This window comes from Dromiciops gliroides, chromosome 5 (genome assembly GCF_019393635.1).
Source record: "Dromiciops gliroides isolate mDroGli1 chromosome 5, mDroGli1.pri, whole genome shotgun sequence".
NCBI classification, from domain to species: Eukaryota; Metazoa; Chordata; class Mammalia; order Microbiotheria; family Microbiotheriidae; genus Dromiciops; species Dromiciops gliroides.
The window spans coordinates 269,130,986-269,419,343 of NC_057865.1; the positions used below are offsets into that span (position 1 = coordinate 269,130,986).

The 288,358-nt window shown below is 40.0% G+C and overlaps 3 protein-coding genes across 4 annotated transcripts; 1 reads left to right on the top strand and 2 right to left on the bottom strand.

Annotated features, from left to right (window-relative positions):
- The first annotated feature begins 26,445 nt into the window (after positions 1 to 26,445).
- Positions 26,446 to 114,591, top strand: PLEKHG7 (pleckstrin homology and RhoGEF domain containing G7). 2 transcript variants are annotated; one of them, XM_043965386.1, is made up of 16 exons: positions 26,446 to 27,218; positions 29,878 to 29,900; positions 60,946 to 61,073; positions 65,464 to 65,504; positions 71,419 to 71,517; positions 73,238 to 73,381; positions 77,142 to 77,237; positions 79,079 to 79,180; positions 82,673 to 82,786; positions 85,887 to 86,061; positions 91,258 to 91,373; positions 92,493 to 92,586; positions 100,976 to 101,055; positions 105,633 to 105,786; positions 109,355 to 109,452; positions 112,304 to 114,591. In XM_043965386.1, exons 1-16 carry the CDS (start codon positions 26,523 to 26,525, stop codon positions 112,406 to 112,408), a joined length of 2,265 nt encoding a protein of 754 aa, XP_043821321.1. In that variant the 5' UTR covers positions 26,446 to 26,522; the 3' UTR covers positions 112,409 to 114,591. The 2 variants fall into 2 exon arrangements, with proteins under 2 accessions (XP_043821321.1, XP_043821322.1); XM_043965387.1 differs by lacking the exons at positions 26,446 to 27,218; positions 29,878 to 29,900 and adding an exon at positions 54,100 to 54,201.
- Positions 114,592 to 114,634: 43 nt separating this feature from the next.
- EEA1 (early endosome antigen 1) lies at positions 114,635 to 195,551 on the bottom strand. Its single transcript, XM_043967699.1, has 24 exons — positions 195,466 to 195,551; positions 193,316 to 193,345; positions 192,296 to 192,419; positions 189,535 to 189,690; positions 184,230 to 184,346; positions 170,584 to 170,922; positions 165,098 to 165,247; positions 160,998 to 161,117; positions 159,864 to 160,067; positions 157,629 to 157,829; positions 152,723 to 152,836; positions 151,589 to 151,744; positions 149,113 to 149,252; positions 146,896 to 147,226; positions 143,845 to 143,946; positions 143,433 to 143,627; positions 137,748 to 137,930; positions 129,798 to 129,983; positions 128,754 to 128,885; positions 127,667 to 127,852; positions 122,054 to 122,292; positions 121,649 to 121,769; positions 119,044 to 119,142; positions 114,635 to 118,471 (listed from the first exon to the last, which is right to left on the bottom strand). Exons 1-24 carry the CDS (start codon positions 195,549 to 195,551, stop codon positions 118,349 to 118,351), a joined length of 3,834 nt encoding a protein of 1,277 aa, XP_043823634.1. The 3' UTR covers positions 114,635 to 118,348.
- Positions 195,552 to 198,099: 2,548 nt separating this feature from the next.
- On the bottom strand, positions 198,100 to 242,771 carry LOC122729033 (early endosome antigen 1-like). Its single transcript, XM_043967700.1, has 5 exons — positions 242,481 to 242,771; positions 219,780 to 219,872; positions 201,122 to 201,241; positions 198,261 to 198,315; positions 198,100 to 198,167 (listed from the first exon to the last, which is right to left on the bottom strand). Exons 1-5 carry the CDS (start codon positions 242,769 to 242,771, stop codon positions 198,100 to 198,102), a joined length of 627 nt encoding a protein of 208 aa, XP_043823635.1.
- Between the last annotated feature and the right edge of the window lie 45,587 nt (positions 242,772 to 288,358).

Sequence of the window (288,358 nt, forward strand, 5' to 3'; positions counted from 1 at the left end):
TTACTTTCCTCATCTAGGAAATAGGGTAAGATTGACACTACTGGAAGCAGCTAGGTGGCACAGTAGATAGAGCAACCACCCTGGAGCCAGGAAGACCTGAGTTAAAATCCAGCCTCAGAAATTTACTAGCTGTATCACCCTGGGTAAGTCATTTACCCCTGTTTGCTCCAGTCTCCTCTTCTGTAAAATGAGCTGGAGAAGGAAAAGGCAAACCACTCCAGTATCTTTGCCAAGAAAATCTCTAATCAGATCACAAAGAATCAGACACGACTGAAAAAAAAAAAAAGACTGAACAACAAAACGGACTGGATTACCCCCCTAGAACCCTGATAGTAGTCTTCATACTCTGAGAACCCAACCCAGGTTGGAAGAATGAACCCAGAAAATGTGCTATAGATGTCATCAAAGAGATGTGTGATTGAAAAAGAAGATGGTGAGCAGCTGAGTGGTTCAGTGGATAGAAGACCCACCCTGGGGTCCAGCCTCGGTCATTTACTAGCCCTGGGCAAGTCATTTAACCCTGATTGCCTCTGAAAAAAGAAAAAGAAAATTGTCTAATCACATGGTGAGAGCAAGGGACAATCAAATACTCCACTGGCATCCTCATTATGCACAGAAAAATTGAGGGAGGTGACCAGCCTGTAAGGTGGATGCTCCCAGGTACTCTTAAAAGAAAACATGGGTGAGGGAAAGGGACAATTTTTAATCTGCATCACTGGAGTTAATGTCCATATTAAGATTATAAATGCATTTCTGTAATACCCTATCTTACTCAGAGGGATCATAGGATTTAAAACTGCAAAGGCTTATAGGATCATACAATCATAGATTTAGAACTGGAAGAGACCACCAGATGCTCTGCCTGGACCTGGAGGGGACCTCTAAGCCCAAAGAATCCAATCCCCTCATTTTACAGATGAGGAAATTGAAGCACAGACTGGCACAATGATTTGCTCAAGATCATACAGACAATAGGTCATAGAATTTGTACTCAAACCTTGTTCTTCTGGGTCGGGGGATATCTTTTTTTTTTTTATACAGAGAACAGAACAGAAGGAAAGCATAAACAAAGAGGACAGTTCTGGAAGCTGTGGGTTGCATTTATCATATTCTTTCAAAGAAAAGCAAGGTGTAATTATTACAAATCCATAGTTTCAAGTGAAGTCTTTTTCTCTTCTGTTCTGTATATGCAAATGCCCTCAGGGGCACTGAAGATGTTTATTAAGTTCAGAATTTAAATAAATTTTTAAAAACCCTATGTCCTGATTCCAAATCCAGTGCTCCAGTGAAGAAAGCCCTTTTTACATCTTAGAACACCATACAAAATGGGGTATCAATAGTCGCACAGATGTATTCCAATTTTAGAAATGATAGGTCTAAGCCCCAAAGATGTGAAGTTAGTTGCCAAAAGTCACACAGTCAGTTAATAGACAATACTATGGTTCAACACCAGCTCTTTTAACTTCCTGTTCAATGATGTTTCCATTGTTTCTTTGGGGGGGGGGGGCGGGAATGGCAATGGCATAATGTGCAGGTACCAGCCAGGACACAAAAGAAAAAAAAGTTTCCTTTAGAGAAGCCTTTTAAAAAAATATTATTCCTTCAAAAGTTAATGTTTTGAATAAAGAACAGGAAATTGTCTAGTGACTATCTTAACACAGCTGCCTCTCATTCAAGAGAAAGAGGTCTGGAGCCAACAACTCCAGCACTAGGAAGCCATCGGGGAGATGTGGAGGGTGCGGCTAAGCCCCAGTGTCTTCACTTAAAAGCCCACAGATGTTCCAAAGTAAAGTGAACAGAGCAAACCGCTTCAGGGTCCCTGCCTGCCCTAACCAGAGGCCTCTTTAATTTCCTCCATCTGCCTCTCCAGTCTTCTTAACTTCATGCTCTCTTCCCTGCTCCCTCCTCCATCCATCTTTCTCATCATGTTTATTCCCAGTTTCATCCTCCACTTTGGCTCTTCACTGATCCTCTCTGCCCTCTCCCGTTACTACCCAGTGATGGGGGCTTAATTCACTGTGTTACACAGATACACCTTTGCCCCAAGGCCCTCTGGATTCTGTCTAGGTTAATCTGTTGCTAGCCTCTTTATTTTGACCATGTCTCAGTTACTGCTTGTTCTTCCATCAAGTGATGCTAGACCCACACGTTGAAACATTGATGTGACATGCAGACAGACTTTGGGCTGTTTGACCAGGCTGGGCCAAGCTGAGCAAGACAGAAATGGAATTTCCCCAGGAACAGGGACAAAAGAGATCAAACAGTCACGTGACCCTGCAAATGTTTACTGTTTGAAATAACTCGGATCTTATCTTGGGGGATTAGGACCTTCCTGGTACCCCTGAGATGATGCCTGACGTGACACTCTGCTCCATGTTTCACTGCGAGGTGTAGTAACAAGCTAGAGATTTGTTTTATTATCTTCCAGAGACTAGAAATTCCCAATTCTTGCTGCAGATGGCATCCTCTGCTGGTCTAAAATCAGGATCTGTGTCTGGTAACAATACAGCTAAGTCTGAACCTGCCTTCTGGGCTCTGGAAGAATTTGGGTTCTCCCAATATGAGTCTGTGGAAACTCTCAAAGCCAATGTATATGTGGCGTGATGAGGTGGAGGAGAAGAGGGGAGAGAGCAAATGAAATCATATCATCCTGTAAGCTTAACAATGAATTGCCATTTAGCTTTTGCATGAGACCAGTAATCCCCCCATACTGTCCAGAAATAGGTATTTATTCTCCTCTTACCTTTCTCATTTCCCTTCCTTGTAATTCCAACTGGGACAATGCTAAGTAGATAGCCAGGATGGGCAGAGATGTTTGTTAATGGGAAAGTTCTTATTATAGCAGATTCTAGAGGATTCCCCCCCCCCCAAAAAAATGAGCGAAAGTACAGTTTGTATGTAGAAAATTAGATGATGGAATACACAAAGAACTGGCATTTGTTTCTGGGACATACCTCTGGAGAGACTCAGATTTGGAATCAATATGTATAATTAGAGAGAGACTAAGGCCTCAGATCTCATCAGTTTCATGTTTGTCAGATGCTGGAAGTGGGTGAGTCAGACAATTTCCATCCTCTTCAGCACTTCCTAAAGCCCCTTGGGTATATGGACTGAGGGTGGGACCTTCCTGTTTTTATTACTGATATTATATATTTCAGAAGCTGAGCCTTCCAATTTACCTCTGATTTTGTGGGTATGAAAATATCTTCCACCAATATTGACTTGATTCAGTGTGGTATATTGAATAGAAAGCCGGTCTGGGAGTCGGGAAGACTTGGGTTCAAATCATGCCTCTAGCTGGGTGTAATATAGCATACCTTCAACCCCTGCTACTGGGGAGTCTAAGGCTGATGGATCCCTTGAGTCAGTCAATAAACCTTTATTAAACATTGACTATGTGCCAGGCACTGTGCTAAGTGCTGGAGATTTTATGGGGGGGCGGGGGGAACAAAAGATAGTTCCTGCCCTCAAGGAGCTCATAATCTAATGAGGGTCATACAGGCAAAGAAATATCCACAAACAAGCTATGTACAGGATAAGTAGGAAGTAATTAATGGAGGGAAGGCACTAAAATTCAAAGGAATTGGGAAAGGCTTCCTATAGAAGGTGAGATTTTAGTTGGGATTTGAAGGAAACCAGAGAATAGGAGTCAGAGGAGAGGAAGCAGGACAGAGCCTTGGATACACCCACAGTTATGAGGCTTGAAATGGATGATCAATTAGCAAAGAAAAGTAAGAAGGGTTGTCCAGATAGGTGGGAGGAGAGCCAGAAAAGAACAATGTCATGAAAAGCCAGGAAGAAGGAACACCCAGGAGGGGAGGGAACTAAACAGTGGCAAAGGCTGCTGAGACCTCAAGGAGGTTGAAGAATGATTTGTTCTTGGATCAGTTGATGCTTTCCACAATCTCAATCACAATTATACAAGAAGGTGCTAGGGGAGAAACCTCCCGCTTGCTATAATATCCAAAAGATATCTGGATAGATATCTTTTCCTGTTGGGGATGAGTAGTGGGGATGATCCTCAGGCTAAGTGATCATGTCCTCAGGATCTGATCAATCATAAGGGCTTCAGAGCTAGTCAGAACATTGAGTCATGGATTTCATCTCCTGCGATGGTCGGTCATCTTAGAAATGTAAGCCACTGCTAACCAGAGACCAGGAGAGAGAGAGAGCGCGTGGCTCAACCCAACACCAGTTCCATCACTGGAAAAGGAACAATGTCAGTGTCCTGTGGATGGAAGACTGACCATATATGATGGGCAATAATAATAATAATAACAATGTACTTGACACCTACTAACTGTGTGACCCTGGGCAAGTCACTTAACCCTCATTGCCCTGTCCCAAAACAAAACAAAAACATATTTTTCAATAATAACAACAATGTTTATAGAACACTTCAAGGTTTCCAAAGCACTTTGCAAATATTATATCACCATCACCTCTCCCAACAACTCCATGAGGTACTTTTCATTATTATACCCATTGGACAGACATAGAAACTGAGACTGATGGGGTTAAGTCACTTGCCCAGGGTCACACAGCTATCAAGAGTCTGAGGCAGGATTTGAACTCAGGTCTTCCTGACTCTAAGGCCAGTGCTTTATCCACTGTGCCATCTAGTTGTTCTGCCATAAACACAATTTCTCTGTTTCTGACTCCTTTCATGTAAGTATAGACTTTCTCCATTCCATATTTAAGCTATCTTTTAGCTCTCTGGTATTTTGCTAGATGACAATACTTTTTTTAAAATCCTCTAAAGGAGAATTAGATTAATTAGCTTCTTCAGCCACTACACCATTCTAACTACTCTTGTGTCTTAGCAAAAGAAAAAGGGAAAAGTTGATTTTTCTTTCTGGACAGCTCCAAAGTACTTCCAGAAACAGTATACCTTCCTCCAGAGTAAGAAAAAAAACAAAAGGACTATATTAAGTGGCACTAGACAACAGTCTTTAATTCACTCCTGTCCCTTCACCAGTGGTAGTACCTGTCAATGAATTTAGTTTTAAGTTTCACGACATGGAAAAAAAATTAATGCAATGGACTTCACCCCTAGCCTTGGCCATCTGCCATGGAAACTGGTCACAAGGAGAATTGGGCAGGGGAGTGTGGATGACTCAGTACAAATTCATCCCCAGTCCTGCTAGTGTGGGAATAACCCAAGTTATCCAAGTTTTCTTGTAGACTTTCAGTGAGGGAGAACCTATCACCTCCCAAGACTTTGGGAATGTTGTAACTCAAAGCACATGACCTGCCATGGTGGCTCAGGAGGCCCAGTCTCATATATAAAGAACTAATACCTCCTTACCACAGAGAATTCAAACTCTGCTCTGAAACAGACCCATTCTTCCTTCTCTTCTGAGAGTGCCCCTCCCTTAAGAAGCCCTTTAAGCATCTCAAGAACCTGTAAAACATACCTTGACATAGCTTCATACACTTGTTTTATGTTTCTTAATGTTACTCATAGAGAAGCCATATGGTTGAGGTCAAGTGTCACCTCTGATACATACTAGCTGGGTGACCATACACACATAATTTAACTTCTCAGTTAAATGTGTGTCATGTGGAAGAAGGATTAGATTTGTTCTTCTTTGGGGCAGCTAGGTGGCGCAGTGGATAAAGCACCAGCCCTAGATTCAGGAGGACCTGAGTTCGAATCCAGACCACACACTTGACACTTACTAGCTGTGTGACCCTGGGCAAGTCACTTAACCCTCATTGTCCTGGGGAAAAGAAAGAAAAAAAAAGATTTGTTCTACTTAGCCCCAAAGAGCAGAACCAGGAGCCAAGGGTGGAAGATGCAAAGAGGTGAATGTATGCTTGATATCAGGGAATAGTATCTAAAAATTAGAAGAGTCACAACGTGGAGGAGGCTGTCTTGGGAGGCAATGGATTCCTTTTCACAGAAGGTCTATAAGAAGTTGGATGACCACTTGCTGGTCAAGCCAGTAGACAGGATTCTGATGGGCTCTGTTGTCCTTTGCATCTCTGTTATTCCAGATTCAGGTCCTGAGTAAGGAAAGAGGGGCCTTAAAGGTAATGGTGGAGGGAATTCCCTTAGCAAGAAGTTGGCGGTGCTTCTGTGACTAAAGGATGTGAGAAAACATACCAGGTGTCCCAAAAGTCTTTGTACAGATTTCTATCAACGCTTTAAAAATGGAGGGGGGGGTGGGGAGTAATAATGATGCTGAGTTTAAGGAATAGAAACCATGGGTCCAGGACCTATCGTTGTCACTATTCTCTATGCAGAATACACCTATAACAAGAAAAGGAAATCTGGATGAGGTTCAAATCCAGCTTTGGAAACTGAGTCACAGAGAAGTTAAGTGATTTTCCAGGGTTATACAGTCAGGAAGTGTCTGAAGAGGGATATCAGTTCAGATCTTCCCAACTCCAAGTCCACCTATCTAAGCACTAGACTTTTAGAAATCATATACAAGTGGCACATACACCATCCCATGGGGCTTTCTTGGTCACTGACAAGAACCTTGGATTTGACATCAGAAAACTGGTTCGAATCTTGGATTTGCTACTTTCTACTGGTTTGACCTTGGTCCCTCGATGGGCCTCAGTATCCTCCATAAAATGAGAGATCTGGTCTAGATGACCATCAAGGGACCTTGCAGGTCTGACTTGATGACCTTTGGGTCTCTTGACATTGTACAAATACCAATGGAGCAGTTACCATTGACTCTCCCTACAAGAGCAGCACACCTCATTTCCCAATCATATATGTCTTTGATCATTTATGTTATTCTGTTTTTGTTGCACAGTGCCTCACTGGACACCTGCTACAGTCTACTCGTACCCAGTCTGAATCTTTCATTTGCCCTTTGGGTGAACCGAAACCTTCATTCATCAGAGATTGTGGCATCCTCTGTTTCACAGACCTACAGTAGCCCTGGAAGGGAACATTAATACTAAAACTTGGGTCATTATTTTGGGGTGAAGCTTCCAGTCATTCCAAGTACTGTCATCTTTCCAGGACAATCTACTGGACTAGAAACCATGTCATATGAGGAACTGTTGAGTAAGCTGGCGGTGTTTACCTTGGAAAAGAGAACTTCGAGACACCCAAAAGCTGTTTTGACATATCTGAGGAATGACTGTGCACAAGAAGCAGCAAAACTATTCTGTGTTCCTTCAGAAAGAAAAATTAGGACCAAAGAAACTTGCAGTGAGACATAGTTCAGCTCAATAGAAAGAATTGTTTGCAGTTAGGGTGATCCAACAAAAATATGAACCACCTTGGAAAGTAATTGCATTCCCATACCGGAAATGTTGAAACAGAATCGGGCTGGTAATCCGTCAGGGTGTTGGAAACAGGATTCCTGAAAGAGGGAGGATTTTAAGGACTTTTACAACCTGGTCTCAATCTCTCTTGCTAGCCTCACTATATGATAGACTCCTTCCTTAACGCTGCACGTCTAGCCAACTTGGATAATTTTCCTTCTGTTCTTCACACACACACAGCACCCTATGTCCTATCTCTGTTGGGAGAAATAGAAAGATGAATGAAATGTAGCTCTGCCTTCAGGGATTTTAAAACATAGCCATCAGGGACAGCTAGGTGGTACAGTGGATAGAGCACTGGCCCTGGATTCAGGAGAACCAGAGTTCAAATCCGGCCTCAGACACTTAACACTTACTAGCTGTGTGACCCTGGGCAAGTCACTTAACTCCAATTGCCTCACCAAAAAAAAAAAAAAAAAAACAATTAAAAAAAAACGTAGCCATCAATGCTGTCCAAGTGAATGATTTACATTTCTGCCATACATTAGTCCTCATCTGACTCATTCATAATTGTCCCAAGAGACTCAGAAGCCCTGGGCTCTGGTCCTAACTACCATTCAAGCTCCATGACCTTGGGCAACCCATCTAGCATCATTGGAGATTCAGTTTCAACATCCGTGAAATGATGATTGGAAAGGATTTCCAAGGCTATTTTCTAGCTCTATGATGCTATGACTTCTGTTCTTTCATGAAGAAAGCTCTCACCCCCCTAGGAGGCAGCTAGGTGGCACAGTAGATAAAGCACCAGCCCTGGATACAGGAGGACCTAAGTTCAAATCCAGCCTCAGACACTTGACACTTACTAGCTGTGTGACCCTGGGCAAGTCACTTAACCCTCATTGCCCTGCAAAAAGACAAACAAAAACAAAGAAAAGAAAAGAAAAAACACTTCTTTGCAGGAGTAGAAGGGCAATGAGTATAGAATATTGCATATATTGTTTAAAAAAATTTGTGTATTAATCAATCTCCTAGGAAGTGGTTAGATTTAGGGATACAGGGGGAAATGTATGTGGTATAAAAACAAAAGATAATTTTTAAAAATTTAAATACAATTTGTGGAGGTAGAATTGAGAAGATGGAAATTAACTGGATAGGAGGAGGTTAGTGAAAGAAAAGGATGAAAAGGATGCAGAAATTAGAAATGTCAGTGACTGAAAGGATACTGGTATCCTCAGCAGAAATAAGGGTGAATAGATAAAGCATTGATTAAGTGTTTACCATGTTCCAGGCACTATGCTAAGCATGAGGGATAAAGAAAGAGGAAAGAAAGCAAGAAAGCAAGCAAGGAAGGAAGGGAAAGGAAGGAGGGAGGGAGGAAAGGAAAGGAAGGAAGGAAGAGAAAGAAAGGAAAGCAAGGAAGAAAGAAAGGAAGGAAGGAAAAAAAGAATGAAAGAAGGAGGAAAAGAAAGGGAGAAAATGGAAGAGAAAGAGAGGAAGGAAATGAAAGAGAGAGAAAGGGAAGGAGGAAGGACGGAAGGGAGGGAGGGAGGGAGGAAGGAAGGAATTCTATCCTTATAAATTAACTAAAAATGTTTTAAAAGACAATTGAATACATTATATATCTTATATCCAGAACCTTTGAGCTACTGGGTGAATTAAGATTCCTGATAGGGACAGCTCCCACCAGGGTGGCTCAAGGAACTAGCTAAGCCAGGGATGGCCGAGTCAAACCAGAGCTATTTTCTCAAAAATGAGGTCATCTGGCCACCCACTAGTCTCACCGTTTCTGGCTGGAAAAGAGGCCCCAAAAAGTGTTAGGTCGCAGCATTTCCTGAGTGATTTTGATGGACTAAGAAATACTGTCAAATAGTTAAGTGTCCAAATGCTTGTCTAAACAGAACTTTCCACCACTTGATGGCTACATAAAATCTCTGCAGGGGCAATCAAAACTGAAGCTTATGCCACAACCCCTGGCTCCTTGGCTTTCTATGCTTCTGTCTGTAGCTTGTAGGAGTGTGGGGATCCTGTCCAAGCCTGGTGGGGCACCGGCAACGAGCTTTTACAAAAGAGCAGACAAAGCACAAGAGCTGCCAGACTGAGTGTCATGCATTTGTCCTTATTATATATGGACTGAAGTGGATGCACCTTCTGTAGAGTCTGGGTGGTTTTATCTTGGGAGATGGGCAGCTGCTTTGCTGATAGATGCTCTCCAGGGCATTCTCCTCATTCACTGTTAAATGTTTCCTGCAGCCCCTCCCCCACCCCAGTGGACAGCATAGAGTCCCAGTCAGAGGAGGATCTAAGACAATGCCTTAGAGCTTGCAGTTCCTGCCTCTATCACTGCTGGGTCAAGTCATTTATCTTCTCAGTAAACTAGGGAACTCTCTAAGACTTTAAGGTGGCAAATCTGCATTGGGAGAAAGACTTTCCTCATCTGGAAGTTACCAATACTAATGAGATCATATACCCAACCCCTATTCCTATCATTTATCCAGTAATGAGAAACGAGCTGCTCTTCTGAGCCCACCATAGAGTATGAAATGGATTCAATCTGGATCAGCCAGACTCTCCTGAGAGAGATAAGACTCCTCTTCCTTGTACTCAGTGGCTCATTAAATTCCCCCATGCAAATGACCCCAAGGATGATTTTAATTATAGTAAATTAGATAATAGCTCATAATTCTAGGGGGCTCTCCAAAATAGGAGGGTGTTTTTTTTCTAAGCACCTAATATCTAATATGAATCAAGTATGAGACAAGTAATTTATTCCTACACACGCAAGAAAGGCTCAACGTTAAAAAAAAAAAAGCTTTATAAATATACATTAACAGAACACGATTCAGTAACTTATAACTGCTAGTGCAATCTGTTGAGAAGATAATATATAATCAAAATGTAAAACAGTTTGCAGAATTGCTAATCAGACATTTTACATTTCATCTCAACTAAGCACTGTCCAACCATTCCCTTTATGCATGTGCTGGTAAAAAGAAGCCAGACTTGAGTCAACTCTCTTGTCTCTTATAGAGAAGATTGCTAGCCAGCTCCAACCCAGAACCTCCAGATATTCTGAACCCACAAGGTTGACTCCAATCCTGGACAGATCCACCTCGTTATATTAATTTGCCTGTGATCAGAAAAGAACAAATACCAAAAGGACAAGGTCCCTTGTGCTAGGTTCTTGGCACAAGCTTTCCTAGTTAAGTCTATGGTCCATGTGGGGTGTGGCAGGGAGGTCTCCTTGATACCAAGATAGAGAAGAAACCACCTTTCCTCACCTTTCATGCCCCCAGGAAAGTTGCAGTCAAAAAAGACAGCCTTTTCTACATCTACTAAATTATCACATCCCCCTGTTCAGCAGACAGTTATGGGATTCTTCATTATCTCTTATTGCAAATCCTCAGCCATGAGGCATGCATGGCCAAAGACTGCCTGCCCTTCCCCATCCCAGGCTTCCCCCATTTCCCAAAGTTTCTACATGTTTCTCTGGACCAGGAAGGACTTCCTTGATCATACTCTATAAAAGGGACTATTAGGCTAATTCAACCTCATTTCATTCATATTTATGTTACCCTCTGGTAGGTTAACCACATGCCAGTATCCTCAGTGCCTCTGATACCTTTACTTCCTCTTCTAGCTTATGTTATATTTGCTAAGATATCATGGAAAAAATCCTTCTACCTTCTAGAGACCAGTCCCTGATATATTACACTGATGGTTCTTTGGAGAAATGGTATAGAGTAAGCCCACTGAACTTTCCTAGATATAAATCTGGTCCATGCTCTAAGCCATGAGGCAGAAAAGAGGGGGCAGAGATACAAAACATCTAAAGGAAAGACTCAGCAATATTTGTCCTCAAACAACAAATCATTAATCACATGTGGTTATTTTAACTTTCGCATTATGTAATTGACCTTAACTATTTAAGGGTCATCTAACATCATACATGCAACAAGGAGTGATCTTACCAAGACACAAATCAGTTCTCTAAATATTTCAACCTCTTCAGGCCTTTATTGCCTCTTAACTAGGCTACTATAATAGTGTCTAGATTTGTCTCCTTGGTTCCATCTCTCCCCTCTCCAATCCATCTTCTGCAAAGCTGTTATTTAGGAACTAATATTCCTAAAACACAGATCTGACCATGCCACTCCCTTACCCAATACTCTTTAGTGGCTCTCCATTATGGATGTCTAAGAAAAAATAGAAACTCTTTAGTTTGGCATTTGAAGACCACCGCAATCTGACTTCCAGTTACCTTTCTGGTCTCATTTTATATTTTGCCTATTCATGCACTTCCCTTTTTGATCAAGCTGCCTTCTAGATGTTCCTTCGGGAACATCTCATAAACCCATAAACATCTCATCTCCTCCCTCTTTGTCTTTTTATGAGTGCCCTCCCCATACTTGGAATGTACTCTATTTTCACCTCTGACTGTAGAATACCCAGCTACCTTCATAGTCCAGCTCACATGTCAATTCCAACATGAGCCTTTTCCTGACCCCCTCCTCTTAGCCCCCTTAAAATTCCTTTGTATTACTTCTATATTTTTTGGTTTTGCTTACTCGTATATATGTTATGTGCTGCCTTTCTCCCGGTAACACATAGCTCCCTTTTTGTCTTTGAATACCCATTACATAGAATAGTGCTTGACTCATACTAATTACCAAAAAGCAACTGCTGAATTGAGTCAAAGTCTCCTCAGCAGCAAGTGGAGAAGTATTTCTGTGGCCTCTGAACAAATTAAGTCATAAAATCTGGGTGTTTAATGTAGAGGATGGCAAAAGGCAGCAACAAAACTTTTTGTAAAGATGAAGAAATAAAATGAAAATAAAAATACTCAATGATGATTGCAATTAAATTAGAAGGTAAACTTCCCCTCCTGTATCACTGCCTTGTCATTGGTGGAGGGGCTTGAGTAGGTCAATGATACTATGAGCTTTGCCACACAGGGTTACCCAATATGGACAGGTCATAGTGGAGAGTTCTGAATAAAGGTGATCCACTGGAGAAGGAAATGGCAAACCACTCCAGCATCTTCACCAAGAAAACTCCATGGACAATATTGGTGTGCTACAGTCCATGGGGTCACAAGAGTTAGACACAACTGAACAATTGAATGACAACAAGCTCCCTGAGGACAGGCTATTTTGTTTTCATATTTGTATCTCCAACATGGAATACAGGGTCTATATGTAGTCAGCACTTTTGCTGCTTGTTCAATGAATGAATGAACGAATGAATGAATGAATTGAATAGAAAGATAAACTTAAGTAGTATCCATGGGCTGTAGACTTATCCAAAGGTAAAAAAGAAATATTGGGGGCAGCTAGGTGGTGCAATAGATAAAGCACTGGCCCTGGATTCAGGAAGACCTGAGTTCAAATCTGACCTCAGACACTTGATGGTTGCTAGCTGTGTGACCCTGGGCAAGTCACCTAACCATCATTGCCTGAAAAAAATTTTAACTATTTCTCAAAAGAGTAAATGATAATATTTGGCCTTTAAATAATATTTTAAAGTTTGCAAAGCATAATATATGAATATATGTACATATACATATATGTATAATATGTTCATATATATATATATATATATATATATATAGAGAGAGAGAGAGAGAGAGAGAGAGAGAGAGAGATACACATACAATTAGATCCTTACAACAGCCCTGAGGTGGGTATTATTATTTTCATTTTAGATCTCAGACACTTGACAGTTGCTATAGCTGTGTGACCCTGGGCAAGTCACCTAACCGTCATTCCCCCTCCCCCCCAAAATTAACTATTTCTCAAAAGAGTAAATGATAATATTTGGCATTTAAATAATTTAAATAACACTTTAAATACTTTAAAATTTGCAAAGTATAATATATAAATATATATATAAATGTATAATATGGTCATATATCTACATATACAATTAGATTCTTACAACAGCCCTGAGGTAGGTATTATTATTTTCATTTTAGATAAGAAAACTGAGGCACAGAGAAGGCTTACCCAAGATCATACGGATATTAAGTGTCTGAGGCAGGATATGAAGTCCAGAATTCTCTCCACGTGCCACCAAACTGCCTCTTTAAACTCAATGTCCTTGGGGTATTATTACTGATAGGAAGTATATGAGTCCAGAGGCTCATGGGCAAAGTGCATACATCCATATGCACGTGGTCATGGGACCATGCCGTATATGAATCATACTGCTTGTATAAAAGGGCAGACACCTCAGAAAAACTGCCTTTCGACCAAAACTCTTGTCATATGCCTCCTGACCATTTCAGGGATATTTCCCTGTACCCCATGTTCAAACTCCATTGAAACATTCCCCCATTTCCCCTTCCCCAGTCGCTCCTATGCCTCCTGTGCCTTCCTCAATCCCTGGGGCTATACATAAAGATCCACCTTCTGACTTCCCACTGCTTTCCCAAACCCATAACATGGACTCCAAGTCAGGTACTGTGCTAAGGTGGGGGGGGGGGGGGGAATAGAAAGCAAGACGAAGACATGGTCTCTGCCCTTAAGGAGCTCACAAGGGACTGAGTGCTTAGAAAATAAACAAAGAGCAACTGAAGGTAATCTGAGAATGGACTGCATTTGAGGATTAAGGAACCAGGAAATGCCTCCTCCTGCAGAGGGTGAGATATGAGCTGATCATTAAAGGAAGAGTGGGAGGGCATCTCAGGCTCAGAAGGCTGCCAGAGCAAAAGGACGAGAGGACAGGGACTTAAGAAATTTCCATTCCTAATCTGACCTAGCTTGTGGTTTACCTTCATATCTCTCTTTTCCCAGAAGAAGGTTATCCTTTAGGCTAGGGATTCTCAGAGTTGGAAGGGCCTTTAAGCCACTCGTGCCTGACCATACATCCCCTCTACCACATACCTGACAGGCTGTGGTCATCCAGCTTTGTCTCAAACCCTTTCTCTAATGAAGAACCCACCACTTCCTAAGGAATCCCATTCATTCTACTTGGGGATAACTCCAATTCTTTGAAAGTTTTTTTAAATTTTATTAATACAAAGCCTAAATGTATTTCTTTTCAGCTTCCACCAATAGCTTTTGGTTCTGCTCTCTGGGGCCAAAAAGAAGTCAAATCCTCCCTCCATTAGATGATCCCTCAAATACTTGAAGACAGTCGTCATGCCCCGCCCCCTTTCCAAAGTCTTCTCTTACCCAGGCTAAATATTTCCAATTCTTTAAAATGATCTTTATATGCCATATTTTTCAAGGTCTTCCATTATCCTAATTGTCCTCTACTTGGTGTGTTTCAGCTTATCACTTTCCTTCCTTTAATGCACACCCCCCCCACACCCATCCCCCCCCCCCCACCTCCAGATAGCCCTCTGGAGTGGCCATTCTCTACAACTCTCTCAGGTTCTCATCTACCTATCTACACTCACCCCTTGGCTCCAACCCTTCATAGATGGTGTCAAACCATAGTTTAGTACAGATTCATATCTTCAGATCAAATCTGATTATCTCAAAGAACCCAGACCTACTGTCACTCTCATCCACCAGAGGGCACTGGGGTGATTTGATCCATCTTTGGCAATGTCAGAATTTCAGAATAGCATTTAGTCAAGGTAAAATATATATTCATTCCTAATCCCAAGCCACTTCACACATCCCCAGACAATGACCCTTTCAATCTTCTCATCAACACCACCACCACCACCCCCAAGTGGCAGGCAGGCCCCATTAATCCTTCCTAGCTATGAGTAAACAGTGGCTTCCACTCACAAAACTCAACAAAAACAAAAACAAAAACAAAAACAAAAAATCCACGGATCAGTTTCCCAATATAAAGCAGAAACTCAGAGTATACTCAGTGGGCAGGGGCATGAGGGTCTTCTAGAGATGGCATGGTTTGAGTAAGCAGGACTTACAAGGCTTACTTACAAGGCTCTGATTCTACTTCCAAGCAATCATGCCTCCATGCCTCAATCTTGAGTTTTCTTTCATGGTTTGTTAACAGATTCCTTTATTTGATTGCATTTTTATACTTTTAACCCTGGAAATGTACAAAAGGGTTCTCTTCATGGGATACAAGTTGCCTGGCTATCACAGTCCCACCATGGAACTAAGTGAGAGGGACTCCGGGGTCATTATAAGTTTGTTTTCAGTCTTACATAAACTGATGCTTAGTGAAATAAGCAGAACCAGGAGAACATTGGATGCAGTAACACTATGTGATGATCATCTGTGATAGACTGAGGTCAGCAATACAATGATACAAGATAATTCCAAAGGATTCGTGGTGGAAAAAAGCTCTCCACATCCAGAGAAAGAACTATGGAGTCTGAATACAAATGGAAGCATGCTCTTTTCACTTGTTTTGGTTTTTATGTTTTGTGGTTTTTCCCTTTTGTTTTGTTTCTTCTTTCACAACATAACTAATATGGAAATATGTTTACATGATTGTACATGTATATGTATATTAGATTGCTCACCATCTTGGGGAGGGGGGATGGAAGAGAGGGAGGAAGAAAAAAATTGAAACTCAAAATCTTAAAAAAAAAAAAAGAATGTTGAAAACTCTCTTTACATGTAATTGGGAAAAAATACTTTTTGTGTGTTTTTAGTCTCTCCACTATCTCTCCAAGTTCAAACTCCATTTTTAAAATTTTTGCATTTCCCCTTCCTTGGTTACCCCAACCTCTCGCACCCCTCTTGCACCTTCCTCATCATTGAAGCTGTACAGAAAGAGCAGGATTGTTACATTCTACAAATATGGCACACAGAAGTGAACACAGTACTGCAATGGTGGTCTAAACAGGGACAGTATCACTGACACAAGTTCCCACTGCCTGTTAGAGATTATGGCTCAGTCCCTTCTCACCCTCCAAATTCTCTATCAGGGACCACAGAGACTTGGAAGTAGCAACAACAACTGGAGCAGACCTCTGATCCAATTCCAATATTCATTGGAATTCTAGAAGTAACTTTAGTAAGTTAAAAGCACTGTCCTCCCTACTGAGAACACTCTGAGTCTATCAAACTCTTTTGCCAGCAAGTAAAGGATCCCTTATGGTTCCTGGTCCAGAGCAAGGCATTCACGAACCTTTAGCTAGTGATGTGCTGGTAAATATCTAATAAATAAGTTCTCTGAAAAGAACAATATATTTTTGGATTTAATCTTCATTTTTTCATTTTCTCCATCACTTTCTAAGGTCTAGAAAATTAATAAAACAAGCAAGCAAGCTCAGTTTTGTGATTTGCCATTTCTAAAGTACTGATAGTTATGTCTCCTTGAATATTTACATATTCACACAATTTAGTGTCAGATGGCATAGTGGATCAAGTGCTAGTTTTGGAATCAGGAAGATCTGAGATCAAGACCTACTTCAGAAACTTACTATGTATATTACCTTGGACAAGTCTCTTAACCACTATAAACCTCAGGTTTCTACTCTGTAAAATGAAGGTGTGGGACTTGACATCTAGAGTTCCTCCATCTCCTAGTCTATGATCAACCCATGCTCATCTAAAGGAAGACCTTTCAGTGGACACCAGTAGTCCCTAATACAACACCTTCCCCTTTCCTGACCTATACTGGCTGCACCTTTTGAGGTAGTCAGTGCAGCTTGGGCAGGGAATCAGAGTGGAGGAAACTAGGACTGACTTACCCTTATCAGCCACTCAGGCATTTAGCCTGACATCCACCATATGTAATGGGTTTTGCAAGTCCCTCTTTTCTACTCATCTCTATACTGACCAATCTTAACATTTTCTCTTATACCAGAACTATTTCTGACCTTCCAAATGAAGTCCCCTGAACCTGGATATGGAATTTTCCAGCAATGGTGGACTTGAGGATTTCTGCAAAATTTATTAACTCAATTCTGAACCAGGGAGAGTAAGCACCCAAGAAATGCCATGCATTCAAAATGTTCAATAGGCAGTTGACCATACAGTACCAGAGCTCAGGAGAGAATATGAGGCTAGATATGGATCTGGGAGTTATCAGCATAGAGATGCTAACTGAACCCATGGAAACTGATGAGATAAACAAATTATTGTAGTGAGAGATGACTAGAGGGTCCAGGACAGAGCCTTGGGGTATATCCATAGTTAAGGAGTAGAATATGGTGATGATCAAGCAAAGGAGACTAAGAAGAGGAAGCCAGGCAGATAGGGAAACTGAGAAAAACAAATGCCCTAAAAACCCCTAGGCAAGAGAGGAACTAGGATCAAAGGATTGCCAACAGAGGCAAATGCTTCACAAGGTCAAGAATATGATGGGGACTGAGAAAAGGCTCTCAGACTAAGCAAGTAAAAGATTATTGGTGTCTTTGGAGAATAGTTTCAGGGAATAGTGAGGTAGAAAACCAAATCACAAAGGATTGAGTAATGGGAGGGCAGGAAATGAAGGTGATAAGAGGTAGAAGGGTCTTTCTAAGAGTCTGAATGTGAGAGAGAAGAGAATTATGGAATAGAAGTTTGGGGGGATTTTATCTACTTCCAGATTTTTAAACATTACCAATATTACACTACATATTTAATAAACTATTTCTCCCAAATAATGTAAAAAATATCCAATTCAAGATTATCCCACTTGCCTCACAGGATTGTTGTAAAGAAAGCACTTTACAGACCTGGTGCTATATGAAAAGTTAATTATCATTGCATTGTTGCTGCTATTTTAACATATTATTTTGGTCCACATGTGATTTCATTTATGTTAGAACTTTTGGGAAGACTTTCTCAATCAATTTGGACCAACAACTTCTCTGTAACTTAAAGGTTTAGTGAGTTGCTTAAGGTATAGAGATGTCAAGTGATTTGCCCAAGGACACACAGCCAGTATGTGCCTGGGGTAGAATTTGAATTCAGGTCTTCCTGACTGATACTCAACAACAACAACAACTTCCTACCTCCAAAGCTGGCTCCCTCTCTATTACATCATACTTGACTCTGTGCTTATCATCATTGTCTTCATTGTCATTGCTATTATTTCATTGTGTTTACCACTTTTTTTTGGCAGGGTAATGAGGGTTAAGTGACTTGCCCAGTGTCATACAGCTAGTAAATGTCAAGTGTCTGAGGCTGGATTTGAACTCAGGTTCTGCTGAATGCAGGGCTGGTGCTTTATCCACTGTGCCACCCAGCTGCCCCCCTGTTCACCATTTTTAATGGAATTCAGATAATTAAAAATCTGGGACATGTAGTTTTCCTGTTATTTTTCTTTTAACTTTCATGTTTTATAAACTATTGCACAGGTGGAGAAAATGGCTGATTCTTAACATTAAATAAAAGCATTCAAATATATACATATGTATATATATATAATATGATCATTTTTGGAACAATTCCAGTAGCAGGCAGGATCATTCTGGTCCCACATAGTTATGATTCTTTCTACCAGGTCCCTATAATTTTGGAAACTATTCATTCTACATAGTTTGAATATTTATTATAGAGACTTCTATTTAACAAACATTTTTCTTGGGGGCAGTTAGGTGGCATAGTGGATAGAACACTGGCCCTGGAGTCAGGAGGACCTGAGTTCAAATGTGGCCTCAGGCACTTGACACTTACTAGCTGTGTGACACTGGGCAAGTCACTTAACCCTCATTGTCCCCCAAATAAACAAATAAATAATTTTTTAAAAAAGTTCTATGTACTATTGCACAGGCAGATAAAATAATTGCTTTTGGCAGTTGAATAAAAATATTGGGATTTTTTTAACCTATGGGATCCAATAAGATCACCAAGTGGGTATAGAGAGAAAAAACCAGAAGGCCAAAGACAGAGCCTTGGGATACACCCACAGTTAGGGGGTAGAACAAGATGATGAACAAGCAAAGGAGATTAAGAAGGGGCCATCAGCAGGTAGGTGAGCCCCCATGGGCTCATCTTCTGTAGACCCTTTTAAAGTATCCTCAGTACAACTCCTGTAGCAGACTGGATGTTGGGGATATAGACCTCATCCTTGTCCCACATAATCTTGAATTCTTATGCTTGATTTTATCATCTGAAGACCTTTTATTTCTTTCATTTTAGATGTTCTATGTATTTTCCCCTCAGATCCAGAATTTGACCCTTTATACTACATTATCTCCATAGCATTCTCATCTTTATTATACATATAGCTAAGTGGTTCAGTGGAGTCAGCACTAGGCTTAGAATCAGAAAATCCCAAGTTCGAAGTCTACCATGTTTCCTCATCTGTTAAATGGGGATGATATTAGCAACTATCTCCCGAGGTTGTTGTGAGGATCAAATGAGATATTTGTAAAGTATTTAGTAAACCATAAGTAAACATATATGATGTTGTTGTTTAGTCACTTTTTGGTCATGTCTGACTCTCCATGACCCCATTTGGGGTTTTCTTGGCAAAGATGCTGGAGTGGTTTGCCATTTCCTTCTCCAGCTCATTTTACAGATGAGGACACTGAAGTAAACAGGGTGAAGTGACTTGCCCAGAGTCATGCAGCTAGTAAGTATGAGAAGCCAGATTTGAACTCAAATAGAGAAGTCTTCCTGACTTCAGGCCCAGAACTCTATCCACTGTGCCACTGGCTGATATATGTGTCTATACATATATCTATGTTATTATTGCTAGCTATTATTGTTATTATAGTTATCTCTGAATAATTGGGTCCAAATGATTTAGGCTTGGCCTTACTTTGAATCTAGAATTCTCATGTATTTAAAAAGAATAAACAGAACCCAAATCCAAAACAATCTTTCTTCTCAAATTCAACCCTTGACAGGTCAAAACTGATGACTAAGAAAACAATATATGAGAAAGAAAAAGGTCCAATTACTATCACCCACCCAGCATTGATTTGTTTTAGGGGTAGAGGTAGTTTAGAACTGTGATTTCAGTCACTAGAGGAACTCCTGGGTGAGGAATTCTCTCTACCAACACAGATCATCACTTATAGAGAATAGCCTGGGAAAATGAAAACTTAAGTGACTTGTCCAGGGTCACTCAACCTGTCAGGAACAGGACCTCGGTGTCCTGATTCCAAGGTTGGCCCATGCTGCTTCTCATCTTCCTTTAATTAGTAACAGCCATTGCCACCCAATGAATAATAAAAATCATGTGACCTTTAGAAAAAGCCATCCTGGAATCTGGAGTGATTTCCCTGAGGCCTTTCTCGTAAACAAATATCTAGAAAGGTCTCTAATAAGGGAAAAGGCTAATTCCTCATTTCAGCAGCTCATCAAGATTGCTTGCATTCAGCAAAGCAGAAGATCTGTCTCTGAGGTGGAGCTAGTTACCTGGGGCAAGTGCCCGGCAACTCATTCTTTGGATCTGAACACTTTCCGTGGGCTAGCAGGAGACACCAGGGCCGGTGGCATGCTCTGGTTACACCCACCTGGCAGGTATTGAAGTCAGTCAGGGTGTGATCTGTTTCTCTCATAGACAATTTCCTATAAAGAGAGAGAGAGAGAGAGAGAGAGAGAGAGAGAGAGAGAGAGAGAGAGAGAGAGAGAGAGAGAGAGAGAGAGAGAGAGAGAGAGTCTGAGTCTATTGCTTCGGGCTGTGGTTAGATGTGGTCACCTGTTACAGACCTCTCTCAGGGCTTAGTGAATCATTAACTCACTGAGCTTGCCTTATGGGACACAGAGACAGCCTCTCTCTCTGAGCGCTATAGTATCCATGTTTGTGTTCTTTCAGGTTTTGGATCAACAAGGTAGGTGAATTTAATTTTCGGTCACCTTGCCGGTGGATTGTTCTTTTCTGTAAATCCTAAGAGGGGAAATCTCTAGGCAACAGCTGAGAAAATCAAACTGATTCTATTGACTTTCAGAGGAGTTGTCAGAATCCTGGTTGATTTCAAACGTCTTCCTTTTTACCTTGGTGTTCCACGGAGGCTTAGACAATACCTTGGAAGGGGCAGCTAGATGGTGCAGTGGCAAAGCACCGGCCCTGGATTCAGGAGTACCTGGGTTCAAATCCGGCCTCAGACACTTTACACTTACTAGTTGTGTGACCCTGGGCAAGTCACTTAACCCTCGTTGCCCTGCAAAAAAAGAAAAAGAAAAAGAAAAAGAAAAAAGAAAATACCTTGGAGAACAGGGAGCAGCCTTCTCAGCTGAGCCCTGGGACCCTCACCCTGAGGCCTGATTTATTTCCTTAGTAGGCCCCTATATACCACCCTTTCAAGGGCAATAGATGCATGGGCTAAATGACTCTCTGGAAGCCATCCAGCTTAAGAAGGATGATAACATCATGCCTTTTGAACTAGAAGGTACTATCTTGTTACAGAATCACCAAGCCGATTAGGGCTCATACACTCCAACCTCATCATTTTACACAGGAAGAAACTGAGGTCCAAAGAAATGGAGGGAATGACCCAGAATCACACAGCTATCTAGTGTCTAGAATAAGATTTGAAGCAAGGTCTCTGACATCTGAATCCTGCTCTCTGTAACAGTCTGCTGTTTTGTTTTACAGATAAGGAAACTGAGGCCTATGGAGTTCTAGGTGATACAAATATCATATCAGAGACAGAATGTATGAACCCAGGTGTTCTGACTCCTGAGGAATATTTCTTTCATTGTGTGAGTGAGATTTTCCCATCCCTTACCAAGTGCTAATCAGTTTATAGACTACAAACTTTGATTTAGAATATTTAGATATTCTTTAGTAGCTTAAGCAAATAATAATGAAGAAAATAATAGAAAATGGGTAAGAGCAAATACAAATGCTTTATTGTCAACCTGTCTTCTCTACAACTTACCTCCAGCTTAAAGTTGCAGGTTAGAATACATCTATCTGACTTCCAGTTGTGGTTAGGTGTATCTACCAATCAGCTTAAAGGTCAGACACCTAAAATAGTAACTTGAGCTTAAATGGACCAATCAGAGCGACTGAAAAGATGGAAAGTCACACTTAAAGCAATATGGTGGAAATCCTTGAGTGTAGAAAACACTCAGATGGATATGGGTAAGAGAGGCATAGCCCTAGATGGCAAAGACGCACCCATCTGAATGGCTTCCTCACCCATCTAGATGGCTACCTATGTTATGACCATGTTACTTAGCAACAAGGATATTTTAGGACCGGTATATAGGGAGACAAGTGACTATGCTGTTATCTGCTTGTTTTCTTCCTTCCAATCTCGTACTCATTGTATTTGTAACACTTGACCCTTGTTGGGACTATAAAATTCCTGCAAAGTCATGAGGGTATACATTTCTGGGAATCCTGAGGTTCAGGGTCTTTTGGGTCCCAGACCTGAGATCAGCTTTATTGTGAGAAAGGACCCCTCTCTTAATAAACTTAATTTGTTTTGGCTTGGAGACTTCGGTGTTTCATTCGTCTAACACCATGGCATACAAATTTTCACAATTTTGGTGAACACAACGTGATTGGGCAGAAATTCTGATCTTCAGGGTTCCTTTCTTCAACAAGGGACTCTTTTGTGCACATATTTAGGGCTATTTGCCTCTGTCCCTTCTTGAGGGAAGAGCCATGAACAAAGATTCTTCACCCAATAGGACCAACTCCAATCCAATGAGTACTTAACAAGCTTCAGATTGTGTGATATTCGTTCTCTTTTCTTTTTCTTTTCCTTCTAAACCTTCTGATGCTAAATTGAAATTTTGGTACTTGTAAATTATTGTCAGTAGTTCCTAGGTTTCAATTTTAAGGGAACTTCTTTTTGGTGCTGCTTACTAGAAATTACACAATCATTGATTTTTTTTTTGTTAGAAGGAGAATTATTTGATTTTATCTTGTAAAGAGGGAGATGTAGAAATTTTCACCATAACTGTAACATGTTGCCTCCCATTCAAGAGAGCTTGAGAGGAACATGGATTATCAGGGATCCAAGGGAAATATGGGATATGGGAGATATGAGTAGTTTTTGCTGTTCTTCAGTCATGAACAACTCTTTGTGAGTCTATTCAGGGTTTTCTTGGCAAAGATACTGGAGTGGTTTGCCATTTCCTTCTCCAGCTCATTGTTACAAATGAGGGAACTAAGGCAAACAAGGTTAAGTGACTTACCCACAGTCACACAGCTAGTAGATGTCTGAGGCTGGATTTGCACTCTGGGATAGGGGTCTTCCTGATTCCAGGCACAGCACTCTATCCCCTGTGCCACCTAGCTGCTCGTGTGACTACTACATCAATGGACATTGTATTTCAGCTTTTGCAGGGCTGGGGGAAGGAAACTGATTTCAGTGATGTGCAGAACTCCCCCAAATCAATCAACAAAATTGGTTCATTACCCACTATGTCTGGACTTGGAATACCAAATTCTAGGTTCTAGTTATCATTCAGTCACTTCCTAAAAGTTCAGCCTTGGGAAAATCACTTGACCTATCTGAGCCTCAGTTTCTCCCTCTGCTAATAAAGGGGATAGACCCAACAATCCCTTCATAGGATTGTAGACAAAGTTGGAAGGGACCCAGAGATCATCTAGTCCAATATCCTGTTTCAAATGAAGACACTGAAACCCCAAGAGATAAACAGACTTGCCCAAAGTCACCTAGTCACTGGCAGAGCTGAAATTCAAGCATCAGTCCTCTGCCTCCAAATTCAGCTTTCTTTAGACTGTACTCCCAGGTCTAAGACTCAATATCTGGCTTTTTTTTTCTATACACAATAACCACTCCCCTTTAAGGCAAAGATGGAGGTTAAGGCAAGGCCAGGCACTCAGGGTAGTAGCACTCCCATTTGTTAAACAAATTTGGAAAAGCAAAACTAAAGATGACATGAAAGCTAAATAAAGAAGACGAAAACCTTCAGCACTGTCCATGTGGAAAGTGCAGACAATCAGACAAAGGGGGAAAAGAATGAACTTGCTGGGGGGGTGAATTTATAGGAATATACTTCCAGTCTGAAGTTCAGCCACGTCTTCATAGGGAGAATAGGCTCTTTTCCCATCTCTTAATGAAAACATCAAGTTTTCAAAAACTAATATTTACATGCTATGCATTTTCCTTTTAATAGTCTGAATAAGAAGTTGCCATGCTTTTCAGTTGCTTCTTAATGAACTGTGTGGGTACAAATGAAAAATAGGGAATGTGAATTTTTTTTTTTGCAGGGCAATGAGGGTTAGGTGACTTGCCCAGGGTCATACAGCTAGTAAGTGTCATGTCTGAGACTGGATTTGAACTCAGGTCCTCCTGAATCCAGGACCAGTACTTTATCCACTGTGCCACCCAGCTGCCCCTGGGAATGTGAATTTTTAAGCCTTCATTTCCCAGTTCCCACCCCACTAAAAGCTCTGTGTATATGTGTGTGCATGTGTGTGTAGTATGTATGTGTATATATATGTATATGTATTTTTATTTATATTTACACATACATAGTATATATGTGTATATGTGTATATATACCTATATAGGGGTATGTGTATATGTGAATATATACCTATATAGGGGTGTGTGTGTGTGTGTGTGTGTGTGTGTGTGTGTGTGTATACACACCTATAAATGGAAGCCAGGTGGCACCATAGTGCATAGAGCTCCTGGCCTGGAGTCAGGAAGATTCATCTTTATTTTTCTTTTCTTTTTTTTTTTAATTTTTTGGCTGGGCAATGAGGGTTAAGTGACTTGCCCAGGGTCACACAGCTAGTAAGTGTCAAGTGTCTGAGGCCAGATTTGAACTCAGGTACTCCTGAATCCAGGGCCAGTGCTTTATCCACTGCACCACCTAGCTGCCCCCAAGACTCATCTTTATGAGTTCAAATCTGGCATCAGACACAAGGTGTGTGACCTCCTTGGCTTTGTCACTTAACCCTGTTTACCTCAGTTTCTTCATTTGTAAAAATGGACTGGAGAAGGAAATGGCAAACCACTTCAGTGCCTTTGCCAAGAAAATTCCAAATGGGGTCACAAAGAGGTGGACACAACTGAACAACAATATATACCAGGGATATATGAAGTTGAAACCAGGCAAAGCATGTAGGTATATGTGTATTTGTATGTTTATAGAAGCACATGTTTATTTCCATAGACATGTTAGGTATACATATGCTATATAATACTACATACATGTTAGATTAATATGTAACAAGTATATGTGTTTTGCATATTATATAATACACATAATATATAATAACATCTATAATACTAGATCTGACATTCTTTGAAAGTCAGTCAGTTCTCAACTCAGAACCTAAAATGCAAACTTAGCCATTAGGAACTTCACATTTTCAAAACAAGAAGAATCCAGTGAACTATACTCCCTGTGAAAATTGCTGCAATAGTACTTTATCTGTCATTTTCTTCTACCTGAGTTATATCTACAAACTATGAATTAGAAGGGGGAGGCTTTTGAGCTGGCAAAAGAGATACTACCAATTATATATTCAAAAATTTAAGTACCTTATCTTGAAAAAGGAATCATTACATTTTTTTCTATGCATTATTCTTTTTTTCTTTTTTTTCCTTTGTTTTTGTGGGTCAATGAGGGTTAAGTTTACTTGCCCAGGGTCACACAGCTAATAAGTGTCAAGTGTCTGAATCCAGGTTTGAACTCAGGTCCTCCTGACTCCAGAGCCGGTGCTCTATCCACTGCACCACCTAGCTACCCCTGCATTATTCTTTTTTAACATGGCATACAACAGAAATGGTAAAGCCATTTCAAAATTGCCCTCTTTGTGAAGGGAGATATAGGCCTCTTCCTAGATTAGTTAACAGGGGAATGGGGATAAGAATGACTTAGGAACTAATAGTGATTGGAAACAGATCTCTAATTAAAGAGAGATAAAGAAAATCTGGTGGAGAGAAGTTGGGGGAGGGTCTAGTCAAACTATTTTACTAAATCTTCAGGATTGATAAGATCTCATTTGTGTTTTGAAAAATGCTTTTCATCATAATCTCCTAAGCCTTCTATAACTTAAACCCCAAGGAAAGCTTGCTGGTTTCCTCTGTTTATGTATCCCTGAGATGAACTAGAAGGGGAAGGGTGTACTGCATCTTAAAAAAAAAAAAAACACAACATCAGAAGCTAGGGGAAATTAAATACATCTTTATTCAGTTACAGTGGAATCATCAACAATGTGGGTTCCAAGAAGCCTCCTAAGTATATTTATAAATTTTTTTTTGGAAAGCTTTCTTCTTAGAAACAGGAAGGCATGTTATGCAGGCAGTAAACAAACTTTAATAACCAGAGCATTTAGATCAAAATGGTGGGATCCCAAATGTTAATTATGGTGGTGATGGTGGTGGGGTTATCTAGATGGTAATCATGCTATTTATCTTTCCATCTAGCACTGATGGTGAAGCAGACATTCCAGGTCTTCCCCCATCCCTCCTAATCTGACTCTCCATTACTGACAACAGATTCCAAGCACTTGGTCCATCATATTTAAAAAAAAAAATGCAACAACATTCTCCTGACTATGTTCTGGAACCAAATGAAGGAGCTTACTTGAACGTGAAAAATAAGAAAATAGATCACAGTGGGAGCTCTTTGGAGAACAGCGATTCGGAGAGCAGTGGGTCAGCTTTCTCTGAAAATGAGGGCCTTACCTCCCGACAGGATGAAGAGATTTCCAATACATCCATTCGGAGGAGAAGTCATGGGGGTCGTCCTACCCAGTCTCCCAAGAGTCCCTCAGCAGAGTATGGCAATGGGAAGGGTAGCCTCTTCCGATTTGATAGGCAAGCCCTTGGCCGGATTTCCACCTCTCCCACCTTGCGGAGGCTCAGAAGCAGCACCTCTCTGCTGCCCCAGGACTCTTTGGAAGCATCTACCTGGAGAAATTGGAAACGGCGGACAGGTTCTCTGAGCTCACTTTATGAAAATCTTCCCAGAAGCCCCACGGCTTACTCTCAGTCTCTGTCATCCTTGAGCCTCAGTTCCAAAGCAGCTCCCCACTTGCAAACAACAATGGCATCATTCAATTTTACCAACTCCAAAAGCAGTTGGCCATGTCCAACGAACAGCCTCATGGACAATGATGCTTTCCTTGGGCTACAGACAAATAATATGGCCCACTCCAACTGTACTTCTCTTTCTGGAAAAGAACATCAGCCTCCGTTTGGATTTATGACCCATGACCAACAGAATCAGGTAAGATGACTCAGACAGAAGCTATTTTGCCTTGTCCTTGGAAACTGCTCAAATTTAAAGATCATCTCTAAAGCCTGGGCCTTCATTCACTGCCCCTGGGCAGACCCTGACTATGTCACTCTCCAGTGGGAAGTATAGTCAATAGTCAATAAACATGTATGTACCAGGCACTGTGCTCTGATGTAGCACAAAGCATATACTACATTTGCACTCAGAGGACCTGGGTTCAAATCCTCTCCCTGTTACTATCAGTATAACATTGAGCCAATTCTTTCATTTTTCAGAACTCCATTTCTTGTTTTTTTAATAATAAACATTTTGGGGGGCAGCTAGGTGGCACAGTGGATAGAGCACCGGCCCTGGAGTCAGGAATACCTGAGTTCAAATCCGGCCTCAGACACTTAACACTTACTAGCTGTGTGACCCTGGGCAAGTCACTTAACCCCAATTGCCTCACCAAAAAAAAAAAATTAAATAAATAATAAATAATAAACATTTTTATGTATAGCTTTGAGTTCCAAAGTTTATCGCTCTTTCCGTCCCTCCCCTGCTCCTCCCTGAGGCAGGAAGCAATCAGATGTGGATCAGACATGTACAATTATGACAAACATCACCACATTAGTTATTTTCTATAAGAAAACGAGCTCTGTTTCTTCACCTGTAAGGTGAGCAGGTTCACCTAAATGGTCTCTCAGGTCCCTTCCAGCCCGAAGTCTGTGATACCATGATCTCATTCTTCTGGGAGGCAAAGATGGTTCAAGCACATGTGTTTTTAGGAGGATACAGGAGGACCAGTCCGCTTTTTTGAAAGGGAAGGGAGAGGTGGTTACAATAACAATGTCAAAGAAGGCAGACACACACCCCAGAGGGAAGAGGTTCCACTAGGTCTACAATTGTGCTTCTAATTACTACTTCCATTTGTGATGCTTCCCACGAATCCATGACTGGCCTGAGCTGCCCAGCAACACAGAGGTTGCACTAGCCTTGCCTAAAGTCAGTAGTGTTTTGCTGAAGTAGGCAACTTGGTGATGCTGGGCCTGGAATCAGAGAGACTCCTCTTTCTGATTTCAAACCTGGCGTCAGACACTTATTAGTGGTATGATCCTGGGCAAGTCACTTCACCCTGTTTGCCTTAGTTTCCTCATCTGTAAAATGAGCTGGAGGGCAGCTAGGTGGCGCAGTGGATAAAGCACTGGCTTTGGATTCAGGAGGACCTCAGTTCAAATACAGCCTCAGACATTTGATACTAGCTGTGTGACCCTGGGCAAGTCACTTAACCCTCATTGCCCTGCAAAACAAAACAAAACAAAGCAAAACGGGCTGGAGAAGGAAATGGCAAACCACTCCCAAATGGGATCACAAAGAGTCGAACGCTACTGAAAATGACTGAATAACAACAACAAAGCAAACGCGGAAATTCATACTGGATTTGGGATACCCATTTGTAGCTTGGTAGAGCTGGGGAGCAATAAGTGACAAGCATGTATTTAGAAATTTTTTTTTAAAAAACACCCATCATGTACTGGTAACTGTACTAGACATCAGGAATAAAGGCCTCCCCCGACCCCGACCCCGACCCCTGCATTCAAGTAGCCTCTATTCTACTTAGAGGGAGAGTGGAGGAATACAACAGGTACACAGATACGGAAATTCCAAATTTATGCAAAGGAATTTCTGGGGTCAGATACTAGCGGTCGGATCAGAACAGGCCTTGTTTCAGAGATAATAGCTGAGCTGAGTCTTGGGAAGAGAGATGGGGATTCTGTAAAGTAGAGGTAAGGAGAGAACACATCCTAAGGGAGGTGGTGTGTTGTAATGGAAAGAACACTGGCTTTAGCATCAGAGAACCTGGGTTCAAATGCTGCCTCTGGTGCTTAGGACTGTTTGTACACTTGAGGCAGGTCACTTAACCCCAGTGGCCTTTGGTTTCCGCCTCTATCAAATGAGGTGGTTGAACTAGATGGTCCCTGAGGCTTCTTGTAACTCTGAATCTATGATCCTTGAGGGCAGGAAATGGTTGGGTTTTTTCTTTTTCTTTGTATGTATGCGTAGTGCCTAGCACACCGCAAATACTAAAGCAATGTTTGTTGATTGGTTGGTTGCAAGTCAGAAATGGAATGACATACATGGGCCAGGCCAGTTTGGTTGGCATACAAAGTAGAAGAGAAAAGTAATATGAAATAAGACAATCAGGATAGTCTAGAACCATATTGGGAAGGTATTTATTTATCTATCTATTTATTTTGTGGGGCAGTGAGGGTTAAGTGACTTGCCCAGGGTCACACAGCTAGTAAATGTCAATTGTCTGAGGCCAGATTTGAACTCGGGTTCTCCTGAATCCAGGGTCGGTGCTTTATCTACTGTACCACCTAGCTGCCCCCTGGGAAGGCTTTTAATGCCAAACAGATATGGTTGTATTAATTTCATCCTTGGCAACAACTGGGAAGCACTGAAGCTTATTGAGCAGAGGAGTAATGTCATCAGATCCGTGCTTTAGAAACAGGCTCAAAAAAAGAACTCTTTAAAATCCCAACTGTAATTAACCAAAATCTAGATTCAATAATTCTGGTTGAAGGGAATGTGGTTTTTCTTTCAAAATACCTACTTTATATTCTTGATGACTAAAATGGATTAAAACTAGAATTTCTTTTCATTTTAGGGAGAAGAAGCTTACCAGTCCAGGTGTGTACATATTTATTTTTCCTGTTATATAAACTGTCGACTATTGTTTTGCTTCTTTAAAAAAAATTGTGTGGAGTTTTAAATTTTCAATTGCATTGAAGTAAAGGAAGGAAGGAATCATTCCTGCACTAAACTATTATCTCATTTGATCTTCACAACAGTACCGAGAGGTAAGTGCTATTATTAGCCCCACTTTACAATAGAGGAAAATGAAACAGACTGAAGTTAAGTGACTTGCCCAGGGTCACACAGGTAGGAAATATCTGGGATAGAATTTGGACTCTCTCCTCCTGACTCCAGGCCTGGTGCTCTAGCCACTGAGTCATCTAGTTGCCAAAGGTGGGGAAAAGGCTGTAAAAAATTATGATACAGTTTCATAAGTCTCCGTCTCCATGAAGGGGGAAACAGGTCGCTAATTATAAGTGACAGAGGGTTACGTTGGGAGCTAACTCATTATCCTTACTTGTAGATGCGGATTTGTCTCCTAGATGCCTCTCTACTGTATTCAGATGTATTGACCCTATTTCAGGCAGGCCAAGGAAGTCAGATGCTGTCACAGATTCTTTTTTTTTTTTTTTTTTGGTGAGGCAATTAGGGTTAAGTGACTTGCTCAGGGTCACACAGCTAGTAAGTGTCAAGTGTCTGAGGCCAAATTTGAACTCAGGTACTCCTGAATCCAGGGCCGGTGCTCTATCCGAGCTGCCCCTACTGATTCAATTTTAACTACTCTGGCTTAAATACCACACCCCGAGGGGCAGCATTTGTTGATTTAAGAAACCAAAATAAACAAAGACCTCAAAGGATACTTTGACATCTCTGTGCTTGGAGGGCTGGTGTTGTCTCATGGAAAGTTAGAGCATTGAACTTGCTGATGTAGGACCATAGACTTAGAATTAGAAATAACTTCCCAGGTCATTTGGGCCAACCTCCTCATCTTACACATAAAACACTTTGTAAACCTAAAGTATTGGACACAGTAAGTACCTGCAATTATTCCATCCATATGGCAACTTCCTCCCCCAATGCTGATCACAACCCTCCTATGTCTTCTCATTCTGCACAGTTCTTGTCCACAGATCCTCCCATGGTACTAGCTAGGACTCAATGGCATCAAACTCAAATAGAAATGAGTCCCTGCAGCAGCTTGTTAACTTAGAAAAGCACAAAGTAACATCATCTACATTGTATTTAATTTTTATTTATTTTGTTAAACATTTTGCAGTTACACTGTAATCTATTTGCAGGTCTTTGTGAGTTTGACACTTCTGCCTACGTCAGGTATAGATATCTTAGATATAGATAATACCATTATAACACTCAGGCTGCTCATCTGTGACTCTTCATTCTACCTCGATGACTCCTTTACTTCATTATACAATTTCTCTCTAAGCTATTTGAGGGTATGTGTAATTAATCATTAGTAATATGCGATAGGGTGGGCCAGATGATATAGTGAATAGAGCACTGAGCCTTGAAGACTTCTCTTCCTGCATTCAAATCAATCCTTAGACACTTACTAGCTGTGTGACCCTGAGCAAGTCACTTAATCCTGTTTGCCTCAGTTTCCTCATCTGTAAAATGAGATGGAGAAGGAAATGGCAAGGCACTCCAGTACCTCTGCCAAGAAATCCCCAAATGAGGTTATGAGGAGTTGGACGTGGCTGAAATGACTGAATAACAACAATATACAATATACAACTACTGCATGCCCCACCATTGCCCCATATAATCTTGAAACATTTTGTCATGCTCCAATTCTTAATTTGCAACTATCATATTATTACCAGGAAAGCATTGGCACTGAACATTTTTATATTTGGTTCTTATTGGGAATAGTTTGGAATAATTAAATGTATTGTTTGGTTTCCCAAATTCAATCTAGCCTCCTTTCCTTCTCTTCAAATCTGAATCCAGTTCCTTGTTGGTTGGTTAATAAGCATTTATTAAGGGTCATTGTCGATCTGTAATGCCTTCCAGGTATATATTCACTGATGTTCTAACTCATTGGCATCAAACTCAAATAGAAATGGGGCTCCTAATGGACATATAAGTACCCTTGCAGGTAGCATATTGACTTAGAAAACTACATATTTAACATTATCAATGTTCTATTGTATTTATTATGCTCAGTATTTTCCAATTACATTTTTGGGGGGGTTTGTGTTGGGTTTTGTGTGTGTGTGTGTGTGTGTGTGTGTGTGTGTGTGTGTGTGTGTGAGGCAATTGGGGTTAGGTGACTTGCTCATTGTCACACAGCTAGTGTTAAGTGTCTGAAGCCGGATTTGAACTCAGGTCCTCCTGAATTCAGGGCCAGTGCTCTATCGACTGCGCCACCTAGCTGCCCTTCCAATTACATTTTAATCTATTTGGGGTACATACTTGGTTTAGGTAGAACTTGCAGGGTTGTAGCCAAAGAGTAATGCATTTAATACCTCAGGTCTAACTAATGGGCTGCCCATCCCATGGCATAGTATCACCTGGGCAATGCGCTCTTCTTCATCTAATTGGTTTTCTGCGTGTGAAGGGCTAGAAATCTGTATTTCTCAAAGAGATTCTGAAGACGAGCATGAGGGTACATGCCCATAATCCCTGCAGCTGGGAAAGCTGAAGCTAGTCTCCATTGCTTGAGTCCTGGAGTTCTGAGCTGCAGTCAAGCTAAAGCTAACAAATATCTACACTAAGTCTGGCCCCCATATGATAAGCCCCTGAGAGCATGATGCCACCAGGCTCCCTAAGGAGGGGTGCCAGAAACTGAGTAGATCAATGCTTTTGTGCCAATTGACATCAGGGTCAGACTAATGATTGGCCATTGCATTCCCAGCCTGGGTGAGATAGGGAGATCCTGCCTCTAAGTAAAAACGTAAGTAAGTAAGTAAGTAAGTAAGTAAGTAAGTAAGTAAGTAAGTAAGTAAGTAAGTAAGTAAGTAAGTAAGTAAGTAAGTAAGTAAGTAAGTAAAAGAGATTCCAAGTATAGACACCTATTAAGCACCTACCTGGTACTTCACTAGGTGGTTCTTATCCTTTTCACAAAAGATATGCAATAGGGAATACAACATGTACATACTGTATATAAGTCTATATCAAATATATAAGGATAATAAATACAAGGTAGTTTGGAAGTTTGGCACCAGCAGATGGTAGACATTGGGAAAGACTTCATGCAAGACCATGGTACTTGAACTCCTGATTGAAGGAAGAGAGGGATCCTCTGATGCAGAGGTAAGCAGCAATGTACAGTTTAGGAGAATATTAAATTTGAGACTACTAGATATGATAGATGTAATACGTGGTTTAAAATCAAGAAGTCCTGGGTTTTAAAATGGCCTCTAACATGTACTTTCTGTATAATCTTGGGCAATCACTTAACCATACTCCTCAAGCAATTCCTTAGAACATCATATGGCACAGGGGGAAAGGTGCTGGGTTTGGAGTCAGGACCTGCATTTGAATTGTGGTTTTGCCACTTACTATGTGACCCCTAGCAAGTCTCTGAACCTCTCCAGGACCCTCATATGTAAAATGACGGAGAAGATGTCCTTGAAATTCACTTCTACCTCTAAATCTCATGGCTTTATAATCTACCCAGTCATAGACTGATCATACTCTGTATCACTGAAGGGAGTTCCCACAATAGGAGTTGACTCAGATCATTCCGGAAAATAACTACAGGGAAGTTAGGAGGACTGAGAGACACCCTGGCTACTTCTCAAGTGTTGTGGCCAGACTGGTAATGTCAAATGAAAGAGCAAAATTTTCATCAGATGTTCTGCCTTTCCTGAGGAGAAATGCCCCCAGGATGAGTTGGGATAATTTATGAAACTGCTAGAATTGGACCCTAGAGGTCATCCAGGCCAACCCATAGATAAGGAAGCTGAGTTCCAAGAAGACTTCCTCAAGGTCACACAGGTCAAATAAATATTTGAACCCAAGTCCTTTAACTCTATATTTTTGGCTATTTTGCAATGTACCAATTCATTTTTCCCAGAAGATCAAAAGTGATCATGAGAAGGAGTATAATATCAGAAGGTTAAGATTGGACAATTTTTTTTTTCCTTTAGGAAGATTCAGCATTTGGTTTCCAAGGAGATGTCAGGTCATCAGTAGCCCTCTTTGATAGTCCCAGTACCAGCGAACTACTATTTCAGATTCAGTGAGGCTTCTGTTTTACCTGGTGTGCCCTGAGATTTTGCTCTGCTAAAGAGCTTTTAAAAGCACTTTGGAGGACAGGAGACCTAAAAATTAAAACCCATGAATATTTCCTTAGTGCTACAAAAACTCATACTAGAACTTCATACCCCAGCTCCAGCGATGGAGGGCATTCCTAGAATTGTGGCCATCACTGCAGTTATCATCAGAAAAGCAGATGGTTGGGATTTATGCCAGGAGAGGAACCCCTCACCTTTGGTTGAGGAAGTATCAGGAGAACCATGGTCTCCTATTTGCTTTCCTTGTCTTCATTCTCTTCCCTCTCCAATTCATCTACCACACGTCTGAATCCTTGGCTCTTTGTGACCCCATTTAGAGTGTTTGTTTTTGGCAAAGACACTGGAGTGGTTTTCCATTTCCTTCTCCAGCTCATCTTACAGATGAGGAAACTGAGGCAAACTGAGTGAAGTGACTTGCCCAGGGTCACACAGATAGGAAGTATCTGAGGCTGAATCTGAACATAGGTCCTTCTGACTCCAGGCCCAGTGCTCTATTGATGACTTTCCATAGTCCTTCCTCACTTAAATTCAATTCATTCCAAGTCATGACATCATCTCCCAGATATCATGATCTGCTTCGAGAAGGAAGGACAGACAACAACAACCAAATGCCAGCCAAAATAAGCTTTCTAAAGCTAAAGTGTGAACACATTATTCTTCTTACTTAAAGACCCTCACTGACTCCCTATTGGCCCTAAGTTTTAAATATCAATTCCTTGGGTTGGCCTTTAATGTCCTTTAAAATCAGATGGTATGGGCAGCTAGGTGGCACAGTGGATAGAGCACCAGCCCTGGAATCAGGAGGACCTGAGTTCAAATCCAGCCTCAGACACTTGACACTCACTAACTGTGTGACCCTGGACAAGTCACTTAACCCCAATTGTCTCACCCCAAAAAAAGAAATCAGATTGTATTCTACCTTTTGAAGCTTACTGAACATTACTGTCCTTCAGACACTCTATGGTCCAGACAAACAAACCTGTATGCTGCTCTCCCTACATAGTATTTAATCTCCTGCCTCCATGACCAGAATATACCCCCTTCTTTCCTCTATCTCATAGAATTTTGATACCTCCACAAGCCTCACCCATAGTTCTGGCTCTTTTCTCCTACCCCTAGAAATTTCTTTGCATACTTTTTGTAGATATAGTTATGTGTGTGTGTGTGTATATATATATGTATATATATATATGTATGTATATGTGTATACATGTGTGTATATATAAATATATACGCATATATTGATAAAGACATCTCTATAAATATTTAAGTAGATATAAATCTATATACATATGGAAAGATATCTGTCTATCTATCTCTGGTTGTCTATCTGTCCATCTTTATATCTATCATCTATCATCTATATCTATCACCTATCTGTCATCTATCTATAATCTATATATCTATCTATTCATCTATATTTCTATCTATCTACCTATCTATCATCTATCTATCTATCTATCTAGTTTTTCCCAATCAGAATGTAAGTTTCTTGAAGGCATACTGGGATTTTTTAAATTCCCAGCATCTAGCATAGTGTGTGGCACATACTAGGTGCTTAATAAATGCCTGCTGAATGAATAAATTTAAATTTCCAATGTGGTCTCCTCCCCTGTTTAGATTGAGAAGGTTGCATTAGATCATCTTCAAGGTCCCTTCCAGTTCTGACATAGTATGATTTAGATAAGGCTTGCCCTCTCTATCTCTTCATCTCCTCCTTCCCCATTCTTCCACTAAGGCCCTGTGGGCATGACCTTTTTGAGAGCAGAAGGTGTACCCATATGCCCTTGTGGATATACGAAGAAACAGTGAGAGCAGCAGTTTGCCTCTGAAAAACATGCAGGCATACACCTAAAATTCTAGCAGAATCTCAGCTCTACAGTTCTTTGTTTGGTAAATCTACTATCTAATAATAAATCCACCAGCATTCATTAAGCACCTACTATGTGCCAGACACTGGGTGCTGTGATCCAAAGACATAAATGAAACAGTCCCTCCCTTGAGCTTATTTAAGATCTATTAGGGAAAAGAATATGTAAATGCAAACTACATAACATGAGAGGAAAAGCGAGGCCAAAGAAAATCTACAAAAGAGGATTCCTTTTCTTCCAGATGCAGCACTGAGTTGATTTTTTTTCTTTACCTTTGTCATCCAACAGGAATTGGGACCATTGACTTAGATTTCTTGCTCCCAAACTAGCACCTGCAGTTGAGAAGTGCCTGTCTCCCTTGTCAACATTTTATAACCGCAACCCCACCCCCCAGCAGTTTTCTGGTGCCTCTTAGAGTCTTCCACCCCCAAGCACTTGTCTTAGCATTTGTTATTGTTCATTTGTTTTCAGCCCGGTCTTGTCATGTCTTGGCAAAGATCCTGGAGTGGTTTGCCATTTCCTTCTCCAGCTCATTTTACCGATGAGGAAACCGGGTTAGGTGACTTGCTCAAGGTCACAAAGCTAGTCACTGAGGATAGATTCGAACTCAACCTGATTACAGGCCCAGCACTCTATACACCATGGCACCATCTAATGGCTGATCTTTTTTTTTTTTAAGCAATTGGGGTTAAGTGACTTGCCCAGGGTCACACAGCTAGTAAGTGTCAAGGGTCTGAGGTCACATTTGAACTCAGGTCCTCCTGAATCCAGGACTGGTGCTTTATCCACTGCGCCACCTAGCTGCCCCTAGGGGCTGATCTTAACACTGGGTTCTGCCATTGTTCTCATGGTTGAGTAGGACCCTCTGCATTTGAAATGATGAAGTTTCACATCCAGTAGATTGTGAGCTCCTTGAAGGCAGGGATAACCTTGGGTTTTGTATTTTAATTTCTAAGGCTTAGCATGGTGCCTGGTGTACACAGTAGTTGCTTATTGATTGAAAAGGGAGGAGTTAAAGATGATTCTCATATTTAGAGCCAAAGAGTCTGGGTAGCATCAATTCAAGAACCATTTGTCAAGCACCTATTGCAATGCCAGAGGGGTTTTGCTTTGCTTTTGTCATCCAAGAGGGGTTGGGGTTGACAATGTGTTTTTGGCACCATGGCCCCTTTATGTACCCTCTCTCTCCTCTTCATCCTCTCTCTCCTCAGTGAATCCTCATTTTTTCTTCTCCAGGGCCTAGTTACATCCTTTCTCTATACCCCCTCCCCACCCCCACCAAAAACCAAAATCTGTTCTCAAAGAGGCAATATGACATAGAAGATGGAGTTCAGGACCTGAATTTAAATCCTACCTTAGATACTTTTTGCTGTGTGACCCTGAGTAAGTCCCTTAACCTCTCTGGGCCTCAATTTCCTCATCTGTAAAATGAAGGTATGGAGTGCCTCTAAGGCCCCTTAGAGTTCTGAAGCTATGATCTTGTGAAAGATTAAGAACTAAGGCATAAAGGACTAATAATGTTTAAAGTGTTTTTTGAACACTCTACCCCCAGGTTATTTGTATTTTAAAAAGGATCAACAGTTTGAGCCAAATAAAGGAAGTAGAATTAAGGAACAAAGTTCTAAACCAAAGGAACAAAGTAGTACCAGGGGGATTTGGTATATCAACCAGGCAGTAGGGGAGAGATGAGGGAGTGAGACCTTTGGCCAACTGTATTAATACCTCACAATTATATAATTCTTTTGGGGGGGCGGGGCGTGAGGCAATTGGGGTTAAGTGACTTGCCCAGGGTCACACAGCTGGTAGGTGTTAAGTGTCTGAGGCCATATTTGAACTCAGGTCCTCCTGTCTCCAGGGCTGGTGCACTGCACCACCTAGCTGCCCCCACTTATATAATTCTTTAAGGCTTGCTAAGTGCTTTAAAATATTATCTCATTTTACCCTCACAAGAACCCTCCAAGGCAGGTGCTATTATCTCCATTTGTTAGAGAAAGGATTTGAATCCAGGTCCTGAGCTCCATCTTCTATGTCACATTACCTCTTTCAGATCAGATTTCTTTTGAGAGGGTACACAGAAAGCATGAAGAAACTAGGCACTGAAGAAGATAAAAGTCCTCAGACAGACAGATGTTAAGTGACCTGACTAGGTCACACCGGTAATAAGTGTCTGAGGTAAGATTTGAACTATGATCTTCCTGAATCCAGGTTGAGTGGTCTACCCATTTCAACCACCTGTTGTTGAGTCATTTCAGTCATTTCTGACTCTCTGTGACCCCCTTTGGGGTTTTCTTGACAAATATATTGGTTTGTCATTTCCTTCTCCAGCTCATCTTACAGATAAGGAAATTGAGGCAAAGAGGGTTAAGGGACTTGCCCAGGGTCACACAGATAGTAAGTGTCTGAGGACAGATTTGGACTTGGGTCCTCCTGACCCCAGGCACGATGCTTTATCTACTGTGTCACCCAGCTACCCTCTTTACCACCTAGTTACCTAAAATTATAGCAGAGCTAGCCCTGCAGCTTGCATAAGAGGACATGATACTAAGTAGGTTTCTAATGAAAATACTCAAAAGGAAATGGGGAACAAAACAAAACAAATGTATCCAAATAAGCAGCTGGAAAGGCATTGGCCTTGAAACATGCGAGGAGTATTGGAAGTCAGTCATAAGGAAGAAAGGAAGCCTAATCAGGGCCATGGGCAAATGGCCTTTGAGTCATTTTTGAGTCTCACCTTTGCAAAAGGTAACATGATTCCTTCCCTAAACTGTAATGAAACAATCAGATTTTTCTTCCCTCAAAGAAAAACATTCAGAAAACTTTTCCAGCATAATACTGTGGACCCAAAGGTAGATGACTTGTTTCATATTGTTTAAAGGAAAAAGCCAAATCAGCTTAGATCAGGGGATAAATTGATCCGGGCTACTGGTGCTTTACCCCAGGGCAGAACTCTTAGAAGAAATTGAAAGGACAAATAATTTTTAACCCAGAATAGGATGAGATGATGAGTGAATCAGCTGGGTTCAGAAATTGACTGACTTCCAAGGCATTATAACCTGGTCACTTCCTCTTTCTCTCTCTCCCACAGAGAAAATCCCCAACCCTCTTGCCCTCTTTCTTCTCTTCCCCAGGGTTTCTTCTTCCTTCCCTTCTCTTACTGCCAACCAGTAACTCTCCTGCTGACAACTCTTCCCATTAAGGCAGAGCAATAATAATCCCAGGGCTACCTTGCTTCCCCTAGCATGCACAGAGCAGTACCTGCCCAAGGCTTCTCTGGTAGAGCAGGAAAAGCAAGAACCCAAAATCCCAAGGGTTGGATATTCTCCAGAGTCCCAACCCTAGGATTCTATCCCTTAACCCACTAAATTACCCAATTAGCTCTCCTCATTCTACAGAATTTGTCCTAATTATTTCTTGGATGATTTTCACATCATGAATTACATAGTTAAATTGAGGGTGAATTTTCCAATGGATCCTACAACTGCTAGAAATATCTCAGCTCTAACAGTTAATCCACTGCACAGAAACCAACATGTAGGGACAACATGAACATTTAAGGTCCCTTCCAGCTCTAAATTCCTGTTCTCTTTTTTTCCTGTCCCTTTTGCTCTTTTTTTCTTTGCTAAGGTCATTCACAGTGGAAGAGAGGCAAAATTAGGCTCAAATTTAAAAAAAATCTTTGCAGCAAGAGTTATAAAAAGGGCAGAATAAGCTGAAGGAAGGGAAGTCCCCATCACTAGAGGTCTTCAAGCAAGAAGCTGGATGAGTTCTTGCCAAGTAGGTCTCAGATAGGAATCTTGGTCAGGTATAGACTGGACTAGATGGTTATTGAGGTCCCTAACTGCATCACTGGGTCATATATTAAGAGCTAAAAGGAAACTTGGAGGACATTTAGTCAAACCCCCTCATTTTAGATGTGGAAACTGAGGCACAGGGAGGCTAAGCAATTTGCCTTGGGTCATACAACCAGTGACTAAGACAAGATTTGAATACACTAACATATAAACATGGTATAAACTTGCATGTATATATAGTGTGCATATACATACATGTATAGACACATATCCTAACCTTTTAACCTTTCTTCTGAATTCCATCCCAGTGTCCTCTATGGCTTATAAGGCATCTCAGGCTATGTGTCCCATAGTCACCTCAAACCCAGCATTTCCAAAATGAGCTCATCATTTGTCCCTCTAAATTTCCCTTTTCTTACTTCAGTATTTTCATCTATGGCAACACCATTCACTTCCCTCTCACTCACCTTTTACATCTAATCTGCTACCAAATCCTATTAACTCTACCTCAGGCATATCTCTATACCCATCCTTTCCTCTCAATTCCCAATGCCACCACCATAATGTAGATCTTCATTACTACCCAACAATTATATCATAATAGCCTCCTAGCAGTTCTTCCTGTCTCCATCCTTCCCAGGCAATCCATATTTCATGTCACTGCCAGATTAATAAATTCTACAGGTCATCATGTCACTTAAATGCTCAAAAGTTCTCAATAGCTCTGACTGCTTACTCCATAAAGTCCAAGACCCCCTGTCTGTCATTCAAATCCCTTCATCTGGTGCCACCCCACTGTTACAGCCTTCTCCTAAATCACTCCCTTCCATAAACTCTATGTTTCAATCAAACTCGACTACTCTCTGACTCTCAAATGTATCATGCTTGCTTATGTCCCTGTGCCTTTCCTCAGTCTGTTATTTATGCATTAAATATGGATAATATGTATGAAGTATAACATTATAGGAAGACTACTGGGTTAGAGTCAGAGGACCTTGATTAAGATCCTGGCTCTTCCACTACCAGTTTCTTTCTTTAGTAAATCATTTTAATTCCATGGCCTTCAGTTTCCTCATCTAAAAAATGATCTCTAGAATCTCTTCTAACACCAAATCTATGGTCCAAAGGGGCTGCTATAGTCAGATCCACCAACTATCTTCTTGCCTACCTGTGTGACACTGGGCAAGTTCCTCAACCTCTCTGGCACTTAGTTTCTTCATCTATAAAATGGGATGTTTGGACTAGATGAGTTCTGAGGTCCCTTTCAGTGCTGCATCTTTGATCCTATGATCCTTCTCGTCATCTGGTGAATTCCCATTCATCATTTAAAGACTAATTCAAATTATAATTAGTCCATGAAGATTTCCCTGATCTCCCCACTTGATAATGCCTTTTCTCCTAAGACCTTACATAGCACAAAACTGGTAAAGTAGCAGTTACTTTTTTGCCGTTCTGTATTTATCACATGATACTATCTTGCAGCAATCTCTGTTGGTTGCTCAATCTCTCTTCCCTTGTCCACTGGACTCTAGATCTATGAGAGTAAAAACATTTATTCCTAAACATTGTATGTCACTTAACACTTAGCACAGTGTTCTTCACTAACTATTTAATAATATTTGTTGAATGATGGCCACTCTAGTAGCCCTATTACCAAAATGGCTGCCAGCACCATGGCCAGCAATTGACACTGATGAGTGTAGTCCTGTGGCTCAACACTGAGATATAGCAAGGTCGAATGCTGCTTACAGCTAGGGGCATTCTGACAGAGTCAGTAATGAAGGCTAGTAACTTTAATTATAGTGACTGACCTTTGCACCTTTGAGCAATCTGAATTACCCTCAGAAATCAAACTAAGAATCCCATGATTCTCTTAGGCATTGTTGCCTCCAGTGTGAGTATGGCTATGTATCTTTTCTACTGTGCTAACCTATGCAGAAACAACATGGGAAGTATACATCCATGTCCCTTCCACAGATATCTGGTATTTTATGAAAATATTTGATAGCCATTCCTATGAGACAAAGGATCGGAGTTATTTTTAGCTGGTTTTAGTCTATGATAAGAAGGATTTTTTAGAGACAACTTGAGTGGCATTTCTAATATCATGCTCATTTTGAGATTCTGCCCTGTCACCATAAGATAGTATTTCAAGAGACCAGAGCTGGTGCTTAAGGGAGGCCCTTGAATAGCCAAAGAGCTCCCCTTGTAGTCCTCCCAACTTAAATCCTGTGATCTGATGGCAATATAGCTTAATGGTATGGAAACAACATGAGACTAAGTCTTTGGCAGCAGAGAAGAAATTCAGATGATTGAAAACATGAGATAATTTCCCAAATGCGATTTATAGCTCTCCCTTCCTCATATTCATTTTGTGGGTCCAGTCCTTTATGCATCAGCAATGCCTTTACAAGATATATGTACCAATGGATTAAACCAATGGATTGCCAATCCAACTGCATGTAATGATCTGGCCAATAAACATTTTTTATCCACTTGGTTGTCATTGTATAGATTGTTAAGCAGATCTTGTTTGATAATAATTACATTGATAATAGCTAACATATGTGTAATACTTTAGGGTTTGCAAAATGTTTTACATATATTATTTTATCTGCACAACAACCCTATAAGATATAAATTATTATTATTATTCCCATTTCACAGATAAGGAATTCAAAGGTGAGAGGTCAAGAGACTTGGCCACATTTATACAGTTAGCATCTGAGGCAGGATTTGAACACAGGTATTCGTGACTATAAGTATAGTGCTCTAATCACTGTGCTACCTGGCTGCTTCTAAGTAACTTAAGGATCTTATTAAAAAGGCTTTCAAGTGTTCTGCAACTTCCTCTAATTATTGCAATGCTGTCCATGTCTAGAGCATCTAGAAAGCCACCATCTACAGGGACTCCCTCTTCAATTTTAATTTTGCATAGGATATTGACACTTATGAACCCTCTTAACAAACATGCATGTGGTTTAGGCCTCATTTAATGTTGATATTCAAAGTATCATTGAATGGATTGATCTTTGTGGCTCTTTTTTATTCTAGACTCCTGACACTGGCATGTACCTGGGAGAGATTGTATTTGAGTATAGCCTTCTAGGCTGTGTTTGCTTTACCAGGCCATTTGGTTTTTGTTGTAATTTGACAAAAAGTTAACAGAATTGATTATATGTGATCTATACTCTTGATCAACTGTGAGACTGTGAAGTTGTCTATAGAAGAAAACCATCAGCAAAACCTTGCCTGTTCCTTTCATCAAGGAGTCCTCCAATACCATCTGATCATTCTCTGCTACCCCTCCCCTTTTTGAACTGCATTCTTCTACCTCAATCACATAACACATGGATCTCCTCAAACCCAAAGACTTTCCCTGAAATCTTGACCCTTAGAAAGCTTTCCAGAGCAGTAAAATGATGGTTCATGATAGCTCCAGATTTTTGCCATGGAAGTTGATACTTTCATCAAAGCCATGGAGGCTGTCCTTTCTCAAGCTAGATCCCTCCTATATCCCTTGATAGACTGGAAACTCCTTGAGAACAACCAGTGTTTCATTTTTGTCTTTGAATCCGCAGCACCTAGTATAGTACCTGACACATGGAAGGGACTTAATAAATACTTGTTTCATTGGCTAATTGATCCCCCTAGGTTCTTGCATCCTGCACTGTGATTAAGCTATTCATAATGAGTGGGGGGATGGGGGGAACTGTCCAATCTGGGTAAATGAGCTGCTAGACCTGAAGACAACATTTGAGAATTGATACCTGTCATGTAAAGAGGCTTCAATTAAATATTCAATCAATATACTCACTTTTAGAAGAAAACACAAAAACAAAAGTAGGACAGTGCCTGCCCTTTATGAACTTACATTCTATTAGAGGGAAAAATATGTTTATCATAGACATGCATTGCAATAATAGCTAGCATTTATATAGGACTTTAAAGTTGGCAAAGCCCTTTACCTATGTGAACTCATTTATAATAATAATAATAATAATAATAATAATAACTAGCATTTCTAGAGCTCTCTAAGGTTTGCAAAAAGTTTTTATATTTGATCTCATTTGATCTTCATGTCAACACTATGAAGTAAGTTCTATGATAATAAATAGTCATTTTAAGAGTAATTATTAATTTTTATTATCCCTACATTATAGACAAGAAAAATTAGCCTTAAGGTAGTTAAATGGCTTACCCTGGGTCACAGAAATAGTAAGTGTCAGGGGCAGAATGTAAATTGAAATCTACCTGGCTCCAAGAACCAAGTGATATCCACTGTACCACCTAACTGGCATTACCATTCACCTCATGGGAAAGACAATGTTAATGGCAGCTGGGTGTGTATTAGCATACCTTTTCCACACTCTATGCATGCTTATGAGGTTGATAGATAAGTAAATGAAATAAATAAATAAAAATAAAAACAGGAGGCAGCTAGGTGGTGCAGTGGATAAAGCACTGGCCCTGGATTCAGGAGGACATGAGTTCAAATCCGGCCTCAGACACCTGACACTAGCTGTGTGACCATGGGCAAGTCACTTAACCCTCATTATCCTGCAAAAAATAGACAGACAGACAGACAGACAGATAGATAGATAAGTAAATGTAAGGTATAAGCAAAATAAATACAAAATGGGCGGGGGGAGCTAACAACTCATCTTGAAAAGACTTTTTGAATAAGTTGACACTTGACCTGAGCTTAGAATGGAACTAGGAGTTCCAGCAGGTGAATTGAGGAAGGCAAGCATTTTAGGGATGAAGATGAGAATGTGCAATGAAGGTGGGAGATGGAACAGCAAATAAATTCATTTGTCTAGTGTATAGAAATGCCTGCAGGGAAGTAATGCTCCATCAGCCTAGAAAGCTAGAAGGCTTGCAAAGGCTTTTATAGATTGTTCAGAGGAGTTTGGATGTACTGCACAGCAGTTTTTCCCAATCACAAAACCTGGGATTCACCCAAGGTGACAGGAGATTCAAGAAGCCAGAGCTAAGGTGGACAATCTTCTTCAACTAGTTGGATTTCTTCACAGAATAGGTTTCTGACCAGCATGATCAGCAGCAGACATTCTGTCACAGAAGTCAAAGGATCGCAGCAAAAGAATCATTTCTCTGGCCATATTTATCAAAGCCTCTTGTCTGATCTTAACATATGGTCGGCTGCACCTTAAGAAATGAGGAGGGGCAGCTAGGTGGCACAGTGGATAGAGCACCGGCCCTTGAGTCAGGAGTACCTGAGTTCAAATCCGGCCTCAGACACTTAACACTTACTAGCTATGTGACCCTGGGCAAGTCACTTAACCCCAATTGCCTCACTAAAAAAAAAAAAAAAAAAGAAAGAAAGAAAGAAAGAAAGAAAGAAAGAAAGAAAGAAAGAAAGAAAGAAAGAAAGAAAGAAAGAAAGAAAGAAAGAAAGAAAGAAAGAAAGAAAGAAAGAAAGAAAGAAAGAAAGAAAGAAATGAGGAGGGCATTTAATGATCTGAATTTGGATCTATCAGATCAAAACCAACAAAATACACACAGTAGGGTCGTTGATGCCTTAAACTCGAGGGATCAATTGTATGCCTGGGAATATGCCCTATGCCATTGAGAAAGATCTTGGTAAGCTCAACTAGCTTCTCACCTTTTCATCGAGTCATGCTTGATAAATGTACAGACCATTCTCTTAAAGATTTTAGAAAGATGAGAAAGTAGTTGTTATCTTCTTGGGCATCTTTTAGAATAAAGATTCGTCCTATGATTTCATTAGTCTAAGATACTCCCAGGTGAGGAAAAACCTTTCACCTCTCTCTGTCAGTACCTCCTCAGCAATTTATATATTTTTAGAGAGCCACCTAAAGCATTGAGATGTTCCGTGACTTGTTCAGTCTCATAGCCAGTACTTATAAGAGGCAAGATTTGAACCTAGGTCTTTTTGGTGTCTAGGCTGGTTCTTTTTCCACCAGAAGATTCCTCTTATTATTAGTCATGCTCTTTTCCATTATTTTGGAATCATGTATTCTTTGAGCTATCTTGAAAATCAATCCTTTGATGAGACAATTAAAACAGTGACAAAAAAACAATCCGGGTATTATTATATTGAATAAGATTGGTCCTGAAGAAGAGATACCTTCCTCTCTTCTTTACAGAGAAAGATCTCAGTTGCTGTGTGAGCCTAGGAAATGCATTTAACCTCAGAGAGCTTTAAACAACTCTTCAAAGCTCTCAGGTACAGAGAAAGTGTTAGAGCGAGTGTCCTCACTCAGGAGGTCTCTATATCAATAAAATCACAGATCCAGTGTTCTTCTATTGCAAAACTGGAATATTAAGAGTTCAGCAAATCATATAAACTCTCAGACTCAATTGGGGTATTGGTTAGCTTTGATGAATTGTTTTTCTTCTTTTTTTCTTCTTCATTATAGGCTTCTTTGGGTAAGGAAGGGAGAAAAATATTCATGGAAATAAAGTTGTTATAAAAACAAATGTCAGTTTAAAATAAACATTTTAAGAAAATCAATGCCTTATTGCCTACGTGATTGCAGAGGATTTCCTATATGGACAGGTCTAACTTTTTCCTGAGTTCATTTTCTTAAATATCATTGTCACTGAGAGAAGTTTGAATAACGAACCCTCTAAAGTGGTTGCAGGTATTTGAATTTTCACTTTTCAACATTATAATTAAGGGAAGTATTTCTAGTTCAATGGAAATCCTGCAGCACAAATTCAAATAATGCAACCACTTCCAGTTCAAATGTGGGCATGCCCCTGTCATCAATGATGAGAATTGGTTGCTGTGGAAATAGTGTGATTTGTTCCATTTCCTGTCTTTCTAGGTTCATCTATAAATGCTCTTGAGATAATCCCATGAGCTGAATTTCTTACCATATTTTTCGCAGATTTGTTTTTCCGTCCAACGTATTTCATGGTTTTGTGAAAATTGTAATCTGCCCTCATCCTCCCCCATAATATTTTGGAAATAAGTTTATGTTCTAAAGCAGTGTTGCTCTTGGCTGCCATGATTCACTGCTTGGCAGGGACATGAAGTGTTTGCTGGCTAAGGTTTTTTTCTTCTGCTCTTCTGGCTTCCTCCCTGTGATGATTTGATCCATCAACAACCATTAGTTAAGCATCTATTCTGTATCATGCTCAAAGGATAGAAACTTCACATGCCTGGCATGATTTCCTTCTTCCTCTCTACCCCATTGGAACTCTTTGCTAGATTCAAGGCTCAGCTCAAGTGCCTCCCCCCCCCCCCGGCCCAGATTCCCTCAGTTGTTAGTGTTTGTGTATATGATCTGTCTTCACTTAGCTGAAAACATGGTATTTCTCCCCACTAGAATATAAAAGCTTTGAGGGTAAACCCTCTCACTTTTGCTTTTGCATCCTCCATGTTTTGCATAGAGAAACTCTAAAAAATGTCAATGATTGGAATAAACGTCCTCATTTGCTTCACTTCCCATCATTTTCTTTATTCACTTTTCTGTGAACTATCTTCCTGTTTTGGAGAAACTTCTTTATATTTTCTGGTTTCATTTATAGATGTGATTCAGGATCTCTAGTACTGTATGTTTTTGTTTTTTTGTGGGGTAATGAGGGTTGAGTGACTTGCCCAGGGCCACACAGCTAGTCAGTGTCAAGTGTCTGAGGTCACATTTGAACTCAGATCCTCCTGAATCCAGGGCTGGTGCTTTATCCACTGCACCACCTAGCTGCCCCTCTCCCTAGTGGTGTATGAATCAGTTGTTAGAGAAAAATCTCACAGAGTACTTGGGGAGAGGGTGTGGTTTCTGGACCTATGATTTCACTTGTCTATATAGAGAACTACTGGTAAACAAACTTCCACTCCCAAAGCAGATCCTCACTTAATCTGCAACTTATAGACCAAGAAAATTGATTGGGATACTGAGACATTAAGTGATTTGTCTTATAGCCAATATTTGAACCACATCTTCATTAGAATGTAAACTCCCTTAGAAATTGTTTCACTCTGTATTTGTTAAAGGCCCCCCCCCTTTTTTAATTTTTGCAGGGCAATGAGGGTTAAGTGACTTGCCCAGGGTCACACAGCTCATAAATGTCAAGTATCTGAGACAAGATTTGAACTCAGGTCCTCCTGAATCCTGGGCCAGTGCTTTATCTAGTGTGCCACCTAGCTGCCTCCACTCTGTATTTGTATCTCAGAGTCTGAAACACCAGCAGAAACATTACACACAGCAGACATTTAATAAATTCTTGTTGATTGATTCATGACCCCAAAGCTGGATCACTTTAGACCATTCCATGCTCTCTCTCATAATTACCTTTTATGAGTGACTTGAAAGTTGTAATTTTAGCAATTTTTTTTGGAGCAATGAAAGTTAAGTGACTTGCCCAGGATCACACAGCTAGTAAGTGTCAAGTGTCTGAGGCCGAATTTGAACTCAGGCCCTCCTGAATCCAGGGCTGGTGGTTTCTTCACTGCACCACCTAGCAGCCCCCAAAAGTTGTGATTCTTAGCATCCTCTTTCTTCCCCAATCCTCCCCAACTCCGCAACTCTACTACTATCATTATGGAAATCTATTGGAGCTTCATGGAACCTATCAGTTCCTTCCCTGCTGCCTACAAACACATGCCTATCTCCTTTATCCTGAAAAAAATGAAACTCTCCCTAAATCCTACCTTTCCTGCTAACCTATCATCCTATATCTTCCCTCTGCTTCTCAGTAAACCTCCTGGGAAAAGCCATTTATACTCATTTCCTTTCCTCCACTTCTCAATCCTTTGCAGTCTGACCTCCAACCACATCACTCAACTGAAACATCTCTCCAAAGTTACTAGACTTTTTCTCAATCTCAGTTCTTCTTTGAAGCCTTTGACACTGTCTACACCAGTGACATTTTCCAAGTATATCCTTGACAATAGCCCATGATATTGGTGGTGTAGTGAATATAGCTGCTTTCCAAGCAGTTGAACAAGGTTTGATTCCTAGTGTATGCAACTGAGTCTTTTGAGGGGCATTTTGGGAGAGATCACTGAATTTGGAATCAAGAATCCCATCTATGTAACATGACTCTGGACAAGTCACTTAATCTCTAGGAACCTCAGTTTCTTCATCTGTAAAATATGGGGACTGGACTTTATGACTTCCCAGGTCTCTTCTAAGGCCACCTGAGATCCTGTGATCAGCAAGCTGCTGCCTATTCTTTTCATTTTTCTTTGTTTCATAGATTACCATGGCCAAAGAATTCATCTCTACATAGGTACCCAATTAGTAATGAGCCTCCCTCCAGAAGTATACAACACATTTGGAATTGTTGGGTTCAAATTCCATTTCTAGTCATTCTCACCCACATGAACCTAGGAAAACACCTCTCTGAGGTGAACCTGCTTCCTCATCTGTAAAATGAAGTAGTTGGCCAATTATGACCTCTGCCAACTTGAAATCTACAATCCTAAACCATGTAGCTTCTCAGTATTTACCGAGGCTAGTCCTTGCAAAGCAGAAATAGTGTGCAAGGTCAGGGTTTCCGAACTTGAATATTAGTTTAACAGACTTCTTTAAAATGTAGATGTCACCTGAGAAGGGCAATTGTCTTTTATAACTTCATGTGAATTCACTAAAGACTAGGAATTTTGGTTCCAGGAAGGGGTGAGCAGGGGTGAGTGGAGCTTTGGCTAATCAGAAAGCTGTTTAAGAGAAATGAGCTGCTGGGAAGGTAGGAATTGAGAGGAGATGTGAAAAGAGGGGAAGGAGGGGCCAAACTTCAAATTTAGCCTGGAGTCATGAGTTTCCTGGGTACCTCTGAAAATCTCTGAACATGTCTAGAAAACAGATGTGCTTTTCCTTCTATACTGGTTATGTTGAGAGAATTCATCCCTTGAGCAAGAGAGCTGCTAATTCCAGAGGCTCTTTGAAAGCCAAAATTTCTATCTGCAGAGTTCTCAGTAATAGCTTTATCTTCATCTTTCTTCAGGTAAAACACAATATATGTGATCACAGATTAGAAGGTAAAAGGGATCTTTCCTGATGTTCCCAGATGTTAGTGCCTTCTCTATGTTCCCCAAATCACTCTGGGTTCATTTGGTATATATCCTATACGAGAAGCAGTGTGGTGTAGTCAGCAAGACCTGGATTCAAATCCTCCCTCTGATCTATACTGGCTGTGCAACCCTAGGCAAGTTATTTGACCTCTCTGTGCTCTAGGCAGTTTTTTAAGAATATGAGTTGCCGGGGCAGCTAGGTGGCGCAGTGGTTAGACCACCGGCCCTGGAGTCAGGAGTACCTGAGTTCAAATCCGGCCTCAGACACTTAACACTTACTAGCTGTGTGACCCTGGGCAAGTCACTTAACCCCAATTGCCTCACTAAAAAAATAAAATGAAATAAAATAAAATAAAATAAACAAGAATATGAGTTGCCGGGGCACCTAGGTGGCACAGTGGATAGAGCACCGGCCCTGGATTCAGGAAGACCTGAGTTCAAATCCAACCTCAGACACAACACATACTAGCTGTGTGACCCTGGGCAAGTCACTTAACTCCAATTGCCTCACCAATAATAATAATCATAATCATAATGAGTTGCCTTTGTGGTAGCTAAGAATTGAGAATCAAGGGAATGTCCATCAATTGAGGAATGACTGAAGAAGTTGTGGTATATGAGTGTAATGGAATGGTATTGTGCTATAGGAAATGCCAAACAGGATGACACCAGAAAAACCTGGAAAGACTCATGAACTGATGTATAGTGAAGTGAGCAGAACTGGGAGGATATTGTGCACAGTGACAGCAGTATTGTTCAATGAGCAATTGTGAATGACTTAACTATTCTCAGCAATACAATGATCCAAGACAATCCCAAGGGACTGATGACGAAGCATACTATCCACCCCCCCCCCCCCCGAGAAAGAACTGATAAAAAGAGCACTTGTGGATTGTACATATATAACCTGGTTGCTGTATTGCGGAGGGGGGAGGAAAGGGAGGGGGGAGGAAAGGGAGGGAGGGAGGGAGAACAATTTGGAACTCTAAATCTTATGAAAATGAATGTTGAAAACTACCCTTACATGTAACTGGAAAAAATAAAATAAATGTTTGTTGCAGAAAAAAAAAGAATATGAGTTGCAAAGAAAATATTGATCTTCATTAGTAGAGGCAGTTTACGCACCTAGGAATTCCCTATGTCAATGAAATGTCTAATCTCTATCTCCCCTTCCTTCATCCTGTAATCTACTAATCTCTTAACATGCTGAAGCTCCCTAGTAGAAAATGAGCACCTTGAAGATTTACATAACCTCGCTTTTGTGTTTGTATTCCCAGAATTTAGCTGAGAGGAAGATGCATAGTAAATACTTGTTGCTGATTCATTTTAGTAGTATAATTCGAGTCTGACTCTTCATGACCCCATTTGGGGTTTTCTTGGCAAAGATACTGGAGTGGTTTGCCATTTCCTTCTCCAGCTTATTTTCCAGATGAGGAAATTGAGTCAAACAGGGTTAAATGAGTTGCCCAGGGTCACACAGAGGTTAAATTTGAACTCAGGTCCTCACAACTTCAGGACCAGGGTTCTATACACTGTGCCACCTAGCTGCCCTAATCTTATTATGAAGGAGAAACTGGACCTCTATAGGTCAGGGCTTTGGAAGAAGGGGGCAGGGAAGCTCTGAATCTCTTCAAGATATCATTTTTTTTTTAAGCGAGGCAGTTGGGGTTAAGTGACTTTCCCAGGGTCACACAGCTAGTAAGTGTTAAGTGTCTGAGACCAGATTTGAACTCAGGTACTCCTGACTCCAGGGCTGGTGCTCTATCCACTGAGCCACCTAGCTGCCCCAAGATATCAATTATTAATAATCATTTCTCACATTGACCATATACTAGTACATAAAGATGCTATAGTTAAAAGAAGAAATATTAAAAGTAAATACTTAATAAATGTCTATTGAGTGATTGACTGAGTGATTAGAAGTCTTTGAATCTCACCCCTTCATTTTATGGGTGAGCAGGGAGATGAGGCCTAAGTATGACTGAGTAATTTACAGTCACACAGGTGATGTGTGACATAGTCAATATTTTTTTTTGGTGAGGCAATTGGGGTTAAGTGATTTGCCCAGGGTCACACAGCTAGTAAGTGTCAAGTGTCTGAGGCCGGATTTGAACTCAAGTTCTCCTGAATCCAGGGCAGGTACTCTATCCACTGTGCCACCTTGCTGCCCCATAGTCAATATTTTTATCCAGGATTCCTGACTCCCAATCCAGCACAGTTTCTCCTCCACCCCACCCTACTATTAAAATTAGATTTAAGTATATTTGTAATAAATAAAACTTTCACCATAACATATAGTCCTTGCATTAATTTGTTGGCCAAAATGGAAAATAAGCACTATATATAATTTTGTATGTAAATACCTAAATGACATAACATTAAAACATGCAGCCTTAGTCATGTCTTTTTTCCCCTCAACCCCACCCCCAGTAGAAAAGAAGAGCCTTGAGAAAAGAGGTTGTTTCATTTCTGTGTCTGTGTCCATAATGCCTAATGCAATGTCTCACAGAATACACATTTCATTGAATTAAAGCCCAGTCACCTTGGCTCGAAATGTTGGTCATATTTAACTCTTCCTTCTTCCCCACCCCCATCTGTCCAATCGATGTCAAGGCCAACCCCTGATCCTCTCTTTCCATTATCTTTCACATCATTTCTTTCCTTTCAACTCGGACTGATACCATCCTAGGTCCTGCTCTCATTGCCACCTCCTACCTCCCACTTTCCAATTTGTCCTTCATAAACCTATCAAAGCAATCTTCCTAGTGCAAAAAAGAATTTGGACTGTGTTAGCTTGAAAACTTTCCATGGTTCCTTCTTTGTTAAAAAAAAAAAATCTGTTTTGCCTATAATTTAAGACCTTCCAGGTGGCAGAATAGATAGAGTGCTGAGCCTGGGATCAAAAAGACCTGAGTTCAAATCTGACCTCAGATACATACTAACTGTGAGACCCTGGACAAGTCACTTAACCCTATTTGCCTCGGTTCCTCATCTGTAAAATGAGCTGGAAAATGAAATGGCAAAAACCACTCTAGTGTCTTTGCTATGAAAACCATAAATTGGGGGCAGGTAGGTGGCACAGCGGATAAAGCACTAGCCCTGGATTCAGGAATACCTGAGTTCAAATCTGGCCTCAGACACTTGACACTTACTAGCTGTGTGACCTTGGGCAAGTCACCTAACCCTCATTGCCATGCAAAAAAAAAAAAAGAAAAGAAAACACAAATGGAGTCACAAAGACTCAGACAGGACTCAACATAATCTAGCTCTGACGTAATTTTCAAACCATATCTCTCTACTCTTATATTCATATTCCTTTGTCACCCTTTATTCCATTCAGTCTTGTTCTACTAGCTATTCCTTAATCTCATCCAGCCTGCTCCCACTTCTATGCATTTGTATTCCCTCCATTTCTCCAGCAATTTAAAGAACACTCTTCAGTGTCCAGCTAGAGTCTGTGTTATTAAAATCGTTTCCATCATTTCTTAAGGCAATCAACAAAAGAACACATCAAGGCCTACTATGTAGCATTTGCTGATTTCTGAGCTATAAATGCTCACACTGAAAATTTAACATTTGACTCTCCCAAGCTGGTTTGAACTGTATCCAGCACATCCCTGGGCCTAGAAGGCACCTTACAGATCATCTGATCCATAATATCTTCACCCTTTTGTGTCAAAATCCTCTGGGAAATCTGGTGAAGCTTATGGGACTCCTTCTCAGAATGGTGGGTGTTGCCTACATTCATAATGGAAAGAAAAGTTTGATTTCAATAAGGGGTTGGTGAAATTGAAGATGTAGTTAGTTTTTCCCCCCAATCCAAATTCACAGACCCATTGAAATCTGCCCACAAATCCCAGGTTAAGAACCCCTAGTCTAGTACAACAATCCCTCACTTTGCAGATGTAGCAGCTGATCTCCACATGAGTGAAATGACTGGCTCAAGGTCACCCAAAGCATAGCAAGTGAGGTAAGGTTCAAAATAAAAGTCCTCTTGACTCCAAACCCAGAGCTCATTTCATTGTGCATAATGTCCTTTCCTTTACCATACATTTTTTTCTCTCCATAATTTTCTTTGGAAAATATCTACAGGGACTAATTCCTCCCTTATTCGTTGTATTTGATGGCCATATCTTTTGGTTGAAGGTGTTGGGGGGCATTCTTTCTGTTGCTGACCCTCAAGTGATGTCTTTCACTCTGCGTGTGTGTGTCTAAACACACACGCATACGCTTGGTCGGGGTGGGGAAGCATTCCCTGGATTCCCAGAATTGCCACAGTCACCCACCCACACATCAGAGCTTAGCTCTTTCAGCAAAGGACAGGAAGGAAAAGAGAAGCTGATGACTCTGCGACAAAGACCAAGAGATCCTGACAGGTGGCATGGGAACTGTCCGCTCTGATTTGTCAGTGTCCCTGCAACGCAACTCAGGGTCAGTGAAAGGGGACTATGTTTGTGTCTGTGACTAAGGGGCGAGAGGGAGGTTTCTTCTGAGAGCTGTGGCATGACCGAGAGCCCCAGTGACCCAGTGCTCACACACTTGGGTTTAGGACCTGTTTTGATCCATGGCATAGAATTAAAGCTGGCAGGGATTTCAGGGGCGATCTAAGCCAACTCCCTCGTCTTAGAGATGAAGAAAGTGAGGTTCAGTGACATGCAGGGGCTTGTCCAGAATCACACAGCCAATAAGTGGGAGAAGAGAGAGCAGAATCCCAAAACTGAGTCCTATAGACCGGGTTTTTAGCTGTGTTTTCCAACCAAAATGAAAAGGTCGAGAATGAAGATTTTTGTCTTTGCATTGGTGTTATTCATTGGATGCTCTCTAAACATTTGATCGAAATGACTAGCCCATTCCTCTTAGAACCCCCAGGTTCCTTTAAGATTATTCTTGAATCACCAACTACTTGAAGTCTTTCTTGATGTATGTGAGTATATATGTGTGTATGTATGGAAAGATAGTATATATATGTATATGTATATATATGTGTGTGTGTATATATATATATACATATGTGTGTGTGTGCATCTTTGTAGGTTTGTGTATATGTATTGCGTGTGTGTGTTTATGGAAACAGAGAGGGAGAGATATTTGTAGGTATATGTATATATGTGTGTGTGTTATAGAGGAGAGAGAGGGAGAGAGAGGGAGAGAGAGGGAGAGGGGGGGGGAGAGAGAGAGAGAGAGAGAGAGAGAGAGAGAGAGAGAGAGAGCGAGAGCGAGCATTGACTCTGGGGGCAAAAAAACCTGGATTCAAATCTTTCCTCTGACACATACTGCCTATATGACCTTGGGCAAATCACTTAATAGAAGGACCAAGCATGCCAATCATTGCAAAAAAATTTTGTGTGTAATGTATCCTATCTGTGCAAATGTCCTTTAGATGCAAATAATTGCACATAGATATCCTCATTTTACTGTGAAATAAAAATTTTCATCATACTATCTCAATTTTCTTTGCCTTATGAATTTTTAAAAAAATGTGTTAATCAATGCAGCTTGGTCCTTCAAGGTATTCTAAAATTCCAGTCCTTCTATTAAGTTCTTGAGACCTCAGTTTTCTCAAGTGTAAGACAAGGGGTAAACTAGAAGACCTTTGAGGTCCCTGATGGCTGTAGACACTTTCTTCTCTAAGAGAATGTAAACTTCTTAAGAAAATGTTTCTGTTTTGTGTTTGTTTCTCCAGTGACCACCACAATGCATGGGACATAGTAGGCTCTTAATAAATTCTTATTGATTAATTGATTTCCTATCCCACTCCCCCTATGAGATAGGTAAATGTCAAAAGGTAATACTAGGGGCAGCTAGGTGGTGCAGTGGATAAAGCACTGGCCCTGGATTCAGGAGGACCTGAGTTCAAATCCAGCCTCAGACACTTGACATTTACTAGCTGTGTGACCCTGGGCAAGTCACTTAACCCTCATTGCCCCACAAAAAAAGGTAATACTACCCCACCATCCTACACATTGTTCATGGATGGATTACTGATCTACATTGAAGGCAACTAACTGCACTGGGCAACTATAACACATCCAGAACTAGAAATGTGGCAAACTAGAAAGAAAACTGTATTTGCAGCACAAGATCTGGGTTTGAATCTTAACTCAGTCAATTGACTGTCAAATCAAGTAAACTCTCCATTTCCCATCTCTAAAAGGACTGAATTAGATGACTTCTAAGGCAGTGGTGTCCAGGCTGCAGACTGACTTAGAAAAACACAAACTAACACTATCTATGTTGTATTATATTTTTACTTATTTTGTTAAACATTTCCTGATTACATTTTAATCTGATTGAGGGTGTGCTGCAGACCATAAATCTGTTGTTGTTGTTGTTTGTCCTTCATTCTCAAAGAGGATCATGACATTGGGGTGATGTCATGACTTGCAAGGATGAATTAGATTTAAGTGAGGGAGGACCATCTGGGTCCAGTGGCTATATATATATATATATATATATATATATATATATATAAATCAGGACCACTGGAGATGTCCTTGGATGTCTTAAGGCAATTGGGGTTAAGTGACTTGCCCAGGGTCACACAGCTAGTAAGTTTCTGAGGTAAAATTTGAACTCAGGTCCTCCCAACTTCAGGGCCAGTGCTGTATCTACCAAACCACATAGCTGCCTCCCCATGTGTCTGACATTCCTGCTCTATGGTGTTGCCAGACTCTAAATCTAGTCTGTGTTGATAGAGGGAGTTCCTTCCCAGAAACTCCTAGTACTGATGTACTGATAAAATCAAAGGTAAAGAAAAAAAAAACATTTATATATATATATATATATAATATATATATATTTCTGTCTCTAAATTCATTTAGTATCTCTGTGAAGCCTTTAAAATGTTTCTTTTCTATAACAATTCTACCATCACAGAAATGTGATCTATAGTGAGTTTCTAGCAAGAACCAATGACCAACCCATTTCTTAGTTTAGTCAATTATTTCATGTTCATTGGTAATTCCATCTCCCTGCATAACCCCAACCAGCAACGTCTGAGATGCTTCCTTCCAAACAAACTTAGATAACCACCTCTTCTTCTTGCTGGTTGATTCTCCTGATGTATCACTCTATTAACCTTGTCAAAGAAAAAAGGGAGATCAGTTTAACATGATTTGTTCTTTTAAATAACCTATGCTGGGTTTTGTGATCATCACTTCCTTTTCTAAATTCTCAGAAATCATCCTTTTAATAATAAAAAGCTGGGGCAGCTAGATGGTGCAGTGGATAAAGCACCAGCCCTGGAGTCAGGAGTACCTGAGTTCAAATCCGGCCTAGGACACTTAACACTTACTAGCTGTGTGACCCTGGGCAAGTCACTTAACCCCAATTGCCTCACCAAAAAAAAAAAAAGTTACATAATAATAAAAAGGTATAATTTTCCAGAGATCAAACTTAGGCTTATTGTCCTATGGTGTCCATATTTTTTTTAATAAGGCAATATTTCCCCTTCTTCAGTACTGAGATGCTTCTCCCATTCTGCGTGGTCTTTCAAAGTAAGGCAATGAAGCAATAAAAGTAGCAGAGAGGCAGATGTAATTTCAATGTAAGGATATGCTTCCTAATAATTAAGAGTAGTCTAAAAGAATAAAAGATGGCTTCAGAAGGTTGTGGGCTCCCCTTCACAGGATGAGATGACTTCAGACAGAAGCTGGATGATGGCTTTTAGGGAATGACTGCTTAAGTATGGGTTAGATTTGGCTATTTCCTCAAACATAAAATAAACACTTAAAACACAAAAGACACACATTGACAAATACTTAAACCATGACATAATAACCCATAACTCCTCTTGTCAACTTGGGAGATTGATAATGATGATGGTGGTGATGGTGGAATCAGAGGCAATGATGACTGACATTTATGTGACACTGTTTTTGGGAGGCAATTGGGGTTAAGTGACTTGCCCAGGGTTACACAGCTAGTAAGTATCTGAGGCCAGATTTGAACTTAGGTCCTCCTGACTCTAAGGATAGTACTCTATCTACTGCATCAATGAGCTGCCCCTATGTAACACTTTAACATTTGCAAAGTACTTTGCATACTTTACTTCATTTGACCCTTACAACAACTCTTAGGTAGGGGCTATTATTATCATCCCCAATTAACAGATGAAAAAACTGTAAGGGGCTAAAATTCTAGCTAGTCTGTCTAAAATATCTAATGAGTGGTTGCCAATAAATTATAAGCTTTAGCAAGAGTTAGACTTTTAAGCATTTATTAAGGAGAATAAGAATTTGGTGAAGAGAAAGAGAAAGGCCTAGATTCATATATCTATTAAAGGAACAGTGCATTTCTAGCTCCACTCTCCACCAGAGTCCTCACAAAAGAGAGCTAGAGCGCCAGCCTTGCCCCCTCTTCTTCCCACAAGCGAATGTCACTTCCTGACGCCAAAAAAAAGCAACATGTCTTGCCCTCAGGCACCTTCTCCTCATGGCGGAGCTTTCCTACAGTAAGTCTCCAGCAGGTGGCATCATTCCAGTCGTTACAAAACTGAGCTATGAGAAGTTGTGACTTGTCCAGGATCCTACATCAAAACATTAAACAGTTTTTGGAACAGCTGAACAGGCACTTCTATTTCACCTCAGCTCAGCACTGTCCAAGCAACTCCCTCAAAGTCCATGTCTTCTAGCCAGTCAGGGCATGGCTTGGGCCCATTTTCCTTTTATCTGAGAAGTATCATAGTAGCTACAAGGATTTACCTTCTAAAAGGCAGCCAGCACCAATGGAAGAACCCATGAATTTCCAGACACTCAGGGTAGACACCAAATCTGAAAACTCTCTCTTTCAGGAGTGCACTTGAGTTCAGGGAAAGAAATATAAATGAGCTAACATATGTAAAGTTCTTCACAAACCTTAAAGCACTATTAAAATGCCATTTATTTATTGGGGGGGGTGCAGGGCAATGAGGGTTAAGTGACTTGCCCTGGGTCACACAGCTAGTAAATGTCAAGTGTCTGCAGCCAGATTTGAACTCAGGTCCTCCTGAATCCAGGGCCGGTGCGTTATCCACTGTGACACCTAACTCCCCTCAAAAATGCCATTTATTAGAAGAGGTCACTAGAGTTCAGGGATTACAGTCTCATGCTCACCTAGAAAATCACATGCTGTCACTGCCATGTTTGAATAGCTACCACAGCTGAAGAGTTGGGGGAAGGGGTAAGAAAGAGAACCCTTCTCCCTCCTTTCATGGGAAGCTAAAGAGACAGCTGTGAGAGTCCCAGTCACATGTTCAGAAGAGAGGAAGAAAAGAGTGAAAACAGATGTGTGTTTACCTTTTAAAGTCTACTGGGTAGGAAACTCTTACTGCCCAGTTGTTAACTATCATCAACACAGGCCAGCCGGTTCACCCCCCACCCCACTCATCACTAAGCCATTTTTCTACTGTCTTTCACTGCTAATCTTGAAAATGTTGTCTGCATTCAATACTCCCACTTGCTTATATTTGCTCTCTTTTCAACTCCTTGCAATCTGACTGCTCCCCAGCCCTTCTCCTACACACATTCATACTCTTTACTGAAGTTTCTCTCTTTAAAGACCAGAGGGATGAAATGTTTTCCAAGAGAACACAGATAGTAAGTTAGATGAGCCAGAATTTGGACCCAAGTCCTTTAATTCAAAATCTTTGTCTTATTTTACTATATTCTGATATCTTCAATCCAAGAGAAAAATTTTGAGAAAAAAATAGTCCATTTTTTTTTGGTGGGGGGGGGAGGTGGTCATTGGAGGTAGTGCTGTTTGGTGGGGGAAAGAGGGGGCCGTCGAATTTTAAGATAGAGGACCAGGCTTCAGACTCTGTCTTTATCAATTACTACCCATGAGACTTTGAGTAAGTCATTTGATTTCTCTTGGTCTCTTGCTTCATCTGTTAAATGAAGAAAGTTGGACTAAATAACTTCTAAGGTTCCATCGAGGTTTAAATCTAGGATCCTAAAGTGAGACATTTTAAGGAAAGAAAACATCAATACCATTAGAGATGTTTATGCGATAAGAAATCACTTAACCTTGTTTGCTTCAATTTCTTTATCTGTAAAAATGAGCTAGAGAATAAAATGGCAAACTATTCCAGTATCTTTGCCAAGAAAACTCCAACTGGGGTCACAAAGAGTCTGAAACAACCAAAAACAAACGAACAATGTGGATTAGTGTCTACATCTTATGTAGTCTAGGATTGTGTCTGCTAGAATAATCTTGTGTGAGTGCTATCAGTCAGCAACACTTACACAAAAGGGTTCATGGAGTTATTTCTTTGAAGCAAATCTGAAAAATCATAGGGAAAAAAACCCCTCAAGAGTAACTTGCTAAGATGCTAATGAATAGGAAGAAATGTGTACTGCTTGGAAAGACCAGTTTCAATGCATTATAACTGAACCAATGAAACACCTTAGTAGGTCTGAACAGCTTTCACTATACACTGGAGGCCAGAAAAACACTCAAGATGCCAAGGCATCTGGCAATTTACAGAGTGAATGGGCCCCTGTTAATCTCTGAGAATGTGTGGGGGGGGTGGCCGGGGGGGGGCAGGAGAGGGGGAAGTGATGGAAGTTACTCCACAGTTCATTAAGATAATATCCAGGGGCAGCTAGACGGTGCAGTGGATAGAGCACCGGTCCTGGAGTCAGGAGTACCTGGGTTCAAATTCAGCCTCAGAAACTTAACACTTACTAGCTGTGTGACCCTGGGCAAGTCACTTAACCCCAATTACCTCACTAAAAGAAAAAAACAAAAACAAAAAGACAATATGCAATTGTCCTTCAGGACTGTCCTACTGTGGTGTCTTAAATACGTTATTCTCTTTTTTTGTGAATTTATTACTTAAGAGTAATTCAAAGGTTATGAGTGATTGGAAACGAGAAGCAGAAGATAACCGTTTCTTATGGCATAAACATGTCTAATGGTATTGATGTTTTCTTTCCTTAAAATGTGCTAATAGTAACAACAGCTCTAGGAACATCAATCGATATCCAAGTGTCATACCACCATGCTTTCATCCATAGGGTGATTGGCAATAATTTGCATAAATATGCATAATTTAGGCTCATCTTTAAATCAAAGGAAGCAGGGTTGATTTGTGTTGTCATTTATTCCGAAGAAACTTCATGTGTGTTTTGTTCAGGCAAAGCCTGGACCAGCAAGCAAAGCACAAAACTCTCCCTTTTCCTGTCTTGGGTCCAGGTTGTACCAGCACAGGCGAAGTTCGGTGGTCGTGAACCTATCTGGACTTGAGGTGTTCCCTGGAGATCTCCTGGTGCCAGATGGAGTGGCCAGCTCCCTGTACCATCCAGCCCTGCTGCTGCATTCAGGTCACTGTCTGAAGGTTTGGGTATTTTGGAATAAGACCTGTCTAGCAAAGGCAATTCATATTATTTGAAAGCAACCATTTGGCTTGGAACTAACCCATCAGCTAAAGCAAATATCTCTGCAAAGCGTGGCAGTTTGCCTTAATGGGTATTGAAGATCTTTGACCTGGAAAGTTCCATTGAGTCCAATGCCCTCATTTTTCAGATAAGGAAAATTATGTCCCAAGAGGTTGAGTAATTTGTCCAAACTCGGAGAGGTGGGAATGAGATGAGCCATTTGTAAAGACTGACCTTCAGTCACTGCTACCACTACTATTATGTTAGAGACCTGGAAGGGGAGCAGCTAGGTGGCAAAGTGGATAAAGCACCAGCACTGGATTCAGAAAGACCTGAGTTCAAATGTGACCTTGAACACTTATTAGCTGTGTGACCCTGGGCAAGTCACTTAACCCTCATTGCGCCATCAAAAAAACAAAACAAAACAAAAAAGACCTGGATTCAAAGCCCACCTTGGACCCTTTTAAGTTGTATGACCCTGTGCAAAACATTTAGACTCCATAGGCCTCAGTTTCTGTAAAATGAGAAATTTGGATTTTTAAGATCTCTAGTGTCCCTTCCAACTCTAGGTCTATGATTCTATGATCCTGAGACCATCCTTTGTCCTACAAGTACGCTCAGGCCACACTCCCAGTGTCATGGCATCTGTGAAACTGAAGTTATATTAACATTTACTAGTTCTGACACCAAGAGAATCTTACAGAAGATGGAGAAGTCTTGGAACAGATCTAAATCTGCCTACATCCAATGTAGCAACCTGCATCTACCACTCACTTCTGTCCAACCCTGGAAAAAACCATCCTGTTTCTCTGGACCTCAACATTTTCATCTATAAAATGAGAGAGATGAGCAATTTGAAATCAGTGACCCTAAAGTCTAGCCACACAAAAAGGCATAACTGTGGTCTTCAAGTTGAATTCCTGACATATTTTAGAGTATTCAAATCATAGAACTTTAGAATACTAAAGAGTCACCTAGTGCAACTCCCTTATTTTATATATGAGGGAATAGATATGCATATAAAAGAGGAATGAGAGAAACGGGATATAAGAGGGGGAAAGGGATGGACCTAAGCTTACATGGCTAACTTATTTTAGAATTTTAGACTCTTGATTCCTAATCCAATACTCTTTCCACAATCCATGGGTTATAATATATACACACAATAACCATAACAGTGTTCTGTATACCTAATTCTATTCTTGGAAGCTACCTAAAGGATTTAATTTCCATTAAAAATATTCTCCACTGAAGCCTTACCTTGATGCCTGCTCATGACTTGGAGGTGACCCCTTGGTTCTTGAAGGCCATAAAAAAAGAGTAGGCTCTGGAGAGTCTTATAAGGTTGGAAAAGTGTGCAGTATGGCCAAATGATGACTATATGTCTGTCATACAAGGATCAACCATGCTGCCTTCACATAGGCTTTTCCCAACTTGACCACGGAATTATTTTTTTTATTATAGCAACTCTCAAAGACATAGAGAGGTTGTGACATAAATTAGCATATGGAGTGCCCCCACCAATGGAATTAGTGATAGGAAATGTTAAAGAATAAACTGTACCACAATTCCTCTGTGGTGCATACCTAAAGGCTTTATCTTATGTCAAATTAACAAGTCTCTAACCTTAGCACTGAAGTAGGTACCATGATGACTGAAAAGATGTTTCCTCAGGTAGCTCAGTCTAATTCCTGAATGAATCAATGAATCAATGAAAATGAATGAATGAAAGACAAACAGACAGACAGAAAAGAAAGGAAGGAAGGAAGGAAGGAAGGAAGGAAGGAAGGAAGGAAGGAAGGAAGGAAGGAAGGAAGGAAGGAAGGAAGGAAGGAAGGAAGGAAGGAAGGAAGGAAGGAAGGAAGGAAGGAAGGAAGGAAGGAAGGAAGGAGGGAAGGAAGGAAGGAGGGAAGGAAGGAAGGAGGGAAGGAAGGGAAGGAAGGGAAGGAAGGGAAGGAAGGGAAGGAAGGAAGGGAAGGAAGGAAGGAAGGAAGGAAGGAAGGAAGGAAGGAAGGAAGGAAGGAAGGAAGGAAGGAAGGAAGGAAGGAAGGAAGGAAGGAAGGAAGGAAGGAAGGAAGGAAGGAAGGAAGGAAGGAAGGAAGGAAGGAAGGAAGGAAGGAAGGAAGAAATCAGGTACTATGGTTGGGGACTCAAATACAAAAGCAAGACAATCCCTGGCCTCGGTGAGCTTGCATTCTAACAGTGAGAGACAATACCTATAGGTGAGGAATGACTGGGGAAGGAGATTTGAGGATAGGAAGTCAGAGGGATGATGAGTTGATCCTTAGGGCAGCAAATCAATTAACATCACCTTTCCAGAAGGAATGTTAGCATTGACTTGACTACCACATCCAAAATCAGAGACGGATCCAATATTGTGTTTTCTTCTAGACAGTACCTTATTGCTAAAGGCAGAGGCAAGAAATGGGCAGAACTAATGGAAGACTAAACATATGAGATGTCAATTTGAAAATTTCTCTTTTTAGAGCTATCCAAAGGTCAGGAGGGCTCTACATGTTAGCAGAGACTCGAAGATAGAATTTTATGGTCCATGATCATAATTGCACAGGGAAAAAATGGTTTCCTTCATTATAGACCAAAAATGGCAATTAGTGGGACTTAACAAATGATAAGACTAACACCTTAAAACACCAGGTAATAAGCAGTTTATGTTGATGCTTACCTAGAAGTATAAGTCACCTTCTTCTTTATAAAAATCAGCAAGATGGCCAAAGGCAGAGGGAGCATATTCAGCCAGACAAATACCTCCCAATGGCCCCATTGAAAACACACTGTGAGGCATGTCATTAACAATAAATTGTAGCCCAGATAATTACCTCCATTCTACTGAATCAAAAGACATATCCATTTGATGAATTTTATTAGAAGGAGAGATGAATGTAAGCAGGGCCTGTTTCATCCATTTTATCTGATGAGTTGTCAGCTTGTGCCATCTGATCACAGGAGTCTCTTCCTAGCCCTTCCAGAGGTACCATTAACACTTGCGGCACTGTTTCAGCAATACTCAAAGAAATTCATCCAAGTAGGGAGGGCAATATATAAGAAAGAAGAAGCCATAGCTTTTCTACTTGGTCCTAATGGTACTCTCTTTTAAAGTGACTTAAAAATGGCTTCCTTCTCATTCAACCAAGAGTTCTAGCTACTTGAAAGAAAGTCAACAATGTGAATATCTCCAGGCAGATGAAAGCAGCTAGTCTCCTAATGTCAGTTAGCTTCTCACTGGTTCCATACTACTTCCAAATTGTGAATCAAACTTTGTTTATAGACTCTCTTGGGCCTTAAAATTTGTCAACAGACATCAGATTACATATATCGGGATGGTTTAGATCTAAGCCCATGTAAAAGTAGGGGCCAGATCAGATGGCCCCACAAGGTCTTTCCATCTAAGACTTTGTGTATTTGATCAGTTACTGAATTTGTTGTACCATACCTCATGGCACAAATGAAGTTTCCTCTGAATGGAGAATGATGATATTCTAATAGGGTCAACCTAATTCCTTCTCTGTCTGAAAAGATCATAGATTTAATTATGGAAACAACCTTTGGAAGGAAGGTTCCTTTATCAAGTCTAGTCTCCTCATTTATAGGAACCTACAATGGTTAAATGACTGGGCCATAGTCATATAGATATCAATTAACGGAACAGGAATATGGCATCAGATTTAAAGCTGAAAAAGACTTTGGATGTCATCTCATTTTATGAATGGTGTCATTGAAGCCCAGAGAGGTTAAATGTCTCACCCACAGCCATTTAGGCAGTAAGATTATAGTAGAAGAACCAAGATTATAGTATTACAGATTTATAGGTGGACCACTGGAAACATAAAGGATATCTTGCCCAACTCTCATTTTCAGATGGTGAAACTGAAGCCCACAGAGGTTAGATGATTTGTCCATGGTCACAGAGGAAGTAAATGGCAGAACTGAGATCATAACATTATTGATTTATATCTGGAAGGGACCTTGGAGGACATCTACTCTAACACCCTTATTTTAGAGAAGAATAAACTGAGGCTCAGAGAAGCCTGAATGAGAGACATTAAGCAAGTGACTTGTTTCATGTCATTGTTAAAAATCACTTGCTTAGCATCAGATGTTGGAATTCAACCCGGGTCTTCCTAACTCCAATTCCAGGCTTCATCATGTAATTTGAACAAATATAAATTCTCACTTTGTTCCCTCAAGAGAGAAGTAGAACTAAAACAGAAAGATTTTGATTTAGCTCCTAATTTAACAAAAAAAAGTTTCAGAAATCCCCGTGATAATCCATCACTGGTTTATAGAATAATAGCTTTTCTTTCATTTCATTTACCAGAACCCAAAAAGCCGAGATGGCCATTCTCCAAGAAAGGCATGGTGAGTGTCATTTAATATAATTCTTCTTTTAATTAAAGCTCCAACAGTTCAGGACAAAGGACCAACAGCTGAAGCGTTTCTTACAGCTCTTCCTCTTTCAGGAGACAGGTGGCAGGTGAAATTTAAATGTGATTATGGAAGTGGACTGGTGAGTGAGCATGCTAAATGGGGCTTTGTGCATTGAAACAATGCCAAATACCAGGCATTAAGTTGTCCTGCCAGGAACAAAGCTCTTTTCCCCTGCCTTGGGATGCCCCCTCCCTCCCATACTGTTAAGCTTTAGCTTTCTAAATCTATAATGACATATACCATCATCAATAGCTCATTCGATGATAGGCAATCCTTATGTGAGTTGTTGGTAGGATTGGGTTGTCTTGAAGCTTTGAAAAATTAATGAGCTAGTCCAGAGAGGGCTTCCAGAAATGCATTTTCTATTTCAGGGGAAGTGAGCTGGGGTTGAATCAGTTCTTGATTGTGTTCTGTTAAATCTGTTCAGAAGTATATTCATTCAAGACACTAGTAGCATATTTATTTGCTAAAGCAGAGCCTGGCCACCTTTGAAAGAGGGGTTTCCATGGTCTAAATCCTTTTTCTTCTTCTGTGTTGGGGGTAAAAGGGTTGGTGTAGTCAAGAGCAAGAACAACTGACTCTTCTGGGGATTGGAAGAAGGGGGAGCAATTGGAGGAGTGGGAAGTAAAAGATGTGTTATGGCACTACCAATTCTTCTGGTTATCATAAGGAATAAGTATAATGATGAAAATGGTCCTATTTGTCATTAAAAATGAACTTGTCAGGGCAGCTAGATGGCTCAGTGGATAGAGCACCAGCCCTGGAGTCAGGAGGACCTGAGTTCAAATCCGACCTCAGACATTTGACACTTTCTAGCTGTGTGACCCCAGGCAAATCACTTAACCCCAATTGCCTCGCTGAAACGAAATGAAATTAACTTGTCCACTACCTTATACAGCTAACCTGTCTCAGGTGCTCTGTCTATAGCCACACTAGTTGGGGATGGGAGGATAAAAAGCAAAATAATAACTGGTTATTTTGAAAACTGATTAGTTATCATAGGATTTTTCATAGGGGTCAGTTAGTCCAACCCCTCACTTTATCAAGGAAGGATAGGATCATAGATTTGGTAGAATATAATCTCCTTGAGGGTAGGGACTGTTTTTCATCTTGTCTTTGTATTTCTAGCAAATAATAGGCACCTAATAAATGAATTCTCCATGCTTTGCCAATAACAATATTAATAGCCAATATTTATATAGTTCATTAAAGATTACAAAGCACTTTGCATTTGTTATCTCATTTAATTCTTACACTGTATCAGGCAAGCGCTATCATTATACCCATTTTGCAGATGAGGAAACTGGAGAGGTTTCACCCAGGATCCATAGCTAACAAATGTTTGAGGCAGAATTGGGCAGACCATCTTTCTGTCTCCAAGTACAATGCTCTAGCCCTACACCATCTTAGAGATTATCTTGTCCCACCCCTAGCTTCCTTCCTTCAAAAATCAGCTCCCAAAGGAGGACTTTCCCGATGTCCCCAGTTCTCACTCACTCCCCCACATCAAAATAATTTTGTAATTATTTTATCTATTTTGCACATATTTATTTTCACGTATGTTGTTTCTCAGATAGAATGTAAATTCCTTGAGGCCAGGGACCACTTTGCTTTTGTCTCTGGACCCCCAGGAGCCTAGCATAGCACCTAGCACAGAATAGTTACTCAATAAATGATTGATGAATTGAGTCTTTTCCTGTCACACATAAAGAAAGGGAGACCAGGCAAGGTTGGGTGACTTGCCCAAATTCACTCAGGCAGTAAATGGCAAAGTCTGCATTAAAAACCCAGGTCCTCTGTCTCTAAGTCCAGCTTCCTACCCACTACCCCACACTCTCAATCCACATGAAGACCCAGATTAATTAAGGGAGGAAGTCGGAGGAGGAGTGTGATACACATTTGAAATTCATTACCCCAAGCAACAATTGAGCTGATCCCTTTTATAAGGAAAGTGAAACAGAAAGAAAAGTAGGCAAGAGGGCATCAATGAAAGGACATAAAAACTCCTATTTCTTTGAGGTCCTTTCCTCAGAACAACACTGTACAGTGGGAAGGGCAAGGATTTTTAGAATCATAGATTAAAAGCTTCAGGGAACCTTAAATTGGAGAAAAGGATTCTTGTCCAAACCCATTGTTTTTCATATGGAGAAACACCACCATTTTACTGATGGAACTATTGCAATGTAACTAACTTTCCATTATTTCACCTTATTATTGTGTTTCACCTTAAGCCCTTTTTTCAAAAGCAATAGTTCATATTACTATCTTGCTTTAAGTTTTCGATTGAGGTTTTTCATTAGTTTTTGTCAGAAATCCCAGGCATATATTTGACTCTATTTTAACAAACATTTACCAAGTATCTGCTAGGTATGATGCAGTGTTGTCGTTACTAGAGGGAAAAGATGTAGAAGACACAGTCCCTATCTTGGATTTCACAGTCTGATAAAGAGGAAATAATAATGATACATTACTACTAATAAAATAATAATAATCACAACAACAAACATTTACATTGCACTTTAAGGCTTGCAAAGTAATTTTACATGTGCTAACTCGCTGGATCCTTACAACAACCCTGTGAAGTAGATGCTATTACGGATAAGGAAACTGAGGCATGGAGGTTAAGTGACTTGCCTACCGTCACAGAGCTAATAAGTCTTTTGGTGTCATTTTCCTGACTACAAGAAGTCTTATGCTTATCTACTACTATTCCAAATAGCTACTAGTATAAAATGGAATGGGGCAACTAGGTGGAGTAGTAGATAAAGTGCTGAGCCTAGAGTCATGAAGACTCATCTTCCCAAGTTCAAATCCAGTTTCAGACACTTCTTAGCTGTGTGACCCTGGGCAAGTCACTTAATCCTGTCTGTCTCAGTGTCCTCCTCTGTAAAATGAACTGGAAAAGGAAATAGCAAACCATTCCAATATCTTTGCCAAGAAAACCCCAAATGGGGTCTGATACAACTGAACAACAATGTACAATGGAATGCATGTGTGGGAAAAGTGCAAATAAAAGATATGAGTTTGAGAATAAAGGTTTGTATTTCTTTCTTAGATAATAATTACAGTCCTCAAAATTGTATCATAGCCCCAGTCTTAGTAGATTCAATTTTACAAACATTTATGAAGCACCTACTGTGTGCCAGACACTGAGGATATACAAAGAAAGTCCTTATCCTCAAAGAGTTTATAATCTACTGAGAAGATGCAAAATGATCACAGAAAATGCAGGGTGATTTCAGGAAGGGCAGAGTACAAATGGTGGGGAAGGTCAATACAGGCTTCCTTCAGAGATGGCATGTGAGTCTAGAAGGAAGCTAAGGATTCTGGGAAATGGTGATAAGGAACTTGTTCTGGGCATGGAAAAGGGTGAGGAATGTAAATGTTTCTGGGCTAACAGACAAGCCTTGGTTTTAGAGCAATACTCCCCTTTGGGATGTACTTTCATGGTTTTAGCAAGTGGATAGAGACCCTCCTCCCCATTCCCTAAGTCAAGAAGACCTGGGTCCAAGTCATACCTCTGATACATCAATCATTCAACTAACAAGTAATTATTTATTCCATCTCACTAGACACACTTCTCAGTGGCCTGGGAAAATCTCAAGGATAGGGGGGTTCATAAAAATTTTTTGTATGTCATGGGCCTATTTGTTAGTCTGGTGAAGCCTATGGACTCCTTTTCAAAATTATGTTCTTTTTGTTTTTGTTTTTTTGGTGAGGCAATTGGGGTTAAGTGACTTGCCCAGGGTCACACAGCCAGTAAGTGTTAAGTGTCTGAGGCCAGATTTGAACTCAGGTACTCCTGACTCCAGGGCCTGTGCTCTATCCACTACGCCGTCTAGCTGCCCCTCAAAATTATGTTCTTAAATGCATAAAACAAAACACATGTGATTATAAAGGAAACCAGCACTTTTGAACTACAGTTATAAAAATATTAAAAACCTAAGTTCACAGGTTTCACATTAAGAACCCCTTCTTTAAGACTATAAGTTGTAGGGCACTTGTTGATCTGCAATAGTAGAGTTTCCTCACCAGAGAACTCCCTACACCAAATCATGGGTCCAGTTGTTCCCATTTCTTCTCTCTTTCTTTCTGTTTCTCTGTCTCTGTCTCTGTCTCTCTCTGTCTCTCTCTGTCTCTCTCTCTCTCTCTCTCTCTCTCTGCCTCTGTCTGTCTCTGTCTGTCTCTCTGTTTCTGTGTATGTATGTTTCTCTCTGTCTCTGTCTCTCTGTCTCTCTCACACATACACCACCCCACCCCATCACCATCACCACCACCACCACACATATACACATAGACACACAGAGTGCTTATTATAGCCCTGGACGTGATCATATAGCTATAACTCCATTCTAGAATCATAAGATCTTAGATTTAGAACTGGAAAGGGCTTCATAGAGCATCGAGACCAACTCATTTTACAGATGAGGAAATTGAGGCACAGAGAGGCTGAGTGACTTGTACGGGGTCACATAGCTAGTAAGTATCAGAGGTGGGATTTGAGCTCCAAGTCTAGGATTCATTAGTTTCCACCATGCCACCACCACCTAATTCTCTGAAAGAGTTAACGTAACTGGAAGAAGGGAACAGTTTATGCCCTCTTCACCAAGAGACTTCCTGGTATGAACTCTCAGGCTTGCCAAGTACTCAGAAGCTCTAATAATTGCAGAACCCAAGATGTGCCAACTGGTACCTACTCCCCCACAACTCCTACGGTCCATTGTCTCACTGGGTTTCTTTTCTCACTTGATACACTGGTTTCCACAACAGTTTAGTTGCTATGGTTTCAGACACCAACAAAAAGCATGGGTCCCAAACGCTGTAGGATCTCACACACACCCCAATCCCTAAGATGCCTTGGTGACTTAGGAAGAGCAGAAAGGCTCCTTTCTTTGGAGTCAAAGAGAACACCCATTATCTTCCTTGCCTCTATTCTTCATGGGTTTGGAAATTATGAACCGGTCCTCACAGAGGAGTCACTATTGATGCTAGTGACGAGAGATGATAACCTGTTCCCATTTTTATCCAATGTTATGAATGTGACTCACTCCCCTCACCCCCACTGGTTGCTTAGATTCACCGCCAGCAGCACACATGCTGAGACACAGAAACAAGTTGAAAAATGATCATTGATGAATGCCTATTTGGAATGCAGTCAAGTTGGCTTTAAGACTCTCGTGAATTATTTTTCTTTTGACATATCCTCCCTGGTTAAACTGCAAAACTGAACTGTTTAAAGGGGTAGCTTCATTCAAGGAAAGGATAGTATGTGGATATGTCAGAGGTGGGGCTTGAACGCATGCCTACTCTGTATTCATTATGCAATGCTACCTCTCTGTTTGGCTCACAGGAAGATGTTAGTAAATACTTGCTGAGGTGAATTTCACAGATGAGAAAACTGAGGCATAGAGGATAAATGATTTATCCAGAGTCACACAGCTATTAATGATCAGAAGTTAGATTTGATCGAAGGCTTGCTCATTCTAATTCCAGCATTCCATCCACCATAGAGACAACCTGTCTACACTAGACTTGGCAGAGATGCCAGATATTTCGTTTTTGGTTTTGTGTTTTTTTGCGGGGCAAGGAGGATTAAGTGACTTGCCCAGGATCACACACCTAGTAAGTATCTTGTGTCCGAGGCCGGATTTGAACTCAGGTTCTCCTGAATCCAGGACTAGTGCTTTATCCACTGCGCCACCTAGCTGCCCCCGAGATGCCGGATATTTCAAGGAACTATATATTTGTGTGTGTATATGTATGTATGAATGTGTGTGTGTATGTGTGTGTGTGTATCATCGTGTATGTCTTTAAGGGACTGACCTACAAATATTTTGTTTTTAAGCATCGCAAAGACAAAGAAAAGGAAGCATCTGACCTGGAAAACTGCCTTTCCACCATTAAGATCACGGACTACAGTGGACATGAGTTTCACAGTTTAAAGGTATCAACTCAAGTGTATGAATCTCATTGGCTCTTTTTTGTATTCTATTCATTCCTTTCTTAAATAGATTTCAAGTCATATGAAGGTGGTGGTTGGTTTTTGCTAGCATCCTGAGGGGCACCAAGATTAGGAAGAACTGGTTCTTATCTTAGAATTGCCCAGTTTTCATGATGGATATCTCTTCAACTAATGGAAGCACTGAAATATTGCATAAAATGTCCTCAATTTCTCCAGAGTAGCTCCATCTAATACTTCAATACATACAGGATTCAGGATTTCATCAGTGTTCCCTCCACGAACACAAACATTCATGCTCAATTCCTCCGTGCTGAGGCCAAAGAAATTCACCAACCTACTGTCATCTTGGCAATGAGTGTCTCTGTCCTTACCTAACCTGATCTTCAGATGATTAACATACTGGAGCCATTATTAGACTCAGACCTGAAGCCCTTCTAATCAGATATATTCCGCAGTATTTAAGCTCTGATTGCATAGACTTCAGGAACCCAGTACTACACCACACAATGAAGAGGCATCTGAGAAGAAGGCAGATAGAGACCTCAGAATAAAAGAATTAAATTCACTTTCACTTTAAAAGCCAGTATAAATAGCTTAATGTCTCCATGCCCCCAGGCACCTGTCTAAGACTTTTAAGCCAAGAGAAAGTTTCTGATCTGCCTTGATAGAGGGAGTTTCCTATACGAACAAAATTTCTAAGTTCAATGCAAAACCAAAATATACAATGCAGCTCGGATATGGTAAGTAGTAGCATTACAAACTGAACTACTCTTTTCAACACAGTAAAAATATATTATAGGGGCAGCTAGGTGGCACAGTGGATAGAACACTGGCCCTGGAGTCAGGAGTACCTGAGTTCAAATCTAGCCTCAGACACTTAACACTTACTAGCTGTGTGACCCTGGGCAAGTCACTTAACTCCAATTGCCTCACTATTATATATATATATATATATATATATATATATATATATATATAATGCTCTGATTCTATGAAAGGTAGAGGAGAAGGGAGGGAGGGGTCAAGCATTTATTAGATACCTACTAATGTGCTAAGAATTTTACAAAAATCGCTTTTGACTTAAAGAGCTGTCAAAGTGGATAGAGCACTGGGCCTAAAGTCAGAAAGATTCATCTTCCTGAGTTCAAATGTGGCTTCAGACACTTACTAGCCGTGTGACCCTGAGCAAGTTACTTAACCTCTGTTTGCCTCAGTTTCCTCATGTGTGTAATGAGCTGGAGAAGGAAATGGCAAACCACTCCATTGTCTTTAGCAAGAAAACCCCAAATGGGGTCATGAAGAGTAGGGCTTAATTGAAGTAACCAAACAGAACTAAACAGCATGTCCTTTGTGTTATAGGGAATAAATTGACAATGGCCATCGGTAAGAAAAAGTCTATCATAGACCATAGCTCTAGAGTTGAAAGGGACCTCGGAGACCATCCAATCCAACTCATTTTCTGGATGAGGAAACTGAGGCTCAGAGAGATTGACTTACCCAAGGTCACACAGGGATAAGTATAAGAGGCAGGGTTTGAACTCACAATCTCTAGCTCCAGAGCTAATGATTCTTCTCTTGTGTCAATGTATTCTTGCAAATCCCCTGTACTACTACTATCACCACCCCAAAAATAATAGCAAATCAGGACAAGCAGGTGAAATGAAAGACTTTGTTGTTGTTGTTGTTTTCTCCCCCTGTGTAGGATAAGACCTGGGAAGAATTTCTGGAAAGACATCAAAAACTTCCTAGTGAGCCACCAGACTTGAGAAAGCAACAAGAAGCTGTGTGGGAACTCTTCACCAGTGAATGCACCTATTATTTAGACCACTTGCTAGTTCTTAAGATGGTAATGCTCTATTTTACTTCATTAACAAATTCAACACGTTCCTTGAGCTCCTTGGGAGGCAGCTTTGCTACTACAGAAAGTTAGGGAATTTCATTAAGTTTGGAGAGGATTTATTGTTCCTACATGTGTGCATGGCACTGCACTAAGTGATAGGAATTAAACATTTCCTGACCCCCAGAAACTCCCATTTTTTGGGAGGAGACAACATGTGCTGAAAAATACAGAAAATCAATAGGGTGTTTTTGAGGAGAGAGTTCTAACAACTGTAGCTAGGTGGCGCAGTGGTTGAAGCACTAGACCTCGGGGCAGGAAGTCCTGAGTTCAAATCCAACCTCAGACACGTACTAGCTGTGTGAGCCTGAGCAAGTCACTTATTCTGTGTCTACCTCAATTTCCTCATCTGCAAAATGGAGGTAATAATGGTACCTATCTCCCAGGATTGTTGTGGGGATCAAAAAAGATAATCATAAAGCATTCTGAAAACTTTAAAGCACCCCATCAACTGAGGAAGTCCAAGATGATCCTTTGTAAAGAGAGATTTGAAGTGGCGTGGCATAGAGATTAGAAATCTGGCATCGAGGGCAGCTAGGTGGCGCAGTGGATAAAGCACTGTCCTTGGATTCAGGAGGACCTGAGTTCAAATACAGCCTCAGACACTTGACACGTAACTAGCTGTGTGACCCTGAGCAAGTCACTTAACCCTCATTGCCCCACAAACAGAAAGAAAGAAAGAAAGAAAGAAAGAAAGAAAGAAAGAAAGAAAGAAAGAAAGAAAGAAAGAAAGAAAGAAAGAAAGAAAGAAAGAAAGAAAGAAAGAAAGAAAGAAAGAAAGAAAGAAAGAAAGAAAGAAAGAAGGAAAGAAATCTGGAATCAAAATGAGGAAGATATGGTTTCCTCTGATACATACTGGCTGTGTGTATTCCTGGCTGACTCACTTAACCTCTCATTGCCTTCAAAGTAACTCTTGGAGGCTGTAAATTGTAGAAAGGATGACAACCTGGACTGGCAAAAGGAACTCTTCTTCTGGGAGCTCCCTATCCCAATGACATTATAGGTTTAGGTCTATCCCTAAAGATTCCAAGAGGTAAAGATGAGAAGAAAAAGCATTCCTGCAGGTGGAGCAACCGGGGCAAAGGCATAGAGAAAGGAAATAGGATATCACATGCTGTAAAGAGTAAGTACCACTTTGAACCTCAGTTTGCTTATCTTTAAAATGGGGATCACAATATCTACAGTACCTACCAACTTCACAGACTTACTATTGGTACCAAGTGAAATACCAAGTATTTAGAAAATTTTGTAAAAAAAAATCAGTGTTAGATAAATGTCAGAAATAACTAATAGGAGGAAAGCAATGATAGGATCATAGATTTAGGGCTGGAAGGACTTTAGAGATCATTGAGCTTAATTCCCTCATTTTACAGAAAGGGGAAACTGAGTTCAACTGGTTCAACATGTAGTAAGTAAAGAGTCCTGCAACTGGACTCCAAGCCCTTTGAATCTATATCCAACACTTTCTAATGTACCATGTTTCCTCAGGGTGGTGTTGATGGAGTCTGAGAGAAAAAAAAAAAAGTTTGTTCTTTCTCATCTTCTAACTTACTCCTGCAGAATATTAGACCTGAAAAAGACCTTAGAAGACACCAGTTTAAATCCCTCATTTTACAGATGAGGAAACTGAGGCTCAGAAAGGTTAGGAAATCTGTCTAGGGCTAAATGTGGCTTAAGTGGACTAACTAAGCCTCAAACTCAAGTCCTCTGCCTCTAATTTCAAAGTTCTTTCCATTACATCAAACCATCTCCTTGCCTTTTCATGACTTCCTTAACCTTACCCATAATTTCAAGATCTCATATTTAGAGCAAGAAGGAACTTTTGAAGGCATCTAATCCAACCCCTTCATCTTACAGATGAAGAAACTGGAGATCCAAGGGGAAAAAACGTAGCTTGCCCAATGTCACAAAGGGAGCTAAGTGGCAGGGGTAGGATTTGAACCCAGGGCCCAACTCCAACTCCAATACTCTTTCTGTTGCACCTTACAGTAAAAACTCAAACTTTACAAAGTACTTTATTAAGAAACAATGACAGTTCTCATACTTTTCATTCAGAGAAGTGTTTAATAGAAATCTCCACTAGCTCATTTATAATCAAGGCCTAAAGGAGATGGGAGAGGGGAAAAAGAAGAAAGGCGTCCTTCTTTCTTTATCTTTTTCTTTTTCATCCCTGCCAGTACACAAAGGGCAAGATTTATGCCTGCACACTGGGACTTAGGGACAGTGTGGTTCAGTGAGCAGTGAATTCAGAAGATTTGACTCTTCTCACTGCTTTCCTGATATAGTTCTGCCTCAAGGTATAGTATCCCATTGGAGTGAAAGAAGAGAGGTAATTTGTTCTTATCACTAAATTAAAGAGGTTGGAACTCAGATGACAGGCACTTCACACTTCTCATTTAACATCTAAGGAAATTGAGGACCACAGAAGCGAAATACTTTGCTTAAGGCCACACAGATTGAACATGGTAGGAAAAAAATTTAAAAACTAGTCTTTTACCTTCAAATCCAGTGTTGTTTGCTTGATAATTCCAAAGCTAATGTTTATATAGTGCTTTAAATTTTGTAAATTGTTTCATAGGTCAACTGGGTGATACAGTGGATAAAGCACCCCGCCTGGAGTCAGGAAGATCTGAGTTCAAATTTGGCCTCAGGCACTTACTAGCTGTGTAACTCTGGGCAAGTCATTTAGCCTTGTTTGCCTCAGTTTCCTCATCTTTAAAATGATCCAGAGAAGGAAATGGCAAAACACTCCAGGATCTTTGCCAAAAAAAGCCCAAACGGGGTCACAGAGACTCAGATGCAACTGACAAATGGCTGAACAACAACAAAAGTGTTTTATATACATTATTTCGTTTGAACCTTATAACCCTTTGAGATGGGTACACCTAGGCATTGTAAACCCCACTTACAGATGTGGAAACTGAGGTTAAATAGCCCATGATTCCAGATTTAGTAAATGTCAGAGGTAAGATTTAAATTCAAATCCAAGTCTATTATACCGCATTGCATTAATTGGGTGAAGTAAGGTACACATGAATCAGCAAGATATATTTGATGGTTTGAAATGATAAGCATATAACAGTTACTTGGTTTTGCCCTGATCCTCATTCCCTTGAGCACTGGTACAATGGAAAGAAGACTGGATTTGGCGTCAGAGTATGTGGGTTCAAATCCTGACTTTGTCACTCTGGGTTCGTGACCCTGGGCCAGTTATGGTATCTTCCTGAACCTCAGTTTCTGTAACTATAAAATCAAGGGATTGGAACATATAACCTTTAAAATCCATTCTAGCTCTAAGCATAGGGGATGAAGAAAGTATATTTCCAAGTTTGTTGGCGAGGGAATAAAGAGAAAGCCAATTTATGTTCTTCCCTTTGGGTTTTACTCTTAGTGATGGATACAAGAAGAAATCTGAGGTGATATCTGCTAGGGACCCACAATCCATTCCCTTTAAGCAATTTCTTTTTCCTTAAGAAGCCTATCCATCAGCCCATTAGCATCTAGATCTCCATATCAAAGAGTAGGATCTGAATATATTCCAAGATACTGAAATAAGACTGAAGGGACCATTTGAATTCAGTAGCTTTCTGAAACCCTGAAAATTGCACTCCTAAATTATTTTCTAGGGCAATGCAAAGAAAGATGAAGTGCAAGTCTCTCAAGGTGTATAAAGCAGGAATAATGGGCATTTCTCTGGGGTTTTTCTTAGGTCTTTATGAATACGCTCAAATACCTGCAAAGCTACGAATGCCTCTTGGATGTGGATTTATGGAGACTTTTTGCAAACCTTGAAGAGTTAAGTCAGGTGAGGAAATGATGGGAGTGGGGGAGGAGGGAGAACTAACTCTAGGCAACCTGTGACACAAAGATCATTTGTTACAACTCATGGAAAGTACTTTAAGATGTCAAGTTTTTATCCATTCCAGTGGGTGGAATTCTAGCCACTTAAATGTGGATACATTTCACAACTCCCTTCTCTCCTTGAAAATGTGTAACAGTATGATTACAGGATATGGCTGTCACATGTGATTGATTTTGCTTAATCTTTTTTCTTTGTTACAAGAGCAAGGTTATAGAGACGGGGAAGAGGGGAGGGATAAAATATCAATCATTTGAAAAGCAAAAGTTATCAAGAAAACAATAAAATACAAACAGTATTTCAGTTTGCATCATCATACAAGGACAACCAGCAATTCCCAATCTCTTCTAGGAAAGCAGGGGGTCTGAGTGCCAAGAGGCATCATGGAGTATGCTGATAACTGTTTAACAACCAGCTCTCCAAAGGGAAAAAAGTACACTAGACACATTTAAGTTTAATCTGCATTATTGGAGGCAGCTAGGCAGTGGATAAAGTATCATCCCTGGATTCAGGAGGGTGTGAGTTCGAATCCTCAGGCACTTGATGCTTACTAGCTGTCACCCTGGGCAAGTCACTTAACCCTCATTGCCCCCACACACACACACACACAAAAGCATTATTATCATTTTCTCCATCACTTCCTTAAGTCCAGACAATCAACGAAACAGTAAATCAAGCCCTGATTTGTAGCACTAGCCAGTTTCTGAAGTATAAATGCTCACACCAAACATTTAAAAAGTCAGCTCTTGTGAGCCAGTTGAAGTGGCTCACTACATAGGATCAAAGAGTTAAAGCTAGAAGGAGACCAAGAGTCTAACCTCCTCATTTTACAAAGTGATACTAAAAGACATTCAATAACTTGCCCAGGGTCACACAGTTTGTAAGCATCCTGACTCCAGGCCCAGAATTCTATCAATTTAGCCACGTGCCTAAGAGGGACAGCTAGGTGACTCAATGAATAGAGAATTGTACCTGGAGTCAGGAAGACCTAAGTTCAAATTCGACCTCAGACACTTACTAGCTGTGTGACCTTAGATAAGTCACTTAACCCAATTTGCCTCAGTTTCCTCATCTGTAAAATGAGCTGGAAAAGTAAGTGGCAAAACCACTCCACTATCTTTGCCAAAAAAAAAAAAAAACCCAAATTGGGTCATACCCTGTTATGGGAGCAGTATTATAAATGTTTATATAAAGACAAGCAATCAAATAATTGAGTCTTGGATTTGACCGTGGGGTCTGATGCTAAGGAAACACTGGTTGCTTTTGGCCAACTTGGGAGAAGAGGGGATGCTTGCCCCTCCCCTTCCCCCATCATCTTGGGAGTGGAAAGATTTAGGGAAGCAGGGAGGAATCATGGTGTCCAGATCTAATGTAATTCTATTTTATGAGATGGAATCCATTACATAAGACTGCAAGTATTAATTACCCCCTTTTTTTGGAGCTTATTCCATATTCCCCATATTTAAGTAACAAGAAACACATTCCAGAGATTGCCATCATACATACATCAAAAGACTGTATCCCTAAGTGAATGAGCTTTCTTAACATAGATCTTTCACTTAAAAAAAACTTTTAAATTTTTTTTAAATTAAAAAAAGAAACAAACAAGATCAAAGAGCACTGATTTCTATCAGTCCCTTATGCATCGAGGTGGAAAACTACCACAGTCTTCTTGGAAGGGACCAGCAAGAAGGGTCACTGCCAGTCATTGAATTTATATTCTTCAAGCCTGAAGTTCAGGTCACCAGAAGGTCAAGGTCATTGTCTTTCCTTTTGTCTACCCTCAGGTCAGCCTTGGCTTCCTGAGCTGTTTTTTCAGCACCATCAAGGACTACATAAACTCATCCGGCTCTGCATCCTCCATGGATTTTATCTCTGTGCTCTCCAAGGTAAGACATCAGAGAGGGGCTTTGACATGCCCAACCCTCCTGCAATGGAGTCTCCATGGAGACCCTACCTCTCTTCCCTGAGAATTGTTTACATTCCTAGATTTTTCAGAGTAGGAAAAAAAATCACCCCACCAGCCTATGCCCACCCCCTTCTCCCCAATCAAAACCATCAAGTGTAAATCTGTAGACAGGTTTGCCTTCCCACTGTGCTCATCTTTGGGGTGTGCCTTATTAACACATACATCTGAGTGCCCAGAAAAAAACAATTCCCAGTTTGTGAAATGATTTCAATTTTGAGCAATATTCAGGGCAAGAGTTTGGAGCTTGCTAATTACATGGTTCACTCGGTCTTTGGAGAAAACTGTCAGCCTCTCCCAGGGAAAAAAAAACAAAACTTCAAATCCATCAAAGTCCCTGGTGGTTCTGCTGTTGTGTTTGGTGTAGAGGAGGAAAAGAAAAAGACAAAGGAACCACACATCTACCTTTAAAGACACTTTCTATTTGTCCTAAGCAAAAGCTAAGAATCATACACACGCACACACACACACACACACACACACACACACACACACATTGTAATAATAGCTAGCATTTATGTAGCAAATTAAGGTTTGCAAAGCACTTCACATATATTATGGTATTTGATCCTCACAACTCTGTGATGTAGGTACTAGTTATTATCCTTATTTTATAGGGGAGGAAACTGAGGTAGAGAGATTAAGTGATTTGCCGAGGACCATGTAGCTAGTAAATATCTGAGGTGGGATTTGGATCAGACTTTCCTGACTCCGGGTACAACTCTTTATTCACTGAGCCACCTGGCTACCCCTAAGTGTTAAATACAATTCTTACTTAAGATTTTAAAAATATATATATATATATATATTCTCTGATAGACTGGAGGCAGGATAGTGGAAAAAACCCTGGATTATCACAATGCCTGGTATACAGTTGAGACTTAATAAATGCTTATTGATTAATTGAATGATTGGTCGGACTAAGAATCAGAGGACCTGGGTTCTAATCCCAGCTGTGCTACTTAGAAGTGCGTTATCAGGGCAGCTAGGTGGTGCAGTGGGATAGAGCACTGGCCCCGGATTCAGGAGGACCTAAGTTCAAAGCCGGTCCCAAACACTTGACACTCACTAGCTGTGTGACCCTGGGCAAGTCACTTAACCCTCATTGCCCCGCCCCCCCCCAAAAAGTGTGTTATCTTGTAAAGTGAGAACCTTGGGGGCAGAGGTGGCAAAGCTGTATGAGGAGATGGAGTGCTCCTCATTGAGTTAGATAGATGGGGATGCGAATAATGCTTCAGACACTCACCATCTGTGCCCCAATGGGCAAAACACTTACCTCCCTGGGCCTCTGTTTTCTTATCTATAAAATGGAAGAGTCTTTTTTTTTTTAATTGAGGCAATTGGGGTTAAGTGACTTGCCCAAGGTCACACAGCTAGTAAGTGTTAAGTGTCTGAGGCCAAATTTGAACTCAGGTCCTCCTGACTCCAGGGCTGGCGCTCTATCCACTGCGCCACCTAGCTGCCCCCAAAATGAAAGAGTCTTAATGTCAAATGACATCCAAAGTCCCTTTGAACTCTGAATCTTTGATCCTATGAACTGCTCAATAACTTTGCCTTTCTTAGACCAAAATCCTGGAATCAGAATAATTCCCTTCTTGTCTGTCAGTCAGTCAACAATCATTTGTTAAGCACTACTATGTGCTAGGCACTGTATACACCAAGAAAGACAAAAATATGGTCCTTGCCTTCAAGGAACTTACAACCTAACCTAGGAGACAACAAGCGAATAATGACATGTAAATAAACATTAGACAGGAGAAACTGGCAGAGGGGAGATATTAAGCACCCCCTGACTTCTGATCAGGTGCCAGGGATGACACCAGGCTTAAAACCTTGCTCATGTTGGTTTTCACCACCCTTTGCTTCCTGTTCTCACCAGTCCAGTCATTTGACTGTCATCATTTCCTTTCCTCTAATGCTCAAGTCAAATCAATTTGTCCAGGTCTTGATTAAATCTGCCTGTATTACTAGGTGATTTTTACTAGCCTCAACCTCAAAGCCATCTATTACAAGGGATCCTATAGAACATTATGGACATTAGAGATCATCTCATAATGCCTTATCATTTTATGGATGAGAAAAATGGGGCCCAGAGAGTTTAATCAATCAATCAATTAATTATTTAAATAAGTAAATAAATATTAGTTATTTAATCGAATTGATTAGTGATAATAATAAAACAATAGCTGATATGTGTGTGTGTGTATATATATATATATATATATATATATATATATATATATATATATATATATATAGTACCTACTATCTGCCAGGTACTGTGCTAAGAGCTTTACAATTATTATCTCGTTTGCTTCTCACAGCAGCCCTGAGAAGTAGATGCTTTCATTACCCCCATTTTATGGATGAGGAAACTGAGGCAAACAGAGCTTTAAGTGACTTGCCCAGAATCACACAGCTCTTAAGTGTCTGGGGCTAGATTTGAACTCAGGCCCAACACTCTATCCACTCTTGTGCGTGACTTCAAAACCTCAAATGCCTACAGAAATGTGAGCTGCAGTTGCCCACAGTAGTACTTTCACATCACGGAAAGGAAACCATATTCACACATGTGCCCACTTAGATTTATGGAAGATGGGTTTGCTCAAAGCCTCAGGTCCTGGAAGGCAGGAACCATGTCTTATCTTTCATATCCCCACTTAGTACCTTGACTATTTGTGAGTACAGGAAAGATTTTGTGATTCCATCTCACACTCCTGGTGTGAGAACACCCTCCATCAAGGCAGATCACCACCCATTGTGGCATAGTAGACTAGGAGATCATGGATTGAGAGACAGTCATTTATTTAGTCCATTAGACAGATGAAGAAACTAAGGCCCTAAAGATGAAGCAGCTTATCCCAAATCACACAGGCAGGGAGTGGCAGGGCTGGGCAATGAACCAACATATAACAAATATAGCAACTTTTCCATGGCAGTGTGCTGTCTCCCCAGATACATCCTTTGGAGGTGCCTGAGCTTAAGCGACTTGTCCTGGGTCACATGACCAATTAGTGTCCAAGGCTACATATGAACCATCTTCCTAACTCCCAGCCCAGGAAGTCATCTTGACTCCCTCGTTGGGCCTTAAGCATAACAAACATTTAAATAAGCATTTACTAAGCAAATGGAAGGACAGGGTCAGGATGTTTAGAATTTTATTTGGCCTGGACCTGTGTTTCATTGGTATAGAAAACTCCCAGTGAGCCAGGTCAGCCCGTTCTACAACTTGTAGTGTAGAAAGTTGCATGAGTCATTGAGAGGTGACATGACTTACCCAGGGTCACACAGCCAGGACTTGGACCCAGGTCTTCCTGACTATGAGGCTAGTTCTCTATCCACTCCATGAGGCTGCCTTCCCACTGTCACAGATTGTCTGTTCATGGCACTTAGGTTCTGCCTTTTGTTTTCACAGCATTTCCGAGGGAGCCTCTGTCAGAGCCACCAGATTTACTGCCTTAATTACACCTCCGCCATCTTCTATCTCGAGAACTTAAGACAGAGAGAAGACTTTGGCATCTATTTAAAGGTGATGTGAGCCTTGATTTTTCTTTCTGTGTTTTCCTCCCTTGTTCTAAGACTCTTTAAGGCTGATGGAAAATGGGGATTGATCACAGCTGTATTTAGTACAGGGGAAGAGAAAGGAGTTCAGAAAAATAAGCCAAATACAGCAAGAAACTGTAAGAGAATTGAAGGAGAGAAGGAAGGAAGGAAGGAAGGAAGGAAGGAAGGAAGGAAGGAAGGAAGGAAGGAAGGAAGGAAGGAAGGAAGGAAGGAAGGAAGGAAGGAAGGAAGGAAGGAAGGAAGGAAGGAAGGAAGGAAGGAAGGAAGGAGGGAAGGAGGGAGGGAGGGAAGGAGGAAAGGAAGGAGGAAACAAAGGAAGGAAGGAGGAAAAAAGAAACAAAGGAAGGAAGGAAGAAACAAGGGAAGAAGGAGGGAGGGAAGGAAGGAAGGGAGGGAGGGAGGGAGGGAGGGAGGGAGGAGGAAAAAAGGAACAAAAAGGCAGGAAGGAAGGAAAAATGATGTCTGAGGGGATGTGAAGAATATCATCTAAAATGTCTCCTAAATTATGGACCTCCCTCCCCCTTTCTCTTCTTCTCTTTCCTCTTCTCTACTGCTCCCCCTCCCCAGTAAGACAGTAAGTAGAACTCTATGTCAAACCCACATCCTCTGTCTCCTAGTTTCTTTTGGGGGAAGGAAGCCTGGTTTAGAGTAGGTGCTTGGGGAAGCTAGGTGGCACAGTGGATAAAGCACCGGCCCTGGATTCAGGAGGACCTGAGTCCAAATGTGACTTCAGACACTTGACACTTACTAGCTGTGTGACCCTGGGCAAGTCACTTAACCCTCATTGCCCTTCAGAGAGAGAGAGAGAGAGAGAGAGAGAGAGAGAGAGAGAGAGAGAGAGAGAGAGAGAGAGAGAGAGAGAGAGAGAGAGAGAGAGAGAGAAGGAGCTTAATTAATGCATGCTGACTGAGGGGGACTGTCTTGTTTTGGTCCTTTGGAATGCCCTACATAAGCTTGGAGACACACTGGGAATTCTGGGCAGGAAGGTGGAAGAGGAGGCCAGAACTACACATGGGGACAGAGGATAGAGAACATGGAATATGTGGTGAAGGCAGAGCTGAACAGAGAGAAGCCGGTTCTGAGGGGCCTTTGGTGATCCTCGACCTTGGCTCCTTCAAAGAGACTCAGATCTCGCCTCCTGCAGGAGGCCTCTCCTGGTCTCCGTCCCGCCCTGGATTGCCTTGCATCTTCCCTGTCTACACCTTGAACGTGTCTAGTTATTTGCGTGCTGTTAGAAGGTAAACTCCCTGAGGACAGAGACCATGCGCAGACTTCCTTTACATCCCGGTACTCAGTATAGTGCCTGGCCCCTAGGGAGGGCTTAAGAAGTGTTTGTTGGGGGCAGCTAGATGGCGCAGTGGTTAAGCACCGGCCCTGGATTCAGGGGTACCTGAGTTCAAATCCGGCCTCAGACACTTGACACTTACTAGCTGTGTGACCCTGGGCAAGGCACTTAACCCCAGTTGCCTGCAAAAAAAAAAAAAAAGAAGTGTTTGTTGCCTGACTAGGTCTCCAAAAGGGTGGGTTTGAGGAGACAAACGCTTCCAAGTGCAGTCTGAGCAACTAAGCATTGGACTCTCCATAAGAACAGGACATTGGGCAGGGGAGAAACCAAGAGACACTGAGGGCAAGATAGGGGGTGTGGGAAGGGGCCTCTCACCCCTCTCGGCTTGCCACTTCCTCTCCGGTTTGCTTTTCCAGGTATGGCTTCCAGAGCATTAGGGGAAGGCTGTTTCCTACTAACAATGGTTAGACTTTGTGGAATAGTAGACCTTGAAACTTTTAGGGGCCGCTAGGTAGCGCCATAGTACACAGAGCGCTGGATCTGGACTCAGGAGATTCCGTTTCCTGAGTTCAAATCTTGCCTCAGATACTTACTAGCTGGTTACCCTGGGCAAGTCACTTCACCCTGTTTGCCTCAATTTCCTCATCTGTAAAATGAGCTGGAGAAGGAAATGGCAAAGCACTCCAGTATCTTTGCCAAGAAAACCCCAAATGTGGTTACAAAGAGGCAGACACAACTGAAACAACTGACCAACAAAAAACCTTAAACTTGACATTCTCTGGCTTTATTTCCTCATGATTTTCTCTACGTGTGCAGAGTGGTTTGCCAGGGCTGGGTCAGAGGCCTTTTGTTGGGTTTTGTTCTAGGAGTGGGGATGGAGGTGGGGAAGGGAGGGCAGACAGATCCAAGGCTTTCCAGAAAAAAAAGAAAAGAAAGAAACCCTTCCCTGTAGCTGCAAGAAAGCCTTTGCCAAAAAAAAAAAAAAATCACCTTGGAGACTTGAGGGGAGGGAGGGAGAAAGTCTTCTGCTATTTGTTGAGCTTCTTGATGTGCTGAGAAAGCCTCTGTGGATTCATGGGGACACAAGAGCGAGACCTCAAGGAAGAAATCTGACCCTTCCTTCCTTGGCATTCACAGCATTTCAAGCACTTGACAGCTCTAAACAAGGCCATTAGAGTCTCCCAAATTAGAAATGACATCATCCTGCTGACAAAGTTCTCCCCTTGGTTTGGTTCTGAGATGGCAGCATTTGCTCAAAACTCAACCTTCCTGGCCAGGGATGAGATTCATTGAACAAGCCCCCGACTCTGAAGTGGTTTCCAAATCTCCTTGAAAGCTAGCTGTTGTAGGGTCTCCAAGGATCATGGGATCACAGACTGAGAGCAGGAAGGGCCCTCGGAAGCCATCGAATCCATCTGACCCCACGTCTCCTGTTTCTTTTGGGGGAAGGAAGCCCAAAAGGTAGCTTCTCTATTCCCCATCAATAGGATTTTAGAGGAGCTGAGGAGAGACAAAATGGGATAGGAGCATTATGGGTAACACTGCTAATACCTATTGACAGGTCTGAGGACCCAACCTATGAACTAGTGAGTGTCCAGTTGGGGAAGTGTCACAGAAGACCTGACTGGGATTTGAACCCTACCTTAGACACTTATTAAAGATATGTCCCAAGGCAGATAATTTAACTGCTCTCACATCAATGGGGGCTCCAAAGAGCTCCTTCTAGGTGTGGCCAGGCAGGGCAAGGATGTTCTGATCATCCTCCCTTTGTGTTCTGCAGTGGTGTGAGAGGCATGCCCAATGCAAGAGACTCCGCCTCCCTGAGCTGCTGGTCACCCCCCTGCACCGGCTGACAAGGTACCCACTGCTACTGAAGAACATCTGGAAAAGAAGCGCCGATGCCCGGGAGAAAATTACCATCTACTCCCTCAAGGAAAAAGTGGAGAAGGCGATTCGTAAGTACCAGGGGCTAGTGATAACAGGAAGTTGCTTGACCCCTGTAGGGGTGAGAGGAATAGAATTACCATGGAAGGAACACTATATTTAGAATGAGCAGAGACCTGCATTCAAATTCTGACTCTTCCATTTACTATCTGTGTGACCTTGAGCACATCACATCTCCCTGAGCCTCAGTTTCCCCCTCCGTAAAATAAATGGCTTGGACTAGATGGTTTTTGAGGTCCCATCCCCATTTTAAGTCTATGGCTTTGACCTCAATGAGCCTCAGTTTCTTCATGTGTAAAATCAAGAGGTTGGATGTAAAAGCCTCAGTTTCTTTTGGGCTTAGAGCTACTACGCTACAAACTCCAGATAGTATTCCCTCCATTTTCCAGAGGATATAACAGAAGCTTAGGGAGGCAAAGGGAATAAGTGTTTGAGGCATAATTTGAACCCAGATCTCCCCAATTCCAAGCCCAGAGCTCTATTTCCCATCACACTAGACTGCTATCCTCCGAGGCAGAGAACCCAATCCTGGTTCTTGAGCTCACCTTCCCATGAAGAGAACGCCAGTGACATGAGGTCATTTCAAGAAGGGGAATTCCTTGCAGCTAGGAAACTTGGACCAAAGTTTGATCTCCTTATGAATCAAAGATGCTCAGAACAATGAGTCTGAGTCACATCCTCTCTAACCCCATAAGAACTCGGGCACTGCATTATTACCCAGATGGTTTGATCCTCAGCTCAGATTTTCAGATGTGAATGGAAGCAGGAATAGTGTCACTTCCCAGCAGATTGGAGGTACTTTGTTTATAACTTCCAAGTGAAAACCTTGCAAAGCCAGTAACGATCAACAGCTCTTCCTGAGGATATAAACTGATTCATCATTTCACATAGGTCACTGACATGCAAACAATTTCAAATCCTCCTTTACCCATAACTGAAATCTCAGGATGTGAACTAACCATCCAAGACACCCAAATTCCTCTGTAAGCTAGAGCTGCCCTCCCTTTCTCAGACTATTCTCCCCTCTCTGCGTCCCTACTCCAGACAAACTCAACTATTCTCACTTCCCCATAAACACATCTCATGGCAGGGACCCTATCTTAACTGAGACTTAACTAAGTCTAAGCACAGTGCCTGGCACATAGTAGGTGCTTAATAAATGCATATCGAGTGATAGAATAATGATGTGTCTAAGGCTTATTACAGTGCTTGGCACATAGCAGGTACTTAATAAATGCATATTGAGTGATTGAATAATGATGTGCCTAAGGCTTATCACAGTGCTTGGCACATAGTAGGTACTTAATAAATGCCTATTGATTGATTGAGTAATGATGTCTAAGGCTTAACACAGTGTGTGCACATAGCAGGTACTTAATAAATGTTCATTGAGTGATTGGTTGTCTACCTCAGTGCTCCTAGCACAGTACAAATACTCACTCAATAGATATCTGTTGCTTGAATTGGTTATCGATTGAGTCTATCTTTCTTCATGCTGTTCCCTTAAGAGACAATGTGATATAGCAGAGAGAGGGCTGAATTTGGAGCTGAAAGATCTGGATTCAAACTTAGGTTCTGACCCTTGCTACCTCTGTGATCTTGGACAAATCACTTGACCTCAGTTTCTTTATCTACAAAATGAGGGGATCAGACTTGAAAGCCTCTAAGACTTCCAGCTCTGAATCAATCCTGCTATGACTCAGGAGTGAGAAAACCTGGATTTCCTGTCCTGGCTCTGGCATTTATTGGCTCTGCATCTTTGAGAATTTCATTTCGCCGCTATGGGCCTCATCTGTGTTCATCTATTCACAACAGGAAGTTGGATGAGATGCTCTCTAAAATTCCAGCTCTAATAGCCTGTGATTGTATAGATGGAACGAGTCCTTCCTTGATCCTGAAAGCCCCAATAAAAGGCCCCTTCATCTAGGAGATGGTCCTTAGCATATAGGGCATGACTAAGCAGGCTGGTCTCATGCCCCAAGCAGAGATAAAATCAAATGAGACTCTTGGAGTCTTCCTATCAATTAACAAAAGGAGGTTTCCTTGGCCATAGAAGGAGGAAATTCAGAGCAGAGAAAATCTAGTCACTCAGGAGACAGTTGTTTCAGGTGAGCATAGCTCCTAATGCCTCTATTGGTCGTGGGGCCAGGCTGCAGTCTGATGCTTGAGGAGATGTCTCCAGCCTTGAGTATCTTGGCTATTTTTATATTTAAACAACTAGGAAGTTAGGGGCATCTAAGTGGCATAAGGGGCAGTTAGTGGATAGAGCACCAGTCAAGAAGACTCATCTTTCTGAGTGCAAATCTGGTCTCTGACACTTACTAGCTGTGTGACCCTGGGAAAGTCACTTAACCCTGGTTGCCTCAGTTTCTTCATCTGTAAAATGAGCTGGAGAAGGAAATGGCAAACCACTACAGTATTGCTGCCAAGAAAACCCCGAAATGGGGTCACGAACAGTCAGACAGGACTGAAACCACTCTAACAACAATAACAACCAGGAAGTTACAATCAACAGTGGGAACCTCAGTCCCTTGAGCCAATTAAATCTCAAGAAGAGTTTCAAAACCTTTTTATAGAAAAACAAGCCCCAGCTTGCCTAGGTCAAAACTTAAGGTTATTGTTCCTACCACACCCCTGCCCCTCTGTTTTGATTTGGCGACCGAGACAGGGCTCTTGAGTGCCATTCTCCTTGGAGATAATTCCACTGATCTGAGGTCATCTGGGAACTAGGAAACATGGATAGTGATTCCTTTCTCCTTAGATATTACTTTTATTTTAACCAGATGTATTTTTGTTGATATAGAAGGGTCTCAGTGAGGAAATTCCTCTGTTAATTGAAAGGCAGCTGGGCAACATGTTGTTGTTCATCCTTTGTTCTGGAAGAGGACCAATGACATCAGGAGGGTGATGTCTTGACTTGCAAGTGAATTGGATTTAAGGGAGGCAGGACTGTGCAAAGTCATCAGTCTCATTCTCTCCTCCAGAGTCATCAAAGTCCAGTGGAAAGACATAGGTCAGGGTGACAGGCAATGGCCCAGGATGGATACCATAGAGGATAGTAGGTTGAAAGGAGTTAGGAAGAAACACTGGCTCTGGATTCAGGAGGACTTGAGTTCAAATCCGACCTCAGACACTTGACACTTAGTAGCTGTGTGACATTGGGTAAGTCACTTAACCCTCACTGACCCACAAAAAAAAATAGTATACAAGGCATGAATTTTCACCCTCTCCCCCCAAAAAAGAAGTTAGGAATACTTGAGTTTGAACCCTGCCTCAGACACTGTGTGACCCTGGGCAACTCACCTTACCTATATGTGCCTCAGCTTCTCATCTGTAAAACAGGAATTTTTTCCGGGGCAATGAGGGTTAAGTGACTTGCCCAGAGTCACACAGCTAGTAAGTGTCAAGTGTCTATGGCTGGATTTGAACTCAGGTCCTCCTGAATCCAGGGCTGGTGCGCTATCCACTGCACCACCTAGCTGCCCCCTATAAAACAGGGATTTTAACAGCACTTATAAGCATCCCAAGGTTGTTGTCAAGATCAAATGAGATAATATATGTAAGGTGCTTCATGAACTTTAAAATGCCACATAAATGTTAATTATACTAATGGAGATTGATACCTTCTCTACAATTTAGAGTCTGGGGACACTGCAAGGTTAGGATCATGTGGTCATTTTGAATCAGAGGAGGGTCTGGAGCCCCAGCCTTTCAGACTCTCTATCCTCAATGCTGCCCCTCAGATTTGGGGGGGGGGGGTCGGGGCAATGAGGGTTAAGTGATTTGCCCAGGGTCACAGAGCTAATGTCAAGTGTCTGAGGTCGGATTTGAACTCAGGTCCTCCTGAATCCAGGGCTGGTGCTTTATCTACTGTGCCACCTAGCTGCCCCTGCCCCTCAGATTTTACATTAACACTATTGTTTTACAGCTCTCTAATGAATTTGGGGCATATATATTCTAGCTAGTTGGGTCTTGTACTCTTCTAGTCTGTAAGCACCGTGTCTTAACTAAATTCTGTGGCTGGCCCAGTGCATAGAATGGGCTTCTGTGAATTGTAGACCATTAATAAATGTTTACTGAATTTTTTAAAAATTGAATTGAACAAAAAATTGAATTGAACCAAGTATGATAACAACTTGCATCCTCATTTCTATTTTCCATAAGGGGAAACTCTGAAGAAAATGAAGACATTCCAAGTGATTTATCCTGTGTGTTCAAACAGGATACGGCTCTCCAAAATTCTCAATTAGCCACTGTACAAAGTTGCTGTTACTCTTGTTGATGTTGTTAATTCTCTTTTGAGTGCTGCAAATCACCATTAGCCAATTCTTTTTTTTTTTCTAATCCTGGAGATTTGTTTTTCCTTTCATTCTACCTCCCAATGGTCCAAAAGATTGAAATAGATTTCATCTAGCCAAGAAATAAGAAGAAATTTGTCAAGATGTTGTACACGGTACTTTACCAGAATATTCTTATGTGGAGGATTGGAATAGGCATTTGAGGCAGATGTCAGACGTTTCTCCAGAGGCCCCTTAATATAAGGTGATTGCTTATCGATCTGATACGATGTCAAGTGCAATCTTGTCCATTAAAAATGGTTTCATCTCATCAGGATGATGAAGCAATCTCTGAAAGTTCCCACTAGTCTTATGGGTTTATGGACCGTGCTCTATCTCTCCAAATGAGTTTACATCATCCCATATCTTTAAATGCAATAGAAATGTAGTCTTGAAAAATGACTACAAACCCACAAGGGAAAAAATAATGGATTGGTTGTGATCTGTTATTCACCCCACCCCGAACATAGAAATAGCAATTACCTCATTACCTCCAATATTTGTATTTCTCTGATTTGGGGCAATGTTTTCCCCCAAGGGAGAGCAGATAGTTCCTGTGGATTGACATCAGCATTACGTGAGTAATGATCCATCATTCATCTCCCGTTTGCTGATTTGTGTTAGTAAAGACTTACTGTTCCCAAAAAAAGACAAAGTTTAGATCATTGAGTTTTGTCCTTTGGCACATAAAGAGCAATTGATATTCTGAAGTTGCTGAAGTTGCTGAAGTTGCTGAAGATGCTGAAGATGCCAGGTGGCCAGCAGGGAGTGGTTTAGGCAGAAATGGTCATGAAGTCCAGGCAGCCACATGCGGTCATGCTCTTGGATGTGAGGTGTGCATAAGAAGGTATGATTTTTCTCCTTGTTTAGGTGACCTTGAAGGAAAAGTGAAGTGGCTTGACAATTTCCAAAAGTTTCGGCACCTCCAGGAGATCATAGTGTGGCCTCCTCTTTGGGATCGAGATAAAAGGTTCTTCATACCAGAGGTATGTCCATTGGGGTTGACAGCCTTTCCTGTGCATTTGTCTTTCTAGGGGGATATTCTCCATTAGTCTCCTCACTACAGAGGAGTGAAAGAGACAGGATTGTCCCCAGGAATTTCTAGACCCAGAGTAAGCACCCCAAATCATGTCTAAGGCATGTTAATATGAAAGATGCCTTCCTTGGCAGGCATGGGACATAACATAATTACAAGAAGATAGGGATTGCAAAGCAATGTGGTATGGTGAAAAGATAATTGGTTCCGGAGGTAGAGCATCTGGATTCAAATCCTAGCTCTGTACCTGAGTGACAATGGGCAAGTCTTTAACCTCCCTGGGCTTCAATTTCCTCATCTCTAAAATTTAGAGTGTTAGATTAAATCGAGAGTTCATAATCTGGGGGTCTATAAACTTTAATTTTTTTAATATTCTGATAAACGTATTTCAAAATAATTTGTTTCTTTTTAAATTCTATTTATTTTGCTTTATGAATTAAAAACCGCAATTACGAGAAGGGTTCCACAGGCTTCACCAGACCATGGTCAAGGATTTCCATGACACACCCTAAAAGTTAAGAATCCCTGGACTAACTGGTTTCTGAAGAGCCTCTCATCTCTAGATCTATGATTCTATGTCCTCTTGGCATGCTGGCATGATGCCCTACAGGGGAACTTGCCACAGAGGGTGGAATGGGGGAGGATCCCACTCCAGCACATCGAATGACTTCTAGGGCTCCTAGCACCCGGTAAATATGGCACCTTGGAATAAAAGCCCAGGTGCCCTGTCCTACTTACTGTTCTGTAGGTGGGTATTGCAGATATGACTTTTATCTAAGGTTTATCTTGTAGGGGGAAGGCAGATAGTGTATAGAATTTATTGAACATATATTTCTTTCTGGATTTATAAGACCACTAGCCAACAAATGACAGATGACATTTGTAAAGCATTTAGCACAGTAGTGTCTGGTATATAGTAGACACTTAATAAATGCTTTTCCCCTTCCCCCTTGCCCTTACAGAATAATACCCCAAGGTGCATGGCCTGGTATTACCCTAGCTTAAGTTTATGTGGTTGGGATGTTGCTCTTCTATGGGCTTTATATGAGTCTCTCTCTTGTTTTTGAAGTGCCTGAAACACATTTTTAAGGAACACATGGCAGAAAGTGTCTTGTCACCAGCCAACAGACACCTCCTTCATGAGGGGAAGTTGACTCTTGCAGGTAATGAACTGTTTTCCTCAAACTGCCAGCACTTTCTATTTTGGAGCTGGTAAGAAAATCTGGTTTCTTGTTTTGTTCCCCATTTGAAGGAGAAGAGGGATAGAGCCTGCAGTTGTTAGGGGGTACAGCAGATAGAGCACCTGGCCTGGAGTCAGGAAGACCTGAGTTCAAATCTGGCCTCAGACACTTATTAGCTGTATGACCCCAGGCAAGTCACCTAACTCAGTTTTCCTCAGTTTCCTCATTTGTAAAATGAGCTTGAGGGAAAAATGGCAAACCACTCGAGTATCTTTGCAAAGAAAACTCCTAATGCAGTCATAAAGAGTAGGACAAGACTGAAATGACTCAACAGAAAAAACAAGAAATAGAACCTGCATGTTTGTCTCACTGTGATGTTGGGCAATCAACTCACTGAATCTGAAGTCAAGAAGACCTAAGTTTAAATCTTGCCTCAAACACTTATTAGTTGTCTTACCCGGGGCAAGTCAATTTGCCTCAGTTTGCACATCTGTACAATGAAAGGGGATGTGGAGTTCATGGTATTTAAGGTTCCTTCCAACTCGCAATCTCTGATCTGATGAATCAAAGTCCAGTACTTTGTGGGACTCCAAGGGTTCAAATCCACATTTCAAACATTTACTAGCTATATGACTCTGGGCAAGTCACTTAACCTTTCTGTGCCTCAGTTTTTCATCTATGAAATGTAAGGATTGGCCTTGATGCATCAAGGATTCTCTCCCAGGTCTAAATCTATGATCCATTGAACTTATTCCAATGTTTTGTGCTGTCTATGCTATGGAATATTTCCTAGTCAGGCACCAATTGGATTCGATGACCCCTAAAGTCCCTTTCATGCCTGAGATTGTATAAATAGGAAGGAGAAAGATTCATGCATGTTTTATGGCATTGAGGATCACAAATTTTGAGCTGGAAGAGACCTCCAAGGTCAACTAGTCCAACTCTCTCATTTAACATTTGAGGAAATCATGATCCAGAAAAAAAGTCCCTTGCCCAAGACCACATTTGTTTTTCAGTTTTGTCTGACTCTTCATGATCCCATTTGGGGTTTTGGAAAAGCCACTGAAGTAGTTTCCCTTTTTTTTTCTCCAGCTCATTTTACACATGAGAAAACTGAGACAAATAGAGTTAAGTGACTTGCCCAGGGTCACCGAGCTAATAGGCATCCGAGGTTGGATTTGAACCCAGGTCTTCCTGATTCCAGGCTTAGTGCTTTATCCACTGTGACACCTAGCTGCTCCCAAGACCACATAGGCAATAAGTCATAGAGTCAGAATTCGAACCTAGGTCATTCTGACTCCTAAAACAAAGCTTTCTTCACTACACCATTCTGCCTTTTTATTTTTTAGTTACTTGGCCTATATTGATACCGCTGATTATATACCTCCTCTTTTCCTTGGCTATTCGATATTAGAAATGTTTTTTTAAAAATTAAAACATAGCTACCCCATTAACAGTTATATCTTACTTAATTCACTGTTATTGCCATGATGGGGAGAAACAAGGACCCAGTGAAGCCCTCTGGGACCTCGAATGGCCCAATACTAAATCCCAAGTTGAGCTTCCTGCACTGGTCTTTGTGTCAGGACGGAGAGAACAACAGAATATGATGAGGTAAGGGTGGCCAGGGCCACTGGGGAGCTCATGGGGGCATTGGCACTTGCTGTCCATAAATCCTCTTTAAAAAAATTGGATTGTAGCAAGAGAAAGTGCTGACAGTGAAAGAATAAAAGTCAAAGGAAAAAATGCCAAATAAAAGTCCGGGAAGACTCCTGGCTGATTGTGTGGTTTGTGCCAATGCAGAGTTTCAGTGGCAAATAGTGAGACCATCTCGTTGCTAGCTTTAATAAACGAGTTCGAAAGAGCAGGAGTTTTACCAGACTGAAACAAACAAAACAAATCTTCAAAGATTTCCATTTTTTTGTAAGATTATATAATAGTATTTCATCCCCCCCAACTACGTCAAGACAATTTTTAGCATTCATTTTTACAAGATTTTAAGTTCAAAAATTTTCTCCCTTCCTCCCCTCTTCTGAAAATGGTAGGCAGTTTGTTATGTTATACATGTGCTATCATGTAAAACATCTTTCCATATTAGTCATGGTTGTGAAAGAAGAAATAGATCAAAAAGAAAAAAAAAACATGAAAAAGAATAAAGTTAAGGGGAAATAATAGGCTTCTATCTGCATCCAGAGTCCATCCGTTCTTTAGCTGGATAGGGAAAGTATTTTCCATTGTGAGTCCTTTATATATATATATATGTGTGTGTGTGTGTGTGTGTGTGTGTGTGTGTGTGTGTGTGTGTGTGTGTGTGTGTGTATATATATATTATGTTTATATATATTATTTTTTTTTAGTGAGGCAACTGGGGTTAAGTGACTTGCCCAGGGTCACACAGATAGTAAGTGTTAAGTGTCTGAGGTCAGATTTGAACTCAGGTACTCCTGAATCCAGGGCTGGTGCTCTATCCACTGCGCCACCTAGCTGCCCCTGAGTCCTTCGTATTTGTCTTGCATCATTGCATTGCCAAGAAGAGCTGAATCATTCATAATTAGTCATCACACAATGTTGCTGATACTGCCTACAATATTTTTCTGGTTCTGCTCATTTTACCTTGCATCAGTTCATTCAATTCTTTCCAGGTTTTTCTGAAATCTTCCTGCTCATCATTTCTTATAGCACAATAGTATTCCATTAATTCATATACCACAGCTCAGTCATTCTCCAACTGGTGGGTATCCCCTCAATTTCTAATCTTCTGCCACCATGAAAAGGACTGCTATAAATATTTTTCCATGTTAGTCCTTTCCCTTTTTTTATGATTTCTTTGGGACACAGACCTAGTAGTGGTATTGCTGGATGAAAGGGTATGCACAATTTGATTGCAAAGATTTTTTCTGGGGCAGCTAGGTGGCGCAGTGGATAGAGCACTGGCCCTGGATTCATGAGGACATGAATTCAAATCTGGCCTCAGACACTTGACATTTACTATCTATGTGACCCTGGGCAAGTCACTTAACCCTCATTGCCCTGCAAAAAGAAAAAAGGCATCATGGGAAAGTAGATTAGGGATTACTATGTGATCCCAGGCAAGTCACTCTAAGGCATCTGTCCTCAAAATTCTTAAATTACAGAGAAGAGGATGACTTGGGAATTCACTCAACCAATGAAATCACAGGTTTAGGCCTCTTCCCTCCCCTCTCCTAATTAGATCTCTTTAACTTATTCAATCCTTGCTGGCCTGGCTGGAGGCTACTTGATCATCAACCCCTTTGCCCACCCTCCCCGCAAAACACTCCTGACTTGAGGATCCTCTGGTCTCCCCTAGGTTTCCTTTTTGTTTCTTGGAAACATGTATCATTTGTTGACATGTTAAAAAACAATCCACCTTTTTTTAACACTGTGCTTTCTTGATATCATTTGTAATCAACTAATCCTATTTTAATAACAACAAAGCATTGGAACTCAAAAAAAATCTTTATATGTAATTGGGAAAAAATAAAAATTAAATTAAAAAAAGAAAATGACGAAGAAAATTTTAATAATTCAAGTTTTTAAAAAATAACAACAAAGCAAACAAACAAAAAGGAATTTTTCAAAAAGTTCTTCTGTAAAGGCCTCAGAGAAGAGAGGGGAGGGAACCAGCCTCAGGGCCAGGAAGACCTGGCTTTATATCCAGCCTCTCACACATTCTGGTTGGGTAACTGGGGACAAGTCCCTTAACCCCTTGGTGACCTTCTATAAGGGACTGTCAGGGACTGAGAAGACTAGAAATTTCTTGTCTAGAGAATTTCTAAAAGACCTTAGAATCATGAATTCAGAGCCATAAAGGACTTTGGAGGGTTTTTTTTTTTTTTTTAGTCTAACCCTTCATTTAAGAGATTAGGAAATTGGGGCAGCTAGGTGGCGCAGTGGATAGAGCACCAACCCTGGATTCAGGAGGACCTGAGTTCAAATCTGGCCTCAGACACTCAATACTTACTAGCTGTGTGACCCTGGGCAAGTCACTTAATTCCAATTGCCTCACCAAAGAGAGAGAGAGAGAGAGGGAGATATTAGGAAATTGAGTTTAAGTACTTTTTGAAGGTACATAAGCAGTATGTGGCTGATAGAAGATCTGAACTCAGGGCCTCTGAATTCAAAGTCAGTGTTCTTTTCTACTCCATCACGCTGCCTCCTTTTTTTTTTTTTTTTTTTAGAGATAAGATAGATGAGCTAATTTTCCTTCTTTGGCTAAACACAGTGACCACATCATCTGTTGCAAATATAAAATGCAAATAGCACACAACTTTGAGCAGCTGGAAGTTTTAACCACGAAATAGTGTGTCTTCCGTGATGCTGAGAATGCAGACCTTTTTCCAGATGGCTACATTGTGAATCCTGCCAGAAGGATTTTGCTTCAGATATTTTCCAAGACTGAAACTCTGTTGTCTAATATTTTTTATAAAAATAAACTTAAGACTATCTTTTATTTTCATCATCATAACTAACATTTATATAATGCTTGCTATGTGCTAGGTGCTTTATAGTTATTATGTCATTTGATCCTTAAAACAACTCTGGGAGGTAAGTGCCATGATTATGCCCATTTTGTTATTGTTGCTGCTGTTTAGCCATTCTGAGTCATGTCTGACTCTTGGTAACCCCATTTGGGATTTGCTTGGCAGAAATATTAGAGTGATTCACCATTTCCTTCTCCAGATGAGGAAACTGAGGCAAACAGGATTAAGTGACTTGCCCAGGATCACACAACTAGTATGTCTGAGGGCAGATTTGAACTCAGGTTTTCCTGATTTTAGATCCAGCACTCTATCTATTGAGTTACCTAGCTGCCCAAAGTAGATATCAGCAGAATCTCTCCTGGTATCCCTCCCCTTCAGTCTCCTGGTGAGCCATCCCATCTAACACAGAATATTTTTTAGAGTAAGCTCTTGGAACTCACGACACAATTGCTCCCCAAATCCTCCAAATAATGCCATAGGACAATTCCTGGAGCAGCAGAACACACAAAAGAATGAGCTGAGATCACTTTCCAGCCAAAGACAGCTTAGAAGATCAACAAAAGGAGGATGATGTGCCAGGGTGAGAATGGAGCCCAACCCTGTGGTCATGCTGACATAGATACAGTCCCAGGCAGGCTGTGCCAGAGAAAGAGATCCCTGGGGCCTCTGAATCAGCTGCAGCAACAGTGTCATCCAGAACTAAGCTCATGATCTGATGAGAGAGCTGAGCAATTGGCCAAGGGGAGATTATAGGGGTCTCTACTGGTGCTGAGGTGGAACTTGGGTATTTCACCCCTGCTGGGAACCAGGAAGTAGGCTTGAGTGGCGGTGGCCCAGGTGAAGGAGTGCAGGCTCATCGGAGCTAACAACCACAGCACACAAAGTTTTGCTGCCTGGTTAATTAGCAAGTTAGCCTGGGGTTATCTATGTACCAAAGAACAGGCCAAAGAGCAAAGAACCTGTCCCTCCTTAAATCGTACCACCTTATACCCCCCTGAAGCTTGGAACAGTACATCCTGGAAACAGTTCCCTACTTTAAGAAGGAGTTAAAAGTCAAGTAAAAGACAGGCAAGATGAGCAGACAGAGAAAGATGCAGATCATAGAAAGTTTCTTTGATGGCAAAGAAGATCAAGGTACACCCTCAAAAGATGATAGCAACATCAGGGCTCCTACATCCAAAGCTTCCAAGAAAAATATGAATTGGTCTCAGGCCATAGAAAAGCTCAAACAGGACTTTGAAGATAAAGTAAGAGAGGTAGAGGGGAAAGTAAGAGAGGTAGAGGAAAAAATGGAAAGAGTGATGAAGGAGGGTCACGAAAAAAAGTCAACAGCTTGAAAAGACAAATTGACCAAATGAAAAAGGAGGTACAAATGCTCTCTGAAGAAAATCATTGCTTAAAAATTAAGATTGAGAAATTAGAAGCAAATGGCTTTATGAGAAATCAAGACACAGTAAAGCAAATCCAAATGAAGAAAAAAATAGAGGACAATGTGAAATATTTCCTTGGAAAAACAGTTGACCTGGAAAATAGATCCAGGAGAGATAATTTGAAAATTATTAGACTACCTGAAAATCATGATCAAGGACTTTGATGAAAAAGAAGACTTTCAGGTATTCATGACAAAGAATATTTTTTAATTGTTTTGTAAATTTTTCAAGTAACAAGTATTTATTTGATTAATTTGTGCCTCCCCCTGCACATTAAACATTTTTTAAAATCCCTTAATAAATATTTGCATAGTCTGATTTAAAAACAACAACGACAAAAAGCCCCACATTATCCATGTGTGGAAAATGCATATCTCTCTCTGCATTTTAAGTTCAATATCTCTGTCAGGAGATGTTCTTTTGAACTTGTGTTCTATCCTTGTGATGATCAGTTTAAACATACAAAGTGTATTTTTTTTTGTTTGTTTTTGTTTTTTTGTTTTTGGTGAGGCAATGAGGGTTAAGTGAGTTACCCAGGGTCACACAGCTAGTAAGTGTCAAATGTCTGAGGTCAGATTTGAACTCAGGTCCTCCTGAATCCAGGGCTGATGCTTTATCCACTGCACCACCTAGATGCCCCCAGTGTATTTTTTTTTTTTTTAGTGAGGCAATTGGGGTTAAGTGACCTGCCCAGGGTCACACAGCTAGTAAGTGTTAAGTGTCTGAGGCCGCATTTGAACTCAGGTCCTCCTGACTCCAGGGCCGGTGCTCTATCCACTGTGCCACCTAGCTGCCCCAGTGTATTTTTTTTTTAAGACAAAAAGGAAGAAGAGAAAAAAGGCAAAGGGCACAGTCACTATATTTGCATAATTCCAACTTGCTTTCCAAAATGGTTATACTGTTGCACAGTTCCATCAACAGTGTACCAGTGTGCCTAACTTCCTACAACCCCTCCAGTACCAACTATTCTCATCTTTTGTCATCTTTGTCAATTTTCTGGGTGTGAATGAAAACTTCAGGGTTGTTCTGATTTGCTTTTCTCTTATTATTAGTCATTTGGAACATTCTTTTATATGGTTGTTAATAGTTTGTATTTTTCTTGGGGAAATGTTTGTTCATACCTTTTGATCATTTCTCTACTGACAAATGGTTAATTAATATCTGTTAGTTATCTATAGAGCTGGGATATTAAACCCTCATCTGAGGAATTTCATACAAAGATGTTTCCCCCATTTGCTTCCCTTCTTAACCTAGATCCATTAATTTTATCCATGCAAAAGCTTTAGAATTTCACATAATTATAATCATCTATCTTACTTTTTGTAATTTGTAATTGCCTCTATCCTTTGGTTGAGTCCATTCTGATGAATCTGGTTTGTATGATGCTATTCCCTGTTCCTGATGCAAAACCAGCAGAAATGCGACCTTGGGATCCAGTGAAATCAACTCTCACTATTAAATTAATAACCACAATCATAGGTAGAGTGTCTTTCTACCTGGATACCTATATGGATGCAGAGTATGCTCTGGTCCCAGAGTATGGATCAAATCTCTCCAGAAGCAAATAAATGTTATTCCATCTCTGAAAAATAGAATTAGCTCTAAGTAAGGCATCCTGTTGCACAGATAAATGAGGTTATTGAACTGTAGACCTGAGACTCTCCATTGCACATATGCTGCTTTGTGAGCTAAAGGACACACACACATATAAGAAGAATCTATGTTGGGGACTTCTAGTGTGGAAACTCCTTGCTTCAGCACAGACAGTACCTCATCAATGGCTTAGTAGATAAATCCCAGGTTGAGTGACTTGCCTAAGTTAATAAAGCTAGTAAGTGGCAAAGGTGAAATTTGAACTCACATCTTCAAGTGTGAAAACTGGGTCTCAGAAGCTTAAGTGATTTACCCAATGGAATAAAGGAACTAAATGGCAGAATCTAGAATTTCTTACTCCAAGTTCAATATTCTATTCATTGTGACACACTCCCTCTACATCTAGGAAAAGGGATGGGATAAGATGAAGTCTGGGATTTCATCAGTAAAGGTAAGTTCCCATTAGGAACACCCTATACCAAATCTGAGAATCTGATTCATCTGATTCTCCTGAACACTGCAGACTTTTAATTACTATAAAAAGCTAAAGAAGGAGTGGCCTTTAATTAAATATAGTTTTGATACCAAGAAAAGAAACTCACAGGTATCAACCAAACATGTTAATTTTCCAAAGAACTATAAAACCAATACAGATTGGCATCTTCTCTGCAAGTTATAGTCTAAAAGAGTTACAACTTCAGGCTCTGAGACATTAAATGACCTGCCCAGTGTTATCTAACCACTGTATGTCATAGGAAGAATTTGGGAGCAACTAAAACATACTTTAAAAAAAAAGCTTACATTACTGTTTCTTGCCCTACTTCTCCCTTCTCTCTTTTTCCCCAGAAAGCACCAGATTCCTAGACGTCTACCTGTTTCTGTTTGATGACTTCCTATTAATTACAAAAACCAAACACAACAAAAAGGTAATAAGCTATATCACTTTGCCAAGTTGTCTTTTAAGCAAGTAGTTATGCTGGTGGTGGTTTTTACACCGAGACACAACCAAAATAAAAAGTCTTCACAGGTTCTTAAGAGTTAGAGCTGGAAGGCACCTTAGACACCACTGAGTCTAAGCCCCTCATATTACAGATGAGGAAACTGAGGCTGAGCAGAGATTTAAGGACTTAAATACAACCTTCAGTTCTATACCTAGAAATCAACAAAACAGATGTCCAGTTTATCCTGGATTTCCAAACCAGAATGATTAATTTGTGGAACATGGTGGCATTCACCACAGAGGAACACCTAGGACAAATCCCATTAAGAGTTCTCTGGGAGGGACAGCTAGGTGGTGCAGTAGGTAAATCCAGGACCGGTGCTTTATTCACAATTATCTTTTGATCCTTACAACAACTCAGGGTAGGTGTTACTATTATCATCCCCCTTTTACAGATGAGGAAACTGAGGCAGACAGAGAGTTAAGTGACTTGCCCTGGATCACACAGCCTGAGTGACCCTTTGAAGGACAGATTTGAACTCAGGTCTTCCTGACTCCAGACCCAGCACTCAATGCACTATCATCACTAGCTGCCTCTGAAGAGGTTCCTTTCACAGAAGACATAATTGTGTTGAGACCCAGGAGGCAAAGGTGCTCCTATGCTGAGGCTAATTCCCACCCAACCCTGGTTGGGAGTGAGGGCTACTGAGTCAGACTTTTTAAACCAAGGCAGGACAAATGGACCAGAAGGTGGGATCATGCCTACTCCGACTTCATAAGCCAAAATCATTTCAGATCAAGGATTGGCTGGGGGGGGGGGGACACATTATTTGTCAGTTTCTTGACCTTTCCAGTAGATGATTAAGAACAGAGACTGATTGTAACTCTTGTTTCCATGTCCTGGAGTGCCCAGCAACAGTGTCCTATGTGCAATAGCTCCTTAATAAATGTTTGTTGAATTGAATAGAATGGAATTGATTGAATCAAATTGCTCAAGCCTCTTTTAAGTTCTTTTTCTGGCACCAATTAACCTTGGATAACAAGACTCTGCTGTACTTGGTTTTCAAGTGTATAAGTTTTAGGTTCAGGATTTCGAAGAACAGAGATGGCCACACCCACCTAAAACTCCCAATTTTTGTTGATGTTCAGTTGTGGCTGGCTCTTCATGACCCCATTTAGGGTTTTCTTGAAAAAGATACTAGAGGGGTTTGCCATTTCCTCCTCCAGCTCATTTAACAGATGAGGAAACTGAGGCAAACAGGGTTAAATGACTTGTCCAGAGTCACACAGCTAGGAAGAGTTTATCGAATAATATGCTTCAACTGGTAGATTGAGTCTAACCCCAACCACTGATCCAATCACTCCTTTGTTCTTTACCTTGTCCACAATATGGTTATAAAATACAATAAAACATTTTTGCTCATCTTTGTGTTAATCAGTGGTTTTGGCCCACGTGAGCTGTTAACACTATTGTTCTAGGGCCATGTCATTTTTCTATATTCCTCCTCCATTATTGTTCCTTGCTTCCATCCTCTGTTTACATCTTTTAAATCTAAACATGCTACAAGCTGTTTGCACCCAGCATGCATCTTCCTGTTTGTAATCCTATCTCTTCTGAGACCCTGCTGTTCTATTCAATTAGCATTTTAATATTAGAGAACCTCCTTGAATCGTTTCATGTGTTTGCATGAGACTGGGAAAAGCACTGGACTAGCAGCTAGGGGTGGCCGTGTCAAGTTCTTCCTCCCTCTTTGGGGATCAGTTTCCTCAGGTGTAAAATGAGAGGGCTGAGCTATAGGATGAGGGAGGTCTTTTGCACTCCTGAAATTTTGTTCTGTGACTAAAATCCGACTCATCTGATTCTCCTGAACACTGCAGACTTTTGATTACTACAAAAAAGCTAAAGAAGGAATGCCCTTTAATTAAATATGGTTTTGATACCAAGAAAAGAAACTCACAGATATCAACCAAACATGTTAATTTTCCAAAGAACTATACCCCGGAAAACACAGCAATATTTTCCTTCAGTCATCACCTCAAGAAAGTACCATGGGATAGTGGGTAGAGAGCCAGCCTCAAGGCCAGAAAGACTTGGGTTCAAGTCCAAAGTCTTATACATACTGGCTGTTTGACTGTAGACAAGTCACTTAACTTCTGTCTGCCTCAGTTTCCTTATCTGTAAAATGGGGATAATAGGGTTGTGTAGAGATCAAATGAAATAATATTTATAAAGAGCTTAGCCGAGTGTTTTGCATTTAGTTGGTGCTCAGTATTCACTTTTCTTCCTAGCAACATCCCCCAATGAAAGCCAATGAAATCACAGGAGCAGTCCCAAGCCTATTGCCACCCCAAAGGGATTAGAAATCAGAAAGCCCGTAATATTTTTTGGTCCATCCATAAGGCTGCTGCCTCAAAAAAGAATGATGAGGGGCAGCTAGGTGGCACAGTAGATGGAACACCGGCCCTGGATTCAGGAGTACCTGAGTTCAAATCCAGCCTCAGACACTTAACACTTACTAGCTGCGTGACCCTGGGCAAGTCACTTAACCCCAACTGCCTCACTAAAAAAAAAAAAAAAAAAAAAAAGAATGATGAGCCTACAGTGATGGGTGTAACAGTTAATAGCCGGCAACTGGTGGAAGAAACCACAAGGTCCCTTAGGGAATGAAGCATTTCCACAGCCTGACCTTGTTTTCTGCCTCCAGTGTCAGCATTTCCTGTCTGACTTCTAGTTTCTCATTTCGTAAAGCATCCCCAGAGCCTAACGTGAGCGAGGAGAGAGGAGAAGGGGAGAGAAGCTCAAAATGCCCTTTTGGTAGGAAAGAGTGGGAGTGATGTCAAAGAAGGGAACCTTGATCTTTAGGCAAGAAGGACATCTCAACCACCTGCCAACCCTCCCCACTTTGATTCAATGCTTCCTTTTATGTATTTGCCATCCTTCTGGCACCTGGAGATGCTATGACAAAAATGAAAACATTTTCTGCCCTCAAAGAACATACATTCTGTGTGTCTATGTGTGTGTGTGTAAGGGGGGGAAACAAGTACGGTAAAGGACATAATTTATGCAAAGGAAACTCAGAGTAATTTGGTATAATTATTTCAGAGATTAGAAAGGGTTTTGGGAGAAGGTGCAACATGAGTTGAACACTGAATGGAGTGAGGGGCTCTAAGAAGTGGAGGTGAGGAGATGAGGTGAAGAGTTGAGGTGAGGAAGTGGAGGTGAGCAGGTAAGGCAAGGGCGTGAAGGTAAGGTGAGTAGTCTAGGCACAGGGAAGAATCTGGTACCAATTAACCAATTATCTCTATACAAAGACATAGATTTAATGTCATACATGGGTGATAACAAGCAGGCCCATTTATCTGGAAGTTAAAGTCCGTAAGAGGGAGAACTTTAACAAATAAGCTTTAAACAAGTAGGTTGGAACCATATTATGAAGGACTTTAATGCCAACCCAATGATGGTCAAAACCAACTGGACCTTGAAAGAAGGCTGAAATTATGGCTGAAATTTTTATGTCATGGAATCATCCGTAAGCCATATTGTTATTTTCTAGGCAAATTATTGCTGTTCTCTTGCGCTGTTTTGCATTTCATTTCCATTATGCAAATTAGGATCATTTCCATCTCTTTTAAATTGCCTCATCTCTTATTTTTAAAATGATTGCAATAATTTGAAGACTCTAGGGTCCAGAGTTTATCTGGAGTCTTTGCCATTTGTGGCATCTCTAGTGACTGGAGTCAAGATTTAGCATGGCCAGAATTGTTTCCTTCCTTCCTAATCCTTTCATTTTACTCCAAAAGGAGATTGAAATATTAGAAGAGAAGCCTCCTCATATTATAATGGTGATAAAGATTCAGTGACCATGGCTTTTTTTTGTTTTTGTTTTTGTTGTTGTTTTGTTGTTGTTGTTGTTTTTGTGTGGGGCATTGAGGGTTAAGTGACTTGCCCAGGGTCACACAGCTAGTAAGTGTCAAGTGTCTGAGGCCAGATTTGAACTCAGGTCCTCCAGAATCCAGGACAGGTGCTTTATCCACTGCACTACCTAGCTGCCCCTGACCATGGATTTTAAAAGGGAAGGAAGAAAGGAACCAAGGAACCAAGGAATGAAGGGAGGGAGGGAGGAAGGAAGGAAGGAAGGAACAAATGAATGAACATTTTTAAGCCCTTCCTATGGGTCTGGCACTTTGCTTGGTGCTATGGGCACAAAAAAATCGCCAAAAGCCAAATAAACAGAAAAAGAAAACATGATAAAAACAGCCCTGAATTCAGGGAGCTCATAGTCTAATGGGAGAAACAAGAGGCAAACAACTATGTACAAACAAGAATTTGGCCAGATTCACTGGACGTAATCTCGGAGAAAAGACTCCTTGTAGAATGGTGAGATTTTATCTGGAACTGAAAGAAATGATTAGGAAATGATTTATTCTCAGGATCCAGGAGGCCCCCTAGATAATAATTTGAGATGTCACCTAAAAAGGCTGTTCACAACATTCCACAGATTAGATCATCATTTGGGGATGTTATTTTGGAATTTATTGAATAATTTCCTTCTTTCGTTTCAGAAACTTGGGGGCTCAGACATAAGTCTAGTCTGCCCTTCCCTTACCCCTGAGCTACAGGCGATGATTAAAGAAGGTGGCTCTTGTACAGTACTTGATCAACCCATTCCTTTGGACCGGCTGGTGGTTAAAAACATCGACCCATTCCACGTATCAGGTAGATACCCCCTGCCTTTGTGGCACTTCTTCTGCCTGTCACCCAAGTTTTTCATTGTCCCACTGGTTAACAGCATATCAGCCACACCTAAATCTGTCAGCTGTCATGATATTATTATATAACTGCATATAATTGGATTGTACCCCACTGTAGAAAGAACCGGGCCAGCTGTCTTTTTTTTTTTAACACTAATGTCATTGATACATCTTACGAGTCCTTTTAAGAGGGTCAGTGTGGGTAAAGGGGAAGTTCTAGAATTTGCAGGTCAGTAAGAGTGGTGAAAGAGTGCTGGATTGGGAGTCATTTAGCCTGGTTTTGAATCTGGAATCTGTTGCTTTGAGACTACAGGGTCATTGATTTAGGGCTGAAAGGGTTCTCAGAGGCCATGTTTTTGTGGAGTCATTTTTCAGTCATGTCTGGTTCTTCATGATTCCCATTTGGGGTTTTCTTGGCAAAGATACTGGAGTGGTTGGCCATTTTTTTTTCTCCAGCTCATTTTACAGGTGAGGAAACTGAGGTGCCCAGGGTCACACAGTTAGGAAGTGTCTGAGGCTAGATTTGAACTCAGGAAGATAAATCTTCCTGACTCCAGGCCCAGCACTTTATCCACTGCACCACCTAGCTACCCCAAGAGGGCATATAATCCAACCCTTTCATTGGAGTCAGGAAGACCTGAATTCAAATCTGTCCTCAAACACTTAACCAGCCATGTGACCCTGGACAAGTCACTTAACCCCGATTGCCTCAGAAAAAAAAAAATAAGGACCAAATCAGCGAAGTTAAACCATCCTCATTCCCCAGGAGAATGGCCCTCAGCTCTGAGGGCAAGGACTGGTTTTGTGGTTTGTGTTCCCATCCACAGAGAGCATTGCCTAGGTGATAGCACAGGAAATAGCTCAGCGAGATCTGGGTTCGAGCCCTGCCTCTTACACATATTAGATGTGCGATTCTGGGCAAATTATTTAGCCTGTTGGTGTAACCCCACACCCCCACCCTGGGCAATTCTCTGATACTCTAAAGGGCAGAGCAGGTGCTGATAAGTATCAGTAGAAGATTTCTTCACTTATAAATTCCTGTACCAATGAAATCATAAGTCTAGTCCAAAGTAAAATAAACCCAGTGCCTTGAAGTCACAACAAATAGTTATTAAATGTTTACTATGTGTCAGGTATCAAGAAAGGCAAAAAAGCCATCCCTTCTCTCAAGAGCATACTAGCAGACTATCAGTCAAGATGGTGATAGTTTAAGAGAATGACCCTTGGCAGCTAGGTGGCTCAGTGGATACAACACCAGCCCCGGAGTCAGGAGGACCTGAGTTCAAAACCAGCCTCAGACATTTATTAGCTGTGTAACTCTGGGCATGTCACAACCCAATTGCCTCAAAAAAGAAGAATCAACCAGAGTAACATAGCTAAAATATGTCAGAACTGGGTCTTGAACACAGGATTGGACCACGTTCCTGACTCCAAGACTCATCTTCTATCCACTACACCATATTTTTTCCTGCATATGGCAGACACAAGAAATATGATGAATTAAATTGGAAGGCATTGTACATAACACAAGGAACCACACACTCTAGTCAGTAATTTACTTAACGTTAGGCCAGTTAAGATTTTTGATCCATGTAAAAATAAGGTGCTAGAAGATGTGTTGGAAGCCATGAGACACAATGAGGAGGAAGAATTCAATTAGACTGTCAAGAACAAAGGTGATTAGATTCCTGGGCCTAGACTTTTTTTTGGTGAGGCAATTGGGGTTAATTGACTTGCCTAGGGTCACACAGCTAGTAAGTGTTAAGTGTCTGAGGTCACATTTGAACTCAGGTCCTCCTGACTCCAGGGCCGGTGCTCTATCCACTGTGCCACACAGCTGCCCCTGGGCCTAGACTTTTAATGGAAATTAGTCATAATTGGTCACTTTGGGACAATTGTATACATAGTCCCTTTTGTTCCTTATTCACATGCAGGAGCCCCTCCTTTTTGCCACATGTCTACCCATTGGGTAGTTTTTTGGTTTGAGAAATGCCATTTCTTTTTCCTTTGTCTTCTCTCCCCTCCCAAGATTCCAGCTGACCAAACAGGATACATAATGTGAAAAAAAAACGGACCCTTCGGTATATGTGCTTCTCTACTCCATCACTTAGAAAGGTTATTTTGTAAATTCCCTCTGCTTCCCAAAAAAGCATCATGTAGCTATGTTGTTCAAAATCTACCATTTACTTCAAATCAGAGACGAGACAGCCAATTACATTTTCTAATGGAAATCGATATTCTCGCTCAGAGTCAGTCCTGCCTCAAAGAAGTCCCGTCATCACTAAATTTATTGTATTTAGTCAGTAAAAGTAAAGACAGCAGAACAGCCCTGGATTAATGATCAACTAAGAAAGCCATGTCAGCCCCCTGTGACCCCACTCACACCTCTTGAGACTACAAGGACTTTGCCTGACTCCCTTAGGTTCTAAAAATAAATGGCCTACAAAGAATGGATGGGGCCAGATGTGTAGGTATATATATATATATATATATATATATATATATATATATATATATATATATATATATATTTTTTTTTTTTTTCCCCATCACAATAATTCAAGAGAGGCATTTTTAAGAGTTCCTGCTGTGTAAAAGGAATCTGCTCCCAGAATAGCATCCCACATGATCTTTGGCACATCAGCTGGGGAATAAAATGGTCTACAACACTCAGGCTCTGCCGACACCGCTTTGCCTTCTCACATCTAACTTCATTTGTGTGCTTGTTTCAGGAGGCAATGGTGTGAGCAGTATCTTCATGCTTTATTTTGACACCTGCTTTTTTCTTAAGAAAGCAAAGGGTTGTGATGGGGAAGGAGAACTACCTCTGTCCCTCCATTGACTCTTTCCTGACATAACATTATTTTTATCATGGAAACATCCTTTAACATGTCTAGCTTGTTCCATGGAAAATGACAACAGGAATCTACTGGTAGGAGGGTGTCTTGAACTTTGCAAGAATGAAAAATGTTGGATAATTGCATAGGTAATTGGGAAGCAGTGTGGCATAACGGAAAGAGCACCAATTTTAGAGTCAGAAGGCCACCCTTTGAACTCTGCATCTGCTGCTTCCTGGCTGTGTGACTTTTTTTTTTTTTTTTTGCTGGGCAATGAGGGTTAAGTGACTTGCCCAGGGTCACACAGCTAGTAAGTGTCAAGTGTCTGAGGCTGGATTTGAACTCAGGTACTCCTGAATCCAGGGCCGGTGCTTTATCCACTGTTCCCCCTAGCTGCCCCCTAGCTGTGTGACTTTAGTTAAGATACTTAACCTCTCTGAGTTTCAGAATCCTCACCTCCAATACTAGGAGGCTGGTCCCTTTCAGCTCTAAGTGTGTGATGCTATGAACTACATTTCCTGAAGTCTCAGGCATCGTTCACAGTGCCAAGGTGACTTTCTCTATCTGTGCCATCTTGCAAACTTTCCACCATCCCCCACTTCCCCCAAACAAACACTCAGAGGAACAACCAGGAAACAATCCAGATTTTATTACTGAAAAATAAGCTAAGTTGTCACTGTCAATGTCTCCTTCTAGTCTTTGGGCTAAGAAATGCTTTCCTTCTACAACACGAAAACCGTTATCAACAGTGTATAGCAGCCTTCTTATTGCAAGCACAAACGGAAGCAGGCAAAGTAAGTACTTCACTTAATTATTATTAATTAGCTTAATAATTTAATTACTCCCTTCTGATTTTCAGATTTTACATCAGGAAAGAATCCACCCAAAACATCACTATTTTTCTAAATTCTAAAGAACAAGATGAGTAAGGGGACAGAAGGGGGCTGGTCCTTTCTTTGGGGGGGGGTTCGGTTCCGTTACACAGATGGACCATAGTGCTCCACCCACTCCAGTCAGTTTCCCATTCTTGTAAAGTATAAGACACCCTACTAATGGGTTCCTGTTGCTATCTTCCATGCCACAATGAGGACTGCCCCTGAACTGGGCTCCCTTGGTTTAGGGATTCACCACTAAACAAAGTTCCATGATTCTGGTAACTGACTTACCTCCAGATAACGCCAAGTGTCTGCTGGGTTTCCAGTGGCGGGAAATACAGGTTTAGATACTCAGCTGCATAAGAACTCTGCAATAGACAAAAGAATCCATTATTCATCAAAAATCAATTCCTCCAGATTACTGCTGAGTCCTGGTTCACATGCTATCTCCATTCTCTCTTCATGCTATTCATTTTCCCTGCACCTAAAAATATTCTCTTACTCTGGCTTTCTCCATGTGATCTGCATTGTAGTATTTTCACATTCACCTACTTTGCATAGGGTTATGTTTATCAAGTGTTTCCGTATTATCACAATGCATCTCATGTAAGAAAACATGAAATGGACTAAGGGAGAGAATACATAACATAGTGGGTGGGTAGCTAGCCTTGATGTCAAAAGGAGCTAGGTTTAAGTCCCACCTTTGACCCATATGCTATGGGACCTTGGGTAACTCACCTAACTCCCCTCCCAAGTCCCCCACCCCCACCCCAGGCAACTGTTTTAGTGAGAGTTGTTGTTCTTCAATGGTATGTCTAGCATCCTCTGTGTGGATGGAACCATAGAGCAAGACCCAAAAAAAAGGTGCTACAATGTTTGGTGTATTGGTTTTACAGTATAGATAGACAGGAAAATATGGATCCAAACAAAAATGTGAGGCTGTTAGTTTGATCCTATTTTTAATAGGGTTTGTTTTTTCACTTTAAAATTTTTTAAAATTTTTTTTGTTACATTTTGAACTGCTGTCTCCCTTCCTCCTGTGTGTGTATGTGTATGTGTATATATATATATATATATATATATATATATATATATAAATGTAGACATATATACACACAGATACAATGTCACGTCAGACATGTCAAGTATATTTCATGTCAAATACATCAAAATATCTCATATATGTACATATGTATGTATGTAAACATGCATGTGTGTATGTGTGTGTTTATACATATAAAACCATACTCTGCATACTTTTATTTATCAGTTCTTTCTCTGGAGGTAGATAGAATCTTCCTTCATAGGTTCTTTGTAGTTTACTTGAATATTTCTAATGTTCAGAATAGTTTAGTCATTCACATGCTATATAGAGAGTTCTCTTGGTTCTGCTCATTTCATTCTTATTTCACACAAGTCTTTACATGCTTTTCTAAAATCAATCTGTTTGTTTCTTATAGTAGGGCACTAATCTATCACAACCACATACCTCAACTACTTTATTGATGGGCATCCCCTCCATTTCCAGTTCTTTGCTACCACAAAGAGAGCTGCTAGAAATATTTTAGAACATATAGGTTCTTTTCCTTTTCCCACTGATCTCCTTGAGAAACAGACATAATTATAGTTGTGTTGCCGGGTCAAAGATTATACATAGTTTTCTAATTCTTTGCACATAATTCCAGATTATTTTCCAAAATGGTCGAATCAGTTCACAGTTCCAACAACAATCTATTAACGTCCCAATTTTTCCACATTCCCTCCACGATTTGTCATTTCCCCCTTTCTATCACCACAGTAACTATCAATGTCTGGATTCTTTCATTGTATTTATTCATTCAGTTTATTTCTTGGTTGTTAACTTTATATTAGGGTCAGGCTCTGCTCCCAGAGTGTGGGGAATAATGTCTCAGGTTTCAGGTTTTTTGGATGCTGTTTTCTCTCTTTTTGGCAAGGCAGTTGAGGTTAAGTGACTTGCCCAGGTTCACACAGCTAGTAAGTACTTGTCAAGTGTTTGAGGTGACATTTTAACTCAGGTCCCCCGGAACTCCAGGGCCACTGTACTGTTGTTTTCTGGGCTCTAAGTGGGGGCCTTTGACCTCTTGGCACTTCCAATGCTCTATAATCCAAGGCCAGGTGTGGTCGCTGCTCCTCGGGCTTACACCTTGTTCTACAAGTGACCTCAGGTACTCCTCCCTGCCGCTAAGCAGAGACCAGGGTCCCCAGTCCCACTGTCACCTCAAAGGCTCTCGCTCCCTTCCGTTCCTCCACCTCCCCGCAAAAAAAGCTTTAGCTCACCCCTCTGCCACGAGCCTGAAATCAGTCGTTCCAGTCTCCTGTCAGTGACTACCCCTGCAGGGCCCCGCCCCCATGGAACCAAACTCACCTGTGTGTACTCACTCCAGGCCCCGGTCTGGTGTCCAGCGCCCGTGGAGGCCCTTCCCCACAGCCCTCCCCTGCTCAGCCATCCCAGCCCCACACCTGCCACATGTGAGTGGAGTTGCGGAAGCTGAGGCTTCAGCCTAGACTTCCCCCCAGGGCTTGTTTGTCCATTCAGCAGCATCTGCCCCCTGGTATCTGCCTGTCAGGAGACCCTCCCCCTGAGGAGCTCAGGTTGTCCCAGTCTCTTAGGCCGGACAACTGCTTTATCCGGCTTTCAATCACTTCTGCTGCTCTAAGTTTCTTTGAGGCACCACGGTGAGGGGACTTATTCCACCATCTTCCCAGAATCCTCCTCTGATGAAGCTATTTTTTTAAAAAACTCTTACAGAAAACGTGGATGGCACAACTAACGATGGCGACCTCTCGCTTCATGAAGAGATACGAGAGGAAGAAATCCTCGTCCACTCTGCCCGCAGAATCCTCTGAGATCTAGAGGCTGTTTGTGATTAACTATTGAGCCGGTGATTGATAGAGGCTGCACCTGTGATTTCATTGGTAAAGAGTGAGGTCACGCCCTCTGCCAGCTCAACAACTTCTCTAGAACTTCAAGTCGCAAAAGGCAGGCTAAGGCACTTGAGAATTGAAGTGACTTAGTCAGGGTCACATATACCCAACCAGTATGTGTCACCCCAGGGTTTCTGTCCCCTACATCATGCTTTTTCTAACTTTTAATGGATTTAGGTTTAAATTGTCTTTTATTTTTTATTTTTACTTAGCTATTGTAACCTTCCCTGATGATCAACTGATACTCTGGGATATGAAGATTAGGTTCAAGAAAATCACCAGAGTAGAGGTATGAAGATGGAGACATTCTGGGAGGCTAGTAGTGAGAAACATTCTGTCAGAATATTTGGTAAAATTTCCATTAGCCTTGAAAGATGTCCAGGTAAGATTAGAAATTGAATAGTGCAACATGGAGAAATGGAAAAGGAAACTGAGGCTCAAAAAAGTGACTTAAGGGGGCAGCTAGATGGCGCAGTGGATAAAGCACCGGCCCTGGATTCAGGAATACCTGAGTTCAAATCCGGCCTCACACACTTAACACTTACTAGCTGTGTGACCCTGGGCAAGTCACTTAACCCCAATCGCCTCACAAAAAAAAAAAAAAGATGAAAAGTGACTTAAGTCAGTAGACTAATGTTAGAAATGTCATTTGAAACTGGGTCTCTCGACTCCAAGTCTTGGCCTGTTTTCACTATACCAGTCTTTCTCCAAGTATGATCTAGGGACTCCTGGGTATCTGAGACTCTTCCAGGAGGTCAGAGGGCCAAGTCAAAACTTTTCATAGTAATAGACATTTGAATTTCTAGTACAGCAAGCACTGATATAATCCATGGAAACAAAAGCTCTTTGGGGTCCACAATAATTTTTAGGAGTAAGAGGGAGTCCTAAATCCCAAGTCAGAGAACCACTGTATTATACCATGGTGTCTCTCATCATTGTAGAACCCTAGATAAGAGAGGGCACAGTGATGCTGGGACATAATACTAGTAGTTGACATGGATATGGTGCCTTTAAGTTTGTAAAATGTTGGGATGTATATGTATAAATAGATGTGCACATACGTACAGACATACATCTCATCCCATCATCCCATTTGTGCCTTACAACAACCAGATGAGGCAGTCGAATGGGAAAATGGCATGTGAACATATTTCAAAGGAGTCAAATCTGTACAATTTTCAGGATCTGGACCCATCAAGTGAAAACAGAAAAATCTCGAGGGGAATAGCAATGATTAAAAAGAAAAAGGTGCTGCTTATTTGGAATTCTTTAAAAAATTAAAGGGGAGAACAAACATATTCAAGCATGTAGGGATGTTGTATGGATGGTTATGGGTCTTCTGTATTCACTGACAGGCAGAGAATGTACAAATAATCTCTGGGCTGTAGAGTTTGGACTCATTGCCAAAGAAAGTTTTGAATTCTTCATTGGAGATTATTAATGAAAAATGTGGATGTTCTTATCACTGGGGAAACATCTCTAGTGCATCAATTAGGTACAGACTTACCCAGAGAGAGGGCAATATATTAGATGATCTCTTGAGGTTTCATCAAGACCTATGATTCTATGAATCATATATCGATTTAACGTATGAAAGGTTGGTTTTCCCAGTTAACATCCATCCAAAAAGGGGAAAATGCTTTTTAAAAAAAATCTTTGTAACTTTTCAGCACACCCCAAAAGGCAATTCTAACTCACTTTTAAGGAATACACTGCAATGTATCAGTAAAAGAACACCTTGTGATCCCAAATCAGGAAAATCATGTGAGAAGCAACCATATGATCTCCCATTTGTGGAAATGGTGTCTCAAAACAGGCTGGACACAGGAAGAAACAACAAGGCATTCGGTTTTCAAATAGAGATGGGAAAATGGGCACCAAGCTTACAACATGAAGTGAAGGTGTTTCCACTGATTTCTTGGCATGAAAAGCAAAGTGCACAACACAGAATAGGACAGATAAACTATATCATGAAGGAAATTAATCATGCCTCTTAAAAGCATGCATTTAACTTCTAGAGTGAAAACAAAACACAAAAAACACCCAATGCTTACCTCCAAGTGTACTCTGTCCCCATTCTATGAGTAAATAAATTAATTCTGAACAAACTCACTACTGTCTCATTTTGTCAAGATGTGTTATAATAGACCACAACTGCTAGAAAGGTTTTTATTAATATCCTTTTAACAGATTAAAAAACAAATGCAACAATGCAACAAGCCTCCTTCCAATGCTCTTTATACAGAATTAGGTACCACCATTTGGGGTCACCTTATGGTACAATTAGAATCAATTACCATCCAATCCTGAGTTCAGGTAGTACAGTGCACACTGAACTAAACTCTTCCACAATATAAGGCACAAGCACATGATCACAAGTAGTAAATACAACACAAATTAAGAAACAAAAAGATCGGATAAAAAACTCATGCAAACCCATCTACAGATAATGAGTCTGATCCAGTTTTCATGTACACGTAACCGTATTGTGTTACCAGTCTGTACACAGCAAGAACTTAGTTATTTCCCATTCTATTTTATACATGTTTACATCAATTCCATAGGTCTATGCACAATATTCACATCTGCAATGATAATGAAAAATTAGAATCCAGGCAAATGACAATTAAGACAGGATAACGTGTGGCACGCTTTCATTACAGAATACCATTCATCAAGCTTATGTTTAAATTAATGGCACATTGAGTTTTGTGGATGTGATAATATCTGTGGTTTAATAACCAAAGTGCATATAAAATTCGCTGTGGTCATGCAGACCACAATTATCAAAGTGTGTGATAATAATCTGCTCTTTACTAAAGGAAAAAAGAAACATCTTTATGACAGGTTTAAAGAAACAGAATTCGCTTTACAAATCTCAAAACTGTACAATTTAAAAATAATCACCAAGAATCACCTCTTTCAGGGCAATGGGATACAAACAATTTCGGCAATTATTACCACTAAAGTTAGGAAGCCCTACTCAAAATTAGCTCAATTCCACACTGAGAGGTAGTTGAAACAAAATGCTATTCATATCCTGCATTGAGGTTTTCTGTTTATTCCCACCCACCCACACCCCCTTTTTTCCTTACAAAAGAGACAAATCCTGTGCAAGCAGCATTTTTTAGTCTTCTTTCTACAAAAGTTCTATAGGTACAGTCTGGCGTACACTCAACCAGCAAGGCCTGCCTTTTTTTTTTTTTTAAAGTATTTCTTCTGCGTCTGGATCTGAAATATTCCAGCCTGCTTTGCATCAGTGCCAAATCACAGATCTGGACCCGCCAGCTCTAAGTCACAGACACAAGAATGACGCCTAGCAGCCACATTGGAAATATGTGGCCCAGGAACACATTTTAATTTTTTTTTAAAGGGAAAAAAATGTCCTTTTGTTTCCAAAACATCTTAGGTTCATGAATCAAGAGCAGAAAGCTATGTGATGGTGATAACAACATTAGCGCGACGAGCTTGTGAGAATGCACAAAGGATCTATTTCTTTAGTAGTTTCCATATCACTTTTCTTCTGGAGAGGGAAGAGACATTCAGTGCATCCCCAAGCAAGGAAGGGAGTCAAGCGTCTAATCCTGAGGAGTTTTCATGATACTGACTGTTCTAAAAACTATGCTGTGATACCGTGCGCTTCAGTTTGCCTTAAACACCATAAACCAACGTCACTGCGTGTGTATTGGTCACAGATATCAAAGGTAAAAAAGCTATTTGGGGAATTTTCAAAATAAAAGAGCCCTTTTTGATTTCAACTAGTCAAGTTATATCTTTCATGAAGAGCCATTCATTTCCTTTGTCACATCTGCCTGAGGGTTTACGCTTGTCTCCTTTTCAGGGGCTTATTCAATACATTTAATTACTATTGGTAAAAGGGTTTACATGCATGATTCTGTTAACAGCTAAGCAAAAATACACTCCTTGACAGTGTATATTTCGGATATGTGTAACGTCACTTATGGCACAATATTTGAAAACGACCCTAGAAAATACTGACTTCAAAAGAAAACCTGCCTAGTTCTAATTTTTTCCTAATTATCAGCAATTTACCTTTCTTCTGTTTGCTGCACATCATAGGATCATACATTTGGAGCTGGAAGGGACTTAGAAGCCACTGAGTCTAAGCCCCTCATTTTATGAGAAACTGCAGGCAAGAGAGGTTGACTTGCCCAGGGTCACACAGCTATTAAGTGTCAGAGGTGAAATTTGAATTCAGGTCTTTATGATTCTAAGTCCAGCACTCTTCCCACTATGCTCATTTTCTTTTCTAGAAAATATCAATAACCAAGGCCAACTTCAACTTATTTTGGAAATTTCATAATTTATAAACTCATAAAAAACATAAAACAAAGGGCAATTTTCAGTCTCCAAAGTATTCATAGACTTCCTCTAGGTATGAATCAGTCTTAAAATCAGCAGGATCATTTAGTTCATCCTTCTTTTTTAAATTGATAAGGTCATAGAAGCTCCAAAAAGCTAAATAACTTGTGTGAGCCCAAGTAGCCCAAGGGCTGAGCATAGCTAGAACACGGGTATCTAAGACAGCTGAGCAATCTCTCCACTATACCATATGCTACTTCCTGTTTCTGCTCATTTCTGCTAACTTCTGGGACTTAATAATATAACAATTTGGGGAAATAATGTCTATCTCCAAGGTAACCATAAAGCATTATTTTTTTCAAAGTAAAAAGATTTCTCAGACTAAGTGGAAAACTAAATTCTGGATCAAAATTTGTTATTTTATCACTTTAGAAATTTTCCAGTAATTTACATGAAGAAAATAGGGAATAAATATCAATTACCAGTTTTAAGATGCAAAGTTATGAGTCAATTAGACATACCTAACATAGTTTGGGGTGATTTTATGAAAAAGAAAAAAAAAACCAAACAATTAAAGAATTGAGAATTTCATATGCCTTAAGGGAAACACAAAAAGAGAAGTTATATAAAATGGCTACTCTCAGAAGACTAACTTGAAAGTAAACACAATTTAGTATGAATATATATCATATATTTTCTTCAACAATTAGTGGGAGATTTTTGTGAGATTCTTATTTAGGTGGAGGACAGGAGAAAGAAGAATAAGAGCTGAGAAATACAAAGAAGGAAAAGAGAAAAAAAATGCATTTTAGACAAAAGAAATTCTCAACCTTTCAAACATCTCCCCAAGGACCAATCCCCCAAGGGATTGGTTTCACAGAAGTCTATGGGATGAGAATAAGAGAACCGGATCAAGATAAAACAAAAGCCAGGCTAGAATTTGTGACAAATAGTTTTCTTAACATACAGTGTATTTAAAATACCCAAGCAACATCTTTACAACATCAAAATGGTGCAAGTGGAAAATGATGTAAATGATACAAGAATAAAGGGGGTTGGCAAGTTTTATGGTGCTGTGCATGATTTTGTAGAGAAGACGTTTAATGCATACAAACACAGGAGGATGTTAACGTGCAACAAAAACAAACATTTGCTATATTGAATCCTTGTACATTTCTGTAAGTTAGATTTTGGAGAAAGTAGAAAAGAAGCTGTGAGATTACATAAATGTCTGTGAGCAATGAAATTATGTTTTAAAAAAATACATTGATATTCTCTGTTCAAAATTTATTTACATTTAACTAGATAGGTCTAAACTAGGCATGAAAGCTGTTTTCAGGGTAAGTGGAAAGAAAGCAACAGGTGATGAGCCCAAGTCTCACAAAAATAGAAGCGTTTTACTTGATATTAATAAACATTTCAAAATATACCGATTTTGCCAAGTATTACAACCACTGTCCAAATCAAATAGTAGTCCAAGTACTCTGTGAAGTGCATTTATTAAAACTAATATTAGTGTAATCTTGTTGATGAACATGATAACTAGTTATCCTTGTAAGTCATTGAAACACCCATCACAGACACGAACAGGCTTCTTTGAAGAAGGAGTTAAGGCATTTTTGGCTGAACATTCAGCACAAAAGATATTCCCACATTGTCTACAATGATGCTGTGAATGAGAGAAACAAGAGAAATTAAACTTCCAACATAAAACTAGACAGGCATCAATAAGGGAGGTACATTCGCTTCTGGGCATAAGGGGTTCTGTTACACAGAGAAATCGTTTCTTTCACATCTTCACAAAACATGAAAAGTTTTTTCCTTTCTCACCCAATGGTGTTGAATACCCACTGAATTCAATGGGAAATAAAAAAGAATCTTAACCGTGTTTTACAATAGAAAACACACTATATAATTATACTTCTGTTTCAGAATTACAACCTAAACTCCCTCCCAGATGCAGTGAACTAAAAGGTCGTTATTCCAGAGAGAGATACCAGTTTTTACACTGGAGCATAGGCTCAGGAAATTTGGGGGCCAGTGAAACAATGAAACCTCCAACCTCCTAGTCTATACTCAAGATCATGTGAGTGGTATCAGAGAGCCAAATCAAATATGTGAACACCAATTAAAATATGTCAGTAAATTTCTGTCAAGATGTGCTATTCAGACACAGGGCTATTTTCTTGACTAAATATTATAACTGATACTTATTTATATGGACCCAATTCCTTTACATACCCGTCTCACTGTGACTGAAAAGCCTTTCCCACAGGCCATACAATTCTGTACCTCATTATCTTCAGCCCATTTTCTATTTAAAGCTTGTGTATGTTTGATCTAAAAAAAAAAAGCATACATAAAAGTAAGCAAAATCATAAATCATCTTCAATAATAGAATATTTCTAAAGTTTAATCTATTATAAAAAAACACATATGGGGGCAGCTAGGTAGCGCAGTGGATAGAGCACCAGCCCTGGAGTCAGGAGGACCTGAGTTCAAATCCGGCCTCAGCCATTTAACACTTACTAGCTATGCGACCCTGAGAAAGTCACTTAACCCCAACTGCCTCACCAAAATCAATCAATCAATCAATCAAAACACCACATATGTATATGTACATGTGTGTACATGCATATATACACATATGTATATGCATTCACACACACACAAACATATGTGAGTATCTTTCTCAACAAATATCACAAATAACAGATCATTCCTAAAATTGCTCAGTAGCATAGATAATACTGGCAATCACCAATTCATTCACTCATTCTTTCATCCCTTCATTCAAATATTTCTCTATTATGTGCAAGGGGGTAGGGGAGTACAAAAAGATTTAAAGACATGGTCTATGCCTTTAAGGTTCATACAAGCTAGGGAGATGATATATATACAGAGATACAATGAACAAAAATTAGAATATAATCAAGACTGTAAGAAGACTCCAAAGAACTATGGAACCAGATAAAGAATTATTCCTGGTTTGTGAAGGAGTAGAAAATCAGGGAAAGCATTACAGAGGAGGTAACATTTAAGCTAGACCCTGGAGGATGGGTAGGAAACAATGGAAGGATGAAGGTCTAGAGGTTAAAATAACAATGAACAGGTACAGGAGGACTAAGGGGCTGGGAGAGGTAGGAGGAAAGTAGATTATTGTCAAAGAAGAGACTTTCAGGTTTTAAGACCTTGGCGGTATATAGCCAAGTCCAGGGTGTACAGTTCTAGAATACAAGCAGTATAGAACTAAACCTTCAGGTGGCTTATGGGTTAAACAGGCTTCTGTAGGCTGCCCTTGGGACTCAACCATTACACAAAATATTGGTTTTATATGGGAAAATAGGCTATGAGGAAATGGTGAGAACATGAGAGGAGGATGTGGGAAAGGGGCAGAGAAATCCCTAGTTTGGCTGGGGCAGCTGCTCTGGAACAGCATTTCAAATGCAAAGAGCTTATGTATCTTGGGAAGTATGGTCACTCAGGAACTGTCTGCATGAACAACAATGAACAACTGTTTCCCACCCTACATGACCTACCTGGAATTACTGGTTTTCTCTGCCAAATTCCTGCACTGCTGCAGTTGCATTATCCATGAAGAAAATCAGAAATCCCATGTGCCAAATTCTGTCTCTGACCAAAGGTAAGAGTGACTAACTAAGAGGAGCTATCTAATCTCACATGGAACAATAATGAAACGATAGCCAAAGGCATTCAAAGAACTCAGGAGAATTGCTCCCCTTTGCCTTCTCTTCCCACTCTACCCCAAGGAGGGCCTGGCCTGGCTGCTTACCCTCCCCCTGCCATCCATCATCTTCCCTTCAGAGCAGATTCTCTGCTTACTCGCCTGCTCTAGAACACAATGTAGTTCCATAGCTTCTCTTTCATTCTCTCCTAGGAAAGATCACTAGCCGTTCCCTCGCCCTCATTGGGCATTCAATCATAACCTGCCTTTTGATATTCTCTTGCATAGTCCTGTATCTTTACATCAGAGAGCCTTGACACCTGAGGTAGCAAAGGAGAGTGGAAGTGCGCCTGACTGGGAGTTAGAGGCCCTGAGTTGCTGTCCCCGCTATCCCACCGGCTACCAAACCTTGACACTGGATCTTGGGCTCCTCTTCTATCAAAGACTGGGCCAGAAAAGCCTCCTTGAGGCTTCTTCCAGATATCACTCTACAATGCCCACAATGCTGGGCGCCCTTTGGGGTCAGGACCCAAGATTTCATTCAGACTGGGAACTCCCAGAGAAGAAGCTGCTGTTTTCAATGCCGATCAAGGACTCTTTAAGAGTGGCCAACAGTGTTCAGGTAAAGTGATTTGTTCAGCTTCAGGAAGCCAGAATGTCCAGGGTCCCCTAACTTTCAGGCTGGCTCTCTACCCATCCCGACTCCCTATAACACATGGCAACAGATAGCATTTCAGCCACCAAACGGCTCAGAGACCTGAGGGGTCATGTGAGCTTTCAAGTGAGCCAGATAGTACCTCTCATAAAAGCACAGATCTTGAGTCAGATAAGGCTAAAACCACAAGGATTCAGTAGAATTCCCTTCAAATCAGAGTCTGCACTAGTGGATATTACTCATCTAGCATCTCCATCATATCACTTTCCTTCCTCTGGATAAGGGACTGATTTACCATGCCTGGATCACTGTCTTTCTTATTCATGTGACCATAAGATCCCTGGGGGAAGGCGGCACTATTCTTCTGAATCCCTCGCCACACTTGTGAACAGAGCAGCTTTCAATGAGCGGTATAACAAGTCTCCTTCGAGAAATGGTGCTCTCTGAAAGGAGGAGGACTGGCACCCTCGACAATGAACAACTGTTTCCCACCCTACACGACTTACCTGTAATGACTGGTTTTCTCTGCCTAATTCCTGCACTGCTGCAGTTGTATTATCCAGTTTTCTCTGCAATTCTAGTACTTTGGCTTGAAGCTTCTCTATTTCGCTCTCACTTTTGAGACATCTAAAGATGGACAATGAAGATGTAATTAGTTACAAAGGATTGAAAAGATCCCTTGAAACAGAAAAAGGACTCCTGAAGTAACTAAAAAATACTTGAAATTAAAAGTTCATTATTTATCCAAGTTATTATTAGTTTTAAGTGGTGATTTAACACCAGCAGGGTCTGTGAATCAATTTAACTCTAAGTTGGGTTCCCCCTCACATCATACAGGATTAGAAGATGACAGCATATTCATTTTAATCAATCATGAAGTACATTTCCCCCAAATATTATAATTTAATTACCTTTCCAACAGCGCTCTCCTTTCATCTTGATTATTTTGAATAGTTGCTTCTAATACTGCAATTTCGCCCCGTAAATCATCTATTTGTTTCTCTAGCTCACTAACCCTCCGTTGGCTGGCCTGCCATTCTTTCTTTACTGTGCTCAAATTCTCAAACAAAGTTGTCACTTGCATGGTGAGTCTAGTCTCATTTTCTTCATGTTTCCTAATTTTCTCTTCTTTTTCTTTTATTTCTGCATGCTGAAAAAGAAGAAAACAAATTATATATCTATATCTATATATTTCATATGACAATTGCAACCAGATATGGGTTTGAGTGCCTTCCTCATCAAATTTCAAAGACAGTATTATGTTTATGTAGGGAAAAGTGGAATAAATAACACTGCTGACACAATAACCATCTATTTATTCTGAATTAGCTCCAAGTTTAGGGTTCTAAAATAATGGTTAGCTCACAACATTCAAGTTCATGTCAGAGTTTAAAGTAGTCTTTGGTTTGTTCCCCCCCCCCCCGCCCCCGGGGCTATGGGGGTTAAGTGACTTGCCCAGGGTCACACAGCTAGTAAGTATCAAGTGTCTGAGGCCAGATTTGAACTCAGGTACTCCTGAAGCCAGGGCCAGTGCTTTATCAACTGTGCCACCTAGCTGCCCCCGGGTTGTTTTTTTGTTTTGTTTTGTTTTTTTTTAAAAGACTTATGAAGATGAGCAGAACCAAGAGAACACTGTATACAGTAACAGCAATATTATTGTAGGAACAACTCTGAATGGCTAAACCATTTTGAGTATTATATATATTCAAAGCAACTACAAAGGACCTATGATGGAAGATGTTATCCACATCCAGCAAAAGAACTGATAGAGTATGCATAGTATGGTTTTACACACATGTGCATACACACACACACGTATCTAATGATAGCCTTCTCTGGGGTGGGTTGGGGAGGAAGAAAAAAATAACAAGTGCACAGATAGCAAAGATTTTTGTTACATAGTTTTTCAAAAAAAGTAAACTGTGAAATGGAAATTCATAGAATCTTATTATATTGTGCTATGTATATAGAAATGTTCTTTTTTTTGTTTTTAAATTCAAAATAACATGTGAGCTAAAAGAGAAATGTTGAGGATTGAGGATGTTTCTAAGTTTACAAACCTAGGAGAACTATATCTTCCTCCTTGTCAGCCATAAATAAAATCATTTGAGGGAAGTTCACCATCACTTGGAATTTTTCTTTTGTTTGAACTTTGTGCTGGGTACCTTCCATATGCTTAGTCATCAGAATTCATGCCTACCTTGGGTTCAGTGACTCCATGTATCACTGAGCAAAGCTATTTTCATAGCTGTAACAGGTTTAGGAGACACTAAGGAAGGCCTTCAAGGCTGTCAAATGCTCCTTTAAAAAATATCAGACAGCAGAATTATATATTCTCTTAATCATTTCAATAAGAATTATTTTATCTGTTATAGAAAAAGCACTTGAGAAAGCTCGTCTGTTCTTAACTCATGTTTTCACTGTTGCTGTTGTTCAGTCATTTAAAGTCATGTCCGACTCTCTGTGACTGTCTTCTCTACTAGAAGCTCAACATATTCAGTTGCTTCAGTAGATGCTTCTTAGTGGCCTGGTCCCAATGCCCTCACCATCTGAGCCACCCCTTGTTCATGCACGCCACTTTGCTCATATCCTTCCTAAAATGATGTAGTAACTAAATGGAATGGGATACTCCAGATAAGGTGGAAGAGGATACAGAGCAGGCAGGCTCTCATCTCCCTTGCTTTGGGTACTGGGCTTCTATTAAGTCAGAGTAAGAGCATATCAGTTGTTTTAGCTGCCTCTTGACACACAGTGGGTTTACCATTTACTAATACCTCCAGGTCTGTCTTACATGAATTGTTGTGTCTCCATATTGATCTGCTCAACTGGCTTTTTTGAACCCAAGTGTAGGGCTTTAAATTTATTATGGTTAAATGCAATCTTCATTGTTTTAGGTCCTAAGAGATTTGGGGGTCCTAGAACGCCATTCAATGTGTTAGTTCTTCCCCAATTTTGCATCACCTGCAAACTTGATATGGTCATCTGCACTTCCATTCATCTTAGATAATTTCCTAACTTAGAGAACAGCATACCATCTTCCTCCTGATTACCTTTTTAAGAGAAAAGCAACATTTGTATTTTCCCCCCAATCTTTTGGAATCTTTCATACTTTGAAGTAATCTGAAAATCCCTTGAGTGCCTTTAAAAATTGGAATGTTGGTTTTGCCTGTTCCCAGATCTCTGTTGCAGTCTTAAGTGGCAGCCCAGGTCGGGGAGGGGCACAGGCACACCAGAGCTTGCAGCCACAGTGGAACAGGATTCTCTTCCAGGTTAGAGGGCAAGAAGGCCTGTGATTGCTTGCAGACCAGAACACAGGTCAGGGGAGCAGTGAATGTGCCTCTCTTTTAAAAGCACCAACCTGGACCCCCTGAAGCTTGGGACAGTGCTCCTGGGAAGCAGTGCCCCACTTTAAGAAGGAGTTAAAAGTCAAGAAATAAGGGCAGTTAGGTGGCACAGTGGATAAAGCACCAGCCCTGGATTCAGGAGAACCTGAGTTCAAAGTCCAACCTCAGATACTTGACACTTATTAGCTGTGTGACCCTGGGCAAATCACTTAACCCTCATTGTCCCGCAAAAAAAAAAAAAAAGTCAAGAAATAGACTGGGAGTTGATTTACTGTGATGGACTATATTCTTCTCACCAATGCAATGGTACAGAAGAGTTCCAGGGAACTCATGATAGAAGAGGATCTCCAAATCCAAGGAAAAAAAAAAAGAACTGTGGAGTATAGATGCTGAATGAACCATACTATTTCTTTTGTTTTTGGTGCTGTTTTTTTTCTATTTTGAGGTTTTTCATCATTGCTCTGATTTTTCTCTTATAACATGACTAATGCAGAAATATGATTAATGTATATATGTATATATACACATACATATGTATATATGTGTGTATACATATATGTATATATACATGTGTGTGTGTGTGTGTGTGTATATATATATATAAAACCTATATCAGATTACCGGCTGTCTAGGGGAGGGGGGAGGGAAGGAGAAAAATCTGAAATTGGAAAACTTGTATAAACAAAAGTTGAGAACTATCTTTACATGTAACGGGAAAAAAATACTTTATTAATTAAAAAAAAAAGAAATAGACTGGGAAAATGAGCAAACAGAAAAAAATGCTGCCCCTAGAAAGTTTCTATGGTAACAAGGAAGATCAAAATACACCCTCAGAAGAAGTCAACAAAGTAAAAATTGGACACCCACAGCAGCTGTCTGTAGAGCAGACCATGTCTCTGTGCCAGCCTCCTCTGAAGTGCCATTGCAAACATATTTTCAAGACCTTGCATAGTGCCCAGCCCATAGGAAGCACTACATAAATGCTATTATTATTGCCCTCTTTCCATTGACAAATGATCTAGCATAGCTGGATCTTGCACCAATCTCTATAAAGACCCATTTTCTCAAAAATAAAAATTTGGGAGTGGCTATTTTGTGAGGAGATGCTATTTATAGTCTTTTCTCATACTTCTCTATAATATATGCAAATGGATTCCAAACCAATGTTGCCTTTGGCTGCCTTGTCTGTCCACTTTGTAAAATGATTAACTCTCTGCTACGAGAGGTGCTTCCTGGATACTGCTGCTCATTCTTTATGCTCATTGTTTTGCATGACTTTCAGGTTTCTAGGATCTGCTTTCCTTTTTTATGAAGCTTGTAAATAGGTCAGGTCAGAGCTGCATGAATAGGGTTGTATACAGTGTCTTCATCTTTATCTTTTCCTGTAATTTGGCTTTTATGCTGAACCGTGTTCTAACCAGATAATGATCTAGCTGCAGAGATAGCTTATTCTGAAATGACTGCAATTTCTCTGAACAGTTACTTCTTCTGTTAAGTAAGATACACCCCATTTCATACTTCATGAAATCATTTGGTGCTCCCTGTATCCAGCACCCTTGAACCTGTGTACAAGCCTTTGTCCTTTGTCCTTCCTGGATTCTAAGCCATGTTTTCCAATTTCATCCTTCTCATCTGGGACCACTGTCACCATGACATTACTCAACATTAAGAGAGATGGGTGCTGGCAACTTAGAAGATCGTGTCATGCTCTGTCAAGGTTAATGCAGCGTGGTTTGTTTTGCACATTGTGAATAGTGCAAAGTGAGATATCCAGTCGCCTTAGGGTAATGGTGAAATAAATGCTAAGGCAAAGGCCTTAGTTCTCTGTGAGGAGAACCTTGCACCTCGTTTAGCTACAGGGAGAAAGTGAGTGTGGATCAGATTCAGTCTCTGAAATAACAGAGAAACTTGGATCAAGATTACAGGTTAAGAGTAAAAGCAGTTCAGTGACTGTCTGCATACCATCTAAGAACTGTAACTCTCTGTAGACTCTTCCCCTTAGATGATTGGGGGGGGGGGCTAGTCTACATTTCCAACTACGTGGCACTATGGATATAGAGTAGGGCCTGGAGTCAGGAGTTCAAATCTGATCTCAGACTCTTCCCCTTAGATGATTGGGGGGGGGGGAGGGGCTAGTCTACATCTGCAACTACGTGGCACTATGGATATAGAGTAGGGCCTGGAGTCAGGAGTTCAAATCTGATCTCAGACTCTTCCTAGCCTGGAAAAGTCACTTTACCCTGTTTGTCCCAGTTTCCTCATCTGGAAAATGAGCTGGAGAAGGAAATGGCAAACCACTCCAAGATCTTTGCCAAGAAAACCCCAAATGGGGTCATGAAGAATTGGACATGACTGAAAAGTGACTGATTGAAGCCTGCATTTGGGTCAGATTGTTTTATGGGTTACACACAATGGCCAGAACAAGTCACTGTTTGGAAGGGACTCGTCTAGTCCTCAGCTAACAGACACAGTCTAATATTAGGCAGTTACTAGAAACCTTTTGAGCTTGATAGATGATGCCAGAATTTGTGCTCTGATGGCATCACTAAGGGCCACATGGCTCCATGCCAGGAAAGGGTATGGGAACAGAATTTTGCTTTTTCTCATTTTTATAAAAAACAAAAAATAAAAACCAAACAACCTGAAATTAAGTTAGTATAACTATTTCCAAATACTGTTTTTTCTCATTAGATCTTTCTGAATATAAACTAGCCTTATAGATGGACAAGATGCAAACACATAACCATAATAGAAAATAATGCATAATAAATACAGTAACGACTTGTAAAAGTGTTATGTGAGGCTCAAAGGAGACGGTTCTTACTGCTGAGAGTCCAGAGGAAGCTTCTTGGGAAAGGTGCCATTTTAGGGTAGACAAGGACTCAATAAGAGATGAAAGGCAAGAAGGCAGAATGAAAGCTATGTTGAGGAGCTGAAGAGTAGCCCAGTGGGATGGAATATATGATATAAGGTATATAATGACATATGTGATATGAGTTAAGGTTGGAAAGGTAAAGTAGCACCATGTTATAGAGGACCTTTACTGTCAGTCTAAAGAGTTTGAACTTTACTTATGAGGTAATAGGGAGCCACTGGGGATTTTTGAACAGAGGAATGACAGGAACATATGTAAGAGGTGGTATAAAAAAGAAATAACTGGTGGGAAAGAAACTTACTAACCAATTTGGCTTCCTTCTCAGTGAATTCTTTCTTCAACTCATCTTCGGTCTTTTTCAATTGATCTTTTATTACTTGTTGATTCTTCTTTTCCTGTTCAAGAGCTGACTTCAGAGCATCTAATTTGCCCTGAAGGTCTAGTTTCTGCTGAATCAACAACTGTTTGGCATCCTTTAAATTTGTTATTTCCTGTTAGAAAAACACAACACAGAACTAAAAATTTCAAAATACATCTACAACTTACCTGTAACTAATAAGCTAACAATAATGATAATAACAACAACTCATCATTTCATTTCATTTCTTTGAAGAGGCTGTTTTCCTTGGTTTTCCAGGCTTTTAAACTCACCTATTCTCATCCCTCTCCCCCAGCCCTTTATCAGAGGAAATAATATTCTTCTAAGTTACAAATACTTGGTAGACAAACACGAGATGATGCAAAGTGACCCAAAGCTGTTCTCCTTAAGGCAAGATACTTCCACTTCTATGTGGTATGGAACAACAAAGAGAAGTCAGTCTCTAAAAAAAAGTCATCCACTTGGCCTCAAAAAGTGTTTTTCAGCTATCTAGAAGCCAGCTTCCTGAGTTAACTCATCTCTCTTCTTTCAGATGATGAGAAATGAAATTCCTTCATCACATCTCAACAAAATCAATTCCTAGGTTGCCTTGTTTTTACTCAAAGTCATAACTGAAAGTCAGCTAGAGTAAATATGCAAAAGTAACAGGAAGTCTTCTCCGGGATTCTTTCAAAGGATCACAGACTTAGACCAAGCAGGGACAAGAGAGGCCATCCAGTCAAATCCCCTCATTTTACAGAGGAGCAAAGTGAGGGGGAATGACGGTTTTTAGGTTACATAGGCAGCAGGCAGGATTTGGCCCCATATCTTCCAATTCCAGAGTCAATGCTTTCTCAATGTCCTTAACCTTGGAAAATCTTAAAAAAAAATCTTAATTCACACGTCTTACCATTTAAATTTTAATTTCAAAGAAACATCAGTATTTAGATATGGAGTACTGCCAGGGTAGTCTGCCAAGCACAATACTTGTGCACAAAAAAACATGCCAAGGCAAAGCAGACATTTAAACTCACCTTCAGGCTTTCTTGTTTGTAGGACCCAAGTTCTTCGCTCAATTTGGAAATTTCTTTTTCCTGCCGACCCTTGGTTTCTTGAAGTTCCATCAATTTGGACTTTTCATTAGCTAGTTCTTTTTCTTTCAGTGACTAGGGAAAAATTTTTAATTGTAAAGTAGTCAATTCAGAATCAAAACACAAAGCTATATTTTTCTTACAAATTTATTTAACTTAAAGGTAACTGAAACACTATGTAGTTTTCAAAATCATGTCAACAAAACATAAAGGACCAATCACAAAATGCTGCCTGACCTTCCTATCTAAATACCTTTTCAAAAACATTACTTACACCAAGTCTCTTCCCCTTTTTACATCTCAGAGAAGCTCTATAATTTAATGATAGGTCATTATTTTAGTTATAAAATCAAAAAGGAGAAATTTCTTCTCATATTTTATGAGAATATATATTTCTCTGCCAAGAAAAGAACTAAAGATAAGTGTGGTTTAAATTTTCTAAGCCACTAAAGGAAAAAGTTGATACTGTCACATTCCTAGCCTAATGACACACCATACTATTTTACCTCATTAAAACTTCCATAGGACCTTCTACTAGAAAATGCTAGCTCTTAACTGAGGAGATTTTTAATATAGTTTAGAATGGTTTCCAGACCCTTTTTCATCCTGAATACGCAACCAAAGAGTTAGAGACCAAGTAACATAAGGGCCAGCTAAAAACATTAGGATTTTTTACCCTGGAGGAAAAGAGATGGAATTGGTACACATGAGAGCTGTTCAAATATTTAGAAGATGAATGATCCAAGTATACTACAAAGTCCAGAAGACAGATAGATGGAAGTTATGGGGAGGCAGATTTGGGCTCAACATAGGGAAGAATGAAAGTCTGAATGATACAAAAATGCCCTGGGTAGTGAGCTTCCCCTAGTTGGAAGTGTTCACACACAGGAGGCTAGAGGAGGGATCCTTACAGTGAGTGAAACAACGCCTCCAGGGCCCCTTTCAACATCAGAGCTCCAAGGGAGGACAGAAACAGAGAAGAGTTACCTTGTCTTTTTGCACAGACTGTAGTGCTTTGCCCTGCTCTTGTAACTGCTGTTCCTTTTTGGCTACATCTTGCTCCAAAGAAGCCTTGGCAGTCTTAAGTTCTTGAATCATTTTATTCTGGTTTCCAAGTTGGTTTCGGTTTGAAATCAAGTCCTCCTGGGCCAGAGAGAGCTTTTCTTCTACAGACTAAGAGAAAAGCATTATAAACGCTGTGAAAAAAGACAAAACCATTTCTACTACACTTTAATCAGAACACTAAGAGAAAGAATTCTCCGATTAGGAGTCCTGAGATGCTAAGTTTTTTAATTTTTAGGAGTAAAAAAGGTCATTTTGAAATATATGGAATCAAGTAACAAGAGTTTATTGAGTGCTAACAATATATTCAGCACCATCTTAGGTACTTTGTGGAGCAGAGAGAAAGTATTCCACTTGGTCCCTGCCCACAAGGAGCCTAAACTCACATTGGTGAGGTAAAGGTAACACACAGGAAATAGCCACCATAAGACAGCAACTAGCTTAAGAGTTAAACTGTGAGATTCAGACTAATGCTGGAAGATTTAGAATAAACCTTAAAATGTTAGAACCTTTAACAAAAAGGAAGGAACTCTGTAAAGTGCCGATATTACATATAAGTCAATATAGAGATACAAAGCAAAGAAGAAAAAAAAGCAGGTGAATAAAAATGAAGGGAGAAGATAGAAAAAGATTCTTTTTACTACTTGGCTAAGGACCTAGGAACTAAGCTGACTCTCATACAAAAATCGCCTTCCCATACAGAATTGGCCCTAGCACTAAGCAGTTTACCCCTCTAGCTAGGAACTGTACTAGTAGAAAGAGTACAAAATGATAGCTACTTAAAGGTCAGTCACGAGATGCTCAAAGGGACCATTTTAAGAAGCTATACTAGGACATACTGCAAACATAAATATACAAGACCAAGAGCCATTCCCTAAAAGGTAAGTGCTCAAAGGATATGAACAAATAATTTTCAGAAGTAGAACTGTAAACTATCAACAATCTGTACCTAAATCACTGATAAGAAAAATACAGATCAAAACAAGTGAAATTTCTAGTAAACACTCAGAAATGAGCAAAGATGACAAGGTGAAAATGGTCAGAGCTGAAGAGTCTACAGAAAGGTAAGTGTATTGTTTGTAGAACCACGAATTGCTTCAACTGTGCTGTGAAAAAAAATTGTAGAATTATGTAAGAAGTCGTTTGACTGTTCGTACCCTTTGACCCAAGGATTCCACTGCTAGAAACCAAGGAAGTTTAAGACACAAGACCGATCCCACACATAACAAAACATATAAAATTTGTTACTAAAAATGTGTAAAATATCTCTTTATTTTCTGGCAGCAAAAAACCTGGAAATAACGGATCGGCCTGTGCCTGAGAAATGGCTGAATCAAGGTGGCACAGAATCACAGTTCTCGAGCTGCCAGGGCCCTGAGAAGCCATCTGGCCCAACCCCCTCATCTTACAGTTGAGGAAACTGATCTATGACTGTAACGGAATGTCACTGAGCGCAGGGACTGTTTTGTTTGTGCCCTCGCATGTGTAGCACTTAGCACAGTAGGTGCTTTATGAAATGCTGTCAAAGAATTACTGTCCAAAAAAAATGATGAATATGAGGAATCACCAGAAACACAGGAAGGTAGGAGAACTGATGCAAATCCATATGATCTCTAGGTTAAGTCTGGGATTTATTGTGATCATTTAAAAATTACTGCTTAGTCTGTTTTCTTCCAGTATCACCCCTCAAAAAAATCATCCCCATCAAATCATTCATTTTTACAGAAAGGACATAACATGTACCTAACACAATATTTTAAAGTAAACCTTTGTAAAAGGGTTTCTCTCCCTCTTTTCTAAAAAGTAGCCCTGTTCAACAGCTGATGGGAGGCAAGTGAACAGGGAGGGTGCTCAGATTCTCAGAACTGACGCTCCAAGTTACCTTTCTTTGAATTTGATCACATAAATGATCTAAAGCATAGTGCTTATAATTAAGCCTCATTTTTATTTTAGTTACAAAGGACAAAATCTAATAGACATTCCATTGAATAGTCAGTCAGTTAAAAGTGATACTTCATAGCTATTCCAGCAGGTGGAGCTAAAAGCACAGTTTAATTCTGACCTTTCCTATCCCTACTGGACACCGTGTGGACACAACCAATCCAACCAACAGAGATGGTGAGACCTGCTCATTTCACTGAAACAGAAAGAAGCCCTGATGGCTGGGGGTTCCTTTTTGTGTAACAGCACAGCCTTCCTTTGGCTGGCTTGTTTCTCATCGGGCTCTATCCCAGTGCCCCACTCCACCACTTTTTTTTCTTTGACAAAACATACCAATTATCCACCTTAGCCTTTCTCAAAAAGCATTCCAGCTACTTTACAATTTCATTCACATGTAAAGCAGTAGACAGATGGTCGAAATGGGGTCAGACAGACTTGAATCTGAATCTGAATTCAGACATTTACTAGCTGATCTCTGTGACCCTGTGGACCATAGTGTCCACGGGGAGGTGTTTTTCTAGCAAAGATACTGGAGTGGCTTCTTCATTGAATTAAGGCAAACAGAAGTTCAATGACTTGCCCAAGGGCACAGAGCTAATAAGTGTCTGAGGCCAGATATGAACACAGGTCTTCCTGACTCCAGGCCCAGAATTCCATCAACTGAGCCACCTCCCAGCCTTCACTAACTGAATGCCCCTTGGGCGAGTCATTTCATCTCTTTCAACCTCAGTTCCCTCATCTGTATAAGAGGGATTAATAATAGCACCTACCTCAAAGTGTTGTTGGAGGGAGACTAAATGAGACAATATGCACAGGGCACTTTGCAAACCTTAAAGAACTACAGAAATTATAGCTATCATTAATTTACATAATTGCACCCACATGAATATTATTCACTGGCAATTACCATAGCAATACAATGAGATACGGTCTTAGTTCTGATTGTGTCCATGACTAGGACACTGAAGAAGTCATTCAAATGAGATGCATCATCCTAATATTAAAAGAATACTAGGGGCAGCTAGGTGGCGCAGTGGATAGAGCACCAGCCCTGGATTCAGGAGGACCTGAGTTCAAATCCAGCCTCAGACACTTGACACATACTAGCTGTGTGACCCTGGGCAAGTCACTTAACCCTAACTCTCTCTCTCTCTCTCTCTCTCTCTCTCTCTCTCTCTCTCTCTCTCACACACACACACACACACAAAGAATATCTGAATAATTAATAAGCCATTTATAAAAAAAAAATTTTGAATTCTGCTTGGACTTAAATCATAGCATACTCATCCTAAATATACAGTTATAATGGGAATCTACTGATACTGTGACAAGTATTTAGAGGTATTACCTTCTGAAATGCTATCAAATTATAGAATTCTAAAGATTCTATCGAAAGACCACGTAGGTCACGCAAAATGACAGCTATGTATCACAGTGCCAGGCCTGAAGTTTGAAAGACCTGAGTTCAAATCTAGCCTCAGACATTGATCCTAGGCAAATCACACCACCTGTTTGCCTCAGTTTCCTCATCTGTAAAATGGGGATAATAATAGAGCCTACCTCCTGAGGTTGTTGTGAGGATCAAAGGAGGTATCTGTCAAGGATTCACAATTCATTAATGAGGGTTCTCCCTCCATCAACAAAGACAACAAGCCCTTTAGGCTTGTGAAGATGGTACTTGACCAACCCAGGGGTGAGCCCTTCTCCACTCGGCTAGGCCGGCCCTAAGATGAGACACACAGGCTATGACGGCCATACCTGAAACGTTCCCGGGTTGGTAGGACCTCCCAGAGCCTGTGTTTTCCTGGCAGGGCCTTGCCAAACTCAGGGCCCCCCCTTGGCTGAAATAAGGCACAGTGAGAGGACTTCAGTCAAGGTTTGCTTCTCCTGCCTGGCACCCTACAGCACAGTGCTCCTATGAAGCGTCTGCATCATTGAGTCCCGCCACTCACCCTTTTTCACACCACAGGATTTCTAGTCTGTTACTACCCTGTTGGTCTAATGTAACTTGTAACAGGTATTTTGTGAAATCACTCCACGGAACCGTTCTCCAGTGCCTCCCCATGCTTTTTAAAGTCATGCCAACAAAATAGAAGCTCAAGCAGGTTCTTCCAAATTGGAAATGATTTTAATATGGTCCTGCAACATATTTCCAAAGATAGAGAAGCTCACCACACAGAGGACGAAATAAAACAAATACAAAATGGCCCGCAGAACTGTGAGGCCCCTTCTGAGCATGCATGGATGGTAGCAAAATGGAGGAAAGGGGAGTCAAGGGTGCTAAGAAGCACAGTTTTTAGATGAGCTACAAACATTAGCTTAGCTATCAGTACTTTCAATGTGAAGTATTGTCCAGTGATCAATGGGCACACATGCTACTCAAAGAACTAAACTGAATGATAGCAATCTTAACAAAAATAAAATCAGAAGACAAAAGTTGCTGCTAAATAGGACAGCTCATAGATTATTCTTGGCAAGGTCAATGTTATAGTGGAAACAATGTGGAACAGGAGAAAGAACACTGGTTCTAGAGCTACAGTACCTGGGTTCAAATCCTGACTCTAAGCCTTACTACCTGTATGACCTTGGACAAGTCACTGACCCTCTCTAGGTGTCTGTTTCAACATCTGTAAAATAAAGAAGTTGGACTAGATGGCTTTTGAGGCTCATTTGAGCTCTGAAGCTATGAGCTTATGACATATTGAAGGTGATATTAGAAATTGTTTAAGAAATATCGCATGGGGTAGGGGCAGCTGGGTGGCAGAGTGGATAAAGCACCGGCCCTGGATTCAGGAGGACCTGAGTTCAAATCTGGCCTCAGACACTTGACACTTAATAGGTGCGTGACTCTGGACAAGTCACTTAACCCTCATTGTCCCACAAAAAAAATAAAAAATTAAAAAATAATTTTTAAAAAGTGACAAGAAACATTGCATGGGACATTCTGTTAGTTTGTATTGAAGGCTTCATGAAAGAATTTTCCAGAATGGTCATGTGAACACTGTGTACTAACATTCGTCACAGAGGGAGAGGGAGAGAAATTCTATGAAGAACATGACAAGAACATCTAATCAATTAATTCCCAGTGGTTTCAATGTGAAGGTGAGCATGGAAAAAGTGATGAAAATTAGGTTGGAAATGAGAGGTAAAAGAATTATACATTATACAGAATTCTCACACCTGTAAGTCATGGATATTTTCTTCAAGAAGAAAATTATGAGTCCCTGGACACAAGGGCATCAAATAACATCATTAAAAAATTGCCTGATTACATTTCAAAAGACAAAAATAACTGTATCTGCATGGCAGTGGGGAAGGTAAGCTCTGTGTGTATGTGTGTGTGTGTGTGTGTGTGTGTGTGTGTAGGAGGCGGGGAGGGAATGAGGGTATGGGGGGGTCATCTACCTGTCAACAATATCAAAAGTGTCAAAATATAGCATACACTCTCTAGACTCTTATAATATCGCAGTAGTCCATTTATCAAACAATATCTAAGGATGATAATCTTGGTGTGAATGACTAATAAAATTGAATTTTCTGGCATAAATCACAGCAGCAAAATTGGTGCATCTGATTATTCTAAATGTACAATAATTTCATTAGTTCAGCTAAATCAGTCTTTCTGCTGTTCATCCCCAACAACATCCTATTTCCTGTTCCTATGCCTTTGCACTGGTTGCCCCCTGGCCCCATGCCAGAAAGTCTTCCCTCCTCTGCCTCTTAGAATCCTTCTTTTTCTCCGAAGCTCCCCTCACATGCTACCTCCTACATAACACCTTTCCTGACCCCTCTAGCAACTAGTACCAACTATCTTCGTGAAATAACACTGAATTTTTCTGTATATAATTATAGCTGTGTGAGATTCTTTCATTGTCTCTGTATCCTCAGTACTTGATAAATAATAGGCGCTTAAGTTATTGGCAGCTCTTATATAATACAGAAACAAATTTGATGTGTATATTTCTAATTATTATTTCAGTGCTACTTGCCTTATCCTAAATTGTCAAGTCATTTGAAAATTGTACACATCAGAGAGAGCACCGGCCCTGGATTCAAGAGGACCTGAGTTCAAATCCACCCTCAGACACTTGACACTTACTAGCTGTGTGACCCTGGGCAAGTCACTTAACCCCAATTGCCTCACCAAAAAAAATATATATATATATTGTACACATCTTAAGGCCACCTGTCTAGTGGAAATTGACTCTTAACCAAAAAACCAACCAAACAAAAAAACCCAATGTCAATTCTATAGACTTTGAATGTCAAGACTTCTTTCAGAGGTATTCAATCTCTGGTAAATATTTTCCCCCAATTTGTATCTTTTCTTCTAACTATACTGAGTTCATTTTTGTTAAAGCTTAATTTTATAGAACTTAGATCATCTTTTATGTTTTATTTCTTTTTTATTAATGTGACTAACTATTTTTATAGGTTTTCTAATGTTGAACTATCCTTACATTTATATTTCCTAGCAGGGATTCATAATCATGTAAGATTCCCACCTAAAAACCATTAATCCTAATTACATACAATACTGGATTGATTTGTATATACAATGCTATTCTATTTTATTATTCTCATAGAATATTCTATTCTATTACAATGCTATTCTTCCAGTATTATAATGAATTTTATATTTCCTACCATACTAAATTTTAAGTGTCTTGAGGGAGATGCTTATATCTTAGTTGTTTTATTTCTCCTCTTGAATTTGACATCATGCTTTGCACAAACACTTTTAAGTGAATTGATATGCAGTTACAAAAAAAAAAACAATTTTTTTTCAAAATTTAAACCTTAGTTTCTTCTCATATAAGCACTCAAGCTCTTCTACTTATATATAAATCAATGTTCTCATCGCTCCAAATATAATCTTCTCTTCCTAATTTCTCTGTTTGTCAAAGGTACCTCTATTCTTTCAGTCACCCAGGTTCAGAATCTTGAAATAATATTTGACTTTTTACTCTTCCACACTCTCTCTCCCTTTATGTAATCTGTTGCCAAGTTTTATAGATTCTCCTTCCATAACAACTGTCCCATTCATCCCATCCTGTCCCCTCACAGGACAGAACCCTAATTAAGTGCTTCATCACCTTCCATCTGGATTAATACAATACCCTCCCAAAAGTTGTCCTCTCAAGCCTCTCCCCTCTCCTATGCAACCTCCATCAGTTGCCAAAGAGATATTCCTAAAGTACAAGTCTGACAGTGTCCCTTCCCATTTCAAAAAGCTCCATTCTCTATTGCCTCTAGGATAAATTTTAAAATGCCATTTGGCCATTTAAAACAAGTTCCAGCCTACCTTTTCAGGTTTCTTTATCTTTCACTCCACTCCATACTCTAATCAAACTAATTCATCCTCTCTTCCTCATCCACAAAGGTTCATCTTCTATCTCTGGGACTTTGACACACCTTTTTTTTTTTTGGCGGGGCAATGAGGATTAAAAGTGACTTGCCCAGGGTCACACAGCTAGTAAGTGTCAAGCGTCTGAGGCCACATTTGAACTCAGGTCCTCCTGAATCCAGGGCCGGTGCTTTATCCGCTGCACCACCTAGCTGCCCCCCTGGGACTTTGAACAAATCCAAAATGTGCTCCCTCTTCAAGTTTCCTTTTTGGAATCCCTAGTTCCCTTTACTCAGTTCAAATGCTACTCACCTTCTACAAGAAGCCCTTCCTGATCTCCCCACCTGTTAATGTTACTTCCTCTCCTCCAAATACACACACCCCTCTGTGTGCATATATGTTTTATATTTGCATTGTATTTATATTTTGTGTTTCACTATATGCATACATGTTATTTCCCTCAACAGAATGTAAGCTCCTTGATGATAGGGAATACTGTGTTCTTACTCTCAGTGCCTAAAACAAGGTAAGGCGCTTAATAAATGCTTGTTTACCAAACAAATATCTACTGAATTCATCTCACATACCTTGAGATCCTGTCTTGTTGCTAGCAACTCAGATTCTTTCCCATAGAAGTCAGACTGAAGTTGTTTGAGGTTTTCCTGACTTTTTTCATATGTGTTCTGTAATGCTGATATTTTATCTCTCTCTGCTGCAAGGTCCTGGGATGACAGCGTTATCTGCTGCTGTAGTTTATTCTCAAGTTCTGTCTGAAACACACAAATAGTGGCTTAACAATTACAAATCAGAAAAATAGCAACAAAACTGGAGAAGAAGAAGTTGGATTTATTCAGAGATTAATTTGGGACTTGTTCCATTGAGAGTGATCTGAGAAAACACCAGACTCTTAACTTTGTTCTAAAACTCTACTTTTTTCAAAAAATAATTTAATTTTGGATCTTAATTTTATCACACTGATGAAAAAAAAACACCAAAAAAAGCTATTTTCCTACTTAATTTTTAAAAGTGATAAACAAAAATATAAAAAATAAAACAAAAAAAAATCTAGTTCAGAAATTAACTATGTTTTATGTTCTAAGTAATCTGAAAGAGTACTGCCTGCCTCTCAAGTCAGAGCATCCAAGTTGAAAACTTCCCTTTTAAACTCACTCCTATTCCCCAGGTATAGGAGTCAGTCTCTGAACCTGAATTTCCTCATCTGCAAAAAGTGCTGGCCAACTATGATTCTAAGTGGTCCAAGAAGCTGGTTTGTGATCAAGATGTAAAGACCTGGGGGCAGCCAGGTGGCGCAGTGGTTAGAGCACCGGCCCTGGATTCAGGAGGACCTGAGTTCAAGTCCGGCCTCAGACACTTGACACTTACTAGCTGTGTGGCCCTGGGCAAGTCACTTAACCCTCATTGCCCCATAAAACAAAACAAACAAACAAACAAAAAAAAAGATGTAAAGACCTGTCTTTCCTATGAGAGACTGATAAAACTATCTCTGCTACAGAGCAGAAACTAGAGTAAATTTGGAATAACGTGGGCCCAAATATGGGAAACATTCTGGATTTTATTTTTTTTATTTTTTAGTGAGGCAATTGGGGTTAAGTGACTTGCCCAGGGTCACACAGCTAGTAAGTGTTAAGTGTCTGAGGCCGGATTTGAACTCAGGTACTCCTAACTCCAAGGCCGGTGCTCTACCCACTGCACCACCTAGCTGCCCCTGGATTTTTTTAAAAAAATGTTTACAAAGTTCTTTCCTCTTCCTTCCTTCCTTCCTTCCTTCTTAAAAAATGGCAGGACCTTCAGTTGTACTATGCTTAAATTGGCAGTTTTAAACCTCTTTTGTCTTAAGATAAACCCTTTTGGCAGTCTGGGGAAGCCTATGGGTCCCTTCTAAGAATGTCTTTAAATGCATAAAATAAAAAACATGTGAGTACAAAGAAAAACAAAAATTAATGACAATAAAGATGTAATTTTCCCCCATCGAAGTTTATGGACCCCCTGAAATCTATTTATGGACCCCAGGCGATTATAAGAGTCCCTGGCTTAAACCACATCAGGCAAATGACAATTTGGCCATATGCTATCGTACAACCTCCCTCAGTAACTCACTATCCTAGATTTTGGGGGGGAGGTGGGGCAATGAGGGTTAAGTGACTTGCCCAGGGTTACACAGCTAGTAAATGTCAAGTGTCTGAGGCTGGATTTGAACTCAGGTCCTCCTGAATCTAATAAGGCCGGTGCTTTATCCACTGTGCCACCTAGCTGCCCCACCACCCTAGAATTCTTAGATGTAATCTGACTCACTCATGCTATACTTTAGCCCCATTTTCTTTTTATTTGGTACTTGGAGGAGTTGTAGATCAGTTGGCCATCACCTTGCTGAAAGAGGTTTTCGTGTATTTGGAAAGTACTGTTAAATTGTGCTTTAGAATTAATTCTCTTCATCATGCTAAATGCCTCTGACCTTTTCTCAGTGATCATGGTTTCCAGTCCTTCACTCCCAAGTTCTCCAAATAAAGACTCCAAAACTGTACCAGCAGAAGAGAAATGCCCCAGGCAGTGATGATCATAAATAACACAGCATTCCCTCAATAATTCCTGCATCCTATACATGTTCTTATATATTCCAGGGTTGTTCATTTTTAAAATTTGGACCCATATTTCTGACATAACTTGCTATTCCCTATATTTTGAAATGTTTTCATATAAAGTTTATATTTCTTCCCAAAGTATATCTACCTATCTATACTTGTTCTTACTGAATTCTCACCTGTGTTTCTAACCTCTTTTCTAATTTCCCAAAGTCATTTTAAATTTGGATTTCTTTATGCAAAGGCTGGATACGCCCCTGCCCCCATCAGAGTCATCTATTATAAGGTTAATAAGCATGTTATTTATTCTATCATCCAGTTCACTAATGAAAATGTGAGCTAACAATAAGAAATATTCTCTTGAATCTCAAAATCCTGGACTACAAACTCTGTAGTATAACAAGATTATGCCCACTGGCCAAAAGTTTTGAAAGAAATATCTGAAAACTATTAACCTCAAAAAAAAAAAAAACCTGATAAAAATAATTTTGTCTTTCTTGTATATAACCAGCGGAGCTATAGTACTTCAAGAGAAAAAGAAACCCAAAGAACCATTTGTGCTATATTTTTTAAAGACTGTGATTCAAATTTTTTTCAATTCAAATTTTAAAGACTGCGATTTCAAAACCTAAATTAAAACCACATTTTGGTATTGTCATTATTCACATTCATACTACAAAGAATAGTTTTATTTTGACTTCATGCCACTGAATTCTTAATATATAAAACATTATCTCCTTCTAAGTGGTAGTATCTTCCAAAAAAAAGTTAGACATGAACAGATTAAAATAGCTATATTGCCAGGGGGAAGAAAGGCAAGTTTTTCAATTAAGAAAAGATCCCAAATAAATCTCTCCTTTATGATGAAGACAGCTCTCAATCCATACAAACATTAGACTATATGGAAGAACAAAAAGAAGGGGAAAAAATGTCTGCAATGGTACCTAGAAATCAGTTTAAAACAGGTCACAAAACAAATGTTTCTTACAATGAAAATAGATGACAAAAATTTCTTCTAATTATATAAAACTTGAAACTACTGATATTTCCAAATATAATTTCGTTCATGGGCTTAATTTTTGACATTTTCACTAAAAACAATGCTTTTCCAAAAATTCTGAATTCAATTTCAAACATACTAATCTTGTTTGGATGGAATGAAATTCAATGAAGCACCTACTACTACTGTATAAAAAGAATCAAGACTATGTAAGGATTTAAATACAATCCAGAAAAGAGAGAATATAAAGACAAAAGGTTTTAGGATAAATAGATAAGTACTATGGAAAAGAAGATCAATTCTAGCTAGGACTGGTGGTTAGAGAAGTCTTTTTAGAATTAGTGGTATTTAACCAGGAAGGATAAGCAGAATTTCAAAAGGCAGACATAGAGAACTGTATACACCAGGCACAATGAAGGTGGGAAGATAGGAAATAGGGAGAAATGGATAGAGAGAGGCAGATGCGTTCAAGAGCGAGCAAGTAGTCCATTATGGTTGGAGGGTAGCATGAAAAGAGGCTGACACTACAATGGAGAGGGGCTTGAATGCCAGGCTGAGGAGTTTAGGCTTTATTCTTCAAGCAACAGAGAATCATTACAATTTCTCAACAGGAAAAGGACTTGATCAGCACTATGCATAAGGGAGACTATTTTGGCATTAGTGGGGAGGATGGATTGAAGGAGAGGAAAGACTGAAGTAGGGAAATGAGCTAGAAAACTCTACAACTGTTTAAGTAAAAGGTAACAGGACTGAACTGAGGTGGTGGCAGTGGAAATGAAGAGGGCAAGTGTAAGAAATACTGTAAAAGTAAACTCAACAGGACTTGACAGATTGTATATGGGACACAAAGGAAGGGTAACTAAGATGTTCCTAAATTTCAAGTATAGATGCCTAGAAAACATAGTAGTGCTATTAATTCTAAAGAAGTCAGAAGGAAAAGTGGGTTTGGGTAGGAAAATGAAGAGTTTGGTTAAGATTAAAAGAGGCCAACTCTGGAGATGGATACACACAGAAGGAATAACTAAAATCTGTGGGGATAGATGTGATCATCAGGGTATAGACAAAAGAGGATTAAGTATGAACTTTGGGGGGCTGTGTAGGAAGAAGGGAAGACAGTCAGAGAGGTAGAAGAGGATGGAGCAGCTAGGGAAACCAAGAGAAGATAAGACCATCAAGAAAAAGAGTCAACTATAGGTCAAGGTTAAAGACTAAGAAAAAGCCACAGGATTTGGTGATTAAGTGGTCTAAGCCTTTTAAGAAAAGTTTCAGTGGAGTAGGAGAGTAAGAAAGATTATGAAGAATGAAGGAGTGAATGAGGGGTGGCAAAGTGGAGGAAGTGAGTTTAAACTGCTTTTCCTAGAAGACTGAAAGTTAAAAAAGCTGAGAGACTATGATAAAGGCGCTTGGGGGCAGAAGGTGAGTTGTTGGGTATTTTTGAGAAAGGGTTTACCTTAGCATGTCTGAAGGAAGAAAGGAAGAATCAGTGAAGAGAAAAGCCAAAAATACAAGAGAGGTACCAAGATTACTGGTACTACAAAGTCCTGAATGGACTAAATAACAGGGGGAGGGATTATCTCTGGCAAAATAGAAAGCCGTCTTTTACTCTAAGATAGGAGAGAAGAAAAGAATAGAAAACTAAGGAGGCTTGAGCACAGGAGGGAAGTTGGGGGAACTCACATCTGATGGACTCAATCTTCTCACCAAAGAAGAAGGCAAGTTTATCTGCTGAAAGTAAGGAGGACTGGGAATGCTTTGGGAACTCAGAGAGAAGGGAAAAGGTCTTAGGCAATCACTTTTAGATGCAACAAGGAGCCCATAAGAAATAAATTAAAGAATTATTCAAGCACCAATAAAGAGGAAACTAAATAACATGAACTTGCCACAGACTTCATCAACATGGCTTCAAGATGTTTTCTAGTTATAATCAAGTACAGAGGAGTGTGAGGTAAGAAAGCACATGGGGATGGGGGGAAGTTAAAGGACTGAAGATTGCACTGTGAAAATCCAAAATGGGTTCAGTTAAGAGTGAGATGGGGACAGCTAGGTGGCGCAGTGGATAAAGCACCAGTCCTGGATTCAGGAGGACCTGAGTTCAAATCTGGTCTCAGACACTTGATACTTACTAGCTGTGTGACCCTGGGCAAGTCACTTAACCCCCATTGCCCCACGCAAAAAAAAAAAAAAAAGAGTGAGATGGACAAAGGAACAAGAAGAGGCTGTGAAAAGACAACAGAGGCCATGCTACTTTACAAGAAATAATGAATCATAACAGTGTGCTAAGCACGTCACAACTGGACAATCTCGCTGGTTCCTCACAGCCACCGTGGGCAGGAGGCGCTGTTATTATCCCCATTTTACAGATGAGGATACTTGAGGCCCGAGGTCACACAGCTCATACATTTCTGAGGCTGAATTCAAACTCAGGTTTTCCTGACTCCCAGCCTGGCACTGGTACAAAAGGGTGGCAGGTTTATAAAAGGTGACAAAAGAAAGTAAGCAAGCTACTTCATACTTTTGGGCTTTAAAAAAGAGAATGTGATTCCACCATCAGATTTAATGGATTTCCATACTAAAATATTTGCTTCAATGTTCAAACTGTCTATAATCTTGGTATTGATAAACTCCTTATTCACATTATTTTACATGAAGAGCAAATGAATACAGTATCAGACCTTCTGGGAAAGTGTGGCTTTCATTTCTTCTTGGAGTTCTTCAGTCTGCTTCTTCCTCTGCTCAAGGAGCTGCTTTAGTGAACTTAGTTTCCCCTGAAGTTGTTGCTCTTCTTTTCCCTTTTCTTTTAAATCATTTTGGACACATAAGACTTGTTCCTTTGCAGCACTGAGGTCCTTCTTCAATTGCTGAGTAGCCTAGGAAGGAAGAAAGGGTCAGCAGCTTCATCAAATGATCTATGATCATTCTACTCAGTTACTGATGTATGTGACATTTATCAGAGCAAAACCCAAGTCAAACCTTCCTCCATTATTTTTCAAACCGAAGAAGTCATCGGCTAAAAGTAAGTTGGAAATGTAAAGGCTTTACTTACATCCCTTTATAATTCTTACTATCATATAAAGAGAATCTTACCTCCTTCTCCTTTTCAAACAACTTGTTCAGTTCATTCTTTTCCTTAACAGCACATTCAGTCTGTACTTGAAGTTTCTGCTTTAGTTCTTTGCAAGTCTTTTCCTATAAAATTAAAACTATATTATCCAAAGAGCATTTTACAAAAAGATTTAGGTCCTCAACGAATATTCCAAGATCTACACTAGGCCATAATGGGAATCATTAAACTACTCCACCATTCAATGAGTCACAACACCCTCCCCATACACACCCCTACTCCCCACAAGTGCACACATGATGTACAAAAATAAGCGTGCACGAGCACACATGCATATCTACTCGCAGAATAGGTATAAAGAACCCTGTCTTGCAATGAAAAGGAGAACTTAATAATGATGATGAGAGGTAGCATTTACATAGCACGTGTGGTCACTGCAGGCCTCGGTAAGTGGCCTATCCACTCTGCCTAACCACCTCACTGAAATATGGACTTGGTAAAGGATTGAGAGTAAGAATGGACCTCAGAGGCCATCTAGTATCTGGTGGATGAGGAAGCTGGGGCCAGCAGAAGGGGAGTGACCCATGTATGGTCCCTAGGTGTAGTTGTGGGAAAAGGCACGTTCTCAGATTCCAGTTCCAGTTCCAGACACACAGCCTCCTTGGCAAAGGAGATTGTGGGAAAGAATTCTGAGAAAGAAGGATGGAGCCAGACTGTGCAGGGCTGTAGATGGACACTGAATGTGGGAGAGTGTGCCGATAACCATTTGGCTGCTGTGCAGCAGGGAAGGCCAGCTGCGAGGACCCAACAGTGAGCCCAGCAGGCACCGTTTCTGAGACTCCTCCAGAAGCTCTGGCAGCTCTGGAGCAGGAACAGATTCCAAGAGGGATGCAAGGCTGAAGACTAGCAGGACACAAGAGTGAGAGGCAAGGGTGAAAGCAACACACAACCCAACTTACTCAACTACAGAGTAAAGAGTGAAGAAGAGAAAGTGGGACCCAAACAATGTTTGCCGGACTGGGAGAAACGGTATGAAAAATGGGTTTAGGAAGAAGGAAAGGCTGAGGTCAGCTAGGCGAGATCCCTGCAGAGGATGCTGGTGGATCACTTCCACAATGGGCTTCTGAGGGGCAGGAGGCCAAGCTGATGAGTATCTGTACTAAGTGAGCCTGGGGAGCAGGGGGCCCCGAGCTGCCTGAGGAGGACTGAACTGGCCCATGTTAGAAACAGAGAAAGTCGGGGGCAGCCAGGTGGCACAGTAGATAAAAGGACTGGCCCTGGATTCAAGAGGACCTAAGTTCAAATGCGGCCCCTGGGCCAGAGAGAAAGAGACAAAGAGACAGAGGGAGAGACAGAGAGAGAGACAGAGACAGAGAGAGAAACAGAGAAAGCCAAAGCTCCTAGCAATCAACAGTTGTGTGGGCATGGGGGCAGGGTTCTCTGTATGGTTGCTACACCTCCAGCCAGGGTGAGGTAGGGACACAGCCAGTGTCAAAAGAATAGAAAGAACCAGACAATGGCCAGATAGGGCAATTTCAGAGTTCAAGCCCATGAACAGTTTCAGGCAAAAATGAGATCTGAGATTCTACCATCCCTGCAGGTACCTAAGGAAGAGCAAGGCCAGTGTCCATTCTGGGGCTGTTTCACAGAGGAATGGTGCTGAGGCACTGGAAGGCTTAGGCAGTCTCTGAAGGAGGGCAGAAATTGAGGGGCCAGAATGGGAAGAGCTGCTTAAATGTTTTTTGCCGTTTCTCTGTTCTTAGACTCTAGAGAGAGTTCGTGGTACCTCTAAGATTATTCCTTAAAAAGACCACATTTTATTTTGTTGCTTTACTTGGAGATCTTAAGAGATAATCTAGAACAAACCTCTTATTTTTGAGATAAGTAAAACAGGGCAGAGAAAAGAAGGGACTTGGCAAAGGTCACAGAGGGAAGCAGCAGAGTCCATTCTTAAAATCTGGACAAGGGCTCTTTTTAAATAACCAAAAGATAGAAAAAAGAAACTAGAAGACAGCTCCAAAGGTCATCTGACCTGACTTCTTAATTCAGTCAGGAACCTGGGGGGGGTGTGTGTGTGTGTGTGTGTGTGTGTGTGTGTGTGTGTACAGATAAAAATATATATGCCTGCAGGATCAAAGGTGTTAAAGTTGGAAGGGACCTTAGAGCTGCCATTTAATCCAGTGATGTCAACTGAAACCAAAATGGATCGCAGCATATTGACTTAGGAAACCACAAATTAACATAATCCATTTTGTACTGTATTTTTATTTTATTAAACATTTCCCAATTATATTTTAATCTGATCCTGTCACACTGGGAGGTTTTTCTCTCCCCCAGATGAAAGTTTGACATCTCTGATCTAATCAATCCATCCCCACATTTTACAAATGAGGAAACTGAGGCAGGAAGCTTAACTGATTTACCCGAGGTCACACTGCTAAGTAAGGAGCAGTGCTGGGATTTAAACCCAGGTCTGTCTCCAAATCCAGTTCCTTTTGCGAATTCAAAGTGCTTGCTCCCTGCTTCTGCAAAAAATGGTTCTCTATTCAAGTCTTAACATTTTATTTTCAGGAAATGAAATTGTGTAATCATTTCCCAATTGTTTTTATTTTCTGCCAATCAAAAAAGATCATAGTTATATCCAATCTAAATTTGCCCTTTTATTTAGATCGATTTCATCTTACATGGTTCTCATATATAGAGAACAACTAGTCATCCCCCCACCCCCATGAAAACCCTTTAAAGAAAACAATCAAGTCTCTTCCATTCCTTGTACCTTTGGCCCTCAAAAGGGAGTTGGAGGGGCAGCTAGGTGGCGCAGTGGGTAAAGTACTGGCCTTGGATTCAGGAGGACCTGAGTTCAGATCCAGCCTCAGACACTTGACACTTACTAGCTGTGTGACCCTGGGCAAGTCACTTAACCCTCATTGCCCCTCAAAAACACCCAACCAATTAAAAGGGAGTTGGAAATGCAAAAGAATACTACAGTAAGTTACTGAATAAATGCTCTAAAATAATTATAAAAAAATATAAATAAGTATGATTCCCCAGAAAAGTAAATAGGCATAACTAACCAATTCTGCTAAAGCTGTTTTTCCACTCTGCTTTTCCTTTTCTAATTCATTCTTTGAGTCTTTCAGAGACTCTGAGGCTTTCGATAATTTGTCTTTGGTTGTGGAAAGTTCCTTTATTAGACGGTCTCTCTCCACCTTCACTTGCTGCAAATCTGTCACCACTGTTTGCAGCTTGCCATCCAATTCCTTACGTTGACTCTCTGCATCTTGGTGCAGTTTCTGAAGTTCTTGCTTAAGGTCTGCTTTTTCTTTCTCATGTTTGGAAAGCATTTGCGTTGCATGTTCAAGGGCATCAGATTTTTTCCGCAGATCCAAATGGGCATTAGAGACGCTAAATGTTTTGTGAAAAAAAGTTTGAGACTTTTAAAAGTCAGTATTAGCAGCATATGAATAAATTATCCACCATTTTTTCTTTTGCAATTCATAAATGAAATTAATTTGATATTACTCTATAGAACAATAGAGCTAGAAGGGACTTTGGGAGATCAAACAGTCTAAAGCCCTTCCTTGACAGAAAAGGGACCTGAGATGCAAAGAAGTGACATGACTCACCCCAGGTCACAAAGCTAGCGACAGATCCAAGCCTAGGATCCAGGTCTCCTGACATGCAGTCAATGCTCTTTCCATGATCAAGGTTTTTTTCGTGCACCTGGAAGGGAAATCTCTCCTCCTGCTAGCCCCTAAACAACATAGGGGGCTTTGCTACTTTTCCTTTTCAATGGCAAAGCAGGAAACACATCATATTGAATAGGTTTTGACTATCAATACAACACCTGAGTTAGCCCAGGCATACAGAAGTGAAGATAAAGTCTTTTCTTTCTAGAGTAGATTGGGAAAAAGTATTTCTCAACAACTTGTTCTAGAACCAAGAAGAGACCCTGGAATATATCACATACACTCTCTGTAACTTAGAGTCTTTGCCAGTAGAAGATAAGTGTGAGGCATTTCAACATCTCATAAACTAAACTGGCTTAGAACAGGCTAGTTAGTTCAGCAACAGAAAACTACTAAATTTTCTAGGAAAGAAATAAAATTATTCATACTTGGCTACTTGGTTAATATCACTCTGAGTCCACATAAAGGCTTACAGCAGAGGGTGGGGGTCTGGGGGGTGGGAATTGACCTCTACCTCATCGAGCATGTTCTCTTGGGGATTTCTTTCCATCATGGACTACATGGCCACTGAGGTCCCCTGCAGTTCTCAACTTCCACAATTGTGTGCGTGTGCATATACAGACTTCATTTTCAGTGTGCCTTGTAATCATTATAAATTCTAAAACACTTTAATAAAGAATATTCTCCTTATGATGAGCAAGATGCTTAAAGCTGAAAAAATTTTCTAACTTTCCATCCTTGGGGTCATGTCATTACAACTTCTTTCCCTTCTCTCATGAAGGTTTAGGAAAATAGAGAGGTTGAGCATGCGGAAGATTAGAAATGGTAAAATATTCAATTTCACTAATGATAAACTGGTTCCCAAAGTTAGCAGCAGGATTTAAGGCCATTATGCTCCCACAACTAAAACAGTTTTTAGTAAAATAGTTACTGAGTAGTTTACTGAAGTAGTCAGGCTGCCTCTCGAGCCTTCCTGAAGAGTCAAGGCCATGTGTTTGCATACCCCTTAACTTTTCCCAGATTATCCGTGGCTCCAACCACAGGAATACAGCAACAGCAACCAAAGCCACTGAAACAGAGCCAGGAGCTATGGGATTCTGTGCCAAGCAGTGCTTCTAGGGAGAGTCAGGGTGTCCTGGTTTCTTAAAGCTGCCTTAGTGTCCACTGTGCATGCCAGGTCAGCCGCTCCTCACAGCAGTTTGCACTGCTGCCAACAGAAGACTCACTGCCCCACTGGCTTACTTGCGTGCCCCCCCCCCCACCGGGGCTATGACCCAGAGAAGCCCCTTCTTTTGTTAATTCCATGCTATTTTACTCAAATTGGTGAGTATTGCCAGGCAGATAGATGACTCTTAACCAACAAACAACCCAACCCCATTCCAGATGATCCAAATTGATATTTTTCTTGCCCTTTCCAAAAGAATCAAAATGGCTTTACTGGATTATGACAGGTTTAATTTCCATTTCAAATGAACATTTCCATACATGGATTCAACACATTTAATGCAAACATTTAATAAATATGAAATAATGTCAACAATATGAAACCTTTGTGGAAACAGCAAAATAAACAAGATCCACTTTGAAAATATGTTGGCTTACACTTCTCTCTCAGCTTCCAGCTGTTGACTGAGCTCTGCAGCTCGGAGAGTTAACTCAGCATTCTGCTGCCTTTGCTCTTGTAGATCATGTAAAATCTGTTCCTTACTTGCTTTAGTTTCAAGAATATCAGCCTCCAGTTTCTATGAAACAAAAAAGTTCAACTTTAGTGGCTTTTATAGTGTAATTAGTTGAGAAATATTAAAGAATTTCCTATTGCACTGAGTCCACATTATTCTACTTTTACTTCCTTGGGTCAGTCTTCGAAACCTACCATGAAACACTCCTGTAAGTGGTAAGGGGAAAAAATTCTGAATAGGAATTCTGAACAACAGAGAAAACATTTACAAGCCTTTTTTTTTTTTTTGGTGGAAGTGAGTAGGCCTAGTATAAAAAAGTCCTTCCACTGATGAAAATCCACAATCATTCTGGGAGAGCAGCCCTGGCACGGAGAGTGTCAGGGATGTGCCCACAGCTGAGACATGTCACAAGTACAACTCACACTGGTGTCCTTCTGACCCCACTTTACCGTGCTGCCTTCTTAGTGGAAATCAAAAATTCAAAAGTAAAGAAAAATGAAATTCTAGTTGTATTTTTAGAGAAATATTATTATCCTTCAGAAGAAATGACATCAGTTTAATAATTCAGACTTATGTTGTCTATTCTAATGACTGTAATCATTTGTCTGTTGAAACTATTTAGATTACGTTCTTATTTTGGAAAATGCTGTTCTTTCTTCACATAGCGCAAGGAATACACTAAGACCGCTTCAAATATTGTTTGAATAACTAGACATGCTTTAATACACAGTTCTGTATTTGCAAAATACAACAGATAACTTTGATATGTATGCACACATATACAATTACGAACCCTCCCACCTCTCACCCCCCACCCCCAGTGTCCAAAAGTCTTAGTGCAGTTTTAATAGCTCAAACTACCATTAATGTTTAATAGCTTAAAAATGCGGGGGCAGCTAGGTGGTAAAGTGGATAGAGTACTGGCCCTGGATTCAGGAGGATCAGAGTTCAAATCCAGCCTCAGACACTTGACACTTACTAGCTGTGTGACCCTGTGCAAGTCACTTAACCCCAAATGCCTCAACCCCCCCAAAAAATGCACTAAAGCTTTTGAATCACCTTATTACTATGCTTAAAACATTCAAAAAAGAAAAAAATTCTTCAACTATTTTATACAACTGATTTTAAATCTCTAAAAAATGGCTATAAAAAGCACCAGGCAGGATTTTCTAGGATTATTAACTGTATCTCACTGGATTCTGGAGGGTGTCCTGGTAAGGTTACAATCACACAGAATCTCACAGTTAAGAGGAGCATTTTTTTCTCCAAGTATGACTCATTTAGGATTAACCAGCAGAGACAAAGCCCATCCTATCTTCACCCCTTATCATCCTAGTTACCTTCTTTTAAATCAGTCCTGGTGTATTGATATCCTTCCTAAAAAGTGAGACCCAAGGGGGCAGCTAGGTGGCGCAGTGGATAAAGCACCGGCCCTGGATTCAGGAGGACCTGAGTTCAAATCCGGCCTCAGACATGTAACACTTACTAGCTGTGTGACCCTGGGCAAGTCACTTAACCCCCATTGCCCCGCAAAAAAACCAAACCAAAACAAAACAAAACAAAACAAAAAAAAGTGAGACCCAGAACTGAATACAGGAGCTACTCCAGACAATGGAATCAACAGATTTTCATTCACTCACTCCTCTGAAGAGGTGACTGGTCCAGAGCAGAGAATCCCTCGACCACCATTCACCCTGGACACTGGGGTCCTCCTAAGGCAGCCCGAAATGCCATTTTCTCTTTTGCTACAAAATCGCATACTGTTGATTCATCTTAAGCTTAAAATCTACTCAAATCTCAAATCAACTCTTGTCTCACCTATACATCAGCTCTTACATACTTGAGCAGCTTAGTTTTGAACCCAACTAGAGAACTTTACATTTATCAGTTTTATCTAATATTTTATTTGCTTAATTTATTTTTATTTACTATCTGGTCCATTTCATATTTTAATGTAGAAGATCTTTTGGTTTCTCCCGTTTATATTCTAACATGGTAGCTATCCCTGCCAGCTATCATCTGAAAATCTAAGCATGTTATCCAAATCTGAAATAACAATGTTGGACAGGTGGGCTTAGGGGGCACTTCAGTGAAGATCTCTCTATTAGCTGACACCAATCACCATAACACCCTGATTAAATAAAGGCCCTGGGAAGACTCTGCTAAATGCAGGCTGATCGAGAATTCCTTGTTTTTCTTTGATGACTCATGAATTTTTAGCCTCTCAGAGTAATCATTAATAATACCAATTTCCATCATATAAAACTGTCAGTTAGAATGTATAGGTAATAAACAGGAATTTTATGACAGAAAAAAAATGTGGTAAGAAAATGCTCTATAATAATTGGTTTTTAGCAATTTTACAGATTTAGAGTTTTTTGCATTGTTTTATTACAAACCTTCGCCTGTCCCTCTAATTCTTCAGCTCTCTGCTCGTAAGAGAGCTGTTTCTCCTTTAACTCCTTAATGAGAGCTTCCAGCTGGGTACAGTGGTCTTGCCTGTCATGCAGCTGAGCAGTTACTTCATCCAACTGATTACTGATTTTATTGAGCTCCTACAAAGGAGAAAATTGAAGAGATTTTCAGTCAGGCTAATCTACTTTTGTCCCAGGGTTTAGATGGCATAACACTGATCGGTTGAATTAAAAATCAGCATTTCCAGGTTCCATGATTTAAGAAGTGGACAGTCATCAACCCAGGTCATAGTCCCCGAACTGCTGTGGCTGCAAAAATTCATAACATTGTGACAGTTCTTCTGGTAACCAGCTTGTGGTCTGTACTCTGAGAGAGACTTCCATTTTCAATACATTTCTGATGTTCAAAAAAAGTGCTTTTTAGGTAAAAATGAGTTTAGGCTAAGGAGAATAAAGTATGCTTTAATACGTTAAGGACATGGATTTTTCTTCAAGGTGGATCACAGTTCTATTCCTTAATGCAGTGCTTCTCAAAGTGTGGTTTGGGGACCCCTGGGAATCCACAAGGTCAAAATTATGTTCATGATAATATAAACATTTTAATTTCTCATATTGTAAGTATCTATATGTCTCTCTAGCTAAAACTTAGATAAACAAAAGTTTGGGGGGTGGGGGCTCAATCATTTTTAAGAGTGTAAAGTGTAAAGACATCTGATACCAAAAAGTCTGAGAATTACTGTCTTAACAGACAGTTACTGTAATTGAGGAAAATTCATCATCTGATAATAACCCTCTGAGACGAACTTATCAAGGCTGACGGATCTCCAGACAACATCTGCTCTCTCACTGTGCCCAGAGCAGAAACCTGTCCAGCTGGATGGGCCCTGCTGCAGCTTACGCTCTGCTAGCACAGCCTCCAAGCTGTTGGTTTCTCCCAGGCCGGGAGGCTGAGGTGAGAACTTTAGTGAGTGCTGTCGTTAACATACTTTGATACTATAATTAAATGCTCTGAATCCTCACTAGATGCCAACATGTACGTAGATATAACATGTATCTCTGCCAAGCCATCTTTTCAATGTCTATAAGCTTAAGGTATAAGGTTATTTTAGCTTCCTCTACCTGTTGCTTGTCTTGCAATGCATTCTGAGCTGTGTCCAAGTGATTCTGAAGATCTGCTCGTTGAGCAGTTTTTGCTGCTTCAGCAGACAGCAGTAATTCAGTTTTTGCTTTAATCTGAAATAAAATGAAAAAAATTCTCTAATTTATATTCAGAATAAATATTGTTTATATTTCACCTTATCTCAATGCACTATCACAACCCCCTTCTTGAAGAACTTCTGAGATTATTAGAAATTATTAGATTAAAAAAAATTTTAAGATTAAGAATCAAATAAGAAGCCAGAACCTTCCAATGATACTTTATATAAATGATGAAAATGACCACATATTTTCTTTTCTTTTTTATTTTGTGGATGAAAAGTTTATTTTGCTGCTTGCCTAGAAGTAAAGCTGGTGAAAATTACTATAAGCACAAAAAACATATAATTTAAATCAATGTACATTCCACTAAAAAAAAACCCTAATAAAAAAATAGTATATATAAATAAAAATCCATCCAAAGCACAAAAAGGTATCTGCCACATTTTGTGTGTGTGTGTGTGTGTGTGTGTGTGAGGCAATTCGGGTTAAGTGACTTGCCCAGGGTCACACATCTAGTAAGTGTTAAGTGTCTGAGGCTGGATTTGAACTCAGGTACTCCTGACTCCAAGGCCAGTGCTATATCCACTGTGCCACCTAGCTGCCCCTCTGCCACATTTTTAAGAGAAAAATCCATGGAAAATAAAATTTGCAGATAACAGTAATGTAACACACAAACTTTTCAAAATGAAAAGAGAATCAAGATTTTCAACTTTATTTTTTATTTATTTATTTTTTTGGTGAGGCAATTGGAATTAAGTGACTTGCCCAGGGTCCCGCAGCTAGTAAGTGTTAAGTGTCTGATGCTGGATTTGAAATCAGGTCGTCATGAATCCAGGCCTGGTGCTTTATCCACTGCACCACTTAGCTGCCCTAGACAACCACATATTTTCAAAACGAGCTTCTTCATAGTAACTGGTGTTATTTAATCTCGTGTCAGCACAGTCACAATGTTCACACCTTTGGGTCAAATGCAACAAATAACTTGAAATCCAAAATGAGTGTTAAGTCGAGGCACAGCAACATGTGTTATCTTTAGACTTCCTGGGTCTGGTGCTGGAAGCACTGCATCTCTTGCCCTTCCAATTCCGTCAGTTTAAAAATAAGCACTCACCAAACAAAGCCAAGGAGACAGAGCACACAGCTGGAGAGTTCGTCACGTTCAGAGTGTACCTACTCCTCCTACTTCCAGTCTACTAGGGAGTCACTGACTCGGGCTCTGTCCTGGCCAGTACAGACAGCAATCCCATCATGCTTTCTGGCCTGGTGGTCGTCATCCAAGTCCTTCAGGAAAACTGCCACAGAAGCTCCGTCTGACGCTGGCCTTTACCATGATTCTTTTCTCCAGCACTCCTAGTACTGGAGTCCTTTATTTCATCTTGCAAATGTTTCGATGGTGATCCATCTCTAGGCATCAGCTGGGAGGAAAGGACCCTGACAAGTGGCTCACTGAAAAGAAAGGCTGTGGTGTTTTCTAGAGTTTGTGACCAAGAGCAAGTTGTTTAAACTCTCCACTGCTCCCTGGTAAGTTTCTAACATCTGAAGTTACAAATGGACCAGCTACCAATCTATATAAGTAGTAATCTTTGGTCCTCCAGACTAAAGAAAAGAGAAGACAAGGGGGAAAAAACAAACAAACAGAATTTGGAAGAAAAATGCATGGAGGGGGGCAGCTAGGTGGTGCAGTGGATAGAGCACCAGCCCTGGAGTCAGGAGTACCTGAGTTCAAATCCAGCCTCAGACACTTAACACTTACTAGCTGTGTGACCCTGGGCAAGTCACCTAACCCCAATTGCCTCACTAAAAAAAAAAAAATGCATGGAGACAGGAAGAGAATGAAACATATAGATCTATAGAGATAGAGATATGTAGATTGAATAACCAACTATGAATTCAAACTCCGAATGAGAAAACTCACTACTTTTATGAGTAAAGGATAAGAAATAAGGGTCTGCACACTAACACGAATATACATATGGAATAACAATTATTGAGAAGAATGAAGAGCACATTTACTTCTAACCTTAAAGTACAAGAATAAGCTAAGAAATTAAAATCTGAGAATGGGCAAGGGGATTTAAACACAATTTTTTAAAAAAATCTAAATTATTTCATACAAAACCTAATTATCTGCTAACAGAAGCCAAGATTGTTACACTAAGGAAAACGTACTTACCTGAGAAATATATGACCTGAGAATCTTTAAAATTTACCCACTCCAAAACCCTGTATTAATAAATGTCTATTAGCCCTAGTGACATAATTTAATAAAAAGCACTTTCCTATACACATTAAAATTTACTTGTGTGTATAATAACAAAAAAATGACTGCTGGCTGTCATACTTACTAGCTACAGAATCGCAGGATATTAGAGCCGGAAAGGCAATTAGAGATTACCAAGTACATCTCTGAATCAGCTGATAATCGGAACCGTTCCTGAGCCAAGCCCATTTTGTAAATTAAGTCACTTTCCCAATGACATACTTTATACTTTCACAGCTGTAATCCTTGGGAAGAAAATGTTTTGGATCATGCAGATGGTTCCTCTAAGGTCCCTTGACAGAATGCTAAGTACAGGCCTAGAAAGTACTGCCTTAATGCTGTTACCAGCCTGAACTCTTAGAATAATCTTAAAAAGAGTCTCACTTTGACTACCCAGAAAAAAAAAAGGAAAAAACAAAAGATCACACTTCTTTAAATGTGTGCTGAATCAATCAACAAGTCTTATGAAGTACCTACCACATGCCAGGCACTATGGTATGCACCTGGAGGAATACAAAGACAAAAGTGAAATCATTTTTGCCTTCAAATAGCTCTGAGTGAATAGCACCTTTACATCTCTCATTGGTCTTTACAATATCCTTGGAGAGCAACTATTATCTTCATTTTATAGATGAAAATACCGAGGCTCAACAAAGTTCAGTGACATTCCTTATCAAATGTTAGGGCTGGAAGGGACAGAAATCTTCACAGTTTAAGATGAAGAAACTGGGCCCAAAGAGTCCAGTGACTCGCCCAAAGCAGGCAGCAAAAAGTAGAAGAATCCACATGGGAGTTCAGTTTTTGGACACCAAACCCAAGGTTCTTTCCATTCCACTGCTGTGCCAGGAAATAATCATGAGAGGAAGAAAACCAAGGAGGAGTGGAACACACTCTTCCCTTAGCAAATTTGGTTTGTGGCCACAGAGCTTAAAACGCTTGTGTAGCTAAAGGCATTACCCAAAGTGCTGCCTCTAAAGGGCTGCCCAGCCACTGCTCCTGCCTTTAGCCAATCAGCTCTGTATTTACCCTTGTTTTAGGCCTGACCCCTACCCATTCCTGTAGGGGGAAGTGGGGGTGGGGGGTTCTTTGGAGAGTGGCTGTATCTAGTGTCATAGAAGGTAGAGCAGAGTTCTAATAAAAAAAGAAAAAGCAGAACCATGTTTTCTTCTTTATGCCGACATGCTGGCATTGTGGGAGTGGCCTCCTCCTGTTTCAAGCTCTTGGAAAAGTAACTCCGGGTTTCTCAGACCAGAACTTAAGAAGCTGCATTTCAAAGGCTGGTGACTAACATCAGCTTGCTGGTGAAGCAACCTGTGACCTGAAAGCTGAGAAGCTTTCAAGGAAAGTTCCAGAAGGAACAGCCTGGGGGGAAGGAGTGGGGGAGAGGGAAACTTTTCATAGAATGAGCCATCCTTCAATGCAGAAAGGATCACAAATGTCATCTACCTACTTTGAAGCTCTTTACAGACTCAGAATATTCCTGTATATGCTTCTTGTTATACTGAAGATGACTTTTCATAAAGTCATGGACCATCTTGGATGGCCGCAGTATGCTTTGTTAACTATTTTGCTATTTCACTTTGCGGAAATTCCCTGTGCCATCCTCATTTTATAGATAAATGAACTAAATCATATCACAAGCGATACAAATTTCTCCAGGAAATCAACACTGAAGCTGAAAAAAGAATATATATTATGTAAAACCAAGTCTCTCTTAAATCTTTAGGTATCCTAGAAGTAAATCCAAGGCAAACACACCAAATATTACATTTTCAAGGACTTCTAAAAAATAAAACGTATTTTAAAAGTCTAGAAGCAAAGCCAAGACATAATATAAACCTCTAAAATAGAAACGTGATGGAATAAAATCAAACCAGAGTTGTTTTTTTAATTTGCTAAAAATATAACTTGCCTAAAATGAGTCAAAGAAAGCAAGTCTAGCAAAATTATATTTATTTCAGGAGTGTAAACGGTGAAATTACAGATTAGAGCAAAGAATGTCAGCACTTTCTAGATTAAAGCCTTGTTCTGTTCATTTGGCAGCTCATACCTGAATGAACTCATTCAGGAAGGTAGAACAGAAGCAAAGGACATGTTGGAAAGGAGTGATGGGTGGTATGTTTCATTAAAAATGTAGTCCAGGGGGTAGCTAGCTTGCGCTGCAGTGGATAAAGCACTAGCCCTGGATTCAGAAGGACCTGAGTTCAAATCCAGCCTCAGACACTTGACACTTACTAGTTCTGTGACCCTGACAAGTCACTTAACCCTCATTGATCTGCCCCCACCCCCCCAAAAAAAGTAGTTCATTAGTTTCTAAAGTAATTTAATTTGGTTTCAGTGCTCAGTTAGTTAAAATCAGGTGAAAATAAAGAAATAATAAACAATAACCTGCAATTTAAAATTCAATGGACCAAATACACATACACTGAAGATCAGTTTCCTCCAGATTCCCAATGAAACTCTAAGTGTGTCATTAATCAATAATCAATCAATACACATTTATTAAACTCTACACTAGGCACTGTGCTAAGAGCATTAATTAAAAGAACACCACAGGAGCATTACCTGTAAGTCAAGTTGGGAGACCTTCTCCTTACTCTCGTTTAACTGACTGTTCACTTCACTAATGTTGGCTTCTAGGGCAAGAACTCGGTCCTGAGCAGCTCGTAGGTGTGCCTTTTGCTCCTGCACCTGCTCATGCAAGTTCTCCTGTGCTTGTTTGTGACTTTCCGATTGATTTTTCAGCTTCTCAGTGAGTTGAGTTACCTATTATAATAGCAAGACACTAGAATGTTCACTAAAGAGAAGACAAAACTAAAAACAAGCAATTCTGAACTTCAGCCCTGGAAAAACATTAAGCCAATCTACCATAACATGATAAGCTGTACTATATTTTAACTTTTTTTTTTAAAACATTCTTTTCTTATTTTTATTCTCAAATTCTTTCCCTCCTTCTAGGCCCTCCTCCCCCCCCCCCCGTAGAGAAGGCAAGCCATATGATATCCCTTATACATGTGACGTCAAGCAAAAGATTTCCATATTAGCCATAAATTTTAACAAAATTATAAATACTTAAGCTATTCCTAGTAAAATATCTCTGTGCCAACCCCATTATAATCTCAGAGAGATATTTCTTTTCACAGACTTATGTCCAGCAGTTTCAATGGGAAAAGGAAAACCTGTACATAGGTTTTTCAAATAATTTTAGTCAAAGTTGAACTCAAAACATATTATTCCAGCTGCCAACCAACCTAAAGGAGTCTTCATTTAAAACTGGCAACAAAAAAACCCAAAAAACAAAAAAAAAAAAAAAGAAAAAAGAAAATTGGCAACCAAGATAGGTTGTGAAACTTCAGGAAACAATTAGGGACACAAATACAGAAAGTCATTAACACTTCATGGTTTATGAGAAAATAACTGCATTTTACATCAAAAACTATTGTATGATCTACTTATTTAAATTTAGTTTTGATAAAGAGATCCTCTTCTACTTAATAAAGTATAATTTATGAATTATTTTAAAACACCTCCAACTCCAAGTTTCATAGAGGCCCAGACCCTGTGCTCCATGTCTGTCCTGACCCCCTTAATTCCACCATTTCCCAAAACTCTGTACCTGATATTTCTCCATTTCTGTGGAAAGTACCACCTCTTAGTTACTACAGTTCGGATTTTAAGCATTTTGGATGCCCCCTGAAACCTCCATATTCACGCATGTGATCTATGGTCCTATCAATTCTAATTCTTGAATATCTCTTAGATCTATCTCTTCCTTCCCAATGCCCACTACCTATACCCCAAAGTTAGACCCTCACTACCTTTTGTCTCAGACTGGAGGGGACCATTACAATAGCCTCACTCCATCAATTCTTACCAATTCATGCTGCTAGATAAGGCATATTTAGCAAACATGTCACTTTACCTGCTTAAAGCTCTCATTTCTTCTCCAAATACCTACCAATAAAAGCTGAACTCTTTAATCTGGAAGCCAAAGTCTTCCATGTAATTGTACTCTAAGTGCATTTCCTCTCTAATACCCCTGGGAGGCGGGCAAGGCAGGGCAGGGCAAGGCAGGGGATATTGCTATTTTGCAGGTGAGGGAGGATGAGGCCCCAAAATTTTGAGTACCACAGTCATGTGACACAGGGAGAGAAGCCAGCCTAGAAGACAGGTCATTGGCATTCTGCCTTGTCACCCTCCTAGCAGCGACAGCCATAATTACTGGTTCTGTCCAACTACTGTCCTCTCTGTTCACACTGCAGACAAATTGCCCTACATGCCATTCCCTCTAGATGCCAGCCTCTCATCACTGCAATCCCTGCCCCCCATCAAGGTCCACCTCAAATGCCATCTCCTACATGAGCCTCATGCTGATCCTCTGGCAGCTCTTTGAGGCTCAGGACCGTTTCTGTTAGCTCACTGGACTCAATACAGTCCCACCTTCAGTTCGACACACCAATGGGCTATCCCTGCACACGTGACCGCCTGCCTTCCTAGAGGTACAACTGAAATTCTATCTGCCCTAACATGCAAGGCTCTTCCATTCAACTCGGCCTAATTCCTTTACCCCAAATCTCATCTCCCTTCTTTTACCGTGGTCAGTGTACTTACACAGTTCATAAACCAAACAAATTAAAAATCTAGTATTTCATATATCAACACAAAATACTCAGAAATCTATATTAAGATAAAGAGTATACACACACACACACACAGAAAAGGAAATGAGGAAGGTCAATGGAGATTTTTTTAAGTAGCAATGTGTTGGAGATAGGGAGAAAGCACATCTGAAGATCTTACCTGCTCTTGTAATGTGTGGTTTTTCTCTTGTAACTGGTTAAGAACAGCAGTCTCTCCCTCACCAGCTTGAATTTTTGCATAAAGATCTTCTCTCTCTTTTTCAAGTAATGTAATATTCTCCTTACTCTTCTGTAGCAAGGCTTCAAGATTTTGGATTTTTTGGTCCTTATCTCCAATTTGACGCAGTACTTGTTCCAAATCATTCTGGAACAATGGAAAATGGCTTCCTTAAGGACTGAGACCTTAATACATAAAATGCTACATATCAAATTTCATAACTCATTCCCATATTCATGACATCATAAAATGGTAAAGACAATTAAACTAGTGGTATCCTGAATTTTATAAACATACTTTATTTCCATAAAGAGTAGATTTTTGAGTAATCATAATGCAGTTAATGAAATTTTTCTCCCCTCTTCTTTTTTTAGGAGAATATGAACGTAAAAAAATGTCAGTTATTTTAAAAAAATTTTTTAAACCCACTTTCTAGGGCATATCCTGAAATTTGTATATATTCAACTTCCCGCTTCTCCTTTTACACCTAAAAGCTGGAAGTTGCAATGAAAGAGATTTCAACTTAAGAAATCTCCTTATAATTAGTGTTGTTCCAAAACGGAACATACTGCCAAGTGCCCAAGACCAGAGGTTTTCAGACATAGGCTGGATTGCTTCTTGTTGGGAACAGTGTAGACTGGAGTCCTCATTTGGGTAGAGAATACAGCTAGACAGATGACCCCTTATGTCCCCAAAACCTATCATTCCATTAATAATATTGGTATTATGAATGATGATCCCAAATTATTCAAAGATACTTCATCAAAAGGTACTCAGTGTCTAACGTAGGGGATACAGAAATGCTCACTATACTGTGTTTGTTAAACCACAAAGGTCTTCTTTCTCTTTCCCCCATATCCAATCTGTTACCAAGGTCGGCTGACTTCACCTTCATAACAGGTAGGATTCAAATCCGTCTCCAAGCTGAGGGCTCTTTCCAATATACCACCTCAATGTAACCAGAAAATTAAATCAACCATAAAACTCATTTTTCTCCAGTCTTTTGGACAACCCAATTGTTACTATGTGCCTGGATCTCCTTTAGCCTGAAAGGAGAAGCTCCCCCAGGGCCTTTACCTGGGCTTCCCGAAGCTTTGCGGTCGTGCTCTGCTGCAGGGCCTGTTGCTCTTGATGCTGCTGCCTTGTTTTTTCTAATTGATGCTGCAGCTCAGTGGAATTTGTTACTTTTTCCTTCAACTTGAAAGAGAAAAGTTAAGACTGTTAATAAAAAGCAAGAGGTATAATGTAGAAGTTCAATTAAATTCAACCAATGTTTATTAAGTGCATAATGTACTCTATTAGGTGTTGGGCGAAAACAAAATAAGTAAGACATATTACTTGCATTTAAAGAGCTTACAATTCAGTATAGGGGATGAAATATGAACGTGAATAACTATGAGACAACTTAGAATATAATTTGGTGTGTGTGAAGTCACAATGGCACAAGAAATTTAAGGGGGAAGATCCGAGGAATTGAATTGCTTTTAGTTCAAGAGACTGGGAATGACTAAAAAGAGTATGAAACACCTGGGCTGCACCTAAATGAAGAGCAGAATTTCAAGAGAGGTTGATATGACGTGAATGGAACTCATTTAAGAAACACCAAGCAAGCTGGGTGCGGTGGAAAATGTAAAAATGAACAGAAGTGAAGAGGATGGTATCAGGAATAACAAGTGGCCTGGTTTGGCCGAAATCAATCACCTAACAAGCATTTACTGAGTGCCTGCTATATAAGGCAACGGTGCTCAATTTATACCTTAAAGGAAGGTGGGGATTCTGTGAGGTAGAGCTAAGAGGAGAGAGTATTGCAAGCAAGGCGAATGACTTGTCAGTGGAGATAGCAGTCTCAATGTAACATATGAGGCACACACAGTCCTGCTGAGCCAGATCTTGAGAGTGTGGGTGGGGAGAATGTAAAGAGAGATTGGAATTGGGCTGTAAAAGACTTTAAAAGCTAAATAAAAAGGTGGGGGGGGCAGCCAGGTGGCGCAGTGGATAAAGCACCAGCCCTGGATGCAGGAGGACCTGAGTTCAAATCCGGCCTCAGACACTTGACACTTACTAGCTGTTGTGACCCTGGGCAAGTCACTTACCCCTCATTGCCCCGCCAAAAAAAATAAAGCTAAATAAGGTTGATCTTAGGGATAATAGGAAGCTATTGAAGACGATTGGGCAGGGAGTACATGGTCAAATCTCTGCTTCAGCAACTGTGTATAGGCTGGACTCGAATGAGGCAGGAAGACCAATGAGGAAGGATGATGCAAAAACCCAAGTGAGAGGTGAGGAAGACTTGAACTAAAGAGGTAACTGTGAAAATGCACAGAAGGGTTGTATGGGAGACACTATGAAACAGGGTACATGAATGGGCATAGTATGAAATAAGATGTCCCCAGACTGAAAAATATCTCAAACTTAAGGTATTTGCATTTATCCAATAAAAATGGTAAATGAGTAAAGTTTGTAGTTTGGGGTTTTTTTTGATGGATCAGTGACATGATCAGGTCCATGCACTAAGATGGTTTTGGCAGCAGTATAAAGAATGGACTGGAAAGGAGGGAAGCTAGAGACAGGCCCGTTAGAAGGCTATTAGGAATAGTTCAAGCAAGAGGTAATCAAGTCCTTACAAATGGGTGGTCCCAGAGATCGGGAAGGAGGGGATGAAGGAGGCATGGAAGACTGCACAGGGAAAATCAATAAGACTTTGCAAGTCACCAGATGTCAGATGTGAAGGAGACTCAGAGATGACTGAGTGAAGAGGTCAGAGGCTGCCATATGTTGCTCTAACAAAGTAGGACAAAAGTAAATGCCTTTCAATCTCCTCTAGCCAGCACAGCAGTTGCTATTCACATAGAAGAGAGAGGTTGCTGGGGTGAAGAGAAAAGTTTCCTTACCACCGGGAGATCTATTTCAGCCAGAGGGTATAAACCCTAAAAACAAAAGGTATTTCAAATTATTAATCAGGTAACACACAGTGGAAGTGAGAGAGGCAAGGAAGACATTAGGAGATGGAGCCAATCAACTGAGTCAGGAGTTCAGAAGAGAAAAGATTAACAGCCCATTCTAAGAAAAGCTCAAAGGACAGATGGGGTCAAAGCTGAGGCAGCTGCAGCTCTTGGTGCCTCCTGGATGAAGAGCCTGTGGCTTAGTAGTCCAGAGAGCTGAAGCAGGCCTTCTAGCTAAGTGGCAGGGCTGAGGTGTACCCTTCCCTGCTGCGCAGAGAATTACTAATGACAGCACTTGCAGGAGTGGAGGTCTGAGTGGTTGAAGGCAGTCTAAAGATAGCACCTCAGCTGAAGTCTGGAGCTAGGTACTGAAGGAGCAGAATGAAAGAGAGGAATGAAAGGGCTTTACACCCTTTCCCATATCAAGAGAAATGCTTAATAACTGTGGCCCCACTCAGGATAAAGCAGGTGGCTTGTGTGTCATAACGACCACATCTCTAGTAGACTGTATTTCAGGTCATTAGCTGACCCTGAGAACAGCTGGAGCAGACAAAGCATCCAGCTTTCAGGTGGCGGAGAGAGGCAGAGAAGGCAGTCTAGCAGACAGCAGCACAAAAAAGGACAACAGCTTATAGCCTCCTAGGTGGGAGCTGCCCCTCTGTGCATGTGTGTGCCCTGGTCACATGGATTCTCGTGCATCTGGGCCCCAGGATCTCCAACATTATTCTTAGGAAGGTAGTAGGCTCTGCCTATCTAATGCGTATGTAGTTATGAAGAGTGAGTTCAAGGTTCATGAGGGGGTATGTTATATTATTCCCTTATTTACATCTGCTATCGAATAAACCCAACCTAAATGTGTTCTATGTCTGACTGGTAAAATATCAATGGGAGCTTATGAGCCATAAGCTGGAGAGGACTTTGGCCCCAAAACACACACAGAATCTGGGAAGCTAACTGTGAAACCCAAGGGCTACATAAGATAATTCCCTCAAATTCCACATCTCAAAGGTCTAAACAAAACAACATTTAGGTGTTATGAAGGATCTATATTAGACACTATTACAGGGCTGCAACAGAAGGAAATTGTGAACAACAATCCTGTTCCCATGACAAATACATCTTTCTAAAGAGAATGCTCCCCACAAAAAAGGTACATTTCTAGGAAACTATTCACTGAATGTTTATCGCCTGTTTCTTATTGACCAGTATCCTGGACTTAATGCAGATCAGACTTTTTTCTACAATAACTGTCCTTAATCATCTGGTTTCAAAAGAACAGAAGGACCACATGGCACCATATCAAAAATTCTGAGTCCAGACACCTAAAAGAGAGAGAACTACTGGCTGTAAAAATGGCATTTCTTTTTGTGGGCAAAAGGATTTGGCTCTTTGGGATAATATGAAACTTTTAATGGGTCTAATGACAAGTGAGGTTTTTACTAAAATATGCACGTCATCTTTTAACAATATCTTTCAATACCTTTAACAATTTAAAGAAATAATTATAATTCTTAGATGACATCAAGGATTATGTAAACTGTCTAAATCCTCAAGGTAGTAAAGAAATAAGTTGAGATAAAATCCTCACTATATTCTAATTTTATAACTTCATTAATTTTCATTCTGTTTAGGCCATACATCTCATCCTCAACAACTTCATCTATGTCTACCATCCCACTCCAACCCCAGATTTTCTGCTTTAAGTTGTAAGAAAACCTTTTTATACAGGCACTCAACAAATACTTGTCAAATGAATAAATGAATACCCACCACTACAAAAGGAATATTGCTAATTCCACTGTACAGGATTTCATTCTCAAGACCATTTGGAAAATAACCACAATGAATAAAGATATAATATTTAGTGAAGATTTCTTTTAAATGTGAAAAAAGGTTGAGAATCACAGAAGCTATAAAGAAAACATTTGATTAAACAATCTTCTTAAACATAAATAGTTTTAAAAATCAATGAAAATTTAAAATTCAAGTACAAAGCCCTTAGAGCAGAGAATCTTAACCTGAGGTCCATGAACCTTTTTTGGCAATATTTTGACAACTGTATTTCAATATAACAAGTTTCTCTTGTAATCCTGTGTATTTTAATTTTATGCACTTAAAAATCTTATGGCGAGAGGAGGACTAATAGGCTTCAGGCTGCCAAAGAGGCCCATGACACAAAGAAGGTAAAGAATCCCTGCTCTGGAGAAAAGTAAGTAAGTGGAAACACTGGCCCACCTGTTCTTCTAAACGAGAGAGTTTTAATTGCAGATCAGCCACCTGTTGTTCTTTATCCATCAGCTTTTCACTGGAGAGCTGTCTCTGTTCTTTAAGCCTGCCATGGGCCTCACCTAGCTGCCGTTCTGTCTCCAAAAGTTTGCTGTGGAACTTTAAAAGAAAAAGTAGTTAATGAATTTTCCCACCTATTACACCGTATTTAAGGGTTAAATACGAATGAGAACAATACTCTAAATTTCAATGTTGTTGTGAATAAAAATAAGAAACTATGGTGTCTCTTTTCTCAAATTCCTCATGGATTTTAATTATAAATGTTTGATTCTTTAAAATGCCCTATGCCCATGCCTTTCAGTATACACATTTCAAAAAGGAAAATAAGAAAGGTTTCCTTAGATAATTCTGACCTACCAACTACAGAAGAGAAGAGAAGAGGTCAGCCAGTTGGTCAGCAAGCATGCATGTATGAAGCACTTACTATGAGAAATAATTATTAATAATCAATATCTTGGGGGACTCAGAGATCTTTGTCCCTCCCCCACTCAAGGTCTGAGTTCTCCAAGAAAGTAAGATTCATCTGGGTGAAAGCAGACACTAAACTCACAAGAGGAGCCTCGGGTGGAGACAGATCCAGTAATGTAGATAGCCCAAGGCCTTTACTGACAAGATTAAACCACACCTAGATGAATGGATTTTGCCCTGAGCAGCTTGAGTGGGGGTCTTGCATTCCTTTCTCTGATGTCATCCCTGGATTTCATTTTAATATAAATCACTTCCAAATCATGTCAACCAATTAGATTTAAATAATGCTAACCAATTAGATTTCTTTGCTGTGTGATAGACTTCCTACAGTAGAAGGGTACATGAACCTGAACGTGAGGAGGGGGTCTTTGGTCTGAGAGAGAGAGCCATAGACCTCATTTTATTAATAACCCACCAGCCATATTAATAAAATCATTAAATTACCCAGACACCATGTCTCTCATATTTTTAATCATCACATTACTTTGTGCCAGGCACTGTGCTATTATTCTCCGACCTTATTTATTCATCTTTACAAGGATAACAAAGACTGTAGCACCTTTCTAACAGGGTGGTGAGATAACATAAGGAAAATACCTAGTAAACCACCCACTGCTATCATTACATATGCAGCTAAACATATAGAGAAGCATGGAGCAAAAAGGAAAAAGGAAATCCAGGCCAAGCTCTCCAGGAAAATTTGAGGGAGCAAACCATTGGGCTAAAGGATTCCAAGGAGGCTTCACAGAGGAACTGATGCTACAACATTTAGATAAGGTAACATTTATTCCTACAAAGATTACATTTTAGTAGGCAGATAAGACACACTATCTCATCCTGTCTATTCTAATGCTCTGCCAGTTACTAACATTCTACAGGAGGTGAGAAGGTAAAATGTTGTTAGTGACTTGGAGTGGGGAGAGGCCCACGGAAGAAGCCTTCCTGCAGAAAATGGCTTTTAAACTATACTTTAAGGATAGACAGAAATTCAATAGGTGAAAGAGGACATCTGAAATATAAGGAACTGTGTGAGGGCCAAGAGGGAGAAGAGCACAGAACACAATCACAACAGAGTGCCTTCTAGTGACAACAACCCCTATGCATATCAGGCCTTTAGTTTCTTGCCCTGGTTTGTCATCAACTTGAGTAGGGCTTCTTACAAGGTCCTCTCACTAACATTCATAACCATTTGTGGAATATGTGGTAAAAATTAGAGAACTCTCCATAGGCAGCTTTTAAAGGACCTCCCCTTTGGGGGAAGAGAGGCGGAGGCTGCTTCCAGAACACTAGGCATCTTCTGGGACTTGGCCTTTTTCCTGCTTGGCCCTTGTGATTGGCTCTGGTAGCTGCTGTTCTGGCCCATGAGCAACTGTAGACTTTCAGGTTCAGTGAGTTAATTATGGAAAACCCTAAATTCCTTTGAACTAGCTTAATTGGAAATGGTCTGAGAATCGCATAGGTTAAGTTTAGAGTTAAGAGCATTTCTCTGTATTTCTATTTTTCTATTTCCTTATCTTTGATTTTTTATTAGTTTTACCTTTGTTGTTTAATTAATTCCCAAGTAATAAAATCTGATCCTTTTGTGAACTAAAGCTTAAAGGCTCCCTTCTTATTGGCCTGGGAGAAATAGCTAAAAAGGGCAGTTCAGAGGGGAGGGTGAACCTAAAAAGTTCCTTATATTTCCGGGACCCCAATATTAAGGCCACTCACCCAAATAATACTCCGTATATCAAATTTTGGCCCTCACAAGTAGAGGTCAAAGATCTGACAAGTCTTGGGAGTTTCATCAAGTCCCAAATGCAGTTCTCATATTGTTATTGTTAACATGAGGTAGAAGGAATGTTGGCTGAAAAGTGTGAAGGAGGGAGACTCACTGAGAATGAGAAGGATCACAGTTTTAGGATAGGATCCACTTTGGGGATCGCAGTTGCAAGGATAGACAGGAGGAAGATGGCAGGCTGATTAAAATAAGGCTAAGGCTTCCTACTGATACAGTATGGACCTGCCCCTCCCCCCTTCCAGAGTTCTCTTACTAAGCAGGTTCACAACCTCAGGGTGTTGTTTTTTTTTTTTGGTGGGGCAATGGAGGTTAGGTGACTTGCCCAGGGTCACACAGCTAGTAAGTGTCAAGTGTCTGAGCCCAGATTTGAACTCAGGTACTCCTGAATCCAGGGCCCATGCTTTATATACTGCGCCACCTAGCTGCCCCCCTCAGGGTGATTCTTGAGTCTCATTCACCTCAAAGATCCAAGCACTTGCCAAATCTTGTCATTTCTATTTCTACATCTGCTCTTGAATTCCTACCCTTCTCTCTACCCACAGAGCCACCACTCTTGTTCAGGCCCTCACCACCACCTCTCACCTTGACTACCATAACAGCTCCCTAATTATTCACCCTGACTCAAATCTCGTCCCACTCCTATTCATCTTCCACACAAGATGCCAAAATGATTTCCCTGACAATACCATTCTCCTTCGCTCTCCCTCTGCTAACTCTAGCACCATCACTACAGAAGTTCTAGCCTCCTTTGTTTCATAGGTTGTCATGGCCAAAAAATTCATCATCAAGTGGCATCTTGCTTATGATAAGCGTCTGTATTTTGCTAGGTTAGGCCTCAGAGATCAGACCCAAATTGTGGATATTGTACTAAAAGCTTTTCTTGTATGTCAGAAGCTGCCAGGCCTAACTGTGCCGCCACAGCCTTCAATAACTTAGGGGTCATTTCCATGCCTTGATGAGGCACTAGATTTAGAACAGAACTTTGTCAAGGCATCACGGTGTAGGAAATAAGGTACCGGACTTGGGAACAGGAATGTGTGAGATATGTATCCCACTTCTGATATTTACTAGGTGTCTGACTGGAACAGCCTGAGCATCAGGGGTCCAGTATTCTCATGCCTACTTCACAGCACTGTTGGTGAGGCAACATGCAAACTTCGGAATACCAAACAGCGAGAGCAAAATAGAATCATATAAAAGTGGAAGAGATTCATCAGGAGAGTTCCCAAATCAACCTGGTGAGCTTAGAAGGACATGAGTCTTTGTTTGGGACTTTGTATCTCATTGAGAAAAATAAAACGGTTTGAGCTGTTGTGGGTCCTCTTCAGTCCCTTGTAGTTTGGACTTCCCTCAGAAGGAAAAATGAATTTGAGATTACTAGAGAGGCAATCCACTTTTCATCAAACATGAAGTTTCAGAATAATTTAATCACATGGGCAAGTCCCTGTTTTTTGATATGCCCATATCATGGACTTAGTCCTTTTGTGTCTTAGTCCTTCTAGCCCTAGGGGCAATGTGTGTGATCCTCTTCCCTACCTGCCACTTCCCACCCCGCCCCTTCCTTCCAGGCTGGCATTGTACAGGGAGGTGCCCTTTATCTTTCTAAAAGATTATATACCAGGGCAGCTAGGTGGCACAGTGGATAAAGTGTTGGCCCTGGATTCAGGAGGGCCTGAATTCAGATCCAGCCTCAGACACTTGACAATTATTAGCTGTGTGACCCTGGGCAAGTCATTTAACTCTCATTACCCTACAAAAAAAAGATGATGATTATATCCCAGACCATTTTCAGAACTCGACATTATCTAAGAACTCCCCCTTCCTCTATCTGGGAATCCAAGGGATTCAAGTAAGGAACTGGGGGAAGGGTTATCTACTAAGTCTCTTCTCAAGCAACATGTAACTTACAAAGTGCTTTTACCCAAAGATAGTCAGTCATCAGAAGCTTTCCAAGCAAATAGGAGGCAAGGTAGAAGGCTGTGTGCATGCACAGGGTCCCCCCTTCACATCCTCATCCTGCCCAGACCATAACCTTAAGGTCTGCTCTTAGCTTTGTTGCTCGATCAGAATCTCTCCGGAAAAGGAAAAGAGTTGAAGGAACAACTGTGCAAGTGATCTCCTTTTTTATAGGCTAGCACAACACAACAGCCCAAGCAAACCAATCCATCCCCAGCTGATAAGATCCGAAGCTCACCACCCTTTGAGCTCAGAGAATTCCCTGATCAAACATTAACAGAAGCAAAAGGCTGCAGCCCCTATAAAAAAACCTCTTTCTATTGCATGAGCAGACACAGTCAATGTATCAATTTCTTTACTCAATTGCTTTTCCTTTTTTTAAGCTCTGGTACTACAAAGGATGCATTCATTGGGCAGGAGAAAGAAAAGGAATATAGTAAAACATGAACATGATCTAAAAAGTAAAGTCCACGAAAAAACAGACAAAAGGAAAAATAATACTGTACAAAAGATTCTTAAAGGTGCCCAGGCTGGTGAATTACAGCAGAGTTAAAGAATCTGCAAATATAGCTGTCCTACTCACAGCAGATTCCATTCACCTCACTCATCACCCATTATATGATGGTGCTATTCCCAGCCCTGATAGAAGGAAGGCTAAACACAAGCAGGAGGAAGGGAGACTGAGGTTTATGTAAAAGATATCTAACCTGTGCATTGCCAAAGGAGAACAGAGGAGCCAGTCGGAGAAACAATGACTGGAGAAGAAGGATGTTTTGTTAGACCAAAAGTTTAATAAAGTCAGCTGGGAAGAAAAGAGCTGAGCTCCAGAGACAGCTCAGGGTTGGAGAGAGGGGTTTGGAAGTCTTCTTCAAATTGTCAGAATAGCTGTCTTTTCTGAAGGCAGGTAGAAAGCAAGAGCTAAACCACGGAAGAATTTGCCTGGTAAAGGTTAGAAGCAAGAAAAGGAATGGGCAAAAGGAGGTGAGAGAAGCCCAGTGGCTTAGTCTTAGGGAAGTTGTGGAAGGAGAGAATTCTGAGGTGGTATTTAGTGCCAAATGGTGCAGAGGTGAATGGTGTCAAGGCCAAGCATCATTCAACACTGGATTTGGCAACAGACGGTTATTTCAGAAGCCCATATTTACTTTCTACACTGTGATTAGGATTCCACTGTATAAGACAGGGAGAAAACGCAGTCCACTGGCTCACATAAAGTAACAGGAATGCCTCTTACTTGATTAATCTCACTTTGAAGCTGAAAACCATGTTGCTCTTTCTCATCTCTCTGTTGCTGGAGTTGTTTGAACTCCACCTTGAGATGCTGATACTTGCTCTCGACTTCTGACAATTCCTCCTTGAGTTTCTGGCTCACCTCCCCCTTTTCAATAAGCTCTCCCTGTACCCTCTGCAGGGAGGCTTCAGATGAAGATAATTTTGATTGAAGCTGCTGACAATCTAGCTCTTTTTGATGAAGGTTTGCTTGAATATTCTTTTTACAAACATACTCTTCGTTTTGTTTCTCCTCTAATTGCATGTAATCTTGTTCTTTCTTCAATAACTTTTCAGTCAAATTCTGAAAAACCAATTGAACATTTCATATTAGTAAATGTAACAACTTTTGAAGAAATATAATACATTTACTAAGTTTTAAAAGCAAGTCAGTAATAAGTATCACAATAAAGCAGAAACTAACACAGGCTTAGCATTCACTGTTGTTTAAAACCTTCTTTTATTAGTGGTTCTACCCGATTGAGATGGTTCGAGCAGTGCAACTCCAAACCTACAGTGAACCATTTTTCACTGCAGGATGAAGTTCAAGGAGATAAAAGCTCATTAGCAAAGGACAGGCCAAGATTCTTCTTATTCGAGAATAAAATCTACCTGTGGTACTCTGAATAATCCTCTGGATTTTTTGGGCCTCTTTGGGATCCATAAGGCCCCTGTGAGACATGTTGCCTCTGATGTGGAAAAATCCTTTCCTCCGGAGTGGAATTTCCATCCTTCTGGTTTCTGAAACTCTCCATATCTGGAATCTTCCATGCTAAAAATTTTCAACCCTAGGCTGAGTTTGCCAACCAGGACTAACTGACCAATCCTTGCCTGGCACCTGCCTGCCTATGACATCAGAGGTGGGAAAACAATCCAACACCTGAGACCTTGCCCCTCCCTATAAAACCTATGGCTCGCACTGATTTTGTTTCTAACCAAATAGATGGGTTGCCCAAGCCTGAACTGGTCAGTATGAGCTTAGTATGCAGAACTGCTCTGTGTGTGTGTGTGTGTGTGTGTGTGTGTGTGTGTGTGTGTGTGTGTGTGTGTGAGAGAGAGAGAGAGAGAGAGAGAGAGAGAGAGAGAGAGAGAGAGAGAGAGAGAGAGAGAGAGAGATCTCACGGCCCTAGAATAGACACTATGATCCCAGCCATTTCCCACACTAATTAAGAAGGTGGCTCAGAGAACTGAATGAAGCCATTGGTAACCTGTCAAGGCAAAGGAGAAGACTCTCTGCTAGACCACTAACCTCTCCTGCTGCCAGAAGGCCCTACAGCCAGTGGCTGCTATGGCTGTTGCCCCTGGCCACCCCCTGCCCTCTAGCTTGTGCTCAAGATCCCCCAATGAGTTTCCTGAAGCCTCAAACCTTTCTTTGTGTAAAATGCACAGAATTAAAGGCCTCTGGTTGTTGGACTGGCTGCCCTAACAATTACAAAAGTTTCTTAAGTCCAAAAACCACTCACTACAACTGAGATGCTAACCTTTCTATGAGCAGAAGTTATTTGGAAAATACAGATTATATTAAGTCATTTCTAATTTCTTCACCTAAGAGATACACACAATTCTAGATGACAAAGAAGCTCAAAGTTTTTAAATTTTTCCATGCCTAATTTAAATACTGTAATCTTAAAAAGAACCTCACTTCTCTAAATAGATTCTTTTTTTCTTCTTGGTATAAGTGCTTAAGGTCACATTTAATACCCACTCAGATTTTTAAATGGGATGTTATACTTGTTAAGGGCTAAAATTCTAGCTAGTCTGTCTAAAATATTTAATGAGTGGTCGCCAATAAATTATAAGCTTTAGCAAGAGTTAGACTTTTAAGCATTTATTAAGGAGAATAAGAATTTGGTAAAGAGAGAGAGAAAGGTCTAGATTCCTATCTATTAAAGGGAGAGCGCATTTCTAGCTCCCTTCTCCGCCAGAGTCCAGAGGAAAGAGAGCCAGACCGAGCGCCAGTCTCTTCCTTCCTCCTCCCACTAGTCTGCGTCACTTCCTCCCCGCCAAAGAAAAGACTCCTGGTCTTGCCCTCAAAGACCTTCGCTTCATGGGCAGAACTCTTCTACAGTAAGTATCCAGCAGGTGGCGTCATTCCAATCGTTACATACTCTAAAAAGGTCAGCTGACAAGTACCAGTTTCTTTACTCATGAGGTTTCCCACCAAGTTCTAAACAAAATATTAAATCTAGAACTTTTCCTCAAAATACTGGATCAGGATGCAGTCATCAACTGTCAACTTTGGGTCTCTGAATTTCTCTCTATACTGACATTTCACAGTTATATACAAGCTCATCTGAGCCCATGTCATTTATGTTTGGGTCAGCTACGTGGCACAGTAGATAAAAAGTGTCAGGAGTCTGGAAGACCTGAATTCAGACCTGAGACATTTACTATGTGACCCTGGGCAAGTCACTTAACTCTATTTGGCTCAGTTTCCTCATCTGTAAAGTGAGATGGAGAAGGAAATGGAAAACCACTCCAGTATCTTTGCCAAAAAAAATCCCAAAGGGGTCACGAAAAGTGAGACATGACTGAAATGACTTAATAACTTGAATGCTTAAGATTTAAAATAAATTTTCCAGTAGTGTACTAAACAGCATTCACTGGGTTAGCCATAGTTAATATTTTAATGTACACCTGTGTAAAGGACAAGTGAGGAATAACAAAAGGAGCAAAATCAGGAATTCTTAAAAATGGGATTGTGGACCCTTTGAGGGTCTGTCAACATAAATGGGGAAATATATCTTTGTTTTCACTAACTTCTAAGAGAAATTTAGCGTTTATTTCAATTAGTCTGGGAAAGAGAAGAATTCATGCACTTCAAACCGCCAAAAGAAGTGATAACACAAAAAAAGGTTAAGAATCCCCTACAGTCGTAGAATGAAAGCAAACAAATGACAGGAGTCAAAATTATAGACATTTGCTGACAACAAGCATGAAGAAGACATTTAGGTTAGAAGAAATGGTGTGAGCAAAAGGGCAACAAATGAAGGAAGCCCAGTAAGTGTGACAAGGAAACAGTTGAGTTTGGGGCTAACAGTGGGCAGTTAGTGAGATGAAGCAGGAAGGTACAAAGCACAGCTCTTTATGGTGAAGATTTGGAATTTTATACATTAGGGAACAGGAAACACTGCAGCTTCCTATGCAGAGAAGTAATAGGACAAAAATAATAAAGATAACTCTAGAAGCTAACTCAATCAGATGGAATGGAGGCTGCAGCAGCCTACTTGAAGCTGGAAAGCTGACGACAGCCTACACTAAATAACGGTTGTGGAAAAGAAGGGCTCCTCCAGAAAAAGAATGCTTTCCACCGAAGTTATTAGGCAGCCATGGGGAAAAAAAAAAGTTCCCTGACAATTTCATACATTGATTCATTCTGGAAACATAAGAATTTCTTTAGATCCAGTGAATTCAGTGACCCTTGGCCAAGTCACTTGACTCCTCTCAGCCTCACTTTTCCTCATCTGTAAAATGAAGATAATAACAGCACCTCCCTCCCAGGCTTGTTATGAGGTCTATAAGGAGGCAGTGTTTGGAAAATGCTTAGTACAGTCCCCTGCACATAGTAAATGCTACATAAATAAATATTGGCTGTTACCATCATTATACACTTCACTATAAAAATGAAGTCCTTTTCTCAAGGACTCTGAGTTAGCAGATTTCATTATGCCAAGTTTCTGTCTACCAAGTAACATGGATAGGATACTTAACAAATATTCAGTTAGCATTGACTATCCCCTCTGAGTCTAGGCAAATAATAAGTCAGCATAATATCAGGCTGGCAGATCTGTACTGGGACGTCACTCAGAAGAAACTGCCCCTCCTTAAATCATACCACTTGGGATGCCCTGAAGCTTGGGACAGTGCAGCCTGGAAGCAGGGACCCACTTTAAGGACTTAAAAGTCAAGTAAAAGACAGGCAAGATGAGCAGGCAGAGAAAGTTGGGAACCACAGAAAGTTTCTTTAGTGACAAGGAAGATTGAGGTGCACCCTCAGAAGAGGATAGCAATGTAAGGGCCCTACATCCAAAGCTTCCAAGAAAAATATGAATCGGTCTCAGGTCATAGAGGTTCTCAAAAAGGACTTTGAAGATAAAGTAGAAGAAAAAATGGAAAGAGACATCATTCAGATTCTCTTATAACCCCCCCCACTTAAAATTCATTTGCCTGATTATCCAAATTAGAGGCATTTCTGCTTTGTTATGAGTTGCAGTATTTATTTTATTCTAATTTATTCATTTACTGAGTGTCAGTTGTATACAAAATGCTAAACTACACCTACATTTAAAAGATCAGCAGATACTGAGAGCGAGTCTGTGTCTCTCAGAAGCTAACAGTACAGAGAACAAAAAGTAAACAAAATTTCTTTGCTGTTATTTCAAGGGCAAAGCTCTTTTCCATTAACTCAAAATGTGAGTACAGGCATACCTTCTTTATTGCACTTCACGAATATTGTATTTTTTACAAATTGAAGGTTTGTGGCAACCCTACAAATCTATCAGCACCATTTTCCCAACAGCATATGTTCACATCAACTTTCTGGGTCACATTTTGGTAATTCTCACAGTATTTCAAATTATTATTGTTGTTGTTGTTATTGTTATTATTATTATTATTATTATTATTATTATATCTATTATGGTGATCTGTGATCCATGATCTTTTTTGATTTTACTACTGTTGTGTTTTGGGGTGCTACGAATCATGCTTATATAAGGAAAGCAAGCTTAATCAATAAATATTGTGTGTTCTGACTACTCCACTGACCAGCATTGCCCTGTGTCTCTCCATCTCCTTGAGCCACCCTATTATCTGAGATGCAATTATATTGAAATCAGGCTATTTAATAACCCTAAAGTGGCCTCTAAGTTTTCAAGTGAAAGGAAGAGTAACACATCTCTCACTTTAAATCAGACTAGAAAAGATTTAGTGAGAAAGGAATGTAGAAAGCTCAGGTATGCCAAAAGCTAGGCTACCACCTGATTAGTCAATAGCCATCAACATCCAAGCAAGGCCGTCCACCAGCAAAGAGAATACAACTCACTGGAGGCTCAGATGATGGTTAGCATTTTTTTAGCAATAAAGTACTTTTAATTAAGGTATGTACATACTATTAGAACTATCAAAAGACTATAGTATAGTATAAACATAACTTGTATACACAGTGAGAATCCAAAAATCTGTCAGACTCACTTTATTAGAATACTTTATTGCAGTGGTCTAGCAAGATATGTATGCCTGTACATATATGTTGAAGAATAATTACTTAGATGTGTTCATAGTTGCTGAAATACACACTAGAAAAACAACAGTGCCTTATTATAACTACTGTGTTAATTTGTTCTGACAATTCCAGCATGACAAAAGTCTTCCATTATAGTTGCATCTCATCATATTTGGCCTCCTGCCACCTCTTACTCTATGAAAAGCTCACACTGATCAACAAAATTCTTCTTAATGCTTTCTACTTCCTTCCAGTTCTCTTCTTTTCCTTTTCTTACTACCCATCCAATGGTTTTTCAAAAGTTAATTACATTAATCCCTCCCAATGATTATGGGTGTTCAGGATCCCTGGACCTAATTAGCATAGGATACTCATTTCTATGAATTTGATTACCCATGTATATGGCAAAAGGTACACAAAAAGAAATTACTAGTAACAATACATTCACAAAGTATCTCACTGTTAATCATCTTTGAAGTCAGACTTTGTAATACAAGCAAGCAGGTATTATTTTCTTTACTTAATAGATGAGTAAGGTATGGCTCACAGAGGGTAAAATGACTGGACCAAAGGTCACATTGTCCATGAAATGGCAGAGACCAAGGTACCAATGCTTGTATAACATGAGAGTTGGTACAAAAAAGAATTCCAAATCTCTTAACTCCTAGCATAGGTCTTCAGATTCTTCAATACTACTAGACTGACTCTTAAGGAAAAGATGTTAGAGTTGTTGGGTTTTTCTTCGCATGGGTGTCTAAATAAATGCCATAAAACTGGAATATGTAATATTAATTTTAGTAATCCCTATGGCTCTTGTTTTCAAGGAAGCTAAGGCTCACACTATCCATAATAGCAAAAACCACAAAGGAAAACCAGATCTCCTTCTGCAGAAACAAAAAGTAACTGGCTGTCCCAAGATGACCTACTGTGTTATCATTTCCTGTACTATAATTACAGTGATACAGAGTTTCTGAGCCACACATTTTCCAAAGGTACATTATATATAGTTCAGCCAAGAAAATTGTCTTTAGAACAAGAATTGTTTAAAAAAAAAAAATGTTAGCTCCAGCTAACCAAAAAGCTTCACAATGTATAGTAACTCACTTGAATTTAATTATAAGATAGTTCGAAAGTTAATGATGCAGAGAATAAAGCTGATTAACACTGATTATGAATTTTCTTAAATATTTCTGCCTATTTTGCTTTTAAATAAATGAGGAAAGTGCCCAGGAAAATGCCTTAAAGAGTACAAAGGTAGGAATAATAATAGAATGCAGGTGTTATTAGAATCAATAAATTATGTAAGGAAAATTCCCATTTTACCACCCTTACAAGTCTGGAGATAATACCTAAGGTGAATTGAAAATCTTTACCTTCAAAATAGGCACTGTATTGTCATACTATCAATGTTAATGGGAAATACTAAACTTTTATTTGTTTGCAAATATTGCAGACCTCCTGAACATTACCATCTACAATGTTGTTCATACTATGCACACACCATCTTTTTGGTTTTTTTACCTCTAATGACTATCTGATTAAGTTATTTCAGGGTGTGACTTTCCAACCAGATAATGATTTCCTTAATTTTGACTCAGTATGACTACCTTCTAACACTAACAACTGATGATATCTGTCATAATGATTCGACTTCTACCAAGTAACTGTGTGGCAGGTACAGTGATATGGAAATATGGAAAATTACCAAGAAAGAGACGAATGGGAAGAGCCTATCTCTGCAATCAGAGAAGCCTGAGTATAAATCCCACCTCTGAGAACTGTCTATGTGTCGGTCAGTCACCTTGGACCATCTGGTCTCTATGATATCCTTTCCAGGTCTAGAGCACTGATCCTATAAGCCAGAGCCTGTTTTTAAACTGGAGGCCATAAACTTGTATTTTTTTTTTGATAAGTAGATTTCAGTATAATTTGGTTTCCTTTGTAACCCTATGTAGTTTATGTTCGGCATCTTAAAAATACTATTCTGAAAAGAGAGGTCCATGATCACTGAATTTTGTTTCTTTTAAATGTCAAATTATGAAGGACTTTTGATGAAAAATGCTATCTACCTCCAGAAAAAGAACTGATAGAATCTGAATGCAGATCAAAACATACATTTTTTGGGGGGGAGGGGGGAGGCAATTGGGGTTAAGTGACTTGCCCAGGATCATACAGCTAGTAAGTGTCAAGTGTCTGAGGCTGGATTTGAACTCAGGTCCTCCTGACTCCCAGGGCTAGTGCTCTAACCACTGCCTACCTAGCTGCCCCAAAACATACATTTTTTTAATAATTTATTTTTCTTGAGTTTTTTGGTTTTTTGCTGGTTTTTTTTCCACAATAAGACTAATAGAGAAATGTTTCACATGACTGTAATCTATATCGAACTGCTTGCCTTCTTAAGGAGGGGGTAGGATGGGGAGGGAAGGAGAGAATTTGGAACTAAAAATTTTTTAAAGCAAATGTTATAAATTATTTTTATACATAATTGGAAAAATATATAAGATTTTTCAAAAAAGAAATCAATGTCTTTCTTTACATTGCTGTCATGGATATTGTTTGGTTCTCACAAGATTGCCAAAAGGATCCAGGACACAAAAAAAGGTTAAGAACTCTTACCTAAGCTTGACTCAACAAACTTAAGAGTCTGACACAGGTACAAGGGAAAAGGTAAATCTAAAAGAGGCCCTGAGAAAAAAGGAATGAAAAAAAAGTGAAAGAATGCTGTGGGCAATTTTTTAGAAATTTAATTTCTCTTCTTAAACCACTTAAGGCATAGACAATGGTGAATTTCCCACAAAAGATGTGACAGAACTTTCTTTTTCCCCTCTTGGAATAATGATGTTAGTAATAATAGTAAATTAATGAATGAATTCTAGGAAAATACAGAGGAAACTAGGTTCATAGCAGCATTATGTATGGTAACAATGCTAAAAGGAGAATGTGTCCAGTGGTTGAGAATGGCTGATATATGGACATATGAACAGAGAGTACAGGAGATCTAGTAAAGTCAGAAAGGCATCTATCTGGTCCAACTTTGAGTTGACAGGAGGCAATCAGGACAGAAGGGTGAATGACTTTTTCCATGGCCACAATGGTGCTGTGGATACAAAGACTAGAACAAAGAACAGGGCCCGTCTTCCAGCCTCTTATGTTCTACTAGAAACAAAGCTCAGCTCCAATACAATGAATGGTATTATACCATCCAGGTTACAGCACACAGCCTTCCTTTACGGTAACACGTGATAAACTACAAGAAGAAACTGGGATTCTGATTCTAGTCACTATAACTTGACTGTGAACTGCAGAAGGACTCCAGACAGAAATGGAAATGGATTCAGATTCCTTAACTGTAAAACAAAGATCTTGGACTATACATGATCTCCAAAGTGTCTTCTCACTTTAAATTCTGTGACCCTATAAGGGAAAGGAACCACGGATTTGCAAATTGTGCAAAAAGTAATAATAACCTACCTAGGACTAAATTCCAGGTGGGAGCAAACACTACTTATATGGTCTATTGAACTTGTTCATGTATGTGCTTGACTCAAACCTAAGGCTGTCGCCCATACGTGGAAGGCTCTCCCTCCTTGCCTCGGCCTCCTGCTTCCTTCAGGCCCCAGTCAAAGTCCCACCTTCTACAGGAAGCCTTTCCTGATGCTCCTTAATGCCAGTGCCTTCCCTCTGCTCATCATCTCCAACTTCTGGTTTTTTCATGTTGTCTGCCCTGAGTTCCTAAAAGGCAGAGCCTGTCTTCTGCCTTTCAGTGTTGCCAGCACTCAGCACAGTGCCTGGTGCCTATAACGTACTTAATAAATGTTTACTGGCTCCAAAACTCAGGAAGAACAAGCATGACTGGGAATCCAGAGACAACCAGAAGCTCAGGGGAATAAGGCCAGATCAGACATAAATTTCAGAGCCCCTTCTCAAATAGGTCAACCAAATGGCCAACAGGGCCGCTGCACCTAACAGCATGAGCCGCAGTAAAGGAGGATAAAGGTGCTGGATATAAAAACTGGTGATGGGTCTTACACACACCTTCATAAGCATTTTCATAGGATTTCAGAAACAACTGAAAAGGATTACAGGGCTCTATGAGGATATGATTAAAGAGATCAGAATAAGATTACTTTTGATGTTGTAGACAAGGCAGAATAGAGTAGGAAACAGAGAAAAGCAGAGCAACTGGCAGGAAAACGATTTTTGTAAACCAGGTGCAAGGAAGCTGGAACTTAGATGAGGATTATGCCTGTGAGAATCAAGAGGAAGGAGTAAATCTGATAACAATTAAAGCACACCACCTAGATCTGAATGTGAAAAGCCTATCCAAAAAAGTACTGAAAATATTTTGCTCCTGTTTTGATCATTTTAAGGAAGGTACATGACTCATATTTTGAGGTGGGATAAAAAATTTTACTTACATTTCAGCCAGAAATGCATTTATCCAAAAGTACTGGTAATAACTATTTTTTATTCTAAAATCAATTAGCTACCTGACTTCATAAAAATTCACAGTACCAAATTTTTAGTATTCTTATGACTCACAGGAAGGCAGTAAGGCAGAGTGGATAGAGAACTGGCCCATGAAGTCATAAAGACCTGACTTGACCCGAGTGCTCTGAGCACCTCTCTCTGACTACAAATGGCAGAGAAAGTGCTGACCCTGCACTGGTGGAAGGAGTTTCCTCACCTGAAATTTACCCTTTCCTATGAAATCAGAGGTCCAGCCCCTATTTCTATCACTTATAGAATAGAACAGCTTAATTTTCATTCAACAAATTAACAATAACTAGAAAAATGCTATGTTGGTTTTAGTTCACCAATTATGTGAATAGTAAATTTTTTTCCCTAATAAACATGCACTAGGGATTGTTCACACATCTTTTGAGTTGAAAGATGCTTTACTTTAAATACTCTAAATGGATCTCTATTCTCAACCAGGGGCAGAGATACAGATTACAATCCATTCCTCCTGCCTGTCCACAAAATCATATCCCTCCTCCTCCATGTCCTCCCCAAAGCTCACCACAGAAATGTCCATCCAATTCACTGGGGGCCTTCTCTCACTTTCTCTTTAGATGAAAAGGATACCAGGAAAGTACATGGGTTGTCCACTGGTATCCCCAACCTCTTACCAAGTCACCACCAGCCCATTTATTCATTTTTTGGTCATGCCTTTCTTTGATGACATCTTTTACTACAATTTTCCTTCCTGATTCTGGATTTGTAAAGTTAGGCAGCCATGTGCTTTCCATTGACCTCTTAATGATGCTTATTTTCAATCCTTTGAGGATTACAGCATTTCATGACTCACCATAATGTAACATCTCAGTAGATCAGTAGAATACCAGTATTACAGGACAGGCCTTTAATTAAAAGATTGAGGTAATTAAAGAATGTTCCAGTTTCTCCAAGGCAATCCAGACTACTCTCTTCTTCCTGTTTAATTCTGGGCCCAATTCACTGTGCAGTTGCAGCATCCACCCATGATGCAAATATTGGGGGATAACGCTATAGAGGTTGCCAACCTAACTACCTGTCATAGTTTAAACAACTGATTTTCTGTGTCTGCTTTTTCCTAAATAGATGATTATGGATCTCATATAGGAGATCTGGTAATGGGCTGATGTTCCAGGGCAACAGATACAGTCGGCAACAACAGAAAGCATACCTGGAATACCTCACCATCTATCCTTCAATGTGGATTGGGAGCTAGATATTTCCATGACGGGGAAACCCCCTGGTCTCCCTGATTTGGATCCTGACTGATAACAAAAAGAGGGCCAAACAAGGCTGTCTCTCGTCTTATATTCTGCATAATTATGATGCGATTCTAGGAGTTACTTTCCTTGAAGAAAGCCTTTAAGATGGCATTTTGCTCCATTAAATCAAGTTTATTTTTTTTAATCATCTACATGAGACCTTTCCTAATCCCCTTAGCTACTACTGAGTACCTCTTCCATATTACCTTAAAGTTATATATTTTTATATATTCTGCATTTATTCATATACACATAGTTTTGTACATTTATATATACATGGTTGGGGGGGAGGCAGGGGGTCTCTTCTGATAGATTATAAAGGCCTTGGGTTCAAGACTTCATTTTTGTCTTTGAATCTCTAGTGCCCAGAATAATGCTGGGCACATAGTAACTGCTTAATAAGTATTTGCTGACTGAGTCAACAATATTAAGCAAGTGAAACCTTCCATTCTCTACTTCTTCAGGAAACTAAATTCAATTCAATAAACATTTATTAAGTGCCTATCATGTGCAAGACGTTGTACTATGCTCTGAAGATACAAATAAGAAAAAGAAAGCTGGTCCCCGGCCTCAGGGCATTCACAATCTAAGTGGAGGAACAACACAAAAAAAAAATCAGAAGTCAAGGAGAGCAGGGATGGTGATACCAAAGCAGGGGCATTTGGGACTTGAAACCAAGCAGAGCTGCCAATGGAAATCCTGGCCTCTATAAAGGAGGGTTCTGGGTGGCATTTAGTGCTCCACCCTGCAGCCCTCCAAACAGAGAGGAGAGGAGGCCATGGGAGGTGGGCAGGTGTTGTATTTGGATCCAACAGCTGAGGCAACAGCATAGTGATAAGATTAGAAGTGATCAGCTTATCCTTTGAGGGTGTCTTGGTCTTTGGAGTTGAAACCAAGATCTGCAGATGGAAACTGCATGATGGTAAAGAAGGCATCTACTCTGTGCAATGTAGCCTGGTTCCTAACACCCTCGTCCGGGGGAATCCTCAATGTGGATACAGAGATTTTTTTAATCACCTCAATGTGTATGTGTGTGTGTAGGCTGGTAATTCTTGCTGTTCTTTTCAGGTGCCTTTTTTGGTATTAATAAAGTCCAAAACTGATTCCACCCCTTTGTGATTTTCTCCTCATTCAGATAACCTTGAGATGAGATCCCTTAGTGCCATCCCAACAGTACTGTCTCTAACACAAACTTCTTCATTTATACTTGCTTTCATCAAGCCACTCTTCCAATAGTTGTTCTCTTCAGTGTCATTTCTTACCACCAATGTACCCTTTACATAGCTTGTAACGAACATAGTTGTTTGCATTTTGTCTCTCTGTGGATATGAGCCCCTTGAAGGCTTTTCATTGTATCCCAGCTCTTGACATAACACCTTGCCCATAATAAGCCCTTAATAAATGCTTGTTTAGACTGACATCTAGTCCTGTGATGTGAAAAGCCTAAAATCAAGCAGTTTATCATCATGACAAAAATTTATCATTCGTATAATAATATACAAAGGTCTAAAATATTTAAAATGTATTTTAGATTTTTAATTGTCATGCAAATAATGTAATGATTAGTAGAAAATAATTACTTTTAATTTAACATTAAGTGAATTGTAATGTCCTTTCTACAGATATTACTTTATACATATGCTCTCAATGTCAAGGTACAATAATATTTTTTATATTTTCAGACTTGGGGCTGAGAGGTGGAGAGAAGGCACTCATCTTGCTATTGTTACAAGGCCAAAAAGGAACAAACAAGACGTTAAGAATGAGGCACTTTTGGGGGCAGCTAGGTGTCGCAGTGGATAGAGCACCGGCCCTGGAGTCTGGAGTACCTGAGTTCAAATCCGGCCTCAGAAACTTGACACTTACTAGCTGTGTGACCCCGGGCAAGTCACTTAACCCCCATTGCCCCTCAAAAAAAAAAAAAAAAAAAAAAAGCACCGGCCCTGGATTCAGGAGTACCTGAGTTCAAATCTGGCCTCAGACACTTGACACTTATTAGCTGTGTGACCCTGGGCTAGTCACTTAACCCCCATAGCCCTGAAAAAAACAAAAAAACAAAAAACAAAAAAAGAATGAGGCACTTCGAACCTCTAACTTAATCACTATTTTCAATACATTAGACAAAAATACATTAGAACACTGGAAACAAATTCAACTGCCCAAGGCAAAAATTAACTTTTTCATAATCAGTTTGATCTACTGTCTTTTCCCCCCTGCTGACTTGATTTTCCTTCTTGACTTTTCCCCCATTTATACCAATGCGATGGATAATCAAAGTCACTGAACTACCATTTCACCAAATGCCAGATCCATTGGCCCTCTAGAAGTTTGAAACCTGAGGTTTGGTGAAAACTCCCCAGAGTCCTGAAAAGTGCTATAACAATGACATATAAACATGACAGAGTTCCATGTTCTTTTATTTTAAAAAATTTAAAAATACTAAAAAATAAAAATAAAAGAACAATGTTTCACATTCTCTAATACTAAAAAATACTTTGATAGGAAATTTAAAAAAATATTAAAGTTCTCACAACCACCACACGTATAAAATATGTCCATCAAGTCAAAAGTTTAAAACCATAAGCTATATACAATTTTTAACTGCTAAATAGAACAGAGAATTCTCACCTGATTTTTTTGAGTTAATTCATTAACTGAACTTTGTAGTTTCTGCAGCTCCTGTACATACACAGCAACTTCCTGGGGGCCTTTAGCAAGTTCACTTCTTAACTGGCTTATGGTAACCTGAGCAGGAAAAAGATGAACAAAATGAGATGGAGAATAAATTACAGACAGAAATCAGCACTGTAGATCTTGTTTCAATGTAATAAAACTTCTTAAACATCTGTATTGCAAAAATTATCTAAGAACAGCAACTGCTTTAATTATTTGATATAATGTCAAATATAATATCATTTCAACTCAACTCATTTGCTTTCAACTTTTACCCTGAATCTCCCTGAAATTAAAGAAGGTCTCAAGGTCATGTCTTTATGCACTGTTTGCCCAATTCAAAAAACAAAAATTGTTCTTATATTTCAATGTATGTTTAAAATATGTATAATACAGTACAATAAAACTTCACCAGAGTACTAACTGTGAAGGCTAAGAGAGGATCCCAGAGGTTAAGGCAGCAGAGTATAAGATATTAACCATGCATTGCAGTTTCCATTAACTTCAACTTGCAGTATATTTACACAATGATGTATATGCAAAATGTGAATATTGATACTGGAAATACAAAAGGTCACTATTTTTTCCTAATTAAAGTAGGTAAAAATAGAGCACATGGAAAACAGAAGGCACAGGCCCAACCTCTGATCCCTGAGGCATTCCGTATATAATCTGCTTCCAAGCAGACACTGAACTGTTTGGGTCTAGCCATTCATCCTATTTTTGAATTCACCTACACTGTATTATCTAGGGCAGGGCCTCTTAAAACTTTTTCCACTCAAAATCCCTTTTTGCCCTAGAAATTTTTATGGGACCCTGGGTATATAGGTATATAAAATAGGTATACATAACCTTTTATTGTTGTTTCACGACCCCCACATTCAGTTATTTGACCCCGTGTAGGGTCACAATACACAATTTAAGAAGCTTTGATCTAGGGTACCTCTACTAACTCTCTCCACCACGTCCACAAGAATGGCTTGAACTCTATAAACGCTTTGCTAAAATGTACATCAACTAAAGTAGTGACTTTGAAGGGAACAATGCTTATTGGTATGAGTTCCAATTTTTCTCAAAATTCAATCACATTAATTTGTAGTCATACCTCATATCTTATCAAATTTCTTTTCCATGAAAGGATATGGGAAATGCATACAAATGAAAAGAAAAATAAAGTAGGGAGTAACTAAAAGAATATGGCCTGATCGACCTTTCCAAAGGTCTCAGGCTTTCATATTTATTATTTATTTAATAATGAGGATCCTGATTTCCAGAGTTTTGGCTACCAGTGCTAGAGCTGTATCTAAAACATATTCATGCTATCTGTTACTACAGCAATCATAGGTGATTCTTTCCATGAAGCCCTTTTAGTATTAAAATTTATCATTTTATAATAAGTACCTTGTGCAATAGACCTAGATCCCGGGGCTAACATGTTTTTCAATGACTTGGATAAAGGCATAAATGAAAACTTTAACAAATTTGCAGAAATCGCAAAGCCACAGTTAGCTAGCTAGATGACAAACGCAAGGTCCAAGGACTTTTTGATAGGCTACAGTGCTGGACCAAATTTCAACAAAGGGAAGGTCAAAGGAAGGGAGGCGTGGGGAGACAAGAGGTTTCAGTAATTTGTAAGCTCAATGTGAGCCAACGGTGTCACAAGACAGCCATGAACACCTTAGTGATTCTGGGCTTCATTAGGCCAAAAAGAGCCCCCAGAACAAAGGACGCAGTAGTTCCACTCGACTCTGCCCTGGTCATGCAACATCTGGTTGACTGGGCACCACATTTTAAGAATAAGAAGCAATGGGATGGCATCCAGAGGTTAGCTATGATGAGGAAGGGCCTTAACATCACATCTTAGGAGGATCAGTTGAAGAAACTAGGGGTGTGAAGCTTAGGGAAGAGAAAACTAGTGGAGACAACAGTCATCTTCAAGTATTGGTACCGCTGTTCTGTTTAAGAAGCATTAGACTTGGGGCAGCTAGGTGGCGCAGTGGATAAAGTACCGGCCCTGGATTCAGGAAGACCTGAGTTCAAATCTGACCTCAGACATTTGACACTTACTAGTTGTGTGACCCTGGGCAAGCCACTTAACCCTCATTGCCCCGCAAAAAAAGAAAAAGAAAAAGAAAGAAAAAAAGAAGAAGCATTAGACTTGTTTTGCTTGCACCCAGTTACAGAGGCAGGTTTAGGTTTGCTACAAGGACCTTAAGTCACTCAATTTTTTTAAGCCTCAGGAGACCCCACAACTTATCTGCTTTGTTAAAGGTGGATCACAATTTGCATTAGGATTGGGAGTTTTCATACTGATAAAAATCATACATCAATAACCTACTGACATTAGGAAAAACATCTGCAAAATTATAGCTATCCTAAAGTCAGAAAGCTGCTTCAGGAAGCAGTAAATGTCCCTTCCCTAGTGGTCTTCAGCAAAGGCTAAATGAACACTTAACTAATAGGTTGTAGAGAAGATTCTTGCTCATTTTGAAGCAGATGAGCCTCTGAAGAGCCTTCCAGTGCTAAGATTCTGTGACTCTATTTATTCCCAGCTGAAATACATACTTATCCTGCTTAAAAAAAAAAAAACCCCACACATTTCTTAAACTCCTCTTTTGCGATGATTTTAAGTAATTAAATGTTTTCAAAGGTGGTGAATCATCCTTTGAGGGTATATCTAATTCTTGGAAATAGCAGGCCAAGTTCACTAAAGAAGGCAAGTGGAGAGAATTTAGTAATACCATATAGGGCCAAAATTAAGGCATGCCTATAGAATACTAGCTAAGGGGAGCTGGGTGGCACAGGGAGAGAGCACCCACTTCCTGAGTTCAAATCTGATCTCAGACACTTACTAGCGTGTGTGATCCTGGACAAGTCATGTAACCCTGTTTGCCTCAGTTGAGCTGGAGATGGAAATGGCAAACCACTCCAGTATCTCTGCCAAGTTCTGAAGTACTTTCAAAATCAGTTGAGTGATGACCAAATCACTAAAATAAGGGCCCAGAGTCCTACAGTAATGACTTTAAAGCAGAATATTCATGTAGATTAAAAAAATTTCTGAAATACAAGTTTTTTAAAATCTATCTTGGTCTAAGTACTTTGTGCAAGACGTTACAATAAAAGTGATGCATACTTTAGTAACTGATGTTTACTACAATGAAAATTATGGTTGAAAAATAGACTACACAAAAAGGTTGAAAATGCCACTATTTGTGCATTTTTGAGAATGATTCAGGTTTCTTCACTGATGCTTCATCTTACCCATCCCTTCCAAGAAAATGAGTATCTTCATAATCTTTTCCTCAAACTATAGTCCTAAAATGGTTATCAATGTTGGTGGCTTAGTTTCAAATTCCTATAGCCAACTACATCTGTGCTACTCAGTAAAAAAATGTCATATCCCACTAACACTTTAAAATATATCGATAATAATCAGACATTAGATGTGACTCTGCCACTTCAACCTTTTTGGTCCATGCTGCAGTCAAATGACAAGCTTGCCAATGGCCCCTCATGATCTTATCAAACAATAGGGTAAATTACCATATTTCTATCCATATCTGTAAGTGCTATATTGATATACAAAATGTGTGTGGGATTATTGAATCTATGCATTTCCAATTTGATATTTACAGCTGCCTTACAAATAAATCTAATAAATCAAGTAAATAAAGTTAATGGTTCATCTTACTAATAAAGAAAGAGAAAAGAAAAGAATGAAATTAACAGGGAGAAAAAATACTCCCCTGTATTTTATGTTATCTACTCATAACTTGAAAAAGCAGATTTAGAAACAATCGTATGGTCTAGCACACCATGCAGGTGAGGAAGCTAAATCATTGCCACACAGAATGCATGGCAGAGCAAGGACTAAATAACATATTAATAGAAGAGGAAGTCTGCAGTGGGGGAACCCCTCTAAACCAAATCAAACTTTTGTCCAGTGTCAACGCTTTGCTTTTTGTGCACTGCATGCAGACATTTTGACAAGTTCATAGTTTCTATACGGTAAAGGAAAAATAATTAAATTCCCATTTTCCATGAGCATTTAGGACTACAGAATGACTAAATTACCAAGATGAGTTGATTAATTGAACAAATTCCCCTTCAAAGGGATAAACATTACATTCCTTCATCCCTTCCTCAGAGTCTCAAACCACAAAACACTGTATTCATCTTTCTTAGCCACAGCATTGTGTGCCAACATTTATTACAAAAGGAAAACCACAATAATGAAAGACAACATTACCAATCTTAACATAACAATCTATTGTTTTAATATAGTTTAAGCTACCACTGTCACTAAATAATCATTTATAGAACTTGCTAACAAAATGATTTGTTTCATTAACAGAGCAATAGTTACATGTCTAAGATTCTGAAATTAATGTGAAATAAAATTACAATGCTTTGGGAAGATGTAACATAAAGAGTATTATTATTATTATTGGAGAGCTTTCAGAAAACACATTACCTCAACTTTAAGTATCTCCATTATAAAGCAAAATAAACCCACCCAAAACAAAACACGATAGCATGATGGATGAAAGGTGGAAGCCAGCACTGACAAAAGCACCCATTAAACCCATCATTTATCAAAATGTCAGTCAAATGTCACTAAATCATAATATGCCTTATGTAAGAGTATTTTTATAAGCTAGAAGAAAAAAAAATCTGAATCACCGTCTTCTAAAATAAGGAAGGTAAAATCAGAAATAGTTGTAATTCTTTGTCTCTCATTCTTACTTCCCTGATCTTTTAATAGATGGGCTCTGAGGCTTAATTTGGTATATGGTATTTTGAACTTAAAATATAGCAACAGCACCCACAAATCTGGTGCATTTGGCAGAGTGGTGGGAGGGTGGGAGTGGCATAGAGCAGGGCTTCTTAAATTTTTTCCACTCAGGACCCCTTTTCACCTGGGAAATTTTTATACAACCCTGTTACCAAATTTTTCACAACCCCCACATTCAGTTACATGACCCCATAAGGGCTCCAGAGCCACAGTTTAATAAGTTTTGGCATAGAGAACCACAATTTTCTCATTCTAATCACATTTTCCTAAAATATTAAATGTGAAATGACAGTTAAAATACAGATTATATGTAGCATATAAGCTTATTTTTTTTCAAATCTGCTCCTCATAGTAGTGGCTCTAAGGAAAAGAAAGAAGCTTCCCAAAGTCACCCATGCATCCATATTCCATATGCAGACTGAGTCAGTGAACTCATCACAACTCGCTATCTTAGAACTTCATTACCTCGGAGGTAGCACAGTCAGCCTGTAGCTTTCTACATTCCTCCTGGAGTTTCTCAGACTCTCTCTCGCGCTCCAAAGTCATGTTGTCCATTAAAGTCTGAACCTGGACCAGCTCCTTCTTCAATACAGCAACATCCTCTACACCAGGTCTTTGAAGCTATGAGCAAGGAAACGAAACTGAATCAAAAATTACAATGACTACATACAATGAAACCTATTTCCTATGGTTTCACTACAAAGTAATTAATAGATGAACATTTCTTATGCAAGCAATTTTTAAACCACTGGTATTTAAAAATTCATGTACCATAATGGAGTCAATGAAAATTTCCAATAGAATTAGGAGTAAATTGTATAGCAATTATCTTTTTGACTAATGTTACACAGGAGTTCTGTGAGAAGATAAAATTAAAATATCCTCCATGTTTACAAAAGTAAAATGAAATTTGAAACAGCTATTCTGAAGATGTAGACAACTAAGTAACACAATGGATAGACTTCTCAGCCTGGAATCTGGAAGATTTGAGTTCAAATCCATCCTCAAAGACAGAGCTGTGTGACCTTGGTCAAGTCACTTAACCTCTGCTTAATTCTGTTTCCTAATCTGAAAAATAGGGATAATAATAGCACTCACCTCACAGGGCTGTTGTGAAGATAAAATGATGTAATATGTGTAATGCACTTTATAAACCTTAAAGTGCCATTAATTTCTAGTAATTGTTCTAATTTGTTTTATACATAGGAACATGTCTGAATATATTATGATCCTCAATAGTAATCTATGATTCAATAACCAGAATTTGCTTTCCAGAAACTCATCAGGTGCATAAAGCTGAGTTATGCCTGCTGATGAGCTCTCAACAGAATGCTATTTTGTATGTAATATTTTAATATGATGTACACTCTGTAGTACCTGTTATATGAAGTAAAGGAGACTAGGAAATTATTATTGGCAGTAACTTTATAAAGCCAAATACAAAAACAGATTTTAATGAACCTAGGATGGTTAAAATTGTAGAAACAGATTATATTTGATGGGAGATTGAAAAAATTAGTGGTATTGCATAGTGTTCCATTTTGGGTGCCTTAGTTCCAATGATTCTGCCTCTTTTAAAAGTGGACAAACAGAAACGATACTCCAGGTCCAATGCCATAACAACAAATAACCATAGCAACAATATGCCAAGTTAAATAACAGATCCAGGCACTACACCTATGATTTCATTGACATAGGAAACTTTCAGATGAGCACAGTCTCTCTTCTTACCAATGCAGGTCAACACCTTCTCTGAAACTCGAAATCTTAGAAAGTTACATAATCTCTCAATTACCACTGAGAGGTATTAAGTGACTTGCCTGGTCACACAGCAAGTATGTGTCCGAGGTGGAAGGTGAACCCAAGTCTTCCTGGCTCTGAAACCAGCTCTATCGACTATACCACACTGCCTCTCACCCAAATCAAATAGCTACACGAATTAGGTCATGTTCTCATTCATTCTCTCTCTCTCTCTCTCTCTCTCTCTCTCTCTCTCTCTGGGAGAGAAGGGAGAGAAATGGAGAAACCCAGAGGCAGGATCCAGACATGTAATTTCATGCGTGGAGATCTCTCTTTGTATAAACCACCTCCACTGATAACTTTTAGTTTTACAGAGTTGCAGCTGGCATTGTTTTATCTGTCCAGGATCACAGAGCTAATGTATGTGAGAGGTAGAACTTGAACCCCGACCCCAATGCCTACCCTTTCTCATTCCATATCCCATATTGCTTTTCAGTGTTCAAATTACAATCCTAAATAGAGTAAATAAGTCCTATTACAAATTAAATTTCTAATATGTATGCTTTACATATATATGTACTTTATAATGATACTAGGAAAACAATTTCCAAATTTAAAATAGTGGAAAATTCTCATTAAGCTATAAATAGGTTTCTAATGTATGACACCTCAAGATATATGACTTACTCCCCTACCTCTAGGGCAGGGATAGTCAATCCAGCACAGTACATGTTTTTTTGACTACTGGGTGTACAGATCTAGTGCTGGAAATTACAAGGGATGTAGAGGAATGTAAGATATCACCGTTTCCCTAAAAAATATTAAATATATAAGTGAAAAATAGAAAAATGATAAAATGCTAAATAATGGATCGTAAATACTACAAATAGTTGTGGAAATGAATTTAATTCCAGGGTTCATAAATATTAGAGTCCTATGTGGATAAAATGAAGTAGAACAGATAGGACATGAATTAGTTCTTGAAGGATGGATAGTTCTTAGATAAATTGTAAGTGGGAAGGACATTTTAAACAGTAGATCAGCATCTGCAAAGATACAAAAGATAGCATAGGAATGGCATCTGTGGGTGAAGCAAGTACATAACTGGGGAAGCGAGGTAGAGATGATAATTTGTATAGGTGTTTGGAATACTGGATTAGCGTCAAAGTCGGGAATATGGATTAAAGTCATCACCATAGAACCAAGCTAATAGTAACAGATACATTGTTGTCTGGATAAAGCTAACCGCCTTGAAATATGGTGGGTTTTTATTTTTTTTGGTTTCTGGCAGGGTCATGAGGGTTAAGTGACTCTGCCCAGGGTCACATAGCTAATAAGTGTCAAATGTCTGAGGCCACATTTGAACTCAGGTCCTCCTGAATCCAGGACTGGTGCTTCTTCCACTGTGGCCACCTAGCTGCCCCTAAATATGTTGTTTAAAAAGGAAGAGAAAAGGAAATAACTACTACCATATGATCTCAATTACCAATTCAGTCTTTAGATCTTGAATTACAGTCGTCTCTTTCTTTAGTTCTTCTGTCAAGCTTGTCACCTTCTGTTCAGCAGCTTCTCGAAGCCCCTTTTCTTCATCATATTTTGACTTTATATCTAATTATAAATAGTGACATAAAAGCTATTTCTATGATTTTTAATTCTTTGATTCAAATTCATTCTTTCATCATATAACCATACTGATAAATAAAGTACAAAAGGGTTTTTTCTCAAAATGATGAATTTTAAAATAACCTAACCTGGCACTATTTCAATTCTAGTCAAATTAAGTTACCATGTAACCACACTCAATAAAAGAATGTTAGCATTTAGGTCTTTTAAAAATTATCTAAAATAAAAAGATATTAGGTAAAGGCCCAAATCTACCTAAAATTCCAAACAAAAAGGAATAAGCTATTTCCATGTTAAAATTGTACACTATTTATTGTGCTCCTAGTAGGGAATAAATCAACAACTGGTCCGTAACTTCACATTTCAGAGATGTATTTGCCTAAGTATCATAAAGCGGATATGAAAAGTAGGTGATAAGCCTAGGTCTTTCTGACTCCAAGGCCAACCCTCTACCCACTATGCCCTATCACTTAACTGATTTTTTCAATTACGTCTTACGTAGTTGTCCATCATACTTAGGCAGAACAAATATCTTTAGGCAGATAAAATAAAGTTCTTTTGTCAAATGAACCAGCGAAGCAACCACCCCGAACGAAATGTTGGTTCTTGTCCACTTGTTACATTCTTTTTTTTTTTTTTGGGGCAATGAGGGTTGAGTGACTTGCCCAGGGGTCACACAGCTAGTAAGTGTCAGAGTGTTTGAGTGCCGGATTTGAACTCAGGTCCTCCTGACGTCCAGGCCGGTGCTTTATCCACTGCGCCAACTAGCTGCCCCAACTTGTTACATTCTAAAGAAAGTACTATAAATCAAGCTGTACCAAAGGAAAGAAGAGTGATAGTAAGGACATGTTTTTTGAATATTCATTCGAGTGGATGACTTACTGCAACTTCAGTAGCAAGCTGGGGCTGCTTTCTGCTCAAATAAGTCTTTCATTTGCTTAATATTAAAGTTTTCAGTTTGGGCTTCATCTAAGTTGTTGTTCAATGACTGGAGTTTCTAGAAAAAAATTAATATTTACTCAAAATTGATTCCATCATAAGAGCATGTGATGTTGTTCCTATCAGTAGTTGATAGCAGCAACTGCTGCTACACTTGTTTTTAACTGACACACGTCGCCATTATTATTACCTAGGAGTCAAAACATTTTCGAAACCAGCACCCTTTATAAATTAGTTCATATTCCCATAGAATCATTCTTGATCACCTCAATATTACTAGTGCCTCCCATGCTCCAAAAAACCCTACTCTGAGGAGTAGGGGTTTACTTTGTCTGTATAGCTGTCATCTCCCCTCCTCAATCCCGCCAGGAGAATCTAAGTTCATTGGAGGACAATGCCTTTCATTTTTGTTCATCCTTGGCACTGGGCACATAAGAAGAGCTTCATAAAATGAGATATTTTGAATCATCCAAGATTTTTAAAAAAGGGCATGGAACTTATCAGCTTTCAAAACAGGAAAAAAAAAAAAAAAATATCAATAAAGTCCAAAGTGTTGTAAACATTTTTGCTTTAAAAATTTATTTTGGTTCCACATTGGAAACTTTTGCCGTCTTCCTAATCAAACAATTCAATACCCCTGTAGGTACCTTCTCTACCGTCAAAGTGTTCTGCATTTACTTATCTGCTTACAGGTTCTCCCTCTGTAAAGGAAGCTATTTTTTTTTTCAGTTTTTCCTTCATATCTCAGAGTCTAGAATCTGAATTCTGTACATTTGTTCCAAATCATCAGCTATAATTTTTTAATGAAAGAGATTAAAAACACCTAGGTCAACCATAACATACCAACAACTCCTAAAGTTCATGAAGAGTTGATGGCTAAATTCAGTATAATAACTAACTCTCCTAAACACAATCTTAGCCATTCATTTCAGTTTTCCCACACCTACAGCTTTACAATATATATATCTGCAAGGCAACAGTTAATTTAGAGTAAGAAGTTCAAATCAATGAGTTCACTAGCATTTATTAAGTACTGCTACTAGGTACAGGGGGGGCAGTCTTTAACCTCTGGGAGCCCGCATTCTACATGCACACATATATTGAAGAACCCAGGTGTGAGTCAATAGTCTTAAGTCACTATAATAGAATGCAATTTTTATTTAAGTAGAACTATCATATTAAATAAATTTACCTGCTGATGAATCTTGACAGTCCATCAGGTTTGAATTCCTTAATGAAAATTAAAATAAACATTAGTGGAAGGCACAGGCAACACGGTCTAAAAAATGGACAGACAGGGTCTGACTTTTTATTCTAAAGGCCAGATGCTGCAGAGTGAATAAGATTCTGGTGAAAAGTAAGGAGTTTGGGAAATATCCTCATTCATTCAGCTCACTGACATCACTGAGCAGAATGCTAGTCAAATGAAAAAAATCCTCCTGAGGCCTGGGGCAGTCACATATGCAACTCTTGAATTCATTTTCTTCATCATAAAAATGTGGACAATAACACACAATCTACATTGCAGGAACATTGTGAGGAAAAGACTCTGAAAACCTCAAAGTACTGTATAAATATGAACTATTAAGGGGTATTCAATATCCTCTGATGGCTCTTGATCAGTCACACTCACTAACTGAGGATTCCCTAAGGCTCAGTTCTAGGCCCTCTCTTCTTTTACCTCTACATTCTATGAGCCCCCTCGTCCTTATACAAATGATTCCCAGAGGTAATTATCCAGCCAAAGTCTCTCTACAACTATCTATCAGACAGCTCCAACTGGATGTCTGTTGGATATGTGTCTCAAACTCAACAAGTCCAAACAGAATACATTAGCTTCTCCACCAAATTCTTCTCTCTTCCAAACTTCCCAATTACTGTTGAAGTCACTACCATTATTTTAGTCATCCAAGTTTTAAAAAACTGGTGTTATCCTTAGCCTCTCACTCACACCACATATCCAGCCAGTTTTCAAGTCTTATGACATCCTTCTCTACAACTCTCACTGATGTCCCCTTCTCTCCACTCATACAGCACAACTCTAGCTCAGTTCCTTCCACCTGTGCTTTTGCAATAGCCTAATAGGCTTCTAACTGGACTCTCCACATCAAGTCTCTTCTCACTCCAATATATACTCCACATGGCAGCCGGTGATTGTCCTGAAGCATAGGTCCACCCATGTCAGCATCCTATTGAATAGACCCAAATGGCTCCCTAGTACCTATAGGAACAAATATAAAGTGTTCTGATGGCATTTAAAGCTCTTCACAACTGGATCCCTTCATCTCTTTCTAGTCTTCATACACATTATTTCTCTCCATGCACTTTGTGGTTCAACCATACCACCCTACTCACTGTTCCTCACATACGATACTTCATCTCATTTTGCACATGGGCTGTTCTTCAGACCTGGAAAGAGTTCTCCCTACTAACATCCATCTTTTAGGATCTCTGGCTTCCTTTAAGACTCAGCTCAAGGACCACCTCTTGCAAGAAGCCTTTCCCAGAATCACCAGCTGCTGGGTGCCTCCCTCTAAATTTACCCTGAAGTTATTGTGGGTGTGTACCTTGTATGTACCAATTGACTTATATACAATCTGCTCCACTGGAATGTAAGCTCCTAGAAGGCAGAGACTGTTTTTGCTTTTTCTTTGTATTCTCATTGCTTAGCACAGTGACAGGTACATAGTATGCATTTAGTAAGTACTTGTTGATTGGTTGTTTATACTTTTGAATTAATGGATTGAACTTTTCTTGAGCGCCTTCTTAATAAACCTAATAGAATCTAAAATTTGGCCTCTATCATAGATTATTATTTTTTTAATTTTTTTTTAAAGTGAGGCAATTGGGGTCAAGTGACTTGCCCAGGGTCACACAGCCTAGTAAGTGTTAAGTGTCTGAGGCCAGATTTGAACTTCAGGTACTCCTGACTCCAGGGCCAGTGCTCTATCCACTGCACCACCTAGCTGTCCCTTATCTATAGTATTGTTTGTGTATGTATAGGAATCTTGTGGATAAATATCTAGACACAGCTTGGCCCAGAGAAAGAACCAGACACTTGGGTTGGAAAGCTATCCTGCTACTTACTGGGTGTGTCATTGACCAAAGGCCAGTTAATTTCTTTATCTTCATGCAGTTTCCTCAATCACCAACCGTTATTAAGCACCTAATCTGTGCATAGCAGTGGAGTAGATATGAGAGATACAAAACACAAAGTAGATAGACCTTGTACTCAAAAAACTTACAATCTTCTAGTTTAAATCCTCATGTTCAAACTAGGGCATAATAATTTCACTACCTAATCTTCCAAATTATGAGGTGATGGAAAATTCTATTCAAATCAGAAGAACTATGGATTCTAAATGCAGATTGAAGCATACTATTTCCACTTTGGTTTTGGCTTTTCATCTTTTCTTGTGGTTTTTCCCTTTTGTTCTGATTCTTCTTTCACAACATGATTAATGTGGGAATTTGTTTAACCTGATCGTACATGGTATACCCTATATCAATTTGTTTGCTGTCTTAGGGAGGGGGGAGAAGGGAAAGAAAAAATTGGAACTCAAAATGTTATAAAAATGAATGTTGAATACACTATCTTTACATGTAATTGGAAAGAAATAAATGCTATTAAGCAAAATTAGTACAAGTGTCAATGATTATGTAAAGCACACTAAAAATGTAAAAATGCTATGGCAATAGTCAGCTATGATAAGAAACTCAAAGGTTAAACTTTTAAAATAACAGTAGTAGCATTACAAAAACCTTTCAGAGGAAGAACAATAAAATTCATTTTTTTCCCCAAAACTTCAGTGAAATACTTAATTTCATGATTTTAAAATATGCACTACTCAAAAATTACTTTCAGATTATAAAACTTCTTTTTACATATAGTACAATGGACCTAAATGATATTAGCTATGAAGAATAACAGTTTTCCTAGCCAATTTTATTTTCTAATTTTTCCAAAATAAATTTTCTATGCTACAATTGCCTCTTCCCTTTTACAGAAATTATTTTCAACATGAAATAAAAGCAATCTTTTCTTTAAATCTAGGAAGTCAGTGCTTCTCTATGAGCTTTGAGATACAAACCATGATAATGCTTGATTAGCCATGCTGATCTCATAAACAAATATCATGAACAAATGAAATCCACAATTCAAAGATCCTAATTAGCTTCAAAATCCTTCCCAATTAAAAAAGCTAAGATTTAGCAAAAGTCATATTTTATCCCTTTTGTATATAAGTTAAAGTGATAACTCTCAACATAAAAGACACAACACAAACATCATACACAGAAGAAAATAGCTTAAATAATACTCAAATTTAAAAATCAGCTCCTGAATGATTAAGGTTTCCAATTTGGGGGAACTGGCTAGTAGAACCAATTGTAACATAATTTTCCAAATATAACAGGATCTATGTTATACCATTACCAAGTGGAGAATATCCTTTTATGTGTCAGGTTAAATTCACTGTTCTTGGATCTATATTTTCTATTCACTTGGGTTTATCTTTAAATACCAAGCTAAGACTTTTAAAAACTCTACATATACATTCATTTGAATTAAAAGGAAACAGCACACTTGATATTACCCATAAGGAAGCAAAATTTCAAGTCATTTGTATCAGGTCATCTGCCTTACAATAAAAGGTATTAATCTTCATTTTCTATGATGAAACTAAATAGCTTCATGTAAACAGGCTTCAAGTATTTTAAAGCAATTAATTACTTGCTGCCGCTGCCCTTGTAATTTTCTAATTCTTTCTTCACTCTTCTGAGTACCATTTTTCTTCCTAATAAGAAAAGGAGTTTTTTTAGCTCATAGCTTTTAAAATTCTTTATCTAAAACACTGAAAATAAGTAAACACAAAACATTTCTTTCCCACCTTCAGAGAAGCCTGTAGGTCTTGGACCTCTTGTCGGAGTAGTATCACATCTTCTCTGAACATACATGGAAACAAAAGGAAACAATAAGCAATACTTGAATTAGTATATTCAAACATATAATAGCTAATCTTGTCTATTAATAAAATATATACCTAATCACTGGACATCAACCCAATTCTCTCTATCCTAAAAACATACTAGTATGAGATATATATAAACAAGTCCTCCAAATGATGAAAGGGTGGGTGTGTGTGTGTGTGGTGTGTGTGTGTGTGTGTGTGTGTGTGTTGTGTGTGTGTGTGTGTGTGAGTGAAAAACAGCTTAATCTGATTGGTATTCAGAACACATTCTCTCATAGAAACAGTGCTAGAAATGGTTCCCGTGCCAGATTGGAGATGCCTACTTAACTCACCACAGTTAAACTATGGAACCAATACTGCCATAAAACCTAACTGCCATTTAAAACAATCTTTTCCTCGGCAAAACATGTTTGAGTTTTCAGTCTAGAATGTCGGGCAACCGTACTAACTGTAAATCATTGTAAGCCACTGGCAGTGCTGACAAAAGAAAGCAGATATAGGTAGGGTAGCAAGGAGAAGGGCTAGAATAGTAGGGCAAGATTAGTAATGGAAATAAGAATGGATAGTTCTGTCAACAGGGCAGGGGGAAAGAAGGAAATGACCAGCTGAAACAATACTAGGCAGAGAAATCATAGTATATATATATATATATATATATATAATATATATTATATATATATAATATATGACAATGCGGGATGAGCCCCCACCTAACAGCTACTTGTAAATGAGGTTGTTTGCTGGATATCCACATGTGGGGAAAAACTGATCTATTTCTTTTTTTTAAAAATTCAGACTCGGTTAAACATGAGCACGTATACGCCTTTTTCAATACTGACTACATTTTTATGTAACATTTTCACTTCCAAAATACCAAATGAGAACATTTCGTAAATGCTTTAAAAAAAAACAAAACACAAGTTTTAAAACACATAAAAAACAACAAAAAAAGAACAATTCCTCCTTACCTTGTCATATCCAGAAATAGTGCAAGACAACTGCCTTAGATTTACTGAGCTTCTGGGGGCAGCTAGGTGGTGCAGTGATAAAGCACAGCACCCTGGAGTCAGGAGGACCTGAGTTCAAATCCGACCTCAGACACTTGACACTTCTAACTGTGTGACCCTGGCCAAGTCACTTAACCCGTATTGCCCCCACCCAAAAAAAGTAAGGAGTTTGGAAATATCCTCATTCTTTCAGATTTACTGAGCTTCCCAAAATACAAAATACATAGTGCAATTTCATTTGGAAAGCAAGCCCACCAGACAAAGAGTCCAAGCATCAAGTCTACTTATTATTAGTGCTCTTATTATTTATTCTTTTTTTCAAAACTAAGATCTGAAGTTGCCACAAATTACATATAGAATGTAAAGTTGAAATAGTATCCAAATCACTACTAAAATTACTCTAGGTAGTAATCTACTAAGGAATGATTCTGAGTAATCTTAGGTCTATAAAAGAACTTCTTGTAAAAACTAAAGGCAGCACTAGAAGTGTATTAGTGAAGAGGTCACTACAAATTGGAATTAGGGCAGGCTACAGATTCAACACTGTTAGGCTGGATAGAGCTTATCTTTGTAATAGTCTTGAAACAGACCTGGGAATTTCAGGTGACACATGAACAAGAATAACCAAGTTAAGCTAATAATATTTTATAGTACCTGCCCATATTTTATGATATCTGCTTATCACATAGAAATGATCTCACTATTTTCTTTGTGTGTTTATCCCTGTACTTGAATTTGTTAAATATTTATTGCTAAAAATTATTTTTAATTTTCTTTGAAAAATATTTAAATAACTCTATACTTTAATATTTTAAAAGACTCATGGTTCATAAGTGAGAGTACTATTCCCAAGAAAACTAATAATCCCTTCATATTTCAGGTGACTTGCTAGAGTTAAAAAAAAAAATCACCCTATAGGACAACTGTCTGGTGATAATCACCAAAGCAGCCCCTCTACCCTCAAATAAGTAAGGATACTGTGATGACACATGTTATTATAAAAGGCAATGTAGGGGCAGCTAGGTGGGCAGTGGATAGAGCACCACGCCTGGAGTCAGGATGTACCTGAGTTGAAATCCAGCCTTAGACACATAATACTTACTAGCTGAGTGATCCCAGGCAAGTCACTTAACCCCAATTGCCTCACTAAAAAAAATTTAAGAAAAAATTAAAAAAAAAATTTTTTTTAAAAGGCAATATAGGGGCAGCTAGGTGGCGCAGTGGATTAAAGCACTGCTTGGATTCAGAGGACCTGAGTTCAAATCCAGCCTCAGACACCTGACACTTAACTATCTGTGTGACCCTGGGCCAAGTCCACTTAACCCTCAGTGCCCTGCGCAAAAAAAAAAAAAAAAAAAGAAAAGAAAAGGCAATGTAAACTCAAACTAGATTCAATAAGCAAAAAATATAAAAGAATTTTCATAAGCAATAGTGAAAAACAAATGAATACACTTAAATCTTTTATAATTAATTTTGTCTTATTTTTAAATCCTGAAATGGCAATGTCTATTTTTGCCAGTTAGTTTATATAATTGAGTTTTAAAGCTCTTTTAACTGGATCGACTCTTTAAATAAAAAAGGAACTTTTTCCTGTTGTGCTTTCTGAAAAATTCAAGAATCCCAGCACAGCCTGTAGCCAGTCCATCCCAGTGGCCATCAGAGAGAAGAACAACAGGAAAGTAGACATCTACACAGCACTTTCTATAGGCATGCCTACAACCTGTAGTAGGGTCAAAAACATCAGATATTGGCCTACAATATATCCACTTTTACCGTTTTAGAGCTTCTCCTCCATGAGCTTGATTCATTACCAGAGTCATGAACTGCCTGATAATGCTTGAAAAGCTCTTCAGCAGATCCATGAGATTTCATACACTGGGGACATATGAAGCCCTATGAAACATATAGAAACAAAATAAGTTTTTTTACACTGCAAAAATTACTTGTACATTTCTAAGGAATACTAAATATTTCATTTATATCATTATCTAATAAGTGATAATTGTGACAATCAAAAATCTAAATTTTACAGTATACTTATAATATCCATTCTAGTAACTACTGCATAAAAGAAAACCATTTAAATCTTAAAGACTTTCCAAATGATACACTTTAAAACACAAAGTTCTTTCTTAAAAAAAAAAAAAAAAGGACTTTAAAAAGGAAACTTTCTAGCAATTCTTAATTGATAATATCAATTTGGCAAAGGAGGAGAGCAGTAAAACCTAGGGTTCAAATTCCACTTCTAACATACACTGTTGATCCTGAGCAAATCCCCTAGGCCTACAGGCCCAGAAGAAAAAAGCCAACTTGCTCGTGTAGACAACATTTCCTTTACCTGGGAGTTCCTTAGACCAAAGAAATTACAATTCCACTCCATATTCCCTAATAATAACAATACCAGGTAGGGGGTTCAGAATCATAGACTAAGGAACCAATCTCTGATGTTCACACCTGACTTTTTCTGGCTATTTTTTACTTTCAGGTTCAAGGTTGTTCTCACTGGTTGAGGACAGCAGATATCTGATAAGCAAATAAATTCTTACTTCCTAAGCCTTCTAAATAACTTCTAGATTGTTCTCCTAATAACGGATTTGTCCCCTAAAATGACAAGAGCTTCGTGTGCGTGTGTGTGTGTGTGTGTTTTGTTCATCCAGCATCTAATTAAGGTATGGATGTTTCCCATAGAAATGAATTTTCTTGATCAAAAGTATACACTTAAAGTGAATACCAAACAATTATTTTTCTTGTTATTTTTTGTTTTACCTTTTTTTGGAGGGATGGGACAATGAAGGTTAAGTGACTTGCCCAGGGTCACACAGCTAATAAGTGTTAAGTGTCTGAGGCTGGATTTGAACTCAGGTCCTCCTGAATCCAGGGCTGGTGCTTTATCCACTGTGCTACCCAGCTGCCCTGAATACCAAACAATTAAAAAAATTTTTTGACCATATTTGATTTTTAAAAAAAAAATCTTTGTTAAATGTGTGTGTGCACATTTTAAATAGGAACTCCAAAAATAGTTTCACCCTACAGCCTGTGACCTGAAGCAATTCATTTCACCTTTCTAAGTCTCTGTGTCCACAACTATTAAATAAGAGGGTTCCTTTATATGACTCCCAAGGTCATAATACATAGGTACATGGTCCCATGTCTATACATCTGTGAACCAGCATTAAGCGGTTAGAACAGACTGAGGGCAGTAGGAACTTAGAGTCCTAAGTCTGTTTGACCAAACATCAAATAGCTCAAGATTGTCATGTTCTGAGTTCTTGTCTACTTTTTCTAATTCTCATTTGTCCCTCCCTTTATTGTCAGTCAGCTATCACTTCTTGAGACAAGTGCCAGCACTATCACTAGCCACACTTCCCACAACATTGCCACCTTTGACTTGTTATTATTGTGTAATCGCTGAGAATTTAGAATCCCAAGCTTCTCAGAACAATCTCAAAAAGTAATAAAAAGAGGCTAAGCAATTGTCCAAGGGAATATATTGTCCAAAGTAAATGGGTTTCAGTGTGGATTTTTTTTTTTGCTTAAATTCTGGGTTTGAGTTCTCAACAGGATAAGTAACCATGGTTGCTAAGTGAAAGATCGTTATAACTGGATTGCAAATATTTAGAAGCAACTACTTCTATTTAATAGTTCCAAACTCTCACCAAAGGCAAAGGAAATAGTTAACGTTCATATACAAGACTATGTCACTGACACTACTAAACATAGGCTCTTCCCCTCATCAAAAGAGAAAAATATAAATGATAATATCCTCATATTTTAGTTGGGACAGCTATAGCTTTTTATTTAAAATCTTCAGTTGAGTCTATTAAAAGAATTCTTACCTGAACATAAAACCACAATAGTGAAATCCTTGGATTTCACATTTAAAACAAATTTCTACTTATATGAAACCAAAATATAAAACAAATTGTCATACTTGGTAAATATTCTATTTTTTAAAATTACAACCCTACCTCATCTAGGCCAAGCTGGAAAGGAGGAGCACTGTTGTGATATGTCTTGCAGGCATCTCCCTCTTTTTTATTGCCACCATCACTATCATACTTTAGTCCTGCATGAGCACCCACCTGAACAACTTGCTCCTAACTGGTTTTCCTATCCCTTTCTCCCCACTGTGAGTCTATCCTCCCTCCATACTGTTACCAAACTACTCTTTATCTTTATCCATCAGTCTGATAACTGTAGTGGCTAAAATCTACACTGGCTCCTTATCCACCGAATGATGATGTTCCAACTCCTTTGGCTGACATTCAAGCTATCTATTACCACGTGCCACCTAACTAACATTTCCTACCAGATAGTCTCAGGCTTGAGCTAAGTACAATTACTGTCTCCCCAAATGACAGCCTGGACTTTCCTTACTATATGCTACACTGGTCCCCATACTCAAATAGTCTCTTCTCTTTCTCACCTGGATGAATTCCCATGTGTCCTTTAAAGCCAACTCAATTTGCCCCATGAGGCTCCTTCCTGAATCCCACCCCAAAATGCTACCTAGCTATTATCCCCTAATTCATAATGAACTTTTTCTTCTACGCATTAAAAAGACTTGTTTATACCTCTCAATGTATAAAGTAGAGGGGGGTTTTTGCATTAAAGTTATCCATATATGCTATATCTCTTCTACCACATTCTTTTTCAGTGTTTCATCATGACACAGAGGTAAGCTCATCCTCCTGAATATGCCAGCAGTGTGCAATTCTGCAAGTTCTACCATGCTAGGAAAGCCTCTAACATGTCTGTTTTGTGTGTACCAGACTTGCTAAATTATGGACAAACTCATCATCAGTAGGCTGGCCACTAGGTGATTTATTTAGAGCATTCATGTAGTGATTTGAGGTTTGCAAAGCACTTTACAAATATCTCATTTTATCTTTACAACCCTGGAAATAGGTCCTATTATTATTACACCATTTACAGATAAGGAAATTGAGCTGACAAGAGGTTAAGTGATTGTTCAAGTAGTGTATGAGGCAGGATTCAACTTAGGACTTCCTGACTCCAAGTCACTAAGCCATGTAACTACCACCTATATGATGGATTATTATTTTGGTGACAGCAATAGGACATTTAGTCATCTTTTATAAGAAGATGGCAAGGTAGAAAATTTACAAATAAATAAAGAAGACCTTCCAAAATAAATCAAGATATTTTGATGCTACTTACTTCAATTCAAAGGTGAGCATAAATGAGTTACGAAAAATATAAACACTTCAGAAAACGTGGTTCAGAATCAAATGACAATCGACAGATTGGCAAACTATTCCGCAACTTCATACCTACATGTCATGAATACTTTCTTCAAGAAAAGAATAAAGAGATACTAAACACAAAGGGTACTAAATTAAATCACGTAAAAATGAAATTAATCTGAATAGGAATAACTTGTTATTGACATAACAATCATTTCTCAACTGTCTCTGTATAGTCAGACCATCAAATTGTTAAAGATGATAATACAATGCTAGAAGAATAAAAATGAGGAAAAAAAAGATTTACTCAATTCAAACTCTAACCTGACATATTTAAACAAGTTATTGATGCCAAAACTGGAAGAGAATACATAACACCAATTATAAACATTTCATCCAAAAGTTAATATGTAAATCAATTGCCACAACAGGAAGAGGCCCCCCCCCCAAAAAAAAAGCCCATAAACTGCTCTACTAAGCAAATGCTTCATCAACTTGCCAAGCAGTTAAGGACAATACTTTTTAGAATATAAACTCATTTATAAAATCTTTTTCAGGAAGATGGTAGAAGATTTTGTGCAAATCACTTCATCATACAGTGAGAAACAAGGGAGGGGGTAAAACCAGTTTAAAGAAAATCTGGCAAGAGATCTCACTCAATAATATCACGTAGAGTGTATTTAAGGATGATGCAAAAAACTTTTTTATAATCTAACTCTTTTCACCATCAACGGATTGCCACATTTAGACATCACAGGCCTGGTGTTTATGGAATTGGAAACAGCACTGAAGAAACAAAAATGGAAAAGTAGATCGACTAGAGCAAGTATACATAAAGGATTATCTATGCTGGAGGGAACAATCTTGAGAGAATTGATTCTCAAGTTTTCAAGGGATATGAAAGGAGGTGAAGAGAAAAAAAAGAGGGGAGAGCAAGGGAAAAGTAAAAAAATATCTTTAGACCTTATTACTACAAAAAAGAGCAACTTAAGAGAATATCAGTAAACTACTAGCTCATGTTCCTATTTTCCCATCTAAATCAAAGATTTTTTTCTTTTTTTTTTTTTAAGTGAGGCAATTGGGGTTAACTGACTTGCCCAGGGCTCACACAGCTAGTAAGTGTGTGTTAAGTGTCTGAGGCCAGATTGAACTCAGGTATCCTCCTGACTCCAGGGGCGGTGCTCTATCCACTGCGCCACCTACCTGCCCCTAAATAAACATCTGATGAAAATAATCTCATGAGTATAATTGTCACCCTGAAAGTGAAAGGAAAGGGGGCAGCTCGGTGGCTCAGCGGCTAAAAGCACTGGCCCTGGATTCAGGAGGACCCTGAGTTCAATCCAACTCAGACACCTGACACTTAGTAGCTGTGTGACCCTGGGCAAGTCACTTAACCCTCACTGCCCTGTCCCCTCCCCCAAAAAAGAAAGTGAAAGGAACAACAGCAATATCTACCATATATCCCATCTTTACATCACGCATTATTAAGAGCAATGGAGAAATCAAGATTCCATTGTGCTTATTATCTGTTACCTATTAAAAAATATTTGATTTGACCAGAACAAAGGTCATCCATGCATTGGACACAGTTTATGTACATATATACATAACGTATGACAGTAAAAGATACAGAGATAACTGACAACCTCCTAATCAATTAATACAATGACTGCCACAGAAATGTAAGAGATCCAACATAGACTTAAAGTCAGAAAAATTTCAGATAATGAGGTTTTTAACTGTTCTTGTGAAACCAAATAGAATCAGGAGGATCTAAGGTTCAAATCCAACCTCAGACACCTGACACTTACTAGCTGTGTGACCTTGGGCAAGTCACTTAACCCCCAATTGCCTCAACCCAAAAAAAAAAAAACCCCTATAAAAAGAATATTACAAAACAAATATATGATCAATAATTGTAGGCTGGCCACATCTATATGAGTATGAAATAACCAATGGTCATTCTGAGCATTCCAGTGATATCTTTACAAAATCCAAAGAACTTGAGTAAAATAAGGACGAAGTTATAGGCAAATAATGGCAAGAGCATGAGGGGCTGCAGGAAAGGGTTGAATTTGCAAAAATGGAAAAATATTCACATCAGTTAGATTGCAGATTTATTTGTGTATTTCAGTATATATGTTCCACATCCTCATTAGTTGTACTTGAGAAGGGAGACTTGCTACTTGTCTAAACACTATCATTTCACCTAGAACGCACATTACACACCCTAAAGCCTTAATGTTTCTTGAACTAGAATAGACAAAGGTGATTCAAATTTTGGTTTTGTTTCACTATCAGAGAAACATCCTTATTTTTGAAGGAATGTTAAAAAAATTCTTTAAAAAAACCATTAAATTTTAGTCAATTTTAAAAAATAGATGTATGTCATACTCCACTAAGGGGCAGGTCTCTAGGGAGAAGAGGTGTTCCCAAATCAAAGAATAACAAGACATCATAACTTCAAGAAGGGACAGAAGTCTACTTGAATAAACCACATCAATATCAGAAGCATATAACATCATTCCTCTTCGTATATCACAGCAAACCATGGCTTCTGCTTTCACTGGCACTCACACAAAGGACAAATATCACTAGAAGAAGCCTTTTTCCTATCATAAAGCAATCAAAGCAAATCTTTTTATGGTATCAATATAACTTACTATGTAATAGCCCTTGAACTTCCTTTTCCACTCACAAGCTGCCATTAACAACTACAATGCATATACTGAAATAAATGCATAAAAGGTGTTTTCCCCGAGACTCCCTACTCAAGACTCCTACTCCACACTGTTCCAAAGGGTATTTACTTATATTTTGAGTGAAATAATTAATACAGTATAAAGTTTTCAGTTGTGAGATAATTCTCTTCTTCAAATCTCTACAAAACATCAGGAATGAAGGGCAGCTAGGTGGCGGCAATGGATAGAGCACCGGCCCTGGAGTCAGGAGGACCTGAGTTCAAATTTGGCCTCAGACACTTGACACATACTAGCTGTGTGACCTGGGGTGAGTCACTAACCTTCATTTGCCCAACGCCCCCCCCAAAAAAAAACCACCAGTGGGGCAGCTAGGTGGCACAGTGGATAAAGCACTGGCCTTGGATTCAGGAGACCTGAGTTCAAATCCAGCCTCAGGACACTTGACACTTACTAGCTGTGTGACCTTGGGCAAGTCACTTAACCCTCATTGCCCACAAAAAATTAAAAATTAAATGTAAAATTAAAAAAAAAAACACCAGGATGAAACAGGTTGTTCAATCTTAGCTTTTTTTTCCAAATAATATATAAAAAATGAAGGAAGACAATGATCTGTAATCATCAATCATGTATCCATGTGCCAACTGCTTCAATATATCCTTTAGTCAACCACAAGTGGTACTTTGGCTCCTACCCTCATTTCAGCAGATTTCCAGACCTGGTCAATACATACTTGCATAAGGCTGGTGCTTATGATTTTTATGATTTAGAAGTTACCAAGTTGTGTGATATTTGACTATAGTAAGGAGTCAATGCTTTTGGTTCATTGAAAATAACCTAGCTGTACTTCCCTTCCATGAATTATAAACTTTAAACTGTTTCCCCAATGCCACAAATAGTTATTAAGTGCTTTCTATCTGCCCAGCACTGTGCTAGAATATGCAAAGCTATTATAACATTTCTCAGCATATAAGATTCCATTTTAGAGATCGCACTTTTGAAATGTCTAGGATCACAGATTTAGAGCTAAAAGGGACCTTGGATAATCACTAATCCAAGCCCTTCATTTTACAGATGAAAAAGCTGAGGCCCAAGGAGTTGTAGTGACTATGCTAAAGTCACACCAGGTATCTTAATACAGAGCAGAGCCAGGGAATTTGATCTTAGGTCTAAACCAATGCAAGAGTAAAAATTGAGTACCTCTCTTATAGCACTAAGCACTATTCCTTGGACATTTAGGCATTTATGAGTAGATTGTTCCTTTATACTGTTGCCTATCTTACATAGATCTGTGGGACTATATTAACACCTGAAACTGTGTTCCTAATAAACAAAAAACAAAAAACACTCCAGAACTGAAAACAGTCATTATCATCAAGGACATAGCTCATTTCAACTGCCACAAGATATATAGAAGAGTCTTTTTTACAGTCTGGGTTTTAAACTTTATAGAGTTTTATAGATGTAATGGCTCTAGTGTTTTCTGTCTAAGCTCTACTAATTCTTTTAGTAGAAATATCTATTCACCAGTAAGTAAATCTACTCCAGTTTAAAAGCAAACTACAAAGTTTTTAGCCTTGTTTTGTCAAAAGCAATATCTTCTCTTGGGTCCCCTTGTACTTTTGTCACCTGATTTATACTACCAAAAGGCAACAACCACACTACTTAATTGCATCAACACCTCCCCCGACCCCCACCCCATCACCAGATACTCCAAACCACCTACTAAATCAAAATCACTGTAAGACTTCCCCTTCTCTGGCTTTCTCATTTTCCTACCACTTAGCAAAACCTTAGTCACTTAAGTTTCTGCTCAGACCAATTTGAAATATGGAATAACAGTTCCCAGAATTGGGCAAACTCTACCATACTGACCATACTTCAAGGCTGCCTTATCTATTTTCCAGCAGCTTTTCAATTGAAAATGCTATGGGGTCACTTACTTCAGTTTCAAGGATCTGGGATTCCATCAGTTTTAGGTTCTTTCTCCGACCACCACAGATCATGCCTCTGTATCTCTAGGAGAAATAATTCACAAATTATGTGGCAAAAAAATCTCATTGTGCAGTGGCCAATCTTCAGGAGGGTTGGAAGGTTTTTCAGGCAATACACAGTTCATCACCTAGACTGTATTCAGAAATAAACTAGAACTGGATCTCTTGAGTCACAGAGTCTTTTTATTCTCATTATAGCCATTGTCTTTTCCCCTGCCCCAATCCTGCATATACACACATATACATACATACGGGGGTCTAAGTATGTATATACTGTATATGATTTGTCATTTGCCGTCCAGGAAAGTTTTTACTGCAAGTCTTCTCTGTGTGTGATCCTTTGAACAATTAGAGGAATTTCTACTGAATGTGTAATTCCCTAATTTAACAAGACAAAAAGCTTTATTTCTCAATACCTTCATGGCATAAAGAACTTTACTTCCTCATTAATTTAATAGGCTAAAAAATAATTTGTTCCCTTTTCTCATTGACATAATATAGCAACATAGTCGCCGATTTCACCCTAGTATGGGCCCTAATTACCACTCTCTCAAAACCATTTCAATAGCTTAACGTGTTTCTCTGTCCATCACTAGTCTCCTTCCCTTGCTCTTTTTTTTTTTTTTTTTAGTGAGGCAATTGGGGTTAAGTGACTTGCCCAAGGTCACACAGCTAGGAAGTGTTAAGTGTCTGAGGTCGGATTTGAACTCAGGTCCTCCTGACTCCAGGGCCGGTGCTCTATCCACTGCGCCGCCTAGCTGCCCAGTCTCCTTCCCTTCTAAACCATACTCTACCCTGCTGCCAAATTAATTTTCCAAGAGCAGAGAACTCTTAGTTACTCTGCCACCTTTCCCACTTTCAATGCTTCTCCACTGCCTACCACATCCCTCCACAATATCATCCCAAAGGTGCTTTTCCACTATTTCCTTACCGATACCTGATGCCGCAGATAAAACTTAAAGAACTTTCTCTAAATGATCCCATGTTCTTCAGAACAAGAACTGGTTGGAACAGAGTAGAGCTTGCTCTTTGACTTTAAGCAAGGTCATTTCACTTCCGTGGAAATCAGTCTCATTTATAAAATAATGGACTGGACTAAATAATTTCTACAGTCTCTTCTAACTCTAACAGAGTCCTCTGAGCCAAACTTAGCTCTTTGTGACACTTAAATACTGTACTATAATTATTTGTATGAGAGGCAGCATAGCATAATAGAAGAAATGTTGCACTTGGAGTTAGAAAGGTCTCAATTCAAACCTTGCCAATGACACTTTCTACTTGTGTGACCATGGGCAGATCAAGCCCTGTAAACTTCAGGCAACTCAATAAGACTACAAACTACAAACAGTTGAAATGGAGTAAGTTCCCACACAAGGGTAATCATAGGCTCTTGCCAGGCTTAGGTATTAAGTATGTCCTCTGTCTTTCCAACCCCAATACTTTATGAGCTCAATGACAGAACTATGACTATCTTTACATTATAGATAGGACCTCATGCAAAGCTTGCACATATATTTATGAAATTTAACTGAATGGACTTCTCTAGATGACAGCACCCACTCACGACGAGTGACCTCCTTTTCACTGATTGTCTGAGGGACAGATTACCTAGAAAATCTAACAAATTCATCTACCTGGATTCAATGAAATCTTTTTAAAAACTGTTACCCTTGCCAACAAAAATGAAGGAAAATAGTTTTTAACTCATTAATGAAGTTTCATGGGATAAAGTTATATAAAAACATTATCTTAAACCTTTTAACATTTCAAAGCTCACAAAAGAAAGCATCCACAAAACATAAGTAATAATAGCAGATTTTCCATTTTGCTTATCATACATTACTTTGGTGTGCATGATTAAAGCAGCCCACAATCCTTTGGACCACAAAAGCTTAAGCAGCGGCCAATCAATGGAGAGGTCCAGGTATTCTGAGAAGACTATCACTGCACGAAAACAAAATAGTAGGAGACCACCAGTAACAAGAGAGTCATTTAAAAGGGCCTGACCTCTGAATTCTTGCTCCCTGTGCTCCTAATGCTCTAACAGAGCAGTCACATTTACACAGCCTTTCATGCAAAGTGGACAGATGATGCCGCTGTGAAACAACAAACTTCACACATTATTTTAAAGTCAACTCAAAGCTATGAAAGACAGGAAATAAATTAGAAATTCAAAGAAAAACATTAAGTGAAATAAAATTTGAGTACTGTTAATCCAAAAAAGTGAAAACTATACTCAAAGGGTCATCTTTATAATTCACCTCCTCTGCCAAACTAGCCAAGGTCTACCTTTCTATTAAAATACAAGTCCACCATTAGCCTTCTAATGGTCAGCTAGTTTCCATGTAAAAAAATGTTTCAGGGCAGCTAGGTGGCGCAGTGGCACCAGCTTTGATTCGGGAAGACCCGAGTTCAAATCTGCCTCAGACACTTGACACTTAATAGCTGTGTGACCCTGGGCAAGTCACTTAACCCTCATTGCCTGCAAAAAAAAAAAGCAGTTTCCATAATAACTCCAAAGGTGCAAACAAAGGCACAGAGGTATGGGAAGTCAGTCTATACAAATCTCAGAGTAGGGGACAGTCCAATTTTAGCAGAGCAGAGAGCTCTAAGAGAAAAGTATATCAGAAAAAAGCTCGAGTGTCAGTGAATAAAAGTCATGGAGGGCCTTCAAATGCCAAAGCATCAACTCTCCTGGACTGGCAAGAAAGAACCACTAAAGATTTCTAAGCAAAGGAATGACACTTCCAACTTTATCCCAGTGAAATATTCTTCTGGCAGTGCTATCAAAGTGGGAGAAGGGGGTCAGTGGGAAAAAACTGCAAAACAGCTATTGCACTAGAATGAGCCAGTCATAATGAGGGGTTATACCAATGCAGGATGCAGTAAGATAAAACTGGAGGCTATTTCAGAGGTGGAAACAGCAGAATCTGGTTACTGATCAAGTGAAAGATGAGGTAAAGTAACAGCCAAAGGATGACACCAAGGTTGTGAACATGGAGGCTGGGGTCAATGGGAAAGTACTACAGAGAGGCACTGTAAAGTCAGAAGAAAAAAGTTGGGGGCGGGAAGTCCACTCAATTTTAGACAGGTAATAGTATCCTCTAAACAGCTGGTTGGTTCGGGTGTGGAAATTAAGTCAAACTAAAGCTAGAGATCTGCATGCAGGTGATAATTGAAGTTGTGATATTAAACAAGATGGACACAGAGAGTACAGAAAGAAATGTAACAGGTCAAAAGACAGACCCTTGGGAGTTATCTACATTAATGTGTCATTAATCTACATTAATGGCAGGCCAACAAAACTGGAATGGGCAAAAACATATGGAAGGGCAATGGACAATCAATGAAGGAAAGTACCAACATCAATGAAATATGTTTGCTCTTAAAGTGAAATGCCAAAATTAATTAGTATTGACATTTACTGTATGTGTCTTTCTGTTAAGTCCTATTAAATACTGGTGATAATGATATGACAGCATATCTCTCTGAGCCTATAAACCTGCATGAGAGATCAAATCGAAAACTTGTTTCAATGGGTCATCTGCTTATTCAAACGAATTCTCAGAAGGTCAGAAAGGTAGGATAGTTCAATTCCTCCAAGTAGATAGATAACAAATGACACTGTAAGTTTCCGGGGTTCCTGACCCAAATGTTCAAAGTTCCAGGGCTGAAATAAAAGAATCCGCCTTTTCTCCCTACTAATAATTATAGTAGGGTTCTACACAGGCCCTGCTTGACTAAGCCATTGCTGGAGCAGCTCTGCTCTAGAACAGTTCTGTCCTGATTCAAAATCACTTTCCCAGAAGGCCAGGAGGAATTCACAGATTCCTTAAGTTAGGGGAAATTATCAAAAATCAGTGATACCCCTTAGTCAGTTTTTTATTTGTTTTTGGCCAGACTCTTATAGAGATACCCTAAGACCACTAAAGAAATTTCAACATTTAAACGGACAAAACCAACTACTTAATGAGGTTAAGAGAAGTGTATATATACAATATACATCATGAAATAATGCCAAATGTGAAAACATCAGTAGATGCTCAAGTAAAGACTGAAAATGATCTTGTTAAGCACGTTTATTTTGCATTTGAATTAAGATGTACATAGCTAGTAATGGCAGTCTTGAAGGGGGTGGGGGGGAAGTGTCAAGTCTATCTGTTTAATGTAGCATAAAATAAAATCTCCAAAGCATTCATCTTACTGTTTGATTTAAAATGAACATAAAGTCCATTTCATCAAAGTGAGAGAGCCATGATTGTACATTTAGGCAATCTAGCCTCCAGGAAAAATGGAGACTTTAAAAAGTACAGATTGCCCAATTCTCAATCCAAAGATATAATAACAAGATTATAGCATAAGGTCATGGATTATAAGAAACCAAATAGGATTAAGTAATTCATTGTTAATCAATGGAGTACATTAAAAAGTTAAAATCAAAAGCCATCTTATAGTATAGGGAAGTTAATGGACTGTATTGGAAAAGGCAGTCCAGTAAATTGGCCTAATAGAATTCATCGAACAGATTTTACATAGCCACAGTTAATTACCTAGTGTATGCAATTAATTAGATGTGATCATCATGAGAAATGCAAACAGAAATCCTGATAGATGAACTGGTCTTTATCAAATAACTCAGAACTCAACTGGGTTCCCCAAAGTGAACTAAATCCTTGAAATAATAAGGCAGTTATAAATTATCTTTTCTATTCAGCTTTAATTCCATGTAATTAACTGAAAAACACCTATTTTAGGTGATCATGGATTGAAAAGTGGTAAACTGACAGCCTTCAGAATCTTTAAACTTTAAAAAAAAAAGAGAACACTGATTATAAGACAAGCAGGTAAAGAATACTAAGTTAGCTTAACATTTTTATTACTAAGAGAATATAACAAAATATGAACTATTGCAACAATTGGAATGACGCCACTGCTGGAGACTTACTGGTAGCAAAGGCCCACCATGAGGTGAAGGCCTCTGAGGGCAAGCCCTGTGGTCAAGGTCCTTAGCGTCAGAAGTGACGTTTGCTCGTGGGTACAGTCTATCAGGCTACCAGCCAATCAACTGGAAGAGCCTCCTTTTCTGGGAGGAGGACACGAAGTAGAAGCGGATGCTGGCAGAGGGGTTCTGTCTTTTTTTGGGTTCCTGACCGCACCATGGTGGGTGGGATGATAGGGTCTCTTAGAAATAGTTAGATTGTTACCTTTCTCTCTGAATCCTAATACTCTGTAATAAATAAATACTCAAACATTTAAATACCCTCCTTGCTTGTAATTTATTGGCGACTACTTCATTAGATTTTAGATAGTATAGCCAGAATTTTAGCCCCTTACACTATCTTTCCCACAGAAGATATGGCTCCCTTCCACTTCATCTCTCTCCGAACAATAGGGTTATTTCCAAATCATCTTTCTTCCTTTAACATGTCATGGACAATTCTCAGGAATCTCTCTAAACCCTGTTTATATTGTCTGCTCATGTGACCACTTGTCACTAAAAGTTCTAGAAGTTTACAATGGCTATGGATGATGACACTTCCTTTTTACTGGCCTTAAAATCACCTGCAAGGGCTTCAAAGAGTCAGGTACTTCATGCTAGTAGTCCAGAATTTGCTGAGTAAATAAATCCATGTTTTATCCATATATGTCCTTTATGAATTTAAGAACTTCAACTCGAATCCCCTCTTCATTTTTCCTGACTCAAATTTTTTTCATTTTTGTTCACCTATCCTCATCTATGTACTCCAACCACTTCATCATTTTAATTGTCCACAGTGTTGTTTAGTACATTCACTATGACTAAAATGCCTTCCTACTCATGACTCCTTGTTGAATTATTCTTGCCATAAAAGGGCCCAACCCAAAAATCATCTCTTCCATAAAAGCCTAGTCCCTCAGCCTCCAAGAGTAATGACCAGCCTTTTCAGCTCTCATATAACAATTTGTATTATAATTTATTTAGAATATAGTTCAGAGTAAGAGTTTTAAGTATTTTTTGTATGCCATATCCTTTCTCCTAGACCATACCAGAGACTGTAATCTGCATATTAGAGATTAACATCCAGATGACAACCCCTCCCCAACCCCAGCACCCTGCATATAAAAGGTGCTTAATAAATATAAAATGTCACTCCTATGGACCACTTGAAACTACAAAAAGGCCTTTCGTGAGGTGCACTGGCCAGAAATTCATGTTTGTATCACAAGTAAAGGCACACGACAGATAGGCAAATGTATATGAAAGTTTTGAAAAGTACAAAGTTCAGTAGAAACATATAGAATTATTATTGTTGTTGTTGTTAAAGAATAATGCTTATTAATATTTGTTATTGTTATTATTAAAGAAATAATGCTTTCATTTCCTCCCCCCACCAAACTGGGTTGGCCTGTTTGGCTAAAACACCAACTGCCTAGAGAGCTCTTCTGGAAGAGTCAACAATGAGTGTAGTATTCCTCCCCTGATGAAAAATCGCTCTGTGCCAATAAGTCTAGCATGGGATGTCCAGTAGAACATCTCGAACTCAGCATATCCCAAACTGAACTCATTCTCTTTCCTCTAAATCCTATTCCCTGCCCCTCCCCACACATTCCCTATGACTACAGACAGCAATACCATCCTCCCAGGCACACAACTAGGTATTCTCCTTGACTCCCCACCATATCCCTTACCTGCTCTATCTAAGCTGTTGCCTAGGTCTGTGGATGTGATTTCACTTTTGCAACATCTTTCAAGTATGTCCCCTTCTCCCCTCCGATACTTCCTGGAGCCCAGAAAAGGCCCTCTCATAGCTTCAGGCCTGCTGGGGGGGGGGGGGGAGGGGTCTGCCTGCCCAAGTCTCTGCATACTCCAATCCATCCTGCATTCAGCTGCCAAACTCATATTCCTACATAAAGTAAGGTCTGATCAGGTCACTCCACCTACTCAAGGAAGTCCAGTGGCTCTCTATCGTCTCCAAAATAAAATAGAAAATCCTCCAGAATCCAAAGCCCTTCATAACCTAGCACTCCCCACAACACAGGCCTTTCCATTCTTATGCCTCATACCTCCTCAGTTACTCTTCAATCCAGTAGCACCAGCTCCTCACCATCACAAGAACAAGCCATCGCACCTCTCAGCTCTGTCTCCACACCTCGGGTGCCCTCCCTCCTTACCCCCACTCTCTGGCTTCCTTCTAGGTCCAACTAAGATCCCACCATGTATAGGAAGCCTTTCCCAATCCCTTTTAATTCAGGTGCCTCCCCTCTATTAATTACTTCCTTTTTATCTTAGACATAGCTTGTGTTAATATGAATGTATGGATCACCTGGATTGGATGGAGGTGCCTTATTATCCAAAAGTATTTTTTATGAAACCCTGGGAGCAAACTGCCCTTCAACTGAACTCCAAACTGAACCCAGACAGCTGGCAGATAAAAGTCCCTACCTGGTGACTTCTTTCCTCAGGATAGTTAAGTCCCTATCTTATGGGAACATCTGGGTGTCCTCATCCTTGCCAAACCCTTTTTTGGAATCCTGTAACGTTATCATGATGCTTCGGTATTTCCTCCTTACTTGTTATAACTAAAATTGATAAACTGCTTTTGCTTTGGGTTGATTTGTATCATGCTAATGAAGTTACTCTGTGTGAGGGAAAAATCCATCCTCTTCTCAATAATTCTCAGGAACTCAGCAGGAGGTGACAAAGGCTTTATTTTCTTCTCATAAGAAAGAGGCACCCTAGTGTGCAGCTAGTGGGTGCCCAGAAAGGGGGCTCGCAGGCCCTGTTTTATACCCTAGTCCCTAACACAAATGGACCTTCCCCTTTTTCATCACTGGTCGGGGTTACAATCTACGCACAAAAACAAGCTAATCAGAACGCAGTATTACTACCCCTCTTCCTTGTATGGGCATAATTCAGGAGTGGACCTTATACTTCCTTATATGGACAGAACTCTGGAGAGGACCTAATTGAGACCAGGGCTCCTTGAACCATGTGACCATGCTAACCTGAGGGGGAGGAGGGGATCTGAGACCTCTGTCCTACAAACAGATCAGGGGAGTATGACTGACTGTTATATCCACATTGAGAGGAGACAATTACTGATTTCTCATACTCTGTAACCTGTGAGCAAAGAAACCTTAAAAACCCTTAGAAAGAAGGGGTCTCTGAGCTCCCTTCTGAGGAGGGGGTCTCCAACATAATTATGTTGTATTTCTTCTTGGGGCAAAATTAAATTGGTATTCTGTTTTTTCTGTCTATCTCTGATCTGGTTTTTAGCCATGTTCTCTGATCTGTTTTTGGCAAGAGGACAGGTTTAGAAACAAATTGTAGGAGATGATTATATTAATTTCTCTGATCTGGTTGTAGGAGACAGGCAGATAAAAACTATATTTAATTTTCAAAACTTGTTTGTGTATACATATTTGTTTGCTTGTCTCCCTCATTAGATAGTGAGTTAGCCCCTTGAGGACAGGGGCTGTTTTTTGCCTTTCTTTGTATCTCTAGCACTTACCACAGTGCCTGTCACATAGTAGCTACTAACTAATATTTAAATGGTTTTTCTATTATGTAACTTTCAATCTCAATAAAACTAAGGTCCTTAATGGCAGGGTCTGCCTGCCTCATACTACTCTGAATTCTGAATCATTCCCAAACACAGTGCCTTGTCTAAGTAAGTATTTCTTGACTTCGTTTGCTAGTTCTTGATCCATAAAACATTCTCCATAATTCCAGTTTTATATATGTATTTAAGTATCTTTTAGTTTGGGAACCTGATAATTACAAAATTTATTGAGAACTGATTCCCCACCCAGTCCCCCCCCCCTTCCCAGGCAGGTGAATTGCCTGGGGCTAACCAATCTTTGTCAATTCCAGACTCTAGATAGATTTATGGACTTTCCCCCCAGCAAAATGATCCCCCCTTACTCCCAGGACTTTAGGTTATTATGTAAAAAGGGTCCAACTTCATTAAGTAGTTTCTATTTAGAGTTAAGTAGCATCTATACTTAACTCTGGAGCAGTTCTATAGTGTCTTTTGTCAAAGATTCATTTACATTAAGTAGTTAGTAGTTTCTGTACACGACTTCCCACCCCCCCACCCCCAGCAGTCTTCAGGTTCCCTTTGGTTCTGTTACCCAATAAAAAACCTGTCCTCCTCAGTCCCCATCTTTGGGTAGTCCTAGCTTCTTGGTTTACAATATCACAAGTTATAGTTCCTCTGCCCTGATTAAAGATCTTATTTCTCCTATATTGATTGTTTCCTCAATTTATAGGTTAACAAACCTCATCAAAGACTTTTGGAAAATACAAGTAAATTACATTTACTAGTTCTTTATCTACATGTTCACTTACTTCTTCAAAGGACTGAAGTAATAACTGAATTTTAAAAGTTAAATCAATCAGTGAAGTTGACTTTTCAACAACTTTTGGGCTCCTTTTTGTAGTCTTTATTTACTTACATTAATGTTATGGGAATGCAGTGGGACCCCAAAAAAACCTAAAGATCCCAGCCCCCCAAGGAATCCTTGAACTCTCCCAGGGGAGAGACAGCTCTGCCTCCCATCTCAGGAAAGGGTGAGTACTACCCTGGTACACTGATATGCAAGATATGGATGGGTGCTGCATATCTTACTGATGCCCCATTATTCCAAAATCATACCCCCCCCTTACATTTCCCTCCTAGTTTTTAGTAATGCCCTTCCCTCCCCTTTGTTTTGTAAAGATACAAAAGACAGGGCAGCTAGGTGGCTCAGTGGATAGAGCACCAGCCCTGGAGTCAGGAGGACCTGAGTTCAAATTCAGCCTCAGACACTTAACACTTACTAGCTGTGTGACCCTGGGCAAGTCACTTAACCCCAATTGCCTCACACAGTCACCAAGGTGATCTGTTCCCGGCCATATATTCCTCTCCTAATAAATCTTTTTATTTTACAAGATTCATGATGAGCCTCCAATTCTTTGGGTTAACTAGCCCACCCCCCCCATCCAGATTGCAAGTCTCCCCCAAACAACTAATCTCTTAGTTACCAACCAATACTACTACCATATCATCACTGAAGAAAAGCTTATTATAAGAATATAATGCAAATCTCTAATAGTAAAAGAAATGTGAATCAAAACAACTCTGAAATTGCTGGCAGCAAATAATGCCTGAGCATTACAAATTAGTTAAATTTCTATTAGTCCCCATAGCTGCTAACAGTATACATATAGTTAAACAAATACCATACAGTTACAAGGTGATTTTTATAGACATGTTATCATTTCATAAAAGTGAAATCACAAGATTGAACTGAGTCATTAATAGACAAGCCATATTTCCAGCTTCATTTTTCAAAGCTTCAAAAGCCCTTACCTGACACCCTTGCCCAAGAATGTGATCTACTAAGCACAGCTATATCTACAAGGATGATTTCAAAATGCACAGTCCAATTTTTTTGGCAACACTATAAGAACCTTGTTATAAGATGTTTCATTTGTTATTGTTTCCTGAAACATTTGCTATTTTCCCCGAATAATACTAACTTCTTTGCTACATTAATATTATCATACCTCTGAAGAGCCTTCATTGTTGACATCCAAGGCATTTCCAGGTGTTGCTGATGAATCAGAATCAGAACCTTGAGAGCCAACTCTCCCTGGGGTCTATAAGAAATTTTTTAAAAAGAGAAAAAAGTTTCAATTAGATGGAGTCTATAAATCTTTTTATTTGCTTCCAAAACCATGTAGTAGTGGTCACTTACATATTTTGAGGGACACCTGACAATACTGTTCCCATCAGAAATAGCTTCCTCCACCCCCACCCCATACCTGAAAAATCCTCCGGTGCAACTCACTACTAAGAGTTAAAGCATTTTCTTTTGTTAAAATAAAAACACTCCTGGAAACGGTCCCACGTTAACTCCCTATGCCATTAACAACATGGTGCTTATCTGCTCCTTTCCCCCAAAAGCCCAGAGCCCCATGAAAGCAGGTTTACTAAAGCCCAGAGTACACCCTGACCCTCCTGCTCCTTCCCTTACTCTATCGGTGACACCACCAATTCACCCACGTTATTATCTAAAGAGAAACCTTGGTGTTACCCTTGACTCTTCCTTCTGTAGTGGCGCCCCAAGAAACCTAAAGATTCCAACCCCCAAGGAATCCTTAAACTTTCCAAAGGGAAAAGCAGCTCTGCCCCCACCTCAGGAAGAAGATCCCTGGTACACAGAATACCAAGGCCTGCAAGATGTGATGCCCCATTATTAAAACATTTCCTGCCAGTCATTTGACCCTTCCCAATTTTGCCCTTCCCTCCCAGTTACTTTTAATTCCCTCCCCTTTCTTCGTTTTATAAACAAAAAGACCAGCTCTCCTCTGACCCAAGTGGACAGTAGTCTCCATAGTGATTCTGCCCCTCCCCCATATATTCCTCTCTCCTAATAAACCTTTTTATTTTACAAGATCCATGATGAGCCTCCAATTCTTTGAGTGAGCTAGCCCCCTTGATCCGGGTTGCAAGTGCCCCCAACACTTCTCTGTGACTCTCCTATCCAAAGTTAGTGAATCCTTTTGATTCAATCTCTATGATATCCCCCTCTTCAGACAGGCATCTCTCTACCCACAAGGACTAATTTAATGGCCTCTCCACTTTATCCTTAACAATACGCCCAGACTTCTCTTTCCTAAGTACACATTCCTCCCTAAGGCTTCCTAAGCATTCCAAACACCATCCCCTGGAATAGCTCCACAGTCTGGCAGCACCCTGCCTTCCCACTTTTACTTCTTCCCACTCTTCCCAGTGCTAACTCTACAGCAGAGCCAAACTAGACTATATCTGTCCCTCCTGTCGTTTTCTACGGAGTGCGATGAATGGCAATGGACCTGCAGTCAGGAAGACCAGAGTTCAAATATGGCCGCAGACACTTACTAGCCGTGTAACTCCTAGGTGGCTCACTTAGTCTCACCTGTAAAATGGGGGAAATAATGGCACCTACCTCCCAGGGCTGCTGTGGAGATCAAGTGAGATAATATGTTCCTAAAGCACTTTAGCACAGGGCCTGGCACAAAGCAGGTACTTAATAAATGCTTATTCCCTCCTCCCTACCTCTCAGCCTTGTAGTAAGGAGTCAAACTGGATCATATTTGTAAAGCACTTAGCCCAGTGTCTGGCACATTTGCAGCCTCTTTATAAATGCTAGCTAGCTCTAGCTGGAATATCCTCTCTTCTTGTTAATCATTATTGAATTTCAATGTATATCATAGACAATTTTGGGAAGATGTCTATGAAGAGTGAAATAAGCAAAATCACTAGGAAAAGAAATGAAACAATGACCATATTGAGAGAGAAAAACTCTGAAAGACTTCAGAACACTGATCAAGAAATGCGGCAATCAAAACACTTTAAAACACTTTAAAAGGCTGATGATGAAGCATGTCTCCCACCGTTGACATGAAGGTGATAGACTAGAGGCACAGAATGAGAAAGGTTTTCAGAAACAAGCTAGTGTGCTCATTTGCTTTGCTTGACTATACATAATTTGTAAGCAGGGAAGGCTTCTATGTGGGAGACTTGTGAGGATGTTAGTGAGTTTAATGAAGAAAGGCAAAAAAGGAAAGTAAAAATAAAAAAGCAACAAAAAATTCTTCAATGGAAAAATAAACAAATTTTTTTAAAAATATGAAAATGGGTATTTTTGCTACTTCTTTCTTAAATTTAATTTTAATTCCTCAGTGATTACCACAGGCTTTGAACAAAGTAAGCATTTAGTAAATATTTGTTGAACTAAAAAAAGACAAAGACCCACTGATATCAAAAACCCAGAGGGAGGGGCAGCTAGGTGGCGTAGTGGATAGAGCACCAGCCCTGGAGTCAGGAGGACCTGAGTTCAAAAATCCAGACTCAGACACTTAACACTTTCTAGCTGTGTGACCCTGGGCAAGTCACTTAACCCCAATTGCCTCACCAAAAAAAAACAACAAAAAAGCAAAAAAACCCAGAGTGAACTAACAAAATAAATCCAAAAGCCATTCTCTAATGCAGGGGTCCCAACCTCTTCTAGGTCACAGACCACTGTGAGAGTCTGATAAAACCTACTAGACTCATCAGAATTTTAAAAAATTCGTTACTGAAGAAAATGTGAGATTTCAGTTAGAAGTTCTTATTGTTTGTCCTTTGTTCTAGAAGAGGTCCGATGACATCATGAGGGGGATGTCTTGACTTGCTTGTGAACTGGATTTAAATGAGGAAGAGCTGTTCAAAGTCATCAGCCTCACTCTTTCTTCCAGACTCATCAAAGTCAAATAGCAAGACAAAAGTCAAAATGACTGGGAATGGCCCAGGATGCAGTAGGTAACCTTGGCCTTTCTAAATTAGGGTCTTTCCTAGGTCTCAATTTGTCTGAGGCCACACCCATTCAAGGACTAAGGGTTAGGTAAGAATTGAGACAAAAATGGCCAAATTTACCATCACAAAACTATCAGTCAGGGAAGAGAAGACCCAGAACAGAAACCCATTGCTAGTAACTTTCATTCTAAGCCATCAAAACCTAAACAAAGAACTACATGAGACTTGAGTTGGGGTTATTATTGGCCATTCAAAGAAAACCAGAGTGATTTAGGTTTTTAAACAGTTAAGTAGCTCCTTTTGAAAAAACAATGGTCTTTTTAAAAGCCTGTTTTTCCAAAGCTATATTTCAAGAAATCACAAATTGAAAAAGTGCACAAGACAAAAATTAAACTGTCCTACCTTTTTTAAGAAATAAATATATTTCTAGCTGTGTGACCCTGGGCAAGTCACTTAACCCTCATTGCCCCCACCAAAAAATAAATAAAATGAATGAATAAATAGATAAATGGATTCCCCCCCAGAATCTAGCCCCCCAACCCCAAAATGTCTTACAAAATATAAGCAACCAAAAATTATATTCCTATGGACAGAGAATCCACAAATAAGGATATGGTAACCCAAGTAGAAAAAGGGACCACATGGGGTGTGGGAGGAGACAGGAGAAAAAGCCATCAAAACCTAAACAATGAACCACAGAGTTAGAAGTTAATGAAAATAAAGATGTAATTTTTTTTCCCATTCAAGTTTATGAACCCTCTAAAATCTAAACCAATAGATGCCTTACAATCCATGGGTAATCCTAGGGTAAGAACAACTGCTCTAATGGATACATGCTCAAAGGAAGGGAAGAGAAAGTTCTCAAAAAGAATTGCAAACTATTAACAACACAAGAAAGACTGCTCCAAATCATTAACAGAAATGCAAACCAAAACAACTCTGGAAGTTTCACCTCAAACTGACCAGACAAGCAGTAATAAAGGTAAGAGGGGCTGTTTAACAAAAGTCAGATACCCTAATGCATACATGACTTCCTGGTGAGGCTATCTCAACCTTTAGTGCGTTCCAGATAATTGAGTTTACTAAATAAATGGCTTCCAAATAAACAAAGTATCGATATTACTTTTTTTGTTGTTTTGTTTTGGTTTGGTTTGGTTTTTTGCAGGGCAATGAGGGTTAAGTGACTTGCCCAGGGTCACACAGCTAGTAAGTGTCAAGTGTCTGAGGCCGGATTTGAACTCAGGTACTCCTGAATCCAGGGCCGGTGCTTTACCACTGTGCTATCTAGCTGCCCCTCGATATTACTTTGAGTTGAAAAGACGTGAGTTTACATTCTACCAAAGATTCAGATTTATTCCACTATGGGAAAGAGAACAATGTGGTGGGAAAACAGACTGAATAAAAGAGAGTAATGTGAGAAAAGTTAAGGCATAAGATTTGGAATTATGCTTCAAAAATGACCAAAATGTCCATTTCCTTTGACCTTATCATCCCAGGTCTGGGCATATAGTGCAAAGAGGCAAAAGAATTACTGTGCCATAAGAAATGGTGAATATGGGGGCAGCTAGGTGGCACAGTGGATAAAGCACTAGCCCTGGATTCAGGAGTACCTGAGTTCAAATCCGGCCTCAGACACTTGACACTTACTAGCTGTGTGACCCTGGGCAAGTCACTTAACCCCCATTGCCCCGCAAAAAAAAAAGAAAAGAAAAGAAAAAAAAAGAAATGGTGAATATAAAGAAGTCAGAGAAGCATGGGAAGACGTGAAATGATGAAGAGTGAAGTAAGCAAAGCCAGGAAAAGACAGGATGATTAAAACAATGGAAAAGGCAAAGAACAAGAGAAAAAAATGAAAATACTGTGTAATTATAATAATTGATTTTGGTCCAAAAGAAGGAATTAGAACATGTACCTCCCTTCTCTCTTTGTAGGGGTGGGGACAAGTGATGGATAATTGTCAGGCGACAGGTTAAATGCTGGTTTGTTTAGAGGAGCAGCTTTTTTCCCTTTTTATTTTTTTCATCTTTGTTAAAAGGGAAGGCTTGCTGGGTAGGGAGGTAGAGGCAACTATATGTGAAAATGAAATTGACATAAAAACAAAAGAAGTTGAGAAAGGGTTTCTGTTTGTTTGTTTGTTTTTTGCGGGGCAAGGAGGGTTAAGTGACTTTCCCAGGATCATACAACTAGTGTCAAGTGTCTGAGTCCGAATTTGAACTCAGGTCCTCTTGAATCCAGGGCCTGTGCTTTAGTCACTCCACCACCTAGCTGCCCCTGTCTTGGTTTTTTAAAGAAAGATGCCGTCCTTAAGACATTTACAATCTAACTAGAGACCAAAAATCTAGTAGACGTGAACAGAGGGACTAAATAAATGTAAGACCATGTGAACTAAACTATTTACTATTTACTAAACTATTTACTAAAAGTGTACTACAATTATAGACAAATAAGATTCAGGTGAGTTTGGATTATTGGCAAAGGCTTTATCCATGAGATGGGCCTTGAGCTGGGCCTTGAAAGATGAGTAGAATTTAAATAAAGAGGATTTCAAGATAGGAGTGGAATAAAATGAATGAAGGCACACCGGCATTACTAAGAATTAATGGGATGGGACCCATGGCTGTAATATGGTTTCTGAAAGGGCAAATCTTATTCAAAGCTCACCCCATTTCTGCCACTAAAGGGGGAGATGAGTAGAAGTTTTTATTAAGAAGCTACATTCTCTGGTTCTTGCATTTCCACATGAGTGGAAAGAATGGTAGAATGTATCTGGCTTAAGTTTAACTGCAGGAGAAATAGCTAATAAATAATAGTGTTGTGAGTATAACCTAGAGACCCCCTGAGAAGAGATGAGAAATTCAGGGAATGCTCAACTGGAAGTCTTAGAAACAAAGGCTGGATACCTTTTGGGTGCACTATAAAGGGATTCCTGTTCAGATATGAGTTGTACTAAATGGAGTCTGGAAGGCTCTTCTAATTCAAAATCTGTGATTCTGTGATCAACCTAAAAGGAATAAGAAACTTTCGAGGTAATGACAGCACATATGGAAAAAACTTAAAAAATTTTGAATGGAAAAAAAAAGTAGGGTTTAAAAAAACAATAAACAAAGATAAAGAGTAAGTCACAAATAATGTCAGTTTTTTAGCCTGGAATTTTTTAAATCTTTATGCAGATCTAAAAAGATAACACTTTGAGAATGAGAAAAGGCATTTTCAATAGGAAAAACTATGACTAAATGTTTTTAAAGACAATCAGATCCAACCCATTCTCAAGTCCTAGTAAGCTTTAAAGGGCAGCATTCTCCCTACCTCCAATCCCTAACTTCACTACTCTATGGAAAAACACTTTAAGGAAAACAAATTAAATTCAAAACATCACTTCAATTAAATGATAATTCTATTATATTTAACAAGTTCCTGCTGTTGCCACTTTATAGTAGTGCACAACTTAAATGTTCAGAGACCTTCCAGACCTATTATTTCAATAAGCGTTACTATTTCTTTACTCTGTATTTTTGAGGTAGTTATCGCCATTTTACATGTAAAGAAACTAAGACAGAAGCATAAAGTAATTTGTCTCTACTTAGCAAGCACAAAGTACCAAAGAAACAATAAAATATGAGTAACAAAGACACCAATTACAGGAAAATTGCAGGTAAAGAAGCAATGTAATTAAAATTGTTTCATATAATAATCAGAACCAAATGGCTTTTAACACATTAAGACATGAAAACAAGAATACTTAATATGTTTGTCTAACAGACAAGATGGGCCAAATTCAATGGAATATTTTGCATCACTACGAACTTACAAATATTTTAGTCTTCCAAAACCAATGATTACTGAAACAGATGTGGAAAATATGAAGATTATCTCATGTAAAAGCAAAGCAACTCTACCAAAAAACAAGCAATCTCAGTTGCTTTTTAAAAACAAATTTTCAACAAATATGTAGTGACTATCTTGGATTTGGCAATAGTGCCTGCTCATTTGAAAAGGTCATTATTATTCCATCCACTTTAACACTAATTGAATCCTCAGGCTCAGACACTTGACATTTACTAGCTGTGTGACTCTGGGCAAGTCACTTAGTCCTCATTGCCTCATAAGAACAAACAAAAAAACCCACTAATTGAATCCTAATACTACCAAATGTATAGTATTATGGTATGGTGCCTAATGTTTTATGCAATTTTAAAAGTCTGTGAAGCTGAACCACTAATCTAACATCTTGGTTATTTCTATCTCTTTAAGAAAAAAATTATTATGAAAGATAAATGAACTAAAAGAATTGTAAAGAGCATTTGATAGGTGTTCTCTTGATAAATAATAAAAATTATAAACAAAATATATTGTTAAAATTCATTAAAAGTGGTCATATTCAAATTTATTCTCTAATCCAATGAATTTCCAAAGTCTTGTAAACACTGACTGAAAAACAATATTTAAATATACCACCTTGCTTATTTGGATCACTTAGGGATTTTTTTAAGAGAAGTATTATTTAATTAAACAGAATTTTTAAAAAAATTAATTTTGGGGTAGAAACTTTCCTAAAATCCATTGTATATTTCCCTGCCTTCTTAAACATAATAATGAAATAACCAACTTTTTTCTGAAGGACTCAAGGTCAAAATTATAAACACTTATTTGGTGCAATGCAGTGAAACCTTCAGAGGTCACTGAGCACATAATACTATTTGCCCCTACAGTAAATGGCTACAAACTGGTAAAGGTGAGTTCTGATTATTTGCATTCTGTTCCTTTAATGTCAAGTTGTCAGATATAATTTGGTCTGCCTCTAATATCATATTCCCAAATGCTAAACCCACCTCTTACCACTTAATGTTTATCAAATGAATAAATGTATGAGTGAAAGCTTCTGATCTGCCATCAACTGGGAGCCCAGCTAATCAAGTTTATTAGAATTGTAACTAAAATAAGAATAAATGTTCAATAAATGTGAGCCTAAAAAGATCAAGGAATACAGTCCAACGACTATTTTGATCACTCGTGAGCCTTTTGTTTACTTCTCAATCCTTAGTGCATTCCAGATAAGTGAGTGTACTAAATAAATGGCTTCCTAATAAACAATGTATAGTTATTACTTTGAGTCACAAAGACCTGAGTTTACATTGTACCAAAGAGTCAAATACATTACATGATGGAAAAGAGAACAACATGGTGGGAAAAAAAAAGTCTGCATAAAAGGGAGCAATGTGAGAAAAAGGTAAGGAGTCGGATTTTAGGAAGCCAAGGAAAGAATCTGGATTTACTAAGTATGGGATGGGGAGTCAGCTATGAAAAGTTTTTTAGTAGAGAAGAGACACAATTAAGGCTGTCTATTTAGGAAGATTACTCTGACGTGTGTGTGTGTGTGTGTGTGTGTGTGTGTGTGTGTGTGAGAGAGAGAGAGACAGAGACAGAGACAGAGACAGAGACAGAGACAGAGACAGAGACTCACACAGATATATGGTTAACCGAGTGATGGAAAGACTGGCAGCAAGTCAGAAAGCTATTATAATAATCCAGGTGAGAAGCAATGAGGCCCTAAAATGGAGAAGTAGGCACAGGAAAGGCATTGTGTTAGATCCTGCAGAGGTAGAACTAAAGGTCTTGAGGACCAATGGAAATGGGAGATGGGGCTTAAGGCAGAAGAATAAGACATGACTGCAGTTTCAAGAAAAAAAGAAACCCAGAGGCAAAAGAGGAGGAGTAAGGCAACAAATGTAATCTCTGAAGTCTAGCAGTGAAGAAGACCAGATGAAGAGAATAGTCACCTGAGTGGGTAGCAGGATCAGAGTCAAAGTTTAGGATACAAGCCCTGAAAATACTGCTGGAGAAGGAAGCTTTTGAGAGGAGATTCAAGTAGGAAGATAGTAAGTAAAGGAAAGTCTCAGAAAAGATAGAAGGGGATGAAATCAAAGTCACACAACGAGGCAAGGAGAACCATCATTTTCATTAGGAAAAAAGAAGGAAAGAGACTACCTACAGAAGAATGGGCAAGGAGGCAAAGGGGAGAATAAAAGGGGGAAATCAATGATGAGTGGGTCCCACTGATGAATGCTCCCACTAAAGAAAGATATTCTATAAAGAGAAATGGGACTTTTCAATGGGTATAATGAGCAAGGATTTGGTATTTAGACTACTCATCCTGTCTTGAAAGAAAAGGGAATCAGAATTCCTTAGAGCAAATGACACCCAAAAGAGTTGGGAGGGCACTGATCCACAGAGATTTCAAGGCAAATAGGAGAAAAAACAACCACTAGGAGAATGAAGTTCAATAATCAATTGAAACATTAACTGGAAAAAAAAAAGACAGTAACAAAGTCACAGGAGATTTCAATGTCTCTCTTAGTTAAGTCTAATAGAAAGAAACAAAGGAGAGGGCAGGTAGGTGTCAAAGTAGATAAAGCACCAGCCCTGGATTCAGGAGGACCTGAGTTCAAAACTGACTTGAGACACTTGACATTTACTAGCTGTGTGACCCTAGGCAAAGCACTTAACCCTCATTCCCTGGCCAAAAAAAAGAAAAATAGGGAACTCAACAAAAGGAGATAAAAGATATATTTCATCTTCTAAATGGGACTACTAAACAATATACATGTTTTTTAGAATATACATATTTTTAAGCACTACATTGAGCTTTTACAAAAACTTATGCATTAGGGTACAGATACGTTATGCAATCATCTGCAAAAAGACAGAATACATCCTTCACAGACCACAATGAATAAAAATAGTTCACTTCAGCAAACATAAACAAAAGACACACACACAGACTTAACCACGAAATCTTAAATAACGAGTAGGTCAAAGAATAAATAATCGAAACAATAATTATATAAAAGAAAATAATAAGAAAAGAAAGGAAAAGGTAAGAGTTTTTAAGATGCAGAAGACGGAAGTTAAAAGAACTCACAATCCGAGATACTATGACCTAATAAACTAAGAAGTAAGGTTATCTTCAGAGTGTGGGGGGAATAGAGATAGATGGAGACCTGAAAATGGTGGAGTCAATTCCATAAGGAATTAAAAAGGGAACAAGTAAGAGATGATTAAAAAGTTAGTCTTGCAGCAATGAGGATCAAGCAGAGGTTTAAATACATTCTATCAGGATGACTTCATGACTTCCTCTAACAGTGTCCAGTAACCCAGTAACAAGGAGAGAAGGTAGTTGGTGGCAGCCACCCAGGGTTGCTAGGCATAAGGAAGGCATAAAATGATTGCTTATTAAGGGACTTAAGAACTCACAGGTGGCAGACAATGACAGCTGAAATCCCAATAAAAATTTTAAAAAATTGGTAGGGAGACATTTAAAGCAAGAACAAGGGTAATATACAGGGAGAGCCCTAAAGGTCATGATCATTACAAAATGCAATTAAGGAGAATTGAAATTGACAGGCAATATGGAAACAGGAGAGAGCAGGCAAGAGGGGGGTGGTTTTTAACTAGGTCTGAAACAGGTAAACATTCATGAATAATATTGAAAAGGAAAACATTTAAACATAAGAAATAACTCATAGAAAAATGTGAAACTTACTGGCCTAGACCACTACAAATTTAAGGAGATGAGTAAAAGGATTTCCACATTCTAAACCTTTTCCATTCTCCTCAATCCCCAACTCAGTAGATTATGTCACTTTCTACTTCACTGACAAGATAGAGGCCATCAGATAAAATTTTCCCTCCTCTAAATATCACTTTCTCTAAACTCGCTTTTCTACCTTCTCTCAAATTATGGCATCTGTTATTTCCCAGGCTAAACTTTCTTCTTGTACCCCAAATTTTACTCCTCATCCTCTGGAACCTAGCTCCTTCAATTATGCCTTCTTCCAACACCTTCAGTTTTCCCCTCTCCAATGACTCTTTCCCTTCTGCCTTTGAACATGAAACAAGTTCCCCAATCTTAAAAAACAAAAACAAAACTGCAGTAGTCTTTGATGTCTTCATTAGTTACCATCTTAGTCCTATATCTTGTTTTTGTTTTTGTTTTTGAGGGGCAATGGGGGCTAAATGACTTGCCCAGGGTCACACAGCTAGTACGTGTCAAGTGTCTGATGCCGGATTTGAACTCAGGTACTCCTGAATCCAGGGCCGGTGCTTTATCCACTGCGCCACCTAGCCGCCCCTTAGTCCTATATCTTATCCATACTTCAAGATCTAATTAAAAATCCTTTCTCCTCACTGCAGTAAAAATTCAAGGAGAAATGGTGTTTTCACCTCTGAATTCTGATGGTAGTTACTTTCTGAAGAACTCATTTTGTATGTATTTACTTCTTCATATTATTATCAATTTTTCATATATGTGTGCACATGTGTAAACATACCAATTATCTCCCCAATTAGATCATACATTCCTCAAGGACAGAGACTATGCCCTATGTCACTATATCCCTCTTGGAGCCCAGCATTGTAAGGGACTTATTAATATGTGTTGAGTAATTAAACCTACAAATAATTTGTAAGAACACAAAACACCATGACCAGAGAATCAATGCCAGAGTAACAAGAAATGGAGTTGGTGGTAGAATGAAACAACTACTGTAGATCATGAATGTTAGCCTGTGAAGTGTAAAGATTTGGTAAAAGTAACTCATACCTGCATAGCCCTTTAAGGTTTATGCTTTCCTCATAACAACCCTGCAAGGTGGGCAGGGGACTTTGCCATGGTCACACACCCAATGCACCTGCTGTGTCTGATGCAGGATCTAAAATCATCTCTTCTCACTCAAGTCCTACCTTTTATTCTCACTATCCTAGCCTGTCTCTTCAGGGACCAACTATCAAGGCCCCATTGAGGTCTTTGATTTCCAGGACAGCTCCCTTTTCCATTCCACCACAGCGCCTCACTGGCAAATAGTGATGCACTATAATAGGTCTTGAACAGCAGGCTGACATGATGAAAGCTTTAATATTATTTTTAGCTGTTAGTATGATACATTAGATTTTTTTTTAACTAGAGGTAGGAAGCCCAGTTAGGAGCCTTGTTGCAGTAATTCTCTCCAGAAGTGACAGACTAGGCCAAAGTAAGAGCTATAAAAATGGAAAGGAAAGAATAGATCCTCAGCACAAGGAATCTGATGGTACCATGGGAAAAAATTTGACAGGGAAGTTAAAAATACAACGAATGATTCAAGCTATCACCCAAAACATTCAGAACAAGGTTCTCCCATACTTGAGAATCCAAATAATAATAGTAACAGCAACAATAACAACTAGCATTACATGGAGTTTTAAGATTTACAATGTGTTTTACATATGCTATCTCCTTTGATCTTCACAATGCTATGAGTAGAAGCCATTATCCCCATTTAACAGATGAGGAAACTGAAGCTACTGAAGATTAAATGACGGCCAGGAGTGATACAGCTCCCAAATGAGAGCTGACTCCAAGTCCAGCACTCTATGCATGGCAATACTTGGTTGCCTCAGTTCATTTCCATTAAGCTTGGGTTGACATTGCTAGTCAATCTTCCTGTGTGTGCGCGTATGTACATACATATACATGTGTGTTTACGTTACTCTAATTACACAGCTCTGATCCGGAGCCTCTTCCTTTCTTTCTATATATGCTATCAGCTCCCACTGAGTCAATGAGCATCTCCACACACAATTCCCAGTCCAGACCAAATCCCTCTCCTGAGTTTCTGTCTGATATCACCGATGGCCTTCTGACGTCTCAAACTCAATGTGTCCAAATTAACTCATTATCATCTTCCCTATTTTCCGCACCACCATTGTCCCAACTATGCAGGCCTGCAACCTCAGGGTCATCCTCAACCCCTCACGTACACTCACTCCACATTTACAATCTCTTGCCAGTTCTTATTTCTATCTTCACAACATGTCTCTTATACATCCCTTCTCTCCACTCCCGAGGTAAGGGCAGGTCCTCACCACCTCTGCTGGGACAAATGCCTTCTGATCAGTTGCCCTGGTTCAGGTCTTCCCACTCCATTCGGCCACCCAAGTGATTTTCCTGAAGCATAGGTCTAATCATGGCATCACCCTGCTCTACAAATGCCAGTAACTCCCTATTACCTCCTGAGTCAAATATTAAACTCTTCTGTTTGCCCCTTCCTACCTTTCCAGATTCTACTTTACTCCAATCCACATACCCTGTGATCCAGAGACACAGGTGGTCTTACTGTTCCTTACATACCACAATGCATCTCCCCACTCTCATCTTTTTAACAGAACAGCACTCTATGAATAAAATCCTCTCCCTCTCTCAGATCCTTAAGGACAAGGACTAGATTTCTGCCTTTCTTCGTACCCCAGAGCCTAACACAAAGTGTTTAAGAAGTAATTATTGAATAATTAGGTCCTCCTTTATTTCTAATAACAAATGAAAACAGTCTTGACCACCAGATGAGGTTTTGAAATAAGGAAGTAATGCTCATGGAAAATTTGCTTCCCCTCCAGTACACCATGCTTATCTTAGAATCCTGAAGGGACATTCTTTTCAATATAAACAATGCGGATCTTTTGCGTGAGTAGGAACATCTCTTTGAGGTACCATAGAAGCATGATGTATTTGTAATAGAAAGCACGATGTAAATTAACTTGGAATCTCAAAACTTGAGTTCAAATTCTGGCTCTAACAGTAGGTTGTGTGACCTTGGGCAAATTACTTAACTTCCTTAGTTTCCTCATCAAAAAGGAGAAATGAATACCTGTACTAACTACCTCACAGTGTTGTAAGGAACAAATGAGAAATTAGAGCAACCACCATTTCTTGCCTACCATGTTCCTGGACCATGCTATGTGCTGGTGATAGAGGTAAAAATAAAACCATTCCAGTCTTTGAAGTGCTAATAAAATTGCCGTAAATAAGCTATAAATGCACAACAGAAAGAAAAGATGATGTTGTGCACTTGTGAATCAATCAATTAAAAATTCTTTGCTGAAGCAACTCTACAAAGAGAACAGCAGCTTTACAAATTAATGGTAAGCCACCTGAGGTGTAGGGAAAAGAATCTTCAACGTTCCATTAGATCTCAAGGTCCCAGAGATGCAGTATAGGCCTTAACAAATTTTCTTCAAGGTAAACCTTTATTTTGTATCACTTCCACCATGAAAAGAATCTTGAGTTCCACGGGGACCTTCAGGATTCACAAAAAATCATCTATATCAACTTACACACTGATGTTCCCTCCAATAGCCTAGGCTCTTCTATTTGTACCTTCACTCCACCCCTGCCTCACAAGGGGAAAGGTCATGTCCTTTATCTCCACAACCCCAAAGAGTCTGTCTCCATAATCCCCTAACTGAACAGGAAGATGACAGATGAGACAGCTAAACACTAACTGGCTCTCAGCCCTCCATGTTCTTCCAAGACATTTGCTGCTCTGGCCTTACTTTCCACCTTTCAAAATCTCAACCCTTTAGTTAACCCGCTAAACTTGACATTCTTCATCATAAATAAAGCCCTTTGTTCTCCTGTCCCATCGCCAGCTCAGCTCTTTCCGGATAATTTATCCTGAACGACTCCCACTATGTAAGAAATATTCAAGCTGCTTTTGAAAAAAATTCAACGGAAAATATTAAGAAATAAATATTTCTCTAGTAATCCTTTCCAGACCTACCTTATCACTACTAAGTTAAACTTCTTAAGAAACAATGATCTTCACTAAATCCTTCCCCTTAGACCAGCAGTTCTCAAAGTGTGGCCAGGGAACCCAGTGCTCCCCAGGTGGTTCAGGGGGTCCAAAAGGTCAAAGCTATTTTCAAGATAATACTATGCTGTAAATATCAATAGATATAACGCACATAAACAAAAACTCTTAATAATTTTTAAGAGTATAAAGGGATGGCAAAGAATTGGAAATTGAGGGGATGCTCATCAACTGAGGAATGGCTAAACATGTTGTGGTATATTAATGTAATGGAATACTATTATGCGGTAAGAAATGATGAACGGATGGATTTCAGAAAAACATGGAAAGACTTACATGAATGGATGCTGAGTGAAATGAGCAGAACCAAGAGAACATTGTACACAGTATCAACAACACTGTGTGATGATCAAATATGAATGATTAAGCTCTTCTCAGCAATACAGTGATCCAAGACAATGCCAAAATGCTCTCCACAGCCAGAAAAAGAACTATGGAATCTGAATGCAGATTGAAGCATACTATTTACACTTATGTTGTGGTTCTTTTAGTTGTTGCTTCTTCTTGTCTTTTCTTTTTTCCTTTTGTTCTGATTCTTCCATCTCTCACAACATGACTAATGTGGAATGAATGTAATGTATAACCTATATCAGATTGCTTGCTGAGTTCAGGAAGGAGGGGGGGGGGGTAGGAGAAAAATTCAGAACTCAAAATCTTACAAAAATGAATATTGAAAACTATCGGGGCAGCTAGATGGCACAGTGGTTAAAGCACCAGCCCTGGATTCAGGAGTACCTGAGTTCAAATCCGGCCTCAGACACTTGACACTTACTAGCTGTGTGACCCTGGGCAAGTCACTTAACCCCCATTGCCTGCAAAAAAAAAAAAAAAAGAAAGAAAAGAAAAAAGAAAACTATCTTTACATGTAATTGGGAAAAAATAAAATACTAAGAGAATAAAAAATAAATAAAATGAAGGTTTTTTTTTTAAAAAGAGGGTAAAAGGATTCTGAGACAAAAAGGAAAGAGAATGTCAGCCTTATTCTCTAACCTTTCTTTTCAGAATATATTTAAAAGGTCAAGAACAAAAGCTAAGGCCCCAGAAAAAAGACTAAGGGCAGTAGTAATTTGACTAAAATTGGGAAATACTTCTCGTTAAGGTCATTTGCCTTCCCCCAGACATTGCAAAGACAAAACATCTATCTAATAGAAGAAAGAAGTCTCTTAAATTACTTCAATTTTTGGAAATATCTTAGTCTACCTTTGACCAGCCAGAAAGAAAGATCATGGGGAGTGGTAGAGGAGGGATTGAGTGGTTTCAGGAACAATTCTACCTGAGTGTATGTGCTAAAAGATTGTGACTTATGTTCTCCTTTATGAAGCAAAATTTTAACTATTACCTTATTTTGACATCTGATTTTTTAATCATAGTCTAAAATTATTCTTCAAAAATCCTACAAAATGTCTCTCTCTCTCTCACACACACACACACACACACACACACACAAATATGTGACTTCACAATGTCCCCCAGACTTAGAGAGATGAATCAATAAGCATTTATTAAGCACCTAATAAGTGCTCAGGCAACAGAGGTAAAAGACAGTCCCTACCCACAAAGAACAATCTAAAGAGGGAGTCAACCTGCAAATAAATAGATATAAAGCAAGCAAGCAAGCAAGCTTTACACAAGATAAATAGGAAATAATTAACAGAGAGAAAGTACTAGAATTAAAAGGGGTTCAGGAAGGAGTCCACTAAAGACAGAATTTTAGTTGAGACTTAAAGGGAAGCCACAGAAGTGAGTAGATGGGAATGGAGGAGGAAGAGCATTCCAAACTGGGGGACAGGGGAGGCATAAGGTTTAAGAAAACTGGAAAGGTAGATGAGTAGGGCATAAAGGGCTCTGAAGGACAAACAGAGCATTTGATCCTGGAGGCAATAGGAAACCGCTGAAGTTTACTAAGCGGGAAGGTTGTAGTGGGACACTAGACCACAAGAAGCCCAAAGACCCTAACCTCATGGAATCCTTAAACTTTCCCAAGGGAAAAACAGCTCCGCCTCCCGACCACAAAGACCCTGGTACCCAGTAAGGAACAAAGATGATATACAAGAGATGGATGGGTACTGATCACCCATTATTCAAACTCCAGACACTCTCTCCCAGTTGTTTCCCCTCCCAGTTGTTTTAACAGCTCTTTATAAACATATAGAGACCAGCTCTTTTCTCACTCAGAGCCAGTCTCCATAGTGACTCTGTCTCCTGGCCATAGATTCCTCTCTACTAATAAATCTTTTTATTTTACAAGATTCACAGTGAGCTTCCCATTCTTTTGGTGAGCTAGCCCCCTAATCCAGGTGTCAAGTTCTCTCAACAAGGTGACATGGCTGGAGCTGTGCTTTAGGAAAATCACTTTAGTGGCTGAATGGAGGATGGATTGGAGTGGGGAGAGACTTGAAGTAGACAGACCCATCAGCCGCTACTATAGTAGTGTTTAGGCATGTGGTGAAAAGGGCCCAAACTGGAGTGATGACAGTCAGAGAGAAGGGGGGCAGGGGATAGAGGGGAGGAATATCAGAATGATGTTACAAAGTGAGGAATCCAGGATGACTGCCAGGTTGTTAGCCTGACGGAGTAGGAGGAGAGAGGTAAACAAGAATGAAGATGAAAAAAAAAAAAAGCCATTGGATTTGGCAATTAGGAGTCTATTGGTAACTTTGGAGAGAGAAGTTTTAGTGGAATAAGGTCAGAAACTGGAATGTAAGAGGTTAAGATGAGATTAGAACAATCATAAATTAATTCAAAATTGTTTCTGGCAGGCTTATGCCCACAGGTCAGAGTATAGCATTATTATTTTTTTAATCTAACACCATTATCTTCTTGTTCCCATCCTGCTGAATACCTAGAAGTCACACAACGATGCTGACAAGGTTTTGTTTTCCAATTTCAAGTGGGCCCACTTTGCCCCACACTAATGAATTTACATCAACACTATCTCACTCTCCAAAGAAACTTTTCCAAAACTTCTTTTCTCAAATCACCTACATCACCAATCCTTCCTCTCAACAAAGAATCTTACCTCATATACTTCACTGAAAAACTAGATGGCCAACCTCGAAGGGCTCCCTCCCCGCCCCCCCCAATTCCATACTTTAAATAACTTCAACATCCTCCCCAATCATCTCCTTTGTGGCCTAGTCGCTCCTCAGCATGGTCTTCTCCTTGCAAACGTCCTTGGTCCCTCTACTTGTACCCCCAATCCCATCCCTGTCCAACATATGCCCCAAGGGCTTGCCCCTTTGGTGATTTCTTCTCTCCCTCATTTTCAGTGTAACGATTGGAATGACGCCACCTGCTGGATACTTACTGTAGAAGAGTTCTGCCCATGAAGCAAAGGTCTTTGAGGGCAAGACCAGGCTTCAGGAAGTGACGCGGACTAGTGGGAGGAGGAAGGAAGAGACTGGCGCTCGGTCTCTCTTTCTTTTCCTCTGGACTCTGGCGGAGAAGGGAGCTAGAAATGTGCTCTTCCCTCCTTAATAGATAGGAATCTAGGCCTTTTTCTCTCTTAACCAAATTCTTATTCTCCTTAATAAATGCTTAAAGTCTAACCTCTGCTAAAGCTTATAATTTATTGGCGGCCACTCATTAGATATTTTAGACAGTTTAGCTAGAATTTTAACCCTTAACATCAGCCTATCCTGATCCAATGGCTCTTACCAATGCTGCCTGCAAACATACTCAGATCTCCTCCTTAATAAACCTTCACTTGATTATTCCCTCCCTCAAAGTAATCATCCTTCCTCTACACTCCCATACTCCACTTCCACAACCCGCTGATCACTTCTCAAAATCTCAATCTGACCACTGGACTCTCCACCGTTGCCAATGACCTCTTTTACTGCTGAATCCAGTAGCATTTTCATGGCTGTCATCTTCTTGACTCTCTACTACGTTTGACTCTTTTCTTCCCTGAGACTTCATAAACCTACTTCGTCATGGTTCTCTTCGGACCTGCTGAAGCATTCCTTCTTGGTCTCCTTTTCAGAAGCATCATCCACACACGCCATACCTCGTCAAGAGTAAATTTACCCAAGGCTCTGTCCTGGACCCACTCATTCCTCTTTTACTGACCTCAGCTCCCATGGATTCAACCATGCACTTCATGCAGAAGTCTTCCAAACTGAAATATTTAGGCCTCATTTCTTTCTCTCCAAGCTCTAGTCAATGTCTTCCACAATCTGCAAGTGGCAGAGACATCTCAAACACAGTATGTCCAAAACCAAACTCATTATCTTTCCTTCTACACTCACTGCCCCCACCCCCACCTTCATTATACATGTCGAAATTGCGAGCAATCTATTATTCACCCGAGTTAGTAACCCAGGAGAGATCTTATGAGCAGACTTTTTCACAGTCTTGGAAGGTGGTTACCTTGTGGATAATCTCAAAATTTGAGAGTTCCTGAGTTTGAGTGTTCAAGAACTGGCCTTCTAGAAGGTTAACAACCTGGAAGTCATCCTTGCCCACTCATTCTCACTCATTGCTCTATCCCCTTAACATTTCTCACATTCGTCCCCTTTGTTCTACTCACATCACAACCTTCCCAAACCCTCTGTTTCTGGACTATTCAATAACCCGCTTTGTTGGGATCCCTGCCTTCACACTCTCTCGCTCCTCCCATCAATCCTCCTACACACTGTAGTTCAACTGATATTCCTAAACTAGAGGTCTGATCATGTTACTCCTCTGCTCATAAAGCTTCAGTGGTTTCCTATTGTTTCTAGGATAAAATAATGTACAAATGTGTCTCTTTAGCACTTAGAACGCCTGACAATCTGGCTCTGGCCTCTCTCAGAGCTAATTACTATTACCACACCCATGCACTCTACAATCCGAACCAGTCAGCTGATGTTGTCCAGACATAACACTGCATCTCTGGCATCCAGGCCAGTGGCACATGACCGTCCTCTTTCCTCATCTCCATCTCTTGAAACCACCAGCTCCCTTCAAGCTCAGCTTCCAGTACTACCTATTTCAAGAGGACTTTATTGATTCTGTCAAATGTTAATGCCCCTCAATCAATGTATTTCTTTGGAAGATATCCTATATTTATCAACTAACATGGTATATTTCTCTATTAGAAGTGTAGAAATGTCAATGTCTGCATTTGTATCTCTACCTGCCACACTTGTGCATGACACAAGAGAAACTAGGCAGAGTTACTGATGGAAAATGGAGAGCTAGTGACCTGGAAAGTTCTGGGCCTTTTATAAATGACTTGAACTAGAGGTTCTAAACACAAGGAGGCAAACTATTGATGTCTGTCGCTTCATTCTGAGAGGGACCATGACTTGCAATGAATTGGATTCAAGTGAGGGAGGACTGTGCAAAGTCACAACCTTCAGAGCCATCTGGGTCCAGTGGCAAGATATACATCAGAATGACTGGAGAGGGCCCCAGATAGTCTGAGGGCAGTCAGAGTTAAGTGACTTGCCCGGGGGGTCACACAGCTAATAAGTGTCAATTGAGGTGAGATTTAAACTCAGGTCCTCTTGACTCCAGGGCCCAGTATCCTTTCAACTGTGCCATCTAGCTGCCCAAGGAGGCAAACTGAAACCTCACTCAGACTAGGTGGGTGGGATGCAACTATAATTAGACTGGGGCTCTGAATAGGTAACACAACAGGTATGAGTACCATGATACATTAAGAGGTACATTTAGGGAAGCAGAATGGTGCAATGGAAAAGAATGCTGAACAGGACTTGAATCTGAATCCCAACTAGGCCACTCTCTACTTCATCACCTCATCTATAAAGTAAGGAAGCTGAACCAGAATTCTAAAGACCTTTTCAGCTCTAGATCTATTATTCTATATTCTTTTTTTTTTTTTTGGTGAGGCAATTGGGACTTGCCCAGGGTCACACAGTTAGTGTCAAGTGTCTGAGGCCGGATTTGAACTCAGGTCCTCCTGAATCTGCTGCACCACCTAGCTGCCCTGATCTATTATTCTATGATTTTCTTTAAATTACAAGAATAAAATTCAGTATTAGATTGGAGTAAGATTGCCTGTATGCTTGACTAATAGTATGCCAGATAAGCCATTGCCCAGAACTGGGTGATTTCAAGATAAGTCACTTTAACTTTACTGGGCCTCAGTTTCCTAATTAATAAAATGATGGTATGGTCTAAATGACCTAAAGTCTCTTCCAGCCCTAGATCCCATTCCCTTTTAGCACCTTTGGAGTTAGGTTCAAAGTTATAAATAGTAAGTACAAGATTTATTTCTTCTTTTAAAAACGATTCTTCAAGGGTACTTTTCCAGAGGAAATAACAATCCTGACTGAAGTAAGAAGGTCATCAAAGACCACAATACTAAAATGATGCATAATACAGTTTCAAGTATGTGGACCATTTCCAGCATATTGTCTAATCCACTGACTCTTCAGCTTGTCTAATGTCTTATTGCTTCTGATGAGAAATAACAGGTTGTCAGGGTGGGGTGCCATAAAAATCTTGCTATGTTATACAATTTAAAGATTCAAGTTATACCTGTTTGTAAATACTACTGTAGAGCTTTCCAAAAAAAAGTAAACACTAACTGTAGTTTAATTATTATATTTTTATTCAAAAGAATTCAGACAGTTAAAAAAAAAAGATTGTTTCTATGATGATTTAAAATGTGATTAAGTTCTGAATTACGAGTGTTACATTTTAATCAAAGTGTAATAATGGCTAGCTGTGGAAACTAAGTTCACAATGGAAATACCTATAATTTACATCAAAAGGTTTCATCAAGTTGTTCCTCCTGTTTTGATAGCTTCACAAAACACTTATCTGCTTACTTAAATTAATCCCAATTTCTTGCTTTCTTTTGGAATTTTCAAAACGAATTATTTCCTCCTATCGTCAATGAAAATAAATAAATAAATTTATCCAACCTGAATTCCTAACAGTATTAACCACCAGCACTTCAAAGTATCCCGAATTTTCTGGCAGCTCTCTACACATATCTTTTAGAAGGCACCTTTCAAGTGCATAAACGCTTTCTTTTCATCCTAAACATTTACATAGATCCTTAGGCCAACTAATTTTCAGCTACAGAAATATCCTAAGAAAAATATCTGAGGCATAAGACAACCGGTTCCTGAAAATGAGTTACATATTACGAGTAAATTGTGCACAGATGTCTTTACAGTTGGACCGAAGAGGATAGGACGTGCCCTGGTTATTACTAGAATATCTGAACCCATCTTTTTCAGAGCACAGGAACCTCTCTATGCGATCTGGCCGCGTTAGTGCTCACACTTCCCCTTGATAGATGACTAAGTTTTACATGACACTGACATCGCGAGCCAGCTGGGGAGAAACTAGAACCCTCCCTCGTCCATACCCTGGATGACTCAACTCCCTTCGGTCGCCACCCTCTCTGCACAACCGCGGGTTTCAGTCCTGCGCTCCTTTTGTCCTCTGAAGGGCCCCCCAAGGTGTTGGGCTCCCATTTTCCTATCGCCTGGGTGGTGACACACACCTTAGCAAGGTCCCAGGAGAAGGGGGCGGGGGGACGAAGGGACCGAAGTGTGGGGCGAGTGCACACACACTTTATAAGTGCTTCCTGTAGGCTAAGCCCTGGGGACACAGAGGCAAGGCGGGGGAGCCCCTGGGACGACGTCCTCGGCCCGGGATGCCGGGTGAGCATCTGGGGGGCCTCGGCTTCCAGGGACCGGGCTGCGATGGGGACCGCGGAGAGGAAGGGCGGGGAGGGAAGGAGGGAGGAGCACGTGGGGCTCCCGGAATGAGGCCCACCTGGGCACTGGGAAGGGGCTCCCCGAGGTCCCGCGGGCGTCACCCCGGGGGTCACTGCCGGCCCGGCCACCCACGTGTCCTTTCCGGAATGAAACGACGAGCGCCCGAGGAGGGGGACCAAGGTGGGGGGGGGGGTGCCAGCTGGGTCGCCCTGGGTCGGGAGCCCAAAGGTCAGCGGGAGGCGGGGCTGGAGGCCACGCCCCCCGCGCACCCCTCCTCCGTTCCCCCCCTCCCTTGTTAGTCCTCCTCCCTCCCAGGCTCCGGCCGCCACGTTCTCAATGACACCGTAGTAAATACGGCAGCTGTAACGGCCGCCCGGACGAAGGGGGTCCGGAGCGCGCCCCACCACCACAAACCCACCCCAGAGCGCGTGCGCCCCCGCCCCGCCCCTCCCCCTCACACCTCAGAGGGCGCGCGACCCCACCCCGCCCCCCGCTCCGAGGCCTAATCCCGGGGAGTGACAGACCGGCCCCAGGGCCCGCCGCGGCGACAGCCCCCGGCTCTTACCCGCTGCAAGATCCGCCGGAGCATGGTGGAGCTCGGGGCCGGGGCCGGGGCCGGGGCAGGAGGGCGGCGGCCGCTCGGGCAGCCTCCACGGCCCCGCACTCGGCCGGCCTTCGAGGAGGGAGCGCGCAGTCGCGCGGCCACTGACAGCGGGGGCGGGGGCGCCACCTCCCGGCCCCGGGCGTGAAGAGGGAGCCGAGAGAGGCCGTCCGGACCCTCCTTTGGGGGCGGAGCCGGCTCCAGCGACCAATCCGAGCTGATGGGGCGGGGCGTGCGCCCACCTTCCCCACCCATCCACCCACCCCCGAGCGTAGGCGGGCAGCTGACCGACTAGCAAGCGGACGGAGCCTTCCGGCGGGCTGGCAAAACGCAGGGCGCTGGGCGCGCTTGCGCTCCCCTCCCTTCCCCGGCCTCTCCTGAGCCGGGGGCGGGGCCGGAGGCCGATACAGGAGCCAAACCCGCCCCGGACCCAGCGGGGTTCGCTCCCGGCAGGGCTTCGTCCTCCCCTGCGGACGCGCGGGGCATCCGGGGGCTCGGAGCTAAGCGAGGAGGCAGCTTACTCTAAGCGGTGGCAGCGTCCGCGTCCACCCTGACGCCCGGGATCTGGTGATTGCCACCCGCGCGGGTCTGTGCCACCACCCCCGATGGAGGACCCCGAAATTGGCCTTCCTGCCCCTCCTCCCCACTCCTCTCCCATTCTGCCTTTCCACTCCTTTCCTGCCCCTGGTGTTGGCAAGTCCCCACGCAGCCTTACCCAGAAAAGAAACTGAAGCCGACCAGAAAAGAGAAGACTTCACCAGGGGAGGGGAGTTTGGAATGGTTATTTTTTATATAATGGATTTTGGTTTTCTATTTTGGACAGAATCTGTAATTTCATTGGCATGGGAAACTCTAACAAGGCAGATTTCATACACACACATACACAGCCAAGCTGTGCCGTCTCAGAGTTTCCTGGGACCCTGAGAAACTCAAAATGAACTTGCTTGGATCTCGAGGGCCAAAATGTGTCAGAGGAGGAACTGATTCCAGAAGTCTTCCAGGCCATTTATTCACCAAGCCAACCTGCCTCTAATTTAATCGCCTCGTGTTTGTTAAATGTTCAACCTTCTTTCAAACGCTGTGCTCTGCTTCCTACCTTCATCCATGAAGCTGATCTTGCCCAAAGCTTTGTCCTTACCTGCATAATCATAAGCAAGTCATTAAGCCACTCTGGGTCTCAGTTTCTTTCTTTTTTAACGAAGTGGTTGAACTAAATGTAGATTTCCTCTTAGGCTACTCAAATTTCTAAATATATGAACTATGAGCCTCTTCTATGTATTATCACACATTCCAAAGTCCAGACCTCTTCCTGGACTTCCAAACCAGTATTCCATCTCTAAAGACCAGCCAATCATTTTTAATTGTCAGCAAGCCAAAAGAAAGAAAGGAAGAAAGGAAGGAAGAGAGAGAGAGAGAGAGAGAGAGAGGAAAGAAAGAAAGAAAGAAAGAAAGGAAGAAAGAAAGGAAGGAAGGAAGGAAGGAAGGAAGGAAGGAAGGAAGGAAGGAAGGAAGGAAGGAAGGAAGGAAGGAAGGAAGGAAGGAAGGAAGAAAGAAAGAGAAAAGAAAGAAAAAGAAAGAATTCTCATCTCTATTCCCCCAAAATCCTTTCCTCATTTTTACTGTTCCAAACCCTGGTTCCCCATTTACTGCTTAATTGAACTATTGCAATCCCTTCCTTCATCCTACAAGTCTTTCTGCTCTAAAATATTTTTAGTATCAACAGAGACATAACTACAGTGGGGCCAGTGGTGTTTGGACCCAGAGTACTGAATTTAGGGATCAGGGACAGGGAAGGGGAAATGAGTAAACATATATTAAGTAGCTACTGTGTGTCAGGAACTGTGCTAAGCATTTGACAAATATCTCTTATGATCCTTACAACAACCCTTGAAGGTAGATGCTATTGTGATGCCCTTTTTATTGTTATTTTTTTCCGGGGCAATGAGGGTTAAGTGACTTGCCCAAGGTCACATAGCTAGTAACTGTCAAGTGTCTGAGGCCTGATTTGACCTCAGGTCCTCCTGAATCCAGGGTTGGTGCTTTATCCACTGTGCCACCTAGCTGCCCCCTGATCCCTTTTTTATTGTTGAGGAAATTGAGGGAGCAGACACAGATTAATCAATTTGTCCAGTGTCCCACCTAAGTCTCAGAGTGGTTTTGAACTCAGGTCTTCCTGACTCCAGACCCAGCACTCTATCCACTGAGCCACCTAGCTGTGGTATAGAACTTGATAGAATTTCTATTCCATTAGAAATGCAGAAATTATTCAGTTGAACACCAAATTAACAAGAAAAATTCAAATAGAAGGCTCTGCTATTAAAAGCTGGGTTGAGCTTCTCACCTGCCTAGTCCCTTCCACCCTGGCCTACCCAGTAGTGGCCTCAAACCAGACCCAGAGAGTCTCTGTGTCTTTCTGTCTCTCCCCCCCCCCCCTTTGTCTCTCTCTCTCTCTCTCTCTCTCTCTCTCTCTCTCTCTCTCTCTCTCTCCCCTTTTATGCACCCCACCCCAAATAGTGCTCTACTTCATACCACTTGCACTTTGTGGTATTTTTGTAGTATTTGCCCTGCATGCAAAAATCCCTAGTTAGGGTTCTCACTGTGCACTAACCCAGGGCAGAACCAGAACTCTGCCATGATTTGAACTCAAAAATCACAACGTTTTCAGCCTTGCTGTTCTGAGAAACAGGGTGGCCAAGTCACAAGCTCCAAGGCTTCCCCCCTGTCCCCCAGAAGAACCCATCAGATTTAATGTAAACATGGAGGACTGTGATTTTTCTTTTTTATCTAAAAAACGCTTTGTGTGATTGATTCTAAGGCTTGCCCAAAGGGCAGTGGTGGGTGTGAGCCAGATACAACATGGTATAAGCAAAGAACTCTGAAGCATCAGAAAAAAGATGTGCTCAAATCCATCACTGGTATTTACATATACCTTTAAGGTTTGTAAAGCACTTTACATAGTTTACTTCATTTGATCCTCACAATAACCTTGGGCAGTAAATATTACTATCTCCATTTTATAGGTGAAAGAAGCTGAGGGAGACAGAGATTAAATGACTTGCCCAGAGTTACCCAGCTAGTATCAAAAGGAAGATCGGGTCAACCTCCAGCTCAATCCACTTCACCATTTAACTGCCCTAGAAATACAAAAGAAGATAACCTACTTGGCTCTGGGGCTAGAACTGGACCTGACTGAGGGTCACAAACAGAATCAATCCCTAACAGCCTGGCCTCAGGAGTCAGCTGACCCCCTCTTGGCCTATCAGGCAGACCAAGGCTGGATATCTCCTCTGCATCCCTCAGATACAAACCACACCCTAACCACTTCTTTTGTGTGTGTGTGTGAGAGAGAGACAATTGGGGTTAAGTGACTTGCCCAAGGTCACACAGCTAGTAAGTGTTAAGTGTCTGAAGCCAGACTTGAACTCAGGTACTCCTGAATCCAGGGCTGGTGCTCTATCCATTGCACCACCTAGCTGCCCCTGTCCACTTACTTCTAAGGTACTGTTAATTAGATCAATGTTACCTTTGTTTCTGTGGAGGGCAAAGCAATTCATTGACCTATTATCCCTCTCGGTACCCGGGTGCTTCTGAATAGTAGGCTACTTAAACTTCAGCTTCATTCTCTGATGACCACTTCCTCCTCCCTCGTCATCACCATCATCATAGCAATAGCTGGCTTGTGTGTGTATATGTGTGTATATATGTATGTATATATCTATACATATACATATATGTTTATATTTGATCCTCACAAAAACCCTTTAAGACAAGGGCTATTATTCCCATTTTATAGATAAGAAAATTGAGACCGAAAGGTTAAGTCACTTGGTCAGGGTCACACAGCTTATAGCTATACTAGGCTAGAAGAATGACTATGAGTGGTAGAGTTGGGAGGATAGCCCAGCTTTTCTTTTTCCACCTTACCTAAAAGAAGCACGTGCATCAATAATCCAAATCAACAGGACAAAAGAGATTCCATGCAGCATTCAATCACACAAGCATTTACTACTTGTTACAGGGGAAATTAGTGGGGGATTTGGGGTTCTTAGGTATTCCTCTTTTTAAAAAAATTTTTGTATTCCTCTTTAAAGAATTGCACCCTGTCCAACGCAAAGCCAATTAGAAAAAAATATATATTTTATTTAGATGCTAGAGAAAAGGAACCAAGAGAAAAGTCCATGAATTTATCTCATGGGGAGATAACATGGCACAGAGACATGGTTCTTTGAGATCCCTATCTCCTCAAACAGGAGAAAGGCAAATACTTAGGACTGATGAGGTGATCATCTGATTGTGGAAAGTTCCCTTATTGGGGGTGATCACCTGAGGGTGGACTGTCCCCCACTGATGGTGGCTAGGGGAAGTTGGGTGAGAGTCAGTTCCAATCTCTCAAGCCATCTCCACCCCCCTCACACCACTCATGGCAGCAGCCACACCTCATGGGCTTATTTCTCTTGCTTCAAGGTGTGTCTCAAGGAGAAGACCCATGTCAGCTGGCCAGGTTAAACTTCAGTAGTCCTAACCCTATAACACTAATGTAATACCTTCTGTGAGTTTTTGGCTATCTCTTCCTATTTATATTTTGCTTAGTATTAAAATGTCTCCTGGGGCAGCTAGGTGGTGCAGTGGATAGAGCACGGGCCCTAGATTCAGGAGTACCTGAGTTCAAATCCGGCCTCAGACACTTGACACTTACTAGCTGTGTGACCCTGGGCAAGTCACTTAACCCCCATTGCCCCGTAAAAAAAAAAAAATTTTAATGTCTCCTGTTATTAAAATTCCTCAAGTATATGTGGCTGATTAGCTGGATTCAACTGTGGAGAGTATGGTTTGTAGTTGGAGACAACCTGGAAGTATCCAGGGCAACTGAGAATATTTGTTAGGGATTAAATTTTTGTTACAGATTGTGCTCATTTGGGTAATGTAGATTTACTAAGCTTTATTAAGTCCTGGGATATTTTATTTCCCCCTTCTCTTCCACACCCTATGCCCCCAGGGTCACTTTTTTTTTTTGCAGGGCAATGGAGGTTAAGTGACTTGCCCAGGGTCACACAGCTAGTAAGTGTCAAGTGTCTGAGGCCACATTTGAACTCAGGTACTCCTGAATCCAGGGCTGATTCTTTTTTTTTTTTTTTTTTTGGTGAGGCAATTGGGGTTAAGTGACTTGCCCAGGGTCACACAGCTAGTAAGTGTTAAGTGTTTGAGGCCGGATTTGAACTCAGGTCCTCCTGAATCCAGGGCCAGTGCTCTATCCACTGCGCCACCTAGCTGCCCCTAGGGCTGATTCTTTATCCACTGCACCACCTAGTCGCCCCCCAGGGTCACTTTTAGTTGAACTGTTGTTTGACATCTTCTAGGTCTGAACAAACTCTATGCCCTCCACATAGCATGTTTCAACCACCTTCATGGCCATTGGAACAAATTGTTCTCATCTGCCCATTCTGTTGGGGGAAGTCTTCACATGCCTAGGGAACACATTCCCCTAACTCACCTACAGATTTAAGGCCCATCAGTTACCCTCAAACTAGTTTAGCCTGTGCCTCCTAATAGCTTCTTGGAGCCACAGGTGAAAGTTGGGCAAAGGCGAACACCTAAGGTGGATGAGCAGCCTTGAAGAAAGCTAAGCAAGTCCCCACACCAGAGGTGCTATTGAATACCCCATATACCCCAGTTTGTTCCAACAGCCATGAAGGTGGCTGAAGCAGGCACTGGGGAGGTTGGTCAGATATCAAAGAATCCAAGGCCATCCACTGCATCCCAGGCCATTACCAGTCATCCTGACTTTTGTCCTTCTGCCATTGAACTTTGATGACTGTGAAAGAGTCTCTGGAAGAGAGAGGTTGATGACTGAGCAACTCTGCCTCACTGAAGTCCAATTTACTCAAAAGGTAAGACATCACCCCATCATGTCATTGTTCCTCTTTGAAGATGAAGGACAAACAACAACTATGAGGCAGGATTCAAACTCAGGTCTTCCTGACTCCAAGTCCAACATTATCCACAATACCACCTAGTCACCTCATACCCATCCCTGTCAGCCCTATCTCTTCAGCTACAACCCACTCTTCCCTACTCTTCCCATATTCCTCTGAGGAATGTGTCCTATTATTAAACTACCCTTTATATTCCTTCTGGAAATTACTTTGTTTTTCAGTCATGTCTGACTCTTCAAGACCCCATTTGGGGTTTTCTTGACAAAGATTTGAGAGTCTTCATGAGTTCAAATCTGGCTCCAGATACTCACTGTATGACCCTAGGCATATCACATAAGCCTGTTTGCCTCAGTTTCTTCATCTGTAAAAATGAGCTGGAGAAGCAAATAACAAACTACTCCAGGATCTTTGAGATGACTGAACAACAGTAATATGAGTTTTCCTGATTCCAGGTCCAGCACTCTATACACTGCACCACCTTGCTTCCCTGTATTTACTTCTATGTATACAAATTGTTTCTAACCAGTAGAATATAAATTCTTTGAGAGAAGGGACTCTCATTTTATCTTTGCATCCCTAGGACCCAGTCCAATTCTTGGCACCTCAGGATAGGGACAGGACTTATGATTTAATTGGTCTTCTTCACTGGAACTCTTGATTTAGTATCTCACTCTACTGATACAGGTTTGCACATCCTCTGCAACTTAAGAGTCTTGGAGAGTTGCTTAGGGCACCAAAGGGTGAGGTGACTTGCCCTGGGACCCCAAAATAGTAAACTTGTGTCAGAGGTCTCTCTGGCTTTCTATCCATGACCCCATTCTGTCTCTCATAGTAGGGCTTTAATAAAAAATAAATTTTAACTGAAATGAACTGAAATTGGGCTGGTTCCTTGGTAAGAGACATAAATAACTAATGAACAGCCTTTGTGCTATCAAGAGAATAACAGGAAGGTTCCCAGCATATCATGTTGGTCCCTTGGAATTCCTTGGACAACACTCATAAAAGATGAGTCTTGAATGGTCATCATTCACATGGTCTGAGGGGAACCCCCATCAGTGAGACCCCAGATCCACTTTGGTACATGACTGTATTCTCTATGTATTAGGTGATATAGACAGCTTACAAAGAATACAATCTAACTTAGTGATGACAATAGCACACTTCAGTATATTCCACCAAATCCAGAAATGTTACTGTAACTTTATTCTTCAAAGAAAATATCATTTCATTTTCAAACAGTGTAATGGGTAGTAGCCTCCAGGACAGCCCATGGCAAGCATAAAGACATAGTGTGATTAAAATAACAAAATCTTCTTTTTCCCCCTTTATGTTTGCAAAAAGAAAAAAGAAAAAAAAGAATTTAGTTTCAATTTGTATTTTACTGTTCCTTATCAGGGGGCTTTCACTTACTAGGAAACTCTCTGGTAGAATCTTTTTTACTAGTTTAGAAGGCTAAATGGACAAGGTTAAAAGCAGGTCATTCTACATTTTGTGGGGTCCCTATTATTCAAAATGCTCACTAGTGGGATAAATTAGTCTAGAAAAACAGGAGTCAAGAGATGGAGAGTCTTCTTTGTAGGACAGCACTGGATTGAAGAGTATGTGTTGGGGAATAAAGTTTAAGAAACCTAGAAAGGTAGGAAGGGGCTAGGTTATGAAGGGCTTGGATGCCAAAGGAAGACAATCACAAAGGATGAGGGATATATGGTCCATCCAATTTGCTGTCATGCAGACATCAATCAATGAATTCAACAAGCATGTACTACATGCTTACTATGTGCCAGGAACTAGGTTAAACATTGGGGATACAAAGGAGGAAAAAACCATAAAACAGCCCTTGCCCTCAAGGGGCATTCCAAATTCCACTCCACATTCCAATGGAGGATACAACAAATAAATCCTAACATACGAGACATGTATATATGCACCAGATATGAAAAGTAATATCAGAGTAGAGTGCTCAAGTGGCTGGGAGGATCAGGAAAAGCCTCCTGCAGAATATGGGATTTGAGGTTAGCATTAAAGGAAGGCTGTCAAGTCAAAAGCTGTCAAGAGGTAGGCATTCAAGATATGGGAGATTGCTAGTGCAAAAGAAAAGCAACAGGAGATCATGATATGATGGAGGAATAGCAGGTAGGTTGATATCAATGGATAATATGGTGTGTGTGGAGAGGAATAAAGTGTGAAAAGACTGGAATGCTTAAAAGGGAGTAGTTTGTAAAGAGCCTTAAATGACAGATGACTTTACATTTGATCCTAGAGGTAATAAGGAGTGACTGTGAGTATGAGAGTGACACAGTTAAACCTACAAATTAAGAAAACCATTTTGGCAGCTGTGTGGAGGGTGGATTGGAACGAGGAAGCGAACTGAGGCAGAGAGGGGGCAGCTTGGTGGCACAGTGGATAAAGTACTGGCCCTTGAGTCAGGAGAACCTGAGTTCAAATCTGACCTCAGAACTTGACACTTACTAGCTGTGTGACCCTGGGCAAGTCACTTAACCCTCATTGCCCAGAAAAAACAAACAAAAAGAATTCACAGCCCACTTTAGGTAGGATGTTATAGGAAAGCTATATGTAGAAACTGTAGGTGTGCCTTTGGTGGACAATGGATAAGGCAAACCTATAGCCTAGAAGAGAATTGAGGCAGAAAGACCATTTAAGAGGTTATTGCAATAGACCAGGAAAAAGTGATGAGGGTCTGAAATAGGGTGGTGGCTATTTGGGTGGAAATAAAGAAATTTATATGAAAGCGCTAAAGGTAGAAATGACAAGGTTTGGCAGTGGACTAGATATGTGACATGAGTGAAGAACTAAGGATGAAAATAAGGATGTGAACCTGGTTGATTAGGAGTGGCAAAAATGAGTTCAAATGACTAATATGATAATGTTTTACATAATTAAATATGTATAACCTATATGATTGTTTACCACCTCAGGGAGGAGGAGAAGGGAGGGAGGGAAAGAGGGTTAGAATTTGGAACTCAAAAATTTAAATAAAAATGTTTATTAGTATTTTAAAAATAAATAAAAATGGGAAGTTCAGAGAGGGGATGATTTGAAGGGGGAAATAATGAATTCAGTTTGAGACATGTTGATGTTGAGATGCCCAGACAACATCTAATTTAAAATGTCCTAGAGGCAGTTGGAAATAAGGGATTGAAGCTTAAAAGAGAGACAAGGGCTGGAGAAATAAACCTATGAATCATCTGCATAGAGATGACAATTGAACCCATGGGAACTGCTGAGATAACCAAGTGATAGAGAAGAGAGAGAAAACAGAAAAGGGCCCTGAAGAGAACCTTGGGGAGCAGTTACACCCACAGGTGAGAGGTGTGACCAGGCTGAGGAACCAGCAAAGGAGACTGAGAAGGAATGGTCAGATAAGGAGGAGCCAACATAGAAGAGTAACATGAAAACTGAGAGAGGAGAGAATAGCCAGTAGGAGGTGATCCAAAGTGTCAAATGCTGCAGAGATATCAAGAAGGAAGAGGATTAAGAAAATGCCACTAGATTTGGCAATGTAAGTGAACTTTGGAGAAAATAGTTTCAGTTGAGTAATGAGATCAGAAGCTAGATGAAGGATTGCAAGGGGTTTAAAAGAGGCGCTGGGTATGGATGACTTTTTTTCCAAGGAGTTTAGCAGAGAAAGGAAATAAAGAGATAGGACAACAGTTAGTGGAGTTGATAGTATCAAGTGAGCATTTTTTGAGGCTAGGAAAGCTAGCAAGCAGCTAGGTGGTGTAGTGGATAGAGCAGAGCACCAGACCTGAAGTCAGGAAGATCTGAGTTCAAATCTGGACTCAGACACTTACCAGCTGTGTGACTCTAAGCAAATCACTTAACCCTGTTTGCCTCAGTTTCTTCATTTGTAAAATGAGGTGAAGGAGATGACAAACCACGCCAGTATCTTTGGCAAGAAAACCCTAAATGGGCTCACAGAAAATTGGTTACAACTGCAAACAACTGAACAGCAACAAGGAAGGAGCTAGTAAATAGAGATAAAAAATTATTGAGAAAGTCTATGATGGAGGGGACAATCTGTTGGAGAAGATGGGAAGGGATGGTATCAAGCATGCATATAAAAGGACTAGCCTTGGCAAGGAGAAGGACCTCCTCTTCATCATAGAGCAGAGTGAAAGAGTCAATAGTTGGGAATGATGTTAGAGGAGTATGAAATAAAGAGAAAGGGAGAAGAGGGATCTCTCAGATTATGGCCTCTATTTTTTTTTTTGGTGAAATGTGAGTTAAGGTCTGTGAAGAATGAAAAACCTTGAGAGACAGATACTCAATTTATTAATTAGGCTAGCCAGCAATCAATAAATTGATGGTCAGTGTTTTCTCTCCATAACCAAAGACAAACCCATGAAGAACCTGAAAGCCTTTAATACTTTTTGAAAGGGAATGCCCCTGACAAGTGAAAATCAACCCTGATTGGTGGACATTTAATGAGGAGATAGGCTAAAAGTCTTCATCTACTTCTGAGAATAATAGAAGCTAGGTGGCACAGTGGATAGAGCACTGGCTCTGATATTGGGAGGACCTGATTTCAAATCTCATCTCAGATACTTAATATTTGTGTGACCCTGGGCAAGTCACTTAACCCCAATAGCCTTAAACATCCAGGACCATCTCCAGTCATCCTGATGTATATCTCACCACTAGACTCAGATGGCTCTGGAGGAGAGAGTGAGGTTAGTGACCTTGTACAGCCCTGCTTCACTTGAATCCAATTCACTTCAAGTCATTACAGCACCTCCTGATGTCATGGTCCTCTTGGAGAATGAAGGAGAAAGAACTGAGAACATAATCATGAGACTCAGCCACCTCCAGCAATCTAGAAAAGGGAATCCATCTTCATCTAAACCACTCCCCTGGTTGTCTCCTTCATCAGACTAAACTCTAATGGAGGAGTACAAAGGACAAGGGCTCTTTTCCCTAGGATAACAACTGGACTAGATTCTGTTTATTCTCTAAACAGAAGTTAGATATTCTGGTTGGATGGGGTCCTGCCCAAGATTGAAAAGCATGATCCTTGAGGGTAAGAGTAATCCTATTAATCAATCAAACTGACTTTTTAACAAGAACTGAGCCTTAATGGGGAAATTGAGGAGAAAAGTCTACATCCAAATTTAATAATTGGTTATTAACATAATAGGAAAATAATAATTTCTCTCAGGTCTTCACAGAGAGGGTGGAGGAAGGGGTTGCAGTGGGAGACTTGATAAGAGATCAGAATATCTGGAACAGTCCCTGTGCTAAGTGGGGTAGGGAATCAATTAAAGAAGAATACAATATTGGCCTTGCTGCTGAGAGCCCTTTTGAAATGAGATAGCATAAATATATAATGGACTCCGTCAGCACAATTTCATAATTTCGTCTAGCTCTTTTCAGCAATACATGAATAGGAGCAAAAAAGGGAGGTGATAGGAATAATGCAAGGTTTGGCAAGTCATGATAGGTTATTGGATGAGCCAAAGAATTTGAGAATAGAGAAGATAGTGTAGAGTTGACTTCTTCACAAGAGAGTCAAGACTGAAAAGAAGAGTGTAGCTATGTAAGGGTGATGGCCTGGTAAAGTATGGAGGATATATAGAAATTAGAAGTCATGGTAAGAATGAAGACTAAGGTAAGGGGTCATAAGGCATAGGAAGAGATAGAATGACAAAAGATTATGGTAAGATAAAAGGAACTTTGGAGTTCATGAACACAGAAGGGTTATATATGGCGGTGATGGCAAGATCAAGTATAGGACCATATATGTATAGCTGGAATGGAGTTGAAGAAGCAGGTCATGGGAAACAGAGGTGGTGGTGGTGGTGGTGATGATGATATAGCTAACATTTATATAGAGTTTTAAGGTTGGCACAGTGCCTTATAAATATTATGAAACAAAAATTAGTAGATTAAGGACCTGGAAATTTTGAGTATTTGGAATTCCCCTGGTATGAAGGCAAGATTTGGGGAGGAAAGACTGTGAGCTAGGTACTGAATTCATTGAGCCATGGTGAGAATATAGAAATAAGCACAGAATCTCTGAAATGAAAGGAATCCCCAAGGTCATATATTTCAATCTGTAACTGACCAAGAATCACCTCCACAACGTCAGTCTATGCATTGACAAACATTTATGAAGCACGCAGTATTTACTAGGCACTCTGCTATGTGCTAAGGACACAAAGGCAAAAAAATAGTCCCTACCCTCAAGAAGCTTATATTCTGTGGCTGGAGAAAGACGATGTGTACTTAAACAGATACATCTGAGCAGATGAAACCTCCCCAACTATCCCTTTCAGCATTGTGGCATCTGCAAATTTGATAAGCATACCATCAACGGCATTCACTAAGTCACTGGTGTTTTCCATGATATCCAATTCGTTGATATAGTGCTCTATGTGTTGTCTAATAGAGCACACAGAACAGAAGAGTGATCACCTCTCTGATCTTGGTCATTACAACCTCAATGAAGCCTCAGGGAGCATTCATTAGCTTTTATGACTGATGGATCACACTGGGCACTTATTTAATACTGTTGCTTCCAGAGAACTGAAAAGTCAACATGACAGAAGAAAAAGTAATGGCATTGGGGTCAGTAGAAGTAAAATCCCAGCTCTGTCACTTACTTCTCTGTGTGACTGGGCAAATCACTTCTGTGGACCTCAGTTTCCTCATCTGTAAAACAAGGGAATTGGTCTAGGTGATTTCTAATGTCCCTTTCAGCTCTAAATTTATGGTTCTTTGAAAAAGTCTCTGAGGGAAGTGATCAACTGAATCCATCCTACATATCATTTATATAGACCAGACCTTAGACATAAGCTATTAGAAGCTAATCTATCCCCTGAGCAAATGAAAAGTAAATGGCAAATTTATACTTTATACTTCGGTTGTTTGACCTGCTACTGCCTTTGATAATATGCTAACACCTAATACACAAACCCCACAAGCTACTATTTGGCCATCTTTCAAATTGTCATTAAATACAATTTAGTCACTCAGACTCATTCCTTAACAGAATTTTCAGTTATCTTTCTATTCATCAATTTCCCTCCTTGTCCTTGTTTTCTTTGTTTTGTTTGTTTGTGGGGTTTTTTTGTTTGTTTTTGGTAACATAATTGTCGATTATTTCTCTTCAGGGTGCTTCCTTTTTTTTTTCTTTTTTAAAAAGCATAATTCTTAAATATAGCCATCACATGGAAGGGTGTTTCTTTTCTTCTGATTGAGCTTATCACCCTCACCTTCGATTAGCTGAATTATTTACAAATCTACAACATAAGCCACAGAGCATCCTTGTCTGAAGCAAGGGGTACAATCTGAAAAGAATGTCAGTTGGAGGTATCAAATGCCAGAGAAAATAGAGGGGCTGAACCATAACCACCTGGGAAAGGCAGAACAGAATGGATCCAATCTGAGTAGGAATAGCAAGTAACTTGGAGAGTGTTTCCAGATTTCCCTCTGAGACAAGAGTCATTTTGTACTTGTATAAAAAAAATGAAAGGGCAAGGGTGGGGAAGTAAAGATATGGTGTTGTGCCTTTGTATTATCTACTACTTGGGATGTCAAGGCTGCTACCTCTCAGGTGTTCTCAGCTGCAGTGGGCTAGGCCAATTGAGTTCTAAATATGGCACCAATATGATGAACCCTCAAGGGTGAGGTCAGGGAAGACAAATCAGCCCAGGCTAGAAATGGATCAGTCAAGACTACTGGACCAAACAGTATATAGGATTGAGTCCATGAGTGGCCATTGCAATTCCGGCCTCAACAAGACAAAGAGACCCAGTTCAAATCCCTATCTCACACCTTTCTACTACACAGCTATGGGAAAATCATTTAACTCCTTTAAATTCCAGTTTTCTCACCTCTATAAATGTGGATTATAAAATTCATGCTGCCTATCTCCCAGGATTATTGTAGGGAAAACATTTTGAAAACCTTAAAGCGGGGCAGCTAGGTGGCACAGTAGATAAAGCACTGGCCTTGGATTCAGGAGGACCTGAGTTCAAATCCATCCTCAGACACTTGACACTAGCTGTGTGACCCTGGGCAAGTCACTTAACCTCAATTGCCTCACCAAAAACAAACAAACAAACAAAAACCTTAAAGCACTATATAAATGGGGGAGGGGATATTATTCTATAGAGAAGAGTCTCTAGCCATGTTTTTATGTTTCTCCCAAAAAAGAGCGCATTCACAAATTGGTAGAATGAGTATAGAAATGTTATGAGACTTGTAAAAATATTTCTCAATGTTTTAAAATATGATAGATGCTAGGATCACAGATTTAGAGATAGAAAGAACCTTACAGCTAATCTGGGCCAAGCCACTCATTTATCCATGAGGAAATTATGACCGAGAAGGGTTACTTATACTGGTTGACCAACCCAGGGTCACCTAGTAAACAGTTTGAATTCAGGTCACAGGAACATGGAACTAGAGAAATATGTAGAACTCATGTAGTCCAACCCCCTTGTTTTTCAGATGAGGCTAAGGAGGTTAGACAACTTATTCAAGGTTAGTTTCAAGGGGAATCAGAACTCAAGTCCTTTGGTTCCAGAGCTATCCCTTGTTCTTCTATATGAGAGACTATCACATGATAGATTTATAAGCTCTGAAGCACACACACTGTTTTATGTCATCTTATTATCACTTTCACATAATACTTTACTTAGATTCTTAGAAGGATCTAAGTCCCTTTGTAAGGGTTTATCCTCTGGTGCAGATTGCAATCCCTCAGATGCCATTCTATCCTATAAGATTTTTATTTGTCCATCTGTAAGTTTCCAATAAAGGGTTATCACTGGGGAAGAATTTAATAAATGTTTAATTGTTTAATCAATATTTAGTGAATCACTTAATTGGTTATTATTGATAAGAAGAGAAGCTAATTACCAAAAAACTAAACCCAAGAAGCTTTGAGGCAACTAACATGATTAAGCAATCAATAGGTATTTCTTAAGTACCTATTATGCACTAGTCATTATGCTAAGCATTGGGCATGCAAAGACAAAATAAAGGAGCTTCCATTCTAATTGGAGGAAAAAAGTGAATACACACACACACACACACACACACACGCAAATATACACACACATACATAGACACAGACATAGTGTGACATTTAAAATCTAATGTGTGGTCATCTTTTTCTACCCCCAGTGTGAGGAGAAACTAGCTAGGATTTACTTATAAATTAGAAGCTTCAGCAACAGTTTAGGCATTTATTAAAGTATATTAGATATTAGTAAAGAAAGAACACATGGAGTTCAGTAAATTAAGAAACAGGGGTAGCTAGGTGGTGCAGTGGATAGAGCACTGGCCCTGGAGTTAGGAGTACCTGAGTTCAAATCCGGCCTCAGACACTTAACACTTACTAGCTGTGTGACCCTGGGCAAGTCACTTAACCCCAGTTGCCTCACTAAAAAAAATTAAAAAAGAAAAAAGAAAAAAAAAGAAAGCAAGCTATCTACCCTAGGGTTCAGACTGGCCTGCAGAAGGAATCTCCTTCTCTTCACCATCAACACAACCTTCCTGAATGAAAGAGACAGAGCCAGGGAGCCAGCCTCACTTCCTACTTCCTGTCTCCCTCCCCTGGAAGGGGCTATCTTTCAAGCTGATTGGTTATATTGGTTCACTGGACTTTAGGGTAGTCTTGTTGTTGAGTTCAAAGTTCTTAGCTTCTGAGAACAATACCCTATTTAGGACCAGCCAGGTGTGGTTTCAATTTAATTAACTTTAAGTGGGTTATCAGTCAGTCTCTCAGTCAGTCTCACTTAATTCAATCAATTCTAAATCAATCTCCAGGTGGGGCCTTTGGGCATCTGCCAAATCCCATTATTTTTTTTCACAATAGACAGACATAGGCATAGACAGTTCTATCATTAGGATGGACCAGGAATGGCCTTATGGAGGAGATGTTACTTGAGCTGAGCATTGAAGGGAGTTAGTAATTCTAAGAATTCTAAGAAGAGGTGAGGAAGGAGGATGTTCCAAGCATGGCAAACATCCTATTTGATGGAAATGGAAATGGAGTGTTGTATATGAGAGCAACTGCAAAATGGCCAGGTTTCCTGTATCATTGAATGCATGAAAGCGAGGAAGATATAACTGGTCTGGAAAGGTAGGCCAGAGGCAGATTATGAAGGGCTTCCAACACCAAGCAAAAGCGTATGTACTTTATCTTAGAGCCAATAGGGAGCCATTGGTACTTTTTTGAGGAAGGGACTGACATGGTCAGACCTATACTTTTGGAATACCTCTTTGGCAGTCATGGGGAGGATGGATGGAGGGGGGGGTGGTGAGACTGGAAGTAGGGAGATCAATTAGGAAGAGTCTGCTACAATGGTCCTCAGACTATAGAAAGATAATGAGGACCTGAACTAAGATGGTGGCCCTGTGAGTAAAGCGGGTTTCAAATATAACAGAAATTCTATCAATCAGCAGGGGAGGAACTGGGGGGAACCAACACAAGATTTTCAGGCCACATCTAGGAAGGAAAGGGACTTGTCATTTATTTCTTTTGTATGGCTCCCTTCACTTCCAGGATTCAATCTTCCACAATTAGATACTCAGCAGATATTATATTTGCTTCCAAGCAATGAATCCATTTCTGGAAGGAGAATAACATCTCTGTTTTAGAGAAGCACCTATTTTACTTTTGGGAGCTTTCTAGAGATCTTTCATGCCTTTCTTCCAAATTAAACCAAAGAAGTTCTTTACCCTTTTAGATTGTCCAATTAAACCAGAAGAAGCCATCAGATCATCTGAACCTATCAGTTAGATTGGTGAGAAGCAATACAGATATATGGAGAAGAACACTGAATTTCGGATCTGGAAAGATGAATTCAAATCCCTATCTGACATCTTTCCACTACACAGCTATGGGAAAATTTTTTAACTCCTCTAAATTCCAGTTTTCTCACCTCTATAAATGTGGATTGTAAGATTTGTGCTGCCGGAGCAGCTAGGTGGCACAGTGGATAAAGCACCGGCCCTGGATTTAGGAGTACCTGAGTTCAAATCCGGCCTCAGACACTTGACACGTACTAGCTGTGTGACCCTGGGCAAGTCACTTAACCCCCATTGCCCCACAAAAAAGAAAAAAAAGATTCGTGCTGCCTATCTCCCAGGGTTATTGTAGGGAAAACATTTTGAAAACCTTAAAGCACTATATAAATGGGGGGGGAGAGGGAGTTATTATTCTATAGAGAAGAGTCTCTAGCCATGTTTTCACCCATTCCACTTTGCCTTCCCTGCAGTAATTTTAAAAGTTCAAATCATTTTTTCACATTGTTAATTTATATGTGCTAACACTTTAGCTCATATGTCATTCAAAACAGAGCCTTGAAAATTCATTACAAAAGTGAACAAGGTATTAGACTGTATTTATGTCTCTCTAATGGCAATATAACCAGTGAATTCAGTCAATTTAGCTAGAAACCCAGTCAGCCCAGTTGGAAGTCAGTAGGAGAATGGGTGGAATGGAAGATTAAATGCACAAAGTGGTTATTTGACCTAAAGTAATGATAACTTTTCACCAGGGCCATTTTCTTACCATCCACCTGTGTGACACCACAGACTGGACCTTGTCATCTGCCCTGATGCTGTGTTCTTCCTCTCAGCTCTGGAAATTCTATCCTGAAACTCTCAGTATCCTTATAGGCAAGTATGTCACATTGCCCTTTATATCTAGTTGGCACCAGCTGCACTTCACATGCCACCCTCTTTATTTTCTTACCATCTGCCCTGCCCACTGCTACAACCTCTTGGGCACTGTATCTTGCCATCTTCCCAGCTACTGCACACATGCTATTACCCACCCCCACCCTTAAACACACCTTCCAGCCAGAACTCTAATTAACTGGAATTGTAATCAAATTAATACTGCCATTGGCACTAGAAAGGACCTGTCAATCACTTCCTCTATGCCTCTACTCACCATCCCTATGACTTCTCAAGCACAGAAGCCCTTCCTTGGCTACCACTCACCTATATGTTTTATCTCTCCCCACCCCACCACCCCAAGCCCCCATTAGAATGGAAGCTCTCTGAAAGCAAACTGCTTTGCAGTCTTGTATATTGCAAATGCAAAATTTGTGTCCCCAGCACTTAGCATGGTGTTTGGTACACAGTAAGTGTTTAATAAATGCTTTTGTGCATATATGACATTTATATGGGCTTGCATGTTAGCAAAGTGCTTGGCACGATATTATCATATATGAACCTTACACATCCCTGTAGGGCAGATCATGCACAGGTATTATTGTCCCTCTTTGATAGAGAAAAAAGCTGAGCTTCCATATACTTAAGTGACTTGCCCATGGTCACAGAGCTGATAAATATCTGAAATAAAAACTCAGCTCTCTCTGGGGGTCTCTGACCCCAATGCTCTTTGCCCTCTACTGGAAGTTCTTAACCTTTTTCTGGGTCATGGATTCTTTCCTTTGGCAGTCTGCCAAAAATTACAGGCCTCTTCACAGAATGTTTTTGAATGCATAAAACAAATTACATATGATTACAGAGGAGAAAAATTACATTAAAATACAGATGTAATTTTTTCCCCAGCCAGGTTAAATAGAATAGAAAGAATTACAGAGGGAACCCATTTTATCGAAATTAAGATATACATTTTTCCCCATCCAAGTTCATGGACTCCAAGAGGGTCTGTTGTTGTTGTTTGTCCTTTGTTCTTGAAGAGAACCGTGACATTGGGGTGATGTCATGACATTCAGTGAATTGGATTTAAGTGAGGGAGGTCACCAACCTCACTCTCTCCTCCAGAGTCATCAGGGTCCAGTGGCAAGATGGATATCAGGATGACTGGAGATGGCCCTGGATGTTTAAGGCAATTGGAGTTAAGTGCCTTGCCCAGGGTCACATAGCTATTGTCTAAGGTGAGATTTGAGCTGAGGTCTTCCCAACTTCAAGGTCAGTGCTCTATCCAATTCACCACCTAGCTACCACAAGAGGGTTTGTGCACCCCAATTTAAGAACTCCTGTGCCTCTCAAGTAGACAAGATGAATTTGTTTCTTAGAATGTAATTTCCTTGATGAATCTTTAGCATTTAGCACCATGCCTAGCACATTATAAGAACTTAATAAATGCTTGTTGATTGATTGGTTCCAATCAGTTGTATTAGAACTATATAGGGCAGCTAGGTGGCACAGTTGATAAAGCACCAGCCCTGGATTCAGGAGGACCTGCATTCAAATCCGGTTTGACACTTAACACTTACTAGCTGTGTGATCCTGGGCAAGTCACTTAACCTCAATTGCCTCACCAAAAAGAAGAAGAAGGAGAAGAAGAAGAAGAAGAAGAAGAAGAAGAAGAAGAAGAAGAAGAAGAAGAAGAAGAAGAACTATATAACTGAAGTCTGTTTTCCTTCTTGTAGCTTCCAGTGATGTTATAATATGATGATATAATGTTATAATCTGATGACAAAATGTACCTGGAAAATAAATGGGAGAGGAGGAAGGGCGAACCATCTGTACTTTGAGTGGGGACGTTGGACTAAATGACCTCTGAAGTCCTATCCAATTCTGGGATTCTGTTTCTCTATAAATTCCATTCTACACCTCCCATCTCTGACAAGTCTCCCCAAGTCCAACAACATCAGCTCTCCAATGCATTTCCATGAGGGAAGGAACAAAATGCATCAGAGGGCATTATAACATGACATCAGGAAGATGAACAGGTTCATTTGTTTGTTTTTCAAAATTGGAGGGTAAGATTAAGTTGCCCAGGGGCAGTTAGGTGTCACAGTGGATAAAGCACTGGCCTTGGATTCAGGAGGACCTGAGTTCAAATCCAGCCTCAGACACTTGACACTTAACTAGCTGTGTGACCCTGGGCAAGTCACTTAACCCTCATTGCCCTACAAAAACAAAAACAAAACAAACAAAAAAAGATTAAGTTGCCCAGATCTTGTGCATATTTCTGATTTCTAATCCTCATGATGATGAAGCAAGAAAAACAAAAAGCCAGTACCCTACTGGACTCCAACCAAGACATCCTAGGTACCAAGAAGATTAGAATGTTTCATAGTGAATCTTTACGATTTTTATTTCAGTGTTCTTACAGATATGGGATCATTTATCATTTTCTCCTGGTAATTTTCCTTTCTCATTGTATGATGTGAACCATACAATGTCTTTAATATCTGTTTTATGTATTAAAGCTGTGCTTTTGTGGCTAATGCTTTGCAAATTGATGATCATCAAAAAAGGCTGAATCATGCCAAATGTATTATAAGTCAGGGCTTCTTAACCTGGGGTCTGGGAACTTGGTAAATACAGTTTGAAAACTGCATTTCAATAGAATTCTATTTTTCTTTTGGTAATTCCCCTGTTTTTTAATTTTGTGCCTTTAAAGACACGATTCTTAGAAGGAGTGCATAGGCTTAAGCTGCTTTCAATCAAATGTTGAATTAGAGCCTATAAAAATGAAGAAACTCCTCTCTCTATAAATCCTCTTTGTGTCCTGATTTTAAAAAAAAGAAAAGAAAAGAAAAGTCTCAGCTTTAAGGCTTTGGGAGATCTTTTACTGCTTCCCACACCAGTAGGGCACCAATGAACATGGTGGAACTGAAACTGACAGGTCAGACTGTCACAACAAATGCCATTATAATTAAAATCTCTGTATAATAGCAACAGGAAAAAGAATACTTTGAGGCTCTGACCCTTGGCCCCCAACCCCAATCCTTTAAACCAGCTTTCAGCAAAATAAATTGTATGTCAATTCACTAAATGTGTAGGTATATATCCTTGATATACACATATATATATACATACATATATGCACATGTGGGGAGAGAGAGAAAAAGAGAGAAAGGGAGGGAGGGGGAGGGAAAGGAGAGGAAAAAGAGAGGGAGAGAGAGGGAGAAAGGGAGAGGAAGAGGGAGAGGTGGGGAGAGAGAGAGAGAGAGAGAGAGAGAGAGAGAGAGAGAGAGAGAGAGAGAGAGAGCCCGAGAGAGAGCCCGAGAGAGAGCAATTTAACTGTATGCAAAGCACTATAGTAGATGCTGCTCAGGGGGATAAAAAGTTGAATTAAATGTGGTCCCTGACCTCAAGGATCTTGCAGTCTAATTGAGGAAGGGAAATAGGATAGGTATTCATGGACAAGAGATAGAATAGTCAATGCTGGAGGAACTGTTGAAAGACCGGCATCATCATGATACTAATCACCCTCTGTGAGAGCTCTGAATTGGTCTGACCATTTTGGAAAGCAATTTGGAATCATGCTTTTAAAAAGAAAAGAGAGAAATATGATTAAGATGTTCATCCACTTTGATCCGGAGATCCCATTACTAAGCATAGACCACAAAGATATCAGAGACAAAAAGAAGGGCACATATACCAAAATATTCATAGTAGCACATAATGATAATGATAACTAACAATTATATAACACATGGCCAAAGGCTGTGTTAAGCATTTTACAATTATTAATTCATTTAATTCTCACAACAATTCTATGAGGGAGGTACTATTATCATCTCCATTTTATAGATAAGAAATTGAGGTTAAGAGACTTGCCCAGAATCACACAGCTAGGAAGTGCTTCAGACAGGATTTGAACTCAGGTCTATATGCCATTGGCTTCTTTTATTTTCTGATCCTGAAAGAATATTTTCCAATATAGTTTTCATCCTATGCCCATTTTTCATGCCAAAATCATTAAGTATCAAGACAAATGTTGACTTCACGTGTAGAATCTTGTCAAATGCTTCATAAACTTTATTTTCATATTCTTGGCCACAGATGTTGATTTTAGAACCTACCAAGGATAGAATTTGCACATGATGGTGATTAGGAAAATCCCAGAATGGGAGAGAAGGATAATTCTTTTTTTTTTTTTTTAACTTTCACACACATAAACACACACAATTCTTAACATTCATGTTTACAAATTTTGAGTTCCAAATGGTTTTCCTTCCCTCCCTCCCCTCCTTCTTCCCTAAAATAATAAGCAATTTGATATAGTTTATACATGAGAAATTATGTAAGGCATATTTCCATATTAGTCATGTTGTTAAAGAAGAAACAGACCAAAAGGGAAAAAAACATGGAAAAAACCCCAACATGATTTGATCTGCATTGAGAATCCATCAGCTCTTTCTCTGGGTGTAGAGAACACTTTCCATACTGAATCCTTTTTAATTGTCTTGAGTTGTTGTATTGCTGAGAAAAGCTAATCCATTGACAGTTGCTCATTGCACAATATTGCTATTACTGTGTACAATGTTGTCCTGGTAAGGAGGATAATTGTTGCATGAGGAAATGGAGGTTGGACCCAAGTTAGGACATCAAACTGAATTCATACCCAGTTTAGTTCTGTAACCATAGTGACCATGGGGCACCCATATCTAAGGGTTGAGACGAGTAGATGAATTGGTACCAAGGAGAGAATCTAAAACCCAGGCTTCAGGATCACACCCTTCTGTTCTGGGCAGGTTTGTAAGAGTTTCCAAGCCATGTAGTCACAACCACCCAGAAAGAGAGGGTAGGATGGATGAGGTTTCCCAACACACACACACACACACACACACACACACACACACACACACACACACACAAACTTGTGATTTCACTAATATAGGGAGCTTCTATTAAGAAAACTTTCTCTACCAATATAGATTGCCATCTGTTCTGTAATTTATAATCAAGTGGCTGGGGCACAGAGTTTAATGGGGTGTCAAAGACAAGACTTAAACTTGAATCTTCCTGAATCCAAAGCCTATTCCCTGTCTGAAATACACACCCTGACTCTTTTATCAAAGTTTAGGGACCCACAATGTAGGCAGTGCCATGGAGTTAGGTGGCATCTCTATGGTTCAGTGGATAGTATGCTGGATTCAGAGTCAGAAAGAGCTGAGTTCAAATCCTACCTCACACACTTACTAGCTGTGTGACCCTGGGCATGTCACTTAACCCTGTTGGCCTCAGTTTCCTCATCTGTAAAGTGAGCTGGAGAAGGAAATGGCAAACCACTCCAGGATCTTTGCCAAGAAAACCCCAAATGGAGTCAGGAGGCTGAAAAATCAACAAACCATGACAAAAACCAAAACCAAAACAAAACAAGCTTTCATTAAGCACCTACTTTATGCTGCTTGAATACTGTTTAACTTCTGGGGGTACCAAGAAAGGCAACAGGGTCCCTGCCCTTGTAAGAAGTTTACATTCTCTCTCTTTTTTTTTTTTTTTTTAGTGAGGCAGTTGGGGTTAAGTGACTTGCCCAGGGTCACACAGCTAGTAAGTGTTAAGTGTCTGAGGCCGGATTTGAACTCAGGTACTCCTGACTCCAGGGCCGGTGCTCTATCCACTGCGCCACCTAGCTGCCCCAGAAGTTTACATTTTAATAGAGGGAAACAACTCTGACACTGGATAAATAGGAGATAATAAACAGAGGGAAGGCACTAGAATTAGCCAAGAGGTTTAGCCCAGTTGTGGGAGATTCCAGGCATGGAAGACAGCCAATGAAAATTCCTGGAATTGGGAAGTAGAACTACTTTTGTAAGAAACAAGGAAGCCAGAGTCACTGTTGACTATATCTCTGCCTCGGGGTTCTAGGAGTACTCCTGAGGGGTTATAGTTATCTTTCTAATGTTTTGAAGGGAAAGTCCTAGTATTAAGAGGGATCTGGAAAGGCTTCAACAGATAGGTGAATTTATTACTCCAATTTACAAAGAAGGAAACTGAGGCCTGGAGAGGTATATGTCTATACACATGCACATATATATGTATATATGTATCTGGGGGGAAGGAGAGAGAGAGAAAGAGACAAAGACAGAGAGACAGAGAAAGACAGAGAGAGACAGAGAGACAGACTCTAAGGCTGAAATGCAACAAAGTATGGATCGATTCTGCTGCTTGTGTGAATTTTGGCTCAACAATTAACATGAAGAAAACACAGGTGCTCCACCAGCCAGCACAACACCATCTATATGTGGAACCATTGGTTACGACAAATGGAAAAATTTTGAATGCTGCAGATAACGTTCACTTACCTTGGCGATGTACTTTCCAAAGACATCCATATAGATGATGAAGTTGACACACGAGTTACCAGAGCTACCCTTAAGTGCTTGGGAGGTTCCGAAGGAAGGCATGGGAGAGAAGAGGTATTAGACTGACTACCAAACTGAAGGTCTACAGAGCTGTTGTGCAGATCTCATTGTTGTACACCAGTGAAACCCGGACAGTAAACCAGCTCCATGCTAGGAAACTGAACCACTTTCATTTGAATTGTCTCAGGAAGATCCCGAAAATCACCAGGCAAGATTAAGTCCCAGACGCTGCGGTCCTTTCTCTAGCTGAACGGCCAAGCATTCAAACTCTGCTGCAGAGAGTGCGACTCCAATGGGCTGGCCACATAGTTTGAATGCCAAACGTATGTTTGCCTAAAGGACTACTTTACAGAGAACTCACACAAGGCAAGCGCTCACATGGAGGTAAGAAGAAGCAATACAAGGACACTCTCAAAATCTCTCTGAAGAAATTTGGAATCAATTGGGAGACATGGGAAGCCCAGGCACAGGACAGCCCAGCGTGGTGTGCCTGCCTTAAAGAAGGAGTTAGTTGTTCCCTATGAGCAAAGCAGAATCACAGTAACTCCAAAGAAACGTAGGGTGTGCGAATTTTAGAGCCATCTCCACTCCAAATGTTTATACGGACTTTTTGTGTCAGACCTGTGGTAGATCCTTCCAGGCTTATATTGGTCTGATCAGCCACAGTCAGACACACTGGACCTTGACCCCAACATAGGAGAGTCATTTTGGTCTTCTTCCAGGATGAACAGCAACAAGCAGACCTCACCAGACCAGACCAGATATATGGTTGGCAGCCAATGGATAGAGTGCCAGGCCTGGAACTAGGAAGACCTGAGTTCAAATATGGCCTCAGACACTTACTAACTGTGTGACCCTGGGCAAGTCATTTAATCTTATTTACTTCAGTTTCCTCATCTGTAAAATGAGCTGGTGAAGGAAATGGCAAACCACTTGAGCATCTTTGCCAAGAAAACCCCAAGTGGGGTCACAAAGAGTAGGACATGACTGAAATGATTGAATAACAACAACTATATAGATGGACTAAACTAGGTTGAGGGTAACCGACAGTCTCAAACCCATCAGGTGTCAAGTGTCTGGGGCTGGATTTGAACTCAGGTCCTCCTGAATCCAGGGCCAGTGCTTTATTCACTGTGCCACCTAGCCGCCCTCCACTGTGTTTAAAAAAATAATAATAATGGACCAAATTCTGACAGATGTAGATGATTAGAAATCTGTGCATTATTTACTTCAAGAAGACAGGGAACTACTTACAATACAAATTTGTTAGTATGGGATTAACTCCAATAGACTGTCTAGATGGGGGTGGGGGGAGATAGGGAGAGCTGAAATTGTGCAATGTGATTCTTTCCTTTAGTGAAAGGCTTCTTAACCTTTTCTGTGTCATTGACCTCTTGGCAATGCCATGAAACCCACAGACCTCTAGTTAGAATAATGTTTTTAAATGCAAAAATAAAATGTAAAGAATTACAAAGGAAACTGATTATATTGAAATACAGTAATGTGTTACACAGTTTTATATATATATGTATTATATATATATATATAATAACAACAAGTGTCTGAGGCCGGATTTGAACTCAGTTCCTCCTGAATCCAGGGCCGGTGCTTTATCCACTGTGCCACCTAGCTGCCCCCTTCTAGCCCACATCATTATGACCTACCAGGTGCCAGGTCCTGGGAATACGAAGACAAAATTGTAAAAGGACAAAAACCATAATCCAGTCTGTTCTCAAGATGCTTACTTGGCAGACCCAACACGTGGAAAGATCAAGCGATTCTAAGCCATACGAAAAGTAAGTAAGAAGTAAGGGGGGTGGGGACAGCTAGGTGGTGCAATGCATAAAACAATGTCCCTGGATTCAGGAGGACCTGAGTTCAAATCCTGCCTCAGACACTTGACACTTACTAGCTGTGTGACCCTGGGCAAGTCACTTAACTCTCATTGCCCCACCCAAAAAACAAAACCAAAACCAAACAAACAAAAAGAAGTAACAGGGGAGGGGGCACAGGAACCATCACATTCCAGAAGAGGCATCACCCTCTGCTTTGCTGCTGTATCCCAAGGACCTTGGGACCTTTCTACTTGACTTGCCGATGAAACCTTTTTTGAGTTGTCTCCCCCATGAGCATGTGAGCTCCTGAAGAGCTTGATTTGTCTATTTTCATCCCCTGCACTTAGTGCCCAGTTGCACACAGTTATTTAATATTTTTTTGTTATTTGGCTGTTTTTAAGTCATGTCTGATGCCTCATGACCCCATTTGGGATTTTCTTGGCAAAGGGACTGGAGAAGTTTGCCATTTCCTTCTCCAGGTCATTTTACAGATGAAGAAACTGAAGCAACCAGGGTTAAGTGACTTGCCCAGGGTCACACAGCTAATAAGTGTCTGAAATCAAATTAAACTCAGGTCTTCCTGCCTCCGTGCCCTCCACTCTAGTCACTGGGCCACCTAGCTGATGCTGGGCAAGTCACTTAATTCTGCTTGCCTCAGTTTTCTTTGCCAAGAAAACTCCAAAATGGGGTCATGGCAATTCTGACAAGACTCAAAGGACTCAACAACAAAAACAACAACTATTCTTTCACTCACAATTAGGAAGGAAGTTTTCAAAGTGCAGATTTGGGTTCAGGAAACACATGGACACTTTTTCACATTAAGATGCCATCGAAGGGCAGCTAGGTGACGCAGTAGATAAAGCACCAGCCCTGGATTCAGGAGGACCTGAGTTCAAATCCGACCTCAGACACTTGACACTTAGTAGCTGTGTGACCCTGGGCAAGTCACTTAACCGTTATTGCACCACAAAAAAAATGTCATTGAAGAGCGAGTTTAAAAATAGAAGTACTGTCACCAGACCCTTTTCTGTTTTGTCTATGGGAAGGAAAGAGTAGACAGTCATTGAGGAAGTATGGGAGAAAGGGCAAAGAAACAGGTGGGACTGACAACACACAAACAATCTGTCCTTTACTCACCTTGGCCCAGATCAGTTCTGTTTGCCTTCTAAGGCACCTGGACAGGTTGAAGGATACACAGAAGCATCTTTTTTCATGGTTGACAGAACATCTTACTGTTGAACCCTATGACATCTTGTGACTCTGCTTGGAGTGATTTATGAAGGTTTGGGGTTTTTTTAATGACTGATTTCATGAGAAACACATTTCTTTCCCAAGGGATTCATTAATCCAGATATTACTGTGCATGCTAAACCAAGCTTTTAATAGTTTCTAAGATCATCAGTCCCCCAGTAATTCTATTTAGCTGTCATAATTTGTAATACTCCCAATCAATTTATCAATGCCACTCACCTCTTGCTAGATGGAGAACAGGCACTCCATTTCCCCAGGGACACAGTCTCCAAAGTCAAAAGGAAAAGGAAAACAGAACCAAAATGGACCTTTTTTATTATTGTATCTATTTTTGGCCTGTATTCACATTTCCATTTTAGCCATTCTACCATGTTTTGAGTGCACAGGAAACTAAATTTGAAAAATCTGAGCACAAAGAACCTAAAGAAACAAACATGGGGGCAGCTAGGTGGTGCATTGGATAAAGCACCAGCCCTGGATTCAGGAGGACCTGAGTTCAAATCTGGCCTTGGAAACTTGACACTTATTAGCTGTGTGACCCTGGGCAAGTCACTTAACCCCAATTGTCTCACCAAAACCAAACAAACAAACATGGATGTTCTCCCAGTGACTCTGTGGTTCCAGGGGTGTTCAGGAGGACTAGTACCTCTGGTGTGAGGGCTTACCCAACCCTTTTCAGGGCTGCTCATCCACCTTGGGTATCCACCTGACACTCAATTCTCCTCTGTGGTGGCTCCAAGAAGCTGTAACATGCATGGTGGCCACATCCTGGTAAACTGTCTCGACAGATGGACTAAACTAGGTTGAGGGTAACCGACAGTCTTAAACCCATCAATGAGTTAGCAAAAGGCATAACCTTTTGTTTTTGTTTGGTTTTTTTTGTGAGGCAATTGGGGTTAAGTGACTTGCCCAGGGTCACACAGCCAGTAAGTGTTAAGTGTCTGAGGTCGGATTTGAACTCAGGTACTCCTGACTCCAGGGCCAGTGCTCTATCCACTGCGCCATCTAGCTGCCCCAAGGGCATAACCTTTTACTGTTGCCAAATTTTTTGTGACCCCCACATTCAGTTATGCTGCCCCACATGGGGTCATGAACCACAGTCTAAGAAGCTTTGACCTAGAGCATTGAGATTCAGTGACTTGCCCAGGGTCACCCAGCCAGTGTGTATCCTAGCCTATGTTTGAATCCAGCTCTTCCTGACTCCAAGTCCAGGTCTCTAACCACCATACAACACTACCTTTAGACTTTTCTAATTTGATTTCTTTATTCTATACTTTACAAAGTATGTTAGCTGAATAGCTCTACATCTAGGCTAAGTCTCCTGAGAGGAACACATCCCACCTAGCCACAGTAAATCAAGGCTTACCTGGGCATCTTGACTTCTACATGCAATAACCCTTCTCTCTCCCCCTCAGAAAAAGCTTCCCCCTCCCCCAGTGCCATACTGTTAAATGTTTAACAACAGGCTCTCTGAAAAAAAAAAAGTACAATTCACATAGGTTTTGGGGTTTTTTTTGGTGAGGCAATTGGGGTTAAGTGACTTGCCCAGGGTCACACAGCTAGTAAGTGTCAAGTGTCTGAGGCCAGATTTGAACTCAGGTCCTCCTGAATCCAGGGCCAGTGCTCTATCCACTGTGCCACCTAGCTGCCCCCAATTCACATAGTTTTAAATTTAATCTCCGTCATTAACATTGTCCCCATAACTTTCTTAAGTCTAGAAATGAAGAACAAGAACAAAAAAATTTGAGCTCTGATTTGTAGCATTTGCTGCTACCTGAAGTGTAAGTTTAACAACCAACCCTCAAATCATTATGAGTTAACCATCCAGCTCACCCATTTTCTACCTCTTGCACTGGGAAGATTATTCAAATCAGTGTTACCAGCGATCCTGGAAAGGATATTACTATTTACTGCCCAATGACTTCCTTCCCAAGCCCTTTTACTACTCAGATCAAAACTCGTTTCCCTATTAAGTCCCACCTGGTTCCTCCCCGCCCCCCACCCCCAATTTGAAGGTAACCTCCTTGAGAGCAGCGATTGTCTCACTTTTGTATTTGTATCTCTAGTGCTTAACCCAGAACCTGACACATTAGCAGAGATGTCTGAAATATATCTGGAATTTAATTCATGTTTTTGCATTCATTTATTCCACAAATGAAGCACAGGACCCTCCATCCGACAAGCAATAGTGTTCTGTGAAGGGGCAGCTAGGTGGTGCAGTGGATAGAGCACCGGCCATGGATTCAGAAGGACCTGAGTTCAAATCCAGCCCCAGACACTTGACATTTACTAGCTGTGTGACCCTGGGCAAGTCACTTAACCCCAATTGCCTCACCAAAAAAAAGAAAAGAAAAGAAATAGTGTTCTGTGTGTCAGTTTCCAAGAAATGTATTAGGCATTTCTGGATGAATCTGAGATAACAACTGAGATGGACCAAAATGGTCTGTGGCTTTCACTTTGTAAGCTCTCAGATGAATCTCTGCACTGGTCCTTGGTGGCTGGCTGAAGGCTATTAAACATTGCCTTTGGTTCAGGCTTTTGTCTATTTTTGTTTCTTGTTCCTCTGGTGTTGGGATTTAAATCCCATCATGTCACTCATGATGCAGTTGCCAGTTTTCACAGGACTATCAATATTGGTGGCTACAGTGTGTATTCTAAAGACTTGAAGAGGTATTTTATGGGGTTTCATAGTTTAAGTGCTTTATACATGATTAAAATAAGTTAAACAAAATAAATACTAAAGATCAAAATGGATAGAAATTATATATTTAATATATTTAAATTAAATATTTTATTAAACAAACTAAATAATTAAGCATTTTATTGAATAAATTAAATAATATCAAACAGTTGTATATATACATACATTTAATTAAACATATACATTTTATTAAATATACACATGCATTTTATTAAATAGATACATACATTTTATTAAATATATAATAAATATTTGTTATATAGTAGGGTGTTTTTTTTTTAATTAAAGGAACATTTGCCCTGTTTTACGTATATGGTTCGTTTTTCATCACAACATCTTTAAGCAGATTAAAGATGTGGCACACGCATAAATTGACTGTGACCTTAGCTGAGAATTATGCCTTCTCATGAACAAACCCAGGGCCAAATAAATGAATTAATATTCGTAAGAGGACAGTATCCAGGAGAATGTTTGAATTATAGACTCAGAGCTTTTATCCAATAAACTCTGTAGAGACCTGATGCATCTGGGTGTGAGTAAATTCTGGGATTCCATCAGGGATGAAGATCTGCATTTGAAGACACCAGTAGGCCATAGCTGTCATGTTACTCCTACCAGGCCTGAAGGAATCCGTGAAGCCCAAACTTTCGTTATCTGACAATTTGTCTTATTCACAACTGACTACATTCCTCAGTCATTCCGGTTGCGTCATGATTTTAATCTGGGTTTCCTGCATTTCCCAAACTTTAGTATTGCCTAATCTGTTGGGCTGGTTGGCTGCCCTTCAGAGCTTTCTTCTTGGCTTTGTCCATTCTATTCAGACTCCTTGATTCATCCTTGTTCGCCTCCCCCCCCCCCCCCCCCCCCCCCGCAATGATTCCTCAGTCTGCCTAGTGCCTCTCTCCTTTTATTTCTACCCCTCTCTCCTTATATCCTAGGCTGAGCCAGATCACCCTTTCTCCTAATTCTCCCCACCCCTGCCCCAGGGTCCCACCACACTATAGAGAGCTCAGGTTACCTTCCTCTGGTTTAGTATTTGACCTCAAACTGTCAGGAGCAACAATGAATCTTAATCTGCCACAATTACAGCTAGTCCAGACAGGACCCTACTGTACTTTCTGAGCCTCTGTAACTGCTTCAGGTACGGGGATGACTCCTGGGAAAGGGAACCTTTTGAAAAACCCACCTCTCCCCAGCAGAGCACAGAATCCTAGATTCAGAGACAGAAGGGATGTCTGAGCTGATCTTGTCCAACCCTTTCACTTTATAGATGAAGAAATAGAAGCCCAGTAACTTTTGGATAAGATAGTGGCATAACAGTCTTCTTGTCTTTCATCTGTTGCATATCAGAATGAGTGCAAATCCCAACTGCTTCTGTTCTGGCCAGGAACCCTGAGGACCTTTCCCCCCCAGACTTCTTTCTGCCTCACCGAGCAGAGAAAGGAAACCAGGCAGACACCTATTTAGCAAAAGCCCATTCATCTTTCCCAGAATTTGTCAAATATATAGAGAATTTAGTCAAATTATAGGAATAAGAGCTTTTAAGTGAGCAGAACTAGGAGACTGTTGTACACAGTAACAGCAACGTGGTATGATGATTAGCTATGATAGACTTGGTGCTTCTCAGCAATCCAATACAATTCCAAAGGACTCATGATGGAAAGTGCTCTCTGCTCTGCATCCGGAAAAAGAACTGTGGATTCTGAATGCAGATTGAACTATACTACTTTCACCTTTTCTTTCTTTCTTGAGGTTTTTCCTTTTTGTTCTTATTCTTCTTACACAACATGACTAATGTGGAAATATGTTTAACATGATTGTACATATATAAACTATATCAGATTGGTTGCTGTCTTGTGGAGGGGAGAGGAAAAGGAAGGAGGGAGAAAAATTTGGAACCCCACATGTTACCAAAATGAATATTGAAAACTATCTTTACAGGTAACTAGAACAAATAAAATACTATTGAGATTTTTCAAAAGGAAACAAGCTATTCTTCAACTAATAAATGGTCAAAGGATATGAACAGGCAGGTTTCAGATGAAGTAATCAAAACTATCTGTAGTCATATGAAAAAATGCTCTAAATCACTATTGATTAGAAAAATGCATATTAAAACAATTCTGAGCTAACGCCCCATACCTATCAGAGTGGTTAATATGACAGAAAAGGAAAATGACAAATGTTGGAGGGAATGTGGGAAAATTGAGATACAAATGCCCTGTTGGTATAGTAGTATATTGACTCAATCAGTTCTGTCGAGCAATTTGGAACTATGCCCAAAGGACTATTATAAAACCATGCATACCCTTTGACCAAGCAATACCACTACTAGTGGAGAAGCTAGGTGGCACAGTGGATAGAGCAATGGCCCTGAAGATGGAAGGAACTGAGTTCAACTCACACCTCAGATACTAGCTGTGTGACCCTGGACAAGTCACTTAACCCTAATTGCCTGGGTCATCTTTGCCACCACTAAAAGAGCTGCTATAAATATTTTCGGACATATAGGTCCTTTCTCTCTCTCTCAAATCTCTTTAGGATACAGAACTAGTAGTGGTTGTTGTTTGTCCTTCATTCCCAAAGAGGACAACCACTACTAGTTCTGTATCCTAAAGAGATTTGAGAGAGAGAGAAAGGACCTATATGTCCGAAAATATTTATAGCAGCTCTTTTAGTGGTGGCAAAGAATTGCAAATTGAGGGGATGTCCATCAATCAAGTAAAAGCTGAGCAAGTTGTTGTATATGATTGTGATGGAATACAATTTGTACTATTAAAAATGATGATTAGGATGCTCTCAGAAAAACTTGGAAAGACTTACATGAACTGATGCAAAATTAAATGAGCAGAACATTGTATACAATAACAGCAATACTCTATGATGATCAACTGTGAATGACTTAGCTATTCTCAGCAATACAGTGATTCAAGACAATTCTGAAGGACTTACAATGAAAAATGCTATCCATCTCCATAGAAAGAACTGGTAGTATCTGAATATATTTTGAAGCATACTTATTTTTTATTTTTCCTGGGTTGTTTTTTTTTTTTGTCTGTGCTTTCTTTCACAACATGATCAACACATGTATAACCTATATCAAATTTCTTGCCTCCTCAATGAAGAGGGAAGGAAGAGAGGAAGGGGAGGAGACAAAGAATTTAGAACTCAAAAGTTTTAAAAAACAAATGTTACAAATTGTTTTTAGAAGTAACTGGGGAAAAATAAAATATTAATTTTTTTTAGAAAGAAAATGTATGGTCTTCATCTGATTCATCCATTGGGTTCTAGGGGTTACCCCTGATAGCTGCTGCTGCTGTGTTGCTGCCCCTGGATATTTTACTTCAGTCCTTAAGCCTTCCCTTATGTGAATCAAAACCCCTCATGATAAAGGCTTTTGGTTATTAAGTCCCCAAATGGCTAAGTAGCTTGTGACAACAAGACACCCTAGAAACTCCTTTAATTCTTCCTTGATCTTGCTCCCCTCCCAACACACATCAATGGCCACTCCCTTGATAATCACTTTACAATTGTATTTGGAGCTCCTTAAAGCATTTGACATAAAATATTGAGTATTCAGGTTTCCTTTTGTTTGTATCTTATTCTCCTACCAGACTTAGGGTAGACAACTGATTTCTTTTCCACTTTGCTTCTCCCTTAACACACAGTAGGTGTTTAATAAATGTTGAATGAAAGTAGGGCCCAGACATAGCTGATCATAAAAGTATCGTGGCTAGTACAACCTGGGATTCTAGATTTTGAACTGGAAGAACCTTAGAGATGAAACCAAGCCCCTCATTTTATAGATAGAAGAAATTGATGCCCAGAATCATTAATGAACAGGGTCCAAAGTGGGATGCAAGGGGGCAGCTAGGTAACACAGTGGATAAAGCACTGTCCCTGGATTCAGGAGGACCTGAGTTCAAATCCGGCCTCAGACACTTGACATTTACTAGCTGTGTGACTCTGGGTAAGTCACTTAACCCTCACTGCCCCACCAAAAGCAAAAACAAAGTGGAATTCAAAAGCAATTTCTTGTCTCAAAGTCCCCCATACGATGCTACCTCTCTACTCTCTATAAAATAAAAAAGGCTATCTCTAGGGGCAGCTAGATGACACAGTGGATAAAGCACTGACCCTGGATTCAGGAGGACCTGAGTTCAAATCTGGACGCAGACACTTGACACTTACTAGCTGTGTGACCCTGGACAAGTCACTTAACCCCCATCGCCCCACCAAAAAAAAGGAAAAAGTTTCATGAGACAACACTATTAGATGACCAAGCCTTGTGCTTCTCCCCTCTCTAGAGCCTTGTGGAACTTATTCCACTTAAACTCAAGACCTTCCCCACTCCCTTCTCTGCACTGGTATTTCTGGTCTCCCTTTCATCATTCTCAAGCCAGATCCTCTGGACCAAGTCCAGCTGTGAATGTGATCAGAAAACACACAGTCTATGTTTTGAGGCCCCCGCTGGGGCCCTTATTACTTTCACCCAGGTGGATTCCCTTCCTTAGAGGTTACTTCTAATTGTTGGCATGGCTCCCAAAGGGAAGAAATGTTTTCATTGGAATGAATGGGTAATCTCCCAGAGCTACTACCCTGAAAGCGACAATATTCATTTAGGTGGACCTCCAGGGACCTTCTGGGAAGAGGAGATATTCATTAAGTTATGGGAATGTTATTAAAACTTTTAAGTTTCCATAGACTGCTCAGTGTTGATATTGAGCCAAAATTTGCCACTTGACAACTTCTACCCACAGGCTCTAATTCTGCTCTGGGGATGAAGGAGAAGAAACCTCAGCCGTCTTTCACAAACAGATACTGAAGAGGGTGAAAGAAGCAGCAGGCATTAGTTAGTTGGAGAATTAGGAGACAGCACTCAAATTGAGCCTTGAAGGAAGCTAAGAGATTTTATGAGGGGAGGTTGGGGGGAGTAGGAAGTACATTCTAAGCATGGGGCACAGCATGTGCAAAGGCAAGGAGGGAGGAAATGAGAAATTATATATGAGGTATGTAAAATAGACCTGTTTGGCTGAAGCATTTAAGCGTGCTAAGGAAAATAATGTCTAATAGGTCCAACATGGTAAATTGAAGCCAGAGCAACGTGAAAGGAGTTGAGAGTCAAGCAAAAGGGTTTATACTTTCTCTTACAGGTAATAGGGAGCCAGTAGAAGTTTTTGAGCAAGAGAGTAATATAGTCAAACCTATGATTTCGGAATCCAGCTGCATACAGGATGGATTGCTAAAGGGAAAAATATGGGAAAATAATTAGGAAGCAGGGCAGTTAGGTGGCACTGTAGATAGTGCATCAGTTCTGGAGTCAGGAGGACCTGCATTCAAATCTTGCCTCAGACACTCACTAGCTGTGTGACACTGGGCAAGTCACCTAATCCTGATTGCTTCCCCTCAAAAAACAAACACATTTTTTAAAATCCCCAAATAATTAGGAAACTACTGTAATAGCCCAGGAAAGCACTGATTAGGGCCTGAACTATGTGAAGGGGAAGAGAGAGATGGAAGAAAGATACTCTGTGAATGGGAAAGCAAATAAAAGCAAGAACAGGGACTACTGGTAACAGACTTTAAAAACCTTTCTTCAATACCTTTTAGTGGAGCTTTCAAATTCAATCAAAAGACTGATGAATTACATGAAAACAATCATAATGGGTAGGCACCTGGCAAGATACTCAGGAAGTGAAAAGCGCTGGCCTCACATAAGGAGTTTAATTAGTGATTTCCTCTTTCAAAAACACCTTCCTAAAAACTGAAGTAAATACAATGAAGCTGATTATTTGTATATCTTTCAATAAAGAAAATCATAAAGGAGCTTAACCCTCAGGATGACTATGTGTGCCTATGACACAGACATTCTGACTAAGGAAATCAGTGATAAAGACATTAGCAAGCATTTATAGGGTACTCTTTACAAATATTATCTCATTTGATCCTCACAACGACTCTAAGTGGTAGGTGTTATTAATGATCCCCATTTTACAGATAAGGAAACTGAGGCAGACAGTTGTTTAAGTGACTTGCCCAGGGTCACATAGCTAGTAAGTGCCTGAGGTCAGATTTGAACTCAGGTCTTACTTTAAGTTCTGCATTCTATCTACCATGTTAATAGCTGTACACATAGACTTTATTACATCTAGAACTCTTTTTTTTTTTTTTTTTGAGGCAATTGGGGTTAAGTGATTTGCCTAGGGTCACACAGCTTGTAAGTGTTAAGTGTCTGAGGCCGGATTTGAACTCAGGTCCTCCTGACTCCAGGGCCGGTGTTCTATCCATTGCGCCACCTAGCTGCCCCTACTTTATTACATCTAAATATAAAATACTAAATTATAACATGTATGTTTGCAAAAGACTTTTTTAAAAAAAGTTTTGTTGATGTCTTTTTAAAAAAATATCACAGTTGTTTCCCCCAGTATTCCTCCCTCTTTCATTCCCAAAGAGCTATCTCATATATCAAATAGCATTTTTAAATACTAAAAAACAAACAAGAAAAAGAAGAGGGGGAAAGATCAGCATAACTGATCAATACATTGAAAAAGTCTAAAAATACATGCAATGTGTAACACCAATGGACCATGAAGTTCAGCAAAGTGGTGGTATGGGGGAGTCTTTTCATATTTATTCTTTCAAACCACATTTGTTCTTTATCATTTTGCAACTTTTTTTTATATTAGTTGTTTCTGTTTATATTGTTGTAGTCCTTGCATATATTGGTTTCCTGACTCTGATCACTTCCCTCTGCATCAGTTCATGTAGATGTTTCCATGGTTCTCTGTATTCATCTCATTCATCATTTATGTGAAAGATTTTTAAAATCTTCTTCAACTTTGAGGTTGAAGACTTTTATGGATTGTGCCTCATAGTTACCTAATGGATTAAATTCAGATTTTAAAAGGAACTTGTAGGCCTAAAAATAACTCTGAGCCTTGACATAGCACAATTTGAAATACTTTGTAAAGATTAAATATTGATGCTAGTAGGTATTCAAAAACCATCAGAGAAGAATGGAATTGTAAATAATGCAGTCAATGGCTGGTCAAATCAAAGGCAATCCAGAATTTTAGGCTTTTCCCCCCCTTCTTTCCTTCCTTCCTTCCTCCCCTCCTCCTTTTCTTCTTCCTTCCCTCTTTCCCTTCCTTTTACCCTTTCTCCTTCCCTCCTTCCTTCCTTTTCTCTTTCTTCCTTCCCTCCCTCCCTTCCTTCCTTCCTTCCTTCCTTCCTTCCTTCCTTCCTTCCTTCCTTCCTTCCTTCCTTCCTTCCTTCCTTCCTTCCTTCCTTTTTCTTCCTTTCTTTCTGTCTTTTTGTCTTTCTGTCTTTCCAACCTAAAGACAATTTTGAGGGAACTGAATCAAGCAATGGAATACATGGAGTTACACAAGTCACTACTTGACTTTGGCAGTTGCCTCCTGGGGCTTGATGGGTTCAGTTTCCCTGCTAAGACTTGAAATAATTAGTTTAATACGTGCTATTATAGAAGAGTCAATGTACCATTTAAGAGTAAGGTTTTCTCACTTATGTTAAGAAATAAAATCTTTATCTGGGACCCTTGTGAGCATTTGCCAACTGGAGTGTTCTTTAAAAGTTCCTCACTTCTCAGTCTTTTCAAAAGGGATCTGGACTCTACTTCTGTTATTGAGAAAATGAATAGAGGATAATTATGTTATTGATGAAGTGGCTGCATATACTTAGGAGATTGCCCTAAAAATTGCCTGCCATAACACCCGGCCCAACATCATGGGGCAGGAAGGGACTGGAGAGCTTATCCCTTCTTGTGTTCTGAAAATTGCTGGCTTCAATCGACAAATACTGGTTATGTGGGTGCTTCCCAATAACAGTGACGAGAGCCTCACTTTTAATGAAGATTTTGGAAAAATTCACGTTCTAGGGTTGATTTTTCTTCCTAAGAATATACATTCAAATACATTTAGAAAATCACTTTTCTTGGAGTAATTGCCAGAACAATCAATCAATAAAGAGCTATTAAGTGCCTCCTCTGTGCTGGGAATTTGTGATAGGTGCTGGGGATTGTTATTGTTGTCATTTTGGTCATGTCTGACTTTTGTTTTTTGGTTTTTTTTAGTGAGGCAATTGGGGTTAAGTGACTTGCCCAGGGTCACACAGCTAGTTAAGTATTAAGTGTCTGAGGCCGGATTTGAACTCAGGTACTCCTGACTCCAGGGCTGGTGCTCTATCCACATGTCTGACTTTTCATGACCCCGTTTGGGGTTTTCTTGGAAAAGACACTGGAGTGGTTTGCCATTTCCTTCTCTAGATAATTTTTTTTTTTTTGCAGGGCAATGGGGGTTAAGTGACTTGCCCAGGGTCACACAGCCAGTAAGTGTCAAGTGTCTGAGGCCAGATTTGAACTCAGGGACTCCTGAATCCAGGGCCAGTGCTTTATCCACTGCGCCACCTAGCCGCCCCCTCTCCAGATCATTTTAAGAGATGAAGAAACTGAGGAAAATACAGTTAAGTGGCTTGTCTGGGGTTACACAGTCAGTAAGTGTCTGAGGCTAGATTTGAACTCAGAAAAAGAAGTGTTCCTGAAACCTAGGCCTGCTACTCTATCCAGTGAACTATCTCTGCTATTTCCTTTATTGTGTACTTCTGGTTCTACTTGGTTGAGTCTAATCAGCTGGTTGATACATTCATGTAGGCACGGTCATGACCCAGTGCATTCCCTTTCCCATACACCAAATAGGTAACACCACTCCATCTACCCCCAATATTTGGAACAATATCATTTGCAAGGTATTGTCCAGAGGTTGATCACTGGAACTTGTGACTACAGTAAATTCTTTTTTTTTTTTTTAACACTACTGGTTCAGAAGTGGGAGACAATCTGAGTTCGGTTCCTGGCTCAGATAGGAATTCATTCTGTGCTTCAGGTTTTCTTGTGAAAGCAGCTCACAGTGTCCCTAGATTCTTAGATTACAAGGGTTGGTTTTCACAGGCTTCCTACAGAACTGTTGTTTCTTCCTTTTGGCTACAGACTATTGAAGGAAGACATCCTGTTCTCTTACACCATCAATAAACAGAGAGGCCATTTATAATTTTCTTTTTTTTTTCTTTTTTCTTTTTTTTTACTGAGGCAATTGGGGTTAAGTGACTTGCCCAGGGTCACACAATTCATAATTTTCTGAGGATGTCTCATGTTACTGAGGTTGTAGAAGGCATTCATCAGATCAGAGACCCAGAGCTGAGAAGGGTCAGCTATTTTTACAGATAAGGAAACTGAGGACTAGGGTGGTTGTGACTTGTCCAAGGTCACACAAATAGTGTTAGAGATGGGATTTTAATCCACGTATTCAGTTAATACTTATTGAGGTGTTGTTTTTTTTTCTCACCTCCCCCTTGTCATAGGTAGGATCATAAATTCATACCTAGAATGCACTTTTGACACTGTCTAATTAAATTCCCTCATTTATGAAGTGAGGTTAGGGCAGCTAGGTGGCTAAGTGGATCAGGCCTGGAGGCAAGAAGATCTGAGTTCAAATCTGGACTCAGACACTTACTTGCTATGTCACCTTGGGCAAGTAACTTCACCCTGTTTGCCTCAGTTTCCTCATCTGTAAAATGAACTGGAGAAGGAAATGACAAACCACTATAGTATCTTTGCAAAGAAAACCCCAAACGGGGCACAAAGAGTTGGACACCATACTGAAAATGACTAAATGACAACAAGATTAAGCCCAAAGATTAAGTGCTTTGCCCAGAGTTACAGAGTGAGCTAGGAAATGTCTGAGGTAGGATTTGAACCCAAGCCTTCCTGACTCCAAGTCCAGCATTCTGTCCATTCTGTCCTGCTGTCCCAGAAGTCACACAAAATTAAGATCTGGTTAAGAAAGAACTAAATGGGGGCAGCTAGGTGGCACAGTGGATAAAGCACTGGCCCTGGATTCAGGAGGACCTGAGTTCAAATCGGGCCTCAGACACTTAACACTTAATAGCTGTGTGACCCTGGGTAAGTCACTTAACCCCAATTCCCTCACTAAAAAAAAGAAAAAAAAAGAAGAAAAAAAAAGAAAGAACTAAATGTATTGGGGGGAGAGCAAGCAGGTCAATCATGGGGGAATCTATACTGATGGAGGTGGTTGAGTGGTCACATGGAGAGGAGGAATTCCCATAAACTGATGCTTCAAAAAGACTTGAGGTTTACATACATAGTGTATGTAATCAATCAAAAGGCAGCTAGCTGATGTAGTAGAGAAAACACTGGACCAGGAGTCAAGAAGAACTGAGTTCAAATCCAGGTCTCAGACACTTAACTAGCTACGTGACCATGGGCAAGTCATTTATGCTGTCTGCTTCAAATTCCTCATATGCAAAATGGGAATAATAATACCACCTACTTGTTGTAGGTATCAGATGAGACAAAATTTGTAAAGTTCTTTATAAATACTTATGGCTACAAAGGCTATATTAATGTAGGCTATTGTTATTATTTTAATGATTATTATTCCTTCGCATCCCAACACACAAAGCAAAGCCTCTTCTGATCTCTATAAAACCCACAGGCTACATGTCACTTTATGCCTGGATTATTGCAATAGCCTTTAAGTACATTGGCCTGCCTCAAGTCTGTCCCCAATCCATTCCATTCCCCATTCATCCACTAAAGTGATTTTCCTAAAATCCAAGTCTGATCATGTCCCCCCTCTACTTAATAAACTCCAGTAGCTTCCTATTGCTTCCAGGAGCAAATATAAAATCCTTAGTTTGGCTTCAATGCCCTTCATAGTCCAGGCTCCATCAACTTTTCTGGTCTTCTTTATTTCTTTCTTTTTCTTTTTCTTTTTCTGTTTTTTTTTTTTGTGGGGCAATAGGGTTAAGTGACTTGCCCAGGGTCACACAGCAAGTGTCAAGTGTCTAAGGCTGCATTTGAACTCAGGCCCTCCTGAATCCAGGGCCGGTGCTTTATCCACTGAGCCACCTAACTGCCCCAGTCTGGTATTCTTTCTTATACCTTCCTCCCCACCACATACTCTTCAATCCAGCGACACTCACCTCCTGGTTATTCCATGATCTGGGCATTGTCTGGCTGTCCTGCATGCCTCCAATGTTCTCCCTCTGTTCCAACTACTCACCTCCCAGGCTTCTTTTAAGCCTGAACTAAAATCCTACCTTCTACAGGAAACCTTCCCCAACTCTTCTTAATTCCAATGTCCTCCTCCTTTTAATTGTTTCCTATTTATGTATAGATTACTTTGTATACATTTGGTTTTTTGTGGTCTCCTCCATTAAATTGTAAGCTCCTTGAAGTCAGGGACTGTCTTTTTGCCACTTTCTGTATCCCTAGATCTTAGCACAGTGATGGTAGGTGCTTAAAAAATATTGATTGATTAGCAACACACTTTCACCTTCAATTAATCAATCAATGTACTTATATGACCTATATCAGATTACTTGCTGTCTTGGGGAGGGGGGAGGGAGAAAAATTTGAAACTAGAAATCTTATCAAAACAAATGTTGAAAACTATTCCTACATGTAACTGGAAAATAAAAAAATATTTATATGAAAAAAAAATGAAAAACAAAAATAAAAACAAAAAAAATTAATCAATCAATCTGTAAGCATTTATTAGGCACCTACACTGTACTTGGTGAGAGGGATACAAATAAAAAAAGAAAATAGTTTTCCCTCAAGGAGCTTACATTCTTTCTATTCTTTTTCATTTTAAGCTTATTCGATTTTCCTCTTATGAAAATATAGGAGCAGTAGGGCACAATTTAACTGTGGGATCCAGACATTGTAGGGGTAGCCCCACATGATTTATTTCAATTCAGTTCAATAGACTATGCAGCTAGGTGGCATAGTGGATAGAGCAACTTGGGAAGAAGACTCCTCTTCCTGAGTTCAAATCTGTCCTCAGACACTTCTTAAGCTGTGTGACCCTGAGCAAGTCACTTAACCCTGTTTGCCTTTGTTTCCTCATCTATAAAATGAGCTGGAGAAGGAAATGGCAAACCACTCCAGTAGCTTCATCAAGAAATCCCAAAATGAAAAAAAAAAAAGATTAAAAAAAAAAAAGAAATCCCTAAATGGAGTCACAAAGAATTGGATAAGACTCAATGACAACAATAGAAAAGGCACACTATATTAGATCTAGAGGTTATTTAATCCAAACCTTTCATTTCAAGGTCTGTGTTTTTTGTTTTGTTTTGTTTTTTGGTCCAGACCTATCCATGGGATATATGCCATGATCCACCTTGGCGATGTTCTGTACCTTAACAGTCTTAGTGGTCTCAAAGTCTCCTAGAGGTCCCTGAGACTTTTTCAGATGGTCTGCAAGGTAAAAACTATTATTTAGAATAATACTAAAATGTTGTGGTGAATGAAATAATTACAGGACAAAATTCTGGGTAAATGATAATCAATTTTATCAATCATGATTGGTAAGAGATTGACAAAAATGGTTCCTTAACCTCTCTTAGTTCATAAAGACCTCATGGCTACTCCTTCAGGTTTGTATGCCTTTGGGACAAGAGGTGGGCCATTAAACAACTATCAAATCTAATAGGTTAACTAATGGGAAGTGGGTTATATTAAAATAACATCATCAATTCAAAGAATTTATACCCCACCCAAGCTGAAGGGAGCACAATAGCTTCCAAATCTCATGAGTAAAAAAAGGTAAAGGGCAAAGTAAGGCATTAGTAAGAAGGTGGGGAGATATGAATTTCCCCAAGATATTGGTTATTAATAATTAACTCCCACAATTTAAAAATGTCTAATATGATAAATATTCATAAATATAATCCATATCAATGAATAAAAAAACTTGTTGGGGAATCCTCAATAATTTTTATGAGCATGAAGGGGTCCTGAGACCAAAAAGTTTGAGAACTGCTGCTCTTAGAAATTTGGGGGGTGGAATGGAGAGGGTAAATGACTTGCCTATGGTCACATGATGAGTTCAGGGGCAGCCAGAACAGAGGTCATTCTGGTTCTAACGCTAGACCTTTCTTTACCACTCAGCCTCTGAAAGAGCTACTTTTTTTTTTTTTTTAGTGAGGCAATTGGGGTTAAGTGACTTGCCCAGGGTCACACAGCTAGTAAGTGTCAAGTGTCTGAGGCCAGATTTGAACTCAGGGACTCCTGACTCCAGGGCCAGTGCTCTATCTACTGCACCACCTAGCTGCCCCTGAAAGAGCTACTTAAAGACATTTGGATGGCTTCCCTGAAGGATGGGTTCACATTCATTCTCTTTCTAATGACCATTTCCCCTTTGTTCAACTTACACATTTAAAAAACCAAACCAAAAAACCAGTGCTATAAATACCTGATGCTATCTTGATATTAAGCTAGGCTGGCTGCTTCTCTCTCTCTGCCACCTGAGCTTAGCTTGAGATACTGTATGAGATAGGACAGAATTAATTTCACTCAAAATTTAATAAAGCAGAAATAATATCAATGAAAGGAGTTATTATGAGCTAACAAATAAGTCAGTGCAGCAGACCAGATATGAACAGATCCACATTTGTAAACAAAAAATTCTGGATCCATGGCTCTCCAAGGATCCATGCCAAGGAAGAAATACTTTTCAGTCATTTCAAGCTACTCACTATGGCAGACTAAGTCAGACATTATCCACACCATATCTATCACATTCAAGGGTTCTCCTAACATCCCAATAGCAAGTGGAAATCAGGCAAAGAAGAACAATATTAGAGGGTGTTAGGGTGCCCTGTGCCACCCCATCCCCTCAGGCATTCTCCTTCTGAAGCAGTAACTAGAGGTGAATCTAGCTGTCTACAAATCAATTAAATTGTACTAGACAGGAATTTTTCATCATTACTTGATGCCATAAGCACTGTTTTTGTACACCCAATAGAATGCCTATACAGATGAAGGATCTGCCCATCCATCCATCCATCCATCTATCCATCCATCCATCTATCTATCTATTGATCTATCTCCTATTTGTCTGTCTCTATCTATGCATCTATGTATGTATGTATGTATGTATCTATCTATCTATCTGTCTGTCTGTCTGTCTGTCTATCTATCTCCTGTCTCTCTCTCTCTCTCTCTCTCTCTCTCTCTCTCTCTCTCTAACTATATTTAATGGGACATATAAACATTTTCTGAAAGGCTGCTTTCCTAGGTCCTGAAAGTCCCTCCTAAACATGGGATGGATTGATTGGGATCAGTCCTCAGTCTCCTCCCCACCCTCACTGACTATCTTAGGGCACTCCCATCTTCAGAAGCCATCTATCTAGTCCAACTGGAAGCTCAACAGAAGTCACTACAAACAATCTCACTCCTCTCACACAACGCTCCCACAGCACCCAGACTAGCCTCCAGTCGTCTTAAAGTCCTATGCCTCAGCACTCTGACTATTTTCTAATACTCTGAATTATCCCTGAAGAATGTCATCACATGCTACCCCTCCTCGTGGCTGTATCTTCGATGGTAAGAGATGGAGTAAGGAAATAAAGGGAGCTAGAGGGCACAGTGGATAGAAGAGCTACCTCTTATACTTACTAGCTGAGTTTCCTTAGTTGTAAAATAAAGGGGAAGGGGTGGAATTTATGACCCCTAATTCCCCTTCCAGCTCAGATATACAATTAATCCATCAATTACCATTTATTAAGCACCTGTAATGAGGCAAGTCATTTAACCTGTCTGTCTCAGTTTCCTTATATATAAAATGAAAATACTATTAATAACTCCCAAGCTCCTAACAGAGGGATAAAGGCATTGAACTGGTTCCCATCTGTTATATAATCTTGGGAAATCACTTTACTTCTCTGGCCTCAGTTTCCTCATCTGTAAAATGAGACAGTTGGAAGAAATGATCTGTAGGATCCCTTCCATTCCTTGTTTCTATGTCACAGACTGAAAAAGCTGTCAAACTATCATTCTAGATTATTTTGTTTTTAGATTATTATTTCCTGTTCAGCCTCAAGGCTCCTGTTTTCAATAATAGTATTATGAAAATGGATACCTTGATTTACTCAACTCTCCCAATTATCCAGGTAACCAGAACTGAGGACTGGCTTCATTGGCAACAATCCTTTGGGTGACCAAGAATAAACCTAGCTGGATGTGCAGGGAATCAGTAACTCTGAAGCCAATCAAAGACTTCTCTGACTGCAGGATATGTGACTATGGATATGGATATGGAAATTCTCTAACTTTGAAATAATCCTCTTTTTTTGTTTGTTTAAAAAGAGATCTTCTTATCAAGACATCTAATCAAACCTTGGACTGAACTGCCTATCACCAAGAATGTCTTCTGATTTGTATATCAAAGGCCATATCCTTCACCCCTGGAATTCCTCACACATAAAGCCCCTCTCTTTCAAAAACACTCCTCCGTTTGGGAGTGGGCCTTTCTAAGCACACCTTTTCCTTTGAATTCTTTACCTGCCTTTTTTTAAACTGTAGAAAAACCCTTACAATTGATTACATTTCATCCTATTCTGCAATAAGCTGGATAACACCCATGATCATGTTAGATTTTCTTCCCTGATTAATACCACCTTTTAATTTTTACAGGCATTGTTTTTCTCTCGTTTCCTTCCCTTTTAGGAAGAAGGGGATTTAACCCTCAAGAATTGGCCTTTGCATTCTCCAGTCTTCCTTTTTGGGGAGAGATATAGATTCCATGAAGAGAGTGTTTGCCTCGATGTATAATATCCATATAGAAGATCCAGCCAGACCTGTCATTTTGGGTTTTTTTGTTTTGTTTTGTTTTGGGTTTTTTTGAGGGTCAATGAGGGTTAAGTGACTTGCCCAGGGTCACACAGCTAGTAAGTGTCAAGTGTCTGAGGCCAGATTTGAACTCAGGTCCTCCTGAATCCAGGACTGGTGCTTTATCCACTATGCCACCTAGCTGCCCCTGGACCTGTCATTTTCAATTGCAAAATCAATGGTGGTAATATAGTTTATGTTATCCTGGCTAATGTCAAGGGTACCCACACCTCTTCTTAGTAATTCAGCTATTTGGTCGGGGAGTCTCAGAATCACCTCTTATGATCTGACTGTATGAGAACTTGCAATATGAGGCAGCATGGCATAGTGGTCAGAAATTTGGCCTCAACATCA

Excerpts from the sequence above, each read along its gene's own strand:
- PLEKHG7 (XM_043965386.1), top strand. The coding sequence starts at position 26,523 with ATGCAACAACATTCTCCTGACTATGTTCTGGAACCAAATGAAGGAGCT. Across the intron at positions 71,518-73,237 it reads ATGAGTTTCACAGTTTAAAG|GATAAGACCTGGGAAGAATT; the intron begins GTATCAACTCAA and ends CCCCCTGTGTAG. Across the intron at positions 77,238-79,078 it reads ACCTTGAAGAGTTAAGTCAG|GTCAGCCTTGGCTTCCTGAG; the intron begins GTGAGGAAATGA and ends GTCTACCCTCAG.
- EEA1 (XM_043967699.1), bottom strand. The coding sequence starts at position 195,551 with ATGGGTGGACCTATGCTTCAGGACAATCACCGGCTGCCATGTGGAGTA. Across the intron at positions 151,745-152,722 it reads CATTGCAAGACAAGCAACAG|GAGCTCAATAAAATCAGTAA; the intron begins GTAGAGGAAGCT and ends TCTCCTTTGTAG. Across the intron at positions 137,931-143,432 it reads AAGCCACACTTTCCCAGAAG|ACAGAACTTGAGAATAAACT; the intron begins GTCTGATACTGT and ends TGTGTGTTTCAG.
- LOC122729033 (XM_043967700.1), bottom strand. The coding sequence starts at position 242,771 with ATGGGTGGGGAAGGTGGGCGCACGCCCCGCCCCATCAGCTCGGATTGG. Across the intron at positions 219,873-242,480 it reads TCCGGCGGATCTTGCAGCGG|ACCCCAGGGAGAGTTGGCTC; the intron begins GTAAGAGCCGGG and ends AATTTCTTATAG. Across the intron at positions 198,168-198,260 it reads ACCTACAGGCTTCTCTGAAG|GAAGAAAAATGGTACTCAGA; the intron begins GTGGGAAAGAAA and ends TTTTCTTATTAG.